The following is a 288,358-nucleotide window of genomic DNA, read 5'->3' on the forward strand; positions in this document are numbered from 1 at the left end:
TACTTCCGATAAGCAAAGCAAAAACAAAAATGATCTGGTCATAACAAGCTCCAGTAAATAATAACTATTTAATTATGAGCAAGTGATTTTTAAAATTCTGATTGATTTATTCTTTTAAAAAGGAAGTAGCATTTACCAAAGCAAAATGGACAAAACTAATGTAGGGACACGGCTATTCTAATGATTCACCGCCTATAAAAAAAAACACAAACATATCCTTGACATTGTTTAACATTTTTTATATTACCACAAAGCATTTGTTTCCTTTCCAGTCACGGCAGTATTTCACTGCTTCACAGACTGACAGAATGCAATACATAGTTTATAGTACCCCCACGTGGTGTTTTCACATAATTAGTTTAGATGGCCTGTGGAGGTGCCAAGTGGTGCAAATTGGAGCTCAAATCAAATTACAATACATTTGGACGGAACTTCCAGTCTTAATCCCTGCCAGAATGGCAGTAGCTTTCTGGTTCATAAGAACATAAGAACATAAGAACTAGGAGCAGCAGGCGGCCATCTGGCCCCTCGAGCCTGCTCCGCCATTCAATTAGATCATGGCTGATCTTTTGTGGACTCAGCTCCACTTTCCGGCCCGAACACCATAACCCTTAATCCCTTTATTCTTCAAAAAACTATCTATCTTTACCTTAAAAACATGTAATGAAGGAGCCTCAACTGCTTCACTGGGCAAGGAATTCCATAGATTCACAACCCTTTGGGTGAAGAAGTTCCTTCTAAACTCAGTCCTAAATCTACTTCCCCTTATTTTGAGGCTATGTCCCCTAGTTCTGCTGTCAGCAAGCCGAGCTTCTGGCCAATCAGGGGGACAGTAGCTCTTCTGTCCCAGTCGTGCCACAAGGAGCCATGGCCAATGCTCAGACAGAAACAGGCCTTAGAGCATTTACCATCAATTGATGCCATAACATTAGTATCCCTGTTCTGGTCAGTGAATCTCTGGCCACCTCAATTAGCAAGGGGATTTGGAAGGATGATGCATTGATTTTGTCAAAGGAAGGATTTTTAATTAAAGGGACCATGACGTGGGTTAGTACGACTTGCCAGCACGTGGATCTTTGAGGTGGTAGCAACTGTAGGAATGGAGAGGAAACCTGTGAAGGCTGTCCTCTTTGGGGTCTCACTCTTACATGGGATAGAAGGGGCTGCAGTGAGATTATCTTTACCAAGAACAGGAAGAACAGGACAACCTGTCAAACTACAAGGTGCGGAAGGAAATTGTTAAGAAAACTAATAGAAAGTGTGCTTCCTCCAACCTGGAAGGTCTAAGACTTCAGGAGGGCATGACAAGTGCCTTGCATGACTCTTTTAGATGCAAAGTCCCACACTCTGAATTTTCCAGCAGTCTCCTACACAGGACTCTTCAGAACATCACATCTTGCCGTTCCATTCACCCATCTCTCTCCAGGCATCTCCTCACATCCCCATCTGAATAATCAATATTTAAAATAACCTCATTCCACTGCTATCTCAAAGTCATACCTCTCAGTCACCCTATACAGTCGGTGTCCTTCCATCCCCTCCACACAATTGATTATGAACGTTCACCTCTACATTCTTTCCTTGAAGAAGGGAACACTCAATCTTGGTAAATGACAGGGAATTGATGGTGGAGCCCTGGGGGGAAAGTAGGTGGGAGGATCACTCAGTGGCCCTCCAGCAGCAACAATGGACTGAATTTAGTAGCCTGACACTGTCTCTGTACACTGTCCAGAGGTCTGGTAGTAATGCCATCGGAGTCACTTCTAGGAGTCCCAACATAATCCCAACGGCTGGATATAGCACTTGGAGAGAATGGGATCAAAGGCTATGGGGAGAAAGCAGGATTAGGCTATTGAGTTGGATGATCAGCCATGATCGTGAAGAATGGCGGAGCAGGCTCGTAGGGCCAAACGGCCTCCTCCTGCTCCTATCTTCTATGTATCTATGTAAATGCGTATTGGGCAGTCTGCTGCCTACCATCAGAGTTCCTGTGTCTTTGAAAGTGAACATCCTGTTTCCAAAAGCTTCTGGCCAATCAGGGGGACAGTAGCTCTTCTGTCCCAATCGTGCCACAAGGAGCCACGGCCAATGCTCAGACAGAAACAGGCCTTAGAGCATTTATCATCAATTGAGATCTTGGCAAAGAGGTGAGTGCCTCTCTGGGGTCTGAGAATATTGACCGGGAAGGCGAAAGGGGGGACAAGTGGGAGGGGGGGAACAAGGGGGTGGGGGGGCTCTCTTCCAATTGGAGTAAAACATATCAATGGGGTGCCCAATCAGGAGGGAAGAAGCCAGGATATGCTGTTATGAATGTACGAATTGGTCATATTTTATAGCTTATATTTTTCAGTAACATTTCTTTTTCCAATTAAGGGGAAATTTAGCGTGGCCAATCTGCATGTCTTTGGGTTGTGAATGTGTGACCCATGCAGACACAGGGAGAATGTACTAACTCGACATGGACAGTGACCCGGGGCTGGGATCAAACCCAGGTCTTTGACGGCGTGAGGCGCCAGTGCTAACCACTGCACCACAGTCCCACCCCTTTTTGCAGTAACATTATTAAAACCTAGGTTAAAGTGCTTTTGGAGAGATGCCTGCTAGAACTGTGATTGAGAGTGAGGCGGTCAGTGATTTTTGCAGGGGAGATGATTTTAGCACAGGACTAAATCACTGGCTTTGTAAGCAGGCCAGCAGCACGGTTCAATTCCCGTACCGGCCTCCCCGAACAGGCGCCGGAATGTGGCGACTAGGGGCTTTTCACAGTAACTTCATTTGAAGCCTACTTGTGACAATAAGCGATTTTCACTTCATATCAAAAGCCATTTTACCTGTTTACAGATAAAGAGTTAATGTACTGTTGTAACAGTTTGAGCCTGGTTAAACAAATCCAGGCAAATCTTGTAACAAGGGACAAAATAATACTGTGTGCTTTGAGGGCAGCTGGTGCAGCTAATGGGAGGGTGCAGATTGTCTGGAAAAAAACAACTGCTTCTGGGGCTCTAAGCTGAGCCGAAGGTCCTAAAAAAATTTCTCTCTCCAAGAACTCTCCACCAAGATAAGCGTGTAAAATCTGGTTGTTAACTGTGTACATAAATGGTTTGTTAATTGTTATGTAGAGATAAGTTTCAGGAATTAAATTAGGATATGGTAACTGTTAACTGTAATGCTAATTTGTTGCTAATGTGCTTAATTCTGTATTCAAATTAAAATTTGTTTTAATTTAAAAGCTATCTACTAGTTAGTGTTATCATGCCTGTGGTGCAGTAAAATTACTTCACAGCTTTACTAAATGCAAATAGTTGGGTTCTAATCTGGGATCTAAACCAAAATTGGGATTCTGATCTGGACCAATAACAACTAGGAGCCTCGCCATGTAAGTCCACCCCAGCCCCCATTGCTGGCACAATGCTAGTGGCGGCAGGATAAGGGCGAGGTAAGGGCCTAAGTTGTCCTTAGCGGTCTCAGGACAGAAAGGCCGACTACAACATTCCCACGCTTAACGTAAATGGGGGGAATCGGGGACGGTGGGGTGGCACAGTGCTGCCTCAGAGTGCCGGGGACGCGGGTTCAATTCCAGCCTTGGGTGACTGAATGGAGTATGCCCTTTCCCCCCGTGTCTAAGTGGGTTTCTTCTGGGTACTCCGGTATCTTCCCACAGTCCAAAGATCATAGAAGAATTATCATAGAATTTACAGTGCAGGTTAGGTGGATTGACAATGCTAAATTGGCCTTTAGTGTCCAAAGATGTGTAGCTTAGGTAGGGTTACAGGGTTAGGGCAAGGGAGAAGGCCTAGGAAGGGACATTCAGAGGGTTGGTGCAGACTCAATGGGCCAAATAGCTTCCTTCTGCACCGTAGGGGTTCTTTGATTCTATGATGGCCATGGGTTCTTCTCCCTATAACTTCCACCCAATTGTACGCCCAGTCCCTCCATCCTCCCAGCCTTCTCCCACACTCCCCTACAAAGTGGGGGAAATTAAAATCAGCCTAATGCATGCCCACCTGTTCCACGGGGAAGGTGATCTTTTTCTAGGATGTTGCAGCTGTCAGCAGAGACCTACCATGCGAGTCTGAACCTCCTGAGGCACTGGTGCTTAAACATGGCAAAAGAGCTGATCCCCCTCCTATGCTTCTTTGTGGCACCTAAGTACAGTGTGCCTGAGATCCACCTCCTGCAGGAGTCTTGCACTGGAATGAGTGAGAGGTGTGGAAAAGGTATTAACTGCAACTAGAAGGACTGAACAACAAAAGGTATTCAGGGATGGTGGGGAACTACTTGAAAATTGGCAAATACCTTTATTGCTGCTTTGTCTCCAGCCTGGATCAGAGTATCTCGCAACACCATTCATAGATATCCCGGCACAAGACAGTGCCAGGCTTTGTCTGTGTGTGTCTGGGCTTCCTGTGGGTTGTCGATCACAAATGATCCTTCCCAATGCATTTTATTCAAATGCGAAGACTGGGCTTCTCCAAATGCAGGCCAGTTATGCTTCCCACTGGAAGTTCAGGTAATTTATAAACATTGTAGTTGGGGCAGAGGCCTTGTGTAACAGATTTACACCCCCATTTCTGCCTCATTTTGCCTGAGAATAGAGCATTCCTTAGCCCCAACAAAGGGTGAAATCTTTCCTAATACATCTATAGATTTGTACTGGTCGTCGGACGCAAAAACTCAAACCTAAGATTCCGCTTTGGTCTTCATCAACACATTGATGGCAAACCAGATGAGATCCCAGAGCAGTTTTTCCAATTCAATAAAGATTAATGAAGGTGGACTTGAAACGTTAACTCTGTTCCTCTCTTCACAGACGCTGTCAGACGTGCTGCGTTCTTCCAGCATTTACTGTTTTGATCTCAGATTTCCAGCACCTGCGGTATTTTGCTTGAGTTTGAGTTGACTGCATTGCTGGCATCAACCAATAGGTAGTTCAGGAGAGGAGAACCGGATTGGACTGATTGTGAAGCAACAGCCCTCAGCTGTGCTGGGGATCCAGGAGAGGAAATGTTACTCTGCTCATGCTGCACATGAAGGCAAGTTTTTAAAATATGTACTTACTTGTCTATTTGATTGTGGGCTCTAGTAACCTCTTTAACAATAGTTTGTTAGGCAGCATTATGATCCAAAAGGTATGTTTCAGGCAGCTGCTAATCCATTATAGGGTCAGATGTATTGCAGACATTTCACCCTGAAATTAGGCCTTTGTGCCCCCAATTCCCCCTCAGGAAATGGATACAGCAAAAATCAATTCTTCCACTTTTTTTCCATTATTCCTCTCATCACACACTAGATAGCCTATTTCTACAATGAAATCGCCAACTATTCCCTGACCATCTCTTGGTATAGCATGTATGTATTACACAACATTTGCCTTCCATCATAGTGAATTATGCTAAATGAGGCCTTGGCAGGACCAATTATTGAAAAGCAACTAAACAATTGTCAGTCAACATAGGGTACAAACAATATACAGAAAGCTGTCAGAACATTTGTCTCATGAATTAATTGAAGTGTGAGCAGTGTCTAACTTCTCACTGGTAATATTAAAGTGGTTCACTTAATTAAAAATATTTCATTAATGATGTTCAATAAAAACATAAAGGACTTCACAGTAATAATGCATTCTTTTGTTTTTTGTGATACACAGCAGTCCTTGACTTAATAACGTTTGAGTGACGACAAATGGCACTTACAATATTTATAAATTGACACCCTATTTTGACTTTCCAATGTCAGTTTCAACTTTACAACGCCATGCCAGAACATTCTGATATGCACATTGAGGCTCTGAGTCACCCATCTGTATGACTGGACAGGTTGAATCAAGTTTATAAGGTTTGAAACAAGTGTTTTACTCTGTTAAATTATTTTGGCACAACTGATGCAATTTTAATGCATTTATACACTTACGTTGTATTTAACATGCACTCGGACTTGCAGAGGTTCAAGGTTAAACAGGCAACTGACAATGATTGAATGGCTTCATTAAATCCCCCACAATAACGAGGGAACATGTGCTAAGGCGTGCAGACATCAACAGTCACCTCAGCGACTTGACAGGGCAACAGTTGAGAGCATTTACACTGGTAGGCATTGTATGAGTGACTTCCAACCTTGGTTCAGTAACCATTCCTCCATATACACTATTGTTCCTATGGGAAAATCAGTCCTGACTTACGACATTTCAACTTACAATGTGGTTTATAAGAAACAATTGTGCCATAAGTCTAAGGACTCCATCTATCAATGCTTGTTGTTGAGTAAGTGTCATGGGAGTGTCCCTTTAAGAAATGTTTTGTCTTATCACATGGCTTCAGTGATGTCATTGTGTGGGTGGGGCTGGGCTGTGGCTCTGAGTTTTACTTTACGTTTTGGTTTGGGCTTGTTTTGATGGCTCTACATTTTTTGCTTTCATTTTCACATTTGGCTGCCGTATTCAGACACACAAGCATCTTGGAGTGTCTCTCTACCTTCACTTTAAAAGCAGTTTCCAGACTGCTGGATAACTTGAAAATAAATAATTACTTACTGGAAGAAATTCAAGCCTGCTGTTTTGGAAAGGAAACAGGAGCATCCAAACCAGGTCTTGAGTGTCCTGTGCTGGACCACACCTTTGAAAAGGGTTTATGGGCTCTTGTTCTTAAGGGGGAAATTTATTAATGGTTATGCATAGATATTGGTTATACATAGTGGGGTATTTATGTTGGTAGTTGATAAAAATGCTTACTGTGTGTGTTTATAAAAATGTTAACTAAATTTGTAGAATGAACTTTGTTTTTGATTAAAAGTGCTTAAGGCCTCTGTTGAAGAATACCTGAAAGGCAGGCCCTTGTGCTCATCATAAACCAAAAGCAATAAACAGTTGTAGGTCACGTGAACTCCATGATATACTTTGGAGTTTTCTAAACCCTGGCCCATAACAGTAAGGAAGTAGCAACAATTTTATATCTTTCTTACAAACCTGTGCACATAGTTAATGCCTTATTTCTTGTCCATATTTAGTTCTTGCAGCCTTTTTATTAGCTTTCCATTCCATTTACACAAGGCTGTCCCAAGTTGGGTTGTGGAATCCCTTGTCATCGTTTAACCTGTAAGTTGGACTGATTTCAGAGGAGCTGTTCTTCCGACCTGCTTGTGGATACAGTGTTGCCTCCCTGCTTTGTCCCCAAATCATGCATTTTCTGTTTAAATTACTGCCAGCCTTTGATATAGGTGGCAAGGTAGCACAGTGGTAAGCACTGTTGCCTCACAGCGCTAGGGACCCAGGTTCGTTTCCCTGCTTGGGTCACTGTCTGTGCGGAGTCTGCACATTCTCCCCATGTCTGCAAGACACCAGAAACCCACCTCATGGGGTCTATTTCCGGGTAAATTGTCTGCACGTAACCTTGTCCCATATATGGTAACAGCAGGAAATCTGGGTGCCAGAAAATTTGGCTTCATCTGGGCAATCCACAACCATCGATCCATTTGAATGAAGTCCATTATCTCCTGATGTCCTGTTTACAGGGCAGGCCCATACTTGTCCTGCCTGTGATTATCACTATGATGTAATAAACAAGCTTGAAGTCTTGAAGCTGCTGAACTCGCTTGATTTTTGTGATTAATGATCCATCTATTTTAAAAAATAAAAGCACAAAATATACTTTAGGCTTGTAGCCAAATGGGTTAATTTGGTCTAAATGTATCTTGCCAATTTTTCGATCAAAATGAGATGTTTAAATATTAAACAGAAAATAGTCAAATTTAACGTAGTTGCTTCACAGCTCCAGGTTCGATTCCCAGCTTGGGTCACTGTCTGTGCAGAGTCTGCATGTTCTCCCCGTGTCTGCGTGGGTTATCTCCGGGTGCTCCGGTTTCCTCCCACAAGTCCCAAAAGACGTGCTGTTAGGTAATTTGGACATTCTGAATTCTTGCACTGTGCACCCAAACAGGCATCGGAGTGTGGAGACCAGGGGATTTTCACAGTTTTAATGTAAGCCTACTTGTGTCACTAAAAAGATTATTATTACCCTGATTTTCTGCCTCCTCATCTGTGAACTGGTGGATACTTAGTCATTCTGGACATCTCAAATCCCGCTACAGGTGATATCCTCCCGACACAGCTGCAACATACCTGCACTGGGACAAATTCCCTATCAATTTAAAAAATAAATAAACGATAGCCTTACTTTAAGACATCTAGTGACAATGTGATATAACTATGCTTAATGTGTTCCAACATAACCTACATACTCTGTGTCCTAGAAAAAGCAAGGTCTAGCATTGCAATTTAAGCATACCCTCTTTTCACGCTGATGTCTTCCAAGTCAAAAGGAAAATGCGACAGATGCTGGAATTCTGAAATGAAAACACCCAACAGCCATGCAGAGTAAAACGGGTCATTGGTGGAATTTTACCAGCACTATAAGTGGCTTGTAACTGGGCACATTTCCCAGAGATGGTCAGGCAACACAGATCATAATCGCATATCAAGATAGCAGACCGGCAACTCAGGCTGGTAAACAACCAATTGTTAGAAATTCTGAGGAGAATTTTTTAATTTCCTCTTGGGTGTACGAATTTGGTGGCACATCAGCATTCATGAGCTAAAAGGAGATAGGGGTTCATTGGCAGGTGAGTCGTGGGATAGCAGTCATTTAGTACAGCTGTGAAACAGGCAGGCTGGGAGTCATTGAAACAAAGGAAGATAAATTGGGAGGAATTGAACAGTGTAAACCCATATGAGAAAGATGTTAATGGTAAAGTCTTTCCATGTTCCAATTCATATAGTGCAGGGAGAACTAGGAGGTTAAAAGGCTCAGGGTGCCACATTCACCAAATCCTGATGGCTTTTATGTATTTAGAGTTTGACTCTTCCATTGAGGAGATTGAAAGAGAGAAACAGGGTCGGGAAAAAGGTGTGAGCTTAAACAGCCAGACTAGCAATAATCACACGGGCGTACAAGGGAATATAGACAAGGAGCACACACTCGGCCAAGTAACAGGCTCCTATTCCCAGAAAGTGCAACCCAGCTGTAAGGGTCTACAGATGTCGTATCTACTTCAGGCAGAAGTCAGAACACAACTGCCTCAGAAGATAGCACCTGTTCAAGCAGGGCAAAGTGGAATCTGCGTGAAAGACTGGAAGAGCAGGTGAGGCCAATGGTTGTAATGGCCAGGGTCATTCCAAGGATCATCTGGAGACATCTGTGTCATATCTCAGTCAGCCCACTGATGTATAAAAAAAGTAACAAATGGACTTACGGTGGCAACCATGGCATGAGCGGTCGCACATTTGGCAGCTCCTGCTCATGGTGGTCTTTTTGTGGCTTTTATGCCAGATTATTGCACGCATTTCGGAGAGAAAGGGTGTAGAAGCAAGAACAGTTATGGAATTGCAGCCCAGAGGTCATCGGAAAAGAACGAATCAGTCAGTGGTGGCGAGTGAGGAGCGGATAATGCACGTGGGGATGGCGGACGAATAGGGTCGGACCCCGTCAGCTCAATGGTCGATGGAAGTTGGTGAGCTTCTTAAATGAGAAGTTCACCCAACAACGGAAGGAGAGTGTGGAGGACCTGGGCCAGGCGGTGGACTGGTTCAAGGCGGTGGTTGATCGCATGGAGATGAACCTGGTGGCCCAGGGTCAGGTGATCCAGAGGTTGAAGGAGCAGGCGGGGGAAACAGGAGAAACTGTCCACGTCGATGGCAGCCGAAATTGGGATACTGCATGACCAGCAGAAGAGGCTGCTGGAGAAAGTGAAGGATCTGGAAAATCGTTCTTGGAAGCAGAACATTCGGATCGTGGGTCTGCTGGAGGGAATCAAAGGATCGGATGCTGGTGCATATGTGGGAAAGCTGCATTTGATCGACCACTGGAGGTAGATCGGGCCCACAAGGCACTGATGTGCAAGCCCCAGGGGGGTGAGCCACCGAGGGCAATGGTGGTGCGATTGCATCGGTTCCTGGATAAGGAACGCATTATGAGGTGGGCTAAGCAGACGAGGCAATGTACGTGGGAAAAGGTTGAGATCCGGGTGTACCAAGACCTGGAGGCAGAGCTCGCAAAGAGGACGGCAAGCTTTAATAAAGTCAAGTCAGCGCTGTACAAGAAGGGCAAAAAGTTTGGACTGCTGTACCCGGCCCGCCTATGGGTGACCTCTGGGGGCAGGGTGTGATACTTTGGCTCAGAGGAGGAGGCAGTGGACTTTATGAAGAATAGACTGACAGGAGAAGGAAGATCTTGAACTTTGACTGAGGAGAACTGAGATGTGTTTTGTAAAACTTTGGATTTGTGTTGTTTGGACTTATTTCAGGGGTTTTGTTTGTTTCTTGCCGTTTTTCTTCAGTTCAGTTTGGGGTTATGCTGGGACGTAGTAATTTTTTGAGGGAGGAGGGGTGGGCAGATATGCTCAAATCTTGGGAGGGATTGCTTGTTTGTTTCTGCTTCTTGCCTTTGTTTCGACTTTTTGCATTAAGAGCACGGGGCAGGGGGACCAGTAGGGGGTAAGATGCCAGGTGTCACGGGCGGGGGCTACGAAGCTAGCTGGAAGGGCTAGTTCACGGAAGTAAAGTGGGGTGTGAGCTAAAGACCGATGTGGGGGGGAGGGATGGGAGGGGGAAGAAGGGGGATTGGGGGGAGGCTAGACTGCTGATGGGGAGGGGACTTTCAAATTGGAGCAAGAGGAGGGTTGTTGATGACGTAGGTTTTCTGAGGGGTGGGCCAGTGGAGGTGCGGGACATGGGCCAAAGACTGGCCTAGGAGAGGTAATGGTTGATCTGCAGGGGGGGGGGGTGTCATGTGGAACGCTCAGTGACTGAATGGGCCATTCAAAAGGGCCCGTGTGCTTGCGGACATGAGGCAACGGAAGGTGGACGAGGCCCTATTGCAGGAGACACATTTGAAGGTGGAGGATCAGATTAGATTGAGGAAGGGATTGGTTGGGCAGGTGTTCCATTCGGATTAGACTTTAAAACGAGGAGGGTGGCAATCCTGGTCAATAAACGGGTGGTGTTTGAGGTGGGAAAGATAGAGGCGAACCAGGGGGGGCATAGATATATTATGGTTAGTAGGAAGCTGGAGGGAATGGCAGTGGTATTGGTAAATATATATGCCCCAAACTGGGATGATGTTGGGTTTGTTAGACAGGTGCTGGGGAAGATCCCGGACCTGGATTCACATCGACTGATTATGGGGGGAGATTTCAAAACGGCCCTGGATCCGAGGCTGGATCAGTCAAGTTCCAGGTCTGGGAAGGTATCAGCTATGGCAAAGGAGCTGTGGGGATTTATGGAGCGCATGGGGGGGGGGGGTGGATCCGTGGAGATTTAGGAGGCCAAGGAGTAAGGATTTATCATTCTAATCCCATGCACAGAAGGTGCGTTCCCGGATAGACTTCTTTGTGTTGAACAAAACGGCTGGCTAAAGTGGTGGATGCTGAACATTCAGCAATTGTGGTGTCACACTATGCCCCGCACTGGGTAGATGTGCAAGTCAACAAGGGAAAGGCCCAGCGGCTGCAATGGAGGTTAGATGTGGGCTGTTAGCAGAGGAGGAGATGTACGAGCAGGTGAGGGAGGCCATTCAGGGATATATAAAGATCAATAACACAGGTGAGGTTTTGGCCGGGGTGGTTTGGGAGACACTGAAGGTGGTTATTAGGGGAGAACTCGTCTCAATCCGGGCCCATAAGGAGAAAACTGAGCGGGCGGAGTTGGACAGGCTGGTAGGCAAAATTTTACAGGTGGACAGGAGGTAGGTGGAGTCTCTGGATGACGGGCTTTGAAAGAGCGTCAGAGACTGCAGCTTGAATTCGGGCTCATGTCCACAGGTAAGGCTGAGGGACAGCTGAGGAGGGTAAAGGGGACGGTGTATGAATATGGGGAAAAAGCCAGCAGGATGTTGGCGCATTAGCTGAGGAAACAGGAGGTGGCAAGAGAGATTGGGAAAGTAAAGGATACAGGGGGTAAGGTGGTTTTGGATCCGGTGGGAGTAAATGATGTGTTTTGGGGGTTCTACAGTAGATTGTATAAATCGGAACCCCCAGACAGGGAGGAGGGTATGAAGCGATTCCTGGGGGGGCTGGAGTTCCCGAGGATAGATGAGGAGTTGGTGGAGGGCTTGGGAGCACCAATTGGGCTTGGGAAGCTGATAGACGGGTTGCAGGCGATGCAATCGGGTAAAGCCCTGGGACCCGATGGATACCCGGTTGAGTTTTATAAAAAGTATTCTGGGTTGCTGGGGCAGCTCCTGATAAAGGCTTTTAATGAGTCCAAGGAGCTGGGAGTGCTCCCCCCAACGTTATCGTAGGCATCGATTTCCCTTATTTTGAAGCGGGATAAGGATCCGGAGAGTTCTGGGTCCTATATAGACCGATCTTCTTGTTGAATGTGGATGCAAAATTGCTTGCAAAGATCTTGGCCACACACATAGAGTATTGTGCCCCAAAGGTAATAGGGGAGGACCAGACGGGATTTGTGAAGGGACGACACCTTACGTCCAATATTAGACGGCTCCCAAATGTGATAATGATGCCTGTGGAGAGGTGCGAGGTCGAGGTGGTGGAGGGCATAGATGCAGAGAAGGCCTTTGATCAAGTGGAGTGGAGGTGCCTGTGGGGTGTCCTGAGAAGGTTCGGCTTCGGGCTGGGATTCATGGATTGGGTCCGGTTGCTTTATCAGGCACCGGTGTCGAATGTAAGGACCAACCGGGTCCGGTCAGAGTATTTTAGTCTGTGCAGGGGGACAAAGCAGGGGTGCCCATTCTCCTCACTACTGGTTGCCCTGGCCATAGATCCTTTGGCAATGGCACTAAGGACATCGAACATTTGAGAGGAGGGGGGTGGAACATAGGGCCTCGCTCTATGCGGACAATTTGCTCCTGTATATAAAAGACCCATGGGGGGGGGGGGGGGGGGGATTGCAGGAATTATGGGAATGCTGGAGGAATTTGGCCGGTTCTCAGGCTACAAACTAAACATGAGCAAGAGCAAGGTCTTCATGATCCAGGCAAGGGAGCAGGAGAGGAGATTGAGGGAGATGCCGTTCAAAGTGGTGGAAAGGAGTTTTAGGTATCTGGAGATTCAGGTGGCAAGGGACTGGGGGCAGCATCATAGATTGAATTTGGGCAGGATGATTGAGCAAATGAAAGGGGACTTCTGCAGGTGGGATGTGCTCCCACTGTCATTGGTGAGGAGGGTACAGACTGTGAAAATGACAGTCCTCCCGAGATTGTTGTTCGTGTTTCAGTGTCTCCCAATCTTTGTCCCCAAGGCATTTTTTAGGAAAGTGAACGCGGCGATCTAGGGTTTTATACGGGCTGGGAAAGCCCTGAAGGTGAAGAAGGTCCTTCTTGAGTGGGGTCACGGGGAGGGACGCTTGGCCCTTCTGAACTTTATTAACTACTACTGGGCGGCTAATATTTCAATGGTTAGGAAGTGGGTAGTGGGGGAGGGGTCGGTGTGGGAGCAAGTGGAGGCGGCACGAATCTGGAGGCTCTGCTAACGGCACCTGTGCCATTCTCGCCAACTCAGTACTCTGCAAGCTCAGTGGTGGTGGCAGCCCTGAGAGTGTGGGGGCAATAGAGGCAGCACATGAGACTGGAGGGGCCTTGGGTGTGGTCACTGATCTGTGACAATCACCGGTTCACTCCGGGGGAGGGGGCTGGATGGGGGCTTTAGAAGGTGGCAGTGGTCAGGGATTGAGAGGTCTGGAGATCTCTTCATTGAGGAGGGGTTCCCGAGCTTGGAGGAGCTAGAGGAGGAGTTTGAGTTGCCGGGTGGGAACGGATTTCAGTAGCTGCAGGTACAGGACTTTGTCTGGAGGCAGGTCCTAAGCTTCCCTCGCATCCCTCAAAGGGGACAGCAGGATAAAGCAGGATTAAGCGGGGCTGTTTAGCACAGAGCTAAATAGCTGACTTTGAAAGCAGACCAAGCAGGCGAGCAGCGCGGTTCGATTCCCGTAACAGCCCTCCCGAACAGGCGCCGGAATGTGGCGACTAGGGCTTTTCACAATAACTTCATTTGGGGGCAGCACGGTAGCATTGTGGATAGCACAATCGCTTCACAGCTCCAGGGTCCCAGGTTCGATTCCGGCTTGGGTCACTGTCTGTGCGGAGTCTGCACATCCTCCCCGTGTGTGCGTGGGTTTCCTCCGGGTGCTCCGGTTTCCTCCCACAGTCCAAAGATGTGCAGGTTAGGTGGATTGGCCATGATAAATTGCCCTTAGTGTCCAAAATTGCCCTTAGTGTTGGGTGGGGTTACTGGGTTATGGGGATATGGTGGAGTTGTTGACCTTGGGTAGGGTGCTCTTTCCAAGAGCCGGTGCAGACTTGATGGGCTGAATGGCCTCCTTCTGCACTGTAAATTCTATGTTTAGAAGCCTACTTGTGGCAATAAGCGATTTTCATTTCATTTTTTCATTCATAAAGTGATGTCTAAAACAGGGGTTGGGGAGGGGAATGTCTCGGAAATATATAAGGAATTGATGGAGTGGGAAGGGGTCCCAATCGGGGAGGTGAAAAGGAAGTGGGAGGACGAGTTGGGAGGGGAGTTAGAAGTGAGGCTATGGGAGAAGGCCCTGAGGAAAATAAATGCATCCTCATCGGGTGCCAGACTTAGCCTGGCCTAGTTCAAGGTGGTCCACAGGGTTCATATGACTGTGGCCCGGATGAGCAGGTTTTTTGAGGTGTGGGCGATGCGGGGGAAGTCCGGCGAACCATGTACATATGTTTTGGGCGTTTCCGAAGCTGAGAGGATTTTGGCATGGATTCTCAGATGTCATAGAAAGAAGTCTTACAACACCAGGTTAAAGTCCAACATGTGCGAGGGAACCGTGGTTTACCAAAGAAGTGGAATCTCTTGTTAAGAGGAAGAAGGAGGCCTATGTGAAGATGAGGCGTGAAGTTTCAGTTGGGGCGCTTGATAGTTACAAGGAAGCGAGGAAGGATCTAAAGAGAGAGCTGAGACGAGCAAGGAGGGGACATGAGAAGTCTTTGGCAGGTAGGATCAAGGAAAACCCAAAAGCTTTCTATAGGTATGTCAGGAATAAAAGAATGACTAGGGTAAGAGTAGGGCCAGTCAAGGACAGTGGTGGGAAGTTGTGTGTGGAGGCTGAGGAGATAAGCGAGATACTAAATGAATACTTTTCGTCAGTATTCACTCAAGAAAAAGATAATATTGTGGAGGAGAATGCTGAGACCCAGGCTATTAGAATAGATGGCATTGAGGTGCGTAGGGAAGAAGTGTTGGCAATTCTGGACAAGGTGAAAATAGATAAGTCCCCGGGGCCAGATGGGATTTATCCTAGGATTCTCTGGGAAGCCAGGGAAGAGATTGCTGAGCCTTTGGCTTTGATTTTTAGGTCATCATTGGCTACAGGAATAGTGCCAGAGGACTGGAGGATAGCAAATGTGGTCCCTTTGTTCAAGAAGGGGAGTAGAGATAACCCAGGTAACTATAGGCCGGTGAGCCTAACGTCTGTGGTGGGTAAAGTCTTGGAGAGGATTATAAAAGATACGATTTATAATCATCTAGATAGGAATAATATGATTAGGGATAGTCAGCATGGTTTTGTGAAGGGTAGGTCATGCCTCACAAACCTTATCGAGTTCTTTGAGAAGGTGACTGAACAGGTAGACGAGGGTAGAGCAGTTGATGTGGTGTATATGGATTTCAGTAAAGCGTTTGATAAGGTTCCCCACGGTCGGCTATTGCAGAAAATACGGAGGCTGGGGATTGAGGGTGATTTAGAGATGTGGATCAGAAATTGGCTAGTTGAAAGAAGACAGAGAGTGGTAGTTGATGGGAAATGTTCAGAATGGAGTTCAGTTACGAGTGGCGTACCACAAGGATCTGTTCTGGGGCCGTTGCTGTTTGTCATTTTTATAAATGACCTAGAGGAGGGCGCAGAAGGATGGGTGAGTAAATTTGCAGACGACACTAAAGTCGGTGGAGTTGTAGACAGTGCGGAAGGATGTTGCAGGTTACAGAGGGACATAGATAAGCTGCAGAGCTGGGCTGAGAGGTGGCAAATGGAGTTTAATGTGGAGAAGTGTGAGGTGATTCACTTTGGAAAGAATAACAGGAATGCGGAATATTTGGCTAATGGTAAAATTCTTGGTAGTGTGGATGAGCAGAGGGATCTCGGTGTCCATGTACATAGATCCCTGAAAGTTGCCACCCAGGTTGATAGGGTTGTGAAGAAGGCCTATGGTGTGTTGGCCTTTATTGGTAGAGGGATTGAGTTCCGGAGCCATGAGGTCATGATGCAGCTGTACCAAACTCTGGTACGGCCGCATTTGGAGTATTGCGTACAGTTCTGGTCGCCTCATTATAGGAAGGACGTGGAAGCTTTGGAACGGGTGCAGAGGAGATTTACCAGGATGTTGCCTGGTATGGAGGGAAAATCTTATGAGGAAAGGCTGATGGACTTGAGGTTGTTTTCGTTAGAGAGAAGAAGGTTAAGAGGTGACTTAATAGAGGCATACAAAATGATCAGAGGGTTAGATAGGGTGGACAGCGAGAGCCTTCTCCCGCGGATGGAGGTGGCTAGCACGAGGGGACATAGCCTTAAATTGAGGGGTAATAGATATAGGACAGAGGTCAGAGGTGGGTTTTTTACGCAAAGAGTGGTGAGGCCGTGGAATGCCCTACCTGCAACAGTAGTGAACTCGCCAACATTGAGGGCATTTAAAAATTTATTGGATAAGCATATGGATGATAAGGGCATAGTGTAGGTTAGATGGCCTTTAGTTTTTTTTTTTCCATGTCGGTGCAACATCGAGGGCCGAAGGGCCTGTACTGCGCTGTATCGTTCTATGTTCTATGTTCTATGTTTGTTTCAAACACTAGCTTTCGGAGCACTGCTCCTTCCTCAGGTAATTCAGTCTTTACAGATCCAAAATCAGTTGCATTCTTGGACACACTCGTCTCCATCAACGACGGTCACCTCAGCACTTCGCTTCACCGCAAGCCCACGGATAACCTCACAATGCTCCAGTTCTCCAGCTTCCACCCTAAACACATTAAAGAAGCCATCCCCTATGGACAAGTCCTCCGTATACACAGGATCTGCTCAGACGAGGAGGAGAGTAATAGACATCTACAGACGCTGAAAGATGCCCTCGTACGAACGGGATATGGCGCTCGACTCATCGATCGACAGTTCCAATGCGCCACAGCAAAAAACCGCACCGACCTCCTCAGAAGACAAACACGGGACACAACTGACAGAGCACCCTTCGTCGTCCAGTATTTTTCCCGGAGCGGAGAAACTACGTCATCTTCTTCGCAGCCTTCAACATGTCATCGATGAAGATGAACATCTTGCCAAGGTCATCCCCACACCCCCACTACATGCCTTCAAACAACCGCGCAACCTCAAACAAACCATTGTTTGCAGCAAACTACCCAGCCTTCAGAACAGTGACCATGACACCACATAACCCTGCCATGGCAATCTCTGCAAGACGTGCCAGATCATCGACATGGATACCACCATTACACATGAGAACACCACCCACCAGGTTAGCGGTACATACTCGTGTGACTCGGCCAATGTAGTCTACCTCATACGCTGCAGGAAAGGATGTCCCGAAGCGTGGTACACTGCGAGACCATGCAGACGCTGCGACAACGAATGAACGGATATCGCGCGACAATCACCAGGCAGGAATGTTCCCTTCCAGTCGGGGAACACTTCAGCAGTCAAGGGCATTCAGCCTCTGATCTCCGGGGAAACGTTCTCCAAGGCGGCCTTCAGGATGCGCAACAACGCAGAATCGCTGAGCAGAAACTTATAGCCAAGTTCCGCACACATGAGTGCGGCCTCAACCGGGACCTGGGATTCATGTCACATTACATTCATCCCCCACCATCGGGCCTGGGCTTGCGAAATCCTACCAACTGTCCTGGCTTGAGACAATTCACATCTCTTTAACCCGGGGTTGCCCCTATCTCTGGATCTGTAAAGACTGAATTACCTGCAAATGCTTGCATTCTGAGCATTGTCTGGCATCTTTGAATTTGTCCATATATATGTTTCTGGAACGTACCTCTTCATTCACCTGAGGAAGGAGCAGTGCTCCGAAAGCTAGTGTTTGAAACAAACATGTTGGACTTTAACCTGGTGTTGTAAGACTTCTTACTGTGCTCACCCCAGTCCAATGCCAGCATCTCCACATCTCAGATGTCATGTCAGAGGTCCTGGAAGGGAGGGTGACTCCGAGTCCAATGGTGGCAATATTTGGAGTGTCAGAAGATCCAGGAGTCCAGGGGGGAGGAGAGGCTGACGTTTTGGCCTTTGCCTCCCTGATGGCTCGGAGACAGATTTTGCTGGGATGGCGGGACTCGGAGCCTCCAAAGTCGGGGGTGTGGGTCAGTGACATGGCAAGGTTTCTCAGGCTAAAAAAGATTAAGTTTGCCTTAAGGGGTTCAATACAGGGATTCACTCGGAGGTGGCACCGTTCATTGACTTCTTTAAGGAAAACTGACCGTTAGCAGAAGGGGGGATGGGTTGGGGGCGTGGGGGGAAGGGGAGACATGGCAGTGAAGAATAGGGGCGGGGAATCTAAGGTATGGGTAGCTAAGAGTTAGGACGGGGGGAGAGTTGGGTGTGTTACTGTGGGGTTTTGGCGTGCGTTGGACCCCTTTGTTATTTAGAACGTTAATATGTTGAAATGTCAAAATTATAAATGCCTCAATAAAATGTTTTCTAAAAAAAAAGAAGGCAGGGCAATATGTCCTGGGCTGGATTCTCCGATTCTGAGACGAAGAGCTGACGCTGGCGTGGGAATGGTGGTCATTTACGACCAAAGAAAATGGCGCAAAATGGCCACCGGTCCCCCCATCTGGTGGGGGGCTAGGAGGCACGCAGCATAGAGCACCTGGCTCTAGCTGCCAATTCGGCCGGAGAATTGCTGGGTCCATGCCCGCACATGTGCACAGCTGTGACCTGCAGCAGTCGTGCCGTGCAACATGGCACCGACCGCACGCTGACCTGGCCTGCCAAAGAGTGTCCTCCTTTGCCAGGCTCGCCAACCCCGAACCACTCCTCACCAGTGCCTGCCAAAGCCCCCCCTCTGCCTGCTGATGAGTTCTCCCCCTACTGTGGCGGCGCTGGACTCAGTCTGCAGCCGCCATGTTGAGTTCCCAACAAAAAAATACATGAGAGACCAACGCCGTCGGGAACTCAGCCTGTCTGGCGTGAAGCATTGGAGGAGGGCCTCAGGTAATGTCCTGAGGCCTTCTATACCGCGTGCAGTGTACTCCTAAAGTACGCCGTTTTGGAGGCGGCGATCATTGCAAAAGCAGCGCTGCCTCCGATTTCGATGCCAACATGGATTCTACAACCGAACGCGATTTTGGGTCGGTGACTGGAGAATCCTGCCCCAGGTATTGCACCATTCAGACCACTCAGGAAACCAAGGCAATGAGATTCAAGGCCTTCACTGGATTCCCTCATGTGAAGGGAGAAATCAATTGCATGTGTGTAATGAACTCCAATTGGCTTTATTGGTTGGCCAATTGGAGTATGAGCTCCCTCAATGATAGCTCATTGAGGGGGCCCATATAATCACCTGTGTAGGCTTTGTGAGCGTCTTAAGTTGACTGGACTGCAAGCAGCACTGTTTGTAGCTGCTCCTGTAATATCGTTATTGTAAATAAATATTGGTGTGGTGACGGAACTCCTGCCTCCCGTGGATTACTACAGTGGCGACGAGGTAAACTAAGAATTTTGCGGAGACCAGCTGCCGCACTCAGAGGGTAAGCCTTGCCATTTTAAAAATGCCGTTTTTTGGGAGGTTAGAGGCATTCGACCCGGCGATTGAGGACTGGTCCCAGTATGTGGAGAGAATGTGTTACTTCTTCCGGGAAAATGATATACTGACGGCCGAAAGGAGACGGCTTATCTTGCTGTCAGCGTGCGGACCCTCCACTTTCGCCATTATACGTAGTCTGACTTATCCCGATGCGCCGGACACGAAAACTTTCCAAGAAGTAACGGAATTGGTGAAAGAGCACTACGACCGAAAACCACCCCTCATTTTGCGTAGGTACAGATTCTACACAGCGAAGGGGGAAGACAGGGAGTCAGTCACAAATTTCTTGACCCGCCTGAGAAGGCTGGTGGAAAAATGTGAGTTCGGCCCGACGCTAAATGAAATGCTTCGGGACCGGTTAGTGTGTGGTATAAACGACCTCACAAAACAGAAACGCCTGTTGGCGGAAACGGAGCAAGACTGCAGGCAGGCGTTACAGCTTGCACTGTCCCTAGAAAAGGCAGCAAGTGGGGCGCAGGAACTACAGGGCACGCCAATGGAGGTAGATACCTGTGAGAGGGACTACCACAATGGGTCCTGCTACCAGATAGCCGCTCTCAGGAAAAACCTGAGGAATAGAGGGAAAAAGGAAAACCCCAGAACTGCCCCCAAGTTTGCCAGGACTAACTGGAGACAGAGGGAAGTACCGGCTGAGGCTCCCCCAACCGTTTCTGGCACCAGACAGAGTGGGGTAACAACAACAGAAACCCTAGAAGGAGGTGGCAAAAGAGGAATAGCAGGTGGGGACGCAGGGAAGTACACAACCTAGACGCCCCATCCTCCTCCGAAGGGGAACAATTATATAATATTACAACGAAGAAAGCAGAACCCATTAGGATTGCCCCACGGATGAACGGGTGGCCGACAATAATGGAAATAGACACGGGTGCGGCCGTATCAGTAATGGGAGTGGCAGCATTTAGAAAAATCAAAGATGGAATCCAGCCACTAACCCTAACAAAAACATCGACGAAACTTAAAACCTACACGGGGGAACCCCTGGAAGTTCTAGGCACGACTCATGAACCTGTGGAATATGAGAAACAATTGCACAGATTACCGTTGACGATAGTAGAGGGCTCCGGACCGAGCTTAATTGGACGGAACTGGCTGAAAGACCTAAAATTAGATTGGATGAGAATTTTCCAGAGTGGAAGCGGGCAGTTGAGTGGAGTACTCCAAAAATACCCGGAGGTCTTCCAGGAAGGTTTGGGGGAAATCATAGGCACCAAAGCAACTTTGCACGTGGACCCAGAAGCCCTTCCGAAATTTTGTAAGGCCAGGCCGGTACCTTTTGCATTAAGGAAGAAAGTAGATGACGAAATAGAAAGGTTACGGCGCGACGGCATTATCAGACCAGTACAGTTTTCGGAATGGGCAGCGCCGGTGGTACCAATTTTGAAGTCAGACGGCTCGATACGTCTCTGTGGAGATTTCAAACAGACAGTAAACAAATACGCACTGCTGGACAAATACCCAATCCCGAAAATAGATGACCTATATGCCAAATTGGCAGGTGGGCTTTTGTTCACGAAACTAGACATGAGCCATGCCTACCTGCAGTTAAAACTGGACAAGGGCTCCCAGAAGTTCGCTACGATCAACACCCTGAAGGGCCTTTTTCGTTATACTAGGCTACCTTTTGGCGTGTCATCAGCCTGCGCTATATTCCAGCGTACGATGGAAAATATTCTGCAGGGACTACCGCAGGTGGCGATTTATTGGACGATGTCTTAATCACGGGTAGGACAAACAGGGAACACTTAAGGAACCTGAAGGAAGTGCTCAGGCGTTTCGCAAAGGCAGGCGTACGGCTAAAAATGGAAAACTTTTCTGGCCCCACAAGTGACGTACCTGGGATATAAAGTAGACGAGTCAGGCTTAAATCCATTAGAAGACAGAGTAAGGGCAATAAAAGAAGCCCCAGCTCCCACCACGGTCCAGGAGTTACGATCATTTCTAGGGTTGGTAACCTATTATGGAAACTTTATTGAAAATAGGGCATCCATCCTAGAACCCCTCCACCAGCTACTAAAAAAGGGGCAAGAATGGAAATGGTCCACCCGCCAAAACCGAGCATTTAGGGACATTAAGGAACAGCTGTCATCCGAAAATGTCCTGGAGCATTATGACCCAAGGAAGGAGTTGGTGGTCACTTGTGATGCATCCCCCTACGGGGTAGGAGCCGTCTTAGCCCATAGAGGAAGGACTGGGGAAGAACGGACAATAGCCTATGCTTCGAGGACCTTGGCGATGGCTGAGAGGAAGTACGCCCAAATCGAGAAGGAAGGACTGGCGGTGATATTCGCAGTAAAACAATTTCACCAGTATCTGTACGGGCGGAAATTCACCATAGTGACGGACCATAAGCCGTTATTAGGGTTATTAAAAGAAGTCAAGTCAATACCCCCGATTGCATCAGCGAGAATCCAACGCTGGGCGTTGCTACTGGCGGCATATAGATACATTCTGGAGCACATGCAGATGCTTTGATCAGACTTCCCCTCCCGGACACTCCGCCGCAAATACCAAAAGTAGAGGAGACAGTAATGACTCTAAATTGTTTGGACACCCTACCAGTAGACGCACAACATATTCGGTTGTGGACGCAAAAAGACCCAGTTTTAGCCAAGGTGAAGCATTTACTGCTAACAGGGGAACTGGAAAGACCAGTGGAGCCCCAGATGCACCCGTACTGGAGCAGAAGGGACTAAATAGCCGTAGAAGACGGTATCCTATTATGGGGAGCCCGGGTAATCGTCCCAGCTCAGGGGCGTCAGGCAATCTTAACCGAGTTACATCACGGACACCCAGGGGTGTCTAAAATGAAGATGCTAGCTCAAAGCTACGTTTGGTGGCCAGGTTTGGACACAGACATAGCAGCCTTGGTACGTCGGTGCCAGGAGTGCCAACAGGGGCAAAGAGTGCCACCAGCGGCGCCATTGCACCCGTGGGAATGGCCAGGCAGACCGTGGACCTGCTGGCATATTGACCACGCCGGCCCTTTCATGGGCTCAATGGTTTTGGTGATAGTGGACGCCCACTCCAAATGGTTGGACGTCCACCGGGTAAACACGGCAAGCACAGCATCGACAATTGAAAAGCTCAGGGCCTCGTTTTCAACACATGGACTTCCGGAGGTATTGGTGTCGGACAACGGAACGGCATTCACAAGTGGGGAATTTGGAAAATTCCTGAAGGAAAACGGAGTCCGTCACATCAAAGGAGCCCCTTACCATCCAGCGACCAACAGCCTGGCAGAGAGAGCGGTCCAGACACTTAAAGCGGGACTCAAGAAGCAGCCGGCAGCGTCAATAGACACAAAGCTCTCCCGCTGGCTGTTTGATTACAGGACCACACCGCATTCCACAACGGGCATACCGCCAGCTGAACTCTTAATGGGAAGGCGGCTGCGAACGAGGCTGAGTCTCCTTTCCCAAATTTAACGGGGAAAGTGGAGAAACAACAGGAGGCCCAACGCAGGGGGCATGATAATAGTCAGCAGCAGAGACATTTCCAGGTGGGGGCACCGGTTTGGGTCAAGAATTATGGGAATGGACCAACGTGGGTCAAAGGCACGGTAGAGTCCCAAACAGGGCCCATATCCTATGAGGTTTCAATAGGAGGTAAGGTGCTGAAGAAACACCTAGACCAAATAAGGGCAGCGGAACCACACCTGGAGGCAGGCGAAGCAGGGCCGCTTCAAGCTGGGATAGCCCAGATGGAAAGGATACCCACACCCCCAGCCCCGAGCAATTTCTCCAGACCCCGTCATCCAGTCATCAGAGTCGGAGATGGACACACTCGACGAGGCCGCCGCGACACCTCTCCCCAAGGAGGAGGAAGAACAACTTCCAAGGATGTCGTCAAGGAAAAGACGGGCACCTATAAGGTACACCCCGCCCACTTCGGAGAACGACCCGGCAGACGACACAGAGGTGACAGATCCAGACATGAGGAGCAGGAAGAAGCTCAGAGGAATGCCAGCTGGCAGGAATTCCTCGGACCTTGGCGGGGGGGGGGGGGGGGGGGGGGGGGGGGTGTAATGAACTCCAATTGGCTTTGTTGGTTGGCCAATTGGAGTATGAGCTCCCTCAATGATAGCTCATTGAGGGGGCCCATATAATCACCTGTGTAGGCTTTGTGAGAGTCTTAAGTTGACTGGACTGCTAGCAGCAGTGTTTGTAGCTGCTCCTGTAACATCGTTATTGTAAATAAATATTGGTGTGGTGACGGAACTCCTGCCTCCCGTGGATTACTACAATGTGTTTAGCCATCAAGCCATTCTGAACAGAAAGGGGTTACAATTGCTGAATGTTCAAATAGTTTGCGACCTTCACAGAAGGATCCAGCAACTGTGTGCATGATTCCCAGGAAGTTGCCATGACAGATAAATCCTTAGAGGGTCCCAGGTGTCTCTCCGGATCATCTGAATTGATTTCTGGGTATTTACTCAGTGACAAAGGATGCACACAAAAGACATAGCAGCCTACACCTTTATTGAACCCTACAGAGGAAAGGGACACTTACGGCTGCTGACATGAGAATTCAAGGACTAAAACGGAACAGGCTAAAAGTTTTCTGAGAATAAGCGCCAGATGCCGAAATAACTCTGGGAGTGCGCAGTAAAATGCCTCATCAAGTGTGTCATGTATCATGGTAGTCTGTTGTGTTCTGCACAACTGGCACTCCAGAGGGAAGAAGCATTGAAGCCACATTGTGCAAACCACCTCCCCTTCTGCAGATGAAGATTTAAAAGAGGGTTAAGCTCAAACTTGTCAAACTATTAAGGGACATTGACACGCATGTCACAGAGGCATGTAACTCACCCATGCACTATTAAATTATTTTGGAAATGATTCATTTTTCACTTGAGGTAACTTTGGTGGCTTTTCATTCCATGCCCTTACAGTTTCAGTGGCCCAGTCAATACGACTGCAGTGCCTCTAGGTATATTTACATGGATGTTGCTGGATGCACCCACATATAGTGTGCTCTCCTGTTGCCTACAGTTGATGAAGAATTTGGCTGCTGTTTTTCTGCTCTGGTGCATGTGGTGGTCACAGAAGATATCCTCTGTGTTTGATTCCTAGAGAGGCCTGGCACATGGACAACCAGAGTATAGCTTCTGTGACCACCTCATGCACCAGATCAGAAAGACAGCAGCCAAATTCTTCATCAACTGCAGGCAACAGGAGAGCACACTATATGTGGGTGTATCAGTACAGGGACCATTTCTGTCAATGGCGCTTCGTGGAATTGCTCCTGTCACTGTCAAAGGGGCTGAGAATCCATTGTCAACACAAAGAGCGCCTTGAGAAGAGCACCCGTGGCCTTCAAATCAAATAGAGACTGCTGGATATACTCAGCAGCTCATACAACAGCTATGGAGAGAAAAACAGAGTTAATGGCCTGAACTTTTTGTCCAGTTGGCATGCGCACTTGGCGCTCTGGAAGCAGGTGCACAACATTCATCCAACCGGAGCTGGCCCCAGGATGTGGTTTCATGCTGTCTGGGATCATCTCAGCTGCCGGAGTGGGCAGGAAGAGGGCTGGTGCTGAGAAAAGGGAGGCTGTGGGCTAGCACTTCTGATAAGTTCATAAGATATAGGAGCAGAATTAGGCGCCGTTCGGCCCTTCAAGTCTGCTCCCCCATTCTATCATGGCTGATATGTTCCTCATCTGTTATCAACAATGCTACAGATGAAGAGCTGGATTGCAAAATCAGCCAGAGCATGTCCTTCCCAGAACTCATGACCTCTGAGCAGGAGTTGGCAATTTCACCTCCCGAGCCTAAACGCCTTCAATGTGATGATGGCTGATCCCATCCTGGCCTCAACTCCATCGTCCTACCCGTTCTCCATAACCCTTCAACCCATTACCAATTAAAAATCTGTCTAACTCCTCCTTAAATTTATTCACTGTCCCTGCATCCATCTGGGGTAGCAGATCAACACCCAATTGGGAAAAATAGTTTCTCCTCAAAACTGTTTTAAATTTGCTACCTCTTATTCCAAGATTATAACCTCCCATTTTAGAATGCCTCACAAGAGGAAGCATCTGCTCCACATCGACATTATCCATACATTTTAGCATCTTGTATACCTTGATTTGATCTTCCCCATCCTTCTAAACTTGAGAGAGGCCGGAACTGTTCAACCGCTCCTCGTACAACAAACCCCTCGGCTAGGATTCTCCGAGACCCCCGCTGCAATCGCACCCGCCGGTCGGGGGCTGTTGAAAGCAGCCCCTGCGGTGATTCTCCGTGGTCGACCGGCCGAGTTCCCGTCGGTGTGGTTCTCGTATGGTTCCACCCGGCTGGAGCTTGGCATCGTGGCTGCGGTGGCTGTCCTGGTGGGGGGAATCACTCTCAGAGGAGGGCCTCCACGATGGCCAGGCCCGCGTTCGGGGGCCACCGATCGGCGGGTGCGTGCGATCTGGGGGGCTGCTACGTTCTGCTCCAGTCCGCTGTGTGGGTCCACCATGTTGCGCGGGGCTGCCGCCCTAGGTGGCTGCCGCGCGCATGTGCGGACCCACGGCTCGAAATGCAGGGCCCCGTATCGGCGGCTGGAACTGCGTGGCACACACCGGGGCCCTGCTAGCCCCCTTAAAAATGGAGAATCACTCTGGACTCTTTAGAAAAAGGTCCAGAGTGAACCGCGCCCGTTTTCTGGCGGGCGTGGGGACATAGTCCCATCACTGGAAAATCCCGGCCCTCATCTCTGGAATCAATCCAGTGAACATCCTCTGAGCTGCCTCCAATGCCCCTACATCTTTCCTCAAATAAGGGGACCAAAACTGAGCACAGTACTCCAAATGCAGTCTTACAAATGCTTTGTGCAGTTGCAACAACACTTCCTTACCTTTATACTCAATTCCTTTTGCTATAACTGCCAACATTCTATTTGCTTTCCTTATTATCTGCTGCACCTGCATGCTAGTTTTCTGTGACTCATGCACAAGGACACCCAGATCCCTCTGCACCAGAACACCCTAAAGTCTCTCCCCATTTAGATAATTTGCTTTTCCATTTTTTCAACCAAAATGCATGAGCTCAGACTTATACACGTTAAACTCTATTTGCCACATTTTGGCCCACTCTCCTAACCTATCTATATCCATTTGTAAAGTTCTTATTTTCTCATTTTTGTGTCATCTGTAAACTTGGCTACAGAACCTTCTATCCCTGTATCCAAGTCGTTAATATAGATCGTAAATAGTTGGGGCCCAAGGGTCAAACCCTGTGGCACCTCATCTTGCCATCCAGAAAAGATCCATTTATCCCGACTCTCTGTCTCCTGTCCGTCAGCCAGTCTTCTATCCAAGCTGATAAGTATCCCCAATTCGATGTGATTTCACCTTGTGAATTAACCTTCTGTGCAGCACCTTATCAAATGCCTTCTGGAAGTCCAGATATATTACATCTACAGGAGCCCTAGTATCCACTTTGCTTGTTACATCTTGGAAGAACTCAAGCCAATTAGTCAAATGTAATTTGCCCTTCATAAAACCATGCTGACAGATGGATAGCGTTTTGATTTTCCAAATGCCCTGATAGTAAGTCCTTGATAATTGATTCTAACAAGTTTCCAACAACAGATGTTGTAATTTCCCACATTCTGCCTCCCTCACTTTTTGAAAAAGTGCATTACGTTAGCATTTTTCCAATCCACTGGAACCTTTCCCGGCTCCATGGAATTTTGGAATCTCATAACCAATGCATCCACTATCTCTGCTGCCACTTTGTTTAACACCCTAGGTGTAGGCCATCAGGCCCTGGGGCCTCGTCTGCCCTCAATTCCTAGAGTTTGTTGAGTACCATTTCCCTATTGATGCTGATTGTTCTAAGTTCCACCCTTTTTATTACCTCTGAATTTCCCGTTCCCATACGAATGGTACTAGTTTCCTCCACCGTGAAAACTGAGGCAAACTATTGATTTAATATCTTCACTATTTCTGTACATCCCACTATTAACTCTCTGGTTTCATCTTCCAAGGCGCCAACATTCACCTTAGCGACTCTCTTCCCTTTTATGTACCTGAAGAAGCTTTTGCTATTCTTTTTGATATTCTGTGCTAGTTTTTTTCCCGTAATTTACCTCGGCTCTTTTTATTACTCTTTTAGTAATCCTTTGTTTATGTTTGAAATTTTCCCAACTTTCCAGCCTGCCACTGGCCGTTGCAATATGATAAAACTTAGTTTTTGTCTTTATAATGCCCTTGACTTCCTTAGTTAGCCATGGATGTTTTTTTTTACCCCTCTTCCCATCTTTCTTCCTTAATTGTGAGGAATTGAGTACAACTTAAACAACTGCCACTGCTCATCATCTGTGCTACTTTTTAGCCTTTCTGCCCAGTCTAAATGGGCTAAATCTGTCCTCAAGCCTATGTAATTTCCTTTGTTTAATTCCAGAATACTAGTGAAGACTCCACTTTCTCACCCCAAACTGAATCTTGTATTCAACCATACTATGGTAGAGTGATCTCCAGTGGATCCTTACCAATGAGGTCATTAATTAATCCCTCCTCATTACAGAATGCCAAATCGAAAGTAGCCTCCTCCCTGGTTGATTCCCCAACATACTGTTCCAGGAAACAGTCTTTATTGGGGCCAATGAACTCTGCCTCCAGGCTACCCTTACCATTTAATTCTTCCAGTCTATGTGCATATTAAAATCACCCATTATTATTGCATACCTTTCTTGCAAACCCCCCAGTATTTCTTGGTGTATACTGTGCCCCACTGTAGAACAACTCTTTGGGGACTTATAGATTACTCCTACCAAGAACTTATTTCCTTTGTTATTTCTTATTTCTACCCAGACTGGTTTGAAACTTGATCTCCAGTGCTTACAGCATTTCCCATTACAGCACTGATCCCGTTCCTCACCAGCAGGGCTATGCCACCTCCTTTTCCTTTCACTCCATCTTTCCGAAATACTGCATAGCCTTGGATATTCAATTCCCAGACCTGGTCTCCCTGTATCTATGTTTCAGTAGTCTCCATCAAGTCATAACCTTTTGTTTCTATTTGCGCCGTTAACTCATTAAGTTTGTTATGAATGCTTCTTGCATTTAGATGCAAAGCTTTCAATGTTTTGATGTTAGATTTCCCCCCTCTTCTATAATTCCTTGGTACATAAAGACATCACCTGTTCTGTCCCTCACTTTTATTTTCTGATAAACATCCGCCACATTGCTAACCTCCTGCCTCCTCCTTTAAATTGGGTTTTATAGTTTCTCCTACAACTGAACCCTCCCCCACCCTATTTACCTCAGGGTTGAAAGCCACTGCGGAGTGATCTCCAGGAGCTGCTGACCTGTAAAAAATAGATTGCGATGGAAATATTCTGCAAAGTGTGTCTAGGCAGCACATTCAATCACTAACCTCATTCCCCAGGCACCTTTTTAAATTTCATCTCAGCCCAGAAACTTCATCCTGTCCTGGATGAAGGTTGAAGCTAAAACATAACGTTCGCCTGGCCAACTCACAAAATGTAAAAGTCAATAGGCCATGTAAAATTGTGTCTAATTAGCCCTTGATGAGCTACATTGCCTCCTCGATTGTCAGCTTCTGACTCAGATGCAAAATATTGTGCAAGTGTAGGAGATGAAAAGGTGTGCACCTCATGTATTTTTGCATAATTTCACATGATTCCAAGTTCAATACGTGCTGGCCCGAGCAACATAAAATTCTGGCCAATGTTTCAGTTCAATGACCTTTCATTTGAATGCACCATATGTCCCATCATTTCACTATGTAGTCTTTATGCAATTGCTATTCAATATTTCCAAGACCCACCTGTACCTTCCAGCTTACGTGGAGTGGTTCACCACCTGGCAATGGTTCCAGGCATCTTAGGCCATCTTGCTTATCCAACAGTCAAGAAGCCATATTGTGGCGATCAGTTCACACTTCCTGCACCCACTGTGTGGTTTGCTGCATCCGCCTCTCCATTAGGGTCACCACTCTCTCAATTGAAGAGGCCTTGAACTCACATGTCAGAAATACTGTGCCATTCATGGTGTGGACAGAGTCATTCACTGCCGGTGCCCATAAGAGTGAACAGCCACATAAGCTCTGTGGCAGATATCCGCACATTTTATTCAGCTTTCCATCTCTGACCTTTGACAATGATTCCTGAGGCTTACCATCAGTGTGAAGCTGAGCATCACTGTATCCTTCTTCAGTCCTCCAATAGGGTGTGGTCATAGTTGTCACACTGCCCACATTAACTAATCATATACGTATCATGTTTTCCAGCTGTACTACCATTTATAACTACACACCAATGCCCCCCAATTTGAGAATGCCCATGCTGATGGAGGGCATACTAGACTAATGCCCTCAGCTGGTGAATGCATCACTCAGGTCCCATGTGTTGCCAAAGCCATTGTTGGTTCCTTATCCACTCACGGAGCCACAGGAAAGAGACAAGAGTAATGATGTGATAACAATCCACTTTCAATCAACTCTTGCTGCCTGTCTGGAGATTCAAGTGTTTATCAAAGTTTACAGAGGTGCCATAGTTATAACTCATCAGAAGATTTGATGTCTGCATCCATCATGTTACACATTGTCTATGCACTCCAAACACTTCTCACCAGAGTCTGTCCTGCTGCAATCCATTTTATTTTCATTGCTGCCACCTCCTCCTCCATTGGAGTCAAAACATCTAGGAGTGTCACAACACCTTCCATTCCTCCCCAGTCCTTATTACTGTGAGCTTGCTATTCCTGTGAACTCATACATGCATAGTCTCACTCTTCTCTCATAGCCCAGCTATGCTCATCAGCCTGTGCCACTTTCCATGTCCATCACAACATCAGTTTGAGACCTGGTGCAAACAGCCATTCAGTCTTGTCAATGCAGCAAACAATTCTGACTGACCATGCCCCCCCCCCCCCCACCCCCAGTGTAAGGCTACTCTGGTGTCTGGTCATGCCTAGCTTAGCAACGTCTCCTCACATTTTATGGGTGCAACATATAGAACATAGAACACTACATAGAACGCCGACCTGTGAAACCATCTGAAGCCTATCTGACCTACACTATTCCATTTTCATCCATATGTCTATCCAGTGATCCATATGATCTGAAGGACTGCAAACCTGGTATTAGGAATGCCACTCACCTTGCCAGACTATGCCAGGTCAGTGAAATTCTCGTGTCACTGCATGAGTAACCATCCCACATCTGCTGACTTCATCAGCGATTGCCAAGAATCATTGGAACAGGCTTTACTGCTGTGAATGGGTTTAAAGAGTTGTACAAAAACTGAGGCAAGTGCCTGGAGACAGTCACTCAAAGTTACTACTTGATGAAATGGCGATACAGAACCTGTTAAAAGTTGGGAGTAACTGGACAGTTTGCTATAAGGACTGTGATTCCTTGGAAAATTCAAAGAGTAATGTTCTTCACAGTCGTCTAAATTGTAAGTTGCAGACAAAAAGTCTTCAGTCAATAGTGCTTTTAGTATTGTGTTACTAAAGGTTTTAGTAAAGGTTTTAGAATGTGAAATTTTCCAATTTTTTTTCAGCTACTAACTGGAAACTCCAATTCTTTGAAAAGTGACCAGTCTCTGCGGAGATCACGATAACATAAATGAATTACAAAGGCAGGGAATTCAGTCTTAGCCCCTCAAATTGTGACCTCTGGCCTATAGAACTAATAGATGTTCACCCTATTAAACCCTCAAAATATTGTGATTATTGCATCTAAAAATTTCATACGCAGATTTGTGGTATCACTGGCCGACAAATATTACCCATCACTTATTGTCCTTGAGAAGGTGACAGTGAGCCACTTTCTTGAACTGCTGCACTCTATCTGGTGTGAGTGCCCCAACAATGCTGTTACAAAGGAAATTCCCAATTGATAATAGTTACTTTGGGTATTAAATGATATATCCTTAGCACCACAAACATATTCCAGAGCTGAGAAAACACATGAATATTAATCAATGTCATTTGTTTTCACTTAAAAGTTTTCTGGTTTTACTGACATGTAAAACAGTCTCCGAAGAGGAACAAGCTATTCGTTTCAATGACGTTGAGATATGAATCAGAGTCCACATCTCTCTTATCAACTAGAATTAATCAGAACTGGAAATGTCCGTTTTTATTTATCAAAGTAAAACTACAGTTCGATTGTAGAATCTGAGAACAGAAACGAGTATTTCAGTTTTGATGGACAGGATGTGTGCAATTTTGATTCTTGCAATAAATGCACCATTTCAGAAACTACCAACAGCATATTTTGTTGAGGAAAATTACCTTCTAAAGTGTGCACTTCAATTGTCAGCTCAGCTGATTCCCCGCTAATCTGGGAAAATTAACTTTCAGTTTGCCGAACCGCATTTGTTTTTGCAAAAGTCAATGAGGAGGAGCCATTTCTTGCTCTATTTTGTCTGCAGTGGTTACTTCATAAACGGATTGCTTATTGGTATCCGAGCAGTTGGACACTGATTTATGAAAAAGGGAAAGAAATGATCTTCAAGAGACTGATTTTAGCAGCATTATTTTCAGTCAAGCGTGTCTACAAACAGCGTGTTCCTGCGCTACTCGTCAGTTACATTCTATGATTGGAGCAGCAACTTCATGGAATAGCTGCAATCAACAAAATACATCGACTTGCTGATTCAGTTACTCAAGCCAAAAAAAAATCAACATTTCTTGCTGCTGATCTGGATATTGGATCTGTTGGGAATATTCCTGGCCACGTGCTTGAAAGTCTGTAAATCTGACCTCTGGTCATCTTCAGACAACCCGAATTGAGCAATGCTCTGATAATGGTTCCCTGAATGTATTTGGGACTTGTTACCAATTACAGTCAGGTTGCTACATAAATGCATGTCATTTTTGTTAAACTACAACTACACTTTTACGGTAGGAAAGTTTCTCAAGAGGCTTCACAGAAGTGCATCTGAGATAAAATTTGACAGGGAACTATGTCAGGAGATGGTAGGACGGGCGACCTTGATCAAAGCTGCAGACTTGAAGGAGCTCTTCAAGGAGGGTGGATTGTTCGAGACTCGCACAGAAAATTAATTGGAAAAAAAGGTTCGGATTGGAATCCAGGCCGATTACTTACAGCAACAAATTTGACCCTTCGAAGTCTGAAATACATTTGAATGCATGTCACTGGTAATCACTGGTAAATTAGTCCCGGGGCCAATTAGTTCTATCCCGGCGTTATTCCTCCCTCGTTTTAATTTCTATTCAGCTCCGAAGCCGGACAGCGAGGAGAACTTTTAAACCGCGTCAATTATCCCGAAAAAGACATGCCAGAGATGTTAGTGTAGCCGAGGGAATGCAGACACCCGTCAATCAAAGCGGGATGGTGGCGATACTTTCTAAACCAGTGGGATGGCAAACGGCAGTGTGTCTGTCACCATGTGTGTGTGTGTGTGTGTGTGAGGGGTGGGGGGGGGGGGGGGGGGGGGGTTGTTCTCTGGCACCCGGGGATGTGACTGGCGGCAGTGGGAAAACAGGTCATTTTTAAATCAATTTCTCACACATTTCTGCCTGTCAGCCTTCTGTATGAATTTTTGTTTTAATGGTGCGTGTTTTCTGCCCTTGGATGTGGTTCGTTTCTTTAACTTTCTGGGGATTGTGGTTAGCGCTTCCAAACCATTCTGCACGACTGAATGTGTTCACTGACTAGCCGCAGCCGTCCCCCGCTTATGGCACCAGCCTGGCTGAAATGTGCCCGCTGCCTTTGAGGTGGAGATCTCAGCTTGGCAAGTGTTGGTGTGGAGGGAGCTCTGCTTACTGTGGGAAACCCAACCCGCTCAGACTGCAACATGACAGCTCTATTAACAGCGTGACTCGACCCTCCCAACTCCCAATCCTTCCCCCAGGGGGATGATCCTTCGCCCTTCCCACAATGTGCCCCATCCAGGGCCACTTGCTCGGTTTCCCATGGCGATTTCATCAGCTGGCTGCTGCCTTTAATTCATCATTCTGACAGCAGGTCTAAGGGTTGCCTTGGCACAGAGAGAGAGAGAGGGAGAGAGAGGGTTGGCAGATATAAAGGATGTGGGTGCCGACCTCTAATCAATAGTGAATGCATAAGTAGCTGGCGTGATAGATTTCCTCCCATTAAAAATCTCGCCACTGGAACGGGGTTTCAGTTATTCCTTTGCAAATGGCAACAAGACGGAAAAGATCCGAGTGTTTCTAAAACAAGGGTCGGGGGGGGGGGGGGGGGGGATAAAAAGAATCAGTTGGTTGTAAAAGGTGTCGGACGGTGCGAGTGAAACTTCCAGCTATGCCACACAATCCCTCCTTGAAGAATTATTCGGCTTTCGCAAGGTCTCCGACCTTGGAAGGGACTTCTCGGCCGGCTTGGGCAGTGACGGTGCTGTCCAGCGTGCTGATCTTCACCACCGCCGTGGACCTCCTGGGCAATTTCCTGGTGATCGTTTCCGTCATCAGAAATAAGAAACTGAGGAACACGGGTAAGTCCAGCCGCTCTTTCAGCCGCCGCAGGCTCACACAGTCCGCTCGCCTTTGCAAACTTGACGTGGAGCAGCAGAGCCCAGCTCACGTCCCGGTGCCGCCGCTGTTAACGTGACAGTGCTCAGCTCCAGATTTAACCAAACAAAAAGCAACTTTACCTGGATGGAGCTGGGACGTCTTTAATGCTCTGCATTTAGATCTAAATTGTCGAACCTAGGGCTAAGTGCAGATCCACAGAGCAACAGCTGTCATTTTAAATAGAAATGCACACATTTTGTTTCATTGACCACCGATGATTGGGAATTCTAAACTCATTACTGATAACACACACTGGACCGATGGCAATTTGTGTAAATAATGCCCTGGTTTTCGGCAAAATAAAAACAATCTGATTGTCAGAAGAACTGGGACAAGTAAAAATAATCCAGAGAGAGAGAGAGAGAGATAAAGATTGTATAATTCTGGTAAATATTTTGGCTGAAGTTCTGTAATATGATCTAATTTATCCCAGCGCTGCCTCTCGGACCCCGAATCCCAAATCGGTCTCACTGGCCTTTAACTGAAGCGGATTGGCTCGAGTGTTTGTCAATCGCACACCAGAACACATTCAGAATGCTAAGAGTTTTTTTTCTGTTTAACGCGGCCGGATAAACGTCTGGAACTTGTTGGAAAGTGAGACACAAACCTAACGAATGAACTCGCTGGTGAAAAGCCAGAGGTGTGAGGGTTTACTGCTGCTCCCCTCTCTTCCTGGCCTGCATAAAACTTGCACTATTCAGATGTTCCTTTTGGAACTTTTTGGAAGGAAGGTCGACAGTACAGCAGGAAGGAAAGCTATCATTTTAAAAGTCATGGGAATGTGGTAACACAATGTGTGGTGAATAATTTACCAACGTGTTGGACATTGGAATGCGAGGGTACAATTCCCGCTCCTTTTTAAAAAATCATGGCGAGTTCTTGCCCTTAGTCAGCCCATCTGAAGGAAACGTCAAGCAGCTGTGAGTTGCTTCTTATCATGAAGAATAGATACATTTGGGTGCTCTTATACAAGAAGAAGCTCACTTGATACTGGCAGATGATTAGAGCATATTACAGTATCTCAATTGGCCATGTGTTGGTACTAGGGGATTTAAAGAATGGCAGATAAAACCTATTTTATAAGAGGATAAAAATGTTTAATCAATCAATCAATTAATATAATTTCCCGAAATGTTATAATACTAAAGAAACTAATAAGCAACATTTGATTCCAGATCTTTAGAGTTATTTGAATCTTTGCATTCAATCATTTGCATGGATGTTTTCAACTCAATGTGACCTGATCAACAACTTTTGGAAACTTAGAAATGCCTTTCCATTTTTTGGGTCTTTTCCCACCCACTGAGTTAGTCCTGCTCCCCCATTCTTCTGCTCTGTCCAGATGCCATTGTCTCTATGCAGGTACATGGCAACAGTTGTCAAGGTGGCTTGTGAGATGGTGTACCTATCTGATTGAAGTTGTACTATGGATAGAACGATGCAGATAGTATAAAAAGTGCAAATACTGATCATATTATTTGTAAAACAAATTAATTTTGCTTAACTTGTAAGTTGCATGAGAAAACTTTAATAACATGGACAAGTACTGCAGTCATTGGCAGACATATCTATTCCAACTATACATCTTTGTAAACAATTAGACAACAACTGTTCTGAGTTGTGTTAATACTTCATTTTGTTCAGATGCACCTTCTGCATCCTCCTGTACATGTCTTTTGAAAACTAGTTTCTCCTTGGTTCCCTGCTTGGAATGTACATTAATGATTTGGATCTGAATGTAGGAGGAATAATCTGTAACTTTGCGGATGGCACAAACATTGGCGGTGTTGTAAATAGTGAAGAAGAAACCATAGATAAAAGAACAATATAAATGGGCTTGTTCGATGGGCAGAAATGTGGCAAATGGAATTTAATCCAGAATAGTGTGAGGCAATGCATTTTGGGAGGACTAACAAGGTAAGGAAATACACAATGAATGGTAGGATGTTGGAAGTACTGAGGGCCCAAGGGACTTTGGTGTGCATGTTCAAAGATCTCTGAAGATCCCACAAGCCAAAGATGTGCAGGTTAGGTCGATTGGCCATGATAAATTGCCCTTAGTGTCCAAAAAAAAAGGTTAGGTGGGGTTACTGGGATAGGGTGGAGGCATGGCTTAAGTAGGATGCTCTTTCCAAGAGCTGGTGCAGACTCGATGAGCCAAATGGCCTCCTTCTACACTGTAAATTTTATGATTCTAAGATATCAGGACAGGCAGATAAGGTGGTTAAGAGGGCATGTGTGATACTTGCCTTTATCAGCTAAGGCATCAAATATAAGAGCAGGGAGTTTATGATGAAGCTGTATAAAATGCTGGTTACTCCATAGCGGGAGTACTGTGTGCAGTTCTGGTCACCACACAATAGGAGGGATGTGATGCATGAAAGAGGGTGTAGGGGAGATTCACTAGGATGTTGCCGGAGTGGAGCTCTTGAGCTATCAAGAGAGATCGGATAGGCTGGGGCTGTTTTCCTTGGAATATTAAAGGCTGAGAAGGGACTTGATTGAAGTGTAAACAGTTCTGAGGGGCATAGATAGGGTCAATAGGAAAGAACTTTCCCCCTTAGCATGGAGGAGGCATATATTTAAATGGTATGAGGTTTAGAGGGGATGTGAGGAAAAAGCTTTTCACCAGAGGGTGGTTGGAATCTGGAACTCACTACCTGAAAGGATGCTAGAGGCGGGAACCCTCACAACATTTAAGAAATATTTTGATGAGAACTTGAAATGCCATAGCATACAAGACTAGGGACCAAATGCTGGAAAATGGGATTAGAATAGATAGGTATTTGATGGCCAGCATGGACACGATGGGCCAAAGAGCCTCCTTGCATGTTGTAAAAACTGTATGACTTAATATGTGCCCTATATAGCATATATGTTCCATGCTCATAATAAATCAATGTGTCAAGACACACATTAATTGTGTTTAAATAACACACTTCTTGAAATGAAAACAGAATACAAATTAATTGTGTTTAAATAGCACACTTCTTGAAATGAAAACAGAATACAAATTTATTAATACAATGTACAATACATGTGGTTTTGATCTCTTTATATACTGAGTCTTCACGTTCTCCCCGTGGCAGCATGGGTTTCCTCCGGGTGCTCCAGTTTCCTCCCACAAGTCTCGAAAGACATGTTATTAGGTAATTTGGACATTCTGAATTCTCCCTCTGTGTACCCGAATAGGCGTTGGAATGTGGCGACTAGGGGCTTTTCATAGTAACTTGTTTCCAGTGTTAATGTAAGCCTACTTGTGACAATAAAGATTATTATTATACTGTCATACAGTACATTACTAGCAAAGACTCTTGCAGTCAAACTAATATCTTTATTACAACAGTACTTTAAAGCCAGGATTTCTAGTTATTCTTTCACCAAAGCTTTTAATGGAATCAAAATGTCTTACTTTGGAAGTAAAAAATAAACAGAAACCTGCCCATGTGTAAAAACAGGGCTTGACGTATAAATACAAATTTTGCCAAGAGTTTGATTTTGTGATTTGTATTTGTAGTCAGAAAATGGATGTTTAATTGGGAAATATTTTCTTTCCTGAGTTGAAAATGGAAGTTTAATCTGATGGGCTCAATATTATTCAAGAAATAATTCCTTGAAATCTGCCTGCTATAATTTCAGCCTCTATCAATTAAGAAAACAGCTTCCTAAATACCAATCTTGTTCCATGGCAAAATCCTCATCAGGATTCAAGTTTCACGGCACCATTGTAACTGTTGCTTCCCTGAGGCAAAGGCCAGAATGTCGCACCTGCTCGCCATGTGAGGTTGTTGGAGCTGGAAGCAGCCGTGCTTTCTGGGAACTTGGAAACAGGGCGATTTCACACCGGCTGGTCACACTAGTCAGTGTGAAATGGGTGCCAATGTTGGAAAGGACTGTTGGCTGGGGCAGGAGTGTGGTGGGTGCCGAGGTTGCAGTTGGCTAAGGCAGCACCCTGAAGGCTGACTTGGGTTGCAGAGGAGGTGCAGGGAGCTGGCCAAAATAAGCTACAGTTATGGCATTAGCACCTGCTCAAAACGCCAGATGGGAAGGAAATGCAGGTGGACACTCTGCTACCCCCGCTTCTCAAATGAGTGCTTGTGCGCTCTTGTGGAGGCACTGAGTGCCAGGCAGGATACCATAATGCACAGGATGGCAAGAGGAGGCCACCCCACTAACCAAAAAAGACCTGGACAGAAGTAGCAGCCCAGATCAGCGGGCACAGCATGGTGCGGTGCCTCTGAGCTCAGCAAGGATGATTACTGACGTGGTACTGAGTGGATAAAACTTAAAGAGTGTCCTTCCTTTGTGGTGTTCAGGGTGTAAAATTAAGAGTACTTAAGCTGAGAGATCAGACAGCTAGCCCAAGGTGCATATGATGGGCGTTTCAACCTGATTCCCATGGTGGGTGTGGGTAGTGGGGAGCCTGCTTTGGTGTTACAGGTAGAGGCTAGACTAATGAATGGACATTTCTCTATGCAGGAGAAGAGAAGCCATAGTTCCACTGAGTGCTCACAAACAGCTGGTGGGGTGGCCAACCTGATCATACTGAGGGAAATGTGAGATACATGCCTGAGAGCTCGAGTGCCAGTGCATACCAAGATCATCAGGTTGCAGAAAGGCAGGTCTCTCAGGAGATCACTTCCAGTGTGAGAGATGGATGAGGCTCCTACCCTTGGTGTGGCACCAAGACGTTGCACTGACAAACACATACATATGGCATCATGAACACAGGATGGGGCTTTTGCAGGTGACACATTTGGATTTATTGAATTTTGCCTCATCATAATATGTTACATTCCTTGTTTGCAACTCTGGTAAAGATATACATCAAGATTTAGTTTCAATGCCCTGAGCATCCTTAATGTTTTTCACTGGTGCAGGTTTAATCAGTGTCTTATGACAGATGGCAGGGGAAACAAAATTTATTACAGAAGTTGTGAAGTGACATGGGGGTTATGCAATTGCCTCCTCAATATGCAGTTGCCAACTTGCAATGAGATCAAAGCCATGCCTTGGCAGCCTAGCTGAAGGTGCATTGAATCAAAATTTTCCTGATGTGCCTGCCTCCCTAAATGTTCTTGAAGTCTGCCTCCATATCCTCAGCCGTAGCCTGCCCAGGCTGCTGTTTAGATCCATCAGTAGCATTTCCCTCTGTGGCCTGTGGAGCTGCCTCACTATCCTCATGCTCCAGAGGGTACCTCCTTACCAGTGCCAGATTGGGAAGAATGCAGCAGACAACAAGGATAAGCAGCATGCGCCCTGGAGGATATTGCAGTGTGCACCCCCTGATCATTCCAGGCAGTAGAACCTCATCTTCAGCAATCCAATGGTCCACCACGCTTGTGGAGGCAGGACTCCTATTGTACCTCTCTTCCGTCTCTGTCCTTGGCTGCTGGAGTAGCATCATGAACCACCTTTTCAAGGGATATCCTTTGTCAGCCAGCAACCAACCATCCAGCCCATCTGGAGCCATGAACAGTCTTGGCACCTGGGAGTGTTGCAGTAAGTATGCATCACAGGAGCTGGCAGGGTACCTTGTGCAGAGATGCAGAATCTGCACCCTGAGGTTGCAGTCTATCTGAATGTTTGTGGAGCTGTAACCCTTTCTATTCACAAAGACATCCGGCTGACCCACCGGCGCCTTTATGGCCACACCAGTAAAGTTGATGTCACACTGGATGTGGGGGAACCTAGCAATAGTTGTATAGTCTCTTTCTTGTTCAGCCTGGCTGACTTCATCCATCTGGTAATGAATGAATGTGTAATCCGTCTAAACAGAGCATCAATGATGAGCCTGATGCAACTGTGGTCAGCTGATTGAGATGCTTCACGCAGATCCTCCATTGACCTCTGGAAAGATCCACATGCAGAAGAGTTGAGGGAGATTGTGACCTTCAGAGCCTCTGGCATTGGTAGTTGGAGGCAATCTCTGGCTCAATCTTGCAGCACAATGATGTCATGTCCATAGAGTGGCTCTGGAGCTCATTCCTGTTGAAGCAGTTGGCTCGCTGCCTATACACTCTGGCAGCTATCTTGTGTGGTGCATCTGTCTAGCACTCCCTATGGTTCAGCACCCCCTGTGCCTATACCTCACCTCCCACAGGCCTTTCCCTGCGATGCTGTCTGCAGACACCTTGGCTCCTCCCCCTTCTGCCCCTCTATCCCTCCTCAGAGCAGGTACCACCACTAGAGTACGCAATCCCCATCTGCTGAAATGAAAACTGCACTGTCCCACGCATTGAAGGCTGCACTCAGCAGACATTCTATAAGAGAGTTGACAAAACAAAAGGTTCCTTGAGACAAAGCTAACAAAGCAAATACTTCAGAAGAAACAACAGGAAAATATATGAAATAAAGCAACAGCAAACTCTCATCTGAACTCCGAACAACTCACACAATGTTCCAGCCCCTTTCTAATCCATGCTTGATGTGACGACTGCTAAATTTATACAACAGCGTAAAATTGCATCAATTGCCCTTTTCATTTCTTTAAGTGGCTGATTACTTGTTGGCGGGTGTCCTTCCACGTTCTGCACATGCCCACTGGCTGTAATATTGCACAAGTGCACAATGAGATCGGGACGCATGCCCAGCCTCTTGTGACATTTTGCGCTCTTTCGTGTCGGGCCCACTACCACTGTGTAATTCTGGCCGAAGTTTCTGTGGTCGCCTGCCCATTGTAATCAGAATGTATTGACACGTGAGAGAGTATAAGTTAATCTTGGGCGGGATTCTCCAGCGGCCGGCACCGAGATTGGGAATTGCGATTGGCCGGAGAATAGCTTCCGACACCAAAATCGCGACAGGTGCCGATTTGATGCCAAATCACAATTCTCCGTCACCTCAAACGGTGTCAATGCGAAGCATGACACGCATAGTTTAAACACCGTTTGCATATCATTAGTGGGCCCACCCCTGATTCTCCACCTCTGATGGGCCGAATTCCTGAAGGCGTGGTCCAGGTGTGCTTTGAATCATCGTGAACCTGGTTTGGTGGCTGCTTGACAGAGAGAAAGAGGAGGTAGGACACGGAGGGAGCGACTGCAATTTGCCGGCCCGGACCCTGGCCGTGCTGGCTGGAGTGGGAGGAAGCTGCAGCAGCACGAGCTGCTCGAGGAGGAAGCTGCAGCAGTGCGAGCTGCTCGAGGAGGAAGCTGCAGCAGTGCGAGCTGCTCGAGGAGGAAGCTGCAGCAGCACGAGCTGCTCGAGGAGGAAGCTGCAGCAGCACGAGCTGCTCGAGGAGGAAGCTGCAGCAGTGCCAGCACGAGCTGCTCGAGGAGGAAGCTGCAGCAGCACGAGCTGCTCGAGGAGGAAGCTGCAGCAGCACGAGCTGCTCGAGGAGGAAGCTGCAGCAGTGCGAGCTGCTCGAGGAGGAAGTTGCAGCAGTGCGAGCACGAGCTGCTCGAGGAGAAAGCTGCAGCAGCACGAGCTGCTCGAGGAGGAAGCTGCAGCAGTGCGAGCTGCTCGAGGAGGAAGCTGCAGCAGTGCGAGCTGCTCGAGGAGGAAGCTGCAGCAGTGCGAGCTGCTCGAGGAGGAAGCTGCAGCAGTGCGAGCTGCTCGAGGAGGAAGCTGCAGCAGCTCGAGGAGGAAGCTGCAGCAGCACGAGCTGCTCGAGGAGGAAGCTGCAGCAGTGCGAGCTGCTCGAGGAGGAAACTGCAGCAGTGCGAGCACGAGCTGCTCGAGGAGAAAGCTGCAGCAGCACGAGCTGCTCGAGGAGGAAGCTGCAGCAGCACGAGCTGCTCGAGGAGGAAGCTGCAGCAGCACGAGCTGCTCGAGGAGGAAGCTGCAGCAGCACGAGCTGCTCGAGGAGGAAGCTGCAGCAGCACGAGCTGCTCGAGGAGGAAGCTGCAGCAGTGCAAGCTGCTCGAGGAGGAAGCTGCAGCAGCACGAGCTGCTCGAGGAGGAAGCTGCAGCAGCACGAGCTGCTCGAGGAGGAAGCTGCAGCAGTGCGAGCTGCTCGAGGAGGAAGCTGCAGCAGCACGAGCTGCTCGAGGAGGAAGCTGCAGCAGTGCGAGCTGCTCGAGGAGGAAGCTGCAGCAGTGCGAGCTGCTCGAGGAGGAAACTGCAGCAGTGCCAGCACGAGCTGCTCGAGGAGGAAGCTGCAGCAGTGCCAGCACGAGCTGCTCGAGGAGGAAGCTGCAGCAGTGCCAGCACGAGCTGCTCGAGGAGGAAGCTGCAGCAGTGCGAGCTGCTCGAGGAGGAAACTGCAGCAGTGCCAGCACGAGCTGCTCGAGGAGGAAGCTGCAGCAGTGCCAGCACGAGCTGCTTGAGGAGGAAGCTGCAGCAGTGCCAGCACGAGCTGCTCGAGGAGGAAACTGCAGCAGTGCCAGCACGAGCTGCTTGAGGAGGAAGCTGCAGCAGTGCCAGCACGAGCTGCTCGAGGAGGAAACTGCAGCAGTGCCAGCACGAGCTGCTCGAGGAGGAAGCTGCAGCAGTGCCAGCACGAGCTGCTCGAGGAGGAAGCTGCAGCAGCACGAGCTGCTTGAGGAGGAAGCTGCAGCAGCACGAGCTGCTCGCGGAGGAAGCTGCAGCAGCACGAGCTGCTCGAGGAGGAAGCTGCAGCAGCACGAGCAACTCGAGGAGGAAGCTGCAGCAGTGGAGTGCGAGCTGCTCGAGGAGGAAGCTGCAGCAGTGCGAGCACGAGCTGCTCGAGGAGGAAGCTGCAGCAGCACGAGCTGCTCGCGGAGGAAGCTGCAGCAGCACGAGCAACTCGAGGAGGAAGCTGCAGCAGCACGAGCTGCTCGAGGAGGAAGCTGCAGCAGTGCGAGCTGCTCGAGGAGGAAGCTGCAGCAGCACGAGCTGCTCGAGGAGGAAGCTGCAGCAGCACGAGCTGCTAGAGGAGGAAGCTGCAGCAGCACGAGCTGCTCGAGGAGGAAGCTGCAGCAGCACGAGCTGCTCGAGGAGGAAGCTGCAGCAGTGCGAGCTGCTCGAGGAGGAAGCTGCAGCAGCACGAGCTACTCGAGGAGGAAGCTGCAGCAGTGCTAGCACGAGCTGGTCGAGGAGGAAGCTGCAGCAGTGGAACACGCCACAGAGGGGAGGTTGGCAGCCGCCCAGGCTGGAGAGCCGGCTTCCCAACAGGCCAAGGAGGGGAGCTGCCAACAAGGTGCCGCATGCGGCCTCGTTTGTATCAACATCGCATGACATTCGCGAACCTGCCAGATCGGGCTTGCCGTTGAAGGCTCCGGCTGCCCAGAGAGACAGTGCGACATATCTACCAGATGATTGCACACCTGACACAGCGGGGGTATGGGTGAGGACACCGGCTCCCAATGTCCATCAAGGTCACGGTCGCACTGAACCACTACGCCATGGGTCCTTCCAGGCGCCGTGTTGGTACCTGTCTGGGATCTCACAGACCTCGGAGCACAGGCGCACCCACGCCGTCACAGCGGCCCGTTATGCCCAGGTGGATCAATATATCCATTTTCATGTGGACTGAGCCCACCAGGGTGCCCGGGCAGCGGAGTTCGTCACCATCACCAGGATGCCCCGGGTCCAAGGGGTAATAGATGGGAAACATCTTGTCCTATGGACACCTGTGGGTAACAGGCCGCTCTACACAAACCGAAAGGGGGTACCACTCAATGAACGTTCAGTTGGTCTGTGACCATCAGCTGAGCATCATTCACCTCTACGCACGATACCCAGGCAGTGTGCACGATGCCTTCATCCTGGCACACTCGACGATTCCTGCATGTTCGAGGGGCACCCCCCTGGCTGAGGGGTTGGCTCATGGGTGGCAGGGATTACTTGCTGCGGTCGATGCTGGTGACATCTATCTGGAGGCCACAGACCGATGCGGAGACCCGCTACAACGATGCCCGTGCAACAATCAGAAGTGTGATTGACCTGATGATGCGGTTCAAGTGCCTGGACTGCTCTCGCAGGGCCCTTCATTATGATGCTGAGAGGGTCGCCTGCATTGTGGCGGCCTGCTGCATCCTCCACAACATTGCGCAGCAGAGGGATAATGTGCTGGAGGAGAAGGTTGAAGGCCAGGCCTCGCCCGATGATGAGGATGCGGGGAGGGCGAGGATGAGAAGGACATGGGACCCAGGTAGGCATGAAATGCCACATGCTGTGTGAGCCAGGGCCAATGCGTACGGGATGCTCTAATCGCCTCCAGGTTCACCGACTAGGTTGGTGGGGATAGGGGAGAGCAATTGGCCAGGGGCACGGACACCACATACCAATTCCAAACACCCTCACTTCCCACCCCAGCCATCCTCCGCCTGCATCTCCTCCGTGATACATACCTGCAGCATTCCGGAGTGGGGGCCCTGGGTTGGCAGTAACAGCAGGTCTGGTCCATGGGTTGGAAGCTGTTGACAACCCACTCTGCGATGAACTCTGGTGCTTTGTATCATGTGACAATGTCTGACTCTTACCCACGGTAGCACCGTCCACCTGGGAGATCCCTGCATGCGAGCGGGCCATTCCATCGAATCCCTGGGGTGACAGTGGTGGGGACGGTGGGCAGAGGGGGAAGGCAGGTGCGTGGGGTGCATGGCCCACCCACAGGGCCTGCATCATTACCATGCCCTCCCAACATCCACTCCTGGCCAGCCCACCCATCAGACAGTGCACCAAAACAGGTTGTAACAGGTGCTTACTGTGAACAAATATAGACAGGGCACCTGGCCATGGCGGCTCGTATGGGTGCTGGCATGTGGGGCAGGGTGGGGATTCGGCCATCCCTGGGGGGGGGGGGGGGGGGGGGGGTGGTTATGGATGTGGGAGGCTGGGTTAGTGCCAGAGGCAGAGTGCTGCCTACTCACCAAAGCTTCCCTAAGGAGGTCGTGGAGTTTCTTCCGGCACTGCATGCCAGTACGGGCAACGTTGCCCATGGTGCTTCCCAACTCTGCCACCTGTACCCAGGCACGATGGACGATGGCGCCTGGCAGCCTCCTTCCTAGGCCAGGTACAAGGATATCTGCTGCTCCTCCATCGTATCCAGGAGCCATCTTAACAGCCATCTTGTTGGCTGGGATAGATTGTGTGGGGGGAGAATCGTTTGTGTGCGGCTGCAGCTTGTCAGCCTCCTGAGTGTCAAACACGGACCTGCCGAATCCAGCGCCGTTTCTCATGAGAATTGTTTGTGTTCTGTGTGGTGCCGGTGCTAGCCCATTAATATTAGCGGAATCGGTGCAGGTGAGGCGACGGTTTTTCTGAAGTGAAAGCCCACGGATTCTCCGTTGGCGTCACCACTTAGCTTTAGAAACGGAGAATCCAACCCATCATCTTTATTTACAAAATCAATGTTGCTGTATTCTTATAATTGACCTTTCCCAAAATAATTTCATTCGAACCTGGGGAATTTTCATTTTTAGCACAACTAATAGCTTTTGAATGATAAGTTGTAGCAAATAATTGTCCTTGCCACTTTTGCCACACTCCACCAGCTCCATCATTTCACAACATTTCAACATTTCCATGCTATCCTGTCCTTCCATCTTTCAATGCCATCCCTTTCATACTGTCCCATGTGTTCATCCCTCACTTGTCATGCACAGCCATCCCATAAATCCATTCTTCATGAGAACACTCTCTCCAGCTGTACTTGATTGTACAACAGGTTCACATTATAATAGCACCTACATCTGCACGCCTGCATACAATTCCTTAAATACTCCAAACTTCATTTCACATAGTGTAGCAAGATGATGCATGTACATGTAATCACAATCATAGGATTTACAGCACAGAAGGAGGCCATTCGGCCCATCGAGTCTGCACCTGCTCTTGGAAAGAGCACCCTACCTAAGCCCACACCTCCACCCTATCCCCGTACCCCAACAACCCCATCTAACCTAAGGGCAATTTAGCATGGCCAATCCACCTCTCCTGCACATCTTTGGACTGTGGGAAGAAACCGGAGCACCTGGAGGAAACCCTCGCAGACACAGGGAGAACGTGCAGACTTGGCACAGACAGTGACCCAGTGGGGAATCGAACCTGGGACCCTGGCGCTGCGAAGCCATAGTGCTAACTACAATGCTATTGTGCTGTTGGGCTTTGCAGGAGAAGACTACATAAAAAAGACAGGCGAAGTTACATGGAAGGAGAAGCTCTCAACCTACAACCCAATAAATAGAAGCTGCTCTGAAGTTTTGAGGAACTAGAGGATAAGAAAGCAAGAGCTCAGGGTTATTAGCTTTCACTTTCTACCAATTCTGCCAACTCACTGACTGAAGATTTTTTATTTGTTCTCAGGATGTGACTGTCACTTCCATTGATAGCTTGGACTTCAATGTGCAAAGTCATCCAGACTCAAAGTGTTCGCTCCCTTCTATCTCCACAGATGCTGCCAGACCTGCTGAGATTGTCCAGTATTTTCATTTTGTTACTTGATAGAACACATCAATCACACCACCAGTTTAATAACTTGCAGAAGCACACTTCAAAGTTCAGATAATAACATTTGGTTACAGTGTGTCAAAAGAAAATTGCTAGAAATGCTCAACAGGTCAGGCAACACTTGTGAAGACAGAATTAACGGGTGGGATTTAACCGTTACAAAATGTCCTTTTTTGAGTGCGTTTAGGATGTATTTCTCGGTGGCTGCAGTGTTTTTTTTAATAAATTTAGATTAGCCAATTATTTTTTCCAATTAAGGGGCAATTTAGCGTGGCCAATCCACCTACTCTGCACATTTTTGGGTTGTGGGGGCGAAACCCACGCAGACACGGGGAGAATGTGCAAACTCCACACGGACAGTGACCCAGAGCCGGGATCGAACCTGGGACCTCAGCGCCGTGAGGCGGTTGTGCTAACCACTAGGCCACCGTGCTGCCCCGTGGCTGCAGTGTTAAGAAACACACCAATACTCTACGGCAGGTTGCCGTGTTTTGGCTCTGGGGAGTTTCTCTCGCTGAGGTCGTATTTAGAGTCGTTTCCTCCTGGTGTGCCCAGTAGGTAAGGATCTTCGCAGCTCAGCCTGCCATTTTGTCTGGCTGCACCGACACTGTCTTCCAACACTTACAGCGCGCCCCGCCCTCTCATTTTTTACCCCTTCCCCCAACCTCGGCGAGGCCTGCAGGAACACCCCCTCACTCCCCGCTCCACCTGGTAAGTAAGGAATCCACGTGCCAAATCCATGACAGTGCCATCCTGGAAGCTGGGCACTGCCAACCTGGCAGTGCCCTTGCCAGCCTGGAGGGTGGCACTGCCAGGGTGCACACGTGGCACTGCTAGGGTACCAGGCTGGGAGTGCCTAGGTGCTCAGGTATCAAAGGGAGTGTCAAGGTGCCACCCTGCCCTAGCCCTGACCACTCGAGGGTCTCTCATGGCCTGGGAGACCCCCCCCCCCCCCCCCCCCCCCCCCCCCAGGTGCTATAGCAACTGGTCTATGTTTGTGAAAACCAGTACTAAACGGCACTCAGGCAAGGTCTCGCAGGCCCTGGACACCAGGAGAATCCTGTGAACACATATTTGAATGAGCCTAATGGCTCATTTAAATATGCTGATCTGAAACATGTCCAGCGAGGGTGAGATCCAGATCGTGATGTCTTGCGAGACTCCATTAAATCTTGTAAAGCGTTTCGAGTGTCGTACACCAATGGCCTTGTCCAATACCAAGTTCGACGCAACAAGGCTATTAAATTGTGCCTTCAGGTTGAGATAATCTTTCTGATTAACAGAACTGAAGAAAGAAATGGAAGAACTTTTGATCAAGTGGAAGCAGGGAAGATGCAGGAAGCATAAAGGAGAAGGTCTGTGATAGGGTGGGGGACGGGGAGATTAAATAACTAAAGGATCCATAATGTAAGAGCCAAAGAGAGGGGTAATAGGTATAGCAAAGAAATAAAGGTTATGTCCAAATGAAATATGAATACTTAGCAACCATTGGAATATAACATGCACGGATACAGAATGTTCCAGGCCTTGGACATGCTGATCTATGGCCGAAGCCGCCGCCCCAAATGCCTCCACCGTGGATGCCACCCATGCGGTGTTGGCCTGGGTGGCACACATGGCTGGCACCACCTCCTACTCCTGCATGCGGGTGGACTCCTCCAACTGCACCTGCAAGTACTGGATGCTCACCGATAACCTCTCATGTAGTCTCTGGCTCTGTGATTGCATCGCCACTATAGACGGGATTGTCTGTTCCAGAAATCCAAGTCCCTTCTGGATGGCAGCTAGTCCCTGGGATCGGCCTACCATCCAACAGTCCATCCCGCCGGGTGTTCCTACCTTCAACTGTGTGGCACACCAGTTAGTGTCTCAGGAACCTCTCCACTAACATGGCCAACCGAGGTGAGTGTCTCTGGGGTGGTAGAGGGTGTTGGAGACAGCTGTGATGGAAAATCAGTATCATCCTCCGACTCAAGCTCCAGGGTGTCCTGAGCCTCAGGCGGAAGGCTGGTGTCCGAGCTGCTCCCATCCCAGCTTGGCTCACAGGGGAGGAGGGGAGGTGCACTGGCTGTGACACTGGCTGGGGCATGGGCATCAGATGGACCTGCCTAATCTCTAGCAGGTCCTGTCAGAAACAAGACAAGAACGCGGGCCGGGGGTGGTTATGTGAGGGTGGTGAAGGATGAGGCAGTGGGTGGGGAGAAGGATGATGTGGCAGTGAGGATGGTCTGGGGGTGGTCTTGGTGGGGGGGAGGGGGAATTGACATGTGTCATGGGGAACCACAACTCAGCAGGGTCTCACTTTCTCACCCGTGGCCAAAAACCACCTCGGTGACCTCGCTGGCCACATCCAGGGCCCTCTGCTCGGCCATGGTGAGGGGCTGCAATCCGACGCATGCAGCCGAGGGGGTGGGTAGCTGGTGACCTCCATGGCCAAGGCACACGGCCAAGGCAGCCAGTATGAGTATCAGCATGTGGGGCAGTGTGGGGTTTTTCCCATCCTCCGGGGGGTGGGGGGTGGGGGGGGGGAGGTGGGCGTACAGGTGTGGTGGGGTCCGGGCTTAGTGCCAGGGGCACAGTGCTGTCTACTCACCTTTGCCACCCTGAGGAGATCATTGAGATTTTTGTGGCACTGCTGGCCAGTCCGGAGGATGTTACACATGGCACTCATGGGCTCTGCAACCTGTGCCCAGGCAAAACGAATACTCACGGCTGGCAGCCTTCTTCACGGGCTGAGTCCTGAGGGACAGGGTCAACCGCCTCTCCTCCACGCCGTCCAAGAGGGTCTCGAGCTCTGCGTCCATGCACCTTGCTGCCACTCTCCTTACTGCCATCCTGTTGGCTGGGATGGTGTGTGTGGAGAGTGCACTGTGTATATGCGGCTGCAGCTCGTCAGTCTCCTGAGTGTCAATCACAGACCCGGCGAATCCTGCACCGTTTTTCATTACAATCGATTGTGTTCCATGCGGCACCCGTGCTAGCCCCTTAATAATAGCAGAATCTGTGCAGGTGTGGCGCTGATTTTCCTGTCGTGAAAGTCCACGGAATCTCCATTGACGTCAATACTTAGGTCTGGATTATCTATTTCTGAGACAAAGGGCTGGATTCTCTGATTTTGAGGCTATGTTCAGAGCATGTGTCTGGTCTTACGACCAAACGCTGGTGGCACCCCCGCACCGATGCTTCTCCAGATGGGGGGCTAGCAGCCACGCTACGTAAAGCTCCCTGCTTTACCTGCAGATGCGGACAGAGAATACCTGGGTACATAGCCACGCATGTTCAGGGTGGCAGCCGCGCCGTACAACATGGCATCGGCCGTACACAGAGTCGACCCATCAGTCAGTACCCCCCTGACCACCCCCTGGCCACACCCACCAGTCCCCCCAGCTCTCGCAGAAGCCTTGCAGTCTGACTGTGGCAGCACTGTACACACTCTGCAGCCTCCGCACCGGGTTCCCAACTGCTGAGACCATGGGCTGGATTCTCCGATTGCTGACACCGAAGTCGCATTTGTCGATTGGCCAGTGAATCCATTTTTATGCTGAAATCGGGACGGTGCCATTTTTCGGATGAAAGAACAGCATAATCGGCAAGTACGCCACACGTCTCCCCCGATGCTCCACCATGATGGGCCAAGTTCCCGACGGCGTCGGTTGCGTGTGCTCAGTTTTCGGGACCTCGCGTGGCGGCTGAGAAATGTTTCCAACGCTGCCACAGTCAGGGGGGGAGCCGTTCTGCTGGCAGGGGGGCTTCGGCAGGGGCTGGGGAACTGGTGGGGCGGGGGGGAGGTTACAGGGGGGCAGTATCTGGCAGGCTGGGTCTGCGCGGGCCCGGCACCAAGTTGTACGGCACAGCCACCGCAGATCGCCGTCATGCACATGCGCTGCCACGGATCCTGCAATTCTCCATCCGTATCTGCAGGTGAAGCCGGGGTCGTTTTGTGGCACGGCTGCTAGCCACCCCACTGGGCAGATAATCGGTGCGGGGGCGGCGCCGACATTTTGGCTGGATGACTAGTCACATGCTCCGGACATAGCCTCAAAATCGGAGAATCCAGCCCCATACGTCCCCTGCGCAGTGCGGAACTCAGCCCATTAGGGGCGGAGCATCGGGGGATGAGCTGAGGCCGTCCCAGTGGTGTGCAGCACACAACGCAGTTATGCCATTTCGGAGGGGGCGGAGAATACAAAATCTGCGTCAAACAAGCGCCACCCCAGATTCCCATACCAGCCTCCCCGGACAGGCGCCGGAATGTGGCGACTAGGGGCTTTTCACAGTAGCTTCATTGAAGCCTACTCGTGACAATAAGCGATTTTCATTTCATTTCATTTTCATTTTGGTGTCAAAAGGGATTCTCTGCCCGGTCGCCAATTACGAAATCGGCGCGGGGAATGGAGAATCCCGCCCTTAGTCTCAGAAATGGAGAATCCTGCCCTCTGTTTACACTGTCTTTTGAGGAAGGGAATTCCAGAGACTCACAACCCCCGAGAGAAAATGTTCTCCTCACCTCTGCCTTATATGAGTGGCCCATTATAAACAGTGCGCTTTAGTTCTAGATGCTGCAACAAGAGGAAACACCTACTCCAACCTGTCTATACCCCTCAGGATCTTAAATATTTTGATCAAGTCACCTCGTAGCTTTCTAAACTCTGGTGGATACGAACGTATCTCTTCAATACCTTGCCTCAAAAGACAACCTGCCTATCCCTGGTATTGGAAATAAAATGACAAGCAGCAGAAGTTGCGGGTGCTACTTGTGGATAGAACAGAGATGTTCCACCAAGCAGTCAGCCAGTCTGTGTTTAGTCTCCCCTGTGTGCATATTAAATTGTAAGATGAGCAAGTAAATTGCTGCTTTACCTGGAAGGAGTGTGGGGTCTTGGCCAATGAGAAGGGAGGAGCTGAAAGAACAAGGGGCCGGATTCTCTGTTTCTGAGTCGAAGTGTTGATGGCAACGGATAATCCATGGACTTTCATGTCAAAACATTCAGCGCCAAACCCGCACCGATTCTGCTACCGGTGAGGGACCAGCTTTGCCGCTGTGTGGAACACCATCGATTCCCATACAAAATGGTGCGGAAATCGCCGGGTCCCTGATGGACACTCGCAGGGCTGACAAGCTGCAGCCGTGCTTAAACAATACACCCTCCACACACACACTGATTGAGGCCGAAAAGATGGGACAGGTTGTGCTAGAGTGCCCATACAGTTGATGGGTCGGCTGGGGCCAGAGTGCATCCAGGAGGGGTTAGATATACAACCCAGGGCACCAGGTTTAAAGCCCTCTATCTTAGCAGCCATTACACCAGGTTCACGAGTTGTGAGAGCACACATGGACTGCGCCATCGGGATCTCGGCCCATCGGAGGCAGAGCATCGTGGGTAGGCCCACTAATGATATGTGAATGGTGTAACTACCCGTGGCCTGCGTCGCATTGGCGCCGCTTTTGAGGAAGCGGAGCATCGTGATTCGGCGTCAAACTGGCGCCTGCCGAGATTTCGGCACCGGGAGCTATTCTCCGCCCGATGGCACGCCCCGTTTTCAGCGTCGGCTAACGGAGAATTCCGCCCCAAGTTTCTGCACTTGCATGGAAAGACACCATATGGTAGGGAGAGGGTGTTGACTGAGGTGTGGACTGAGGTGTCACAGAGGAAATGGGGAGGACATGGGAAGATGTGTTTGACGGGACATTACGCTGGAGTCAAAGAAATGGTCGAGGATGATCTACTGAATACAGAGGTTGGTGGGCTGGAAAGTGAGAACAAGGGGAGGGAGGGTAAGTGGTGTGACCAAACATCTGTGAAATGAATTGGACACAGTGGACAGTCCTGTCAACCCTGCTGGGTGTGGATTGTTGATTGAGAAAAAGAGAAGACATTTTGGAAGCGCTGGTGTGGAAGGTTGCAGAATCAGGAGAGATGCAATGGAGATGGAGCTACTGAGAGAATTGGGCTTGGGCTTGGTTGGGGGCTGAAGCGTTCTAGGTCAGGGTCGCCCCTGAGACGGGGTGGGGTGGGGGGGGGGGGGGGGGGGTGAGGGCTTTGCATCTGTGAGGCCTTCAAGCCATCTTTAATTATTGTGGAGACACAAATCTTATATCAATGGCCTCGAGTTATGCTCTTCCCCAGAAGTGGAAAAATTTATCTTTGTACCCAGTTAATTAGTTAATTGGATTAAGCCGGTTTCCAGAGGCTAGATTCAGACATCTAAAGGTGAGACATCTTACATAATCTAGCGTCTAACTATGATTCTATACTGGTTTTGCTTAACTTCCCTATTTTTTAATTCTATCCCTCTGGAAATAAAATGGAATGCTTGGATGGCTTTTCTATGTCCTTGCTAACCTATGCCACATCCGCTAGTGATTGCAGAGGGCAGTAGAGCAAAGCTACTGATCAGCTGTTCTGGGGGAATTTGCATACGTGCAGTGCGGTCAGCCTAAGTTGAAGGTGAACCGGCGAAGGAGACCCAAGGAGTTTGAGTGAAAGCAAGCATCCAGCAGAGGGCAGCAGAGCAAAGCTACTGATCAGCTGTTCTGGGGGAATTTGCATACGTGCAGTGCGGTCAGCCTAAGTTGAAGGTGAACCGGCGAAGGAGACCCAAGGAGTTTGAGTGAAAGCATGCATCCAGCAGAGGGCAGCAGAGCAAAGCTACTGATCAGCTGTTCTGGGGGAATTTGCATACGTGCAGTGCGGTCAGCCTAAGTTGAAGGTGAACCGGCGAAGGAGACCCAAGGAGTTTGAGTGAAAGCAAGCATCCAGCAGAGGGCAGCAGAGCAAAGCTACTGATCAGCTGTTCTGGGGGAATTTGCATACGTGCAGTGTGGTCAGCCTAAGTTGAAGGTGAACCGGCGAAGGTTACCCAAGGAGTTTGAGTGAAAGCAAGCATCCAGCATAGGGCAGCAGAGCAAAGCTACTGATCAGCTGTTCTGGGGGAATTTGCATACGTGCAGTGCGGTCAGCCTAAGTTGAAGGTGAACCGGCGAAGGAGACCCAAGGAGTTTGAGTGAAAGCAAGCATCCAGCATAGGGCAGCAGAGCAAAGCTACTGATCAGCTGTTCTGGGGGAATTTGCATACGTGCAGTGCGGTCAGCCTAAGTTGAAGGTGAACCGGCGAAGGAGACCCAAGGAGTTTGAGTGAAAGCAAGCATCCAGCAGAGGGCAGCAGAGCAAAGCTACTGAACAGCTGTTCTGGGGGAATTTGCATACGTGCAGTGCGGTCAGCCTAAGTTGAAGGTGAACCGGCGAAGGAGACCCAAGGAGTTTGAGTGAAAGCAAGCATCCAGCAGAGGGCAGCAGAGCAAAGCTACTGAACAGCTGTTCTGGGGGAATTTGCATACGTGCAGTGCGGTCAGCCTAAGTTGAAGGTGAACCGGCGAAGGAGACCCAAGGAGTTTGAGTGAAAGCAAGGATCCAGCAGAGGGCAGCAGAGCAAAGCTACTGAACAGCTGTTCTGGGGGAATTTGCATACGTGCAGTGCGGTCAGCCTAAGTTGAAGGTGAACCGGCGAAGGAGACCCAAGGAGTGGGAAGTGCACCCAACTCCAGCTCCTCAAAAACCGTGTTAGGGACCTGGAGCTTGAGCTGGATGAACTTCGGGTCATTCGGGAGGCAGAGGGGGTCATAGATAGGAGCTTCAGGGAAGTAGTTACACCAAAGACTGGAGATAGATGGGTAACTGTAAGAGGGACTGGGAAGAAGCAGTCAGTGCAGGGACCCCCTGCGGTCGTTCCCCTGAGTAACAAGTATACCGTTTTGGATACTTGTGGGGGGGGGGGGACTTACCAGGGGTATGCCATGGGGTACGGGCCTCTGGCACGGAGTCTGTCCCTGTTGCTCAGAAGGGAAGGGGGCAAAGGAGTAGAACATTAGTAATTGGGGACTCAATAGTCAGGGGCACAGATAGGAGATTTTGTGGGAGCGAGAGAGACTCACGTTTGGTATGTTGCCTCCCAGGTGCAAGGGTAAGTGATGTCTCGGATCGTGTTTTCCGGGTCCTTAAGGGGGAGGGGGAGCAGCCCCAAGTCATAGTCCACATTGGCACTAACGACATAGGTAGGAAAGGGGACAAGGATGTCAGGCAGGCCTTTAGGGAGCTAGGATGGAAGCTCAGAGCGAGAACAAACAGAGTTGTTATCTCTGGGTTGTTGCCCGTGCCACGTGATAGTGAGATGAGGAATAGGGAGAGAGAGCAATTAAACACGTGGCTACAGGGATGGTGCAGGCAGGAGGGATTCAGATTTCTGGATAACTGGAGCTCTTTCTGTGGAAGGTGGGACCTCTATAGACAGGATGGTCTACATCTGAACCTGAGGGGCACCAATATACTGGGGGGGAGATTTGTTAGTGCTCTTTGGGGGGGTTTAAACTAATTCAGCAGGGGCATGGAAACCTGGATTGTAGTTTTGGGGTACGGGAGATTGAGAGTATAGAGGTCAGGAGCACAGATTTGACTTCGCAGGAGGGTGCCAGTGTTCAGGTAGGTGGTTTGAAGTGTGTCTACTTCAATGCCAGGAGTATAAGAAATAAGGTAGGGGAACTGGCAGCATGGGTGGGTACCTGGGACTTCGACGTTGTGGCCATTTCAGAGACATGGATAGAGCAGGGACAGGAATGGTTGTTGCAGGTTCCGGGGTTTAGGTGTTTTAGTAAGCTCAGAGAAGGGGGCAAAAGAGGGGGAGGTGTGGCGTTGCTAGTCAAGGACAGTATTACGGTGGCAGAAAGGGTGCAAGATGGGGACTCTTCTTCCGAGGTAGTATGGGCTGAGGTTAGAAACAGGAAAGGAGAGGTCACCCTGTTGGGAGTTTTCTATAGGCCACCTAATAGTTCTAGGGATGTAGAGGAAAGGATGGCGAAGATGATTCTGGAAAAGAGCGAAAGTAACAGGGTAGTTGTTATGGGAGACTTTAACTTTCCAAATATTGACTGGAAAAGATATAGTTCGAGTACATTAGATGGGTCGTTCTTTGTACAATGTGTGCAGGAGGGTTTCCTGACACAATATGTTGACAGGCCAACAATAGGCGAGGCCACATTGGATTTGGTTTTGGGTAATGAACCAGGCCAGGTGTTAGATCTGGAGGTAGGTGAGCACTTTGGAAACAGTGACCACAATTCGGTGACCTTTACGTTAGTGATGGAAAGGGATAAGTATACCCCGCAGGGCAAGAGTTATAGCTGGGGGAAGGGCAATTATGATGCCATTAGACATGACTTAGGATGTGTTGGTTGGAGAAGTAGGCTGCAAGGGTTGGGCGCACTGGATATGTGGAGCTTGTTCAAGGAACAGCTATTGCATGTTCTTGATAAGTACGTACCAGTCAGGCAGGGAGGAAAGGGTCGAGCGAGGGAACCGTGGTTTACCAAAGAAGTGGAATCTCTTGTTAAGAGGAAGAAGGAGGCCTATGTGAAGATGAGGCATGAAGTTTCAGTTGGGGCGCTTGATAGTTACAAGGAAGCGAGGAAGGATCTGAAGAGAGAGCTGAGACGAGCAAGGAGGGGACATGAGAAGTCTTTGGCAGGTAGGATCAAGGAAAACCCAAAAGCTTTCTATAGGTATGTCAGGAATAAAAGAATGACTAGGGTAAGAGTAGGGCCAGTCAAGGACAGTGGTGGGAAGTTGTGTGTGGAGGCTGAGGAGATAAGCGAGATACTAAATGAATACTTTTCGTCAGTATTCACTCAATAAAAAGATAATATTGTGGAGGAGAATGCGGAGACCCAGGCTATTAGAATAGATGGCATTGAGGTGCGTAGGGAAGAAGTGTTGGCAATTCTGGACAAGGTGAAAATAGATAAGTCCCCGGGGCCGGATGGGATTTATCATAGGATTCTCTGGGAAGCCAGGGAAGAGATTGCTGAGCCTTTGGCTTTGATTTTTAGGTCATCATTGGCTACAGGAATAGTGCCAGAGGACTGGAGGATAGCAAATGTGGTCCCTTTGTTCAAGAAGGGGAGTAGAGATAACCCCGGTAACTATAGGCCGGTGAGCCTAATGTCTGTGGTGGGTAAGGTCTTGGAGAGGATTATAAAATATACGATTTATAATCATCTAGATAGGAATAATATGATTAGGGATAGTCAGCATGGTTTTGTGAAGGGTAGGTCATGCCTCACACCAGATGGTGTGCCATCATCTGGCAGATATTTTTATTTTTTTTAATTTTTTTTTTTCTAAATTTTAGAATATCCAATTCATTTTTTCCAATTAAGGGGCAATTTAACGTGGCCAATCCACCTAACCTGCACATCTTTTGGTTGTGGGGGTGAAACCCACGCAGACACAGGGAGAATGTGCAAACTCCTTACAGACAGTGACCCAGGGCCGGGATTCGAACCCGGGTCCTCAGCGCCGCAGGCATCAATGCTAATCACTGTGCCACTGTGCCGCCCCATCTGGCAGATATGTAGCACTGTCTCTCTGCTCAGCCGGAGTCTTCGACGGCATGTACAGTCCAGCAGGTCCTCGAATGACAGGCGGCGCCGGTACATTCGAGGCCTCATGTGATGCCTCCCTCGCACCTCCTCCTCCTGAGCCTGCTGGGCAGCTGGCTCTCCAGCCTTGCGGCTGCCACCTGTCCCTCTGTGGCACACTCCACTGTTGCACGCACCACTGCTGCACACTCTCTGCTGCAGCTTCCTCCACCTCCTCGAGCAGCGCCCGCTTGTACAACCGCAGGGCATCCCCTAGGGCTGTTGCAGCTTGGAAGAAGGCACCATTGCTGGATGAATTCCAATATCCATTGTCTGCAGAAGGTGAAAGGCCGACATGTTAGCATGGTGCATTACCCATGCCCAACCTGGTCCAATGAGCTACATGGTGGCCCCAGTTGGCACTGCACACTCTGCCCCCTCCTCCTGCACTGCTGGCAACATTGGTGACCGGCACAGTGAGTACCTCTGGCTCTGCTGCCCATCCCAGATGGCAGGGCATCAGCTGGCACTGCCCTCACCAGGGGTATGTACCCACTAATGATATACAAACAGTGTGTACTCCATGGTCTTTCCGGTACACATTGATATTGCTGTCGAGGTGACAGAGAATCGTGATTTGGTGTCAAATCGGTGCCTGCTGCGATTTTGCTGACAAAATCTATACACCGCTGAATCGCGTTTTGTGATTTCTCCATTGGCAAACGGAGAATCCCGCCCGTTAACTTTGCTCCTCTCTCCATAGATGCTGCCAGACCTGCTGAATGTTTCCAGTATTTTCTGTTTTTATTTATCTTTCCCTGAACTCGCTTTTCCAGATTTTGTTTATCTTTAGGTAGCTTACATTTCTTGTAGATCGTTCCACCCATATTACTCGGTTCAAGCCTTTACTAGCCCACTGTTTATCCTTTCAACAAGGACACAGTCCCATCCCAGTTCAGCTGGAGCCTTCCCATCAATATAGCTCCTTCCTGCCCCTTTCATGGAAGAATTGGCGCGAATGTTAATCAGCTGGTTTCACTGTGTCAGTTGTTTTTAGCATAATTGGCCCCATAAGATCCAAATTAGTGCAATGGGTCGAGGAGTTTTATTTGCCAATTACATTCAGAGCAGTATAAGTTCTGTTATCTTGTGTACATCATACTAGATATCAACTCCACCAACAAAACCGACCATAACCTCGATCAAATCAATCATCACTGTGAATTCTGTCCAATTGTGGGCCTTGGAGGAGGCTCTTAAACTAACACTTTTTAGGTCTAAGGATACCAATGGGCAAGAATCAAGAAAATGTTAATATTTCACATTTTAAGAAACTGCAACTCTATACCCACATAACTAACAAATGTTGTGTAGTGTTGTACAGTGATCTGTAAAAAAAAAGTTATTTTCAGATATTTAAAATCAGAATGACGGGTAACGAACTAGAAAGGCTAATTAGAATTGTTTGTTTGTTGTGATCAACTTTGTTTTAGCCTCATTAATAAGACAACACCAAGTTAGAAGTCTTGAAAATATCAATGAATATTCTTGATGTCAATTTTTGTTAAGTTACATTCTAAAATCTGTTCAGTTGCATTGAGCCAAGCGGAATTTCTATTTGGCAGTGTGAAAAGGTGTTTGAGTAAAAAATTGAGCAAATTTGGTAATGACAATTCGGCACAGCTTGGTCCTCTCGAGAAGATATTTGAGTAGCTGGATCATCAGGCTTTTCCCACTTGCCTTGTTATTCCCTTGTCTCTATTTGTTGCCTTGCTTCTCTTGGTGCTCTTTATTGATGGTTCTTTGAATGTTGAGGCTTTGGAGCATGTAACAATACATGGATGCTTCTATTCTTGACTGAAAACTGTCTCTTAAACATCTCTCCCCAACTCGCTCTACCCTCACCTCCATCAATAAGTTTGAGGAGATCATGGACCACTTTGTCACTAAGATTGAGACTATCCAATCAGTTGCCTCTGCCAGTTCTCTGCATTGTCCGGCTCACCGGGTCAAACTCCTTTCACAAAGGGTCATCTGGACTTAGCTCTTTCCTCTCCCTACAGATGCTGCCAGACCTGCTGAGATTTTCCAGCATTTTCTCCTTTACCTCCCATCCTGCCTGACACTGAACTTGCATTGCTCTTTAGTTTCTTTCCTTTCTCCCCTCATGCCTCCCCCAAGCACATCTTGCAGCTGAGAATGACCTACTGCTCCCTTTGTTATGGGCTAGGGTTTAGAGTACCCCAAAGTGTATCATGGAGTTCACCTGACCCACAACTTTGAATAGATTGTGGTTATGGGGAGCACATGGGCCCACTCTGCAGATGTGATGCAACATAAATCTACAGTACTTATAAATTAAAACACTTTATTTATGAAACCAGTTAACACTTTATAAACCCACAGTAAACAGCTTAACAACTACCAACACCAATAAATCCCCCAAAGAATACAGTACTCTCTAAGTAACTCTTAACCTTTCCTTGCAACATCCAAAAGACAAAAAGAACCCTTTTTATAGAAAGACATCAGATTCAATTTCCCTACTGAGAACAGTTACCACTTTGAAATCACAAAATGAACATTCATAAGCTTGCAGAGATTCATATACATCCTGCTGTGACTGCAGCTTCTCCAAATCTAAAATGAAACTAAACACACCCGATACTGCAAGCCCAAAGTGAAAGTAAAAGCAGACAGACAGCCCAGCTCCACCCACACTCTGACATCACTGATAAACATCCATTTCTTAAAGGTACATCCACTACAGCTATTTTCTTAGCACCTATTTCTTAAAGGTACACTTACATGGCACCTTGAATCTATCCCACTAAACTGCTGGTCACACTGCTTCCTTTTGGTGTTATCTAATAGTTTTAACAGTGCTCTCTCTTTAGGTACTGTTGGGGTCCTCCTCCAAATCTATGATCATCATCCCTTTCTTCAAGAAAGACTTCAAGCCTGTCACCCTTGCAAACTACCATCTGATCTTAAATCTTCCTTTCCTCTAAAAACTCCTTCCATTTGTGTCACCTGCCAAATCTGTGTCCGGCTTTCCCTGGATTCCTGGTTTGAAACCATCCAGTTTGGAATTCTCGCCACCTCGCATACACTGAAGAGATCTGGAGCTACCTCCCCACTGCCATTTTTAACTCCTTCACTGTCACTAAATTATCAAACTGCCTATCCGACATCCAGTACTGGATGAGCAGAAATATTTCCAATTAAATATATGTAAACCAAATTCATTGAGCACGATTAAACGACCGTTTTTCACCTGTGTGGATCCAGTCTTGCCAGGTGAATAATAAGGGGGCTAAATCGCTGGCTTTGAAAGCATACAAAGGCAGGCCAGCAGCACGGTTCGATTCCCGTAACTGCCTCCCCGAACAGGCGCCGGAATGTGGCGACTAGGGGCTTTTCACAGTAACTTCATTGAAGCCTACTCATGACAATAAGCGATTTTCATTTCATTTCATTTCATTGAGATTTGCACCGAACCATTTTGTGATTCACCTGGCCCACTCCCGATGGCTAGTTCTGGATCTCACCTAAAAATGGAGAGAATATCATTAACCCTAATTTGGATTCATTTCAATCTCATTAATGAGACTGAAGTTGAATGCAGCAGCCTCTTGGGAATTACCCGACTCCCCAGTGGGAAATCACGCGGGTGTCTCATGAGTTTAGTACTCATTTACAAAAATGTGAGGCTGCTGCAATTTCTACTGAGGAGGTGACTAGCCCTTTCCTTTTACAGACATGCAGCGTAAGGGCAGCACAGCTGCTTACCCTGTGCTCAGGTGGGGTGCTTCAGCGGGGTTGAGGTTATTCGGCTGACTGGAGTGTTTTGGGTCAGGGGTCACCCTTGGGCCGGGGGTGGTGCGGGGGTGGCCTGTGAGGTCTGAAGCCATCTTTTAATATTGTGGAGACTCATAACAGGGACAACCACAACTGCAATCGGTCTGACCTACTGAACTACTGGCCACTGAAGATCATCTCGTGGCCAAAGGGTAAGTGCCTGGGTGAGCAGAGGGCAGCTGAGCACGTCCTCCCTCATGTTCCCGGCAGAGGTCTGGGTTCTAGGGGTTCCTGGTGTGGGCGGGGGTGAGTGTGCTGAGCAAGCTCACTGGATGGCACTCTGAGAGAAGGCGGGGCAGTCACGTTAAGAAGAAGGGAGGCTTTGGGGAATTGAGGGTTCTGGGAAGGAAGCCCTAACTGTTGTCGGTCTCTCTCCTCTAGTTCCTTCCAGATCAAAAAATATTTGCTGGTGTAAATCCCATAGAGGCTGCCCTCACTGTGCTCGTGGCAGCTGAGCTTGGCTGATGCTGGAGAAGGCAGCAAAGCCAGCACAGGCTGGAGGTGGCGCCACATGTGCAGGAGGCCGCCGCACAGCCTGAAGGCCCAGCCACCCATTCGGCTGAGGAGGGAGCTAGAAGGTGATGCCAGTGACAGCCCAAGGTGCACAGGTGTCGCTGGTCCTCCCATGAGCAGACAGATAGCACATGTCACAGAAGACCCCTTCTCAACAGAAAAACAATGCGGCACCCGTGCCATATTCTCACGGAGATGCTACCCCATGGAGGAAGAAGACTCCTGCTCCTGGTGACTGTAAAAGGTCACTAACTTAAACTTCGAGGCCATTCCAGGGCTCAAGTGGGGACCTGTGTGGCAAATCGCAGCCATCAGGCCACAGTTGCATCCATGATGTGACGAATGCTCGGTTTGCCTGGGCATCAGACTATATCACCTTCCATCTGGACTAGGCCCACCAAGAAGCCTGGACTCCAGGATTTGCCATCATCACGGGGATGCCCCAGGTTAATGGGGTGATCAATGACATGCATGTCGTTCTGTGAGCATTGGGGCATCAGGGAGTGTCCTATATTAACAGGAAGGGGTTCCACTCCCTGAATGTTCAGATGGTGTGCGTCTACCGCTTCAGAATCATGCAAGTGTGTGCCCACTACCCTGGGACCGTGCATTACAGCTACATTCTGGGACACTCGGACATACCCGCTGTCTTCCACGATCACTCCAGGATGACAGGTTTGCTCATGGGGGACGAGGGATATCCGCTCAGGACATGGCTGATAACGCCGGTGCAGAGGCCTGAGACCGAGGTGGAGAACGGTACAATACGGCCTTGCTGCTACCTGTGCTGTCATTGAGCGGTGAATAGGGATGCTCAAGATGCGGTTCCAGTGCCTTAACTGCTCTGTTGGTGCCCTGCAGTACACCCCCCAAAGCGTCTCCCTCTTTTGTGGTGGTCTGCTGTGCCATCCACAATCTGGCACAGTAGCGGGGCAACATGCTGGAGGAGGATGAGGACGAGGAAGCAAAGGAACATGCGCTTTGTCTGAGGAGGAGGAGGAGGTCGACCAGGAGGGGCTGGAGGATGAGCCCAAGAGTGATGGGCCTGTATTGTCACTATCAGCGGGTAACTGTACAAGGTAGGAGAGTGATGATCGCTCGCTGTGAGGAAAGCTGTGGTACTCCTCAGGATCAGATGTAGCCTGACTCCTGTCTTTCTGCTGACAGCGTGCTCACACCCATCATCTGAATGGAGTCTGCATTGGGGCTTTTGATCTTGGACTATTGCACCCTGGAGGGGAGAGAGGGGAGGAAACAATGACATTTGGGTGGGGGGGGGGGGGGGGGGGGGGGTGCATACAAGCCCGCTGTGAAGATTAACGTGACAGAGGTTTCATGTGTATCACGCGTGACATGTTTTAATGGTGAACAATTTACTGTGACAGCTTTCCATTCCCTCTAGCTTTGGGCAGTGACCTCACCAGTGCCCACTCAGTGCGCTCACTCTTCCTGATCTTCCGTGGGCAAATCAGGCAGTGGTGAGATTCAAGTTTGCTACTAAGTGCCGTTGAATACATGTCTGATCTCATCAACAAGGCTGCCAAGAAGCACTCCGCCAAACTGGTCCAAAAGCGGACATTAACTTTTTCCGCTGAATCGTGCCCATTCTCTCTGGCCCTCACTACAAACTCTGCTCCCTGTTACCAACTCCATCCCTCTCCTTGATAAATACCTGAGGCTGAACCAGACTATTTGACCCGGAGATGAGCTTTTGACCATATCGCAACACTCAGACAGTAGATTTGCACAACTGTAAGTTTGCACTACTCCGACTCTGCCTTAGCACATTGCTGCTGAAACCCTTGCCCACATCATTGTTCCCAATGCACTTGATGGCTTCAATGTACCACTGGTCAGTCTCCCATAGTCTACCCTCCATAAATTTGAGCTCATCTCAAATCCTGCTGCCCCTGCTTGTAACAAGTTGTGTCCACTCATTATCTCTGTGTCCACTGACCTACATTGACCTATTTTTTAAATTCTTATTCTTGTTTTAAAATCTCCTCATGGCCTCATCCCCTCCCTACCTCTCTAATTTTCTCCTGGTTGGCAGGTCTCCAAGCTACCTACGTTTGTCTAATTCTGACCTCTTGAGTATCCCTAATTTTAATTGCCCCACCATTGCTGGCTGTGCCTTCAGTTCCCTATGTCCTGAGCTCTGGAATTCTGTCCCTACTCTTCTGAACCTCTTTTTCCATTTGTAAGACACACCTTAAAACACTTCTTTGACCAAGCTTTTGATCGCTTGCCCTCATATTGCCTTCTGCGACAAGTGTTAAATTTTGCATCATGATACCCCTGTCAGGTGGGACATTACATTATTTGTTTTATTATTTGTGCAGGGAATGTAGGCATCACTGGCTGGGCCAACATTTATTGTCTAATTGCCCTCAAACTGAGTTGTTTGCTGGGCCATTTCAGAGGGCACTTAAGTGTGTTTCTGGAGTCAGCTAAGGGTGGCAGACGTCTTTCCCTAAAGGACATTAGTGAGATAGATGGGTTTTTATGACAATCAACAATAGTTTCATGGTCACTTTTAATTTCAGGTTTGTATTGAATTCAAACTTCATCTTCTGCCGTGGTGCAATGCAAACTCATGACCCCAGAGCATTACCCAGCATCTCTGGATTACTAGTCCAGTGGCAATGCCACTACGCGACCATCCCCCACATCTCCAAAGCGCTATATAAATACAAGTTGTTGCTTTTGATGTTGAATAGTATATTGGGTGATTGACTCCCAGTCAGTTGTCATTCGGAAGTTCCGGTTAAGATGGTGGATTAGGAAACCCTCGATAGCGACAGCCATGTGAGGATACTGTTTCAAAGATTATTTTTATATTTTGTATCAGTGTAGGAGGAAGGCCTTTGTTACTTTAATAATTCTGAGAAAAATATTGAAGGTAACTGCTGTTAATCTACTGCATGGTATATTGGGCATTTAATTAGCATATTGGACATTTAATTGACGTTCACTTAACCCATCTGGTAGCTTATAAATAAAGTATGATAAAGTATTTATTTTTTAGCATTCAAAAGTTAATAAATCAAATGATTGCAGCTAATCTGGTGATATGGGATTCTCTGTTTGACCCTAGATTTGTTTCCATAGAAATTGATGCAATTAAGCTGATTTTGAATATTAGTATTTAAACATTTAGCATTTTCACATGAAATTCTTTGTCATCAATTTAACAGAGGCCTTAACTTGTCGAGTTAAATGGTTTCAAGGTTTAGGAGACTCGAGGAGATGATTCAAAATGGAGATTCATTTCCAACTAAAAGAAAAGAAAACGTGGCACACAGCACATAGGTCCCAACCGGGACCACCGATCTTGCCATTTTTTTTATCAAACAATTTTATTGAGGTATTTTTCGGCATTGTAAACAGTTACAGATAACAACAACAAAAAAGCAAAAAAGGCAAAAATGTGCAAGCATCAATGTAGTCTTGCCATTTTTTAAGCGTTGATTCTATGAGCCAGAGATGATAGGCCTCCACCCATCAGTGGGGAGCTCATATTCCACGAGCCCCATGGGGAAATCAAACGCGTCATCACCATGGGTCTCATGAAGGTGACAAGGTATGAGTGATTGATAGAGATTAGAGTCTTGTCAATCAAGCAGCAGTCAATGTAAACACTGCTTCAGTCCCTGACCAACATGAAGGGGAAAAAAGACAAAAATTGTGAGAAGAAACATCATGTTACCACCCTGTGTGAATAATCACCAAAAAGAGCAGAGTAAATCCTGTGTTAACCTATAGAAATTATAATGGCCAGTTTCCATAGATATATACCAGATACCGTGGGTAGAATCATCTCTGATAACGGCGAAGTCTAATATCGGGCGCAAAAAACGGTATTGAGTCCATCAAGGACAATGGTAACTTTTTCCACCGTATCGTGAGGCACTTTCTTGAAAAAAATGTCAGGCATGGGTTCCACACCATGTCACTAATGGGCGGCCTCCGATTCGCCCGCCCCACCATCACATCAGTGCTTTGATGATCCAGTCTTCATTTTGAAGGCCACCCTGGACACAGCATGCACACTATTACACCTCAAACTTGGGTCAACTAATGTTCCAGACAAAACACTTAAACTCGCAAATTACCATACATGCATTTAAAAAATTTTTACCTCACCAAGTATGCACAAAAGTATCAAAACTATACTGTAAAGTATATCAAAACTCTATCCTACAAAAGGTATTAAAACTCAGGGCTTGGACCTAAATAACAGCCATTAAGGGGCGAGGTGATCAGTCTCCCTCTCGGTGGATTCTAATGTTCTCACTGAGTCCCAGACCCAGAGTGCTACGGGTTGTTCCTGCAGGTTGTCACTCCAGAGGTTCCTTTGCCTATCCTGTTGGTACAGATCTCGCTGGCATTGATCATACTTCCAGTCATGTTCTCACAGGACAGGCACTAATAAATCAATGTCTTTTAGACATGAATGCTCAGTGAATCACGTCTCTCCCAGGGACCGTATGTCTCTCAGGAGCACGACACAATGGTGTGTTCAATCACTGTACAAGGCATAGCAAAAGCCACTGTCCAACAAACTCCTGTGCCTGTTCTCCACTGCAGACACCCACAGCCTTGCTCACCCCACAGTCCTTTGCCTGATACAGAGTTAGCCCTTTTAACAATTAGGTTCTGCTGGTGTCTTCACTTTGCACTGGTGTCTTTACAAATACCCAGCATACTACAGTCCTCCCTTTGATCCATTGAGCATTAGCAAATCTGACCATAACTATACCTGCCTACTTTCCGAAACGGCATTAAATCCCAAGCTGTGCCATAATTTCAGTCTCATTTTAACATTCGTTGTCTCTTTCTCACTGACAAAGAACAAAGAACAAAGAAAAGTACAGCACAGGAACAGGCCCCTCGGCCTTCCAAGCCTGCGCCGACCATGCTGCCCGTCTAAACTAAAATCTTCTACACTTCCGGGGTCTGTATCCCTCTATTCCCATCCTATTCATGTATTTGTCAAGATGCCCCTTAAACGTCACTATCGTCCCTGCTTCCACCACCTCCTCCGGCAGCGGGTTCCAGGCACCCACTACCCACTGTGTAAAAAGACCTGCCTCATACATCTCCTCTAAACATTGCCCCTCGCACCTTAAACCTATGCCCCCTAGTAATTGACCCTTCTGCCCTGGGAAAAAGTCTCTGGCTATCCACCCTGTCGATGCCCCTCAGAATTATAATGATAATGACAATAACTTTTAAAAATAAATACATTTCATTTCATTTTCATTTTTCATTTCATTTCATTTCATTTCATTTCATTTCACATTTAGAGTGCCCAATTCATTTTTTCCAATTAAGGTGCAATTTTGCGTGGCCAATCCACCTACCCTGCACATTATTTTTGGGTTGTGGGGGCAAAACCCACGCAAACACAGGGAGAATGTGCAAACTCCACACGAACAGTGACCCAGAGCCGGGATCGAACCTGGGACCTCGGCACCGTGAGGCAGCAATGCTAACCACTGTGCCACCGTGCTGCCCTGATAATGACAATAATTAAATGAAAATTATAATGATAATCATAATATGCAAAGCTATTCTTATCCACGGGTGTATTATATGTTTGTACCACAAATCCAAATAATGTCCGACCAGCTAGTTTCTTTTATGGGTTCAATTTATTTCCTGGTGTTCTGGCTCACTGGATAACATCTACATAGGTCCGATGGGTTTTAATTCATTGTTGTTTAATTGATTGTAGCTTTTCTGGGAGAAATATGATATTGGTACCTATCCTGGCCAGAATATGGGGCTTTCGGCAGAAGGTGGTAATATTAACGGAGTTTCCTATGCTTGTCCAGTCCGCATCCAAAATCAGAGCTCGCTCATAGCTTGCCTCGCCTCTGTATTCAGACTGTAGTTCAACGCTTATTACCAGCTCGGCTACGTACATTTTATACATTACATCCTATTAACCATCATCCTATTCTCTGCCTCCCCTTGTAAAACATTACTGTCCAACGCAATATTTGTTTTTCCTTTCAACAATCAAACATTCCATATACTAGCTATGTCCCTTTAAATTTTCAGTAACTCAGTACAGACAAAAAGTAGCTCCAATTATTTTTATGCCACCTCATCAAACTGGAGAGGAAACCTCTCCATTATCTCATCATTGTTCTTGACCATTCTTTCATGACGTTGTCTGTAAATTATCAGACTCTTGGACCAGTTTATTAGTAAAACTTTTATCGAGGTGGCCTTATTTGCGAGATGAACAAAAGAAGAACACAGGTTCACGATTCAACTCAAATTTATTCACAAACACAAACACAGTTAACCCCCCAAAATATCCCAATATAGTTTTCCCAAGATTCTAATACTAACCATGCTGGTGAACTGGATCAAGCTGCAGGTCTAATCCTCTGAGTCCTAGTCGTCGCAGGGCCCTCGTCTGGTGGGTCTCGCATGTCTCACATGTCTGTTCTCGGTCCCTTGTTGAGTCTTCCCCATTGCCTCTGCATGAAGTCTTCTCTGGGGATGGTCTCTGGATGTCTCTTCTCATCCTGCCCTTTGAGTCCTTCCTTTCATTGGCCCTCAGCCAATGAGTTCACTGGGCAGGGGTTGCAACACCCAATCGAGTTGCTGTTTGCAACTCAAAAATAATCAGGAACTGCCCCCTCCCCTACCAGGGGTCCATCCTCAGGTGCATTGTCTACACAAATCTTTATCTCATATGAGGTAATGGCGGGAAATCTAGGTCCCAGAAAGTCTGGCATCATCTGGGCAATGGGGCCGATTATCTTCTGATGTCCTGTTTACAGGACAGGCCCAGACTTGCTCCGGCTATCTGTCTGTGTCCAGTGTATTTGAGTTTGGCCCTTTGACTTCCCATCAGGCCTTTCTGTGGCTCTGACTGTGACTTTAATTTAAAATATCCAACTCTTCATTTAAAATATCCAATTCTGTATCAGGCTTAAGATTCAGGCTGTTAACCATTTTGAAGTCAAACTAATTACACAATTTAGCTCAAAAGATAACAGGTAAGTATTGTCTGCAAAACTTCAGACACTTCAACCAGTCTATTATTCAAACGTTTTACCCAGGTGCCTTTATTTTCAAGATGAACAAATACAAATATATAATTCAGCCTAATTTATTATCAAATACAGTAACGCAATTAGCCCCACCTCCTTCAATATCCTAACTTCAATAATCCCAAGATTCTTCAAACTACCCGTGTCGATGAACTCGGGTGAGCTGCGGGTCCAATTCCATGAGTCTTGGTTGTCTCAAGACTCCCGTCCGCGAAGGTGGGTCCTGCAAACTGCTTTCTCCTGTCCTCTGGTCCAATGTTCAATGTTGTCAGTTGTCTCTGCACCAAGTCTTTGCTGGGGAAGGTCTTCGCGGTCGATTCTCATACCCCTCTTTGCGCCTTTCCAGAAAGTTCTTTGGCCCTCAGCCAATGGGATTTTGGGGCTGTGTGTGTGGGGGGGGGGGGGGGGGGGGGGGGGGGGTGGTTGCTCAGTGTGGACTCCTTTCCGGACCTTATAATACTACCGCTTCCACTTATACAATTCAACGTCACAGGCAATAGATACAGACAAGAAAAATCACAGACACTAACACAGACAGCAACTTACTCAAACACAAGTTTTCCCTTTGAACTTAGTTGCCAGAGGCTCTGAATGATTTTTAACCTTATATTCAATAAAAACAATAATTTCCCTGAATCGGACATTTTGGGCGAAATTCTCTGCCTCACGCCACCGCGAGCGGAGTTACCGATGAGGCAGAGAATCCAGCGGTTGTGAAGAAAACGAGATTGCCGCCCAATGCTCCAGACAGCCGCTGGTGTTGGTATTGAAGTTCACGCCATGTGACAGCAGGAGGATGCAATGGGCCTTAATGACCTATTTGCATCCTCCTGCTGGGGGCCAGGCAGCATATTGTATGGGCCCATGTGATTCTACAGTCCTCTGGGCCAGGAATCGCATGGGTGAGAATTACTACTGGTCCTGACAAGTGTGGACGAGTCACAGTGGACCTCACGGTGGGCTAAGGGGTAACTCTTTAAAGGTGTTGCCCACAATGCCCATCATAGGGCCACCCGCCCCCTCCACAACGCAAGACCTGCCCACCCTCTACCAGACCTCCCCCATCGCCTCCTTAGCAGAGACCCTATAAATAAAGAGACCCCCCCACAGAGACCTCCTAAATAAGGGGACCTCCTCTACTCTCCAGGAAAGTAACCCCTGTCAGGAAGCCCCCCAGAAGAGAGACCCTATCTAGGCTCAAACACAGAGGGTGGATTTCTCTGTCCCGCCGTGCCATATTTCTGGTTCAGCATGCCGTCGGGATATTACATCGGCAACGAAGATCGACCAGAGTGCCCTCCTGCTGTTATGCAAATTAAGAGAGCAGACTTGGGGCTGGATTCTCCGCAAGTCAGTGTTGCAATTGCGGCCGGCAGAGCGGTTGAGATTCCCTTTCACTCCGTAATTGGGCCTGGCACTGGTTCGGCGATTCTCCGGGACCCGAAAATCTGCGTGACCATGGAGTATGATGCATCGCCGGGGAGCCATTGCCAGAGGCCCGCCCAACAATCCTCTGCTCCCAACTCAGCCGAGTTCCCGATGACGTGGAACTAACCACCTATTTCCGGTCGGGATGCTGGCGTGGCAGCTGCGAACTCTAATTTCTATGCCTGCCTCCGTGGTCGGAGTCCGCCATAGCGCTCGGCACGGTCGCTGGAGGCCGCTGCCATGCGCATGCGTGGGCTCAAAACCGGAAGTGCGGGGCCCGTATCTGCAGCTAAAGCTGCATGAATTATTCTGGGTCCCTTCTAGCCCCCTGCAGGTCATTGAATGAGCTCCACTTTTCCCCAGGATTCTCCAGCATAAAACTCCAGCGCTTTTACGCCAGCTTGGGGATATAGTCCCATTTTAGGAGAATCATTCCCCAGAAATCTCATTACAGAGTGAAAAAAGACGTCTACTTTGCCAAGAGAGGATTTTTAAGCCATTTTCCTGGATTAAAAATAGGAAGGATAGACATTTGAACTATGGTGTTTCTCGGAGATTGAGTATTGTAACCCACATGGAACCCACGGGGCCGGGCCAGGCTAATTAGCCTCCCCATGAGTCTCATGGAGTACAAGCTTCCCTGCTGAGGGGCGGAGCTCCCTTATGAGCAGGAGAGGAAACCAGAGAATTTAAACCCAACCGAGCTGGCCTGGTAATCCCATCCGGGACTTGTGTACATATTCTTTTTGGATCTCTGTAAATAAATCTTTTGTTCCCAACGCTTCCCATGTGGCTGCTTCTGTGAACTCAATATTGAGTAAAGCAGGACTTACTGCGATACAGAATGTCAAGTCTAGACTTAACCGTAGTTTGTAAAATATCAATGTGGGAATTAAATGTCAAATCATGGTTCAATCAGATTTGGAGATTTGTAAATGGAAACCTGCTCAAGTTCAGAGTTATCACACGTTAACATTTTGGCATCACAGGTAGATTAAGACCATTTCCTATTAAACAGTTTAAACTTGATTTTAGTCAAATTCAGCGGAAGATAAAGACCAAAAACTGCCCATTGTACATTTGCAAAACTGAGTTATTGGTTGTGCAAAAATAGAAAGAATGGATGGACCTGTAGAATATAAGGCTGTATCATCTGCATACAGATGGATACAAGATCTCCATGTTGCTTGAACTATGTTGTTTATATAAATAGAAAAATGAACAAAACCCAAAATAGAATATTGAGGGACCCCCTTTTTAACTGTAAAAGGACCAGAAACAAACCTATCTGAATTAACACACTGAATACTGAAAGGTAGTTCATGAACCATGCAAGACAATCCTCACTAAAACAAATGTCCCTCAATCTTTTCATGAATATAGATTGATTGATCAACAGTCTGAAATGCCTCCGATAGATAAATAAAAATAGCAGCATAAGTTTGTTTCTTATCTAAAGCAGTTATCAATGCAGCTGTAATGCATCCATATTCCTAACAAAAACCAGACTGCATATCTGGCAAAATGGTATCAGTGTCGAAGAAAGAAGGTAGCTGCTTATAGACAATCCTTTCCAAAACTTTAGAAAGGCAGAATAAAATAGAAATTGGTATGTAGCAATTTGGATCTGCACAATTACCCCCTGTTCCAGACACCTGCTCAGCTCTCCACAGTGGCTAAGAGACCGGACCAGGTGCCATAACCTTTTTAAGTTTGAAGATGGTGCAGAAAGATCAATTTGTTCCAGGAATTATATAACAAGAAAGAAGGTTTGGTTATTTTATAAACAAACTTTATTACAATGGAAGAAACAAAAACAATTTTTCAATATTTTGCTTCAACTCTAACACTGACAGATTACATGCAGTTTCTTAAACTTAATATCCGAGTTCCATTAAACAATACTTTACATGAACATGCAGCTCTCGTTTCACTTACACAAACAGGCAAAGGCAATATTTTGCATTTCACAAGCAATTTTACTTCTGTTAGGTACATTTGCCAGAACCCTTTTCCAAAGCATGCCTCGGTGGTAACTTTCATGATCTCTCTGGTCGATTTCCATGGCCTTTGTCCTGTAACTGTTCAGCACAGTATTCTTTATCTCTCTCTATGCTCCGTCCAGCCCCTCAAACAAAGGTTCTCTCGGGTGTCCAGACTTGAATCTATTATTATTATCTTGGCTGATTGCCCACTACAGTTTATCCAAAAGAACAGAACTATGCCATTTATATCAAACTAACATTCCATTTATGGACAAGTAGGTCAGCAGATTCTGTGATTGGCTAATGGATGGTCAAACAAAGTTGTCCTGAATGACAATGGATCTTGAGTGGATCATCCTGGCAGAACCAGGAAATTCTGTGTATTGCTACTAATGAGGTTACATCTGAATGGGACACAATAACTCAGGCTGTGGGCATATCCCTCTGACTCTGTGCTAGCCATCTTTTCCCTAAGTCTTTTAACCCCTATATTGCCTGCTACGTCTTGGACCCCATTTCTAATATATCCCTATCATGACACCCCTTTGAAATAGAGTAGGGTGACAGTGGACTTGCATGCTAAAGGAATTCCTGCCATTTGAATAGTGATACTAAATAGATAACACAGAGGGACAGAAATTACTTAAGCTGCAGTTCTCATAAAAAGGGGTCGAGATCATCAGGAGAAGTTGCCTTATTATCGAATCATAGAATCCCTACAGTGCAGAAGGAGGCCATTCGGCCCATCGAGTCTGCACCAACCTTAGAAAATAGCGGCCTACCTATGCCCACGCCCCCAGCCTATCTCCATAGCCCCCCCCCCCTAACCATTTGGATACTAAGGGGCAATTCAGCATGACCATTCCACCTAACCTGCACATCTTTGGACTGTGGGAGGAAACCTGAGCACCCGGAGGAAACCCACGCAGACACAGGGAGAAAGTGCAAACTCCACACAGTCACCCAAGGCAGGAATTGAACCCGGGTCCCAGCGCTGTGAGGCAGCAGCGCTAGCCACAATGCCACCGTTATGCCTAGGCCTTGGGTCCAAGTTGAGTAGTTCTTCGAACAACTCTGGTACTGTGACAGACAATGATGAAAAACTGCAAGGACAAGAGGCAGAGTCGACGTTGTTGAACATTGGAGGAACTCCAATAGTTCTATTGTTAGCTATAGCCATGTTTAATGCCTGTCCTGCTTTAACAAAATGAGAATTCAACAGGTCACCATATACATTCTAACGGTAACTACAATATTGTCAGTTCATATTCTGCCTCACAGTACCAGGGACCCAAGTTCAATTCTGGCCTTGGGTAAATGTTTGTACGGAGTTTTTACATTCTTCCCGTGTATATGTGAATTTCCTGTGGGTACTCTGGTTTCCTCCCACTGTCCAAAGATGTGAAGGTTAGGTGAACTAACCATGCTAAAATTTGCCATGCAAAATTGCCCCTTCTGAGTCCAAAGTTGTGCAGTTTAGGTGAGGTTATGGGGATAGGGAAGGGAAGTCAGCCTAGACAGGGTGCTCTTTCAGAGGGTTAGTTCAGACTCGATGGGCCGAACGGCCACCTTCTGTACTGCAGGGAGTCTAAATCGGCAGCTGAGAAAAGATGGATTTATTCTCGTATGCAAAACTTTTTTGGGATTACATTCCAAAGTAGTAAATTGATGTTTATAATAATCAGCCTTTGCCTTTCTTATGGCCAGAGTACATCTATTTCTAAATTGCCTGAAGGAAGACCAGTCTACCTGTTTCTTAAATATCCTTGCTATCCACCAGGCTACATCACTTTGCTGAAGTAAGTTAGAGAGCAAAGAGTTCAACTTTTTCTTTGCTGCATATTTATTAATCACGTGGCTAAAAGTAGGGCCGGCATGGTAGCACAGTGGTTAGCACTTCACAGCTCTAGGGTTCCAGGTTTGATCTCCGGTTTGGGTCACTGTCTGTGTGGAGTCTGCACATTCTCCCTGTCTCTGCATGGGTTTCCTCAAGGTGCTCCGGTTTCCTCCCACAGTCCAAAGATGTGCAGTTTAGGTGGATTGGCCACGCTAAATTGCCCTTAGTGACCAAAAAGGTTAGGTGGGGTAATTAGATTATGGGGATAGGGTGGAGGTATGGGCTTAGGTAGGGTGCTCTTTCCAAGGGCTGGTGCAGACTCAATGGGCCGAATGGCCTCCTTCTGCTCTGTAAATCCAGTAAATTCAGAGAGGGGCTGGTTTAGCACTGGGCTAAATAGCTGGCTTTTAAAGCAGACCAAGACAGGCCAGCAGCGCAGGTTCAATTTCCGTACCAGCCTCCCCGAACAGGCGCCAGAATGTGGCGACTAGGGGTTTTCACAGTAACTTCATTGAAGACTACGTGTGACAATAAGCGATTTTCATTTCATTTCAAATTCAATGATTCTACGATTCTATCCTTAAAAGTTGCCAACCCGTATTTGAGACTGGATAGTGCATTCAAGGATGACCAAAGGAAGAAGGAAGATAGACTGGCTAAGTTGGAAAGGCTGGAGCTGTGACCAGGCAAAGGTAGAAGGCAGAGTGCAGGCTGTCTCGGGAGAGATAGTGCAGGCTCTCCGGGGAGAGTTAGTGCAGGCTGTCTGGGGAGAGATAATGCAGGCTGACTGGGGAGAGATAACGCAGGCTCTCTGGGGAGAGATAGTGCAGGCTCTCCAGGGAGAGTTAGTGCAGGCTGTCTGGGGAGAGATAATGCAGGCTGTCTGGGGAGAGATAATGCAGGCTGTCTGGGGAGAGATAGTGCAGGCTCTCTGGGGAGAGTTAGTGCAGGCTGTCTGGAGAGAGATAATGCAGGCTGTCTGGGGAGAGATAATGCAGGCTGTCTGGGGAGAGATAGTGCAGGCTCTCCGGGGAGAGTTAGTGCAGGCTGTCTGGGGAGAGATAATGCAGGCTGTCTGGGGAGAGATAATGCAGGCTGTCTGGGGAGAGATAGTGCAGGCTCTCCGGGGAGAGTTAGTGCAGGCTGTCTGGGGAGAGATAATGCAGGCTGTCTGGGGAGAGTTAATGCAGGCTGTCTCGGGAGAGATAGTGCAGGCTGTCCGGAGAGAGTTTGTGCAGGCTGTCCGGGGAGAGTTCGTGCAGGCTGTCCGGAGAGAGTTAGTGCAGGCTGTCCGGAGAGAGTTAGTGCAGGCTGTCCGGAGAGAGTTAGTGCAGGCTGTCCGGGGAGAGTTAGTGCAGGCTGTCCGGGGAGAGTTAGTGCAGGCTGTCCGGGGAGAGTTAGTGCAGGCTGTCCGGAGAGAGTTAGTGCAGGCTGTCCGGAGAGAGTTAGTGCAGGCTGTCCGGGGAGAGTTAATGCAGGCTGTCCGGAGAGAGTTAGTGCAGGCTGTCCGGGGAGAGATAATGCAGGCTGTCTGGGGAGAGTTAGTGCAGGCTGTCCGGGGAGAGATAGTGCAGGCTGTCCGGGGAGAGTTAATGCAGGCTGTCCGGGGAGAGTTAATGCAGGCTGTCCGGGGAGAGTTAATGCAGGCTGTCCGGGGAGAGTTAATGCAGACTGTCCGGAGAGAGTTAGTGCAGGCTGTCCGGGGAGAGATAATGCAGGCTGTCTGGGGAGAGTTAATGCAGGCTGTCCGGAGAGAGTTAGTGCAGGCTGTCCGGGGAGAGTTAATGCAGGCTGTCCGGGGAGAGTTAATGCAGGCTGTCCGGGGAGAGTTAATGCAGGCTGTCCGGGGAGAGTTAATGCAGGCTGTCCGGGGAGAGTTAATGCAGGCTGTCCGGGGAGAGTTAATGCAGGCTGTCCGGAGAGAGTTAATGCAGGCTGTCCGGAGAGAGTTTGTGCAGACTGTCCGGGGAGAGTTAGTGCAGGCTGCCCGGGGAGAGTTAGTGCAGGCTGTCCAGGGAGAGTTAGAGCAGGCTGTCTGGAGAGAGTTAGTGCAGGCTGTCCGGGGAGAGTTAGTGCAGGCTGTCCGGGGAGAGTTTGTGCAGACTGTCCGGGGAGAGTTAGTGCAGGCTGTCCGGGGAGAGTTAATGCAGGCTGTCCGGGGAGAGTTAGTGCAGGCTCTCCGGGGAGAGTTAGTGCAGGCTGTCTGGGGAGAGATAATGCAGGCTGTCTGGGGAGAGATAATGCAGGCTGTCTGGGGAGAGATAGTGCAGGCTCTCTGGGGAGAGTTAGTGCAGGCTGTCTGGGGAGAGATAATGCAGGCTGTCTGGGGAGAGATAATGCAGGCTGTCTGGGGAGAGATAGTGCAGGCTCTCCGGGGAGAGTTAGTGCAGGCTGTCTGGGGAGAGATAATGCAGGCTGTCTGGGGAGAGATAATGCAGGCTGTCTGGGGAGAGATAGTGCAGGCTCTCCGGGGAGAGTTAGTGCAGGCTGTCTGGGGAGAGATAATGCAGGCTGTCTGGGGAGAGTTAATGCAGGCTGTCTCGGGAGAGATAGTGCAGGCTGTCCGGAGAGAGTTTGTGCAGGCTGTCCGGGGAGAGTTCGTGCAGGCTGTCCGGAGAGAGTTAGTGCAGGCTGTCCGGAGAGAGTTAGTGCAGGCTGTCCGGGGAGAGTTAGTGCAGGCTGTCCGGGGAGAGTTAGTGCAGGCTGTCCGGGGAGAGTTAGTGCAGGCTGTCCGGGGAGAGTTAGTGCAGGCTGTCCGGAGAGAGTTAGTGCAGGGTGTCCGGAGAGAGTTAGTGCAGGCTGTCCGGGGAGAGTTAATGCAGGCTGTCCGGAGAGAGTTAGTGCAGGCTGTCCGGGGAGAGATAATGCAGGCTGTCTGGGGAGAGTTAGTGCAGGCTGTCCGGGGAGAGATAGTGCAGGCTGTCCGGGGAGAGTTAATGCAGGCTGTCCGGGGAGAGTTAATGCAGGCTGTCCGGGGAGAGTTAATGCAGGCTGTCCGGGGAGAGTTAATGCAGACTGTCCGGAGAGAGTTAGTGCAGGCTGTCCGGGGAGAGATAATGCAGGCTGTCTGGGGAGAGTTAGTGCAGGCTGTCCGGGGAGAGATAGTGCAGGCTGTCCGGGGAGAGTTAATGCAGGCTGTCCGGGGAGAGTTAATGCAGGCTGTCCGGGGAGAGTTAATGCAGGCTGTCCGGGGAGAGATAGTGCAGGCTGTCCGGGGAGAGTTAATGCAGGCTGTCCGGGGAGAGTTAATGCAGGCTGTCCGGAGAGAGTTAATGCAGGCTGTCCGGAGAGAGTTTGTGCAGACTGTCCGGGGAGAGTTAGTGCAGGCTGCCCGGGGAGAGTTAGTGCAGGCTGTCCAGGGAGAGTTAGTGCAGGCTGTCTGGAGAGAGTTAGTGCAGGCTGTCCGGGGAGAGTTAGTGCAGGCTGTCCGGGGAGAGTTTGTGCAGACTGTCCGGGGAGAGTTAGTGCAGGCTGTCCGGGGAGAGTTAATGCAGGCTGTCCGGGGAGAGTTAGTGCAGGCTGTCCGGAGAGAGTTAATGCAGGCTGTCCGGAGAGAGTTAGTGCAGGCTGTCCGGGGAGAGTTAGTGCAGGCTGTCCGGGGAGAGTTAGTGCAGGCTCTCCGGGGAGAGTTTGTGCAGACTGTCCGGGGAGAGTTAGTGCAGGCTGTCCGGGGAGAGTTAATGCAGGCTGTCCGGGGAGAGTTAGTGCAGGCTGTCCGGGGAGAGTTAGTGCAGGCTGTCCGGGGAGAGTTAGTGCAGGCTGTCCGGGGAGAGTTAGTGCAGGCTGTCCGGGGAGAGTTTGTGCAGGCTGTCCGGGGAGAGTTAGTGCAGGCTGTCCGGGGAGAGTTAGTGCAGGCTGTCCGTAGAGAGTTAGTGCAGGCTGACCAGGGAAAGTTGTGCAGACTGTCCGGGGAGAGTTAGTGCAGGCTCTCCAGGGAGAGTTAATGCAGGCTGTCTGGGGAGAGTTTGTGCAGGCTGTCCGGGGAGAGTTAATGCAGGCTGTCCGGGGAGAGTTAGTGCAGGCTGTCCGGGGAGAGTTAGTGCAGGCTGTCCGGGGAGAGTTAGTGCAGGCTGTCCGGGGAGAGTTAGTGCAGGCTGTCCGGAGAAAGTTAGTGCAGGCTGTCCGGGGAGAGTTAGTGCAGGCTGTCCGGGGAGAGTTTGTGCAGGCCGTCCGGGGAGAGTTAGTGCAGGCTGTCCGGGGAGAGTTAGTGCAGGGTGTCCGGGGAGAGTTAATGCAGGCTGTCCGGAGAGAGTTAGTGCAGGCTCTCCGGGGAGAGTTAATGCAGGCTGACCGGAGAGAGTTAGTGCAGGCTGTCCGGGGAGAGTTAGTGCAGGCTGTCCGGGGAGAGTTAATGCAGGCTGTCCGGGGAGAGTTAATGCAGGCTGTCCGGGGAGAGTTAATGCAGGCTGTCCGGAGAGAGTTAGTGCAGGCTGTCCGGGGAGAGTTAATGCAGGCTGTCCGGGGAGAGTTAGTGCAGGCTGTCCGGAGAGAGTTAGTGCAGGCTGACCGGAGAGAGTTAGTGCAGGCTGTCCGGGGAGAGTTAATGCAGGCTGACCAGGGAAAGTTGTGCAGGCTGTCCGGGGAGAGTTAGTGCAGGCTGACCGGAGAGAGTTAGTGCAGGCTGTCCGGGGAGAGTTAGTGCAGGCTGACCAGGGAATGTTGTGCAGACTGTGCGGGGAGAGTTAGTGCAGGCTGTCCGGGGAGAGTTAATGCAGGCTGTCCGGGGAGAGTTAATGCAGTCTGTCCGGGGAGAGTTAGTGCAGGCTGTCCGGGGAGAGTTAATGCAGGCTGTCCGGGGAGAGTTAGTGCAGGCTGTCCGGGGAGAGTTAATGCAGGCTGTCCGGAGAGAGTTAGTGCAGGCTGTCCGGGGAGAGTTAATGCAGGCTGTCCGGGGAAAGTATGTGCAGGCTGTCCGGGGAGAGTTAGTGCAGGCTGACCAGGGAATGTTGTGCAGACTGTGCGGGGAGAGTTAGTGCAGGCTGTCCAGGGAGAGTTAGTGCAGGCTGTCTGGGGAGAGATAATGCAGGCTGTCTGGGGAGAGTTAGTGCAGGCTGTCCGGGGAGAGATAGTGCAGGCTGTCCGGGGAGAGTTAATGCAGGCTGTCCGGGGAGAGTTAATGCAGGCTGTCCGGGGAGAGTTAATGCAGGCTGTCCGGGGACAGTTAATGCAGGCTGTCCGGGGAGCGTTAATGCAGGCTGTCCGGGAGAGTTAGTGCAGGCTGTCCGGGGAGAGTTAATGCAGGCTGTCCGGAGAGAGTTTGTGCAGACTGTCCGGGGAGAGTTAGTGCAGGCTGCCCGGGGAGAGTTAGTGCAGGCTGTCCGGGGAGAGTTAGTGCAGGCTGTCTGGGGAGAGATAATGCAGGCTGTCCGGGGAGAGTTACTGCAGGCTGTCCGGGGAGAGTTAGTGCAGGCTGTCCGGGGAGAGTTAGTGCAGGTTGTCCGGAGAGAGTTAATGCAGGCTGTCCGGAGAAAGTTAATGCAGGCTGTCCGGGGAGAGTTAGTGCAGGCTGTCCGGGGAGAGTTAATGCAGGCTGTCCGGGGAGAGTTAGTGCAGGCTGTCCGGAGAGAGTTAGTGCAGGCTGTCCGGGGAGAGTTAGTGCAGGCTGTCCGGGGAGAGTTTGTGCAGACTGTCCGGGGAGAGTTAGTGCAGGCTGTCCGGGGAGAGTTAATGCAGGCTGTCCGGGGAGAGTTAGTGCAGGCTGTCCGGAGAGAGTTAGTGCAGGCTGTCCGGAGAGAGTTAGTGCAGGCTGTCCGGGGAGAGTTAGTGCAGGCTGTCCGGGGAGAGTTAGTGCAGGCTGTCCGGAGAGAGTTAGTGCAGGCTCTCCGGGGAGAGTTTGTGCAGACTGTCCGGGGAGAGTTAGTGCAGGCTGTCCGGGGAGAGTTAATGCAGGCTGTCCGGGGAGAGTTAGTGCAGGCTGTCCGGGGAGAGTTAGTGCAGGCTGTCCGGGGAGAGTTAGTGCAGGCTGTCCGGGGAGAGTTAGTGCAGGCTGTCCGGGGAGAGTTTGTGCAGGCTGTCCGGGGAGAGTTAGTGCAGGCTGTCCGGGGAGAGTTAGTGCAGGCTGTCCGTAGAGAGTTAGTGCAGGCTGACCAGGGAAAGTTGTGCAGACTGTCCGGGGAGAGTTAGTGCAGGCTCTCCAGGGAGAGTTAATGCAGGCTGTCTGGGGAGAGTTTGTGCAGGCTGTCCGGGGAGAGTTAATGCAGGCTGTCCGGGGAGAGTTAGTGCAGGCTGTCCGGAGAGAGTTAGTGCAGGCTGTCCGGGGAGAGTTAGTGCAGGCTGTCCGGGGAGAGTTAGTGCAGGCTGTCCGGAGAAAGTTAGTGCAGGCTGTCCGGGGAGAGTTAGTGCAGGCTGTCCGGGGAGAGTTTGTGCAGGCTGTCCGGGGAGAGTTAGTGCAGGCTGTCCGGGGAGAGTTAGTGCAGGGTGTCCGGGGAGAGTTAATGCAGGCTGTCCGGAGAGAGTTAGTGCAGGCTCTCCGGGGAGAGTTAATGCAGGCTGACCGGAGAGAGTTAGTGCAGGCTGTCCGGGGAGAGTTAGTGCAGGCTGTCCGGGGAGAGTTAATGCAGGCTGTCCGGGGAGAGTTAATGCAGGCTGTCCGGGGAGAGTTAATGCAGGCTGTCCGGAGAGAGTTAGTGCAGGCTGTCCGGGGAGAGTTAATGCAGGCTGTCCGGGGAGAGTTAGTGCAGCCTGTCCGGAGAGAGTTAGTGCAGGCTGACCGGAGAGAGTTAGTGCAGGCTGTCCGGGGAGAGTTAATGCAGGCTGACCAGGGAAAGTTGTGCAGGCTGTCCGGGGAGAGTTAGTGCAGGCTGACCGGAGAGAGTTAGTGCAGGCTGTCCGGGGAGAGTTAGTGCAGGCTGACCAGGGAATGTTGTGCAGACTGTGCGGGGAGAGTTAGTGCAGGCTGTCCGGGGAGAGTTAATGCAGTCTGTCCGGGGAGAGTTAGTGCAGGCTGTCCGGGGAGAGTTAATGCAGGCTGTCCGGGGAGAGTTAGTGCAGGCTGTCCGGAGAGAGTTAATGCAGGCTGTCCGGAGAGAGTTAGTGCAGGCTGTCCGGGGAGAGTTAATGCAGGCTGTCCGGGGAAAGTATGTGCAGGCTGTCCGGGGAGAGTTAGTGCAGGCTGTCCGGGGAGAGTTAGTGCAGGCTGTCTGGGGAGAGATAATGCAGGCTGTCTGGGGAGAGTTAGTGCAGGCTGTCCGGGGAGAGATAGTGCAGGCTGTCCGGGGAGAGTTAGTGCAGGCTGACCAGGGAATGTTGTGCAGACTGTGCGGGGAGAGTTAGTGCAGGCTGTCCAGGGAGAGTTAGTGCAGGCTGTCTGGGGAGAGATAATGCAGGCTGTCTGGGGAGAGTTAGTGCAGGCTGTCCGGGGAGAGATAGTGCAGGCTGTCCGGGGAGAGTTAATGCAGGCTGTCCGGGGAGAGTTAATGCAGGCTGTCCGGGGAGAGTTAATGCAGGCTGTCCGGGGACAGTTAATGCAGGCTGTCCGGGGAGCGTTAATGCAGGCTGTCCGGGAGAGTTAGTGCAGGCTGTCCGGGGAGAGTTAATGCAGGCTGTCCGGAGAGAGTTTGTGCAGACTGTCCGGGGAGAGTTAGTGCAGGCTGCCCGGGGAGAGTTAGTGCAGGCTGTCCGGGGAGAGTTAGTGCAGGCTGTCTGGGGAGAGATAATGCAGGCTGTCCGGGGAGAGTTACTGCAGGCTGTCCGGGGAGAGTTAGTGCAGGCTGTCCGGGGAGAGTTAGTGCAGGTTGTCCGGAGAGAGTTAATGCAGGCTGTCCGGAGAAAGTTACTGCAGGCTGTCCGGGGAGAGTTAGTGCAGGCTGTCCGGGGAGAGTTAATGCAGGCTGTCCGGGGAGAGTTAGTGCAGGCTGTCCGGAGAGAGTTAGTGCAGGCTGTCCGGGGAGAGTTAGTGCAGGCTGTCCGGGGAGAGTTTGTGCAGACTGTCCGGGGAGAGTTAGTGCAGGCTGTCCGGGGAGAGTTAATGCAGGCTGTCCGGGGAGAGTTAGTGCAGGCTGTCCGGAGAGAGTTAGTGCAGGCTGTCCGGAGAGAGTTAGTACAGGCTGTCCGGGGAGAGTTAGTGCAGGCTGTCCGGGGAGAGTTAATGCAGGCTGTCCGGGGAGAGTTAGTGCAGGCTATCCGGGGAGAGTTAGTGCAGGCTGTCCGGGGAGAATTAGTGCAGGCTGTCCGGGGAGAGTTAGTGCAGGCTGTCCGGAGAGAGTTAGTGCAGGGTGTCCGGAGAGAGTTAGTGCAGGCTGTCCGGGGAGAGTTAATGCAGACTGTCCGGAGAGAGTTAGTGCAGGCTGTCCGGGGAGAGTTTGTGCAGGCTGTCCGGGGAGAGTTCGTGCAGGCTGTCCGGGGAGAGTTTGTGCAGGCTGTCCGGGGAGAGTTAGTGCAGGTTGTTCTGACCAGAGATAAAGACATTGGTCAAAGATAATGTTGGAGGTGAAGGGTAAACATGAGGGAGATGAAGGATTATGTGGTTTTGTTGAAGGACAAAAGAGGGAATTTTGTGGGTGATTGTGGAGTGTACTAGATGCTGGGTCATCATCAATAGGATATGTTCTTCGTTGTTTTATTGAAATGCCACAACACATCCTCATGGTGAGAGCCAGGACATGAAGTGGGAGGAGGGTCTTCAGCGATGGGTGGGTTTGCTGCTGAGTTTAATGGCCCAACTAATGGGGCACCTTAACAATCATTTGGCAACTTGACGGAGAACCATGCTCCGTTGCATTTACATCTCCGTGGTCAACCCCCAAGACAGCAGCGGCAGCCCTCTATAATGAGAGATCCATTGCGGTGTCATTCAAACAAAGTCTGGAGAAGCAGTGAAGCTTTAACTGAAGTCATCTCTTCTTCTCCAAGGCAGGGACAGCCGGTGTGGGAGAGGGTAGTGGATCTTCACATGGCCCAGTTGGGAGATGGCCCCAATGCACCGGGTTGGAACTTCAAGGTATCCAGGTGGATAATAGTGGTCGATAAGGAAACGGATGCTATGTATGTGATGGCAAGGGCAGAGTTAACTGAATGTGTCTTGAGGGCTTTGGAGGGAAGTTCAATAGTATCTGAGGGAGGATAAGAGGTCATGGTTTTCACGACCCTGGCCCTGGCAGCATGCATCCATGCACACAGATGTTTGAATGCAAGGGGAACTCACCTGTGGTCCTCCTTCACCATGTTGGAGTGTATGTTCTGGGGGAAGGGGTGCCAGTGGTAAGTACAGTCCACCCATTGGCTGAATTGATCAGGGACAGGGGAAAGTTTCAAGCAATGTGACAATGACATGGGTCACTGCAATGTGTTCACCAAGCGCACCAGCATTCCGGATGATGGACGAAGGCAACCTTGTCATTTTGCGAGTCATGGTGCACCTAAAGAGAAACTGGTGCAGGGTGACGCAGCACCAGGAACTGCAGCAGCCAGAGTAGCAAGAGACAGCGGTACAGAGGCTGCTCAATAAACACTATCAGCGGAATCCTAAGTGATCAGCAGTACCTGCTGGGTGGCTAGATTCGTACCAAGGCCTCAACTTTGATAGGTCAACAGTTCACAATCCTTATACCTGCCACAATGGATGATCTGAGATGATAAATGGTGAGTGAATAAGCCCACATCACCCGTGAATGTGCAGAAAAGAAGTGCAATGCATATAAATGCATATAATCATTTCAGCAACTTGCAATGTGATGAGCATATCACAAGCATAAACATGGGTGGCACAGTGGTTACCACTGCTGCCTCATGGTGCCATGGACTGGGTTTCATTCTGGCCAGGCTGACTGTCTGTGTGGAGTTTGCACTTTCTCCCCATGCCTCCGGGTGCTCCGGTTTCCTCCCACAGTCCAAAGCTGTGCAGGTTAGGTGTGTTGGCCATGCTAAATTGCCCCTTAGTGTCGAAAGATGTGACGGTTAGTTGGAGTTACGAGGTTACAGGGATGGGGGAGGAGTGGGCCCAGATAAGGGGCTCTTTCAGTGGTTTGGAGCACGTCGATAGGCCGTATGACCTCCCTCTGCACTGCAGAGTTTCTGTGGTTTCTATGGTGCAATTATACATAAATTTATAATTGTGTTTGCTATTTACAGTGATTATACCACCCATGCCACCTTTGTGCCCTTAATATTTATTGTTCCATACTACATCTAAGTGATGCCCCACAGCTGATGTGGAGGATGTTGAGCCCTGCTGAATTGACGGTTATGCCCTGTTTACTGCAATGTCTTCGGCGGCTGACCTCTGGCGGTCAGCAATCAGCGGCCTCGAGAGTCCGAGCCTGCTTAGTGTATCCTGTACAAATGCAAGTGCAATGTCCTTGGTTTGACCTATTGGAGGCAATGGGCTCACTGACAGAGGGGGGTGGAGCAGCAGGACACCCTTGTAGCATCATGGAATATAGCCCCTGGCAAACCTCCTTCCAGTGGGTGCCAGATGGCACATCCCTGACTTCTTGAGAAGAAGGGACAGATGGACAGGTCGAGATGCCCCCTCCCCTCGCCATTGCTGTACTGTACCCAATAGCTAGAGTGATGGAGTGCTGTCCGTGCACGTATCTGGCAGCCACTTTGCAGTCTGCGGCTTGGGTCTCTAAGGCGACCGCAACCCTTTCCATCGATGCAGCCAATCACTCACATGCCGGAGCAATGATTTCAGCCAGAACATAGACTGGCTCCTACAGCCTTTGGTCCAGTCTGCACCTGCTTTCTGGCATCCCTGCCTGACGTTCCCCTGCCTGTGTCCAAATATCCAGCATGTCTCTTAGGTCCCAGTCCAGAGGTTCGTCAGCTGGATGGGGCTGAGCAGGTAAGGGCCTACTCTCTGGCAGTATGTTAGAGAATTCACCTGCCACTGCCACTGCCAGCTGTGGGCCTGTGTCAGTGATGTACTCAGCAGATTTTGACACTGAGCCTACTCTAGAACATGCAGCCAGCGAGGTGAGTGTACCTGCATTGGCGGAGGATGCAGGTGAGCAGCATGATGGTGCATCCTCTGAGCTTTCTCAGGCATCTTCCTCAGTGATGTGTTTGGGACTGGGGCTGTGGTTGACTTGTGTTGCTGGCCTCCCCCATATCTTGCTGATACCTGGAATAAAGAAAATAAATATTTTGTGCTTGACCCAGCAGGCTCCTTAATCAAGTAAATCTCTCACTTCTTGGATACAGTTGACAACTGCAGTATGGCTTCTTGGGGTTGTCCTACTTTCCTCTCAGCACAGACAAAGGTCCTTCTGCTCCCCGGCTATCCTTGTGGCCAGGGCCTTGAAAGGGGTGGGGACTCGGATGTCTGGAATTCCGCCTCCAGTCTGGGAGCACTCGGGCTGGTTGTGGGCATTCTCCTGCTGCAGAAAGACAGAGGATTGATTTCCATACCAATGGTTGCATGAGCAGTTCAGGAGCATGTAACGGCTGCTGAGCCTCCCCAGTAAGCGATTGAGAAGTCAGTTATCCTGAATCTGATATACGATTGAGAGCATGGATTGGCTGGCACACGTTCAGTGCAGATGCCCCATCTGCTGTTGCGTGCTGCAACTCAAACTCCTGGATTTGGATTTGTTTATTGTCACCTGTACCGAGGAACAGTGAAAAGTTTTGTTCTGCGTACAGTCCAGACAGATCATTCCATTCATGAAAAAAACTGAGGGCATACCTAAATACACAGTGTAAATACATAGACACAGGCATCGGGTGAAGCATACGGAGTGCAGTACTACTCAGTAGAGAAGATGTTTGAAGAGATCAGATCAGTCCATAAGAGGGTCATTCAGGAGTCTGGTAACAGTGGGGCAGAAGCTGTTTTTGAATCTCTTAGTGCGTGTTCTCAGACTTTTGTATCTCCTGCCTGATGGAAGAAATTGGAAGAGTGAATATCCCAGGTGGGAGGGGTCTTTGATTATGCTGCCCACTTTCCCAAGGCAGCGGGAGGTGTAGACAGAGTCAATGGGTGGGAGGCGGGTTCACGTGATGGAAGGGCTGTGTTCACGACTCTTTGTAGTTTCTTCAGGTCTTGGGCTGAGCAGTTGCCATTCTAGACTGTGGTGCAACCAGATAGGATGCTTTCTATGGTACATTTGTAAAAATTGGTAAGTGTCAATGTGGACATACCGAATTTCCTTAGTTTCCTGTGAAAGTATAGGCGCCGTTGTGCTTTTTTGGTCGCAGCGTCGATGTGGGTGGACCAGGACAGATTGTTGGTGATGTGCACACCTAGGAATTTGAAACTGTCAACCATCTTCACCTTGGCACCATTGATGCAGACAGGGGTGTGTATGATACTTTGCTTCCTGAAGTCAATGACCAACTCTTAAGTGTTGCTGACATTGAGGGAGAGATTGTTGTCGTTACACCATTCCACTAGGTTCTCTATCTCCCTCCTGTACTCTGACTCATCATTGTTCGAGATCTGACTCAGGAAGCTTGTAGATGGAGTTAGAACCAAATTTTGCCACACAGTCGTGTGTGTACAGGGAGTATAGTAGGGGGCTAAGTGTGCATCCTTGCGGGGCCCCAGTACTGAGGACTATCATGGAGGAGGTGTTGTTATTTATCCTTACTGATTGGGTAAGGAAGCCGAGGATCCAGTTGCAGACTGAGGAGACAAGTCTTAGGTACTGGAATATTGATATGTGCTTGACTGGGATTATGGTGTTGAAGGCGGAGTTGTACTCAATGAATAGGAGTTTGACATAGGATCCTTGTTGTCAAGATATTCCAAGGATGAGCGTAGGGCCAGTGAGATAGTGTCTGCTGTGGACCAGTTGTGGCAGTATGCAAATTGCAGTGGATCAAGGCATTCTTGGAGTATGGAGTTGATGTGTCTGATGACCAACATTTCGAAGCATTCTATAATGATCGATACCAAGACTCAATGTAGTCATTGAGGCACGTTGCCTGGTTCTTCTTTGGCACCCGTATGATGACGGTCTTCTTGAAGCAGATGAGAACCTCGGAACGGAGTAGGGAGAGATTGAAGATGTCCATGAACACATCCGTCAGTTGGTCCGCGCACGACTTGAGTGCACAACCAGGGACCCTGTCAAGACCCATTGCTTTCTGAGGGTTCACTTTCAAGAAGGCCGATCTGACTATCAAAACTGCGGTTTGATAGTTTCTTGCTCGAACCGAGCATAGAATGCATTGAGTTCACTGGGGAGGGGTGCATTGCTGCCATAGATTCTACTCCGCTTTTCTTTGTAGCCCGTTATGATGTTTAAGCCTTGCCACAACCAACGAGAGGCCATGATGTTAGTCTGTGACTCAAGCTTAGTCTGGTATTGTCTCTTGACTTTGCAAAGGTTGTACCTGGATTTCTTGTGTAGGTCAGGGTCACCTATCTTGAACATGTCAGACCTGGCCTTCATTACGGAGTATCTCCCGATTAAGCCATAGTGTCCAGTTGGAGAACGTACATACTACCTTCTTTGGCATGCAATCTTCTAAACACTTGCTGATGAAATCTGTGACGGTGGTGGCATACTCGTTTAGGTTGGTCACTTAGTTCTGTGTGTTATCCCTGTGTACTTGTACACTTATAGAAAGCCTGATGCCCTTATGAGTGTCAGTTTTCAGTGAGTAGATGATACACTTACCCTGGTGGACTCAGCAGATCATTCACCCTCTTCCTGAACTGCTGGGTGTCCCTGTGCTGGACGCTAATCTCTGCTGCGACCTCCATCCAGTCCGTCGCGGTCAGACGGGAGATGGGAAATGGTTCCTCCTGTCTTTCCTGTATAGCTTGGAGGGGAGTCTCCTGGGAGGCTTCACTGGACATAGGGCTGCACATTGTTTTCTTCTCTGAGACCTTACGGACATCCAGAAGAAGCTCCTTGCCTGCAGTGAGTCTTGGGAGATAGGATGGCGGAGAGGGAGGTCCGGAGGTCAATGATCATCAAGGGGAAGGGCTTCTGATGGAGGCAACCCCACCTCCCCCCTACCTTCCCATCCAAAATCAAGTCTAGTTCAATTTTGGCTCACCCCCCCAACCTAAGATCTATCATCTGCCTGCCAATCTGAAAATCAAGGCTGGTCAGATAAAGGTCCTTAAGTGATCTTTAAGTGGTCACTTAGAAGCCTTAATTGTGGCAAGGGCGGGTTTCCTGTCTGAGACCTTGCCTGCCCTGGCGTAAAATGGTGACCAGGCTTGGTCATGTGAGATTCCGGTCGGAATCCCATCCTTGCAAATTGCCCTCCTCCGCTGTTTCTGGACCTGCTGGGATGGGGTATACATTGCTTCTTGTTATCTCCACCACTATCCAATCTATACTGGGGTTCAAAGAATGTAAAAGAAATGTATTTGATTTAAGGAGCATTGGGAGTACATGTGGAGATGCTTCACAGCTTCACTGTGCAGCTTGCACACCCATCACGAATGATGATTTATTTCCAAGGTTTTAGTTATCTGACAGGGCAATACAGAATTAAACGGTGAAACTGCACAGACAGCACTTGAACAATGCAAAATGTCAATGTACTCCCTCTTACCCTCCTCAAAACTGAATTATAGAATCACTTGGGGCGATGACAACAATTGATGAGCAGAAGAAATTGAGTCACAGTTTGTTGGAGCTAATGTGATTTCCAAATCGAATGCATTCAGTGATAACAGAAGCTTAATGTTTTGTAAATTTGCTACAGCTATTGGAATAAATGACTAATTTTGTATGTAAATTGCAACCTCCAATGTTCTTCAATATTATCATATCACTGATACTTGTTTGAGTACATGGCTAGGTTTGGCATCATTATTTGGAGATTCATTCAGGTGGAACTTTGATATCAGACTCAAGTAATTGGTAGAAAACACAAGGAAGAACAATTTGAATCACAATATGATCAGTGTGAACGGACTGACTTTCAGATCACACTGGAGCCCAGGTTCAGACATTAAATTAATAGGCATAAGTATTGCAAACCTATAGTAGAAAATGAACTAAAATAATTTCTTAAAATTATACTTGCCCAGTTTCTAGATTGATTTTACCAGAGCAGGATCTCTTAAGAACATTACTATAATACAGTCATTTTCAAACCCAGGGTCGCGACCCATCCGGGTTTGAGGAGGGTCGCGGAGCCATGCGTTGTCTTTTTCCCAGTCGCAGGGTGAAGGGCCCAACGGCGCAACTGACTTTTAAAAGTGCCGGCATAACCAGCTTTCAGAATGCCGGCCGTTCCGTGCACGCCTGGCCTCTCAGCAATGTGGAGGCCCGGAGCTCAGCGGGGCAGAACAACTCCTCCTGACGTCAGCACACTGACCCAGAAGCAGGTTTTTTTTAAATCACTGGAGGTTTTAGAGGAGGCTTCATGGAGCTGAGGCAGAGAGCAGTCACGCGCCCCAAACACTGACATTACGTGCTCTGAGCGCGCAAGAACGATTCCTCCATTTTGCAGCTGCCAGCAGTGCTGATGTGAACTCCTGGGCCTCTGGTGAAAAACTCATGAAGAAGAAACTAAAAACAGGAACAAAGCAGTTTAAAGATGATTATTCGAGGTGTGGGTGATTACTTATTGCAAATCAGGATTCAAAGTTCAGGGGCGGGATTCTCTATCTCACCAGCCCCATTTTCTGGCATGGCGGGCCGCTGCCAGCAGCGGGATCCTCCATTCCGGTGCCGGCCAATGGGGTTTCCCATTGTGGCCATACCATGCTGTCGGGAAACCCACGGGCCTGAGTGCGCTGCCGGCGGAGCAGAAGATCCCGCCAACGGAGAATTCCTCCCCATGTATATTATATGCACGGAAGTACTGGGAAATGAAAGTTTAAAACCCTCAAAATGTCAAAGACATTTTAAGACTAAGCAGGACGAGTTCGAGGACAAACTTCTATGTTTTTCAACGGATGCAATGAGATCGTAAATCATCAACTGAAGTCATTATCAGAAATGTGACATTGAATAACAAAGCAAGTGAGATGGTGAGGACCAAGCAGGCTCACCTGTCACATGAAAGGTAAGTGAAAATGGTGGATCGCGAAGTTCGGGCGTGGGTCAGCCAACATAGGTCAAGTAGGTCGGCCGCCATGGGTTGCGAAGGTCGGATGGCATAGGTCCCGAAGGATGGCAGGTTGGTAAAAATGGGTCCGGGGAGAAAAGTTTGAACAACACTGCTATAAAAGAACATCCAGTTGTTACAGTTACTCAAGCAGGGAGAACTCTGGTTGGAGTTGATATTGCAGGAATTAATGCTTCAAGTTTATTAAGAAAGTAAAAATGAATAAAGATCAGAGCAAATTCCAGTTGATGGATGCAAAAGTCCTTTGTGTTGTGCCGCTTATAGTGACCAGCATTTTCTGTGTGGCACAAGGGTGATGAATGTAGAAATTGTTATATATTATGTTTTATATTTGCGGCAATAATGTTATTAATGGTTTAAAATACATACCAGCAGTATGTACACTAAAGCTGTAATTAAAGAGATGTATAAAATGGGGTAATCATTCATTCCAACCACTTGCTTGGTTACAGATAAAGGGATAATGGGACATTGTTCAGATTTTTGGATGGTTCCCTGGATTGTAAATAATTTATGAGGGATTGTATTTAGTCCGAGCTAAGCATGTCTTGGAACTTAGTGGGATACACATGATATAATGATTGGAAGGAGCCAGGTCTGTCTGTAGTTTTGCAGTCTGTTATAAGAATTTAAGTTTAACAGCAGTTTACCATAGGATTTGTGTCTGACAAGACAGAAGTATACTGGATCTGCTTTTGAAAGGATCTCATTCCAAAAGTCTCCACACAGCTAAGCAAGTAACCTGTTTTGTTAATTTTATTTATAAGTGGCATTTGAACAGTACTTAATTAGAATTAGTAGCAGGTGTTGATAGGAAGTTCAAGTTTATCCTTTAATCAAAGAACTGTTCAACTAATAAGTATAAGCTATTTCTTTGCTGTTAATGTGGTTAATTCTATGTGTAAATTAAAGTTTGTTTTAACATACAAAACACCTATTGGTCAGAGTTATCACTCATGGGGTGAAGCATCCTTTCCTCACAGTTTTACAAATTAAAAAACATTTGTTTGGGGTTCCCGTCTGATGAATGGTGAAGTCTGGTCCAGTATCCTAACACAAGGGTAATTCTTTAAGGTTTGTCACGAAGCACACTGATGTCATCTGAGAGGGTATCCCAACTTGAAATGCCTGTTCATGGGGGTGTATAGTTTTGTTTTTGTTATGGTGTGAGTAGACTAGTGAAACCCCAGTGAGAATAAGCAGCATTGCCATTGCGTAATGATTATTAAAGGCTATTTATTAAAGTAAAGAAAAGACAAATACAGACAAACAGGAATGCTATACTCTACAACAATTAGGTTTATGAATTATTAAACACACACATAGTTTATGCATAATGTACCCCTTGTTCCAAAATAAATTAGCAATCCCTGAGCTCCTGAAGATTTCCTGGTCTCCAGGTTTCCCCAAACAACATCCAAATTAAATAAATTATAGGGTAAACCCATTTTATATTTACCACACAATATAGGAAGGATAATAAAGTCTGGGAAATGTTGTAGCCCATTGAATATATTTAAACTGCCTTGACAAAGGTTTCCTGCACTGCCTTGGCTCGAAGACTTAGAAGCTGTTAGCTGGAAACTGGTTTGTCTGCTTCTGTCTACTAGATGTTAACTGGCCTCCTTTCTTCTGAGCATCCGTCCAGTTATACCTTTGCTCCACTTTGATTTTGCCTTCTATGTTTCTGGCTGTCTGCCCTTATCAAATTCCTTGACTCGAGATATTATCATATGGACACATATTTCATCTTCCCAATCATCTAGGTAAACTGTTTTTACTCATAACCTATTCACATCTGATTCTTATCTAAGCTGCCAACTATCTTGTTACAGGGAGAGACGCGTCTCATCCAGCCTTTTTAATCCTGGCTGCTGAAGTCTCCAGGCAGATTGCTACCTAATGCTGGGGAGGTTGAATTCCATTATGTTTTGTCAAATTCATTTTACTGCTGTTTCTGGGCAAATTCATGTCAGGTTAAAGGCAAACACAGATGCATCCCCTGAGTGTACCAGAAGATGTTGAATTGAAGCTAGCCTGATGCCAGCAGCCCAACCAGGATCCCAGATTTGGCTAACACTAGTGGAGGCAATGTTTTTGTTGCTCAGTCAAGACAAAAGCAAGCGTGAAGCTGCAAGATGGGCTCTGCAATAGCATTCTTTAAATGTCAGGTACCTAATTGCAGGCAAAGCATGTTCCTGGAACCAATTCTATTGCAAAGTGCTCAAAAGTCCTTTGGAATACTTTTGTGGTGAGTTCCTGGATTTGCCAGAGAGTGTTGGCACATCCTGATCAGGGAAACCAGAGTTGCCCTTCCATACAATGTCTGTAACGGGTAACGAGGATGCGGAAACTGTGCCACTAGGTCTGTCGCATGACAGTGGGATCCAGCAAAGTCTGTGGAGAGGGCAAGCTCGATGCCATACCCTCTGCACTCCTCCATGCTCCTTGATAGTGAAGGTATCTCAATGTGCATGTCCTTTCCGAACATGACGCCGCTGCATCAAGGTCCTCATTAGAGTCCTTTGCAGTGGAATTCATCAGGGACCCTGCAGTCCGATGACCTGGCAAGTGAGCATTAGGACAGATTGAGGCACCTTGAGGCTGCTCCACTATTCAACATGGTGGATCTGTATGTAACCTCCCGCCTAACCCTGTTAACCCTTCACCCCTTCCTTATCAAGAGTCTATATAGCTCTCCCTTAAATGCAGATGGCATTTCTTGAGTCCAAAAGCTGCAGGTCAGAAGGGGAAGGCACTGTGAGGGAATGGGTGAGGGCATAGCCACACCATCAGCAGCTTAATCATCATCTACATCTGAGGATAGGGGGATGTGGGTGTTGAGAAGGGACACAGGGCAGGAACATACCCGCTATAGATGCTGCAGGCCTGTCACAAATGCCCTCATGATACGGCCAATCATCTCTCCATAGGGTGCAGGTGGCCTTGTCCTCTGCTTGGTCTGCTTTTCTCCTTGTGTTCTGTGTCATCGTTTCCTGAAGAGGCAGGGAAAAATGTCAGTGATCTTTAGCACTATGTTTGAATGACATGTCTCCCATAGCTGAATAGCTGAAAGCAATGGGAGGTGGATATGAGGCTGACAGTATTGATAACTGTGTGGGAGTGAGGTGGAACCAAGGCATGGGTTGCAGCAGTTCAAGAAGGCAACACACCATTACCTTTTCAAGGGCAATTTGGGATGAGTAATAAATGCTGACCCAGCCAGCGACATCCACACCCAATTAATGATTTAAAAAAATGAAGATTAATTCTGGATGTCTGGCTTGAGTCCTGAGTTCTAGAGAATGCTGCCAGATGAGTTATATAGGAATGGTTCATTGAGCAGTGTGAGAGATTGTTGGTGTGGTCAGTCTGAATACATTGACCACCCATGTTAGATTTCTTGTGACCCTGATGTCCAAGTCCATAGAACCATAGAATTCCTACAATGCAGAAGGAGGCCATTCAGCCCATCGAGTCTGCACCAACCTTCTGAAAGAGCACCGTACTAAGGCCCATTCCCCCGCCCTAGTCACGTAACCCCACCTAACTTGCACATCAGTCCTCAGATCCATACTCCAGGAGCTGACCTCCTTCGCCACCTGCACCCACTGTCTTCTGAGGGTGTTCCCTGCAGACCACTTGGTCTCCAGCGGAATCAAGACACTTCTCTTCCTGCCCACCATCTCCACTAATTCCTCCTATGCCACATCCACCACTCTGGTACCCTCAGTCTGCCCCAGTGTTCACTTAGAATACTTTGCATCGCAATAATATTTTGGTGCAAATTCCCTTTAAGGTACAGTTGGCCATTAAGTAAAGCATGCTGTCAGCACTATGTGATGAATAAACATTGCCGCTGGGTCCTCCTGCTGTGCACAGGTGTGACACATTGAAGGAGTAACGCAGTTACTTGGAACATTGTTACAATCATGCAGATTAGGTGGGCACTTGACAATTGTGTGGTTCTACACCTGGATCTGCAAGAACGCAGGCAGTTTATGAACTATATACCCAGTGCCAAACGTCTGGGCAAACCAATATTTACATACGTTTCAAAATATGAGCCTATGAATTGGGAATAGGCCACTGAGTCCCTCAAGCCTGCTCTGCCATTCCATAACATCATGGCCGATCTAATTGTAACCCCCTGCCTACCCAAATAAACCTTTCACACCTTGTTTATCAAGAATATATCTACCTCGGCCTTAAAAATATACAAAGAATCTGCTGCCACTGCCTTTTGAGGAAGAGAATAAATGACCCTTTATTTTTATACTTTGACTCCTTCATCTAGATTTTCCCATAAGAGGAAACATCCTTTCCACAGCCACCATGTCAAGACCCCTCAGGATCTTCAAGGTTTCAATCATGTCGCCTCTTACTCTTCTAAACTCCATTGGATACGAGCCTAGCTTGTCTAACTTTTCCACTAAAGACAACACAACCCTTTTGGATATTAGTCTAGCAAACCTTATCTGAACTGCTTCTGATGTGCTGCATGCTTACTGAAATAAGGAAATCATTACTCTGCACATTATTTCAGATGTGGTCTCACCAACTGAATCATAATCTCCCTCCCTTTATATTCAATTCCCTTTGCAATCAACGATAACATTCTATTGGCTTTCCTAATTACTTACTTTGATTTCGCCAAAATGCTCTGCTCCAAATCATGGTAATTCAGCATCCTGCAGCTTATGCACATGCATACCTATGCTTGGATAGAAGGAAACACCACAGTGGCATTTGTTTGTGCAATTAAATTAATGCTTCTATATTTTTATATATTCTTGTTGATCACTTGTGGTTATAGGGAGTAAGGAACAGGCCTAATCCTCAGAAAATAATGGTGTTAGATACCTATAATGCACAGAAAAAAAGTTTACCAGACTGATTCCTGTGATGGCGGGATTGACATATGAGGAGAGATTGAATAGTTTAGGATTATGTTCACTGGAGTTTGGAAGAACGAAGTGGGATCTCATAGAAACCCATAAAATCCTGACAGGACTAGACAGGTTGGATGCAGGAAGGATGTTCCCCATGATGGGGGTGACCAGAACCAGGGGCCATAGTCAAAGGATACACGGTAAACATTTAAAGTCTGAACTGAGGAGAAATTCCTTCACCCAGAGAGTGGTGAGCCTGTGGAATTTGTTACCACAGGAAGCAGTTGAGGCCAAAATATCGTGGGCGTGGTTCAGCGACCCCGTTGCGCTCGACGCGGATCTGAGCGCAACGGTTGGATCGCTCATGAGCCCCAAATCAGGCTCCTCGCTGGGCCAATCGCGAGTCACCCCCACCCGGCTCTCTCTGCCCAGTGCGATTGGGATCTTGTCCTCGCTCTCAAAATCCAGAGCGTGAACGTTGTGGAAAGGCAAAAGGGATTCACACAAGCATGGTAGAACAGGCATCTTGCAATGAAATTTGAAACAGGTGCTTTGTTTTGGATGTTGTACCCATTGTTGAACAGGCAATTTAATATATTCAGTGTTCAATTGTTTTGTGAAAGTGTGGTTATGTTTTTATAATCTATAACTGTATATCTTTCCTGATGGTTTACGTTGTGGTCTTACACTTATTGCTTACTGTTCCTTACTGTCTGGTGTTTACTCTCAATTCTTATTTAATTCTCTTCAGATTTAACACAATTTCCACCAAGTCCTCTCTTCAAGTCCCTACCCTCTTGCTCAATTTAAGCCGCTTAATGTGTGCTTTTATACGGACACTCACCCCGTTTGGTTCAGGTGCAGCCATTCCTGGCAGCACAGTTTCTTCCTTCTCCTTGTACTGGTGCCAGCTGGGTGTTAAGTAAGATAAAGCATCTATCCAATGCTAGAGAAAATACATTCAACGTACTTTAATTGCTTAAAGTACTGTCTTAATGGCAGCACGCTGCAATGTTTAAGAGTTGGTTGGAGACGTTGCTCATGTTACAGTCCATATATGAAGAATTAGTTTTGTGTGAAAGGATAAAACTGTTTGTGTTTGCTATTAGGAGGAAGTTGTGATTCAGAATGGAAAATACTTTGTGACAAATGTCTTATGCTGCTTCGGATACACAGGCTGCTACTTGATGCAGTCTTAGCTAAAGGATGCGCCAGACTCTGAAATGAGTTCAACGTGTTTATTGAACTATTAACACAGTTCTCAAATGAGTTCGACTCTCTGCTAATCTAACTGTAGCAACTCAGTCTAACTGTACCAGCTTGCTCGAAGCTATGTGCTGGGGTGTGATGCTGCTGGCCAACCCTGTCTAACTCTCTAGATATTTGTCTGTGGAAAGAGACAGGGTGTGAGTGCTTCATCCCTTTTATAGTGTTTATGTCATGCTGCCTTGTGGTGATGGCACCTCTGAGTGTCCTGACTGCCCATTGGTTGTGTCCTATTCTGAGTGTTCATTGGTTGCATGTTTGCATATCATGACAACAAACACAACGGAACAAAGAGGTGACTAGCATTGTGGAACAGTGACATTATTTGATAAATCTTTTGAGAGATAAATGTGGCGATGTTTCAGAGTGGTTCTTGAGAGATTTTAAAGAAGAGAAAGGAGCAATAAACTCAGTAAGATAGTTTATTTTTATTTATTCATTGTGTCTAAGCATTGTTTGCAAGATGAACTGCCTGCTTGAATGACTGCAGTCCATGTGATATAGTTATGTACACAGTGCTGTTCGGAAGGCATTTCAAGGATATTAATCCAGCAACAGTTAAAGAACAGCTCTGAATCAGGATTGTAGTGACTTGGAGGGAACTTTCATCTGGGGTTCACCTGCATCTACTGCCTTTTTCGGCAGTAAATGTGGAGTAAAGGGTTAAAAGTTATGTAACTAAAACCATGAGGTTGATGATGATGCAAGCATAACATCGAGTCAGATGACCAAGAGGGTCCAAGAGAGCAAGACACAGAATAGTGTCCAAAAAACCATGCACTCATCATGAGATCTTTGTGAATAACTTATTAACAAATGTTTTTTTTCTCAAAACTATGTACCAACTATCTTCAGTCACTAATAGAATAAGCAGAATCTCATCAAGACATAATAACATGCCAAACATGGTGACAGCTCAACACAATAGAGGTTGTGGGTTTGAAAGGTGGTGTCGAAGGAGCCTTGGTGAGTTGTTATAATGCATCTTGTCGTTGGCACACACTGTTGCCCCTGTACTCCATTGATGAAGGAGGGACTGTTCAAGATGGTGGCTGGGGTGCTGTTCAAGTGAGTTGCTTTGTCTTGGATGGTGTGACCTTTTGTTTTTAGAGCTGTACTTATAAAGTGGATCCCTTCTCACTCCTGACCTGTAGAAGGTGGACAGGTCACCTCAGAATTCCTATCTGCTGCCCTGCTCTTGTAGCCATAGTGTTTATATTGATAGTCCTGTTACATTTCTGGTCAATGCTAACCCCAAAATGGTGGCGGATTCAGTGATGGTAATGTCATTAAATGTCAGGGGGAAATTGATAGTCTCATTTGTTGGAACTGGTAGTTGCTTGGCATTTGTGCGGCATGAATGTTACTTGTCATTTATTAACCCAAACTTGAAAGTTGTTCAGTGCTTGCTGTACGCAGGCATGGACTGCTTCAGTGTCTGAGGAGTTGTGAATAGCACTGAACACTGTGTAATCATCAACAAACATTGCCACTACTGACCTATGATGGATGGAAGGTCATTGACTGGGAGGTGGTTGTGCAGTTATATTGTTACTGGACTAATAATCCTGAGGCCCAGGGCAAAGTTTTGGGATCTAAGTTCACATTGATAATAGCAGATGGTGAAGTTTGAATTCAATAAAAATCTGGATTTAAAAGTTGAGTGATGACCATGAAAAAATACCATCCGGTTCACTAATAGTGGGTAGCACAGTTGCTTCCCATGTCCAGGGTCCCAGGTTCATTGCCGGCTTGGGTCACTGTCTGTGCGAAGTCTGCATGTTCTCCCCGTGTCTGTGTGGGGTTCCTCCGGGAGCTCCGATTTCCTCCCACAAGTCCCGGAAGACGTGCTGTTAAGTAATTTGGACATTCTGAATTCTGCCTCAGTGTACCTGAGGAGACGCCAGAATGTGGCGCCTAGGGGCTTTTCACAGTAATTTAATTGCAGTGTTATTGTCAGCCTACTTGTGAAGATTATTAATGTCCTTTAGGGAAGGAAATCTGTCTTCTATACCTTGTCTGGCCTACATGTGACTCAAGAGTCACAGAAATGTGATTAACTCTTGAATGCCCTCTGAAATGGCCCAGCAAGATGCCCAGTTGTTTCAAACCTCTATGTATCAGAGAATACATTCCTGCTGGTTTTGCGTCACATGATGTGTAGTGACGTCAGAAGAGTGTTTTGCATGCACTTTGGGCAGATCACCATCTTTGATTGTATGAGAAATACCTCTTAATAAACTCATCATTATGTTTTATAAGAATCCTGAGTGTGGGCATGCCCATACCTTTTCCCTTTGCGGCAACAAAGAAATATAACGCTCTAAAAAGAATGGATTCAGATGGACCACCCAGCATCGACCTAGACACCAGAAACGAAAAGGACAAACTCAGTCCTGTTAACTCTGCAAAGTCCTCCTTGCTAACACCTGAGAGTTAGCACAAAAATTGGGAGAGTTGTCTGAAAGACTAGTCAAGCAAGAGCCTGACATACGCAAGGAATCATAGCTTACGGACTATCCCAGAAACCACCTCACCATTCCTGGGTATGTACTGTTTGAATGGCAGACTTAGCAGTGGTGACGGCAGAGTGGTTTACAGTCAGGAGGGAGTTACCCTGGAAGCCCTCAACATCGACTCAGGGCTGCATGAAGTTTCATGGCATCAGGTCAAACATGAGCAAGGTGACCTCCTACTGATTACCACATACTGCCCTCCCTCAGCTGATAAATCAGTACTCCGCCATGTTGTGCACCACTTGGAGGAAACACTGAGGGCGGCAAGTACACAGAATGTTGTCTGGCTGGGGAACTTCAATGTCCATCACCAAGAGTGGCTCAGTAGCATGATTAGAGATTGAGCTGCAGAGTCCGAAAGGAAATAATTACGAGACTGGGTCTGCATCAGGTGGTGAGAGAAACAACAAGTGGGAAAAACAGACTTGACCTCAGCCTCATCAATCTGCCTGCTGCAGATGCATCGATCTAAGACAGTGTTGGTAGGTACAACAGTTCCTGTGGTGACAAAGTCCCCTCTTCACATTGATGATATCTTCCATTGTGTTGTGTGGCACTACTCATGTGTTAAATGGGATAGATTTAAAACAGGTTTGGCAACTCAAGATTGGGCAAATATCAGGCACTGTGAATCATCACATCACCAGCAGAATTGTATTCAATCACAATCTTCAACCTCATGGCCCAACATACCCCCTCACTCTATGATTACACCAAACCAGGGGATCCACCATGGTTCAATGAAGAGTGCTGGAGGGCATGCCAGGCGCAACAGTGCAATACCGAAAAATGAGGTGACCATTTACTGAAGCTTCAACACAGGACTATTTCCGTGCCAAACAGCATAAGCAGCAAATGATAGACAGAGGTAAGTGATTACATAACTAACGGATCAGATCTAAACTCTGCAGCCTTGTCACATCCAGCCGTGAATGGTGATGGACAATTAACCAACACCTTGGAGGAGGAGGCTCCACAAATATGCCTACATTCAATGATGGGGGAGCCCAGCACATCTGTTCAACAGATGAGGCTGAAGCATTTACAACATTCTTCATCCAGAAGTGCTGAGTAGATGATCCCTCTTGGCCTCCTTCGGAGGTACCCAGCATTTCAGATACTAGTGTTCTGCCAATATAATTCACTCCACATGATATCAAGAAATAACTGAAGGCACTAGATCCGGAAAAGGCTATGGGCCCTGACAATATCCCAGCAATAGTACTGAAAACTTGTGCTCCAGAAAATTCCACAGCCCTACCCAAGCTGTTCCAGTACAGCTACAACCCTGGCATCTACCCGCAATGTGAAAAAATGCCCAGGTATGTCCTATACACATGAAACAGGAAAAGTTATGTTGAAATGTTATGTTACTTGTATTGTTTTCTAAGATAGCCAAAGTCATATGTGTTTACAAAGAACATAAAGGGCGAAATTCTCCCCCCCCCACGACGGGTGGGAGAATAGCGGGAGGGCCTTCCCGACTTTTTTGACGCCCTCCCGCTATTCTCCACCCCCCCCGCCGAAATCCCGACACGAATCGCTGCCGCCGTTTTTTTACGGCCGGCAGCGATTCACAGCTGTTAGAAGGGCCGAAGTCCCAGCCCTTTACGACCTTTTTACGAACGGCAAACACACCTGGTCCTGCCATTCGTAAAAACGTCGTGACCACCTGGAAAAAAATAACCATGGCACCGATTGGCACGGCAGTACCACGGCCGTGCCAAGGGTGCCATGGGCCCGCGATCGGTGCCCACCGATCGCGGGCAGCGGGCCCGATGCCCGCGCACTATTTGTCCTTCCGCCGCCCCGCAGTATCAATACGCGGGGCGGCTGAGGGGCAACCCGGACCGCGCATGCGCGGGTTTCGCGCAAAAACGCGATGACGTCACCCGCGCATGCGCGGGTGGAGTCTTTCCACCTGCGCATGCGCGGCTGACGTCATATGACGCGTCAGCCGGCGCTAAGTCCGACAAGCGGGCTTAACGATTTTCGTTAAGCCCGACTTGTCGGGGCCTCCGACGTCGGGCTGCTAGCCCCGACGGGGGACCAGAATCGGTCCCCCGTCGGGAAGGGGCGCGATGCCGTAAAACCCGCCCGGGTTTTACGGCAGTTTGACGATTTCTCCCGTTTTGGGAGAATTTCGCCCACTGTGAAATGTTTAAATCAAAGCTAGTTTATTTTACACCACTTGAAATGGTTTGCATACTCTGCTGACTAACAGCTAACAAAATAATAGTGTTGAATCTATGTTACAGTAATGAATTATCTCTCTTTAATATAACATACACTCTAACTCAACCTCACACTATCCTTCTTCATCAACTTTCCAACAGTTTCTCCCAGAATTCTAAGATTCAGAGCCTTTTGTAAGACTACTCAGTGATGCCATCTAGTATTGCTATAAATGAGCATCATTTTTTTAACCCTTTACTCTCCTTAGATTATACATAGCATTACAATTACCACCCCAGTAAATCAGTAAAGTGATGGAAGGGGTCATCAACAGTGCTATCTAGCACCACTTGCTTAGCAATAACTTATGCACACATGCTCAATTTGGGTTCCACTGGGCCACTTAACTTCTGATCTCAGCCTTGGTTCAAACATGGAAAAGGGCTGATGTGAGGTGAGAGTGACTGCTCTTGACATCAAGGCAACAGTTGACCAAGTGTGGCATCAAGAAGCCCTAGCAAACATGGAATCAATTGGTATTGTGGGAAAGCTCTCCACTGGTTGATGTCATACCTGGTACAAAGGAAGATGGTTGTGGTTGTCGGAGGTCAATCACCTCAGTTCCAGGACATCACTGCAGGAGTTCCTCAGGGTAATGACCTTGGCCAATCTATCTTCAGCTGCTTCATCAATGATCCTCTTTCCAACAGAACTGGGGATGTTCACTGATGACTACTCAATGTTCAGCACCATTCGCTACCCCTCAGATAATGAAGCAGCCCATGTCCAAATGTCACAAGACCTGGAAAATATCCAGGCTTGGGCTGTCAAGTGGCAAGTAGCATTCATACTACCAAGTGCCAGGTAATGACAATCTCCAAGAAAGGATCTAACCATTTCCCCATAACAATCCATAACATCACCATCACTAAATCCCCCACTATCAACATCCTGGGGATTACCATTTAATTGGGCCAGCCATATAAATAGCTTAGCTTGAAGACCAGGTCAGAGGCCAGGAATGCTGCGAGTAGTTCCCTACTGACTTCCCAAAGCCTGTCTACCATTTACAAAGCATAAGTCAGGAGTGTACTGGAATACTCTTCACTTGCCTGGCTGAGTGCAGCTCCAACAACACTCAAGAAGCTCCACTCCATCCAGGACAAGGCAGTCCACTTGATTGGCATCCCTTCCACAAACATTCATTCCCATCACCACCAATGTACAGCAACAGCAGTTAGTACCATTTACAAGATGTACTGCAGGAACTCACCAAAGCCTCTTTGGCAGCATCCTTCCAACCCCACGCACACTACCTTCTTGAACATGCTTGTCCAAAGTATGGCCCATGGGCCAGATGCAGGTGGAGTCGGACTTGATGCCATGAGACTTGCAGTCCAGAATCAATATTGATAACTCTCAGAGCCACTCCCTGCCAATTGTGTACCATTGTGTTGCTACCTCTGAAGGGTCTATCCTGTTGATGGGACAAGACATACCCAGGAATAGTGATGAAGGAGTTTGGGACAGACTCTAAAGTATAATTTGGTGAATATAAACATGTCAGGTTGCTGCGTGACTATCCTATAGAATGCCTCTCCCAATTTTAGTATAAGTTCCCAGATGTTAGTGATGTGATGAATATAAGAAAATTGTCGTATTTTATAGTTTGTATTTTTGCAGTAATATTATTACAGCCCAGGATAAAATGCTTACAGACAGTGGGCGCAATTCTCCTCCCCCCCCCCCTCCCCCCCATGCCGGGTGGGAGAATCGCGGGGGAGCCGGGCGAGTCCCGCCACGCCGCCCCGGCACGCGATTCTCCCACCCCCCCCCCCAAACCGGTGAGGCGAGATTTACGGCTGGCCGCTCGGAGAATCGGCGCTCGCCGTTTGTAATGGGCGAGCGCCGATTCTCCAGGCCCGGATGGGCTGAGCGGCCTGCCCAATACAACGTGTTCCCACTGGCGCCGACCACACCTGGTCGCTGCTGGTGTGAACAGCGCGGGAATGCTGGGGGGGCGCTCAAAAGAGTTCTCTCTGAAGGAGGCACTCCTTTCCTCCGCTGCCCCGCAAGATCACTCCGACATTTCTTGTGGGGCGCTGGTCAACCTGCGCTTGCGCGTAAATGACGCAGTACCACTCCTAGCCACCGGGGGTGGGAGAATAGGGGGCGAGGAGCGGCCTCCGACGTTGGAGTGAAACACTCCGGTTTTCACTCCGGCGTCGGCACAGTCTCCCAATGGGAGAATCCCACCCAGTATGTCTGTTAGAGCTGTGATTAAACGCCATTTTACATGTTTGAAGATGGAGAGCTAATGTAATGTTGTAACAGTTTGAGCCTGGCTAAACAAATCAAGGCACATCTTGTAACGAGAGACAAAAGAATGCTGTGTGCTTTGAGGGCTGCCCCAGCTGCACCAGCTGCTGGTGTCACTAATTGGAGGCGCCAGGTCTGTCTGGACAAAATAATTGCTTCTAGGACTCTAAGCTGAGCAAAAGGTTTTCAGTTTGGTCCTGAAAAAAGGATTTCTCTCTTCAAGGACTCTGCACCAAGATGAGCAACGAAATCTGGTTCTTAACTTTATACGTAAGTGGCATTTGAAATATCTGGTTGCTTAATTGGAAAGTAGAGGCAGATGTCATGAAATAAGCTAAGATATTGTACCTGTTAATCTATGTTTCTAATGTGCTCAATTATGTGTTCAAATTAAAGTTTGTTTTGATATAAAATCTGTCACTGATCAGTATTATCACTCCGGTGGTGCAATAACATTTCATCATAGTTTTACCAAATACAAATAGTTGGGTTCTAATCCTGGATCAAAATTGGGGTTCTTTTCCTGACCATAACAGTGAGGATGATTTTGCAGGGTTGACTGTGCATTTGTCATATTCGAAGCCCATAGGTTGATGCAAGATGGTCCATCCAGTTTTATTCTTATTCAACTTTTCTGTCGTCATTTGAAACATTCACCTGATGATCTCACAACTGAGCCCAATGCTTCTCTGACCCAGTATTGACACTAAAGAAACCTCCTCCACAGGTACTGGATAACAACAGGGAACAATTGTTTTGGTGTTCAGACATGATCAGGGAATGTGTTTCTTTTTCAAATGCCAATTACTGCCATGGGGCTGGATTCTCCCCTACCCGGCGTGACGGAGGGTCCCGGCGTAGGGGAGTGGCGCCAACCACTCAGGGGTCGGGCCTCCCCAAAGGTGGGGAATTCTCCCCAACTTTGGGGGCCAGCCCCGCGCCGGAGCGGTTGGCACCAGAAGACTGGCGCAAAAGACCGGTGCCCCCGGCAGCGGGGCTGGCCGAAAGGCTTTCGCCGGTCGGCGCATGCGCGATGAGGGTTTCTCTTCCACTTCCACCATGGCGAAGGCCGTGGCGGCCGCGGAGGAGAAATAGTGCACCCAGGGCACTGGCCCGGAGTCTGAGCGGGGGGGGCCCCGATCACGGGCCAGGCCACCGTGGAGGCACCCCCCGGGGTTCGATCGCCCCCCCCCCCCCAGGACACCGGGGCCCGCTCGCGCCGCTGATCCCACCGTTACAGAGGTGGTTCAAACCTCGGCGGCGGGAGGGGCCTCCCAGCGGCGGGACTTCGGCCCATCCGGGCCGGAGAATCACCGCAGGGGCCTCGCCGATCGGAGTGGCGAGATTCCCGCCACCGCCACTTCCCGGGTGGCGGAGAATCTCTGCCACGGCGGGGGCGGGATTTTCGGCGGCCCCAGGCGATTCTCCGACCCTGCTGGGGGTCGGAGAATTTCGCCCATGTTCTGACTATTTTGTAAGTGTCAAGATATGACAAACCGTCTCTGGAATGGCAGCATTACTTATTAACAACAGAAAGCTAAAATGGACATTAATCAGAATAAATTGGGACCCATGGCAAGACTGAAGCCACACCAGTTTACCATATTGTTCTTTAAGTATAAAGAATTAAGTTTCAATTGATTGGGCTATCATTCATATATATCATGCATGGCATGTTTACAGTGGAGAAACTTTTCAATTTTTATTTTTTGTTGAGGCAACAATGCACCCTCAAGGGCAGAAATTACCAAACAGTTTTTGCTGAGGCTTCATTTTCAAAAGTCACTTAAAAATTGCAATAAGGGCAGCACGGTGGTGCAGTGGTTAGCTGCGTTTGATCCCGGCTCAGGGTCACTATCCGTGTGCAGTTTGCACATTCTCCCCGTGTTTGCGTGGGTTTCGCCTCCACAACCAAAAGATGTGCAGGGTAGGTGGATTGGCCACGCTAAATTGTCCCTTAATTGGACAAAATAATTGGATACTCTAAACTAATATTTTATAAAATTGCAATTGAACACCCGAAGAATTACTTTCTTTCCTGCTAAGCCTGAAAATAGGTCACAATGTTAACAAACAGCGCTCTTGCAATATGATGTTGACTTTACCATCCAAGATTGAAGAGAATTTTCTCAATTAAAGCTTATTTAAATGTTATTATGGATTTTGTATGTAACATCATTTTGCAATAGTGAAAAGAATAATAACCTATTTTGTCCTCATTGTCATATCGATAATTTCCATGATGATTTTCGTTGCCTAGTTATTGACCAATAGCAAAAGCTGTTATGTAATGAACAAACTATCATCTGCAACCAATTAAATTATATTTCGACAGAGAAAATGTATCCATTCAGATCAGTTATTCCTAATGCTCTTGGCCAACTATTCTGATTAACATAAATAACCAATGAAACTAAATCAAATGAACCGAGGGACAAATTAAAGGGACAGTCCCTTGAAGGGAAAGCAGCAGGCAAGCAGTATTTTAATTTTAAAGATCATAGACTTGCTTCAATGACATCATATCCTAAATTTGCCGATGCCTCCTTTAATCCTTAACCTGCCAACAAAATTGATTAGTGTTGGAGGGTTCCTGAAGCAATATAAGGGGGTACTTTCAGTTGCAGCTCACTGGATCTTCTGCTATCTGATTTGCCATTGAGAGCTTTTAGCATCCGCATTGCTATTACAATACCTTTCTTTTACAGTAGATTCTTTGCTGTGGATGGAACAAAGCTTTGTGAAAGAACAGCAGTCGCAGCAGACTCTTCAATAGAAACCCAAAATTTGCACATTGCTTCTGGATTTCCTGATCAATCAGAGAGGGCGGGCAACTGATGGATCTGTACTTTGTTCATATATTTATGTGTCACGGCACTATGTATTAATCTTACAGAACTCGAGACTGAGCTTCTTGGGTGAAGTCAAGTATAACTTTATTTATCTCAGTTTCAAAGTCTACTGATCAAGTCAAATTTTATACGAATACAGAATCTAGAAACTTGTTTGTCCAACGCAAATACAGATGGTTGAGTTGAATTCAAAATACAATTTAATTCATGGTAATTTCTTCAAATCAAAATGCACAATACAAAAATGAAACGAAAGGAAATAGCTGTTTGCAAAGCAAAGTCGGAATAGGTTTCAAAGGTTAGGTTAAAGATTAATTCAGAGAGAGCGAGCAAAGGTTTTCTCCTGGTCTCTTAAGGAAATCATAATCTTTTTTTAGGTTCTGTCCCGTTTCTGACTGTGATTGGGTTAAAATAATTCCAATTCATCTAATTGACCTAAATATCTGTCCATCAAGTTTTAGGAGAAAATATGGCTTGGGAAAACTTCTCTGTTTCCATAATATGGTGTGATCGAACCACCTGTTTCCCACCATATTCTCCAGAACTGGGATATTTGCACAGTAATGATAACAATGAGTCCATTCTGCAACGTGGATAGTAAATTTGAATACTAATTTCCTTATCTGATCTTTTCCCATGCTCTCAGCATGTTCTGCTGTCATGGCTAATATATGATTTTTAATAGTATAATGTCACTAAATAATTTCTTCCCAAAAAGTAGGTTTCTATCAGCAATCTTACCTGTTGATTCTGTCAAAGGAGGGATTTCCAAGTAAAACCATTCAAGTGGATATCAGAAAGGCTGACATGGACATAGATTCCTGAGACCCCAGCAAATGCAGGAATGGAAAGGAGACATGGAAAGGCTCTACACTATCACCTCCCTGCCCTTATCGCCCCAAATTCCCCTTCACCCCACACTCTCTCACTAACATCTCTCACATTTAGTTAAATCTCTTGCTCCGGGATCTGAAGGTCTGCAATTAGGTGATGTTCGCCAAGGATGGGAGGAAGAGGCCGGCCTCTCATCAACAAGGCACACATCGAAGAAGCAGAGAGGTGAGCAGCACCCTTCCAGGTAGGGACAGTGTACCGAGAGACTCAAAGACCTCAGAAGGGTGGAAAGGTTAGAGTCACAACTCTTTCAGATCACATTATCAAACCTCCAGGAATGCCTCCATCCAGGATTCGCAACCTGACATGACCCAGCTACGCAGTCAATTTTGTCTCGTTTCAGGTGAAAGCCTGTCCGAAGAATTCTCCGTCGGCCGGATACTCCAGTCTTTCGCAGGGCACCCACGCCCACGGGTTTCCCGATGGCATGGGGTGGCCACAATGGGAGCCTTTCCCCCCCACCCCCTTCCATTGCCCATTGTCCAGCTGCGGGAACGGAGAATCTCGCTGTCGGCAGGGGCACGCTGCACCAGCAAAAACGGCTGGTAGACCAGAGCATCTCACCCTGAATGTCTTCAATAGTCTCTTGATTGCTATGTTGATCTGGAGCCTAATGTTTTTTTTATTTGTTCATGGGAAGTGGGCATTGCAGGCTGTGCCAGCATTTATTGCCCATCCTAATTGACCTTGAAGGGGCAGTTAAGAGTCAACTGTGGATCTGGAGTTACATATATTGTCTGGTTTAGCACACTGGGCTAAATAGCTGCCTTGTAATGCAGAACAAGGCAGCAGTGTGGGTTCAATTCCTGTACCGGCCTCCCCGAACAGGCACCGGAATGTGGCGACTAGGGGCTTTTCACAATAACTTCATTGAAGCCTACTTGTGACAATCAGCGATAATTACATATCGGCCAGACCAGGTACGGACAGCAGATTTCCTTCCCTAAAGGGCATTAGTGAACCAGATGGCTTTTTATGACAATTGACGATGGTTTCATAGTCATCATTAGACTTTAATTCCAGATTTCTATTTTTATTCAAATTTCACCACCTGCAGTGGCGGGATTTGAACCTGAGTCCCCAGAGCATCTGGGTCTCTGGTTTACTAATCCAGTAACAATACTTGAAAATATTTTTAAGCCGCTGCTTGAGGTGAAATTATAATTTGCTTGGCAATATTTGGAAAATAGAAAGACAATTTCCTTCCTCTCTTGGCCAAAAATCCTCCAGCCAGCAATGCCTCGCAACCCCACCACCAAAAAATGTAAATAGATTAATAAGCATTACTTTCATTCCTATTTGTGGATCTTATTGTGCACAAAATTGCTACCACTGAGGGACATCCGGTTGCGACATGTAATTGGAGGTTACATGTTTAGTGGCTCCTGCCAGAGTCATCATTTTTAGGCCCTTTACACCCAGCTTTTGAGAAATTCTTTTGTGAGAAACTGTAGGATTTATGGAATGTCAAAAACCGGAGAAGAGAATCCAGGGAAAAAGGGAGTGAGTCAATGTCCACTGCAAAGTGTGGCGAGGAGTGCTGCAGGGATAAAAATGATGGAGAGAGCCTGTCGAGTGGAAAAGATGGCTGAAGTGATGGCCGGGGAGTTAGAGTGGTTGCTTTCAAAACATTTTGAAAGGCATTGACAGAGATGATGACCTCACTTAAGGAGTGGGTGGGTGAGACCCTTGCCCCGATGAGAGAGGAGTTGGTGAAGATTTTGACGGCGGTGATGGACCAAGGGGAGAAGATGAAGGGCGTGGAGGAGGCATTGTCATGACAGAGCGACCAGTTCACCGCGTTGAGAGAGGAGCTGCGGAAGGTGGCAGAGATCAATAGATGGCTGAGTGTCAAAGTAGAAGACTTGGAGAACAGGTCACAAAGGCAATTATGGGTGTGCCTGAGGGGGTGAAGGGCTGGAGACCTATGGAATACTTCGCCGAAATGCTGGCGACGATGATGGGGAGGGGAAGAACCCTCCCAGTTCGAATTGGACAGGACCCACCAGTCGCTCCGGCCGAAATCGAGAACAAATGAACTGCTGAGAGCTGTGATCATCTGCTTTCACAATTTTCAAGTAAAGGAGAAGGTACTGAGATGGGTGAAGCAGAAGCAGGAGGTGGAGTAGGACGGAAATGGTGTATATACCAGGATGTGACAACGGAGCTGGCAAAGGGATGGGCGGCCTTCGGTTGAGCAAAAGTGGTGTTGTATAAATCCAACGTGTGGTTTGGTGTGGTCTACCCGAGGGTCACGCACAATGGCAGGGACCACTAATTCGTGATGGTGGCAGAGGCTTTTGTGAAGGCAGAAGGCCTGGGCTGGACTGAATTTGGACTCTGGCAGTTTTTGACAGGGATTTTCCTTTATGTTGTGCTTTCTTGTTCTGGATGTTATGGTTAACTGTTTTCTGGGACGGTGGGGATTTATAGTTGATTAGGTTTTGAGGTTTGTTTGGATATGAGGTTGTGGGAGCTTGGAGGGGGTGAGTATGCGGGGTTTTGGAGCTGGTGTGGTTTTTTGATGTGGGAGGGGGCTCTGGCAGGAGCCACCATGCTAGCAAACATAATGTTGGCTAGTTAAGTGAGGTTGTGGGAGCGAGGTGGAGGGAGGGTTTGTGATCTTTGCAACGTAGATTCCGATGGGCCTGGGGGGTGTGAATGATGGGGGGGATGTAGATGATACTGGGTGAGGTGTTTTGAAGAGGAAGTGGTGGAGGGGTTTCTGGGAAGGGGGTAGGGGTGGGGGGTGATGGTGACTAGAGCCGAGGATGGGTCTCGCCTGCTAGGCAGGGCCTGAGAGGATGGTCATGACGTGCAGAAAGGGGGAGGGACCCCCTGTCAGAGTGGTGACGTGGAATGTGTGATGGTTGGGGGACCAGTGAAGAGAATGCGAGTTTTCTTGTACTTAAAGGGCCTGAAAGCAGACGCAATACTGTTTCAGGAGACCTATCTGAGGGTAAAGGACCAGGTGAGGCTGAGGAAGGGTTGGGCGAGCCAAGTGTTCCATTCAGGCTTCGACAGTAGGGTTCATGAAGGTGATAAGAGGGGTGGACCCGTGGAGGTTTTTACATCACAGAAATATAAAAGAAAAAATAATACAAAGGCACGTCTGCTTTAGAGAATCAAGTTATGTGCACAGATAAGTTTTGATATAACAAGTAAACAAGAATTTGATGTTGATAAATTGCCTGTATAATTGTCTGTATAGAGCACCCGTGAAAAATAACTCGAGGAAATATATGGGAAAGCACAGTTTTTTAAAAAGGGGCAAATGAAATATATATATTTTAAAATAAATTTAGAGTAGCCAATTTATTTTTTCCCAATTAAGGGGCAATTTAGCGTGGCCAATCCACCTAACTTGCATATCTTTGGGTTGTGGGGGTGAAACACACGCAAACACGGGGAGAATGTGCAAACTCCACATGGACAGTGATCCAGGGCCGGGATTCGAACGCAGGTCCCCAGTGCCGTAGCCCAAGTGCTAACCACTGCACCACATGCCGCCCTCAAATGAAATATATATGATGAATAGTGCTGGGTGGGATGGAGAGTGCTCCCCGTGGTTTAGTTCATGTGAATAATATTCCCATTACTCGATTCACCCTTGAGAGAACTTTTTGCCTTGGAAGCGTTATACATGCATGATTCTTCCCATCTCAGGTAGCTCTCTGCTTTTGAATGTGTATCTTAACTAAAACGTTTGCTGTGAGCAAATCACGTTTGAACTCCACAAGGACTCTATATTGCATGAGTACTTTGAGAATTTCGCCACACTTGTGACCTCGAGGTTGGAGAATAAATAGTGCATCAAATGTAATATAAATTCACAGTAGCTGGCCGTGTATTTGGTGATGAACACTTTACAATTCACATTGAATTCAATGTCTTTTACTTTAACTCAGCAACAAAGCCTCCAGCTGAGCTCTTGAATCCTTCTGATCCATCAAGGACATGTTACATGGAAGTAAAAGTGTATCATCTGCAACTGGGACATCCGTATTATTACAATAGGCTGTTTGTAAATCCTCATTGCTTACTTTAAGAGAGAAAAATGTGGCAGGGAAAAATGTTGTGTTCCTGTATTTGAGACAGTTGTTATTCAGTTACAAAACGGAAGAGAATAGATGCCTGCAAAAATACAGTGTGCAAATAGGATTATTTAACATGCTATAAAGCACTCAATCCACCCAAACATTTTGAGAGAGAAATGAATGTGTTGAAAATGGGCACAGGGATCATGCCTGAACTTGCAAATGTATGCAGCAAGTAAACCTTGACCAACATTTACTTTAGCTATTCTCTTCCTTGTTAAACACTTGTAAAAGTTCTTATAATCTGTTTTATATTCTTGATTAGTTTGCTGTCAAATTCTTTTTCCTCCCAATTTAATCAACATTTTGGTGGGAACTTTAATGGGATGACATACAGGAAAAGACTGATGAGTATGCTGAAAGAAATGCTTGGTGCAATGAATGGCCTGCAAAACAACCTGCTGACACTCTCAAGAACATGGAGGAGCCCGGTTCTGCATAGAGCCTGAAGCCCAACTATTCCGCAGTGTCTGATGGTAGATATCTCCTGTGGGATTCTCCGTCGGCGGGATCCTTCACTTCACTAGCAGTGCACCCATGCCTGCGGGTTTGCCGACGGCATGGGGTGGCTACAATGGGAAACCCCATTGGCCGGCTGCTGAAACGGAGAATCCCGCTGCCTGTGGGGGTGTGCTGCGCCAGAAAATGGGGCTGTTGGGACGGAGAACCCAGCTGATCAACCTCCATTGTAGCAGAAGCAACCCAAAGTCTGTGTACTGGAGTGGAAGCTCAAACTGAAGTCCTGCAACCTAAGATTGTTGTCTACAAGCACTCACTGCTTGCATCATGCTGTGGCCAGCAGTATTCAAGAGACTCTCAAATATCCACCAATCTGTGTTAATTGCATATCGTCTTTAATTGTATACAGGTGGTGGGCATTTACTGGGGATTCACTTGGCCCCTATAAGTAGTCACAGCCTGAAACTCTTTGGATTAGGAGGGGTATGCTTGAAATGTGTAACTCTGTAAATAAATGTTTCTAAAAGTGTGTAAGAATTGATTCCATTTCTGTCCTTCACCAACTGACTTTAGAGTATGCATGGTAGCAAAGGATGGTTGCCCAAAGGTAAAAGGAAGAAAAAATTCTGACAAAAAACTAAAACCTAGTGGCCGTTGTGGAACAAGTGTAAATTGTCAGCATTTGATCATTCGTCAATGTTCTTGGATTCTGAACCATTTGATCAGTAGAAGAATGAAGTGTCTATGTGGACAGGGCTTATGTTTTTTTCATACATAAAACAAGTATCACCTTTAGCATTGTCACTTCCTACCAGAAGTAAAATCTGAACAGAAGTATTTTATGAGATAGCTGCCTGTCAGTTGGATTGTGATAAAGGTTTGGATCTTTAATTCTCTGAGAAATTTGCAGAAATGTGACTGACCTGTTACGTGTCCAAGAGGCATGAGCAGAATTCACTAGATTTTGGTATTCCACAGAGGAATATATAACGGACTTTAAAAGATTGTGGGCCGGATTCTCCGTTCCTGTTGTCGCAGGGTAGGATTAGTGGACTTCTACAACAGCAAACATTGGCGCCGTACTTGGACCAATTCACTGATCGTTAAGGGGCTAGCACTGGTGCCAGGTAGAACACAATCAATTCCAAAGCGAAATGGTGCTAGATTCACCGGATTCGGGATTGAAACTCGGGAGGCTGACCAACTGCAGCCACGTATTAGAACTTCACTCCCCACGAGCATTCACCCCAGCCAACAAGATGGCAGCAAGATCAGCAGCCCGTTTCACGGATGCTGAACTCGAGATCCTGTTGGACGCTGTGGAGAAGAGGCGAGGTGTACCCCGGGTGAAAAGTAGAATGCCAGCTACCGCCGGTTGCCATGCCTGGATGCAGGTGGCAGAGGTCATGAGCACCATGGACAACACTGCGTGGACCAGCCAGCAGTGCCAAAAATACTGCACGACATTCTCAGGGTGGCCAGGGTGAGTAGACAGCACTGTGCCCCTAGCACTGAGTGCCCTGGCCACCAAAACCATTCGCTACCACTCCCTGGGCTGCATGCATCGGACTGTCTAACACTGTGCGTTTTCCCCCTCCCGCCCTCCCACCCGGCACCCAGGAGAAGGCCGCTCATAATCACTGAGTGAGGGAGAAGACTGAAGGGGGACCATGATCCCTCACCGCAGTGGAACAGAGGGCACTGGGGACTCCCTAGGGATGCTGGTAGATGCCGGGAGCTGGTTAGGTCCGGCGTCAGCATGGTTACGTGGGTTCTTAAATCTACTTAGCCATGTGAGACTGGGTCCCGTCCATTGTGGCAGGACCCAGATCACAGCGCCTCACAAGTACTGGTTAGATCTCGTGAGGCGCAGTGGAAGCCTGTTCGGCATTTACTGGTGGATCATGCATGTGTCCACCTTATACTGCATCTGTCATGCAACTTGAAGCCCATTAACTTCTTCCTCACCACTGACATTCCCACCAAGTTTTATGTCATCAGCAAACTTGCAAATATTACATTTGGTTCACTCATCCAAATCATTAATGTATATTGTGAATAATTGGGGCCCAAGCACTGATCCCTGCAGGACCTCACTAGTCACTGCCTGCTCCTTCAAAAGAGATCCATTTATTCCTACTCAATGTTTCCTACCTGCTAACCAATTCTCAGTCCATGCCAACATATTACCCCCCAATCCCATGTGCTTTAATTTTATGGACTAACCTCTTATGTAAGGTAAAGTCAGCACAATCCCAGATGACCATTGGCGGCTTTCCCTTTTGAGGGGAGAGCTGACTGGTGGTGATTTAACCTGATGATCACCACACCTCAGGTGAGGGGCAAGGTTGAGAAGGTGGGGCCTTCATGAATAACTTCTCATGGAGGACTTTATCAAAAGCTTTCTGAAAATCCAAACACACTACACCTACTGGTTCTCCCTTATCTATTTATCAGTTGCATCCTCAAATATCTCCAATATGTTTGTGACTATGTCTAATCCTGTTGATATTTTCTAAATGTCTCGTTATAATAGACCGTAGCATTTTTCCGACTACTGATGTTAGGCTAACCAGTCGCAATTCTTTATTTTCTCCCTCCCTCCTTTTGTAAATATGGGCTAAAACTACCACCCACAATTGGCCGGGACTGTACCAATGTCTACATAATTTTGGAAGATGACACCATGCATTATTACTTCCATGACCACTTCCTTCAGTAACCTGGAACATAGATTATCAGGCCCTGGGGATTTATCTAATTTATTTTGTAAATAATGGTTAGGCTGCTTTTCTTGCTGTCCTTTTGTACCAGAAAGGAATGTACAAGTGTGGTAATGTATGTATTTGTTCCTTAAATATTAAATATTATGGAAGGCACGATAGCACAGTGGTTAGCACTGTTGATTCACAGCGCCAGGGTCCCAGGTTCGATTCCCAGCTTGGATCACTGTTTGTGTGGAGTCTCCACGTTCTCACTGTGTCTGTGTGGGTTTCCTCCGGGTGTTCCAGTTTCCTCCCATAAGCCCCAAAAGAGTGCTGTTAGATTAATTTGACGTTCTGAATTCTCCCTCACTGTACCCGAACAGGCGCTGGAGTATGGCATCTAGGGGCTTTTCATAGTAACTTCATTGCAGTGTTAAGGTAAACCTACTTGTGACAATAAAGATTATTATTATTACTTATCTCTGAGGAAGGATGTTCTTGCTTTCGAGGGAGTGCAGCGAAGGTTTACCAGACTGATTCCAGGGATGGTGGGACTGTCATATGAGGAGAGTTTGACTCAGTTGGGATTGTTCTCTCTGGAGTTCAGAAGAACGAGGGGGATCTCATAGAGACTTATAAAACTTTAATGGGACTAGACAGGGTAGATGCAGGGAAGATGTTACCAATGATGGGTGTGTCCAGAACCAGGGGTCACAGTCTGAGGATTCAGGGTTAATCATTTCGGACAAAGATAAGGAGACATTTCTTCACACAAAGAGTGGTGAACCTGTGGAATTCATTATCACAGGAAGTAATCGATGCTAAAACTTTGAATATATTCAAGAGGCGGCTTGATATAGCACTTGGGGAGAATGGGATCAAAGGCTCCGGGGAGAAAGCAGGATTAAGCTATTGACTTGAATGATCAGCCATGATTGTGATGAATGGTGGAGCAGGCTCGAACAAAAGGCCTTCTCCTGCTCCTATCTTCTATGTATCTATGTATCCACCGACATGCCTTTTAATGAAGCTCCCCAATCTATTTTAGCTAACTCACACTTTATACTGCCGAAATTTCCTTTGTTTAGAATTAGGATCCTAGGTTCAGATGAGACTTCTTCACTTCCATCTTAATGAAAAATTCTACTGTTATGATCACTGTTCCCAAAAGGACTGTTGCCAAACGGCACCGGAGATGCCAATAATGTTGCTCTTTTTAATGAGTGGAATATTATCCCACGAGCATCACGAATAATGTTGCCAAATTAACTACATATGGCAGTTATTAATGATAATATTGCTTTTCAGAGTCGCCAGGTATCAAATTATATCACTACAAGGCTTTACCGGATATCGATCGAAGACCAAACAACCAGTTAGTCAGTTCAAGTTCAAAGATAGTTTATTTAAACACAAGGATTACTTCGACATGCAACATAAAACACTACAAGTTAAACTACACCGAACAACTACAATAACCTATACTTAACTTCAGGGCAATCGGTTCTTTGAAAATGAAAAAGGCCTTTGTTCAGATCTTGCGTGGCTGGATAGAAGAAATGGCTTCATTTCTGCTGGGCTCATCCATCTGGTAGCGATCATTGGTCTTGAACTTGTCTTCTGGTCCTAATCCTACACTTGGTTTTAGGCGTAGGCCGGCACAAGAGAGACCGAACACATGGCTGTGTCTCTTTTTATCCCTCTGGAATTTCACGCTCTTTGGGGCGGTCCTGAGCTTTGGACCCAATAATTCGACAGGCTTCGATCACTGCCTTCGATTTTGGCCAATAAAGAGGCGGGTGCCTTGATGGCTGGGCGTGTCCTTAGCGATCATTGACCTTGGCTGTTTGGGCTTTCTTAGCAAAGGGAGTGGTGCCGGTTAGTCTGCATCTGTATCGGTTACCTGAGTACAGTCCTTTTGTTCTGGGGAAATGGGCCATTAGAATGCAAAGGAGCGGGGGTTTCGATTGCGTCAAGCTATCTGGGTTGCAAAATTCTCACACATGCTCTGAGTGTGTGTGAGTCCTGGGTTGGCCATAATTCCCATGGTCCTTTGCAGGTGGCCAACTGAGATGGCTACATCCCGTCCTCTTGATCCTGAATTCAAAGCCTGGTGGATCACACTGTTGATCCCTCATCCGTCCTTGGTGTGCCGGTTACACTTGGTCAAGGACAGGTTCTACACTACTCTGTCCAATATTTTGGAGCATTTATCTAACTTTTATTAACACATCATTCATTCATAATCTCTAAAGGGTCACTATAAAACATTCAACTATTACACATTTAACTTATTCACAGGGATTATCTAACTATTACTATCTAAGCTGCTCTCATGCTGCTGGCAAATATAAAAAGGAACTTACGTACAATACAAAATTTTTAAACCAACGGCAGGATCACATTTCTACATAACTTATCAACGTTATAGAGGTGTACAATTTTTATTTTTATCGGTTACATTGTTTGTTGGGTTGGGTGAATTCCGAAGAAGGGGGCTGGGAGTGTCTATATCGGGGAGCGGGAGGCTCATTTTCGCCATTTGTGGAGTCGAAGTATCTGGATGACACTGCAGATTATCGCTATCACCAGAAGGGCCTCTACTGTGTAGGAAAGGGAATACCATTTAACAATGTTTTCACACCAAGTGGGGTTATCAGTGTTTATCTCTATGTGTGGTGTGGTGTCCGGATAAGGGGTATCATGTTGTGTGGTAATGTTTGGGGCTGGTGTGGTGTGGGGTACAGAAGCTTGTAACGCACTCTGTTGTAGGAGTCCAGCGAGGATCACAATGTAGGTCATCAGTCCTGTCTTCATCTTGTCTTCTGGTCTTCATTCCTCGTATATTCCTGGGGGTGCAAGCATAATATCTATTATTATCGTTGGTTAACAACTCGTTTTATTTGTCTTTCTCTCCTTAACTTCATTTACCCATTAGAATCGTCACCATATGTGACTCCCTCATTTTTTTATTTGAAATACCATTTTGGAGAGACAAGAAATGCAAATTTTTAAAGTACAGAGACTCTCGCAGCGTGTGGTCGATGCTCGGTGTGGGTGGACAATTTATTCGCCCAGTCTTTCTCAAATCACAACCATGGGAGGTTGAGGCTTATCTTAACCAGCCGAATTTTAGGGCGGCCGGTTTCATAAAGTTTCTTCGTCCCAGGGTCCAGAGGTAGTCCGTGTGAAGCAGCATAGATGTGGCACCCAAATGTGTCAAACATGTAGATAGCAGGTGGGGAAGCAACCAAAGAGTCATGGAAGGTAAAGAGTTGAGTGTACAGACTGTGGCAAAGGGCATTCTTTAAACCACAATAAGAGCAGAGAAGGGAAAACTAAGACCTGCCAAAGACAGTGAAAATTGTAAAGAACCATTCCGGGGTACTCTAAGTGATGGGAAGATGAGCTGCGTGTGGGCCGCAGCAAGGCAAGAATGGGTGGGATTCCTGGGTAGGGCGGTGATCAGTGCCGTTGCTCCACTACCCGAGTTTAGCTGACTGAATGCATTTGGGGTCCTCAGGCAGGGCGGGGATTAGTGCCGTTGCTCCCTACCTGGGTGACCGAAACGAGCTGAAATAATTTGTAACACATGTGAGATCCAACAATTGTTTCTTTAACAGCCATTAGTCAGTAAATGGCGTCGGAAGAGTAGCTATGACTATATCAAGAAATTGGGTGTCCGACATTAATTAAAACCATGTAGCAATAAGAAAGTAAGGATGAAATAAAAGGCGGGCAGGCTCCATCAGTAAGTAGGACACTGTAATTCTTATGCGGCTCCTTTTTCTCATCATCTGGAAACCTCAGGGTTCTGTATCAAAAAGCGTTGTAAAAGGGTTATCGTAATGGGAGTCCGATTCGGAATCGTCATCATCCCCTGGTTGCCAGACTCGTTTGTGCCGTTTTTGTGCCATGGCCGCGTGGACCATTATGGAATCCAAATCATCATGTCTAACCATTCTATAAGAGTTGTAGCAGTGCCAAAAAGGGGTTCATTTGTCATGAGGGGTAGGGGTAGTGGCAGTGAAGGGCAAATTACTGTTGTCGGGTGGTGGCGGTGGATCTGGCTGTGAAAGGGGATATTGGGAGCCAAACATGTCCTGATCGTGGTTCCAGCGGCTGGAGTGACTGGGACCGGGGAGGTTGTACCAGTGATCGTGGTCAATGTGGAAAGGCTGGCGCAATCGTCTGAATCAAGCTCAAGGTGGAAAGTCGTAATTGTGGGCAGAGACAATGTCTGGTCTGTGGGCGTGGACGTGCTGTCATGGCGAGGGGAGGGTTGGACTAGGTTATCGATGGGCGCGGCGGAATCGCCTGCTATTGCCAGGAGATGTGGTGGGAGTGGCTACATTGGGTTCCATAGCCTTTAAGCTGGTTGATGTAGAACCAACCATTTTTACCATTGGGGTACATTATTGTACACACAGAGGGGCTCACTTTGTCCGAAATGGAGTAGGGTCCTGCAAATTTAGGGGGAGAGGAATGAACTGGGATTGTACAGGGAAACCATCACTTGCTGACCGACTGTATACTCTACGGGGTAGACTGTTTTATCAAACCAGGCCTTATTCTGTTTTTTCCTAGCGCCTAGTTGGACAGCTGCAGCGGGCTGTGCTGCTTTAATATTTTCAGTGACTTGTAGGACCGCTTTTTCATGGGTGAGGGCGGTGACTGTGGGGCTTGCCAAACTGAGACCTAATAAATATTCAGTTCCTTTCATGGGCCGTCCGGTTATGAGAGTGTGGGGGGTGAAACCTGTGGAACTGGATACTGTGTTCCTAATAAACATAAGGGCGAATGGGAGGACTGTGTCCCATGTGGTGTTATGCTGTTGCACCATTTTTCTAATGGTCGCTTTCAAGGTGCGATTCATTTGTTCAACAATGCCGCTGGATTGGGGGTGAAACGCTATGTGAAATTTTTGCTTGATTCCAAAATCGTTAGGACATTTTGCATTACTATGCCGGTGAAATGGGAATCTTTGTCTGACTCAATGCTGCGGCGAAGACCCCAGCATGTAAATATCTGTTGGGTCAAAACCTTTGTCCGTTTAACTGTCCCTTCCTTGTAACAACAGCGTCCAGCAAGCTGCTCTAATCTGGCTGACTGAAACGTCCTTTAACCTACCATCTAACAATAGCTGCGTTGGGGTGTGCTCGGTTAAAATCGTTACTGGGTTAAGGCCTGTGAGATATGCAAAGTACTGCACTGCCCAAAAACTGTGAGCAAATGCCGTTCACAGGCTGAAACTCCTTGCTCTACGGGATCCGAAATTCGTGAGGCATAGGCGACGGGTCCTAATCAGTCATGTCTTTCCTGTAGGAGTACTGCTGATAGGGTTCAGTCGGTGGTCGCTACTTCTATGGCGTCAAGAGAGTGTGGGTCTGGAACTTGCAAAGCAGGGGCTGTGCCGAGGGCGCGTTTTAATTCATCGATGGCGTCCGTGTGCTGAGGAAGCCATTCCCATGGGGGATTCTTTTTTAGGAGTTCTGAGAGTGGGGCTGCTTTTGTGGCAAAACCATCTGTCTGGTTCCTACAATATCCAACTAATCCTAAGAATGACCGGAGTGCAGTGACATTGTGGGACAGGGGCAATTTGACTATTGACCCAATTCATTTGTCTTCAATCTCTCTCTTCCCATGGGTGACAATGGTGCCTAAATAAAGGACTTTTTCTTTTAGGATCTGGGCTTTTTTTGGGTTAACCTTGCATCTAATTGATTGTAAGAGACCTAGCAATTCTGAAAGAAGCTTAACATGCTCTTCCTTTGTGTCCGTCTGTAGGAGTAAGTCGTCCACATACTGACTAAGGCATTCGGGGTGGGATAATTTGGAAAGTCCGTTGGCCAATTGTCGGTGAAAAATGGAGGATGTGTTGTGGAACCCTTACGGGAGGCATGTCCATGTATACTGCTGCCCTTGAAGTGAACGTGAACTTGTATTGACAGGCCTTATCCAAGGGAATGGATCAGAAACCATTGCTAATGTCCAGCACTGTAAAGTATTTTGCTTGTACTCCCTGCTTGAGCATGATTTTGGGACTCGTGGCAATGGTGGGGGCTGCTGATGGGGTGACCTTGTTGGGCTCTCGGTAGTCAATGGTTAATCTCCATGAACCGTCGGGTTTCTTTACGGGCCAAATTGGGGCATTGTTTGTTGAGGCTACGGGCCGAATTACTCCTTGATCTAGTAAGCTATTGATGACTTCTGAGATCTCACCCTTGGCTTGCTGTGGGAAACCGTACCGCTTCTGGGGCTTGGGATCGGGACCTGAAATTGTGACCATGCCTGGAATCTCCCCACAATCGTGTTTGTGTTGGGCGAAGGATGCTTCATGTTTTCTGAGGACCTCTCTAATTGTTTGGTCTGTACTAATTGGCTGCGGATCAAATCAATAGTCTCCTACTGAGCAAATCCTATGTTCGTAATCCCCTACTGTGAGCGTAGCGGGGGCTCTCGCTATTTTGGCCATTTTCCATACACACCTATTCACAGGATCAAAGGAAAGGTTGTGGCAGCTCATGAAGTCGATTCCTATAATGTGCTCAGCTGTTTGGGGCAAGTCGACTAAAACAACAGGGTGCCTGGTGTTTATGGTTCCTATCTGAATATCTACGGGGGCTGTAATGTATCCCTGCTGTACATGTCCTGTAAATCCACTGAGGGTGATGGTGTCTATGGTGGGCCATTTGTTGCGCTGATACATTGTGGAGGAGTTTAAAGTGGTGCGGGGCCCTCCTGTGTCCCAAAGGAACTCTACCGGATGTCCCCGGACTGTACCTGTGACGACTGGTCTGCCTGATTTGTTCCAGAGTGTGTCGCGGACCCAAGTTGGGGAGTCTGAATACCGTCAATCTGCGGTGTTGATTACTGCATTATCTGTTCGGGCGCTAATGCTATGTCCGGGCCCAACATTGTTCCTAGGTGGGGCGTTTGATTGCTGGTGCCGTTGCTGGCTCGGGGGGTTTTGTCTGCATTCGCGGGCGTAATGTCCCATCTGTCCACAATTATAGCAACCTTGTGGTGCCTGTGCTCTGGGGCGCTGTCCTTCATGTCTGCCCTCATTTACCCATCCTGAGTGCGGCTTGGTCCTGACTGGGTGCATATTCACCTCTGCCTTTTCCTGATCTGCCTTCCTATGTCGGGATTGTTCTCATGCTCTGGTGAGTCGCTTTAAAACCCAAACTTCATTATGTGTGGCGTCTGTGGGGTTGTAATTTCCACAGGCCTTTTGACCTGCTTCTGTAGCGTGGGAGACTAAAGTGCGGGCCCATTTAGTTGTGTCGTTGTTGTCTAAGTGTGTGGGGTTCAAATCCCCAAATACTCTTTAAAATGGATCCAAAGGTGACCTGCAAATGCAGTCGGTTGCTCTCCCTTCTTTTGCCTACAGCGGTTTAAACCTTCTACTGGGTCTCCCTTGTTGTACCCAATCGCATCTAAAATGGCCATTTTCATCTCCTGTAGGGTTCCTCCTCCTACATTCTGGGGTTCTGGTAAAGCTGGGCTGATGGACTGGTCAAGGCTCATGACTATAAGTTTAACTTCCTCCCTTTCGTCTAGACCATACATAACCGTTTGCTGTCGCACTCTCTCAAAGAAATTATGTGGGTCTGCGGTGGGTTCGAATGGTTCAATTTTGTTGCAGGCATCTCTTAATTGGGTGATGGTTAGTGGGGTGGTGTAAACGAAATCAGGCTTATCCCGATCCGATGACTTGTACTGTGTGGTGACTGAATTCATGGGGATGTGTGCTGCCAGTGCAGTCGGTGGTGCGGGTGCTTTCCTTTTTGGGGCATGGGGGGGCTCTATCGTGATTTCCGGTATCCTCCACATATCTATGGGTGATTTCATTTAGTTCTTGCCAATTGGGGCATTCTCCTCATTTAAATCTTGTCCAAAGGTATCTCTGAATCCGTTTTGCACTGACAGCAGTGACTGCAACTTTATTTGTCGTCTATATTTCGCGTGATCTACTGTGCTCTGTCTTTGTTCTGTAGTGGAGCTATGGGCGCTCGTAAAGCTGCCTTTAAATCTGCAAGTTGTCTTGTTAACTGTGCTATTTGCGGTTCTGTCTCTTCTCGTACCAAAATTACGCACTGTGTATCTTGGTAGGTTTTATCGTACTGGGTCTGAAAGCTGCTAAGGTGAACTAAAAAAGATTGGTGTGCCCATTTGACATCAGCCATCTCTTTATCTTTAGCTGCCAACTGTTCCTGGAGTTGCTCATTAATCTTTTCACATTGACTATAGTTTTGCTCATTCTTTTCCTCCCTCTCAACTAGCTGTCTGTGGAGCGTCCTCATGACCTCCTCTGTGCCTCGCAACTGTGCCAAACAGGACACTATTGCCATCAGCTTACGAACTTTCGCTGCATTCTTCTTATGTACCCCAGTTAGATTGTCCCACCAGGTTTGTCCGATGCTTCCTGGACCTGACTCATCATTTGAACAAAACTCAGACCAAAAGGGCCATCCTTTCCCCTTCAAATGCTTCCTCAATTCCTCTTCCCATATGGGGCACTGCCCTGCTGGTCGCTGCGACCTCGGGTTCCTGTGGGTTCATTGGGAGTTCCATCGCTTTTGTGGCCATTGCTACTATTGTCTCTGTTTTCCTACCGTTAATCTCTGTTTTCCTACATCTAAGTTCTCTTTTGCTCTGCTTCTAACTTTTCCTTTCCTACCGTCAATTTGGGACAGGGGGAATAGGCGGTGATTCGAACAGCGGGTATGGCCAAGGCTATTTTCCGGTTCACAATATTCCCGATAGTTTAATGCAAAATCTAACAAATTTATCTTATATCCCTGTTAGTACGCATGCAGGTTAATACACATTTCCGAATCTTGGTGATTTGATCGATTCGGGCCTCACACTTGTGGTTTCTTTCACTTTTCCTCAATTGGATTTCTAATGCAAAGTTTTGTGGGTTCTCCCGGAGTGACAAAATCACTTCTAGGTCGAGTCCCGTCAGATGTTACTAATAATGTTGCCAAATCGGCACCGGAGTCGCCAATAATGTTGCTCTTTTTAATGAGGGGAATACTATCCCACGAGCGTCACCAATAATGTTGCCAAATTAACTAGATATGGCAGTTGTTAATGATAATATTGCTTTTCAGAGTCGGCAGGTATCAAATGATACCACCACAAGGCTTTACCGGATATTGATCAAAGATTAAACAACCAGTTAGTCAGTTCAAGTTCAAAGATAGTTTATTTAAACACAAGGATTATTTCGAGATGCAACATAAAACAGTACAAGTTAAACTACACCTAACAGCTACAATAACCTATACTTAACTTCAGGGCAACCGGCTCTTTGCAGATGAACAAGGCCTTTGTTCGGATCTTGCGTGGCTGGGTAGAAGAAGTGGCTTCGTTTCTGCTGGGCTCATCCATCTGGTAGCGATCGTTGGTCTTGAACTTGTCTTCTGGTCGTAATGCTACACTTGGTTTTAGGCGTAGGCCGGGACCAAGAGACCGAACACATGGCTGTGTCTCTTTTTATCCCTCTGGGATTTCACGCTCTTTGGGCCAGTCCTTAGCTTTGGACCCAATAATTCGACAGGCTTCGATCACTGCCTTCGATTTTGGCCAATAAAGGGGCGGGTGCCTTGATGGCTGAGCGTGTCCTGAGCGGTCATTGACCTTGGCTGTTTGGGCTTTCTTAGCAAAGGGAGTGGCGCCGGTTAGTCTGCATCTGTATCGGTTACCTGAGTACATTCCTTTAGTTCTGGGGAAATGGCCATTAGAATGCAAAGGAGCGGAGGTTTCGATCGCGTCTAGCTATCTGGGTTGCAAATACACACACAAGCTCTGAGTGTGTGTGAGTCCTGGGTTGGCCATAATTCCCATGTTCCTTTGCAGGTGGCCATCTGAGATGGCTACAGGACCCCGCACCGCAAGATTACTAATTAACCCTTTCCCATTGTATAAATCTAGCATATCATGTTCTCTAGTTGGTGCCTTGACTTACTGGTCTAAAAAAGCACCTTGTACACACTCCAGGAATTCACCTAGAACAGTATTGTTGCTAATTTGGTTTGCCCAATCTATGGGTGGAATCTTCAAGCAGTTCACAGGATATTCCGACGATGAACCCCGCTGCCCACTGGGGTATCCTGGTTGGGCGCGGTCTACAGGGAACTGGATGTACCGGTCCACGATGTCATACAGGGCGTCTGTCACTGCATGGATGCACCTGTGCACCAATGCCTGGGAGATGCCAGAAAGTTCCCCACTTGGCGACTGGAACAACCCCATGGCATAAATGTTCAGGGCGACAGTCACCTTGACGGCTGTAGTGATATTCAGATATCAATAGGGCAGCACGGTAGCATGGTGGTTAGCATAAATGCTTCACAGCTCCAGGGTCCCAGGTTCGATTCCCGGCTGGGTCACTGTCTGTGCGGAGTCTGCACGTCCTCCCCGTGTGTGCGTGGGTTTCCTCCGGGTGCTCCGGTTTCCTCCCACAGTCCAAAGATGTGCGGCTTAGGTGGATTGGCCATGCTAAATTGCCCGTAGTGTCCTAATAAAGTAAGGTTAAGGGGGGGTTATTGGGTTACGGGTATAGGGTGGATACGTGGGTTTGAGTAGGGTGATCATGGCTCGGCACAACATCGAGGGCCGAAGGGCCTGTTCTGTGCTGTACTGTTCTATGTTCTATGTTCTAATATACATGATCAATGTAGTACAGTCATTTCAACACTAGATGGCTCACAGTCAGATACTATAAGAACTAGTTTCCCACCTTTTCTAAGACACAGGATGATGTGATTCAGAACAGTGAACAAACAAGACTTTGAATAGCTAGAATGAGAGAAGTTGGAACTAGTTTGTTATAATAGTGTATGATTATATAGTTATCTGTATTGTACTTTAATTCTTTATTGTTAATTTAGTATTGAGTAAAAGGACTCACAGTTTATTATTTTATTACTCTTTAAATAGTTCATATTTCAACAAGAAGACTATTGGTCATTTTATCACCCTGGTGGATTCAAGAGTAATATATATATTTTTGAGAAGTTATTAATTGAAATATAACAACGCCCACTGGGATGGGGTGCCCCTCCTGTCCCACACAGTGCCAGGTGTGCCATCAGGTGGCAGCTGTGGGCAACAGTTACCCGGCTCATCCGGAGTCTCCTGCATTCCCTGTCCGTGAGGTCCTGGTCGGACATGTGGTGCCGTTACACACGAGGCCTCGTCAGACACCTCCGTGGTCGTGGCACCACCTCCCCCTCCTCCTCTCCCTCCTCCTCCGCCTCCTCGTCCCTTGGCTCCCCCTCGACGTAGCCCTCCTCCTGCGCCTGTCGGGCAGGTGGCCCTCCAGCCTGAGCGGCTGGTACCTGCCCTACTGTGGCACGCTCCTCTGCTGCAGCCTCCGCCGCCTCCCTGTCACGCCCCTGCTCCAACTCCCACAGGGTTTCTTGCAGGGCAGCGGCCCCCGCCACCGCAGTCAGCAATGCTGGAAGATGCACAAACATTATGATCTGCAGGGGGTGGAGGTTGACAATGTTTCATCAGTGGGCATACCCACCTCCACAACCAGGTGCCATGGGCTACATGGTCGGACAGGTTGACATCTCGCACCCCAGCCACGCATGCCTCCCACCCCTGCCCGCACCCTTGGTGCCCTGACACCTGTCGCCTGTCCCTCCTGCCAGGGCCACTATCTGGTGGTACTGCCCTCACCCGGGGGCTGCCATGGTGTGGCCCTGGATGTACCCGCCGGTGGTGCCGCCAGCTATGTGGTTAGGGGGGTGGGGGCCGTGGGGGGTCTGGCACACATGCGGACCGCTGGGATGCCTGGGTTGAGCCAGCTACCGGGATAGGTGCCCATCCACGTGGCCGCCGGCATGGCGTTCGTGGCGTTGGCCCCACCCTGCCATGGTGGGCCGTGCCCAGCTATAGGGTCTGTCTGCGCCACCTCTCCCCCTCCCCCCCCCTCCCCCCCTCCCCTCGGAGAATCCTGATGTTTATACCTCAAATGCTAGTGTGCATCAAGCGCTGGATAGTGGCAATGTGGATGATAATGATATACATGACCGAACTATCACATCCAAAGGCCAATTGCCCAGAGTATGTCACCAGGTAACATATTCTGGAAGGTCCTCTTGGATGAAGCGATGCAGCAGTTGTCAATTCCAGAAATACTATTGGCAAATTTCACTATTGGTTGGGATGATGACCAAATAGTGAGGTCCATGGATTGGCAGAATGTAGTGAGAGAATGGAGGGAATTAAAACACTGTGCAAGAGGTTTCAGAAGTGACTCTTGCATCAAAAAGCAACGACGTATTCACGTATAACAGGAAGGGCCTCTGCTGGTACAGAGGGAAATTCTCACAGCAATAGTTAAACAGATGTAGAAGTCTAACTAGTGCAGAGGCTGTAGATTGAATACATATTCCATGAAATAAAAGCCTCAGAACTGTCTGGGGACAAAGCTAGAAACTCCCATGATGGTAAAGCTTTGGTGGCTGCCCAGAAACGTGAACATTAACTATAAGATGAGCAAAACATAAGGGCCAGGATTTTCAGCACCCATTAGCGTCGGGCCCGTTTGGTGACAGGAATGGAACATATCGCGAGAATGCCAAAGTCGTGTGGAACGTCAACATGAAAGCTTAACATGATCATCCCTCACCCTCCCTCCATCAGTGGAGGGCCGCATTGCCCGCTTTACCAAGTTTAGAAACCCACTTAACACTGCTGATGCTGGATTGTATGGCCAACCGGCATCTATCAGCCTGGCCATGGAAACTCCAGCCTGGCATCGTTGCGCAGTGGGCCCCACATACGGAGACCAGGCAGAACGGCACTTGTGGGCGGGAGTCTCTAGGCAATCAGAGGTCCTCGGATGGTCAGCCTCTGGCAGGATGACACCTTGGCACTGCTGGTGTTACATGGGCACCTTGGCCCAGGCTAGCACCCTGGCAGTTCAACATGGCACCTTGGCAGTGCCACCTGTGTGCCAGCCTGACACTGCCAGGGTGCTCAGGTGGCATTGCCAGGATGGCAGTGCCAAGTTGAAAGGCTGGCATTGTGCCCACATCGGGGTTCAGGCCTGGGGGTGCCCTGTCGTGTGAGGTGAGGTCCGGGGGTTGGGGGGGCGAAGACCCCCTTATAGTTGAGTTGGTGCATTGGGGGGGTCCGGGGGTCGCCTCAGAGGGGGGGGGGGGTTGAGCTCATCGGAGCTCTTCAGTACAGGAAATGGCATAAATTGCAGCCTCAGGGGAGCATTCCCCACCGACGCCCAAAATAACAACAGAGTGCCGTTAGATAGCGGGGTCGTTCCTGGCACTACAAGTGCCGGAAATGACCTCGCTCATCCTACGCTGAACGGACTCTGATTTTTTTTGGTCAGATTGTGCGCAACATATCTGAAATTTCTATGTTCATCACATGAGGTTTGACTGAGTCCAGAGGCATGTCATCTGACTGGGACTTAGCAGATTCCCGGCCTTCTGCAATCCTCCAATTGCTGGCACCATGTGACGTCCCTGCCTCTACTTGCTTTGGATCTGGAAGTGTGATTTGCTCACCAGATTGTGACCCTGCGCTCCAACTAAGTCCCACTGAGGTGTATCTATGTGCTGGTGGAAGGTCTGTGTGAGCGCTGTGACGGGTCTTTAATATCAGGGTCTATGAATCCCTCCTCTGAGCTGCACTTGGGGCTGGAATCAAGGACATGGCTAGTGGATTCCCGGCATACTTCCCCGATATACTTGTGACAGAAAGGAGAGGACATTATCGCATGGCAGGATCCTGAGTACAGGAGACATGATCTACGGCATTATTGTCTGATGGATGCTGCAGTGCTGGATCCTCATTTGGTTTATCAACACCGACCTCACCATCAGCACAGGAGCAGTTAACCTCCTCCCAGCCAACTGGGTGTCTCTCTCCTCAAAGTCCTTGGGGACCTTAAGCTCTGGCATCCCTCTACCTGTCTGTGATATCTCCCTCTTGTGAGCCAACTTTCCTGCATAATGGCAGATGGAAGCAGGATGCTTGTTGGGATAGATGTTAAGCATAGATGTTAAGGATACCTGGTATGTGTGACTGGTGAGTGGGAGGAGAAAGGCGATGAGGACATGACCCACAGTGAAGATGAAGATGTGCGTGGGAGAGCGCGTGGTGGCATCCCTTGAGCTGGCAGTGAGTGAGATCCCTGAGGATATGTTATGAGTGTGTGAGTTGAGACTGATGAGACCCTGGCAGAATGGAAGAGATCATTCATCCTCTCCCTGCACTGAATGGATGACCCCCTTCGACAGGGTGTTCGCGCTGACCACTGCTGCCAATGTCTTCCATGCTGGCTTGGTGGCCTTGCTGGTTGTTTTTCTTCCTGTACATGGTAGAGGACAGCACTCCTGGCCTCTACTGCATCCAGGAATCTTTTCAGCAAAGCTTCCGAAAACTTGGATGTGTATCTCCTGACAACCATCACACCCAGTGACCTACAAAGTACGGCTTGTGTGGCTGGGGGCCTCCTTTCAATGTGACACCCCCAATGATTACAGTGCTGAGGTGACCATGGGGTGGATGGATCAGAGGCTGCTCCACCAGCGGTACGGTGGAGAAACCGTCGCTGAAAGCTTTTGGCACTAAGTGCCGTACTCTAAGGCAGGAAAAGCCACCATTGCCATCAGTGGGTTCAACATCGCTTTTCCCATCCAACATCGACCTTTGTCAACTTCTTGGATAATCTCACCCAAGAATTAGTGGTTAGAGAGAGTATATCTTGAGAAACAGACGAGGGACAATTAGCTTTGTCACATAGACAGGTTTGTACAGTGTGTAGGCCCGGAGTCCAGCGAGAAAGACCGCCTCCTCCTGATACCAGCACGCTGACACAGGAGAATTAAAAAAGAAATTTGATGCATTCTTCCTGCCTGAAGCGAGGCAGAGAGCAGGTCACACACCCCAAACTCTAATGTCACATACTCTGGGCACAATTGCGATTCCTCCATTTTGTTAGTAGCAAACAAGCAACAGTCATTTTGTAAGAAGGAAGAGAGAGCAAGAGACACAACAGGTCAGGATCTCACAACTAAACCTGCTGGAAAGAGTGGCTCAGGCGAATCCACAGCAGACAAAGCAATGCTGGTGTGAGTTGTTCAGGAGAGTCGACAGCAGGACAAAACAGTGCTGGTGTGAGCTCCAGAGACTCTGATGAGCAGCCCATTAAGTAGCTGAAACCAGACACAAAGTAATAGAAAGATGATTTTTTTTTAAGGTATGGCTTTATTAATTGTGCAAATCAGGATGCGAAGCCCATGTGTGTTATGTGCAGGGAAGTACTGGCAAATGAAATGTTTAAAACCCTCAAAACTTCAAAGGCATTTGAAGACAAAGCATGGTGAATTTGAGGGCAAACCTCTTGATTTTTTTCAAAGGATGCAGCGAGAACTGAAATTGTCAGCTGAAATCCTCAACAGAAATGTTACATTGAATGACAAAGTACAGTTAGCCTCTTAGTTAGCTTACAGTGTAGCTAAAGAGAAAATGCCCCTCACTGTAGCAGAGCGAGTAATTCTTCCTGCAGCAATAGGCATAGCTCGTACAGTCCGAGATAAGTGGTTAGATGAAAAAATGAAATGTATCCCAGTTAGTGATAACACAGTGGCTTGCCGAATTTGTGATATTGCTGAAAATTTTGAAGTCCAGCTTATTTCTTGTTTGGAATCAGCACAGGAGTTCTCAATACAACTGAATATGCGCATAGCTCCTCATGTGAACCTCATTGGAGCGCGATCGTGAGAACCAAGCATACTCACCTCTCGCATGAAAGGTAAGGGAAAATGGTGGGTCATGAAGGTCAGCCGATGTGGGTTGCGAAGGTTGGCCGGTTGGTAAAAATGGTTCCCGAGCAAAAAAGTTTGCAAAACACTGATTTAGAGGTCTATGGAGATAGAGCTGGGTAATGGGAATAGCTAGGTAGCTCTTTTGGGAGCCAGTGCAGACACAATCGTCCGAATTGTCACCTTCTCTGTTGTAAAATTCTGTGATTCTATGTCTGTGGCCCAAATTATACTTCCAGCTAATAATATTTTTTAGTGAGAGTTCAATTAAAAGTGGGGCCCATGACATTATGATAAATGTGCAGAACTGTAAGTGTTAATGTTATGTCCAAATCAACCACTAGATGGAGCTAGATGCAGAACTATATGAGGCATCGATGCTTAGCCTTCTGGGAGAGAGGTTGAGGAGAAGGCTAGAAGACAGACTGTAGGAAAGATAGTGTGAGTGAGAGCGGATCATAGTTATTATATTAGTGTAGAGATTAGTAGCAGATGAGTGTAGATTGCATGTTTATTATCAACTGTTTATTATATAGGATTAAGTGTCAAATCCAATTAAGTAGTGTGAATACATCTTTAGCTTTGTTAATATAAAAGCTAGTTGTGGTCTTTGTGAACACTACACCAATCATCCTCGGATTTGAACCACAAAGAACATCACAGGGCCCACAAATTTTCGATCTGATTGCACTGTGAATAAACAGCCTAAAGTCATAAATGTTACAAGGGAAAATAAAATATTACAAAAATTAAATCACGAAAAATGCTGACTTAAGTTCCAGCCTTAGGTGTCCCAAAGAACATAAAACTAGTAATTTATGACAGTGGTTCACATGCTAATCTTTCTGACAGGTACCTGTAGCAGCTGGATTCAAAATACTTCTTATGTGCAAAAACTGGAAATGTTGTCTTTGAGCTTGAGAAACTAAAAAAATAAAAATTGGAATTAAAATTACTTTGGCGACTGCAATATGGCTCTTCTGGAGGGCAGTTGTTATTGGAGTGTATTTGGCAAACATTTTATGTGAGTCTCTGCACAATGAGCATACTGTAGAAAACATACCTGTTGAATGTTATGTAGATAATCATTCATTGTAGGATAATCATTCATTGTAGGATAGTGTACAATCTCCAAAATGTGTGAGCACAAGTTGTGATTGATTTTGCTGGCATAAAACAAATACTGGCGGGAAGGAAAATCGCTAAAAATTAAGTGGGCTAATTAATGTAAGGTATTAATTGCCTGATTGTTTTCCAAGAAAGTGCATGTTTGTCACAGAGGAGTGACAGCTCCCAGTGCAATGCTTTGTACTGAATATTATAATAATAATAATAATCCTTATTCGTATCGCAAGTAGGCTTACATTAACACTGCAATGACGTTACTGTGAAAATCCCTTAGTCGCCACACTCCAGTGCCTATTTGGGTACACTGAGGGAGAATTCAGAATGCCCAATTCACCTAACAAGCACGTCTTTCAGGACTTGTGGAAGGAAAGCAGAGCACCCAGAGGAAACCCACGCAGACGTGGGAGAACATGCAGACACCGCACAGACAGTGACCCAAGCTGGGAATCGAACCCGGCTCCCTGCTGCTATGAAGCAACAGTGCTAACCACTATGCTACCGCGCCGCCCAGAGATTTGTGATTTAATTTGTTTTGAAATTTTGGTTGTACGTATAAACTCATTTTTTATTTAGTGAATGGAATCAGTTCATCATATATTAACTGTGCTTAATTTTATGCATGCGATAAGCATTAACTGGGGATTCATTTGTATTCGTAAAAAATGGATACAAATTAAAACTGTGGTTGTTATATGAAGAGATATATAACCTTGTAAATAGGTTCTTATAAATGTGAGTAAAGATTGGCTCCAGTTCTATCCTTCGTTACAAATATGGGAATTTGTGGGATTGTTTTGTTTTAAAATATGATATTCTGTCTCTTAGTTTAGCACCTAGCTGCTCACAATGCCTCAACAGAACCTTCTTCTTGGTCCGACCTATGTCCATAGAATCTCTACAGTGCAGAAGGAAGTCATTTAGCCCATTGAGTGTGCACCAACCCTCCGAAAGAGCACCTTACCTAGGCCTATTCCCTTGCCTTATCCCCGTAACCCCACTTAACCTTAACCTGCACATCTTTGGACTGTAAGAGGAAACCGGTCATTGGCACCCACATGGACCATGACAGTTGGATCCTTCCCCTCCCACTTCTAGTTCTTCTCCAACCCTGAGGAAATATCCTTAACCCTCACATGCAACACAGACTTTAGGATTCATGCTCTCAGCTGCACATCAAGTATCTATCCTCCTAACTATACTGTCTTCTACTAGAACTTTATCTTAACTTCCCCCTGGAATGAAATCTGTAACATAGGCATGTAGTCAGTTGGTTCATTCTCCCTGCAGCCTCTGCTTTGATCCGCACAGGTGGTGCCAAGCTGAAATCAGTTGGATAATTGCAAAGGCTGAAACTCCATCACTTCCACCTTCTGCATTCCCCATATCTGCCTCACTCATAATCGCACCCTCCTGTCTCTGACTGGACCAAACATAGAGTACTTAAGCTAATGAACTAGGAATGGGAATGGCCACACTGAGTGTGGCCACTGCATTCACCCTGCTGCTGTCCAAAGCATTAACAAGGGCAGGTACATGGTAAGGACAATTTAAAATGCAGCTTTAATGGATTACACAAATCTGTTTGAAAGGGTTAGCTGAAATATGCCTGTATCAGCAAGTTGCAAGCATCCCTTGCCCTATATGTGGTCCATGCAGCTCGTCACTATATGGCACCTGGTCACCAGAGGAGGTATCAAGCTCTAGGATGCCCTCGTTTTTCAAAGTTCCATAGCATCAGGTTGTTCAGAGAACAGCACTGCACATGACATGTGAGATTCCTTCTGAGGCGTCAGATTTATCCAGGCATCTGAAGCTCACTTTCAGAAAGCCTATGGCCTGCATGATGGTAGCTCAAGTTGTCCCATGCCAGATGTTGTACATCTGCTCTGTACCATAGATCATAGAATTTACAGTGCAGAAGGAGGCTATTCAGCCCATCAAGTCTGCACCGGCCCTTGGAAAGAGCATCCTACACAATCCCCCACCTCCACCCTATCCCCATAACCCAAACTAACCTTTATGGACACTAAGGGCAATTTATCATGGCCAATCCACCTAACCTGCACGTCTTTGGACTATGGGAGGAAACCGGAGCACCCGGAGGAAACCCACGCAGACATGGGGAGAACGTGCAGGCAAAGACCCAAGCCGGGAACAGAACCTGGGAACCTGGAGCTGTGAAGCAACAGTGCTAACCACTATACTATCGTGCCACCCCCAACCTAATGTCTGCTTTTCTCTCAGGTGCTTGTATCCATCCTTGAAGGCAAACAGGAGGGATTGAAAAGGTCTGGCACCTGGGATTTCATTACTGTATCGGGGTCATGACTGTTTCCTGGGAACCTTGAACAGATCTGAAGGAATTTGAAGGAATTGTTTGCAGTGGTTGTGGTCCAGTTGTACACTGAACGGCTTCTATGTAGCCTGTGGGAGCCTTGATGGTTACACGTGTGCAGTCAATGACACGCTGCTCCTGATGGAATCCAGAAATGGCCTTGAACCTTTCTAGCTCTCTGAGCTTGACTATCCAGAATGGTGTGGAAACACATGTATTGACTGGCCCATTTGAACATGGAATTGGTGATCATTTTGATGCAGCAATGAACCGCAAACTGGGAGATGCCACACACATCACCAGAAGATCCTGAAATAATCTTGAGATGTCCTTGAGGAATAAAGGCATTGTGTGCCAGCCCATCCCTAAAGGCTTAACTTATTCTCGGCAATAGAATCCAGTTCCACGAGCACTTCCTTGGTGAGACAGTATTCAGCAACACTGTTGCCCTGACCATTGCAAGAAGCTGAGCCTTTGTTGGTAAATCCTCTCTGGTCGGAAACCTCATCTGCATGTAAGAGGCGAGTTGCATACCCCTCTGCATCTTTTTCCTCCTTGGTCCCTTCAAGGATGATATCCTGTGATTAGACTTATAGATTTTTATAGAACATACAGTGCAAAAGGAGGCCATTCGGCCCATCAAGTCTGCACCGACCCACTTAAACCCTCACTTCCTCCCTATCCCAGTAACCCAATAATCCCTCCTAACCTTTTTGGTCATTAAGGGCAATTTATCATGGCCAATCCACCTAACCTGCATGTCTTTGGACTGTGGGAGGAAACCGGAGCACCCGGAGGAAACCCACGCACACACGGGGAGAACGTGCAGATTGTCAGGTTGCAACTGTCCCGCAATCTATGGTTGTAGATTTCTCCCTCTCTGCTCCTCCACACTGGAAGTCTCAAAGCCTAAGTTAAGGAGACCCACAGAAAATCAGTTCTCAGGGCCTCACACTACATACAGCCGAGCAACCCTGCGCCCTCCCCCAAACTCATTCACCTGGATACACAATTGCAATGTCCGACATGACACTCCTGCAATGTGCCCCTGCTTTTGTGGCAAGTTTGTCCCTGCTCTTCATTTCCACGGCCCACAGTGTTCTATCCTCCCGAGCAATCCACGTATCTGTTCACAATAGCTGCTGTCAAAGGCCAAAACTGACCTCCTGCTAATCAACCTCTTGCCAATAGCGGAGTGGGTCTGAACATCCGTTTCCATGTTTCCGTGTTGTGGTGAATGTATAATATGTATAATTCACACTGTGTATCACTGTGTCCCTGTGGGCTCCATCTGTGAGCCATTGCATGGCTCTGTCCACAGGGGGAGATGAGGAGCATGTACAGGGCTCCACCCTTGGCTCCGCCCATGGCTCTGCCCATGGCTCCTCCCACAACCGGAAGTATAAAGTGCTGCGGTCTTGCGAGCCTGCCCTCAGTTCATCTGGTCGCAGGCAGGCTCAGTTGTAAGTCGATTAAAGCCACAGTTTACTTCTACTCGTGTCTTGAGTGAATTGATGGTCGCATCACGTGTGCCCCTTGTTAAATTAGTATATCCTGGAAAATTTGCAGTTAATGGCCTGTTCAACAGGTTTAATTATATTCCATGTTTCAGCGTGAGGTCTTCCTTCCATCCCCAGCACCCTCTGCAATCTCAGGATGTGAAATAAAATCTTTGGGTTTCTCTCCCAACGCCGTTCATGATATTACGAATCCTCTGCCTCTCAGCCCATCGCCATAAAGCTGATAAAATCCAGCCCTTGTATTATGTATCTGTCTTTATGTATTTTTGTTCTATTGCACTGCTTACACAATATGTATGAAGTATTTCTACCAATTTGAGTTATTTTATGTCCGCAAAATTATATTCTTTATTTATTCTTCACTCCTTTCAGACAAAGATTTTCAATTATTTATTTATTTTCTTTTTATGAAAAACTTTCGTGGGATAAAAAGGGCTTGAGTTGGAGCTTTTGTGTTGGATTGTTAGATTCATCTGAGCTGACGTGACCTTCAGCTAATTCTTATGACATAGCTGGCAAACCTGCTGAAATCTTTTTCAGCGGCTTCACCTCTTGCCTCAGCTCAACCTCATCATTAAAATAAAAGCAACATACCATGGATGCTGGGAAAACGCAGCATCTGTAGAGGGAGGAACAAAATTAATGTTCCAACTCCACGGGTGCGATTCTCTGGAAAAAGTTCTAAGTGTGTGTGGTGAACCACTGTTAGTGTAGTTCCACTGTTGTTCCACTGTTACTTACAGCACTGTATATATTCTCTGTTACTGTTTGTTCCATTGTTACTCACTGTGTTATATAGTGTTGTTCTTCCGTAGCTCTGCCCCACTGGGTGTTGTATATAGTTGACTGATCTGCAGCCCTGTCTCCAGTCTGGGTTCAGCAGCAGACAGGGTACATCTTAGAGTATTAAAGCCATTACTCCGTTTTCGACAACTTGCCTCGTATGTAATTGATGGTGCATCAGTTTGGAAGCGAGCGGGAATTATCACGAGCTTCCTCTGAGCTCGGCCCAGTGAAACTGGCAACACAATTCAATATTAATTGGTCTACTTAACGAGGCTTCACGGACTATTCGCTGCAAATAACGCCGCGCCAGCTGATTTGCCGAAACTATGCTCGCCAGCCCCCATGCTAACTTTGTTGAGCAGCACTTAATCTGCACCTTGCTTGGCCAACCCTAGCCAGCTCGCAATAATGGCAGCGAGGACAGCAGCCCCAAGATTTGTGGGCGTTGACCCAGGGAGGCTCCTGGACGCGGTGGAGACCAGGAGTGTTCCCCTGGGGGTTCCAGAAGGTGAGCCACAAGGCGGCCAGTGCTGCCTGGGATGAGGTGACAGCAGCCTATGTTTCAAATAGCATGTTCAAGAGGACTGGCCTGTAGTGCAGGAAAAGGTCAACGACATACAGCGGGTAGCACAAGTGAGTAGACACCAATATCCTTCCCTGGGAGCATCCACCCCCCAACTCTCCAAGTGACCCCCCCTCCCCTCCAACCCCACATTCACACCCCTCTCCCACCACGCGTGTGGCTAACGATGCCCTCTCTGAGTCTCCATAGGAAAAGCTCTCCCACAATCGGCAGGAGAGGGCCAAATATCAGAATCCATACCTCATTCGTGGAGCAGGCCCTGGAGGCGACTGGGATGGCCGAGGACAGATTGGTCACCCACACGGAGGGACATTCAGAGGGAGATGTCAGCGTTACTCTAGCAGATCCATAGCAGCTTGGAGGAGTCCCAGAGGCTACGGGCACACGAGATGGCGCTGGCAATGCGTGGTACCAAGGTCAACAGTGCTAGGGTGAGATCGCAGTGGAGAGCCTGGTGCATGACGTCGGCACTGTGAGTGAAGGTGTCCAAGGCATTGCGCAGTCGGTGACGGCCATGGCTGAGAGTCTTGGCAGTATGACCACATTGCTGGGGGATGTCACCCAGCACCAGGCCGACCTTGATGCAGGGGCACACGGTGCTCGAACCAGCTGTCCCTCCATCCCAAGGTAAAGCCCAGGGCCCAATGGGCACTGATCGGGAACAGAGGGCGCTGGGTGTCAACCCGGATCCGTCCCATGGAGTGGCGATTGTGGCCACCAGCTTTCTGCCCCCCATCCCACTCCCCCGAGTTCCACCCCTCTGATGAGGTTGCATCTCGCAGTCAGCACATCGGACAGGGCAGCTTGGCTGTGCATGTGCCGGCGACAAGTGAGCCAGGGCCCTCCGGCCCCAGAGCCCCAGGGGACACCCGCCAGGGACATCGAAGACCACAGGATGAGGTAAGCAGCTGGCTGCCTCCACCTCAGCTGTGCACCTGGGGAAACACCAAAATGTAGTGGTAGAGCTGGGAGGCTCAGGCACATTGAGGATCACTGAGGGCACTGGGAGAGGGGGAGAGGGGTGGGTGGGGGCCAGGGGGGGGTTTGAGGTGCGGCACTACCGGAAGTAGGTGCGGCACTACCTCCTACGTCGGGGTGCCCGATGGCCCCTGGGCCTCTACATGGGTCGGGGATGTGAACAGACTGAGCACCCGATGCCCTCCCAACACCTGGCGCTGCCAGTCCTGGAAGTCCACTCTGGTATCAACAAGGGTCTGCAAGTTTGCAGCCATGGAGCTCAGGGAGTTGGCCATCCCTGTCTGTGTCTGGGCAACACCAGCCAGCACCTGGGCAATGGCGCCGATGCCCTCAGCGATGGCCGGCAGAGACTGGGCCACAGCGTTGAGCGCCTCTGCGATCTGCTGCTGGCTGTGGCTCAGGGCTGCCTGTGAGAGGGCAGCCATGTCATGGGCCATGGATGCCGCCTGCACGGTAAGCCCCACACCTCGCATACTGCGACCCATGTCTGACACCGTCGCACCCATTGCTTCCACCGCGGATGCCACCCGTGCAGTGTCAGCCTGGGTGGCACGCATGACCGGCACCACCACCTGCTCCTGCACGCGGGTGGACTCCTCCACCTTCATCTCAGCTGCCGCAAGCCGGCCGTTACCCCCTTCGGTCGTCCCTTGGTCTGTGACTGCATCGGGTCTATGGGTGGGTGTGGTAACTCCAGGAACTCAGGACCCATCTGGGCGGCAGGTGGCTACCTGAGCCGGGCTGCCTTCCGACTGCCCGGCCCCTCGGCTGCTCCTGCCTCCACCTGCTGTACCGGTACAGCTGTGTTGTGCGCACAGTTAGTGTCCCAGATGCCTCATCGCTAAAGTGCCCAACCGAGGTGAGTGTCTCTGTGATGGTGGAGGGCGTAGGAGATAGCAGTGGTGTAATGGCATGTCCCTCATCCGACCTGAATTCCAGGGTCCCCTGGAGTGGTGATTCCTGTTCATCCGTCCCCTGTGAGTGGGTGTCATGTGCTTCAGTGTCCTGGGCTTCGGTGTCCTGTGTGTGAGGGTCCTGTATGTTAGGGACTTGTGTCTTAGGGTCCTGTGTGTCGGTGTCCTGTGCGTCAGGTCCTGTGTGTTAGGGTCCTGTGTGTTAGGGTCCCGTGCGTCAGTGTCCTGTGCGTCAGTGTCCTGTGCGTCAGTGTCCTGTGCGTCAGGGTCCTGTGCGTCAGGGTCCTGTGCGTCAGTGTCCTGAGTTGCTGAGATGGAGGACTGTTGCTGCGGCTGCCCTCCTCGTCGCTGGGTGTGGCCCGCAGGCATCACCGCACTTGCACTAGGTGTGGCCGGCGTCCGCCTGGTGCTCCGGATCTGTCCCTGGCTCGTGGCCGACCTGGAACGTCCTAGGGGCATCGTATGCCTGATGGGCGGGGTCTGTCCCCCCCTTCCCCCATATTCCCCTCCCCCCAAATCCCCCCTCCCCCATTTTCCCCTTCACCCATATCCCCATTTCCCTCATATCCCCCATACCCCCTTCCCCATATCCCCTTCCCCATATCTCCTTCCCCATATCCCCTTCCCCCATATCCCCGTTCCCCCATATCCACCCTTCCCCCATATCCACCCTCCCCCATATACCCCTTCCCCCATATCCTCCATTTCCCTCATATCCCCCATACCCCCTTCCCCATATCCCCTTCTCCATACCCCCCTTCCCCATACCCCCTTCCCCCATATCCACCCTTCCCCCATATCCACCCTCCCCATATACCCCTTCCCCATATCCCCCTTCCCCATGTCCCCTTCCCCCATATTCCCCTCCCCCAAATCCCCCCTCCCCCATATCCCCCTTCCCCATATCCCCCATTTCCCCCATATCCCCCATACCCCTTCCCCATATCCCCCTTCCCCATATCTCCTTCCCCATATCCCCTTTCCCCATATCCCCCTTCCCCCATATCCACCCTTCCCCCATATCCACCCTCCCCATATACCCCTTCCCCCATATCCCCCTTCCCCATATCCCCTTCCCCCATATTCCCCATATCCCCCCTATCTCCCCTTCTCCCATATTCCACCTTCCCCATATCCCACCTTCACCCATATTCCCCTTCCCCCATATTCTCCTTCCCCTGTATCCCCTTCCCCATTCACCCTTTCCCCCATATCCCCCCTTCCCCCATATCCCCTTCCCCTATATCCCCCTTCCCCCATAACCCCCCATAGCCCCCTTCCACATATCCCCCTTCTCCAATGTCCCCTTCCTCCACGTCCTCATATCCCCCTTCCCTTTATCCCCATCCCCTTCCACCATCTCCCCTTTTCCATATCCCCTCCCCCCCATATCCCCCTTACCCCATATCACCCTTCCCCCATATCCTCCTTCCCCCATATCCCCCTTCCCAATATCCTCATTCCCCCTTTCCCCCCTTCCCCATATCCCCTGGGGATATGGGGGAAGGGGGAAATGGGGGATATGGGGTAAGGGGGGGTATTGGGGGAAGGGCAGATGGGAGACGGGGGGATGGGGGATTGGGGGAGAGGCACTGGGGAGTCTCACTTAGTGCTGTGCGTCGCGCGGCCATTTTGCTGGGTCTGTTGAGGGGGGCCCGACGCAGAGTGATTCGGCCACCGGGTTCGGGCCTTGGCGCCGATTCACAGAGAATCCCGCCCAATATATTAACTCTGTTGGCCCTCCATGATGCTGTCAAGCCTGGTGGGTTTTTCCAGCATTTTGTGAATCAAGTGTGTTATCAAGGATTAAGAATTCGGTGGAGCTTCAGATTAATCATCTCATCAGATGCCAGTCAAAATGATCATGAGGTAATTTCTAGAGTAAAATAATACATATTTTAAGTCCAGGAAGCAAAATATGTAGAAAATTTAGCTGAAGTGATTTGTTTACTTAGCCATGGAATATGGAGAACGTTTTCATGGATACTGACAATGTGAAATTTGAATGTGAAGTCATTCATCTGAGGAAGGAGCAGTGCTCCGAAAGCTAGTGTTTGAAACAAACCTGTTGGACCTGGTGTTGTAAGACTTCTTAATGTGAAATTTGACTATTGTTTCATGATGAATAGTTCACCAAAGTTCTCAGTGTGTCTTCCTTGTGCAACATAAATATAACCCTGTGAATTCTTGTCCTATGTGTGTGTGCTTTGCAACTAAACCTTTCAACATTTAAAAACTGCGACCAGTCTGAACAAGTACGCCACTATAGTAACTGACTTCATTAGTAAGTGTGTAGAAGACTGTGTGCCAAAGAAGCAAATCCGTGTGTTTCCCAACTGGAAACCCTGGATGAACAGAGATATCCACTGCTTGCTGAAGTCTCGGTCTGAGGCTTTCAAGTCAGGCGATCCTGACCTCTACAAGATAGCCAGATATGATCTAAAGAAATCCATCAAAGATGCTAAAAGCAGTACCGGACCAAGCTCGAGTCCCAGGCTAGCCACAAGGATCCCCGCCGTCTATGGCAAGGTCCGCAAGACATAACGCGCTACAAGGTGAAGGTATGTAAAATCGTCGGCTCCAACGCACCCCTCCCTGATGAGCTCAACGCATTCTATGCCCGCTTTGAGCAAGAGGTCAGCGAGAGCGAGCCCTCCACCCCAGAAGCCGCGGATGAACTTGTATCTGAGATCACCATTGCAGACGTCAGAGCAGCCTTCTCGAAGGTCAACCCACGGAAAGTCACTGGCCCGGATGGGGTACCTGGACGAGCGCTCAGGTCTTGCGTGGATCAGCTGGCGGGGTATTCGCGGACATCTTCAACCTCTCTTTACAACAATCTGAGGTCCGATCTGCTTCAAGAAGATGACCATCATCCCTGTACCAAAAAAGAGCCAAGCAGCGTGCCTTAATGACTATCGTCCAGTGGCTCTGACATCCATCATCATGAAGTGCTTTGAAAGGTTAGTCATTGCACAAATCAACTCCAGCCTCCCGGATTGCCTTGATCCACTATAGTTCGCCTACCACTGGAACAGGTCCACAGCAGACGCCATCTCCATGGCCCTGCACTCTACCCTGGAACATCTAGATAACAAAGACACCTATGTCAGACTCGTATTTATCGACTACAGCTCAGCCTTCAACACCATCATTTCTACGAAACTCATCTCCAAACTCCGTGGTCTTGGCTCCTCCCTCTGCGACTGGATCCTGAACTTTCTAACCCACAGGCCACAACCAGTAAAGAAAGGCAACAACGCCTCCTCCACGATCATCCTCAACACCGGTGCCCCACAAGGCTGTGTCCTCAGCCCCCTTCTATACTCCTTATACACCAATGACTGTGTGGCCAAATTCCCCTCCAACTCAATTTTCAAATTTGCTGATGACACCACCGTAGTGGGTCGGATTTCAAACAATGAGACAGAGTATAGGAATGAGATAGAGAATCTGGTGAACTGGTGGGACGACAATAATCTCTCCCTCAATGTCAACAAAATGAAGGAGATTGTCATTGACTTCAGGAAGCGTAGTGGAGAACATGCCCCTGTCTACATCAATGGGAACGAAGTAGAAAGGGTTGAAGGCTTCAAGTTTTTAGGTGTACAGATCACCAACAGCCTGTCCTGGTCCCCCCCATGCCGACACTACAGTTAGGAAAGCTCACCAACGACTCTACTTTCTCAGAAGACTAAGAAAATTTGGCATGTCAGCTACGACTCTCATCAACTTCTACAGATGCACCATAGAAAGCATTCTTTCTGTTGTATCACAGCTTGGTATGGAGCCTGCTCTGCCCAAGACCGCAGGAAACTACAAAAAGTTGTGAATGTAGCCCAGTCCATCACGCGGACCAGCCTCCCATCCATTGATTCAATCTATAATTCCCACTGCCTCAGAAAGGCAGCCAGCATAATTAAGGACCCCATGCACCTCGGACATACTCTCTTCCACCTTCTTCCGTCAGGAAAAAGATACCAAAGTTTGAGGTTACCTGCCAACCGACTCAAGTACAGCTTCTTCCCTACTGCCAACAGACTTTTGAATGGACCTACCTCGTATTAAGTTGATCTTTTCTCTACACCTTGCTATAACTTTAACATTATATTCTGCAGTCTCTCCTTCCTTCCCTATGTATGGTATGCATTGTTTGTACAGCATGCAAGAAACAATTCTTTTCACTAATACATGTGACAATAATAAATCAAATCAAATCAAATGAAAACACTAACCAAGGTTGCTGTCAAAAGTTGAAGCAATTTCCCTTGAGCTTTATGTCTGTCCCTTGGACAGATATATGCGGACAGTAACAATTAATATATATCTTTTGAAGCAATTTTTTCAGAAAAAGTATTGATCGACAATGTCTCCAGTGACCCTAATAAAATCCAGACTTTATCTCAAAATTACTAATCACAGCCCTGGAAATCTGCAAGGCCATTTATGTTCCAGTAACAGGTGATGAGGGATGTATGCTTGCTGGCGCACTTTGCCACTGCCACTGCCATAATTTGTGGAGTCATCTTTTGCAAAACCAGAGAGTAAATCATTTGTGGGTGACCATGAAGTAGGAGAAATCCTGTTGCCACAGGATTTAAAAGCCTTAAGATAGCAGCAGTTTTCTGGGAAGACTGTTGATAGGTAAGTGGTGATGTGTATTTTCCTCTTGAGCGTTTTGCGATAATTTTCAAATACAATGATCTCTTTCCAAAATATTTCTTGGCGATTGTTCAAGAGTTCATCTTGTCTTTGACTACAAACACTGATGGCTACAAGGAGGGCCTGAAGTAAGTGACGGGAGAACGAGGGAGATGTAATCGCGGGTCCCTTAAAGGGGGAGGTTTTGAAGTGTCATTTGACCCGATAGGCCAATCGAACCTTCGCGGGCGGATCCAGGGGGCTGAGCACGGGTTTTCCCAGGCAGAATAAAGCCTGGAGCTTTTGAAGTCGGGAGCACACCCTAGCATTCTGTATATAGTTGTTGTTGTTCTAACCTGGTGGTCACAATCATGCAGATGTCAAAGGTGGTAAGCTCTGAATTTTCCGAATGGAAATGTTCGGATCTTCCGAGAGGAGATTATTCAGAGAAATAAACACCTGTGGCTGGATTCTCGAAGTGAGAAGTGCCGACACCGGCGTGGGAACAGTGGTGTTTTCCGACAGAAAAAACGGCGCAGCAGCTGCACTGATTCAGCTACTTTAAATGGGCTAGCTGCATCACCACATGGAACACAACCAATTCCATGCAAAACGGTGCAGGATTTGCCGGGTCGCACATGAAGCTCACACGCCGCAGCCGCACTTGAATGATCCATCTTCCCACACACACCATCCCAGACAACAAGATGGCTGGAAGGAGAGCAGCGCCAGGGTTCAGAGACGCTGAGCTGGACACTGTGGAGGAGAGAAGGATGACCCTTTACCCTGGCCCGGGAAGATGGCCACCAAGCACCACCATTCGCCGTGCCTGGGCGCAGGTGGCAGAGGCAGTCAGCGCCGTGGCAACATCGTGCGGACTGGTACGCACTGCCGGAAGAAACTGCACAACCTCCTCAGGGTGAGTAAGTGAGATCCTCCATAGTTGCGGATCCCCATGGCACATGTGTGGACACCCCCACATCCCCATCAGCCCCCCATCCTGGCACACCCTCACCCCACACCCCCCTCACCCCACACCCCCCTACCTCCATCACCACCCCCCTCCCTCCTCAACCCCGCCGACCATCCCCCTCACGCCACCTCCCGGCCCGCTGTCTAACCATACATGCCGTCTTGTGTCTTGCAGGTCTGCCGCAGATGGGGCCGGTCCATCAGGAACCCCCCCCCCGCCAAACCAGTGCCAGAGCCGGTGCCCCACAGACAGCCAAGCACTGACGGGGAGAGAAACCAGAACACGAGCCCCCTGCTGGAGCTTGGGTTGGATGAAGACATGGACTTTACATCACAGCTGTCTCCTACACCCTTCACCATCCCCAGACACTGTCACTCGGTTGGGCACATTAGTGAAGCGACTCCTGGGACACTATCTGGTGCCCACCACACAGTTGGTCCAGTACAGCAGGTGAAGGCAGGAACAGCCGAGGGGCTGGATAGTTGGGGGGCAGGCCAGCCCCAGGAACTAGCTACCGCTGAGATGGGTCCCGGGCTCCTGGAACATCCAGCCCCAGCCACGGTGCAGGTGCAGTCAGAGAGCCAGGGACAAGAGGTGATGACAGCGGGCAACCAGCACCTACGGGCACAGGTGGAGGAGGGGGTGGTACCGGTCACGCGTGTCACCAGGCCGACACTGCATGGGTGGCGTCCGTGGTGGAGGCTGGGGGGGGTGATGGTTTCAGCTATGGATCAGCATGTCCAAGGCCTGGGGTATTCTCTGCAGGTGGTGTCCGAGGCCCAGGACAGAGCTGCCCTCTCACAGGCAGCCATGTGCCAGAGCCACCTAAACATTGCTACGGCACACCTCAACATGGCCCAGTCACAGCAGGCCATGGCTGGGAACGTTGGCGGCATTGCCCAGGCACTAGCCAGTCCCAGAGGGAGGTGGCCCAGTCCCAGACGGAGCATCATTTGGCACAGACCCTCAGAGTGGTGGCACAGTCACAGCGTGATGTGGTTCAGTCCCAGACAAAGACCAGAGCGGCTTCCAGGACTGGCAGCGCCAGGTGGCGGGGGCCATCAGGGGATGGCTCCGCTCGCAACCCCGTCCGAAGGAGTAGCCCAGGGGCCATTGGACACCCCAAGGGAGGAGGAGGTGATGGGGTTGGTGCTGTTGGCTCCCGCAGGGGAGATGCCGGAACAGCGCAGCACCTCGGACTCCCCCCAACCTGTCCTGGTGCATCTGGTGGGCAGCGAGCAGAACAGTGCGGCATCACACCACCCAGGACACCTGAGCAGCGGCCGGGCCCATCTAGGCTGGGTCTCCCCAGGAGACGCGGGCCAATGGGGACCCTTATCACAGCAGGCCGCCTGCTCTCCTGCTGTACCATCTGTGGAATTACCTCAGCATAGTGTTAGGGCCTGTAAGGCCAGAAAGTTAGACACCAGTTAGGTTGGCATGGATACAGGGCATAGGGGTAGGGCACAGACTGCATATATATCTCCACAATAAACACCTGTTAACACCATTGAAACCTGCCTCGGTGCTCTGTCTGATGGGTGTCGGAGTGGGCTGGTCCGGTCTGGCCAGGTGGTGTGGGTGGGGTGGTGAGGGGGGACCGTGCCCCCTGCCCACAGTGCCCGGACTGTCCCCAGCAGCCCCAGCCCAGGGATTGGACAGCTCCATCACAGCATGCAGGGATCACCCAGGTGGAAGATGCTACTCTGTGTATGTCAGATGTTGTTGTACGATCTGGAGCTCATCACGAGAGCGGGTTGTCATCATCCTCCCTCCCATGGTTCAGACCCGCTGTCCGCCAAACCAGGGCCCCATCCCGTAGCGCCGCAGCTTTGTATAACGGAAGGATGTGCAAGCAGGCGGTTTGGTGGTGTGGGAGGTGAGGAGGTGTGTGTATGGGATGTGGTGTCCGTGCCTCTGGTCAGCACTCCTCCCCCCTCTCCACCCCCTCCATCCTAGTCGGTGAACCTAGAGGCGATCAGAGCGTCCCATGCACGTTAGCCTTAGTGATAATGTTGTGCGGCCTCCCATGCCTGCCAGGCCCCATGTCCTGCGCATCGTCCCTCTCCCCCACATTCCCCTCGTCAGATCATGCCTGCCCTTCTTCCTCATTCTCCTCCTCCAGCACATCCTCCCTTTGCTGCACGATGTTGTGGAGGATGCAGCAGGCCACCACGACATGGGCAACCCTCAGCCTCGTACTGGAGGGCCCCTCCAGAGCGGAAAGGCACCTGAACCGCATCTTCAGGAGGCCGAAGCACCCCACAGTCACACTCCAGGTCGCTGTTTGGGCATTATTGTGGCGGGCTTCTGCGTCGGTCTGGGGCCTCTGTCTCGTTATGCTCTTGGCGTAGCATAAGCTGCTTCCTTGATGTTCACTCTGACAAAGGAAGGTTCAGACGTGGAGATAACTTCAACACGTTTATTAAACTATTTACAATTCTCCTACTCGGATTCGCCTCTATTGTTAATCCTTCTATAGCTACTCAGACTGACAAACCAATCTGCTACAATCCACTTGGTGGGTGTGATGTTGAATCAACCCTGTGTCTGTACTCACCGAGTGTCTCCACTGGAAAGAGGAAGATCATGTGTGTTGTGTCCTTTATATATGGGTTGGTGTAATGCCCCCCTGTGGTAGTGTCACCTCTGTGTGTATCGTGAATGCCCATTGGTCATGTCCTATCTTACTGACCTATTGGTTGAGGGTCTGTGTGCCATGTCTCCTGGTGCTCCCTCTAGTGTCTAGCTAGTCTACGTGTACTTACATTAACCCCTTGTGTGTCTACAGTAATGCATATCACCATAGCCTCCGGATAGGTATCATCAGCCACGGTTGCAGTGGGTAACCCCTGTCACCCAGGAGCCAACCCATTAGCCTGGGGGGTGCCCCTCGAACATGTCAGGAATCACTGAGTGTGCCAGGATGAAGGAGTCGTGCACAGTGCCTGGGTACCAGGGTACCAGGCACTGAGGTGAATGATGCACAGTTGATGGTCACAGACCAGCTGGATGTTCATTGAGTGGTACCCCCTTTCGGTTTGTGTAGAACGGCCTGTTATCCACAGATGCCGTAGGGCAACATGCATCCCATTGCCCACTGGACCAGTGGCATCCCGGCGATGGCAGTGAACCCCACTGCCCGGGCATCCTGGTGGGCTCGGTCCACATGCAACTGGATGTATTGAGGCGCCTGGGCATATAGGGCGTCTATGATGGCGCAAATGCACCTGTGTGCTGGGTCTGTGAGCTCAGCCGAATTCTCCGATGGTATGCCCGGTCTGGCAGCTTCTCAAATGATAGGCAGTGCCGGTACACACGAGGCCTCATGGGGCGCCTCCTTGGCACCTCCTATTTCTTGGCCTGTTGGTAGCTGACCCTCCAACCTGGCGGCCTTCACCTGCCCCTCTGCAGCCCGTTCCTCTACAGCCCGGTCCTCTGCTGCCCGCTCTGCTAATTCTTCCCTGGAACAGCATTGGGAGCTTCTCTGGAAAACATTTCTTTCACGTTGTCACTTACAAATCCAACCCCTCATGTTGCATGATGTTTCTAATGCTTGACCTCCATTTTACACCAAATGACGGGCACAATATGTTTGATTCAATCTTATGCTGTTGATATTTTTCAGAGAAGTTGGCACAAAATGCCCAATGAATATCGGACACCAATAAGGAGACCTCAGATATAAAGGTCTCAGAAAGAAACCCATATGGGTGCGCCCAGCCCCGCACCCCACCCCCCACCACAATGCACCCCCGCCCCTGAACACACCACCCAACTTTCAATCCCACTCGGGTCATTTTCACCCTCTCAACGTGGACAGCAATCTGACAAAGTGATGTCCCTATCATTATACTACCCCATTGTTTCCCATTTAAATCAACGGGTTGAAAATGGGAAAGATTTTACAGTGGAACATATTATCACCAAATTACCATTTAATCTGTAAAGGTGAAAATTTCCTTGCATATCTTTCTTAAACAAACTCAACATTAGCTATTTCCCTGTGTTTCAATCTCAATAGGCTTAAAGGTTATTTGCACACTGTATTTGTAATAATATGGATGAACTGATATCATAAATATAAATATATAAGTATGATCTGACATGCATTGCAAAGGCAGGATTGATAAGGGACCACAGATCAGACATGATTATTCACAGGTATTTGACTTTTCAGCAGTACAGAAAGAAAGAAAAGGAGATGGTGTAGCTCTGGTAATAATGGATGAGGTCAGCACAATAGTGAGAAATGATCTTGGTTCAAAAGTAGAATCATTTTGGGTTTTGGGTGGTGGTGAAAATTACCAGTAGAAATAAGACACTGGTGAGAGTCTATTGGTGTGTTTATAGGCCGCCTGACTGTAGTTACACTGTACAGTAGTATATAAATTAAGAAATAACGGAGGCTTATAAAAAAAGGTAATATAATAATTATTGAGGTTTCAACCTTCATACAATTAGGGCGAATCAAATCGGTAAAGATAACTTAGTGGTTGAGTTCATAGACTGTATTCTGGACAGTTTCTTAGAACAATGCATCAAGAAACCAACCAGGTAACAAGCCAATCTAGAACTGTTAACATGTAATGAGACAAGATGAAGGACATTTGCGATAAAATGGAGAAAAAGGTGCGGGACTATCGGCAACATCTTGTCGCGGAGGAGTGAAAGGATATTGATGAATTTCTCTGGACAGCCAGCTTTTGAACGGGTCTTCCATAGCACTTCTCAAATGACCGAGTCCGATCAATGAAGGCCACATAGAGTGGTTCATGTTGCTCCTGGCATTTCTCTTGAAGTTGTCGAACAGTGACAATCATGTCCATTGTTACATGGTTTGGTCAGAAGCCACACCATCTTTCAGAGGAATTCTTCAGAGAGTGGGTGAAGGCGGCTAGCGAGGATTCAGGTGATAATCTACCCGACAATGGAGAGTAGGGAAATTCTTTGGTAGCTCCCACAATCCGCTATCTCCTTTATTGAAGATGGTGGTGATGATGGTGTCCCTGAGGCCGGCAGAAATTTCTTCTCTATCACATTTTTTCGGGAACAGCTGATGAACATGATGGGTGGTATCTTTTCCTCCAAGTTTGGAAATCTCTGCTGGAATCTCGTCCACTCCTGAGGCTTTTCCATTTTTCAAGTGTTTAATGGTGGCTTTGACTATATCCATGCTTGGTGGGAGTCGAAGATCATTTCTGATAGGGGGATATCCTCGAATACTCCTCATCTATGATTGTGTCATGTTTAGGAGTTCTTCGAAGTGTTATCTCCATCCAAGGCTGATGTTTTCTCTGTCCCTCAAGCGGGTTCCGTCCTTATTCCACACCAGTTTGAAGTCTAGGCTGTTGTGCCCATATATTGCTTTGGTGGCACTGAAAAGTCCTGGGTGTTGTGCCTGCTGGCAAAGAGTTGCAACTTGTTAGCTTTCTCAGCCCACCATTGGTTTTTGATCTCCCTAGTTCTTTGTATCTCCACCTTTTGCTGTTAGATGAGTTCTCCATTTGCCTTGCTGGTTATGTCATTTTGCCAGGCATGGAGAACTTTCCTCTTCCTGTCGATGAGGTCTTAGATGATGTAGTCATTCTTATTGAACCACTCTTGGTGTTTCCTGGTCTTGCAGCTGATAGTTTTTTCACAGCTTGAGATGCTGGCTGTCTTCATCTCTTTCTAGTTTTCCTTCACTCCATTCGAATGAATGCTTTGGAGATTTTGATGAAGACATTGTTGGAAGTTCAGGAAAATTATTGGCTCCTGAAGGGCTCAATGTTGATCTTTTTTCTGAGCGGTTTCTTCATCTTCCGCTGCTTCTGGTGGAGTTTGATAGTAATAGAAGAGCAGATGAGCCGATGGTTTGTCCAGCAGTCATCTGCACTGGTCATCGCTTTGGTGATGAGGGCATCCTTTTGGTCTCAGTATCAACGATGACTAAGTCGATCATGTACCAGTGCTTTGATCGTGAATGTCTCCAGGAAGTCTTGAACTTGGATTTTTGGTGAACGGTGTGTCAGTGATGACAAGTTGGTGGTTGGTGTTCCAGGCATTTGGTAAGCAGGAGAACCATGTAGGAGTTTCAATTCCCAACTCCTCATTTCCGTTGGTTCGTTGGCAGGAATTCCCAACCATGGTATTGATGTCCCCAAGGAAAATATCTCATCTTCCTTTGGAATGTTGGAGAGTATGGTGTCCAGGGTGGAGTAGAAATCTTCTTTGGACTCATCATTGGTACCAAAGGTTGGGCATAGGCACTCACGACCATTGACTGCTGGTTCTTGGCAAGTTGTAGATGGAGAGTCATGAGTATTCGTTGATGCTAACAGGGAGCTCTGAGGGGCAGCATGGTGGCGCAGTGGGTTAGCCCTGCAGCCTCATGGCGCCGAGGTCCAAGGTTCAATCCCGGTTCTGGGTCACTGTTCATGTGGAGTTTGCACATTCTCCCGTGTTTGCATGGGTTTCGCCTCCACAACCCAAAGATGTGCAGGCTAAGTGTATTGGGCACGCAGAATTGCCCCTTAATTGGAAAAAATTAATTGGGTTCACTAAATTATTTTTTTTTAAATAGGGAGCTCTGAGAATTGGTTTGCAAGTTAATTCTTGTTGGAAAATCGAGTTCCATGCATCCTGGGCTGATGCTCGGGTGTTCCTTTCCAGAGGAAGGTGTAACCACCACCATCTGGCTTCAGCTGCCTTTTGTCTGCTCTTCAGGTCTCTCGCAGGTCAACGATGTCAATGTTGAAGTGCCTGAGTTCACATGAAACAAGGACAGTTCTCCATTCCAGTCAATTGCTTTACTCATTATCCATGAGGGTTCATTAATTCCAGGTTCCGAAATCCAGTTTAACTTTGATTTTCTGACTGCAGTTAGGTGAGCTGCTGGATGCAGTTTTCCAGCCAGGTTAGAGATGGAACAGACTATTTTTAGGGTCCCTTTTCTAGCCCTTTCCCCATGCAACGTGAATAGAGCGGATCCCGAAGTGGGCTGTTTAGTCGTAAAGAAAGCTGCGGAAATGCTCTCCTGTTCCAATTCCAAGACCACAAGACTGAATCAAACTCTACCGTCTAAGTGTTGGTCTGAACTAGGGACTTCCAGATCTCACAGTCCTGTCCCTGTTACCTCTCGCCGACCAGTGCAGGTCCTGATTGTGTGGTGCACGTGGCGGTTTCCTCCAGGTAGACATTTGTGTGGGACACCATTTAACGTGGGAATGCCACTGCACATGGGCAGACTCATGGTCCTTTTTTTTTAGAATTAGAACAGTACAGCACAGAACAGGCCCTTCGGCCCTCGATGCTGTGCCGAGCAATGATCACCCTACTCAAGCCCACGTATACCTATACCAGTAACCCAACAACCCCCATTAACTTTATTTTTTTAGGGCACTAAGGGCAATTTAGCCTGGCCAATCCACCTAACCCGCACATCTTTGGACTATGGGAGGAAACCGGAGCACCCAGAGGAAACCCACGCACACATGGGGAGGACGTGCAGACTCCGCACAGACAGTGACCCAGCTGGGAACTGAACCTGGGACCCTGGAGCTGTGAAGCATTTATGCTAACCACCATGCTACCGTGCTGCCTTGACAGAGGATAGGTCCAGTTCCAGTGGCAGGAGAACCTCAAATGACTAGAGATCTCCCTACTGCTGAAGCCTTCATCCATCATTGCAGCCATTGATACCATATGAGTATCTTCCACCTGATCCTCATTGAGGTGTTGTTTTGGATCATGCTTTGTCTGGCTCCTTCCCTCCAACCTTACCGTTATAGATGACCCTGCCAGGAGTTTAAAAATTCTATGGCATCACTCTCAACATCAGCAGAATGCTTAAGCCTCTCCACCACGGCAAGGTGACAATCCATGGAAAAAATTAATTAACAATATTGTGACAGATTATCTACTGGGTAAGAGTGATCATAAAATGAAAGAATTTCCTATTCAGTTTGAAGATGAGAAATGTGCGTCTGAAACTCCTGTCTTAAAGCAGGATTTTACATTCCTACCACCGCCGGGATTGTCCGGTCCTGTCGAGAGTCTTTTGGCTGGACCACCGAATCTCCCATGGCTGGCTCCTCCTCAACCCACCAGAAAGTCCCGGCCTTTGACTCAGATAAAGATAATTATAAGAATTTACTGACAGAATTGGCTGAAATGGTTTGGGAAAGTTGATGGAAAGGTAAGATGATAGCAAAGCACCAGTAGTTGTTTCAGGAAATATTTCATAATTCTCAAAAAAGATTTATTTGGGACAGGGGAGGCTGGGGGAGATTGAATAATGAAGAGCCAGCGAGAGTAGATAGGAAGGACCTATTTCTACTTTCAATAACCAGGTGGCCCCAATTTAAATTATTTGGTAGAAGGATTAGTGTGGCATTGATGATCACTTTCACTTGGAGGGTGGGGGGAGGGGGGTCTAGAACTCACTTCCTGAAAGGATATTTGAGGTAGAAGCCTTCATTTAAAAAAATGAATATGCACTTAATGTGAGTAAGCTATGGGCTACAAGCCAAGAACTGCAAAATGGGATTAGGCTGGATAACTCTTTGATGATGAAATGAAATGAATGAAATGAAAATAGTTTATCGTCACAAGTAGGCTTCAAACAAAGTTACTGTGAAAAGCCCCTAGTCGCCACATTCCGGCACCTGTTTTGGGAGGCTGGTACAGGAATTGAACCGTGCTGCTGGCCTGCCTTGGTCTGCTTTAAAAGCCAGCTCTTTAGCCCTGTGCTAAACTAGCCCCTTGATGATGGCAGAGATGGGATGTGATAGGCCAAATGGCAACTTTCTGTGCAATTAATTTTCTGTTTCTTTGCTTTCTCTTCCCTCTTTAACCAGAAAGCTCAGTAGGATGACGATCTCTCCCCTAAAACCTACAGCTGAACCTAGGCTACAATTTCCAAAACAATATTCAGGCCACATCCCCCCAAGTTTTTTTTTCTGGCTTTGGTCACTGGCCCATGCTACCTCTCTCCCTGCCTCCACCTTTCTCACAGTTACAGAGTCATCTTTTACCATTCACCACTGGGACATGGTGGCTGCTGCTCGGGTAAAGGCATTTAGATTTAGATTTATTGCCATTTGTACCGAGGTACAGTGAAAAGTATTGTTCTGAGTACAGTCCAAGAAGATCGTTCCATACATGAAAGACATGGGACATACGATAAATGAACAATGTAAATAGATAGACATAGACATTGGGTGAAGCATACGGAGTGTGTTGTGACAACAATCGAGAAGATGCATACAGAGGTCAGTTCAATCCATAAGAGGGCCATTCAAGAGTCTGGTAACAGCAGGAAAGAAGCTGTTTTTGAATCTGTTAGTGCATGGTCTCAGACTTTTGTATCTTCTGCCCAATGGAAGAGGTTGGAAGAAAGAATAACCCGAAAAAGGAGGGTTTTTGATTTGCTGCCCGCTTTTCAAAGCCAGTGGGAAGTGTAGATGGACTCAATGGATGGGTGGCACGTTCATGTGATGGACTGGGATGTGTAAACGACTCTCTGTAGTTTCTTACAGTCTTGGGCTGAGCAGTTGCCATACCAGGCTGTGATGCAACCAGATAGGATGCTTTTTATGATGCATCTGTAAAAGTTGGTAACAGTCAATGTGGACATGCTGAATTTCCTTAGTCTCCTGATGCGCTGTTGTGCTTTCTTGGTTGTAGTGTTGGTGTGGGTGGACCAGGACAGATTGTTGGTGATGTATACATCTAGGAATTTGAAGCTGTCAACCATCTCCATCACAGCACATTGATGCAGACCAGGGCATGTATGACACTTCACTTCCTGAAGTTGCTGACCAGCTCCGTAGTTTTGCTGAAATTGAAGGAAAGATTGTTGTCATTGCACTATGCCACTAGGTTCTCCATCGCCCTCCTGTAGTCTGACTCATCGGTGGTTAAGATCCGACCCACTATGAGGCCGTGCCATCAGAAAACTTGTAGATGGAGATGGAGCCTAATTTTGCCACACAGTTGTGTGTGTCGAGGGAGTATAGTCAGGGTTAAGGACGCAGCCTTGCAGGCCATGATATTAAAGACTATCGTGGTTGAGGTGCCGTTGTTTATTCTTCCTGATTGTGGTCTATGGGTCAGGAAGTCGATGATCCAGTTGCAGAGGCTGCAGCAGAGGACAGAAAGCTAAAAGTCACTCATCTTTCATCAAGAGAAAATACGTATTGAAAACTCCCAAGGCTTCATATCGCGCTTGCAAGGTTGTATTTCACTTGGAAATTGTGTCTCTCGCCGTAAACTTGCGAGATTTGGCATGTCTGATATTGTGTGAAAGATTAAAACACAGAGTCACACAAAGATCAGTTATAGTTCATTATTTTCTACAACAAATTTACATTACATTCTGAGATGCAGAAGTGATCATTTCAAATGCATTGTTGCTAAGAAACACTTCTTGATATCTAGTTGGTTAAGTGCCCTTCTATTCCACTTGCTAAGTTTGACACATTGGGCACATAGAGAAAGGCTATGAGCCATCTCCATAAATTACCCAAAGTGGTAATTGTGTTTGACTCAGTAATTGATAACCTTTAGTCAATGAGGAAGAGAGTTACCTGTTGTATTTTATTTTGTTATGTCTTTAAAATGTGTTGAATGATATAACTGGTCTGACCTATCGCTAAAAAACAATCAGTTTCCAGGTGAGTGCCTTAATTTTGAGTCAACAGAGGAAGTTCTGTGTTTAAGATTGAGCCAGCCAGTGAAGAGACAATGCAGCTTGAAACTGTACCATGTTTCCCAACATAGAAAGTGTCCCTTTTGTTATCGTTTTCTATGTTTTATGCATCACAGAGCCTATTTAAGTGTATAATTCACTCTTATTTTATATTTAAATGTATTAATTAAATAAAGCACATATTCAATCTGATATTCAAAGGGAAGAGACTCTGGTGATGGCCTTAGCTACATTTTAGGGCCAGGATTTTTAGGATGACGGCGTTTTCCTTCCGAGGAGTCAGGGAGAACACATCCCCGTCATCACTTCCTGCCCCACAGACATTTAACGCTCCAACAGAGTTAATTGGCTGGAGCCAATGATTCCGCCCCTCACTGAGGAGGATGCCCACCTCAGAGAGCTACCGGCCAATTTGATTGGGCAGCAGTTCTCTCGTCCTTGCAGTGCCACAGGATGCAGTGGACAGGACTGGCTGGCATGTAGTCCCAAGAGTCGAAGGGTTGAATTTTCCTGCCCTTCCTGCTGGTGGGGTCTTGATGGTTACCCACATGGCAGGTTCTCGGCAGCAAAGGGTACAGGCCACACAAAATGCCATAGACATTGGCGGGACTGGGAAATCCCACCAGCAGCCAATGCTGAGCTGCCTCTGGCACTGGAAAACATGCCGCGCATGGGAAGGGTGGGGGGCCAAAAGCCTGTCCTAAGTCCCAGAAACAAGTGGGTGTGGGGGTCTCAGGGTGGGCTGGGGAGGTGAAGCCCAAGAGGTAGGCAGAGGGGCAGGGACGTGTTGGTCTAGGGATCTGGATGACAGGGGGCACCTTCAGGGGACAGATCTGTTTTGGAGAGGGAGGAGCACTGAATGTCAAAACAACACTACTGATGGAGGCGGCCTGATCTCTTTCCTGCCCAAGACCTTAATTCGGTTCATTTTCAAACTCCCCCTGGCCCCCACTTCCTGAAATCCTGCCGTCAGCTTCAAAGTTGAGGCTGGGAAACAGCCCTTACGTAGACCATATTTGGCGACATAAGGGATCAACTGGGGCAAGGGCCCAGTCCTCGCCTAGTTCAGTCTAAGCTTAAAATGCAGAAAGTTTTGGGCAGGTGGGAGTCTGGTGAGAAGGCTATCTGGGCAGCATGGTAGCATATTGGTTAGCACAGATGCTTCACAGCTCCAGGGTCCCAGGTTCGATTCCCGGCTTGGGTCATTGTCTGTGCAGAGTCTGCACGTTTTCCTCGTGTCTGCGTGTGTTTCCTCCGGGTGCTCCGGTTTCCTCCCTGATGCACGATCAATTGCATGAAAGACTCAGATTGGTACAACTGTGGCTTTATTGGAGTCAGATGCGTGGCCTCCTACTGAAGCTGGCGAAATGGCAGATCGGAGGAGGACACGCATATTTATACGGCTCCTTATGGGTGGAGCTAGCCGGCAGGGGCTACCAGCGAACCTGTAGTGCAGGTCCTACCTTACATCCCCTAATACAGGTGCACACAGTGGTTCACCACATTCACCCCCTATTAAAAATGAGTCCGGCGGGGGTGGCATGGAACTATATACAATGTTGCAAATAATTTACAGTGGGGAGGGAAAAAATTGTCCATTTTGATGGTCCAGTGCCCGTCAGAGGTCAAGTCGATCCGGTGGTTTGACGGTTCACTGGGAGTGACGTAACGGTGGCGGCGATGTCGGTGCTGGCAGTGCTGGTATCGCCGACATCGGTGCTGGCAGTGTTGGTGCTGGCCAGCAGTCGGATAACCCCGGGAGTGTGCCGAAATCTTCATCGTCCTCTTGCGTGGGCAGGGGAAGGAGGGATGGACCTGGTGGGGCTAATGTTGGGAGCGCCGGGGGAGGGGAGGGTGGCGCGTGGGTGGGGGAGTGTGTTGGAGTGGAAACTGATGGAGCCAGGTCCCTGAGGGAGACAGTATCTTGGCGGCCGTCGGGGAACTCCACATAGGCATACTGGAGGTTGGCGTGGAGCAAGTGTACCCTGTCCACCAAGGGGTCCGACTTGTGGAGTCGGACGTGCCTACAGAGTAGGGGCGGTCCTAGAGCAGCGAGCGAAGTCGGGAGCGACACCCCAGATGTGGACTTCCTAAGGAAGGTAAAAACACGTTCATGGGGTGTGTTATTTGTGGCGGTGCACAGTAGTGACCGGATGGAGTGTAGTGCATCAGGGAGGACCTCCTGCCAGAGAGAGGCTGGGAAGTTCCTCGACAGGAGTGCCAGCTGGACGGCCCTCCATACCGTACAGTTCTTCCTCTCTACCTGCCCGTTTCCCTGGGGGTTGTAGCTGGTCGTTCTGCTGGAGGCGATACCCCTGCTGAGCAGCTCATCACTCGTGAACGAGGATCCCCTGTCACTGTGGATGTAGGTGGGGAATTCGAATAGAGCGAAGATTGTGTTGTGGGCCTTGATGACGGTGGCAGACATCATAAAGGGGCATGGGACGGCGAAGGGGACTCTGGAGAACTCATCGACCACACTGAGAATATATGTGTTGCGGTCGGTGTGGGGGTGGGGCCCTTTGAAATCCACGCTGAGGCGTTCAAAGGGGCGGGAGGTTTTCACCAGGCGCGCGCGGTCCGGCTGGTAGAAGTGTGGCTTGCACTCCGCACAGACCTGGCAGTCTCTGGTGACTGTCCGTACTTCCTCGACGGAGTAGGGCAGATTGCGAGCTTTGACGAGGTGGTACAGTCGTGTGACCCCCGGGTGACAAAGGCTGTCGTGTAGGGCCCAGAGTCGGTCTACTTGTGCGCTGGCACATGTACCTCGGGAAAGGGCATCTGGGGGCTCGTTGAGTTTGCCGGGGTGATACAAAATCTCGTAATTATAGGCGGAGAGCTCAATTCTCCACCACAAGATTTTATCATTTTTGATCTTGCCCCACTGCGTGTTGTTGAACATGAAAGCTACCGACCGTTGGTCAGTGAGGAGAGTGAATCTCCTGCTGGCCAAGTAATGCCTCCAATGCCGCACAGCTTCAACGATCGCTTGGGCCTCTTTTTCGACGGATGAGTGTCGCATTTCAGAGGCATAAAAGGTGCGGGAAAAGAATGCCACGGGCCTGCCTGCCTGGTTTAGAGTGGCGGTGAGGGCGACATCTGAAGCGTCGCTTTCTACTTGAAAGGGGAGTGTCTCGTCTACCGCGTGCATCCCAGCATTGGCTATGTCTGCTCTGATCAGTGCGAAAGCGTGTTGTGCCTCGGCCGCAAGGGGGAATTGAGTGGACTGTATGAGTGGCCGTGCCTTGTCCGCATAGTTTGGGACCCACTGGGCATAGTAGGAGAAGAACCCCAGGCAGTGTTTGAGGGCCTTGGGGCAGTGGAGGAGGGGAAGCTCCATGAGGGGGCACATGCGGTCGGGATCGGGCCCCAGAACTCCATTCTGGACCACATAGCCGAGGTTGGCTAGGTGGGGCGTGCGGAACACACACTTCTCCTTGTTGTACGTAAGGTTGAGGAGAGTGGCGGTCCGGAGGAATTTAGCGAGGTTGGCGTCGTGGTCCTGCTAATCATGGCCACAGATGGTGACATTGTCTAAGTACGGAAACGTGGCCTGCAAACCGTATCGGTCGACCATTCGGTCCATCTCCCTTTGGAAGACCAAGACCCCGTTAGTGACGATGAAGGAAACCCTAAGGAAGTGATAGAGCTGACCGTCCACCTCGAAGGCAGTGTATGGACGGTCCGATTTACAGACGGATTTCAGGTCAATTGTTGAGAAGACCCGTTACTGCGCAATCTGGTTGACCATCTCAGATATGCGTTGGTGGGGGTACGCGTCAAGCTGCGTGTACCGATTGATGGTTTGGCTGTAGTCCACGACCATTCTGTGTTTCTCCCCCGTTTGGGCTCTCCAGGGGCTATTGCTGGCCTGGATGATACCCTCCCGAAGCAGCCACTGAACTTCGGACCTGATGAAGGTCTTGTCCTGGGTGCTGTACAGTCTGCTCCTGGTGGCGACAGGCTTGCAATCCACAGTTAGATTGGCAAAGAGGGAGGGGGGTCAACCTTGAGGGTCGCGAGGCCAGAAACAGTGAGTGGAGGTAGGGGCCTGCCGAATTTGAGGGTGAGGCTCTGGAGATTGCACTGGAAATCCAGGCCCAGCAAGAGTGCAGCGCAGAGGTTGGGGAGGACGTAGAGGCGGAAACCGCTGAATTTTACGCCCTGGTCAGTGAGAGTGACCTTGCAGAACCCTCGGATCGGGACAGAGTGGGATCCGGAGGCCAGGGAGATCCATTGATTGGCGGGGTGGACTGCGAGGGACCAGCGCCTTACCGTATCTGGGTGTATAAAGCTTTCGGTGCTCCCAGAGTCCAGCAGGCAAGAGGTCACGTGGCCATTGATTTTCACCGTCGTCGAAGCAGTGACCAGGTTGTGAGGAAAAGACGGGTCCAGTGCCACCGAGGCGAGCTGCGGGTGGTCGTCCAAGGTTTCAGATGGAGAGCGTCGGTGACCCGGATCTGGCATTTCAGCCCCGTGGGGGAGAGAAGATGGCAGGTTCCGGAGGTCCTGTAGGGAACAAAATGGCTGCCCCCATGGAGCGCACGTTGCGGGGGCGGGGCAAGATGGCGGCGCCCATGGGCTGCACGTGGACTGAGGGGGGGGGAGATAGTGGTGCCCACTGGCCACACCTGGCCCTGGGAGGAGAAGATGCTGGCGCCCACTGGCCGCACTTGGCCCTGGGAGGAGAAGATGGCGGCGCCCACTGACCAAACGTGGCCCCAGGAGGAGAAGGTGGCGGAGTCCATTGTGCGTTCGGCTGGAGGAAGGGGGCGATTGTGGGCGCGGTAGCGGTGACTGCGCGGGCCTGGCACACAGCTGCAAAGTGGCTCTTTTTACCACAGGACTTGCAAGTGGCAGCGCGGGCTGGGCAGCATTGGCAGGGGTGTTTCTGCTGACTGCAGAAGTAGCAGCGGGGACCCCCGGGTGTGCGGATTGGCGGGCGGCGCAAGCGTATTGACTAGGCAGGGCCCCAGCCGGGGGGAGGGGGTCGTTTGCGGGGTCCAGGAGGGGTAGGATGGGTGGGCCGCGCGGCCAGCGGGGTAGGCCTGGACATTACGAGATGCGACCGTCATGGAGAGCGCTAAAGTTTTTGTCTCCGTTAGGTTGAGCATGGCCCCTTCCAGCAGTCGTTGGCAGATGGATCCGACGCAATCCCCGTTACGAACGCGTCGCACATGAGGAGAATGGAATGTTCGGTGGCCGTAACGGCCTGGCAGTCACAGTCCCGTATGAGTGGGATTAGGGACCGCCAGAAATTTTTGATAGACTCACCAGGACGTTGAGAGCGAGTAGCTAGTACGTGCCTGGCGAAGAGCGTGTTTGCTTTCTGTGCGTAGTTCTCTTTTAGGAGTGCCATCGCTTCTGCGTAATTCGGGGCATCATGGATCAACGGGAACATGTTGGAGCTTAAACTGGAGTATAAAACCTGAATCTTCTGAGCTTCCATTGGCGTGGGGTTCGCAGCGTTGATGTAAGCCTCAAAACAAGCTAGCCAGTGATTAAAGTCCTTTCTGGCGTCGGGCGAGTGCGGTTCCAGCTGCAGGCGATTTGGTTTGATTCTGATATCCATTTCTTAGAAAAGCTGACTGTAATAAATGATGCACGATCAATTGCACAAAAGACTCAGATTGGTACAACTGTGGCTTTATTACAGTCAGATGCGTAGCCTCCTACTGCAGCTGGCGAAATGGCAGATCAGAGGAGGACACGCCTATTTATACAGCTCCTTATGGGCGGAGCTAGCTGGCAGGGGCTACCAGCGAACCTGTAGTGCAGGTCCTACCTTACATCCCGTAATACAGGTGCACACAGTGGTTCATCACACTCCCACAGTCCAAAGGTGTGCACGTTAGGTGGATTGGCCATACTAAATTGCCCTCAGTGTCCAAAAAAGGTTAAGTGGGAGTTGCTGGGTTACAGGGATAGGGTAGAGGCAAGGGCTTGAGTAAGGTGCTCTGTGTAAGTGCTGGTGCAGACTTGAAGGGCCGAATGGCCTCCTTCTGCACTGTAAATTCTATGAATTCTATGATCTGAGCAATTGTATGCTCATTCTATGAATTCTATGATCTGAGCAATTGTATGCTCATTCTTCCCCATTTCCATCCGCACCCACATTCCCCGGGTCTGCAAACCCACTGGTGGAAGAACATAAAATCCCTGGGTACACAGGTAAAGATTAGATTTGAATTTATCTGGTCAGTCTTTTTCACTGTAACTCCTGCCGCTGACTCAGAAAGCATCAGGAACAGTTGCACGTGTGCATTTATCCTGCACTGCAGTCACTGGTGCATGCACAGTTTCAGAGTTCAGTCTCATGATTTATAGACGGTCTCCTTAGCTATAAAAATGATGCACACATAAGATTTACGCCCTGGAGGAAAGAAATTGAGGTCAATTAGAGAAGGTTGACTAAGTTACAGGAGTGGTTAGTATTGTATCACCTTTACCAACGTTTTTTCAACCTTTGACCTTGGTTTTCTTGACGTATAATCTGAATGAAATGCAGTTTGTAAATGCTGTGTTCATGTTATTAAATTCACAATTCGTGAGATTGTATTTCAACCAATTTTAGGCCAATATTTATTGGGGGTTTGACCGAATTTGTGCAAAGCTCGTACAGAGCCTAGTTAGATCAGATGATAGAAAATGGGATTCTTCATTTCAGCGTTATGGTTTCTCGTTCCACATTGAATGACGATTTATTCTATTCAAAATACTTTGTTTATTGATTCTGGCTTGCACTGGAAATTGCAACCCATGTTCAGCTAACTGGTTTTTGGGGACAGAGATCTTCAACTCAGTGAGAGTTCTGGTTAAAGAGAACTCAGTGTGATAATCCTGCTCAAGGCCATTAACATTTAAGGAGAAACCTGAACACTTCTCTTCAACCAACAGAACTATGCCACCAGTTTTCACATTTTTAATGAAATACAAACTTCTTGTACACAAAAGACTTAAACAAAACAAGCACTGTTAATTTAACAATATGGGGCGCGGTTTAACCAAAAGGTTTTGAAGCGTGGTAGTGAGCGGGAACTGCAGCGAGCTTCCCGATGCTCGGTCAAGCTAACAAGGCCCCACGGGATTCACGTGCCCTGGCCCACCCATGCCCAGCAATGCCGTCCATGCCCCCCACACTGCCCCCCCCCCATACTCCCCATTCCCTCCTCCCATACGGACAATCTCCCAAACCACATCCCCACCCCACCCCATGATGAACGACAGGTGCAGCTATCGATGCCCCTATGTGGCCCGCAGGAGACGTTGGGCCACAACAGACGGGAGAGGGCCCAGATGGGTGGTAGGGTGCCGGACATCAGTGTCCTCACTCCATATAAGGAACCGCCCTTGGGGGGTGGCCGAGGACAGATGTGTAACCAGGTTAATCTGTTAAAGGTTAGGATCCACCAACCTCCACTTAGTTGGCCTGTCACATGGGAGTTGTTAATGCCACACAAACTGACCAATCTCTCCCACTGACCACATGTCCATTCCCCTGCTGGATCTCAATCCGATGGCGATGGCCCACCTGGGGTGGTTTCCACTCCCAGCCACGCCTCCCTGTGAACACCTCGGAGGAGAGCTCCAAGGATGCCACCGTCGAAGTGTCACAGCTGCCATCCCCACCCTCCAGCAGCACAGAGATACACACATCATGGGCAACGGTTGTTGACAGGCTTCTGGGGCGCAATCTTCTGAGCACTATACAGTTACAGACGCACATCAGGTGGAGGCAGGATTGCCCAGGCGAGACAGCAGTCAGATCCCAGGACCCAGCTGGATCCCAGTCTGATGCTGAGACTCTGGATGAAGTTTACTCGGAGCTGATGCAGACGATAGGATGCGGCTGTGAGATTTACATGGGGATGTCAGCGACCCATCAGCAGGTCAGTAGCCGATTGGAGAATCCCAGAAGCTATGGGCACAGGAGATGGCACTAGCAATGTGCCATTAACCAAGACCAAAATATCTAGGGTTGCCACTGCAGTGCATAACGTCAGCAGCATGAGTGGAAGTGTCCAAAGCGTGGTTCAGTCAGTGACAGCCACAGCTGGGTGCTTCGATAGTGTCCCGGTCACTGGAAGATGTGTTGAGTACCAGGCCGACTTTGATGAGGCGCTGCAGAGCACGTCCTGGTCACTGGGAGAGGTCTCCGAGTTCCATGTGGGTGTGGCTCGAAGTCAGCATCCAGAACAGGGCAGCATGGCAGGGCATGTGCTGCTGGCCAGCGCACCAGGGCCCTTCACCATAGAGCCCCCAGTGGATACCCACCTGGGGCATCGAAGGCCATGGGACGCGATAGGCAGCAGGCTGCCTTGATCTCTGATGTACATGCTGAGAACACACCTAGATGCAGCAGTAGAGCACAGAAGACTAAGCAGGTCAAAGATTACTGCGAGGGGAAGGAGGGGTGCGTGTGTTGTTTGGGGGAGGGATGGGGGAACATCTGGGAGGGATGGGGTAAGGGGGTCTGCACCATCAGGGTATTGGGGCAGTTGAGTCACATTTGTTAATAAATAAAAATCGTTGACCTCGACCAATATGACGGTTAAGTGGTAAGATTATTGGTTTCTCACCACGCTAAACCGGGATCCTTGTTTCGCCAATGTGAGCGGGCCTGTTAGATCGCAGACAGACCGGCGCTTGTCACAGTTCTTGATTTTGGCCTCTCCTGCGATTTAACAGCCGCGTTGCGCTCTCACCTAAGCGCAATGCTTCCATTAAATCACGCCCATGGTTTGTAACTGTGCACGTTATGCACTCAGATTTACGTCTTACTTTCCCCAAATATTCTCCTCTACATTAATGGTATCTTCGAGTTATTCACTTCTGTGAGGCACACCCAAAGGTATGCTGCAGTCCTTTGGAATTCATTCAAATTTCTCCTCAGTGTTCCAAGTATTTGCCAACGTGCAGGATTTTCCACTAGCTTTTGGCTAAGTAATTCTCAGATTTCTTTTCCGACCTCACAACTCTGGATTCCTCACTTCCAACACGGGCCTTCATGTGACTCTTGCGGAGTAGCTTAAAACATCAGAGGTTTCCAAGAGCCCACTTCTGTACTTTTAAACTACAACCAAGCTGAATACTTCCAGAACTCCAACTGCAATAATGTTAACTACCTTCCACTCAGAGGATGACTGTAGATTCCTTCCTTTAGCTTCCAGCTAAATATATCTTTCCCCTGCCAACTTTGCCTTATGCTGAATACTAGATCCCAATCGCAGGCCATGTCATCAATGATAGATCCTGCATTTACTCTAATTCATGTGCAGGTCTGGTTTTATCTTTTGACTTCCAAAGACTTACAAACTACATAAGACTTAAAATTGACAGCTTATTTTCCAAACATCAGCTAATCTTGCCTGCTTGCTATGCCTTAACTGATTTCACAGAGATCAACTCTCTAAACAAAGAATCTCATTAAGTTCCATCAATTTCCATGGCACTGTCTCACACACGGCCTGTTTCCAATAAGAAATGAAAATTAATTTCCTTTTAATTCCAAAGCATTCCTTAATTCTGGGGGTAACTTAAACCCTTTACTGGAATAACAGCAGATATCATGGCTCCAGTTCTTTAGCTAAGTAACTTAAGCTGCCATTTTATGACTCTTACCCATTAATACAAGTTAGCTTTTGATTTGTAATTATGATAAGACTGTGTGGTTTGCCAGACTCCAGTCTGTGATGATATGCAAAAACAGTTATGTAAATATTAACAAATATGACCTCCAACCAGCAGGTGGCAGTAAAGAAAAACCATGTGACACTGCAACCTCGAGGAGTTTGGAGATAGTCATCATAGTGGTTAGTTACATTTGTAATAGCTCTTGGATAATTTTATAATAGTATTTCAATAATTAGTGGTTTTAGTATTTTTCATTTTGTTATCTGACCCACATTATTGTTAATCAATAAACATTCAACTAGTTGTGAACTAGATGTCCTCTAGTGCACTAATTCCATCTGGCCAAGCACCAGAATGTAACACGATACCAGGATTGGCGATCTGAAGGACTTAAGGATGAAAGGCCAAGGTAACAAAGAAGAGAAGAAAACTTTCTACTAACCACGAAGAGCATTGACAGAATATAGCTCAATGCACTACAAGTCATCGAAGTCAATGATGGAACATTTGAAGACACCATACCGTTTTGAGTTACTGGTAATCCAGATGCGAATTGGCGCGCTTTTAAGCAGCAATTCACACTCTACGTGGCAGCTCCAGATCTTCAAGCACAGCCCGATGAACGGAGAATAGCATTGCTGCTCACTGTAGCAGGTCCACAGGTGATAGAAATCTTTAATACCTTCACATTTGATAGTGAAGCTGATTAAAACATTTTTGACGAAGTCACAAAGAAATTCGATTGTATACCTAAAAAGAACGAAACGTTTGAAAGGTACATTTTCTAAACCGCACACAACAGGCAGGTGAATCGTTCGACAGCCTCCTAACAGATTTAAGGTTTAAGGCTCAAACATGTAACTTTGCAACTTTGCAAATGCCCACGATCCGAGATCAGATTGTGTTCGGTATAAGCAATAACAAAGTTTGTGAAAGATTGTTGAGGAAGAATGAACTCCAGCTTGATGATGCCATTAAATGCCATTTGCCATGCCAGCGAGCTAGCTGCGCAGCAGATTAGTACCTTGAACGTAATAAATTTTGGCGTGAAACCCAGAGGTGCAGTCAACGCCATTGACGTTGTGATGCACCCAAAAGCAGAACGTGGTCGCAACATCGGTGGCCATTTTAAATGATTACCCTATGCCACCATTTTGTGCAAATGATGCGGCAACACGTATTTGCAAAGCAACGTCCAGCTTTCGGAAACGTGTGTGCTAAATGCAAACGCTAGAATCACTTTGCAAAACAATGCTTTTTGAACTAAAAAAACAGAAGTTTTATACCTAAAAAGAACAAAACGTTTGAAAGGTACATTTAATAAATGTTTCTGATGAGATAAATCTGGAAGACACGTTTTTTTATTGATGTTGTATAGAACATAGTACATACAGTGCAGAAGGAGGCCATTCGGCCCATCGAGTCTGCACCGACCCACTTAAGCCCTCACTTCGACCCTCACCTAATAACCCCTCCTAACTTTTTTGGACACGAAGGGCAATTTAGCATGACCAATCCACCTCACCTGCACGTCTTTGGACTGTTGGAGGAAACCGGAACACCCAGAGGAAACCTAAGCAGACTCCGCACAGACAGCGACCCAGCAGGGAATCGAACCTGGGACCCTGACGCTATGAAGCCTCAGTTCCATCGACTAAGCTACCATGCTGACCTCGTATTTAGCGAAGACAGGTGTTATAAATCAAAGCAAACTGAAAAGTCTTTGAAGCAAATCTGCAATAATAGTAATAAAATTGCAACTGTTCATAAAGGTAACTTGACAGTTTCTCTAATGATTAATCAAGCATTAGTGAATGTTAAACTCGACACAGGAGCGAGAGTTAATCTTTTGAGTCTGTCAGACATTCAAGAAATGAAAGTTAAACCGAAAATCTTGAACCAATCAGTACTTTTGAAAGATTAAATTGGTAAACGAATCAACTGTGAACTAAATGTTAAAGTAAAGAATAGGATTCATAAAGTAAAATTTTCAACTGTGGAAGCAGATCATGAATCACTACTGGGTGTGGAAGCCTGTGAAGCACTTGAATTGGTAAAGAGGGTACACAGTGCTGATTGTGCTTTATCCACGCACAGTACATCAGTGGATTCAATCATTAAAGTGTTTCCAGAAATATTCCAAGGATTCAGAGTTTTGCCATTCACAGATCAGATCTCACTGAAAGAGAATGTAACCCGTTGTGCTGCTCTAAGGTGAGTACCAGCACCATTAAAGGATCGGCTGAAAGCTGAACTGGAGAGGATAACAAAGCTGAGGCTGATTTTTTTTTAAAGTGAAAAGCCAAAGGATTGGGTGAATTCATGGAGTGCGTGAAGAAACAAAGCAATGACTTGAGAATCTGCATGGATCCTAAAGACCTCAACTTAAATATAAAGTGAGAGCATTATCCAATTTCGAAACGTGAAGAGATTATGAGTGAGGTGTCAGAAGTGACACGCTTTAGCAAATGAGATGCATCACAGGGCTTTGGGCAACTCAAGTTGGATGAGGAAAGCACAAAGCTGTGCACAGTTATTTATATGGCCTACCAAAATTCTTGGTTGATACCGATCATAGCCCGCTAGTAGCAATTATAAAGAAAAATTTGAATGAGATGCCACCACAAATACAGAGAATGATGATGAAACTCCAGAGGTATGACTTCAATCTTATTTATACTCCAGGAAAACATATCGTAGTCACCGGTGCACTCTCACGAGCTACAGATATGGTGGAAGAATGATGCATGGATGAGGATGTGCAAGTACACATAAATCTTGTGACAGAGACAATTCCACTGTCCGATGCAAAATCAAAGTTGATCAAAGAAGAAACCAAGAAGGATGAAGTACTACAAAGGATCATAAAACATCTCAGTGAGGGATGCCAAAAGGGTCTTGTTCCAAATATTGCAACATTTGAGCAGAACTAATTGCAGCCATTGGGTTCTTACTCAGACAAAACAGAATTATTATACTACAATCTTTAAGATCTATGATTCTACAGAAGATTAATGAGGGACGCTTAGGCATTGAAAAATGCAAACGAAGAGCTGGAGGCACGGTTATACTGGACAGGCAAAAATCAAGACATTCAGGTGATGGTAGAATACTGTGCAAGTTGTTGAAAATGTCAGCGCTAACAACGAAAAGAACCAATGAAAATGGGTGAAATAATAACGATTCTTTGGCACAAAGTGGAAATGGATTTGTTCTATCTAGCAGGAAAAGAATACTTGTTAGTGACCAACTATTTCGCTAACTTTCCAGAAGTGGTACAACTATCCAGCTCGTCAACCAGATGTGTCATCAAACATACCAAGGATATTTTTGCTCATCATGGCATTCCACAAGTTGTCATGAGCAACAATGGCCCATGTGTTAGCAGCCATGAATGGACAGAGTTTGCTCAGAGCTATGGGGCGGGATTCACCGTTCCCAAACGCTGCCTTCGTAATCGGCAATCAGGCGGAAAAGCCCTTCTGATGCCCAAATCGGAGGCGGAGCCAGTTTAATGCCGATTTTCTATCCTCCACCCCCTCCGATATGGCGTCATCACGTGGTGCACCGCATGCCGTTGGAACAGCATTGGCACATCACCTGAAGGCCCTCCACCGATGCTCCGTCCCTGATAGGCCGAGTTCCCAACTGCACAGAACACGTGTGGTCTCAGCCGTCGGGACCCTGGTGTGGTGGCTGCAGAAAGTGTCCAGCGCCACCATAGTCGGGCAGGAGCCATACTGCTGGCTGAGTGAGCTTCCACGAGGGTTGTGGAAACTGGTGGGCGGTGGCTATGGGGTGGCCAGAGGTGTACTATTTGGCAGGTCGGATCTGCACACAGCCTGCGCCATGTTTCACAGCGCGACCACTGAAGGTTGTCACCATGCGCATGCGTGACCATGGACCTGGCCATTCTCCAGGCGTTTGTATCGTGGGAGACGGGTGTTTTACTCGGCATGGCTGCTAGCTCCTCAGCGATCCTGCGATCGCTGAGGGTTCCGCGCCGATTTTGCCGTCGTAAAACACCACAGTTCACATGTCGGCGTCGGCACTTAGCCTCCAAAACAGTGAATCCAGCCCATGATTTTCGACACATCTCATCTAGTCCTCGTTATCTGCAATCCAATGGAACGGCTGGAAAAGGTGTTTACATTGTGAAACACCTACTCAAAAAGCAGTGGACAGTCGGGAACATCCATATCTCACGTTACTTAGCCAAAGAGCAGCACCATTGACTAATGGATCCTGATGGATGGCTGAAGTGTGCAATGGTAATACAACCATCAGGTCAGAAGTCATGCATCATCATCACGGATCAAGGGCAAGTACTATGAAGAAACAGGAGAGTGTTGCTGAATGTTCAGCAACCGTTGTTTCAGAACAACCAGATGATGTAGAATGCAACCTTAGGACGCTTGAACAAATGCTACCTCAGCACACAGAAACAGAACAAGCTGAAGATGTGCAAAGCATAGAAACACAGTGTAATGATATGAAAACTGACATGAAACTAAGGGGTTAATCAGAACACCCGGCCACTAGAGGGCACTACACAACTCATTATAAAACCAGACACACACTAGACCCTCCCTCTCACTCCTGGCAGGGACTGTAGGATTAGCACCAGAATAGCTTAGATCTCAGGCTGGGTCACCACATGTGGCCTAGATCCCCATTGTACAGTTAGTCATTATCACTGAGTTACTAGAGATAGATCAGCAGAGTGTTGAACTCATGTATCTAGTTGTTGTTACTAATTAAATCCTTTCAACTTACTTCAAGGACTGGAGTGCCTTTCAATGTCATCTATGGTCAGTAGCAACTTATGTTAATCAAACAGCAGAACATAACACACAACAAGAACCATTTTCAGAAACATCTGAATGCCAGTCAAATTCACAAGTCGACCACTAACAGAAGAAAGCCAGACAGATTGAATTTGTGATGGATATTGAAGATGTGAATAACTGAAGTATTATGCATATCATATGTATTATGTATTGAATTTAAATAATGCATGTAAATATTGTTCATTTCCAAAGGACCTTTGGATGTGATGATATGCATAAACAGTTATGTAAATATTAACAGATATGAACTCCAACCAGCATGTGGCAGTAAAGAACAACCACGTGACAGTCCAACCTCGAGAAGTCTGGAGATAGACGTCATAGTGGATAGTCACATTTGTAATAACCCTTGGATAATTTTATACTAGTAATTTAATAGTTAGTGGTTTTAGTAGTTTTCATATTGTTATCTGACCAACGTTATTGTTAATCAATAAATATTCAACTAGCCTCAAACTAGACGTTCTCTAGTGCACTAATTCCATCTGGGCAAGCACCAGAACGTAACACAGTTTATCAAGGTTTTTCCCACAGAACTTGTATAAGGAATTAAATTCTAAAACTACACAGTGCCTCTAAAATAATTAGGTGTATGTAACAATATTTAAAAAAAAAAAAATTATGGCACAGAAAGATGTCATTTTCATGCATCACTGACAAAGAGCAATGCAGCCTAATTCCCCTTTCCAGCTATTGGTCCATATCCCCTCCAGTAGGTTACGGCATTTTAAGTGCATATTCAAGTTTTCTTTAATGCAATGAGGATTTCTACTCATACCACCCTTTCAAGAATTGAATTCCAGGTCCCCATCACCCTCTAAATGAAAGAATTGTGGCTCAACTCCACTCTAATCTGTCTACCAATTACTTTAAATTGCTGCCTCCTGGTTATTGGCATCTCTGACAGAGGAAATAAGGCTTTGCTATCCACTTTAGCTAGGCCCTTAAATCTTCCTTCAGCCTCCTCTATTCCAAAGAAAACTATTTCAGCCTACATCATTCCCGTGTATCAGTGAGCAGAACTGTGTGCAGTACTCGAGCTATAGTGTACCTAGTGTTTAATACCATTCACCAATTTTTACTTTTACAAGTAACACATTGGCTGGGATTTTGTCAATATTGTGCCATTCCCAACATCGTAGCCGGAACTACACACCACTTTCGCTTCCTTTCTTTTTGCCTTTTCCCACACAATTATAATAAAGATTCCACGTGCCATAGCATGCATGCAATACACGTTCGATTTTGATGTGGAGGAAACTTTTCATTGGTGAAACCCACTAGCAGCTGACAATTTTACACGTACGGCCAGCCCATTAAAAAGTCTTCTGTCAAACAGGGAGGCTCTGCATGATGGCCACAACTGACCTGCCCAATCACATTGCCAGTGAAATAAGGCTTAAAGGTGCCATGGGTGTTTTTCAAAATTAAATTGCACTTGTAAATATTTCACATTGCATTTCTTTCACTCTATTCAGGCATGCACCATCATTATTTGTTTAGACTAGTTTAGCCAAACAGCTGAATGTGCGGTACACCTCATGGTTAATATGCATTATGAACATAGGGAACTTGATTCTCCACTTCCCCAGCTGCCTGTTTCTCAGCAGCGCACCATTCGCTGGTGGCGAGATTCTCTATTCCTGCTGCTTGTCAAAGGAATTTCCTATCAAAGCCACTCCATGCCGCTGGTAAACCATGTAGGCAGGGGTGCGCTGCCAGCGGCAAAAAAGAATTGCAACAACCGGAGAATTCCGGCCAGGAAAATAGGGCTTAGGCACGGAATAGGCCATTCAGCACTTCGAGCCTGCTCGGCCATGGCTGATCTGATTGTGTCTCAACTCTGCTGCCCTGTCTGCCTCCAGAACTCTTGACTACTTTGTCTGTCAAATATCTATTTAACTCTGCCTTGAATAAATTCGATGACCCAGTCGTCACTGTTTTCTGAAGAGAATTGCATAAAATAACCACACTCCGAGAGAAAAAAGATTCTCCTCATTTCCATATTAGGTGGGAACCCTCTTACTTTTAAACTGTCTCCCCCCCCCCCTTGCCCTAGTCTCTTCCACAAGATAAAACATCCTCCAAGTATCCACTCTTATCAAGTCCCCTCAGAATATTTGAGGAAGATCACCCCTCATTCTTACAATCTCCAATGGGTATATAGTCCTAACCTGTTCAACCTTCCTTCTTCAGGTAAACTCTTCATCCCATGAATGAGTCAGGTGAATCTTCTCTGAACTGCTTCCAACACCGTTATATATTTTTTCAAAGCTACACACAGCAATGCACCATAGTCTCACCAACACTGTGTACAGCTGCTGTAGGACCACCCTACTTTTATATTCCGGCCGGAATTCTCCGATTGTTGGGATTCTCTGTTCCCACCAGCAGTGCAGCCCCACCCAAGGGTTCCCCAGAAGAGTTGGATAGTTTCAATGGGAAATCACATTGACATAGGGGATTTTGAAGTTTGTCAATTCCTCACGAGCCACTACTCAGACGAAAAGTCAAAATATATTCAGGCAAAAAGGGGAAAAGTTTTCTATTTATTTGTTCAAGGAATTGTTTGTGATATACTTTGGAACACAGTCAGAAGGGAAGAGGTGTATACCCTAGGAACTGGGATCCAAAGTGGCTGCACATACAATGCTTTTAATGAGGATTATGAAACATGGCGTTCACATGAATAAAGATTCCATTTGTTTTTAATAGCTAATCAGACACAGGAGGGCCTAAAGGTCGCAACATTTCTCAGCTCAGTTGGCCATGAACTTTTTATGCTGTAATAGAATCTTGTTGACCCAGCAAAACCAAATGACATTTCCTTCAGTGAATTAATAAAAATTTTAGTAGGATATTTCTCTCCTAGACAGTTATTGAAAGGTTCAGATTCCACGTCTGTAGTCAGGAAGAAGGTGAAAGTATTTTATGATTTGTAGCATCTTTAAGAAAATTAGCAAAATTTAGTACACACTTGATTCTCTTCAAGACAGGCTGATTTGTGAGTTGCAAAGTGAAGCTATTTAGAGGAAGTTGCTTACTGTAAGTGATTTAACTCTCAGAGCTGCTGTGGAAGTTCCACATCTATGGAGCTTGCAACAAGGAAAGCTTCACAGTTAGTGGCTGGAGCAAAGATCCACAAAATGGACACCTCAAGGAAGAGGGCTGCCAAGGTGCAACCACGTCACTATTGTATACAGGTTGGACACCCAGCAGAGGAATGCTGGAGTAAATCAAATACTTGAAATACTTGTGGCAAGAAGGGCCATATTGTCAAGATGTGTTGGGCTCAGAAAACATATTCTACAGCAAGAAAGTGCACGAAGGCAAGTAAACAAACTAGACATGTCTACAAATTAGTGGATGAAGCTCATGATCATCCAAAACACAGTGAAACCAAACTACAGCAAGAGATAAAGCTATCAATGCAGGGAGAAGAATAATGTTTTGGGGCATATCCAAAACTTGAAAGTCATGAAATTAAAATGGAAGTGGATACGGGTGCAGCAGTACAGCGAATACCTGAGACAATTTATCATCAAAAGCTGAGGCATCTGCCTTTAAAAACGTCAAATGTGACCCTAAGGATGTACACTGAAGAGGCTGTACCACTAAAAAGATGCATAATGGTGAAAGTAGAAGCAAATGGGCAGACGCCGAAGTTGCCGCTTCACATTGTGAAAATTTTCCTGCTCTATTTGGCACAGCATGGTTAGCTGGGGAACAGCCAATTAATTGTGGGTTCAAAGAATAACTTGCAACAGAAAGTGTCCGAAGATTCACTGGGCTCTATGACTGGAGTTGAGCTACACCTAAAAATCAAGCCAGACAGCAAACCCAAATGTCTCAAAGCTAGAACTGCACCATACGTCATCAAGCCTAAAGTTGAAGGAGAACTAGAAAGATTAGTAAAGACAGGAGTCATTGAACCTGATTCTACAAGTGATTGGTTGACACCAATTGTTTCTCTGTTAAAACAAGATGGCCCAATGAGAATTTGTGGAGATTTGGAAGCTATGAACCAATTTTGTGCGGAGATCATTATCCACTGCCGCTGACTGAAGACTTGTTTGCTGGATCTTGTACAGGACAGGATTTCAATAAATTTTATCATTCACAGGCATATCCACAGATGAATATGGCTGCCAAATTACAGCAACTACTCATCATCGTAATGCACAAAGGTCTGTTTCATTTCAGAATACTTTCTTTTGGATTAACATCTGCACCTACTCTTTTTCAAAGATCCAGGGATCAAATTTGAAGTGGGTTAAATGGAGTGCAATGTTTATTTTGAATACACACGCATCATCAGTTCAAGAGAACAGGAACACTTGGAGAATTTGGAAGCTACCATGAAGCATTAACAGAGCCACAACCTGAGAGTAAAGTAGGAAAAGTGTGACTATAAATTACCTGGGTTATATCATCGACAAGGTGGTTTACACAAACACTGAAGATAATGTCAGCAATCTTAGAAGCAGCATGTCCTCAAAATGTGACACAATATAAGGTCCTTTTTTGGCTTGATCAATTATTATGGTAAATTATTGCCGAATGTAGCAACACGATTGAAGCCTTTATACATTTCTGTGTATCAAATAGGCATGGCACTGGTCAGAAGAATGTGAGATTGCAGACCATAAGACATAGGAGCAGAAGTAAGGCCATTCGGCCCATTGAGTCCACTCCACCATTCAATCATGGTTGATTTCAACTCCATTTACCCGCTCTCTCCCCATAGCCCTTAATTCCTCGAGAAATCAAGAATTTATCAATTTCTGTCTTAAAGACACTCAATGTCCCGGCCTCCACCGCCCTCTGTGGCAATGAATTCCACAGACCTACCACTCTCTGGCTGAAGAAATTTCTCCTCATCTCTGTTCTAAAGTGACTCCCTTTTATTCTAAGGCTGTGCCCCCACGTCCTAGTCTCCCCAGCTAATGGAAACAACTTCCCTACGTCCATCCTATCCAAGCCATTCATTATCTTGTAAGTTTCTATTAGATTTCCCCTCAACCTCCTAAACTCCAATGAATATAATCCCACGATCCTCAGACGTTCATCGTATGTTAGGCCTACCATTCCTGGGATCATCCGTGTGAATCTCCGCTGGACCCGCTCCAGTGCCAGTATGTCCTTCCTGAGGTGTGGGGCCCAAAATTGCTCACAGTATTCTAAATGGGGCCTAACTAGTGCTTTATAAAGCCTCAGAAGTACATCCCTGCTTTTATATTCCAAGCCTCTTGAGATAAATGACAACATTACATTTGCTTTCTTAATTACGGACTCAACCTGCAAGTTTACCTTTAGAGAATCCTGGACTAGGACTCCCAAGTCCCTTTGCACTTTAGCATTATGAATTTTGTCACCGTTTAGAAAATAGTCCATGCCTCTATTCTTTTTTCCAAAGTGCAAGACCTCGCACTTGCCCACGTTGAATTTCATCAGCCACTTCTTGGACCATTCTCCTAAACTGTCTAAATCGTTCTGCAGCCTCCCCACCTCCTCAATACTACCTGCCCCTCCACCTATCTTTGTATCATCGGCAAACTTGGCCAGAATGCCCCCAGTCCCGTCATCTAGATCGTTAATATATAAAGAGAACAGCTGTGGCCCCAACACTGAACCCTGCGGGACACCACTTGTCACCGGTTGCCATTCCGAAAAAGAACCTTTTATCCCAACTCTCTGCCTTCTGTCTGACAGCCAATCGTCAATCCATGTTAGTACCTTGCCTCGAATACCATGGGCCCTTATTTTACTCAGCAGTCTCCCGTGAGGCACCTTGTCAAAGGCCTTTTGGAAGTCAAGATAGATAACATCCATTGGCTCTCCTTGGTCTAACCTATTTGCTAGTCGCCTAGAAAGCAAAGAGTTGGGATAAATGGGTGTTTCTCTGGTTGGCAATCAGTAGCTAGTGGTGTCCCTCAGGGATCCGTGTTGGGCCCACAATTGTTCACAATTTACATAGATGATTTGGAGTTGGGGACCAAAGGCAATGTGTCCAAGTTTGCAGATGACACTAAGATGAGTGGTAAAGCGAAAAGTGCAGAGGATACTGGAAGTCTGCAGAGGGATTTGGATAGGTTAAGTGAATGGGCTCGGGTCTGGCAGATGGAATACAATGTTGACAAATGTGAGGTTATCCATTATGGTAGGAATAACAGCAAACGGGATTATTATTTAAACGATAAAATATTAAAGCATACCGCTGTTCAGAGAGACTTGGGTGTGCTAGTGCATGAGTCACAGAAGGTTGGTTTACAAGTGCAACAGGTGATTAAGAAGGCAAATGGAATTTTGTCCTTCATTGCTAGAGGGATGGAGTTTAAGACTAGGGAGGTTATGTTGCAATTGTATAAGGTGTTAGTGCGGCCACACCTGGAGTATTGTGTTCAGTTTTGGTCTCCTTACTTGAGAAAGGACGTACTGGCACTGGAGGGTGTGCAGAGGAGATTCACTAGGTTAATCCCAGAGCTGAAGGGGTTGGATTATGAGGAGAGGTTGAGTAGACTGGGACTGTACTCGTTGGAATTTAGAAGGATGAGGGGGGATCTTATAGAAACATTTAAAATTATGAAGGGAATAGATAGGATAGATGCGGGCAGGTTGTTTCCACTGGCGGGTGACAGCAGAACTAGGGGGCATAGCCTCAAAATAAGGGGAAGTAGATTTAGGACTGAGTTTAGGAGGAACTTCTTCACCCAAAGGGTTGTGAATCTATGGAATTCCTTGCCCAGTGAAGCAGTTGAGGCTCCATCATTACATGTTTTTAAGGTAAAGATAGATAGTTTTTTGAAGAATAAAGGGATTAAGGGTTCTGGTGTTCGGGCCGGAAAGTGGAGCTGAGTCCACAAAAGATCAGCCATGATCTAATTGAATGGCGGAGCAGGCTCGAGGGGCCAGATGGCCTACTCCTGCTCCTAGTTCTTATGTACTCTTATGTACTTATGTTATCTCTTCAAAGAACTCTAACAGGTTTGTCAGGCACAACCTCCCCTTACTAAATCCATGCTGACTTGTCCTAATCCGACCCTGCACTTCCAAGAATTGAGAAATCTCATCCTTAACGATGGATTCTAGAATTTTGCCAACAACCGAGGTTAGGCTAATTGGCCTATAATTTTCCATCTTTTTTCTTGTTCCCTTCTTGAACAGGGGGGTTACAACAGCGACAGACAATGAAGCTTTACTGAATTCAGAGCTGGTGGTTCATTACAACCTGAAATGAAGTTGCAATTAGCATGCAAGGCCTCACCCTGGGCGGTTGGTGCAGTTATCTCTATCATTAAGCCTTCAGGAGAGGAACGATAGGTAGAATGTGCTTCATGCACTCTTACTGGCACAGAAATGGGGCGGGAATCTCCGCGAACCGGCGGGGTGGAGTCCGCCGAGGAGTGGCGTGAATCACTCTGGCGTCGGGCCCCCCAAAGATGCGGAATCATCTGCACCTTCAGGGACTAGGCCAGTGCCGGTGGGGGGGGGTGTCGGAGAATCCCGCCCACGAATTATGCTGTGCGACAAATCTTTGAGCATCATTTTGGGTGTAAATCTGCAGGCCAGGCTAATGTTCCCATCATGCCTTGAGACCTCAGCCTGTTGGCCATTTACAGCTGGAACTGCAGCCATTTTCTCAACTGCAGGCTTGTCCATTTTCTCAATATGCCTCCGGTTCAGACGTGGGGCGCATGGCTACACTACCCTGCTATGTGCCAGAGACTACAATGTCCTCAGAGCCCCCCGGCATGGTCATCACATCTGGTCTCCAGTGGTGGAGACCAGTAGTGATTCCTGCCAGTTTCATGTTGTGCCGGTGGGTGGGAGAAATACCAGGAGCTGGGAGAATCCGGATTCAAACAGTCCCAGCATGTTTAAATTAGGATTCAAATATGCTAATCCAGCTCACACCCAGTGAGGTCATAAACCAGATTGCTTCAGCTGCAGTAGGCCGGAGCATCGTTCACAGTGTGGTGCCCTGTGCTGGTCCCGGGCAGGATTCTTTGAGTCCGCGACAGGTTGGAGAATCACCGGGGGGCGCACGAATCCCACCACACCGCTCCGACGCCGGGACTCCGATTCTCCGGTCGGCACCCGCGGCATGTCTGCCGAGTTCCGCTGGCGCCATTCGAATATGGTCCAACCCGGCAGGACATTGGCATTCTGGCTGCAGGAGGCCGTCCTGGTGGGGCAGACGGGGGAGGCGAGTCTGGGAGGGCCTCCACGGTAACCAGGCCTACGATTGGGGAAACAGATCGGCAGGGGCGCTCATCCCGGGGGGGTGGTCCTATATTCCTCCACTCCGGGCCGCTGTAGGGCTCTGCCATGTTGTCCGGGGGGCCGGCGCGGTGCGCCATGGCCGTCTCTGTGCCGCATGTGGCGCGTTTGCGCGGAATGCGCTGGCTTTGTAGGGCTGGCTTTCAGCGCCGGAGCAGCGCACAGCACTCCGGCGCCATGCTAGCCCCCGAGGAAGAAGAGAATGACCGGGCCTGGAAGCCCGTTGATGCTGGCGTCGCTCACGTCAGTTTTGATGCCGGTGTCAACACTAGGCCGGGATTTCGGAGAATCCTGGCCCCAGTTTCGGATCTCCTCAGTTATTCTCCTGATAGAATGGAATTTGTGCCAGGTGCAAAATGGCTGGAGAATCGCTCCCTCCCCTTGTCTTTTGTTAATGGGCCATGTTCTCGATGGCGTAGTTTACTTGTGCTTTTAAAAATCGTGAAACTGGTGTCATGGGTGCTGAGGGAGAGAGAGGGAGAGGAGGTAGGGCTCGGAGAAGAGTGACTGTGAGCTGCCGGGCCGGACACTGGCCATGCAGGCTGGGATGGGGGTGTGGTGAATGTATTATGGCAACCATTCACCACTGTATGACATGACATTACATTGTACTATGCTGATGCCCTTGTGGGTTCCACCTATGGACCATTGTATTAAATTACATTGTATCATGTTGGTGCCCTTGTGGGCTCCGCCCCTGGCTCCACCCCCTCGGGGGAGGTATATAGACTTGCTGCCTGCAGGCGGCTCTCAGTACAGAGCAGTCACAGGCAGGCACAGTTCTAGCTGATTAATACCACTGTTCACTTCAACTCTCCGTCTCGTGTGAATTGATGGTCGCATCAGGAGGCTGCCCTGTCAGGGCTAGGGAGAGGGGGATGGGGGTAACAGGCCAGGTAGCTGTAGTGACTCCCCTCATGGGACTGGCGGTGTCCAGGCACGGACCGCCATTACGGCGGCCATCTTGCTGTGCACCCTCTGACCACTCACCTTGGCCCTTGGTTCTGCAGAGTGACACCGACCATGTGGGTGCCCCCACCCATGCACCCTACTACATGTCCCCACCCCCACCCGGCCACCACCCAGTGGCGGCACACCCAGGGCAACATCCACAGTAGCCCCTGGTGACGGCAGTGCCATCAGGTACGGGTGCCAGAGGCCCCCACGGTGGTGGACACCAACGGGGCTAGGGGTGCCGGTAAGGGACCTTCGGGGGCAGAGCCCACAGTACCAACCGGGGCCAGCATCTAGCCCGGTGGACCTGGTTGGGGAAGGGCGTACACACCATGTTAACATGTCGGCCTTTCACCCCCTGCAGACAATGGATATTGGAATACAACTAGCAATGGTGGCGGTCCTGGTGTCCGTTGCATTCCTGAGGGATGCCCTACAGCTGTTTGAGCAGGCGCTTTTTGAGGAGGAAGAGGAAGCTGCAGCAGCGGAGAGGGCAGCTGAGAGACATGTGGTAGCTGCCCAGGTTGGAACGGCAGCTGCCCAATAGGCCAAGGAGGAGGAGGTGCCAAGGAGGCGCCGCATGAGGCCCCATCTGTCATTCGAGGACCTGCCGGATCAGGCATGCCGTCGAAGACTCCGGCTGAGCAGGGGGACAATGCAACATATCTGCCAGATAATAATAATCTTGTCCCATGTCGGCTGACATTAACACTACAATGAAGTTACTGTGAAAAGCCCCTAGTCGCCACATTCCGGCGCCTGTTTGGGTGCACAGAGGGAGAATTCAGAATGTCCAATTCACCTAACAGCACGTCTTTCGGGACTTGTGGGAGGAAACTGGAGCACCCGGAGGAAACCCACGCAGACACGGGGAGAACGTGCAGACTCCGCACAGACAGGGACCCAAGCCGGGAATCGAACCTGGGACCTTGGAGCTGTGAAGCAACAATGCTGACCACTGTGTTACCATGCTGCCCAGATGATGGAACACCTGGCACCATGGGGGTATGTTCTTGGTGGCCGTCAAGGTGACTGTCGCCCTGAACATTTACTGGACCAGGTCTTTCCAGGGGCCGAGTGGGGACCTGTCCTGGATCTCACAGACCTCAATACACAGGTGCATCCGTGCCATCACGGAGGCCCTAAATGTCCAGTTGGATCAATACATCTACTTCAATGTGGACCAAGCCCACCAGGATACCCGGGCAGCGGAGTTCGCCGCCATCGGCGGGATGCTGCGGTTCCAGGGGGCTGATCGAAGGGATGCATGTCCCCCTACGAGCACCAGCTGATGACAGGCCACTCTACACAAACTCGAGGAAAGTGCAGCTGATATGTGACCATCAGCTGTTCATCAAACACATTTGTGCCCAGTACCCTAACCGTGTGCACAACACCTTCATCCTGGCACATTCGACCATTCCTGGCACCTTTGTGATGCCCCCCTGGCTGAGAGGTTGGCTTCTGGGTGACAGGGGCTATCCGCTGCAGTCTGCGCTGCTGATGCCTATCCGGAGGCCACAGACCGATGCGCAGACCCGCTACAATGACGCCCATGCAGTGACCAGGGCTGTGATTGAGTGGTGCTTCCGCCTCTTGAAGATGCGGTTCAGGTGCTGGAGTATTCTGGTGGGGCTCTCCAGTAACACCACACACCACCCCCCGTCCCCCGGCCAACCCCCGCCTGAAACTCCCTCCGCACTACGGGGTGGGGCCCTGGGTTGGCAGTAACAGCGGGTCTGGTCCATAGGATGGAGAATGATGAAAACCTGTTCTGCGATGAGTTCTGGTGCTCCACATCATAATACAACATCTGACTCCTGTCCACGGTAGCACTTTCCACCGTCCACCTGGGTGATCCCTGCATTCGAGCCGGCCATTCCTTCACACAGTGCTATTGGATCCCTGAGGTTGTGGTGGTGGTGGGGATGGTGAGGAGGCTGGGAGTGCGGGCCACCCACAGGGTCTGCCCATTCCCCTCCCTCTCCAGTCAGCCCAGACCAACCCACCTCTCACACCCATCAGACAGGTTACAGCAATAGTAACAGGTGTTTATTGTGAACAAATATATACAGGTTTGTGCCCCAGCCCTATAACTAAACTGTCTCCTGCACCCGCGCCATCTTAACTGATGTGTACTTTTCTGGCCTTAGAGGCCCTGATGCTACGCCTAGGTGGTTTCCCAGACGGTACAGCAGGAGTGGAAGCGGCCTTCTATGATTCCCGCCCTGCGACATAGATCCCCATTAGCGGGCATTTTCTAGGGCGACCGGGCCTGAATGGGCCCGGCTGCTGCTCGGGTGTCCCAGGTGGCCTGGTGCTGCCCTGTTCTGTCCGCTGCCCACCAGATGTGCAAGGGACAGGAGGGGGGGGGATGGGGGAGTCTGAAATGCTGCGGTGTTCTAGCACTTCCCATGAGGGACTCACCACCACATGCCTTATTACATCCTTCTCCCTCGGGCTGGCCGATGGCCCCTGGGCTACTTCATAGGCGGGGGTGCGAACAGAGCTGTCCCTGAGGCTCCTCCGACAACTGGCACTGCCAGTCCTGGAGGCCTGCTCTCGTCTCAACCAGAGGCTGGGCAATGCCGTTGATGTTGCAAGCCATAGTCTGCTGTGACTGGAACATGCTAGGAGTGCCGCTGTGATGTCCAGGTGGCTCTGGGACATGGTCGACTGTGAGGCAGCAACCCTGTCCTGGACCTCAGCCAGCACTTTCACAGAATGCCCCAGGCCTTGAACATGCTGATCCATAGCCAAAACCGTCGCCCCCAATGCCTCCACCGTGGACGCCACCCGTGCGGTGTTGGCCTGGGTGGCAGGCATGATCAGCACTACCTCCTGCCCCGACATGCAACTGGATTTCTCCACCTGCGCCTGCAGGTGCTGGATGCTCGCTGACAACCCCTCATGTAGCCCTGGCTTTGTGACTGTAGCTCCACTCTAGATGGGACTGTCCGCTCCAGAAGCCCGAGACCCGTCTGGACGGCAGTTAGTTCCTGGGTCGGGCTGGTGTCCTAGCTGCTTGGCTCACGGGGAGGCTCTGGCTGTTGCACCAGCTGGGGGGGAGGGGACGCAATCTCCAGCAGGTCCTGCAAGACACAAGACAAGACGTATGATTAGACCGCGGGCCGGTGGTGGTGGATGGTGGGGGTGGGGGTGGTGTAGGGTGAGGTTGTGGGTGGAGGCGAGGATGGGGTTGGCATCACGGTGGTGTGAGGGTGAGGATTGTGTGGGGTGAGGATGGTCTGGGGGTGGTGTTGGGAGGGACTGACACACATATCACAGGGAATCGCAACTCAGCAGGGTCTAACTTCCTCGCCTGCGGCCAAGCTCCACCTTGGCGACCTCCCTTTCCTCCGGGTCGCCAATCACATCCGGGTCATCCGTTCTGCCACAGTGAGGGGCGCATGTCTGGTGGCCCCCCCCCCCCCCCCCTCCTGTCTTCTCCTGCTCCCGGTGATTGTGCAAGGCCTTCTCCTGGGGGTACACGTAAAACGACACCGTTAGACAATCCGATGCATGCAGCCCAGTGGATGGGTAGGTGATGGCCTCAGTGGCCAAGACACCCGGCTATGGCGGCCGGTATGAGTACCGCATATTCTGCAGGGTGAGGGTTCAACAGCCCTTTGGTGTGTGGGACGGGCATAGTGCCACCCTGGCCACCCTGAACAGGTCATGCATTTTATACCGGCACTGCTGGCCTGTCTGGATGGTGTTGCCCAAGGCACTCATGGCCTCTGCCACCTGCGTCCAGACACAGCGAATGGTGGCAGCTGGCAGCCACCTTGCCAGGCCGGGCTACAGGGTCATCCGCTGCTCCTCCACCATATCCAAGTGGGTCTCTAGCTCGGTGTCTGCGAACCACGGGGCTGCTTTCCTCGCTGCATCTTGTTGGCTGGGATGGTGTGTGTGGGATGAGAATTGTTTATATGCGGCTGCAGCTTGTCAGCCTTTGGTGTCAATCACAAAACCGTTGATTCTGGCACCGTTTCTCATTAGAATCGACTGTGTTCCATGTGACGCCGGTGCTAGTCCCTTAGCAATAGCAGAGTCGGTCCAGGTCCCTTTTTTTGTTGTGAAAGTCCATGAATTCTGCTTTGGGGTCAACACTTAGGGCGGGATTCTCCGTTGCCTGACGCCAAAATTGCGTTCGGTGATCGGGCGGAGAATGGGCTCCGCGCCGAAATCGGGGTCAGCCGTGCTCCGCCCCCTCCAAACTGCTGTCATTGTGATGCATGCACCATTGCAACGGCACTTGTGTGTCACCGGCCGGCCCACCCGCGATGCTCCCCCCTCGATGGGCCGGGTTCCGGACAGCACGTGACATGGTTCCAACCGTGCGGGAAGCCGGCGTGATGGCCGTGGACTGTGTCCAGCACCGGCACACTCGGCCGGGATCCATGCCGCTGCCCAGGGGGTGGGGGTGGGGGGGGGCTTCAGCGAGGGCTGGGGGGGACTGGTGGGAGGTGGCCAGGGGCCGGCCAGGGAGTGGGCTGTGGGGTCACGGATGGCAGGTTGGGTCCGTGCACTGCCGACACCATATTGTACGGTGCAACCACTGCAGGTCATCAGCCATGCACATGCACGGCCATGGATCCAGCCATTCTCCAGCCATTTTCAGCATAGGAGGTGGGGGTTTCGCTCAACGCCGGTGCTAGCCCCTCACTGGTCCTGGAATCAGTGAGGGCTTCACCCCGATTTTTAGGTCGTAAAAGAGCACACATGCTCCACTGGCGCCGGCACTTAGTCGCTGAAATGCAGAATCCACTCCCTAATCTCAGAAACGGAGAATCTGGCAAAATGTTTTGATCAGGTATGCTTGAACCTGCTTGAAACCTAAAAATATTAAAATCAACCAATAGGTTTTTAAAGGACAGAATGTTGATCCTTTAAAATAGTGTCGAGCATTGATTTTGCAATTTTTGAAAACTCCCAACAAATACAAGTAATTTACTCATGGGCTTTACTTTAAACTGTAGGATAGTGATTTCAGCATCTTATCTACCTTCATCAAGCATGTTAAAAACCTGCATCTCAAAAATACATCTCTGTAGAGGAGAATGGTATAATCTTGTTGGGGAAAAGTGTTGTCATGCTCTTACAATACATTGCTTCCCTTGGTTGGTCTGACCTGGTGTCTCACCTTACATTACACAGTTTGAAATCCGACTTGCTTTCCATGATATCACCATGGAAACAAATAATTAGAAAACTTAGATGTTATTATTTGGATTTGCGGCATAAACGCACTTAAGCTGAAAATCAAGCCTTTGAATTATTCATTACAGAATTCTGCAGATCTGTGCAACATCCCCTCAATTAATTGTTAGTGTGCAGTTGGCCATGTGAGATTGTAATTATAGAGAAAATGTAAATAGAAATAAAGTTAACTGAGAGAAATCTGGGGATAAATGTAAGAGAAGAAATACTCGCATTTATCTAGCACTTTTCAGAATCGGTGCATGCCTTGCAGCCAGTGAAACCCCCTTGAAGGCCACTTGATGCTGTAATGTGTGAAAATGTGGCATGTTATTTGTGCACTGCACGGTTCCACAGATAACAATAAATGATTAATTAACCTGTTTTGTGATGTTGGTCAAGGAGTAAATATTGGCAATGACATCCGGAGAGCTCCCCTGTTCCTTTTTGAAATGTGCCATGGATTGTACATACACCTGCGAGGGAGAACAGCGCCTTTGGTTCAGCATCGTCTGAAAGTACAATTCCTCCTCCCCCAATAACTACACCGAAATAGCAAAGAGAAAAAGAGAATAGCAGATAGAGTGACATAAGGGAATAAAAGAAACATATGGGTACTTGGCTTCTCAAAGAGAGCTGGTATTTCACCAAAATGGTTGTAGGTTGTATTTTTAATACAGAAAAGGCTGTTGCATTGGTGATAGTTTCTGTATTTTCTTTTTGTTTCATGTACTAAATGATCTGTTTGAGCTGCACGCAGAAAAATACTTTTCACTGTACCTCAGTACATGTGACAATAAACAAATAAACAAATTCACGGAGAAGCAAGATGGGACCTGAAAGGACTTTTCAAAATATATGGAAAGCAATTTCAATCATTTGCCTTCTTTTTTACAGTTGACTTTTCAAGAATGTTCATCATTGATTGACTTCATACACCCTTTGTAAGTTTTCCTTATTAGTATGTCCACACATCCCCCACTTGATTTTGACTGAGAAATTTTCCACCTGTTCAAGCTGTTGCAATCTTGAGCATTTGATATTGTGATGCAAAATGTTAGCACGTATAAATGTGATACCTGTTATGTCAGATCCATGTATCATGGACAAAGCATGCACGAGATGCGAGGGGCGCGATTCTCCGCCCCCCCACGATGGGTCGGAGAATAGTGGGAGGGCCTTCCCGACATTTTTCCAGACCTCCCGCTATTCTCCCCCCCCCCCACGGCCGCCCAACGACACAAATCGCTGCTCGCCATTTTTTTACGCGAGCAGTGATTCTCCCCTATCCGATGGGCCGATTTCCCAGGCCTTTACGGCCGTTTTCACAAATTTAAACAGGATCAGTCCGCGGGGCGGCTGAGGGGCATGACGGACCGCGCATGCGCGTGTTTGACGCATATGCGCGATGACGTCATCGTGCGCGTCAGCCGCCGTGAGTCTTGGCGGCCGGGTTTAGCGAACGTTCGCTAAGCCCGCGCTGCCGTTCTTCCTGGGGCCGCGATGCTAGCCCCGACCGGGTGGGTGAATCGGGTCCCGGGAGGGGGTGCGGAGGCTGCCGTGAAACATGGCCGGTTTCACGGCAGCCTTTACGACTCTCCGCATTTGCGGAGAATCGCGCCCAAGATCTTTTATAAATGTACTTATGTATCAACATCTGGAAAAGCTGAATTTGATTTTTTTTTAAGCAAGGCTATTATGATATTTAACTCTGTGCAATATGTTAAGGTCATTGATCACATGTACTGTCAATGAGATAACTTACCAACAGCCGAGGGTTTCTGTCTGATATCAGAGTTTGAGCGCTTCCACATCCAAAATGGATGTGTTGACCCAAGAAGAAAAGGTAAATAAAGCGAAGCCGAGGACAACAATGATTTGTCTGCTGGTAACAGTGGGATGGATAGAGGTGTGCACTGTTCGCAACTAAATCCTAAAAATTTTATTTTCCAGCTTTATTAGTTCATGCTTCCATTTCTAAAAGCTGACTGTGAAGCCCACAGGGCTCTCTGCTACTCTTTCAAATCTTTTACCATTTAGTGAATGCTTCGTCTTCATATTCTTCCTCCCTTAAATGCTGCACTTCCCACTTCTCCGCATCAAATTCAATTTGCTATCCCACTGCACGAACTGCCATCCTGTCAGCATCCTCCTGAGGTTACGTGGCAGCCTCTACAGATAGGAAATAAATCGTCTGTGTGAAAAGGTATTTTATTTTTGCTTCTGAGCTGAATCTGTTGATGTGATGAAGATACTAAAGTTTTCTGATTTTTTTTCAGTGCCTTCCTTTGGCCCAAACTCACTGAAGCAAAGTAAATCTGAGTATCGGATATCTCAATGTATGATAACACTCAGTTCCTGTGGGAAACGCAGATCACCAAAATTGCCTGGGAGTCCAAACAGTATAGAACCCTGATTGAAACAAGAGAAAGTCTTGCAACCTCTCGTTTCCATCGATACCATTACTATCACTGAATTCCCCGTCATCAATATCCTGTGGGTCATTGCGGTAGTCACCACTGTTTGTACATATATAACATATGAGATGTAATTCGGTAAGGCTCCTGTACTACAGGCACGGGGGTAGATCCCTGCCTGCTGGCTCCGCCCAGTAGGCGGAGTATAAATGTGAGTGCCCTCCGAGCTGCAGCCATTTTGGCAGCAGCTGCGGGAGGCAACACATCTCTGCGTAATAAAGCCTTGATTACTCTCTACACTCATCTCGTCGTAATTGATAGTGCATTAATTTATTGCGCAGAGATTTTACAGCGATGGACCTTCGCATCAAGCCTGATCGCCTGCAGCTGCACCCTCAAGCAGACAACGCCACATCGGCCTTCAACCACTGGCTAGCTTGCTTTGAAGCCTACATCGGATCAGCGACAGAACCACCTTCAGAAGCACAGAAGCTGCATATCCGGTACGCACGGTTGACATCCGATATTTTTCCTCTTATCTGGGATGCGCCCAACTACACTGAGGCCATGGCGCTTCTGAAAGAGAACTACACACGACCGATCAACAAACTCTACGCCAGGCACCTCCTCTCCACGTGGCAACAACTCCCCGGTGAGTCTATGGAAGATTTAGGCCTGCCCTGCACGCCCTGGCGAGGGACTGTGATTGCCAGGCAGTTTCGGCCATTGAACATTCCGAACTCCTAATTAGGGACGCTTTCGTTACGGGCATAGGGTCAGCATACATCCACCAGCGCCTCTTCGAAGGGGCTACCCTCAACCTCGCGGCGACCAAGAAACTTGCAACCTCGCTAACGGTAGCCTCCCGTAATGTACAAGTGTACGCCCCCGACCGCATGGCGACCCCCTCCTGGACATCGTGGACCCCACCAGCGACTGCCCCCAGCCAACCCCAAGCCTGTGCCGCGCAGCAGCCAGCCAACCCCAAGGGGCCCAAGTGCTATTTCTGCAGGCAAAGCACCCCCGGCAGCGCTGCCCGACGCGGATCGCACTCTGCAAAACCTGCGGGAAGAAAGGACATTTCGCTGCGGTGTTCCAGGCCCGGTCGATCGCCACTGTAACCAACCCCATTGTTCCTGCAACCCCCCACGTTCGACCCGTGGGCGCCGCTATCTTCCCCTTATCAGACATTGTGTGGCCCGTGGGCGCCGCCGTCTTTAACGCCACCAACTTCAACGCCATTTTGTACGCCGCCTCACGACCCCTGCTCGTCGGGCACCTCATCAGGCCACTCATTGCCTGCAACCGCCACCGACAAGCCCAGGGCCCACCAACACCAGCCTCAGCTCGCCTTCATCAGGCTCGACCAGTCCCAGCCACACAACCTCGGAACCGTGACAATGACGGTGAACGTCGATAGCCACGAGGCACATTGCCTTCTCGAGTCCAGGAGCACAGAGAGCGTCATCCACCCCAATACAGTAAGGCGCTGCTCCCTCGCGGTACACCCCATTATCCAATAAATCTCCCTGGCCTCCGGGTCCCACTCCGTGGAGATCCTGGAGTACTGCACCGCCACCCTCACCATCCAGGGCGACTGGATCAGCGACTTCCGGCTCTACGTCCGCCCCAACCTCTGCACTGCCTTGTTACTCAGCCTGGACTTCCAGTGCAACCTCCAAAGTCTAACTCTGAAATTCGGCGGGCCCCTACTACCCCTTACTGTATGCAGCCTCATGACCCTTAAGGTCGACCCACCTTCCCTGTTTGCGAACCTCACCCCGGATTGCAAACCCATCGCCACCAGGAGCAGACATTATAATGCCCAGGACAGGACCTTCATCAGGTCGGAAGTCCAGCGGCTACTGCGGGAAGGCATCATCGAAGCCAGCAACAGCCCCTGGAGAGCCCAAGTAGTAATTGTAAAGTTTGGGGAGAAACACAGGATGGTCATTGACTAAAGTCAGACCATCAATCAGTACAAGCAGCTCGAGGCGTACCCCCTCCCACGCATATCTGATATGGTCAATCAGATTGCACAGTAGTGGGTCTTCTCTACAGTGGACCTGAAATCTGCCTACCACCAACTTCCCATCCGCAGGGTGGACCGCCAATACACTGCGTTCGAAGCAGACTGCCACCTTTACCACTTCCTTGGGGTTATCTTCAGCGTCACTAATGGGGTCTCGGTCTTCCAATGGGAGATGGACTGAATGGTTGACCGGTACGGACTGTGGGCCTGCTTCCCGTACCTGGATAATGTCACCATCTGCGACCACGACCAGCAGGGCCACGACGCTAATTTCTCCAAATTTATCCACACCGCCAAACTGCTGAACCTATGTGGTGCAAAATGGAGTTCTAGGGTCCGACCCCAACCGCATGTGCCCCCTCATGGAACTCCCCCTCCCCCACTGCCCCAAGGCCCTCAAACGATGCCTGGGGTTCTTCTCATACTATGCCCAGTGGGTCCCTAACAATGCGGACAAGGCCCGCCCACTCATTCACTCCACAGTTTTCTCCCTGACGACCGAGGCTCACCAGGCCTTCAACCATATCAAGCCCGACATTGCCAAGGCAGCGATGCACGTGGTCGACGAGACGCTCCCCTTCCAAGTCGAGAGCGATGCATCAGACGTCGCTCTGGCTGCCACCCTCAACCAGGCAGGCAGACCCGTGGCATTCTTTTCCCACACCCTCCATGCCTCCGAAATCCGGCATTCCTCCATCAAAAAGGAGGCCTAAGCCATCTTTAAAGCTGTGCGGCATTGGAGGCATTACCTGGCCGGCAGGAGATTCACTCTCCTCACTGACCAACGGTTGGTTGCCTTCATGTTGAATAACACACAGAGGGGCAAGATCAAAAATGATAAAATCTTGAGGTGGAGGATCGAGCTCTCCACCTACAATTACGAGATTTTGTATCGCTCCGGTATGCTCAACAATCCCCCGATGCCCTATCCCGAGGTACATGTGCCAGGCCACAAGTGGACCGACTCCAGGCCCTACACAATGGTCTCTGTCACCCAGGGGTCACCCGGTTCTTTCACTTCAAAAGGCCCGCAACCTACCCTACTCCATTGCGGAAGTCAGGACGGTGACCAAAGACAGCCAGGTCTGCGCGGAGTGCAAACCGCACTTCTACCAGCCAGACCGAGCGCACCTGGTGAAGGCCTCCCGTCCCTTTGTATGCCCCAGCATGGATTTCAAAGGGCCCCTCCCCTCCTCTGACCGAAACACGTACTTCCTTAACGTGGTTGACGAATACTTCAGATTTCCCTTCGCCATTCCATACCCGATATGATGTCTGCCACCGTCATCAAGGCCCTCAGTAGTATCTTCACCCTGTTTTGTTTCCCCGCTTATGTCTACAGCGACCGGGGATCCTCCTTTATGAGTGATGAGCTGCATCAATTCCTGCTCAGCAAGGGCATTGCGTCAAGCAGGACGACCAGCTCCAACCCCCGGTAAAACGGGCAGGTGGAGAGGGAGAACGGAACGGTCCTACGGTCCAGAATCTCCCGGCCTCCCGCTGGCAGGAGGTCCTCCCCGACACCCTCCATTCCATCCGATCGCTACTTTGCACTACGACTACTGCAACCCCCCATGAACGTCTCCTTGCCTTCCCTAGGAAGTCCACCTCCGGGGTTTCGCTCCCAACGTGGCTGGCAGCTCCAGGACCCGTTCTCCTCCGTAAACACGTGCGGCTCCACCAGACAGACCCGTTGGTCGAGAGGGTACAGCTACTCCATGCAAACCCGCAGTACACCTACGTGGCGTACCCCGACGGCCGCCAAGACACGGTCTCCCTCAGGGATCTGGCACCAGCTGGGCCCCCACCCCATCCCCCCCCAACTGCCCCGGCGCCACTCATCCTCCCCCCAGCGCACCTCACCACAGCCCCCGCTCCAGGATGATCCGTCCTCCCATTGGTTCCACCTGGGGATGAAGATGAGGACTACACGCCCCCGGAGTCACCGGCGACCAAACCGGCACCTGCATCGCTACCGGGACTGCGGCGCTCACAACAGAGGATCAAGGCACCCGACCGGCTAAATTTGAGAACTTTTCCCGAACTGTACACCTTAAATATGCTTATTTACATGTAAATAGTTTTCCACCACCCCTGCTGGACTCTTTTTTAACAGGGGGTGAATGTGGTAGTCACCACTGTTTGTATATGTTACACATATGAGATGTAATGTGGTAAGGCTCCTGTACTACAAGTACGGGGGTATGTCCCTGCCTGCTGGCTCTGCCCAGTAGGCGGAGTATAAATGTGTGGGCTCACTGAGCTGCAGCCATTTCGGCAGCAGCTGGTGGGAGGCTACACATCTCTGCGTAATAAAGCCTCGATTACTCTCTACTCTCATCTCGTCGTAATTGATAGTGCATCAGACATCATCGTCCAGAAAGTTAACACTGGCAGCTGTATAAATACTGTGACTACAAGAGCAGCTTAGATGCTGGTAATTCCATGGCAAGTAACTCACTGCCCTATAATCTCCACAGCGGACTTCCGGTGGAGGCTATGGAGTGAGTGTTCGCAAACAGGATGACTCCTTCTTGAAGTTTTGGTCCCTTTTACCTGGATTTTGGTGAATTTCGGTGAAAAGGTTGTGTGGAGAGTGGAGGGGGATTAGTTCTCCCTTGATGGGCATAGATGCCGGTTACCAAACTTTGACAGAAGACAGTGAGGGCCCTGGCTAAGGAGTTGGAGGTGACGCAGCATCAATTGCAAAAATGGCGGAATGGGAACGGTCATCGTCAACTGGACTGCTGCCAATGGAGCAGTTGATGAGCTTCATTAAGGACGAATTTTGACAGCAGCGTAAAGAAAATGCAGAATGACTGGTCAAAGGCAATTGAGGGGGAGTGGCACCTCTTCACTGGATCTTGGAAAAGAGCCTGGAAGTGCAGGGGGTGACTATCCAGGAGATGGAGAAGGTGATGTCTGACCAGAATGACAAGATTCGTGTCGCGTCTTTTCGTCCGACGTCACTTCGTCCAATGACACTTCGTCCACGTCTTTTGGTCCAACGTCTTTTTGTCCGCCCGTCTTTTGGTCCAACGTCACTTCGTCCAATTATCCAATTACAAATTAACTCCGCATAAAACCATTTAATTGATAAAATGCAAGTACAATACAGCAAGTGAATTTAATTGCTAAAATGCAAGTAATTGATAAAATGCAAGTAAAATGCAAGTTGAAAAATGCAGTTAAAAAATCTAAAAATGCAGTTAAAAAATCTAAAAGTTTACTAATTACTTAAAATTCCCGAAATTACTTAAAATTGATGTAAATTGTAAGCAACATTCCTCAAGAAATCAATTTTTGTTGTAGAATCATATTCAATGACCAATCTTTTGAGGCGTTCAGTTATTTTCTTATATCGCGTACATGAAGTCGACTGATCTCCCCGAAGAATTTGAGCCTTTTTGCCTATTATGAACCCTTCCTCTTCCTTCAGAGTTTTGATTAACCTCCAGATATTCAAATGAGCTCCACCCGCCGAACGCTTTATCGCAGAATGAAACCCCTCAGCAGCATTATTTGTTCTCGGTAGATCTTGTAGAACACGCTGATTAACATTCCATACAGCTGTCGGGAATGTAGGTGTTTCTCTCCTTCGTCTGGCACCACGTCCTCTCACAATGCCTATGTAAGTCAAGTCGAAGTAAACGATGAATTCAGCAGGTATTTCTTCATCGTCTATCAAATCTTCATAAGCCTCTTCGACATCTTCAACGGGGAGGAAAGCTAATGCTGAAAAACATCGAATTTTAAGACAGAATTCAGAGTCTGTATTGTATTTTTCTTTGAGGCCTAAATCGGTAATTTTTCGAAACACAGATTGGCTCAAATGAAACAAACATGCCACGACAGATGAATTAAGGAATGATGAATTAATTGCCTTGTGAATTGCAACTTCGAAATCTGCCATGATATCAATCGGATCTGCATTAGGTTGCATTATTTGCAATTGGTCAAAGAATAATTCGTATGTCTGCTTTCTTTTATTCGGCAGTAATGCAAAGACCCGTGGAAAACTGCTTCCTTTAACTTGTACATGAATGCAGAACAGTTGAAACCACTGCTGTGGCACAATCTTGAATGTCCCATCGCATGCCCAATGACGATATGATGCTAAATCCTGAAGAGCACTTTCTGATGCGAATACTAGTAAGCGCTGTTGATCCTCGGCGCCCGAATCGTATCTCAGAAACTGTTCGCCATTGTCAAGTTTACAATATTTGTCAAGTATTTCAAAACCGTGTCTAGCCGCTGGATTAGCGGGAAATCCAGAATTTTTTTGTCGGCACCTTTGAATAGTCCTTGAGACGACGGGCAACCTAGGAAGTTGAGAGCAGGTATTTTCTGATAGCTGCGTAAACTTGGCCGCTAGTATGCTACGCGAACTTGCTGCTATGTTTTCCACTGCTTCATGCTTTATTTCTGCAACTGCTTTTCTAGCATTTAACGAATCAACATCAGCTGGATGAAGGTGCTCATTAGAGAAATAAATAATTTTCGGCTCATTGTTTTCTGTGACCGTGTGAATCCGCACTGAACATAGCCTTCTTTTCTCACATCTCCAGTATTCTTTTCCTAGGTTTTCACTGCTCGAATGAAAATCGTAGATGAAATGAAATGAAAAAAGTTATTTTCATATAGTTATTTCCATCAGCTACCTTCCGCTCACTCTTCGTTGACACAATGAACTTTGCCATTTCGGGATGGGCGAATTAAGAAAGAGAACGGTAATATCTATCCTTTAACGAGGCTCGTTAAAGGAAAGAGAACGATAATAACTATCCTTTAACGAGGCTCGTTAAAGGAAAGAGACCGGTAATAAAAATCCTTTATTGCATATTATACCTTGCTATGTGCATTAGAGAAGATTTCTATTTACAAAAAGTTAATGTGGGGAGTGGAGTGGAGTGTAAGCAAGTTACAAAAAGTCAAGTTACAAAAAGTCTTTTACAAAAAAAATCATCCGACAAAAAAACGTAACAAGTCACAAAAAGTCTTTGACGAAAAAAATCATCGGACAAAAAGAAGTTGGACCAAAAGACGGGCGGACAAAACGACGTTGGACCAAAAGACGTGGACGAAGTGTCGTTGGACGAAGTGACGTCGGACGAAAAGACATAGCACCGACAAGATTGTGTAAGGCACTGTGAGCAAAGGTGGAGGACCAGGAGAACAGGTCCGGGAGGCAACATCTGGGGATCATGCGCCTATCGGAGGGAGTGGGGGAACGTGGGCAACGGGCTATGTTGCAAGGAGGCTGTCCGGGTTGGTGGACAAAAAGGTGCTGAACAAGGTCCCGGAGGTTGATTGGGCCCATAAGTCCCTGACGCAAAGACCAAGAGTTTGGGGGGGGGGGGGGGGGGGGGGAACGTGGCAGTTATGCAGGGTGAGTTTGGTCATGGATGGGGCGGGGGCCATCATCGGTGGGCCCGATTCAGAGTGGGGATGGGGGGATGAAGCCTAATGGTGATGATGGTGGACTCTATGGGGGGGGGGGGGGGGAGGCAGAAGCCACTGGTGAGAATCGTGACAGGGCATTTTCGCAGGCTAAATGGGCTGGTTAGGCAGTCCCAGATGTTCATGGACTTGGAAAGTTTGAGAATAGAGGTGATTTTCCTGCAGGAGACACACCTCCAGATGAAAGACCAGGTGTGGTTGAGAAAGTGGTGGGCGGGACAAGTGTTCCATTCGGGTTTTGACTCGAAAAAGAAAACTGGGTTTACTGGGGCTAGGGAGGTGCGGGATCCTGGTGGAGGCTTATGATAGTGAGTGGGGTGCTAGTGGGGACACTGGTGGTGTTGGTGAATGTGTATGGACTCAATTGGGAAGATGCCGGATTCAAGAAGAGGCTTCCCTTGATGAAGAGTAACTGCCCTTGACATCAAGGCAGCAGTTGACCGAGTTTGGCATCAAGGAGCCTCGCTAAACTGGAGTCAATGGGAATCAGGAGGGAAACTCTCTGCTGGTTGGAGTCATATCTGGCACAAAGGAAGATAGTTGTGGTGATTGGACGTCATTCACTTCAGCCCCAGGATGTCACTGTAAGAGTTCCTAAGGGTCGTGTCCTAGGCCCAATCTTCAGCTGCTTCATCAGTGACCTCCTTTCCATCATGAGTTTTTAGTTTTCAATGGGTCTTTTCAGTCAAAATATCTCTCGTCTGTATCAATATTGGCTGCCCTCTGTTAATTTGGCAACGGGTGCAACTATTAATAGTGATAATGTCACTTAGGATTGTTTTGTCACCCTGTTGAAAATAGGTTGCTGTGTTGACCTATTTTCGATCCCCTGAGACGCTTCTATTCATTGACTGGCATAATGACAGTACTTAGTAGATTTTGCAAGTTCTCTCATGCCTTTGGGGTATATATCATCTATCCCTGAGGACTTGCTGGTGATGTCTTCATCACTTTGCCAGTGATATCAATATATTAAGCTTGTAGTTTGATAGTAGTGTTTCTCTAGTGCATGTTCTAAGCAATAATTTAAAGAGTTGTTTGCATGTGGTAGAACATACAGTGCGAAAGGAGGCCATTTGGCCCATCGAGTTTGCACCGGCCCACTTAAGCCTTAACTTCCACCCTATCTCCCCAATCCAATAACCCCATCTAACCTTTTTAAACACTAAGGGCAATTTAGCATGGCCAATCCACCTAACCTACGCGTCTTTGGAGTGGTGATAATTTGGTATTGCTGAGAATTCAGTGCGGGCCTGGTGGGAAGGAGGTGCTCGCTCATTTTATAATAATAACTTATTGTCACAAGTAGGCTTCAATGAAGTTACTGTGAAAAGCCCCTAGTTGCCACATTCTGCCGCCTGTTTGGGAGGCTGGGACGGGAATTGAATCAATGCTGCTGCCTTGTTCTGCATGTACAATTTTGTCTTTCAAAAAGCATTTAGACAGTAATATGGGAAAGCAGGGTACAGAGGGGTATGGGCCAAATGCGGGCAATTGGGACAAGCTCAGTGGTTAAAAACTGGGAGGCATGGACAAGCTGGGCCGAAGGGCCTGTTTTCATGCTGGAAACCTCTATGACTCTATATGACAAGCCAGCTATTTAGCCCAGTGTGCTAAGCCAGCCCCTATAGCAAGGACCAACAATATATATGCAAATAATTGCACAATAGGAAATATTAAGTGATAATCCGCACATGAGTAGTATATAGGGGGCATAGCCTCAAAATAAGGGGAAGTAGATTTAGGATTGAGTTTAGGAGGAACTTTTTCACCCAAAGGGTTGTGAATCTATGGAATTCCTTGCCCAGTGAAGCAGTTGAGGCTCCTTCATTAAATGTTTTTAAGGTAAAGATAGATAGTTTTTTGAAGAAAAAAGGGATTAAGGGTTATGGTGTTCGGGCCGGAAAGTGGAGCCGAGTCCACAAAAGATCAGCCATGATCTCATTGAATGGTGGAGCAGGCTCGAGGGGCCAGGTGGCCTACTCCTGCTCCTAGTTCTTATGTTCTTATGAGGTCAGAAGTGGGGATGTTTGTGGATGGCTGCACAATGTTCAGCATCATTCGCAACTCCTCAGATAATGAAGCAGTCCATGTCCAAATGCAGCAAGGCCTGGACAATATCCAGGCTTAGGCTGACAAGTGGCAAGATACGGTCACGCCACACAAGTGCCAGGCAATGACCACCTCATACAAGAGAGGATCTAACCACTGCCCCTTGACATACAATGGCATTACCATCGCTGAATCCCCCACAATCAGCATCATGGGGGTTACCATTGATCAAAAACTGAACTGGTCTAGTCACATTAATACTGTGGCTACCAGTGCAGGTCAAAGGCGAGGAATCCTACAGCGAGTAACTTACCTCCTGACCCCCCCCCCCCCCCCCCCCCCCCCCCCCCCCCCCCACCAAAAAAAGCCTTCCAACCATCTACAAGGCACAAAGGCACAAATCAGAAGTGAAATGGAATACTCCCCACTTGCCTGGATGAGTGCACCTCCAACAACACTGAAGGAGCTCAACACCATCCAGGACAAAGCAGCCCGCTTGATTGCTCCTACGTCCACAAACATTCAAACCCTCCACTACCGACGAACAGTGACAGCCGTGTGTACCATTTACAAGATGCACTGCAGTAACTCAACAAGGTTCCTTTATCAGCACCTTCCAAACCCATGACCAATACCATCTAGAAGGACAAGTGCAGCAAATACCTGTGAACCTCACTACCTGGAAGTTCTCCTCCAAGTCACTCACCACCCTGACTTGGAAATATATCGCCGCTCCTTCGCTGTCGCTCGGACAATATCCTGGAACTCCCTTCCTAACAGCTCAGTGAGTATACCTACACCTCAAGGACTGCAGGGGTCCAAGAAGGCAAATCACCACCACCTTCTGAAGGGCAACTAGGAATGGGCAATAAATGCTGGCCTGACCAGCGAAGCCCACATCCCTAAATGATTTTTAAAAAAATATTGGGGGCAATCTTGGATTTGGACTCTCACCAGCTGATTATGGGGGATTTTAATTGTGTATTGGTGCGAAGGGTGGATAAGTCGACTGGGAAGTCGAGAATGGCACGAGAGCTGAGAGAGTTTATGAAGAGGATGAGGATGGTGGATCTGTGGAGGTTTGGGCATCCAGGAGAGAGGGAGTAGTCCTTCTTCTCTCAGGTGTACAGGGTGGTGCTGATGTGGGTGGAAGGTGCGGAATATGCAGGAATAATGATTTCAGATGTGAGACTTTGCTCAGGTCAGGCGCAGAGGCCGGGGTGGAGGTTGGATTCCTGGCTTTTGGCTGACAAAGAGTTCTGTGGAAGGGTGGCAGTGATGATTAAGAGTTATGTTGAGCTTAATCAGAATTGGGAGTCATTAGCATCCATATTTTGGGAGACCTTGAAGGAGGAGCATCGTCGACTGTTGGACATGATAGTTCAGACGGATAGGGGTTACTCTGTGGCCCCCACGAAGAAGTTGTTGGTGGAAAGAAATGAGTTGCAGGGTCAGTTTGATCAGGTGACGATGGGAAGGGCGGTGGGCCAGCTGTAGAGGGTGCGGGGTTGCAGCATGAGTATGGGGAGAACTCGATTCACATGCTGGCCCAACAGCTGTGGCGACAGGCAACAGTGAGGGAAATCCTTCAGGTGAAGGCAGAGAGTGGGGAAGCATGGTATTGGATCCAGAGAAGATAAAAGAGGTGTTCAAGACCTTTTACGAGGGGCTGTAGAGGGCCGAGCTGGGGGGAGTAGGAGGCTGATATGGAGGCTGAGGGGCTGGTTTAGCACAGGGCTAAATCGCTGGCTTTGAAAGCAGACCATGGCAGGCCAGCAGCACGGTTCAATTCCCGTACCAGCCTCCCCGAACAGGCACCGGAATGTGGCGACTAGGGGCTTTTCCCAGTAACTTCATTTGAAGCCTACTTGTGACAATAAACGATTTTCATTTCATTTCATGGGTCGTTCTTTCAGATGGGCTGGACTTCTCGGAGATGGAGGAGGGAAAGAAGCAGGCACTGACGGAGCCGTTAGGGCTAAAGGGGGTGATGGAGTGCATTGGTATGATGCCATTGGGTAAGGCGTTGGAGCCTGATGGCTTCCCGGCAAATGTTTCTAAGCAGTTTGCGGCAGAGTTGGCCCCCTACTTCTTGTGCATGTTTAAGAAGCAGTGGAGAAGAGGGAGTTGCCCACTACGCTGGTGATCTCAGAGGATCAAACAGGGTTCGTGAAGGGGAGGCAACTCTCCAGTAATATTAGGAGGTTGCTAAACATAATTTTGACACCCTTGGGTAAGCCGGGGAGGTGATGGGGGGGGGGGGGGGGGGAGGGGGAGCAAGTGTCGGAGTGGTTGTGTCAATGGACACAGGGAAACTCAGGGAGCTCTGGGTGTTGGTGAATGCCGATGACCTGTTGCTGTTCATGACGGACCGGTTGGAAAGCAACGTTACCTAGCCTACACTTGGAATATAGTGTCCAATTCTGGTTGCCACACTACCAGAAGGATGTGGATGCTTTGGCGAGGGTACAGAAGAGGTTGTATAAACTCGGTTTGTTCTCAGTGGAATGATTGAGAATGAGGGGTGGCCAGATAGAAGTTTATAAAATTATGAGGGGCATGGACAGAGTGGATAGTCAGAAGCTTTTTCCCAGAGTGGAAGAGTCAATTACTAGGAGACATAGGTTTAGGGTCCGAGGGGCAAAGTGTAGAGGAGATGTGCGAGGGACATTTTTTACACAGAGTGTAGTGGGTACCTGGAATTCACTGCCGGAGATGGTGGAAGAATGTACGGTAGTGACTTTTAAGGAGCATCTAGACAAATACATGAATAGGATGGGAATAAAGGAATACGGGCCCCGGAAGTGTAGACGGTTTTAGGTTAGACGGGCAGCATGGTCAGCGCAGGCTTGGAGGGCCTGTACTTTTCTTTATTCTTTGAATCATGGGATTACTGGAGACGTTTGGGGCCTTTTCCAGCTATAAATTTAATGTAGGGAAAGGTGAGGTGTTCCCGGTGAATGCAGCAGGGCTAGGGGGCTGGGAGGGCGCGATCATGGGGGCACTGCCATTTATGGTGGCAAGGGAGTGGTTCCGGTGCCTGGGGATTCAGGTAATGAATGAGTGGGCCACGATGCATAGGTGGAATGTAACGGGGTTGGTGAAATATGTTAAGGGGGACCTGACATTGATGGGGAGGGTACAGGTGGTGAAGATGAACATATTGTCAAGATTCCTGTTTGTGTTTCAGTCCTTCCCGATTTTCCTCCCCAAGGCCTTTGCCCGGAAGGTAGCCACGTTCATCTCGGAATATGTGTGGGCAAGAAAGGTGCCAAGGGTGAAGATGGCTCTGTTGCAAAGGCAGAGGCGGGAACAGGGACTGGCACTCCCAAATTTGTTGCATTATTATTGGGCAATGAATGTGGAGAAGGTGAGACGATGGTGGAATGGGGTTGGGCTGATTGGGTCAAGTTAGAGGAGAGGTCTTGCAAGGGTACAAGCCCGAGGGCTCTGGTGATGACCCCACTACCGTGCACCTCTGGGAAATATATGGGGAGTCCGGTGGTGGAGTCGTCTATAAGAATTTGGAACCATCTGAGGAGGCCCTTTAAACTGGGTCACATGTTGGTAATTACTGTGCTGTGTGGGAATCATCGGTTTATGCCGGGGGGATGGATGGGATGTATCGGGGATGGGGGGAGGAGCGGGTCAGGGACATGTTTGCACAGGGGATGTTTGCTGGGCTAGAGAAGCTGCGGGAGAGGTTCGAGCTACCAAGGGCGAGTAAGTTTAGATATTGGTAGGTACAGATCTTTGCACTTAAGGAGCTGCCTTCATTCCCTCAGGTGCTGGATTGTACGCTTCTGGAGAAAATGTTGCTCCTGGTTGAAAGGGGTTGTGGTAGGATTGGGGATATATATGAGTGGTTGGGGTAGCAGGTAATGGCTTTTGCAAAAAGGATCAAGCGGAAGTGGGAGGAAGGGAGATAGGTTGGGGACCTTGGTGGGGAATAATGCGCCGAGTGAACTCAACCTCCTTCTGCGCAAGAACGAGTCTTATACAGCTAAAGGTGGTGCACAGAGGGGTGGGAGGGGGGGGGCGGCAATCCATGCCCATATGTTCTGGGGTGTGGAGATTTGGAGAACTTTTGGAATGCAGTTTGGGAATTTATCAAGGACTTTAGAGATTGAGATGAAGCCAGACCCTAAGGTAGCGATCTTTGGGGTGTCGGAGGTGCCGGAGCTGCTGGAGGGGAAGGAGGCCAATGTCGTGGCCTTCGCCTCTCTGACTGCCTGGTGATGGATACTTTTGAATTGGAGGTCATCCACGTCGACGGGGGTTATGGCACGGTTGGGAGACTTATACGAGTTTCTCAGGCTGGAGAAAATCAAAGTAACCCTAAGGGGGTCTGTGGAGAACTTTGAGGCAGGGTGGAGGCCTTTCATAGCTATATTTGTGGAGCTATTTGTAGCAGAGAAGGGGGAAGTAAATGGAGAAGAAATGCACAAATTGCACACTCTGTTGGATATTAAGGTTGTGTTATTATGTTGAATATATTTGGAATAAAATATCTTTTAAGAAAATATAATCCCCAAAGCCTTTTCACCATCTACATGCACAATTCAGGAGAAGAGAATGCACAATTCAGGAGAAGAGAATGCACAACACCAGAGGCAGAGAACCAGAGAAGGCCCTTTAGTCACCCTCTATCTGAGGAAGTGCTGGAGAAAAACTGGGTTGTGACAGAAGTGGCAATTGGAGATGGAGAGATACAGGGGGAGGGGCAGATGGACAGTCTTCCAGCTGCTCACTGAAAGATGAAATACCATCCAACCAACATTGTTTCATGATTTCAGCAGCTTTTGAAAAGTGTGTAGACTGATGATTTAACACCCACTAATCTTGGCAGCTTTAATTAGTTTCTTTTATCTCCCATAGGCCCATCCAGCCTGACGCAAGTATTCCTGCAGGAGGACAACAATTGTCAGTATAAATGATTTTATGCTGCAAATCCAAATAATAACCTCTAAATTTTCTAATTGTTTGTTTCCATGGCAATATCATGGAGAGCAAACCAGATTTCAAACTAATTGTGTAATGTAAGGGGAGACAACAGGCCAGGCCAGCCAAGGGAAACAATGGGCACAATTCTCCGGAAGGATTTCTAAGTACGGTAGCGAGCAGGAATTGCCGTGAGCTTCCCAGCGCTCGACCTGGCGAGGCCGGCAACGCTAATCAATGTTAATTGGTTCACTTAACAAGGCCTCATGGGCTTCATGCCACAAATGAAGGCTCGCCAGCTTATTCGCCGGGACTGTGCTCGCCAGCACCCACCCCCCCGCTAACAAGGTCAAGCAGCACTGAACCAGCATTTGTGCAACCAACCCCAGTCGCGCCCATAGTCTTTAAGCTGAAACTTTCCTGGGTCAAATCCAATGTCCATTCATTACTTTCTCTACTTTTCAAGGCACCAAATCACTAATCTAAATGCTATTACAAGGAGTGCAGCTACATCATTAAACTACAAGAAGTGTAGAAATGACCAATAGGTTAAAGTAACCCAACTGATTGACATGGGAGAACTTACTTCACATAATGATATTTCCCATGTTGTTAACTTCTCTATTTTTCCAGTGCTAGGCTGCATTCTTTCTTAAAGTGCAATTGTAATAAAGATGTTTATATCTTAACTGAGGGGCAGCACGATGGCGCAGTGGGTTAGCCCTGTTGCCTCACGGCGCCGAGGTCCCAGGTTCGATCCCGGCTCTGGGTCACTGTCCGTGTGGAGTTTGCACATTCTCCCCGTGTTTGCGTGGGTTTCACCCCCACAACCCAAAGATGTGCAGGGTAGGTGGATTGGCCAGGCTAAATTTCCCCTTAATTGGAAAAAATTAATTGGATACACTAAATTTATTTTAAAAAAATATCTTAACTGAGGCTTCAAGGTCTTGCTGGTAATGAATGGAGTCCTATTTCTCTCTCTCTTTCTATAGATTTGCCATAAAGCCAGTTTACCCGCTTGTTTGTGGACCGAGTTAGTAACTCATTACAAATTACTCCTAATATTGAGAATAACTGCAGTTGGAATCAATAACTGCTATTGCGTCAGCACAAATGGCAGTCAGCCTCCAGTGGCAATGTCCTGCAATGTCAAATCGATGAATGATTAGTAATCCAATTCGATAGAGGCCATTGTAGAATGCCGTAGAGGTAAATGGTGATTAAGTTTGGTTTAACAGCTCTTTCTCTTATTCTTTTACAGGTAATGTATTTGTTGTAAGCTTGGCGTTTGCTGACCTGGTCGTGGCTGTGTATCCATATCCACTAATACTCTTTGCAATGTTTCACAATGGATGGCTCCTTGGTGACATTCACTGTAAAGTGAGTGGCTTTTTGATGGGACTAAGTGTGATAGGTTCAATTTTTAACATTACCGCAATTGCAATAAACAGATACTGCTACATCTGTCACAGTCTGGCTTATGACAAATTATATAGCTGTCGCAACACATTGATCTTTGTGTTTCTGATTTGGGTATTAACAGTTCTTGCAATAGTCCCAAATTTTTTTGTTGGATCCTTGAAGTATGATGCCCGTGTCTATTCCTGTACATTTGTTCAGACAGTTAGTTCCTCTTATACTATTGCTGTTGTGGTAATTCACTTCCTAGTTCCTATCACAGTTGTGTCATTTTGTTACCTGCGAATCTGGATTTTGGTGATTCAAGTAAGGAGGCGAGTCAAAACGGATGTTAGGCCAGGACTGAAGCAAAGTGACTTCAGAAACTTTCTGACTATGTTTTTAGTATTTGTGCTTTTTGCATTTTGCTGGGCACCCCTGAACTTCATTGGCCTAGCTGTGGCTATCAATCCACAGAAGATTGCACCAAAAATCCCAGAGTGGCTCTTCGTCCTTAGTTACTTCATGGCCTACTTTAACAGTTGCCTTAATGCAATTATATATGGACTGCTGAACCAAAACTTCAGAAAAGAATATAAAAGAATCATAATGTCCTTGTGGACACCACGCCGTTTGTTTCAAGAAACATCCAAAGGTGGAACTGAGGCACAGAAGACAAAACCATCACCTGCAATAAATAATAATGACCAGGCTAGAGCAAACTCTCTGTAAAGTTATTCATTTCCCAAAATATGCTGGATTGCAGTTTCCAATCATTTGTGTTTAGAAATTCTTGATTCATGTTGCAAAAATAAAATCTTTCATGGTGTTCTTGCATTTTAATTGCCTTTCTGTTATAATCACTATCAGAAAATGTTGAATTTTGCTAATGCTGAAGTGATGAATTGAGGTTCTTATAGTTGGGGAATTAAACGTGGAGTAGTACCTGAATGAACTTTTCCACCACATCAATTCAGGTACTGTAGAATTAAAATCTTAGCTGATATGCTTTACCATATATAAAGGAAAAATTCCATCCTCCAACCATTCAATTACTACCTCGAATCATGCCAAATTATGACCTAACCCTTCTTTATACGTAACAGACACATTAGGATGGATTTTCAGCCTAAAGGTGGGCAGCGGGAGTCAGGAACATTTCCAGCTTGACTCGCCTGCCTCACAGGAAAATGCCTGCAGAGCCAAGATCTTCATTGCCATGGAGCAGATACAGCCTGGGTTTGGAGCAGCTGGCCCAGGTAAAGGTTTGGAGGCAGCTCGAAGGACTACTAGCTGCTGAAGCAGGATGTTTAAAAGGCCCATTCCACTGGGCACTGTGGGATTTCATCTCAATTAAAATGAAAACAAATCGGTAGTATCAGTTCAGCCACCCGTTAAACAGTTCACCTTATTGTTATTTCCAGTGGAGTCAATCAAAATAAAGTGTGAAGCATTTCACTGATGGGATCAGCTGTAGCTTTCACATTTGCCAAAACCAACAATTGAAACTAACAATTAATGACTTACAACATTCGTGGAGATAAAGAGATGTTTCTGTGTGTGCGTTTGTTTGTATGAGTGTTGGCACACACATGCATGGAAAAAGGTTGGTTTTCTCAATGTACCATTCCACTGTACAAAATTGACTTTGGGCATGATTCAGCTAATTGTGAACAATGTCCCATAGAGAGCATGATTAGCCACATGTTTCCTGGCACTCACGGATCAGAGAAGCACATGGTTATACAACGCAACCCGTGTTGGATAAGGGCCTCAGTGGGGAACGTGTGACCACACATAACCCCGTTTTCCACACGAGGGAGCTCCAAATATCCAAGGCCCCTAAACCAACATCCAACCCCTCCCAGCCCAAACGCACAATGGGAGAGCGTCCCAGTGCCACCTGGTACCTTGGCAGTGCCAGGCTGGCTTCCAGGTGGCACTGTCAGGGTGCCCATATGCCCAAAGTGCAAGCGGTTGTGGTCGCCAATCCCCTGAGAGACCCCCTGAATGCCAATCCTTCTGGCCCTTGTTTGTGGAGGTCAGTGCTGAACAGCGCTCAGCCTAGGTCTCTGAGGCAAAGGGGATGCATCCCAAAGCCTCAGGTACCTCAGGAATCTGCACTTTGGAGCGAGGCTAACTGTCTCGCTCTAATATCCAGATTTGCCAAAATGTGATCCACCCAAAATGGGTGGGATTTACATCACACGTCTCACAAGGGATTGCATTGGATTTGGCGACGTTTTGAAAGCTTAATAGATGCCAGCTTTAGTCGGCCAGCCTACGCCATGGCGAGCTGCTTTTCGGACACAGTGTGGCCATTGGATCACGCCCTTAGGTTTGATTGCACTTACAACAGAAAATCTAGAACCCAGAAAATCTAGAATCCTTCAGCCTTCACCCCTTCACACATTCTCGAGCCCCAACCATGTCACCTCATGCCCCCACTCACATCCTATGCTCAACCTCACACTTATGCTTCCTATGACAAGCTATAGTACTTCCATGTCTATTGATCCACTAAATGCCAATATATATATATATATATACAAAACCAGTATGTATAGAACAAATGAACCATATAGAGAGAGTAGGATGTGTAAAAGACCTTTATTTTTTTAAAAAGCCATTCATCCATTACTTTTCACGAATAAAAATGTCAAGACCGTTTAAAGTATCAGTCACAGGAAATGCAAGTCCTTGAAACCTCTTGGTTGGGATACTCCGTTTCTGAGACTAAATGTTGATGCCAATGCAGAATCTGTGGACTTTTACAATAGGAAAACTGGTGCCACACCTGGACTGATTCCCCTACTGTTATGAGGCTAGCACTGGTGCTGCATGGAACACAGTCAATTCCGATGAAAAACTATGCGGGATTCACCGAGTCCGTGATCAGCACTTGGGAGGCTGACAAGCTGCAGCTGCACATACACATTACACTCGCCAAACGTACTTATCCCAGCCAAAAAGATGGCACTGGTTGTGCTGGAGCACACCCATACAGCTGGTGGGTCGGCTGGGGCCAGTAGGCACCCAGGGGGGTGCCCTGGAGTGACACCTATACGACCTGTGACACTACGTTCAAAGTGAGCTGTTAGCGGTGTGCTCAGCTGCATGGCTGTCTTGCCGGCTACGGCAACGGTGTTCCATGCCTACAGGATCTCGACCCATTGGAGGTGGAGAATCATGGAGGCCCCATAGAATACCGAGTGGTCAGGCCCGCTAATGATATGCAAACAGTGTCTACTATACATGCATTCCAGAACGCATTGACGCTGCTGTTGAGGTGCTGGAGTATTGTGAATTGACGTCAAATCGGCGCCTGCTGCAATTTCGGTGTCAGAACCAATTGCCCGCCCAATAGCCTTTCCCGATTTTGGCGTCGGCTAACAGAGAATAATGGCAAATAAACATTAGGACATTTACAACAAATATCAGAGAACTAGTGCTGTCAATCAAGCATTTTATTTTCTGGGGCTCAGCTGCTTCACCAAAGTAATGGATTTCTGGGTTCTCAACCAAGATTCGTTAAAAGGTCACTTCACGCAGGCTATGCTTCATGACTCCTCTGAAGGGCAGTGAACTGCACCTTGTTAAAAATCTGACACATCTCCATGAAGGTTGTGGAAGAGTAGGAGATGCCTATCTCTGCAATGAAACCAATCAGGCTGAAAGTACTGGGGGCAGGCTTTTATCCCAGACTAGTCCGCACCCTTTAAAGGCACTCTCAAAAAATAAGAAACTCCGGCATGGGTTTAGGGATCCTGGAATTGGAAACTGCCCGTCATTTGTCAAGGGTTTCGGAGTCATCTGGACACAACAAAAGTCTGGCCCATTAATTCTAGATATGTTGATAAATGATATCAGAAGATCAGTGCTACTTCAATGCTTGGAATTTTCCTGTGGCTTCTGCTCTACCTTAGTAGTTTCTCTAGAAGTATTGTGGGAACCCTGACATTTACACACTTAAGGGTTTTCTGTTGAAGTTATGGTGGCAGAGTTGGTGAAGATGCAAGGGCATTCAAGCTACTTTATTCAAGGTTAAGGTGTAAACCCCTAGGTTCTAGATTTTCTCATAAGTCCAATCCAACTTATGTCAATTTTGTACAGTGTAATGGACCATTGGTAAAACAGACCTATATCTGTGCGCACACAGATACATAGAGCTGGATTCTCCATTCCTGCATCTAAGTGCTGATGCCAACGGAGGGTCCGTGGTATTTCACAAAGGAAACATCGGTGGAACACCCGCACCATTCCGCTACCGGTGTGGGTCTAGCACCGGCGCTGCGTGAAACACCTGCGGAACGTAAGACAAATGGTGGGAGAATCGCTGGGTCCATGCTGTACATATGCAGGGCTGATAAGCTGAAGTCGTGTGTACACCTACATCCCCCACACATGCACCGATCGCACCGGAAAAGACAGCGCTGGTTGTGCTGGACCGCATACCTGTGCACCCTGACCTCACAGCCCACCTCTGGGCCATGCCCCACTATTTCCCCCAGCCCTGGTAGAAGCCCCTCGGCCAGCGACACGGCTCTCAGCGGAGTATGGCGGTGCTGGACTCCGCAGCCGCCACGCCAGGCTTACGACCACTGAGACCACACGTGGCCCCCACCATCGGGAACTTAGCCATCAGGGGCAGAGCATCGCGAATGGCTCGATAAAGACATTCAAACGGGGTTGGAATTACATGTAGCGCGCTTCTCAATTACGCCAATTCGGAGGGGGCAGAGCATCACGACCCAGCGTCAAACCAGCACCTGCCGGTATTTTGGCGTGGGAGCCATTCTCCGCATGATCGCCGTTCCCGATTTTGCCGTCAGGCAACAGAGAAACCTGCCCATAGACACACACATACAAAAACAAACACACCTAATTATATTTTTATATCCAAGAATGTTGCAAGTTGTTTTGTTCACTTGTTACTTTTGGCAAGAACTAACTTACAAATACAAAAAAACAACCAAACCCATCAATGAAAATCCTGGCAGTTTATTTTGATTGACTTCACTGCAAACAACAATAAGGGGAAGTGTTTAATGGGTAGCTGAGCTGATATGAACCATTTTACACTCTTGTCTAAACCTTAAAGGGAACTTTCCAGCTATTCTTGCCAGTGGGACCTTCAGGTTTCCCAAGCAGCCAGGGTTGGATTCAATGGGAAATCCCATTGACAGAGGCGGGATCAGAAGTTCCTGCCAGCAATTAATTGTTGGCTGCCTCTTCCCGCCGGGAAATACGCTGCATGGGATGCAGATATTCGCCCCACAAATTACTCCAGATAAGACCTGACACCCATTTAGGTATATTGTGGTACTTAAATATAAGGTTTGCAAAGGCAGTCATTTAATTAAAGGGGCATTGCTGAAATAAATGGATCTGTATAAAAATCAAATGCAAACAATTTAAGACATTCGATATAAGCAAAACTATTTTTTCATACAGAATAGTGTGTGGCGATACTAATGGGTTAATCGGACTTTCAAAATCTGTAAGTATTATGTGATGCAGTGTTATGTTGAACCGATTTACATGAACAATTATTAACAATGAGCAATCAAACAGCAGAAAGTTTGCTGAAGCAAAATGCTGAAACTGTGCCCTCTTCAGTGCAGGTGAGATTGACAGGTTTTCATTCTCCTTCCTGTGATTTGAGCAGAAATCTACAAAAGAATGACACACCCACGCATATACAAACACAAACATGTAATTTTTTGCTTTGGTTTAACCTTTTGACTTATTATGAAGTTTTATTTGAAACTTTATTTTACAATATTCACAAATTGAAGTTTACTTTTAGTCCTGATTATGTACACAATCGAAGAAAGTTCTTTGATCATTATACAAAACTGCATACAGTATTACAATCCAGTTAGGGACCAGTAACTTTTTTATTCATTCAAGAGATTTTGGCTTTGCTGGCTAGGCCATCATTTATTTTCCAATTCCTAGTTGCCCTTGCTGTAAAGGAGATAAAAATGTGAATTCCCATTACTTACTAAGGGAATACGGTCACAAGATTTCACGGCTTTAAATACACGTAAGAAGTTTTAAAGTACAAGAGTCAACAGAGCAAACAGTCAATACTATCCATTTAGATTCTAACATACAGAAATACATGAGCTAATATTAAGATACTGGACAACAACCCCAGACACTTTTTTCTGTGAGAAAAGGGTACTTCACCCTAGGAATGATGACTCTAGCCAATAGATATCTTGTATGTTAAAACAAACTTTAAGTTAAACACAGAATTCATTACATCAACATCAAAGAAATAGCTTTACAGTTATCAGTTAAACAGTTCTTAAACACAAAGGAAAAACTTACACTTAGTATCTATACCTACTACTAACTCCAATTAAGCAACCCAATATAGTTCAAGTGCCACTTATAAATAAAGTTAACAAACAGATTACATGCTTAGCTGTTAGAGACATTTGGAGACAGGGACCCTTTCAAAAGCATATTCAGTACACCTCTGCTCAATCGTGCAGCATTTGGCAAAACTGCTGTTTAACATAAAATCCTCTGCCTTGTCAGACTTAAATCCTATGGAAAGCGAAATCTACAGACAGACCTGGTTCCTCCCATTAAACACTCTTGCTATGATTGACAATTCCTCACCACTACAAACGTAGCAAAGTGATTTCTTCTGTGAAACAGAGGAAGTCGAAGCATAAGTGTAAATACAGTGATTTTTCACTTCACTACCTGGAATGCTCTTCCGCTGTTAGGCAGGGGTGACTGATGGATCTCTCTGATGGGGGTCTCTGTTGGGGGCTTCTGGTGGGAGTCTCTGTTGAGGGTCTCTGATGGTTGTCTGTGATGGGGCCTCTGATGGGGAATCTGATGGGGGTCTGATGGGTGGGCTGGGGAGGGCAGTGGGGTGGTGGTCAGGCGTGGTTGCAGGATGTTGTTGTGGTGGGGAGGGGGCCTTCCGATGGACTTTGGAGGGTCATCTCCATCATGCGTTGCCCCCCGACCCCACATCAGGCCCTACTTGAAAATAGTTAAACCACTTGACGTCCATGTGAATCCCAGCCAAGAAGCTGGAGTATGACCGGGGTGGGGGGGGGGGGGGGGGGGGGGGGGGGGGGGGGGGGGCACTGCAGAATCTGGCCTCCGGCCCATTAACCGATTTTCATGCTGCCGACGGCAGGGGGCTTGTAGCTTTGTGCCGCTGCCGGCGGAGGACCAGAGCATTGGAATGGGATTGGCAACCGCTGCCCATCCCATTTTCTGATCAATGCTTCCATTCTCCATCGGATGAGAAACCCGCTACCAGCGGCGGGAGATGTAGAATCCACCTGTGTGCAATTTTGCATTCACCCTACTTAATAACATTGCAAAGGGTAAGCACAGGTTTTTTGAGGAGAAGCCACCAACGGATCACTGAACCCCATTGGTTATTATTTATTTCCCAGCAGCAGTAGTTAGTTTGTTCTCTATAGTAAAACTGCTGACATTTTTATTCAGGTCAAGCCCTGAAAAACAACTCAATTAGATAATCAAATAGAACTTCGTCATGTACCTGCCACATTACAGAAACTTGACGCTCTCGTTCTTTTTATTTTCCTTCAATCTTCTTTTGTGCAAAGAAACTCAATCTGTCAAGTATCAGTGTTAACATATGGAGTGGCTGTGAAGACTAAACCGGTTACACAATGTGCCGAATAAATCACTGTCATGTAATTGTATCCTTTAAGTATAGCATTACATTTCCGCATGGTCATCTACAATGAAGGTTTCTTCGCAATTCATGTAGATATACAGTATCAGAAAACCACGTGCAGGCACAGTTGTGAGCTTTAAAAGTCTCAAAAATTCTTGCTTCTTTTACAAAACTATTTCCATTTCAGGAACCACTCCAGAATCTAGCCAGTTGATATTAAATCATAATTTATTGATTTTAGTTTCATTTGTAATTTTCACTTTTCAAACCGATCTTGTAACTGTGCTAAAATGCTGAACCCAGTAAGTTCAAAAATCACATTTTTACATTAAGAAGTCTTACAATGCCAGGTTAAAGTCCAACAGATTTGTTTCAAATCACGAGCTTTTGGAGCACTGCTCCTTCCTCAGGTGAATGAAGAGGTAGGTTCCATAAACACAGATATAGACAAAGTCAAAGATGCAAGACAATGTGACAATATGCCTCAGGTCACTGAAATGTCCATGTCAGGTGGTGGCTGGCATTCGCAATCTCCTGGGAGAAGACCTCCTCCCAGGTTTGCCCACATTGCCAGCGGCTGTCAATATCACCATGGCCGTTTTCACCTCTGGCTCCTTCCAAGGGTCATCTGGTTATGTTTGTAGAATAACGCAATTTGCTGCACCCTTGCACAGTTTACAAGTGATCAATGGAAGTTTACCTCTGAGGTAAGCTTGTAGCTTTCCTCTGTGCCTCACTTACCATTCACTGATGGATTCTTCAAGGCACTCATTCCTGTCCCCACATGAGCAGCAGCACTACCTGCCCCATCCTACCCTTTCGCCAACCTTCCCACCCAATGCAATAACAGCAGCTGACTTTGACACTTTCCTCCCCATTCCCATTTCTCCCTTTCCAATGCTTGGCCTGTGGAATCAGTCAGAGGTCTAGCTCTCACTGCCCTCACTGTACCTCCCTCAAGAATGTCCATTCACTCATGAGCAAAACACTTGTAATCCACAACATTATTGTGGATGATTACATAAACATCATTGCCCTGATAGAAATCTGGCTGAGTGATGATGACGTCCGCCCCCTAACTGAAGCCTCCGCTGTCTGGTTATTTCTTTCACAACTTGCCTCGCCAGGCTGTGGCTCTTATTTCTAAATGATATACTGATCTGTCTCCTTATGCGTTTGCCATTTTTACCTCCATTGAATAGTTTATCGTGCTGTTGTATCCATCTCGTCTCTTCAATTAAAAACTTGGTACATTACCAGCTGCCCAGGTACCATGTCAATATTTACAAGGAGCTACATTCATTGCTTTCATTCCTCAGCAGCGGCACCACATGGCTTCTAAGTCGCAGTGATTTTAACCTCCATTTTGATTCATCATGTTCTCTCTCCTCTCAGTTCACTGCCTCCTATCCTTAACTTGTCACTTTTATGCCCAGTCGGCACAATTCATCCATTTCAATGTGGAACGAGCCCATTAGGAGGTTCAGGGGATGATCGACGGGATGAATGTCCCTCTGGAAACGCCTGCAGATGACTGACCACCCTACACCAACTGAAAGGGATTCCATTCGATGAATGTGCAGCTGATGATTTTTACAGTAACTTCATTGCAGTGTTCATGTAAACGTACTTGTGACACTAATAAAGATTATTATTATATGTGACCATCAGATGCGCATCATGCACGTTTGCACCCGATACCCCATGGCGCCTTCATCCTCGACAATTCCTGGCTGCCCTGAAGAGGTCATGCAGTTTCTTCAGGCACTGCTGGCCGGTCTGATCAATGTTGCCCATGGCGCTCACGGCCTCTGTCATCTGTGCCCAGGCACAGCGAATTGAGTGTGTCCCACGTGGCACCGGTGCTAGCCCCTCCACAGTAACGGAATCAGCCCAGGTGTGACGCCAGTTTTTCTGTCATGAAAGTCAACAAATTCCACATTGGCATCAACACTGAAGGCTGGATTCACTGATTTTGAGGCAATGTCCAGAGCATGTGTCCATTATTACGACAACAAAGATGTTGCGTCCGATGGGGGGCTAGCAGCTGCACCATGTAAAATCCCCAGCTTTACCTGCAGATATGGACAGAGAATTGCTGGGTCCGTGATCTCACATGCACACGGTGGCGACCTGCAGTGGTTGCGCCATACAACACAGCGCCGGCAGCGCGTGACCCCGATCTGCCAGACACTCCTAGAGCATGCCCCGCCAGTCCCCTCAGTCCCCCCACCCCCCCCCCTCACCACCCCCCCACCCCCAACTGTGGCAGCGCTGGACACAGTCCTCAGCCGCCAAGCGAGGGTGCCAAAACCTGAGACCACAAGTGATCCACGCCGTCGGGAAGTCGGCCCATTGGGGGCGGAGCTTCAGGGGAGGGCCTTCAGGTGATGTCCTGAGGCTGCCCCAACGGCGTCCGGCGTACTCACCGATGATGCCGTTTTGGAGCGGAGGCGTTCGGCATCAAAACGGATTCTCCGGTCAATCACCAAATGTGATTTCGCCGTCAGCAATCGGAGAATCCAGCTCTTAGTCTTAGAAATGGAGAATCCCGCTGTTTATCACTCCCTATGACAGTTTGCTCAAGAGCCTCACAGTCCCCCCCCCGCCCGAGTTCTATATTGACCTCCTCATTCTCGTGGGTGAAGACACCCTAACAATCTCCTCTGGCTCTGACAAATTAAGTACTTTACCCGTCAGTCTGGTCTCAATAAAACTCGAGAGGGATCTGTAGGTATGGTATTATTTATTTTTAAACAACGTGCAAGGCTGACCCGCTCTATAGAGACTCAGAACACATACAGTCTCCTGAAACTCCCAAAGCCGAGTGAGACAGAGGACAAAGAGATTTTCTGTACATATCATTCAAATGGCATCCAGTTTCACATACAAGATTCCCATAGGTCATCCTACACACCTCCTGATATGCCCATATATCCTGATTGGCTCACTTCGCATACCTCAACCCTGGGCCTCTTGTTACCCAGCATTCTTTTCACCACCCTCCGCACGAGGCTCCCCTCCCCCCTTCCTGGCCGTGCTTTGCTGAATTCCTTTGTTCATTGCCTGCTAATTAGAACATAGAACATAGAACAGTACAGCACAGAACAGGCCCTTCGGCCCTCGATGTTGTGCCGAACAATGATCACCCCACTTAAACCCACGTAACCCGTATACCCGTAACCCAACAATCCCCCCATTAAACTTAAACTACGGGCAATTTAGCATGGCCAATCCACCTAACCCGCACATCTTTGGACTGTGGGAGGAAACCGGAGCACCCGGAGGAAACCCACGTGCACACGGGGAGGACGTGCAGACTCCACACAGACAGTGACCCAGCCGGGAATCGAACCTGGGACCCTGGATCTGTGAAGCATTGATGCTAACCACCATGCTACCGTGAGGCCCTGCCATCAGACCGGCTCTATCCTCTACATTATTCTAACTAATTATCCCATTTTATATTACATTAGTTCGTTCAATTCCTCATTTCCTCCTTTTATCATTTCATGATAACCTATTGGTCCAATCCCTAGCTGTGCTCAGGATTCCCCTCTCGCAGAATTAAGCTGAGACTGCCCGCACACAGAGGGGCAGGGGACTATTGTAGGGACTAGAGTCCTGATAGCGAATTGGTACGAAATGGAGGTGACAAAACATTGGTCGCTGTGCCATTAAAAAGGAAGAAGTATCCTTGATCTGTATACAGGCTAGCATCACAATCAGTATATCGGTTGAGCAAGGATCCCTCAGTAGCCCAGTTTATCCAGCTTTGGAATACCCATTTGGCCTTCCGAGCAATGCGGAGAGCCCTAGCCCCAACAGTGATCTGAGAGGCATTCGCCCAGCCACAAAGGAGCTGAAGGCCTGCCGTCAATGGGACGCAGGTAGTGTTGTAACAGACGCATTGATCTGATGTCAGGGTTACGTGACACTTCCGATCAGTACAAGTGGAGAACAGACATGTTATATTCATTTCCATCTCTACCAGCAAACAGCCATACCCTCACTGCTGAAACAATTCTCGTACGACCGGGAGTCTCTATTGGGAGTGAAGTGGCTATGTATATACACCCTCAACCGTTGATGCTTATCATACTGTGAGTGGGAGTTATCCCGAGGGAGGGGAAGGCAAATAGCTGGTGGGGCCGAACCCAGATCTTAAGGAAGAGTAACTTGCTCGGGCGGTGGCTCAGAACTCTGACAGTGAACCATCGTTTTGGGGAGTTCCCCAAAGCGGTGAGACGGAAAATAACCTAGACACCGATGCGGGGTTCGGATAGCAGACAACCCGTCCCTGACCATACATGCGGTGATAGATTTGGTAGAAGGGATTCATGCGGCCTAGGTTTCCCTCACTCTGGGTCCTAAGTGAAGTAAGTATATCTCCTGATAACCTACGTTCTCGTTGTACCCCCCTTCTCAAACGCTCCGTCTTCTCGCTATTCCTCCTCTCTCTCCCACAACCTTTTCCTACCATCTCTGCACAGTCTGACTTTACCTTTATGGCACCAATCTTAACACATCCAAAATCAAATTTACATTTACTCCAAAACAAGGCAATGTCCATGCAATGTTCCCTTCCCATCGCCGGGACCAATATAATTGTTTTATGAGTTCTTCATTGTCCGTTAACTTGATAACCTTCAATGAGTCGATACTATGCCCTCGTACATGAGGGAAATGGAGAACGTCACCTCTGCATAAGTGAAATGTCCTTGTAGTTTGGTTGGGGTTACAGATATAGACGATATTCCCCTTTTCCATTTCCGCCGCCGATGTCACTCCAAGCGAGGCAAGCTGAAGATTGCACAGGCGGCCCGTATCCAACCCATCATGCTCCACACCTGTACAACAGCGCTGGGGAAAGGGGGCAGGTTAGTGACCAACCATTTTGCAGTGGTGGAGGTAGACCCAAGCACTCCACCTCTCCATTTTAACTGCAATGAGGGTGGTAAGGAGAACTTGGAAGGGCTCCTGTCACTGTGGCTCCAACCCTTTCCGAGTCCAGTTCTTAACCATGACATAACTAGCAGGCTGCCCTGATTTTACATTTTTCATTTTTCAAGCGAACTATGTAATGGGGACGGTGACGGGTGAGCCGCTCAAATCTGACCATGGAGTTCCTTGAGGGCTTTAGTGAGAGCTAGAACATAGTTAGTCCTTTCTTCAGTCATATGGTGAAACTGGACCAGTCTAGGAACAGGCAGGTTCCAGGGGGTTCTAATGGGCCTGCCATAAAAGATCTCGGCAGGAGAGAGCAGAGCCGATTCCGCAGGTGTGACCCGCAGCTGGAAGAGGGCAACGGGGAGCAACTTAAACCATGTTAACCCCCCTGTCCACTCGTAATTCAGCCAATTTGGTTTTGAGGGTCTAATTGTGTCTCTCAACCAAGCCAGCCATCTGTGGCCAGTACGCACAGTGGAACTGCTGGCGTATGCCCAACTGGGAGCAGAACTCCTCGTTAATCTGTCCAATAAAATGGGGTCTGTTATCAGAACTTAACTGAGCTGGTATTCCGTACATAAACACCTCATCACATTTTTACAGCCACTGGCTCTCCGTCCAGCTTCCTTCTGGTGTGATGGTCACCAGTAACGGGATGTCATCTTGGTGAGTGGTGATGGGCCGAGTCTATCGGCATCATCCAAGCCATAGCCAGCTTACAACACATATTAAGGCATCCAATGATTATACAGTATACAATTATAATAACAAGTATTATCAATCCATGCATCAGGTAAAATCCCATGACCGAGCTATGAGAGCTAACTCAGAGCTGAATCCTCCTGTAGGGTTTATATCCGTCTTATAGTTGTACTGACTAGCAACTATCCCTCATCCTTGTCATTCGTATGTACATGTCATGATTTGTAAACTGTGCACGGAAATCAATGGTAAATGCATCCATCTTGCAGACCAGTGTCGATAGACTCTTTGTATCATTCTTCCCTCAAGTCCAATCACCGTGAACCATAGCTGTCGCCGCTCAGGAAGGTAACACAATAGCTATGTCCATGTGTTCCACTACCTCCAAGGCATCTGACAACCTTGAGGTAGCAGCACCATAGAAGCTTCCTCATGTCCCTTAGAAACAGCACACAACTCAGTCCATCAGCGACCAAAAGGTCTTTTATCCCTCACTTTATTTTTAGGAAGTGCTTTCCGTTTCTCATTGGAATGACAAATTATAATATCATGTATTAGCCACTGATTGCTTTGCTTTATTAATTGCAGGAGCTTCAACCAATCCTGTTTCTATTCCTGACTTCCTTACACTAACGTCGAACATTGTACTGAACCATGTAGTCTGCCAGCCCTGGCTTACTTGAGACAATAGCTCAGTTTTCTTCAAACCCCTTTTGTCTGTTACCATTTTCCTTACAGCATGGAGTGCATACTTGCCATTATTTGTTTGTTTGTTTGTATTTTTTTTTTACTTTGCAATAACACTACTCGCACATTTAATGCAGTTAACGTTTTGGGGTTACAACCCAATTGAATCCATACTAACAGTCCCTAACAACTTACAGCACATTTCGTCTGTAATAACTGTTATACTCTCCAATGTTATATTGGTTGCTGCATTGGTTACAAATTTCCCCTCGTGGCATCAAGTTGCCAAGATTCTTAAACCATTGTCATTTAAAATACGGGGGGTTCCTCGTCAGTCGCTGCTGTCTGCCGAGACCATTAATAACTCCACCGTGTAATACGCGCCTCATGGAGACCACAGATCATCCATCAGCTAACGTTCAGTTAGAGATGTCTGACCTGAGGTTTCACTTATTCAGTAATAATTTGATATTTTGATTTGTTTCTAACCCGTAAGGTTTTTCTTCCGGGCTCTATCATTTAATTCCCTCAAATATGTAGCCAATTGTATCATTAGTTTTCCCCCATACTGTCTGAAACATTCTTTCCGGAGTGTTGTTCAGGTTCTTCATCTGTATTATTGTTGCTTCATCTGAAACCCAAATGAACAGGTCAAAGGCAGAGAGGGCCCTATTTCTTGATTTGTATCTTCCTATCCTTGCTTGGATATTCCAGAAGTACCCTCTCCAGGACTTCCGGATTTCCATTGCCACCATTCCTCTTTTTCTAACTCAGTGATTTAATCAGGTCGAACCTTTCCCTGATATATTTTGGATATTGCTACTACATCTACTTCAATGTTTTTAATTTTGATTGTGACAGGATTTTGTTTGAAAGCTAAGTTCTGAACATAACATTTTCACTGTATCATCTGTCCTATCGATGCTGCTAACAGGTTTCAATTCACTGGCATCCTGACACCCACACCCAAACATTGCTTTTTCCCTTGTCCGAGTGGTTGGGGAATATGATCTATCCTGTGGCACAGCATCATTGCAGTGATACAGTCTCTAAGCACTGTTAGGCTAATTTTACGTCCCCAGGTCATCCCAACAGCATGAACTACGTACTCCCTCACTAATCGATACCACAAGTTTGTCACTTGTCCACAAGCTTGCACACCCTTTCCCAATCACTTGTCGTCAGCTGGGTTTTCTCTGCAGTAATTACAATTTGTCATTAGCACACCATCCCATGGTCAAAATTTATCTTGTGGTCACAAACTTCAATCACCAGTACTGCTTTGAGCCGAAGCATTTCCCCATTTCTATCGTTCTAAATGCAATATCAAATCGTCTGACTACGCTATATCTGTCATTCTCCTAGTTTTCATATGATTACTCCTTGACCAAACTACTGGGCTACAGGACACGCCACACCTTTGACTCGATGTTTCATTATGTCCACAATGAATCATTTTAAACTGGGGACCAATTCTCTAATACAACTTCCCCCGTGCTTCTATCAGCTGTGATTAAAAAGTAAAAAATACTTTTGCTGCTCCTAGAAAAAAGAGGGCCTGCATACTCTCATGGCCATTCTTCCATCGGTGTTTCAGTTTCTATGCTACTCCCTGTTTCTCCGCCATTTTCTTTCCTGAAATGTTTAAAATGGATGCCCATCTAGCTTGTTTTCGTCCTCCTTAACTTTACTACCATCTGTATATACCAACTCTGTTCTGCTAATTGATTTATCAAGTTTCTGTCCCTTTGTAATGTTATGAATAAACATTAAGGCAGGGTGTGAAAGAATGGTTTCCCATCTTTCCCATCGAGCCGTATTCGCGCCTTGCTGGCAACCCTGTCTCTTGGCTAACTCTGTCAATTCTAGAAATTCAGTTGTAACCCTCTGCTATCCTTTTTTGTTATGGCTGCCAGACATTTCGCAATGTCCGAAAACTTTTGTTCAGCCCTTGCTCAATTTCCTGTCAATGTTTGATAAGTGTCTGAGTACTATGATTAGCAAGCACCATACCATATCCATTTGCGTACAGATCAAATTTAATGCTCAAATCGTCCCTTCATTTCTCTCCTCTAATGGCCCGGATGTTGCTACAGCTGTTTTTAACTAGTCTAAACTACTTCACTGGTCCACCTAAAATCCCTTTTCCAAAGTTTCATAAATGGGTCTAGCATAAAGACTAAAGTCTTCCACTGCTGGTCTCAAATACTCCTAATTTCTCATGATTTGCTGAACCCCACTTCATGAAATGGGCGCTGTGATTCTAGTAACTTTCTCTCTCATCCCAACACTTGCTTCCCTACCTGCCTTTGACACTGAATACCCTAAATAGTCAACTTCGCTCCTGCCAATCTGACATTTCTTTACCCCTATTTTAAATCCTACTTCACTAAGTGTTTTAATAATTTTGGTCACTCTTTCAACATGTGTCCCCTGATCATCATCTCCAATTAACACATCATCAATATATACTAAAGCCAAGTCATCTTTAATCAGTTCCCTTACTATTGCCTGAAAGTGGTTCGGGGAATTAACATATCCTTGTGGCAATTTACAGTATGCGCAATGTTTAGTGCCAAAAATAAAGGCTGTCTCTTCACCGCTGTCTGGGTCTAACGGAAAACGGAACACTCCAGAAACCGTTGGCTAAATCTATAGTAGTTAAATAAGTTTTGCCTGCCACCTTCTCCAATGTAGTTTGTGAATTTATTAAATACAGTTTATCCTTTTTTTTGTGACCTTATTTAATGCTTTGTAATTCGTTACCATTCTAAATGTGCCATCAGGCTTGCTAACTGCCTGAAGTGGGCTATTTGTGATGCATGTGTAACTTCTTGAATGATTCCCTGCTGTTCCAAGTCTTTGATCATTATCTCCAGCTCGCATTGGCACCTCGGGTCAAGGGATATTGCTTTTATGGCCTGTGTCGGTTTCCCTGAATTGTGTGCTGGAATTGTGTGCAAATTAACCCTGTGTCATTCTTTCTATTGCTAGTTTTGCTTTCACTATTTCCTCCAGTTACCAGTCGGTTTTTATATTTTGATTTTTCTTTTTATGCATCTATTTTATTAATCTTTTCCTGCCATCAGATTCTCATTTCCTGATACTGCAAGTAATATTCCCTATCTAAGCTCCAGTCCCATATCTTTATTCCCTAAAGCTCCATCTGCTTGCAAGGCAGCGGGCACTAGGACCCGGTGGAGCTGTGCCATATCACTTCCATCGCCACAAACTCATCTAGATCCCTTTGTTCCAGTTCAAACTAATCATTTACAAATCCCAATTTATACATTTTGATTTTGCTTTTTGTTTACTTCCTGAGAATTGTGTCCTAATTAACTCCCACAATGTTAATCATTATTACTGATTTTCTAAAGAACTTTCAAATACTTACCCCGTTTTAAATCTCACTTTAACTGCCGTGTATTCGCTCCTCCTAATTGATGTGCAACTTCGTTTTGCAGAACACAACATTTTAAAAACCAGGAATACCAGAGGAAGTTCACAAATTCTTATTAAACGGACTCATTCATTCATTGGAGATCTCCATTCAAACAAAAGGAATTCAAATCATCATACTTTCATTCATCTCAACCAACCGAACAATAAAAGTTTGAATTTGCAAACAACCCACAAAATACTTTTAGCAAATCCTGAGAGCTCCACTGTCTGATACAGTTCTCAACTTCTGGTTCCCCCTAGTGGCCATTCATCTCCCAATTCGTTGTTTCACCCATATTCCCAAGAATAAATGTTTAATTTAGCCAATTCTAATAGTACGGAATTGAATTGTCTCCAGAACATTCCATCAGCAGTCTTAACTGAATTGTCTCTGTGACAGTCCCTCAACCCGTTAAAGACCTTAACCAAATTAAAGTGTAATTTAATATAACCAATTTTAGCCAATTCTAATTGTACGGAACTGAATTGTCTCCAGAACATTCCATGAGTGGTCTTAACTGAATTGTCTCTGTGACATTCCCTCAACCCGTCAAAGACCTTTAACTGAACTATCACTATGATATCCCATCAGTTTTCCTCAACCCTCAGTCGTACCTACATCAACTGAATTTTTAAAGTTTCTAATCCCCAGACTGACCTTTGATTTCGTCGAGACGATCTATCCGGACCAACCGCGAGTGATCAGACTAATCAGACCATGAGAAAAGGGGAAAATCAACGTGGTCATTTTCCAGCTACTCACATTGTGGACCCATTTCCTCTTTCCTTGTCCAACATCAGACTAATTCTGATTTCGCAGCTGGCTGGTGATCGTCTGGAGAAGTCCCGGGTTTCGGCACCAAATGACAAATTAAGTTCTTTACCCGTCAGTCTGGTCTCAATAAAACTCGAGAGGGATCTGTAGGTATGGTATTATTTATTTTTAAACCACTTGCAAGGCTGACCCGCTCTATAGAGACTCAGAACACATACAGTCTGCTAAAACTCCCAAAGCCGAGTGAGACAGAGGACAAAGGGATCTTCTATACATATCAATCAAATGGCATCAAGTTTCACATACAAAATTCTCATAGGTCATCCTATACACCTCCTGACCTGGCCATATATCCTGTTTGGCTCACTTCGCATTCCTCAACCCTGGGCCTCTTGTTACCCAGCATTCTTTTCACCATCCTCTGCACGGGGCTCCCCTCCCCCCTTCCTGGCCATGCTTTGCTGAATTCCTTTGTTCATTGCCATGCTAACTCACTACCATCAGACCGGCTCTATCGTCAACATTATTCTAACTAATTATCCCATTTTATATCACATTCGTTTGTTCAATTCCTCAGCTCAACCCACAGATTTCCCTGTTGGCCCCTAGTTATTCTATTCCTGTTGATACACTTATAGAATTAGAGTATCCCTACAATGCAGAGGAGGCCATTTTGCCCATCTAATCTGCACCAGCCCTTGGAAAGAGCACCCTACCTAGGTTCACAATCTATCCCTGATGCCCAGTAACCCCACCTAATATTTTGGGCAATAAGGTGCAATTTAGAATGGCCCTTCCACCTAATCTGCACATCTTTGGATTGTGGGAGGAAACCAGAGCACCGAGAGGAAACCCACATAGACACGGCGAGGAAGTGCAAACTCCACACAGTCATCGAAGCCGGAATTGAACCCAAGCTCCTGGCACTGTGAGGTAGCAATGCTAGCCACTGTGCTACTGTGCAACCATAATTATCTTGTGATTTTCCCTACTTTTACCAACCAGAGCTTTCTCCTATCCCCTCTTTGCTCTCCTATTGCTTTCGTAAATTCCATCCTACACTATCTGTACTCTACTAATACCCCCCCCCCCCCCCCGGTACTTGCTGAAAGCCTCTCTTTTCCTTCTCATCATATCCTGAGGCAGCGTGGTAGCACAGTGGTTAGCACAATTGCTTCACAGCTTCAGGGTCCCCGGTTCAATTCTCGGCTTGGGTCTCTGTCTGTGCAGAGTCTGCACATTCTCCCCATGTCTGTGTGGGTTTCCTCTGAGTGCTCCGGTTTCCTCCCACAGTCTAAAGATGTGCAGGTTAGGTGGATTGGCCATGTTAAATTGCCTTAGTGTCCAAAAAGGTAATGTGGGGTTACTGTGTTGCGGGGAGAGGGTGGAAGCATGGGCTTAAGCTTAAGCTGGGTACTCTTTCCAAGGGCCGGTGCAGACTCAATGGGGCGAATAGCCTCCTTCTGCATTGCAAATTCTATAATTCTATGAATGTCTTTGATCATCCATGGTTCTCTGGGCCTGTTACTCCTTCCTATTACTCTAGAGGGAACATGTTGGGCTTGTACCCTCCCCATTTCATTTTTAAATGCTCCCTACTGCTCTTGTATAGATTTCCCACAAATAAAATAACTCTTTTCAATCTACCTTGGCCAGATCCTGCCTTATTTTAGTAAAATTTGCACTCCCCTAATCCACAACCTTTTTTTACAGCTTGCCCATTTCTTTGTCCATAACAAACTTAAATTGTACTATGTTGTGGTCGCTGTCAGCAAAATGCTCCCCCACCAACATATCAACCATCTGTCCGGCTTCATTCCCCAGAATTAGGTCCAGCACTGCACCATCCTGTGTTGAACCTTCTGCATATTGAGCTAGAAAGTTCTCCTGGGTACATTTTAAGAACTCCACACCATCTAAGCCTTTAACAAATGATTATCCCAATTAATTTTGGAATAGTTGATATGACTTCATATAATTACTCGATCATTATTGTTAAACACCTCTGCGAATTGCAAACATATTTGCTCTTCAATTTCACGCTGACTATCTGGGAGTCTATAATAAACACCTAGCAATGTAGCTGTCCTTTTTTTGTTCCTAAGCTCGATCCACAAAGCTTTGTTTTGATGGGCTCTCCAAGATATCATTTCTCCTTACCACAATAACTGACCCCTTAACTAATAATGCAATGCCTCCTCCTCTTTTACTTCCTCCTTTGTCTCGTCTGAAAATTCTATATCCCGGGATGTTGAGATGTCAATCCTGCCCCTCCCTCAACCACGGGCTGGATTCTCTGATTCTGGAACCATGAACTCACGCTGGCGTGGGAATGGTGGCATTTTACGCCATAAAAATGGTGCAAAATGGCCACCGATTCCCCATTCAGCTGCCGATACACCCCGGAGAATTGCCAGGTCCACAGCCGCTTATGTGCATGGCAGTGGTCTGCAGCGGCCACGCCATGCAACATGGCATCGGACACTCGCGTACTCAGCCCACAAAATGGTCCCCCCTTCGGTCAGCTCACGCGCCTCGGATCATTCCCCCAACAGTGGCCCCAGCCCTGAATAATGTCCCCCCCCCCCCCCCCCCCCCGTGCCCCCGGATCGGCCCTCCCCTGACTGTGGCGGTACTGGACCCTGCCGAGTTTCAGAACGGGTGAGATCACACATATCCCACGCCGTCGGGATCTCAGCTGGTTGGGGGCAGAGCATTGGGGAGTGGGCCTCAGGCAACATCCTGAAGCCATCGATACGTGGCGCAGCGTACTCCTAGAGTACGCCGCTTTGGAGGAGGCCGAGCATCGCAAAAGCGCGCTGCACCCGATTTGGTTGGAAACTCGGATTCTCCGGCCGGTCGCCAAACGTGATTGCGGCATCGGCGACCGGAGAATCCAGGTCACTGTGATGGCTACTATATTACAATTCCACATGTAAATTGTCGCTCTTAACTCATCCGTTTTACCTGTAATACTGCTGGTATTCAAGGAAATGCCATCCAGCCTTGTCTTATTTCCTTGAAACTTACTACTGCTGTATTCCTAAACCACCCAAAAACTTCCACAACCTCAAAAAGAGTCAACAGAAATCAATTATAATTAGCCTGAAAGTAGTTGATGATAAATACCTTTAAAGACTACTGATTGGTATGCCCTATCTGCTATTGAATAGGTTTTCAACTGTTTGAGTTTAAGAGAGGGCTTTGGCCGGAATATTGAGTCCCAAATGATACCTGTGGTACCAAATTAGCATGGCATCACAATTTGCCTACACTTCTGGAATTTGATCCCAGTTCCCGCACTAAAAGTCTCACCAAAGAACTCTCTATTGTGACCTACGCCAGGAATGTGCATGCTTATCATGGATGCCATTTTGGAACTAAAATGGCACCTGATGTGTTGGGTAAGCTGGGTCTGCGAGGACTGTGTTTACTGCAGTAGTGAGAGAGACAGGCTTCCAACACTTGAAGAAAAGCAACTCGATTTTATTGAGCTCTTAACTATCATACATGCTTTAACTGTGCTGACTTGACTGGAGACCTGAGGCTAACCTGACCAGACTAACTGACTACCACGTGGTGTTTGTTCTAGTTGCTGCTCACAAGCTCTGACTGCCTCAGAGGCTGGATCCCGAGAGAGCGGGAAAACTAGCGCCCTCTGGCTTTATAATGGTTGTGTCCTGTCTGGTGATTGGCTGCTGTGTTCTGTGTGTTCACTGGTCATCCTGTGTGTCAATCACTGCCTGTCTGTGCACCATCATATACCTGGATGTATATTATGACAGCACCCATAACTCTGAAAATACAGGTATTCCGAGCTGAGTTTTGCAGCCTAACTTTTGTAGATGAGTCATGACATTACTTTGCTAAATGGTGTTAATTCAATCAGCCAGTTTAGACTCCCAATGATTTTATAATCCATCAATGTGTCAGAATATTATCGTGTCAAAAGCAATGGTGGATGTCCTTAAATTAATTTTTAAGATCAATCTTAAAGAATGAGGGCTGCCTAGTCATATGCTAATATAAATTCATAAATCTATAACACATGCAGATGACAGTGAAGGACATATTCTGTGGAAACTCAACAATTACAGGAGAATATTTGCAATGTCAGTAATGTTCTCTGGTAATTGCTGCCTTATGGTAAATGCAGATTGAGGATTCCATGTGTTTTTTTCCTAATCTTCTTTTTCCCATCTCCTGGTGTTGGTTTCAGCAATCACTACCATTTTCAAGATCTCTCACTAGCCATTGGCGGTGGTCCCTTGAAATGTTGGATGATGTACACCAGGCTTAGTGTGTGTTCAGAAAACTGAGAAGCCGGATTCTGGATCCACATGACCTTCCGCAGTGGGGGCATATTGTTGTACAGTGGAGTGGTATTTGCATCAAAGAGAAAATGCTGGAAAATCTCAGCAGGTCTGGCAGCATCTGTAGAGAGAGAAAAGAGCTAACGTTTCGAGTCCAGATGACCCTTTTTCAAAGCTATGACAGAGAAAGTGGGAAATATTTATACTGTGGAGTGAGAATGAAAGATGAGTCAGAGCCGCAGAAACCCAGGGAAACAGGGTGCTAATAGCCACAGAAACTACAGGTATTCACAGCCTTGAGGTTCAGTGTCACCAGAGGCTGAGGCAAATGGAATGGAGGAGGCCAAATGCAGTTCCAAAGCAGCAGAGAGCAAACATGGGCAATGACTAGAATGAATGATACGAGTCTTGTACAGAGTGGGAGACATCCTCATTTCCTATCAATAACAATCATGACTGATGTGTTCAGCCACTTTGAAGGGATACCACCAATGTGCTGGGAGCCTTACACAAAGCAAATGGAGGAAGCTCTGGACTGAGCACCCTGCCTTTTCTGGTGCAGGAATACAGGTTTCAGGTCAGGACAACAGAAACACAGCTCATCAGAACATGGAGCCATAGAAAAGGCGCAACTAATAAGTGTTTATTAAAAGGGATGAACGATATCTACAAGTGTTTAACACCTGTGCCCATATTGTTCAACTAGAGTTTTCTAACCCTGCTACTATGTCTTGGTGCATCTCCAACATCCGCAGCAGAGGTGGAGGCAGTCTGCTGTTTGCCATTCCCTGTTCTCTGCAATAGCCTTGGTGGGTGTCCTCTGGAGGGCTGAGACCTGGAGGGCCCTGACCTGCTTTCGGGTTCCTGCTATGTGGCAGCACATCACGTCGGGCCTCTACAGAATCTAAGAGTCTCTCCAGGGAGGTGTCCGTAAACTTGGGGGCAGATTTCTTGGCAGCCATCATTTCCTGGCGACCTACAAAGCATGGCTGCTGTGCTGGCCTTCAGGTGGAAGCCCTGATGATTACACCATTGAGGTGATGTGGAGTGGGTGAATCAGAGGCCGCCCCACCAGCGATGCAGCGTCGAATCCATGGATGAAAATTGTTGGCACTAAAGTGCCACACGATGAGGTGAATAAAGCTGCTGTTGCCATTGGTGGGGGCTCAATGCCACTTTTCCCTCCCACCATCGGCTTTGCTGATTTCTGGGAAAATATTGCCCAAGGTTCGATTCCTGGATTGAGTCACTGTCTGCGGAGTCTACACGTTCTCCATGAGTCTGTGTGGGCTTCCTCCGGGTGCTCCGGAGTCCTCCCATAAGTTCCGAAAGACATGCTGTAGATAATTTGGACATTGTAAATTCTCCCTCCGTGTACCTGAAAGATGCCGGAATGTGACGACTCGGAGCTTTTCACAGTAATTTCATTGCAGTGGCAATGTAAGCCTACTTGTGACAATAAAGATTGTTTGATCCTCACACACTCAACACATAATGGGAAGAGTGTTGCTACTCCTTTGGATAAAATGGGAAGAAAGCTGCTGGAATGCTGGATTTTCACACATATACACACACTCATCCTCACACACACACTCCACGCACACTCCACACACACACTCAACCCTCACACTCATCCTCACACACACACATTCCACCCTCATACATACACACACACACACAATTCCCCTCTCTCTCTCCCTCTCTCTCACACATACATACACACATACATGCTCCACTCTCTCTCCCTCGTACATGCACTCCCCTCTCTTGCACACATTCCTCTCTCTCTCTCTCTCTCACACACACACATACACACGCCTCTTTTTCTCTCCCTCTCTCTCCCACACATACAAACACACATATATGCTCCAATCTCTCTCCCTCTTACAGGCACTCCCCTCTCTCTCACACACACACATACACACGCCTCTCTCTCTCTGTCTCATGCACACTGTTCACTCACACACTCCTGTTTCTCACACACACGCATGCACTTCTATCTCTCACACACATGCACACACTCCTATCTCTCATGCACACGCAGACACACACATCCTTATACACACAACACACTCATTCTCATGCACACACATCCTCACACACACTCATTCTCACACACACATCATCCTCACACACTTATCCACCCACACACACTCAACACACACCTACTCAACCCTCACACTCAACCCTCACACACACTCACCCTCACACACTCAACTCTCTCACATTCCTCTCGCTCTCTCTGTCTCTCTCTCACACACACACACACCTCTCTCCCTCACACACACTCCGGTCTCTCTCACAAACACCCCTCTCTTTCTCACACACACATACACACTCCTCTCTCTCACAAACTCCCCTCTCGACAAACATTGTTGGATTGCCACTCCATTCGAATTTTTCTACGCCCAGATGCAGTTTCTCATTCGTTGCTCAATTTTCCAAGCCTGGCGTCTCCAGAAATGATGTCCATTTGGAGAACTACATTGCAGTGCTTCAGTGATGGGGAGACAATACACTAACTGCTGTATGGTTAGTTTTCATGTCCAGTGTCAATGTTGATGAACGAGTGAATAGATGAATGTGGGTGGGTGGGTAGGGTGGGTCAGGTAAGTGGGTAGGGTGGACAGCTGGGTATGGTGGAAAGTGCTTTCAGTGGGTAGGGTGGCAAGCGAGTAAGCTGGCAACTGGGTCTAAAGATGTGCAAGTTAGGTGGATTGGTCATGCTAAATTGGCCCTTAGTTTTAAGGATGAATAGGCTAGGTGGGGTTACAGGGATACATGGATACTGCGGGGTAGTGAGCCTAGGTAGGGTGCTCTTTCAGAGGGCCACAGAGGGCCACTGCAGACTCGATGGGTGAATGGCCTCCTTATCCATTGTTGAAATTCTATGATTCTATGGTTCGGGTGGTAGATGGCTCAGGTGAGTAGGTTGGGGCGAAGGTCAGTCAGACTTGATTCGGGGGCAGTAGGGGGAGTCAGGGTGTTAGCAGATGATCAAATGTTCCCCCAAAGCCCAAGGCAGTTCACACAGATGTCAACTTATCAGGACTTCCGCAAGGTCCCAACATTCACCTTGGGTCACGTCAAGTCTCCTCCAATGTGCAGACTGGAAGATTGAGGCTTATTTCTCACAGTTATCCTAATTATCTTGTTAAATCAAAGTAACTCAACCTTGAATTTCAGAAAACCAAACTCAATGTCTCTCCTTAATTTTAGTCCCTCTGATAGGTACCAGGTTCTCGTCAATTGTTTGATTAATTAAGCTGGTTTCTCAATGGAGCATGTGCCTCTGATACCTTGATTAAAGTTCTCAGGCATTCCTGAGTCGCATTAATCATTTCTTGTCATGCTGTTCTCCAGTAACTGACTGTCTGAGGCCAGTTCTATAGTGTATCCAAACCATACAATTCCACATAAGAATTGCCTCACATGCAACTTAACATATTTTCAGAGATACTGGTACGATCATTTCACATGTGACATTCAAACCATTCATAGACTTTCAGTTTATCTTATTAACTGATTTGAGATGTGCCTGGGGAACTTTGTTTAATCCTGATGCCTCTGGGAGGGGAGCCAGGCTATGCAGCTACATTACTGTTCACTATAGCGAAGACACAAAGATGAGAAAGTTAAAGCAAAAATTCAAGTAAAGTCGCCATAGTCCCAGATGACCATAGGCTGCTTTCCCCTTTGAGGGGGAAAGTTGACTGGTGACAATTTAACCTGAAGATCACCGCACCTCAGGCAAGGGGCAAGGCTGAGAAGGTGGGGCCTTCAGTAATAGTTTCAGCCAGTACGATAACTGAACCCACGCGTTGGCCTCGCTCTGCATCACAAGCCAGCTAACCAATTGCGCTAAATACCACCTACCATTTGTTTCTCCTTCCGCTGTCTATTTCTTGTTGCAGTAAGTTTTTATCATGCCCATTGTGTGCCACAGCTCCAAGTTTTGCGTCATTAGAAATGTTTTAAATTTTACTCTGCATTCCGCCTCCAAGTTATTTCACCTTCCTCTTCTTTTTTTTGAGTTCTCTGCCCAAAGACAGATCCAACCCCACAGCTCCGTCATGTGCCATGAGTGGGGCAAGGAAGCAGGTCTCAAACCCACTCCAGCCAAAACAGGGATCGAACCCTGTGCTGTTGGCACTGGCCTGATCCACACCAGTTATCCAGCATTCAATTCTTTTTCCACAAATTAAGGAATCTTTCTTCATGATGGAGGATGATTTGACCTCGGAAAATGCAGATTGAATCTGATCTGTTAGGTTCAAAGAGGTGAGATAGCAATGCACTATTGCAGGACACAGCTCGCCCTACCAGTTCAAGTGACATGGTTATGGAGAAGGAAATTTCAGCAATCTCATCAGAAAGTGCCTCATCATACTCGTATGCTTTCAAAACTGGGTTCAAATTGCAAAAATGTTCATCAAGTCACATTGCAATGTGTTGCCTGAGTGAAAAAGTGTAACTCATGCTTTCAATGGAACTATGTTCCAAAAATGTGCAGGTCATCAAAGAGCAATAAATAATCCATCGGTCTGACAGGTGGAAGAGTCTCTTCTTGAGAGTGAGATACAGTTTTTTAACACCACAACATTTTTAGAAATGCTCAGTTAAAATCACAGTGTCACTTCTTATCAATGTTGGCGCCAAAGTATCTACATTGAGTGAAAAAAATTACCATCAGTATTTTTCACAATTCTATCTCAACCTTGAGACAGACACTCTTCAAGCTTATGATGACTTTGCTACCCTGGTTTTGGGAACAAGCACAGTTCCAGTCCACTACAAAAACATCACTGAGACAGGTGCACTTTCTATGTAGCTAAAGACAGAAGATTCAAACTTGAAGACTGGAGCACACATTAACATGAGTCATGATTCATACCATCACCCTTCCTTCTTTACTGGATTTGGGGAAATTAAAGGCTAGGATCATGCACCCACATTGACACATCAATTTCACCAATTTCACAAAATTTGAGATGACTACCATTTACAATCCATCTTGAAGTGTCACAGCAGCTGAAACAATTGTAAGCAGATGCTATCATTGAGTTACCTGACTCATTGCCGTATATATCAAATATAGTCATTGTACAAGGAAAAAATTGTGACATTAGGGAATCTTTTGACGTTAAGGTGCTCAACAAAGCCATCATTCCAGACAAGTATCTATTTCCACAATCCAAGAAGTGCCAGCATCATTTCAGAACTACACATTCCTCACAAAGCTTGATATACAACTGAGCTATCTTCAATTACAGAGCAATGTCAATATCGCAAGGTTTTTGTACTCATGGAAGTGTGCTTCAGTAGCACAGAGAGAGTCCAATGGACTAAAGTTCAGTACATAACAATAATACATCCAGGAAATTGTTTTTTCTGTCTTGTCATATTTTGAAAGGTTGCTCGACCTATTTGATGGCATTGTCCATGGAAGGGACAAAGCAAAACAGGATCAACAATGATCAGCTGTGCCCACTCGGCAAGGATAATGCACATTCACCGCACCCGAGATTGGATTTATAGAATAGCGTGACAACAGCTAGGGTAAAGTTTGCTCAACAACATCAAAACTATTCAAGCACTTTTGACACTGTCCCATGTGAAAGCATTGACATCATTTCTCGTCCTGCACGCACCCCCCCCCCCTCCATAACCTTTGACTCCATTGTACATCAGAAACCTGTCTCACTCAATCTTGAATGTCATCAATTTTCTTTTTAATTCATTTTCTAAGGGATGTGGGTGTCACTGGCTAGAGTAGACTAACATTTATCGCCCATCTCTAGTTGCCCCTCAGCTTCCACTGCTTTCTTAGGAAGACCATCTGAGGAAAGTCAGGGATGAGGGTCTTCAGTTATGTGGAGAGATTGGATGAGTTAAGACAGTTCTTTTTCGATAGAGCTTTGATAAGTTATGATTAAGTAGATGTTCAAATCCATAATCTGAGGTCACTTATAAAAGATATTGAGGGGAGACGAAGAGCTCTTGGGCGCGATCTACCGGCCTCGGTGCGCCGGACGTGAAAATGAGTGAGACGGTTATATTGTGGGAGAGGCCGAAGTCAGAAACATGCTGGACACCGACTGGTTTCCAATCTAACCGGCCCGCTCCCACTGGTGAGATCCAGATCCCGCGGCAGTGTGGCAAGAAACCAATAATCACCAATTAAGCCCAGTCTCCATACCATTAACAACAAGGACCCCCTTTGAATAGCCACCCGTGATCTGACCGCCTCCCCAGCAAGCGGTCACATGGCACTGTTTAGTACACCTATTTAAAAATGAAGCGGAATGGCTGCTGTGGGGATCTGAGGAGGTGAGTAGCCATATTTGAAATTGAGCAGTCAGCCCAGAGCACTGGAGCCACCGCTCGAGTGCACGGGGCTATGGCGGGGGGAGGGGGGGGGGGGAGGAGCCGGCGGTGGGGGAGGATGGAACAGGCGCGGTTGGGGGGATAGGCCGCCATCGGTGGGTGGGGGTCGCCCCTGGGCTGGGAGGGTGAGTGGTCCAGCGCATGCGGGACTAGCAAGCCACAATTCCGGAACATTTATACCCATGAAGGGGGCGACTCCAGTTGCTGCCTGTCTGTCCCACCGGACACCCTCATGACAGAGTCTTGTCCATGGCAATATGGTGAAGGTTAGATATAGCTTGTACGGCAAAGTGGATCAAAGGATATGGGGTGGGGGGGGGGGGGGGGGGAGAAGCTGGATTAGGCTACTGAATTGGATGATCAGCCATGATCATAATGAATGACAGAGCAGCCTTGAAGGGCTGAAGGGCCTCCTCCTGCTTCTATTTTCTATGTTTCTATGTCACTATAACTCCCATTGACTGTGGCGGCTGCTGACCGGCCAGCTAAAGACGATTGCTAATGATGATTTAGCAATTCTAGCAAGGTCAGCATTCACAGCCCCCAAGTCTATATGTAGTATATCTGGACTTCAGCAAAGCATTTGATGTATGTCGCACAGAAGGTTGATTCACAAAATGAGATCACATGGGATTTGGGGTAATTTAGTAGCTTGGATGAAAGACTGGCTGATGGACAGGAGACAGAGAGTCGGCATAAATGTGTCTTTTTCTGTATGTTAAGGTGTAACGACTGGTGCCGCAGGGTTCGATCCTCGGGCCCCAGTTATTTACAATCTATGTTAACGACTTGGTTACAAGGACAGAAGGCTTATAGCCAAATTTGCAGATGGCACAAAAATAGGTGGGACAGTAAGTTGCAATGAGGAAATATGAACCTTACAAATTGATAAATATAGATTAGGAGAGTGGGCAAAAATGTGGCAGATGGAGTTTAACGTGGACAAGTGTGCGCTCATGCATTATGGTTGAAAAAATGGAAAGGCAACTTATTATCTTATGAGGGGCTGGTTTAGCACAGGGCTAAAGAGCTGGCTTTTAAAGCAAACCAAGGCAGGCCAGCAGCGCGGGTTCAATGCCCGTACCAGCCTCTCCGAGCAGGCGCTGGAATGTGGTGACTAGGGCCTTTTCACAGTAACTTCATTTGAAGCCTACTTGTGACAATAAGCGATTTTCATTTCATTTTCATTTCGTATCTAAATGGGGAGAGACTTCAGGGTGGTCTGGTGCAGAGGGATCTGGGTGTCCTTGTGCATGAGTCACAGAAAATGAGCATGCAAGTGCAGCAGATAATAAGGAAAGCAAATAGAATGTTGGCATTTATAGCAAAAGGAATTGAGTATAAAGGTAAGGCAGTGTTGTTGCAACTATATAAAGCATTGGTAAGACCACGCCTGGAGTATTGTGCACAGTTTTGGTCTCCTTATTTGAGGAACGATGTAGTGGCATTGGAGACAGCTCAGAGGAGGTTCACTAGATTGACTCCAGAGGTGAGGGGTTTGTCACATAAGGAGAGATTGAACAGTTTAGGCCTATGCTCTCAAGGATTTAGAAGAATGAGGGGAGATCAAAGTGAGGTATACAAGATGCTAAAAGGTATGGATAAAGTAAATGCTTCCTCTTGTAGGGCATTCTAAAACGAGACGTCATTATCTTAGAATAAGAGGTAGCAAATGTAAAACAGATTTGAGGAAAAACTACTTCTCCCAAAGGATGTTGATCTATGGAATTTGCTACTCCAGAGTGTGGTGGTTGTAGGGACAGTGAGTAAATTTGAGGAGGAGTTAGACAGATTTTTAATTGGTAATGGGTTGAAGGGTTACTGAGAACGGATAGGACGGTGGAATTGAGGCCAGGATGGGATCAGCCATGATCATATTGAGGGTGCTTAGGCTTGGGAGGCGAAAGTGCCTACTCCTGCTCCTAGGTCATGCGTTCTAGGGAAAAGATGATCTGGCTGATTTTGCAATCCAGCTCTTGATCTGTAACATTGTAAGTAGCAGATGAGGAACATATCAGCCATGGTAGAATGGTGGAGCAGACTCGATGGGCCTAATTCTGCTGCTCTATCTTATGAACGTATGAACTTAAGTGGCTGCGGGCTTCATGTGCATCTGCAGGTGGCACTGCTTGCTCCTGCTGGTAGCTGCCCCCACCTGGAGGCCACATGCTTGTTTGCTGCCACCTCTTCTGCCTCTGTGGCCTGTAGTGCAGTTCTCGAAGATATAGAACATAGAACATAGAACATTACAGCGCAGTACGGGCCCTTCGGCCCTCGATGTTGCGCAGACCTGTGAAACCATCTGAAGCCTATCTGACCTACACTATTCCATTTTCATCCATATGTCTATCCAGTGACCACTTAAATGCCCTTAAAGTTGGCGAGTCTACTACTGTTGCAGGCAGGGCGTTCCACACCCCTACTACTCTCTGAGTAAAGAAACTGCCTCTGACATCTGTCCTATATCTACCACCCCTCAATTTAAAGCTATGTCCCCTCGTGTTGGTCATCACCATCCGAGGAAAGAGACTCTCACTGTCCACCCTATCTAACCCTCTGACTATCTTATATGTCTCTATTAAGTCACCTCTCAGCCTTCTCCTCTCTAATGAAAACAACCTCAAGTCCCTGAGCCTTTCCTCGTAAGACCTTCCCTCCATACCAGGCAACATCCTAGTAAATCTCCTCTGAACCCTTTCCAAAGCTTCCACATCCTTCCTATAATGTGGTGACCAGAACTGCATGCAGTACTCCAGGAGCGGCCGCACCAGAGTTATGTACAGCTGCAGCATGACCTTGTGGCTCCGAAACTCAATCCCCCTACTGATAAAGGCTAGCATACCATATGCCTTCTTAACAGCCCTGTTAACCTGGGTGGCAACTTTCAGGGATTTATGTACCTGGATGCCGAGATCTCTCTGTTCATGTACACTACCAAGAATCTTGCCATTAGCCCAGTACTCTGCATTCCTGTTACTCCTTCCAAAGTGAACCACCTCACACTTTTCCGCATTAAACTCCATCTGCCACCTCATAGCCCAGCTCTGCAGCTTATCTATGTCCCTCTGTATCCTAAAACATCCTTCAGAATTATCCACAACTCCACCGACCTTTGTGTCATCTGAAAATTTACTAACCCATCCTTCTACACCCTCTTCCAGGTCATTTATAAAAATGACAAACAGCAGTGGCCCCAAAACAGATCCTTGCGGTACACCACTAGTAACTGAACTCCAGGATGAACATTTGCCATCAACCACCACCCTCTGTCTTCTTTCAGCTAGCCAATTACTGATCCAAACCGCTAAATCACCTTCAATCCCATACTTCCTTATTTTCTGCAATAGCCTACCGTGGGGAACCTTATCAAACACCTTACTGAAATCCATATACACCACATCAACCGCTTTACCCTCATCCACCTGTTTGGTCACCTTCTCAAAAAACTCAATAAGGTTTGTGAGGCATGACCTACCCTTCACAAAACCGTTTTGACTATCGCTAATTAACTTGTTCTTTTCAAGATGATTATAAACCCTATCTCTTATAATCTTTTCCAACATTTTACCCACAACCGAAGTGAGGCTCACAGGTCTATAATTACGAGGGTTGTCTCTACTTCCTTTCTTGAACAAGGGGATAACATTTGCTATCCTCCAGTCTACCGGCACTATTCCTGTCGACAAAGACGACATAAAGATCAAGGGCAAAGGCTCTGCAATCTCCTCCCTGGCTTCCCAGAGAATCCTAGGATAAATCCCATCTGGCCCAGGGGACTTATCTATTTTTACACTTTCCAAAATTGCTAACACCTCCTCCTTGTGAACCTCAATTCCATCTAGCCTGGTCGACTGAACCTGAGTATACTCCTCGACAACATTGTCTTTCTCCAGTGTAAATCAGGTATGGACTTACCTGATGCAGGCGGACTTGACTGAGCACCTTGATGGCCATCCCCCCCCCCGCACCACCCCCCCCCCCCCCCCCCCCCCCCGTCTCCACCACCCACATCAGCGGAAGGTGTCCAATGTCGGTACAAAGCAAGGCAGAAGGAAGGAAGAGAACACCCTCCCCTTCACCAGCATGAGAGTGGGTTGGTGGCGGGGTGCATATGCTGGTTCGAATGCTGATGGCTTTGTGTTCTTATTAATCGTTTGTCGGTTTTGTTTATGATGTAAAGTTGATATTGTCATTATTGCCTATTTTGTGGTTTATGTGTTTGCTCTGGATTTTGGCTTGACTTTTGAACAACGATCCTATTTTTGGACTAAACTGTGACCTCTCCTGGGAGGAAAGCGGTGTTTTCTCTCTCTCTTCCACCACGCCCTGTGTCAGTGTGTCCTTTTCTGATGGACTGTCCTGCTCGTTCTCACACAAGCACACTCCTATAGGCATACACATGCAGACATTCACTCCTATACTGCTTCACACATGCACACTCTTTGCCTGTCAGGGTCAGCGCGCGGAACAGGGTGGCATGGCAATGCATGTGCCACCGCCATGTCGGCAGGAGTCATCGTGCCCCAGGCCCTCCAGAAGACGCTGCTAGGGACATCAAAGGCCAGGGGATGCGGCAAACAGCAGGCTGCCCCCAGCTCTGAGGGGGTCATGGTTGTGGGGGGTCAGTGGGTGGGATGGAGAGAGGAGGTGTGATGCCGGACGGAGCCACGTACTATAAGAAGCAGGTGAGAATGTGACCCCCCTAGTCCTGTGCTCCAGGTATGTTGGACACTCACCGCTGCCACCTGTCCTCCATTCTCCGGCTGGTCCCACGCTTTCTTCCCAGACTCGTCCTCCAGACGTTTCCGGTCCGGCTCTTCCTTGTCCTCCTGCTCAGAAGTGTTATGTTCTTGTACAGAGATAATTACTGAGTCGGCGTACTAAAGAACATCTGGTTCAAGATTAGTTGTTTTTATTATTGTATAATAAACTGTGGGTAGGAAACGGACGCTTTAAAATTGGAACTAATACAAATCCGATTGACCACAAAGGTTTCTCCTCAAGACTCCCTCCAGGCTACTTGCCTACTGGTCGGAGGCTATACATATTTACACATACACTGGTTAATGCATAATCACGACAGGAACTGGCCACATGTCCCTCCTCCTCCACCTCCAATATGTCGTCCCTTGGCTGTGCCAGGTTATGGAGGGCACAGCAGACACACATGCATGATCTTCAAGTGGTAGCCGCAAACAAGTTAGACGTTCAGGGAATGAAACCCCTTCCTGTTGATGGAGGGCACTCCCGCAACTCCCCATGTGTACAAGGTGACATCATTGTCATATATTACCCCCTAGACATCCCAGCGATGGTGGAGAATCCTGCTGCCCGACTTGCTGGGCTTGGTCCAGTTCAAAGTTTATATTGTCAGCTGCCCAGGCGAACAGGGCATCTGTGACTTCACGGATGCAATTGTGGGCTGTTGGTTAGGAAAGAATAACAATAATAATAATAACTTATTGTCACAAGTAGGCTTCAATGAAGTTGCTGTGAAAAACGGTGCCTATTCGGGGAGGCCGGAACGGGAATTGAACCCCTGCTGCTGGCCTTGTTCTGCATTAGCCCACTGGGCTAAACCAGACCTAAAGAATGGAGGGGCAGCTGATTGAGCTCCAGATGCCTGTGCATCATCTGGTTCTGCCAAAACCTAGCAGCTCCAAAATGACTGAACCATGGTGTCGATGCATTCTGTGATGCCCCTCTGTGACCAAGCCACATTCTGCAGCACCATCCTCCAATGTCCACCTGCATCTGGGATACGGCCCTCAGCACTGGGGACATGCTCTGCCATGCCTCAGAAATGCCCATCTGAGACTGGGACATCCTCCGAAGCGCCCTGGCACCTGAGACTGGGGTATGTCCCCCAGAATCTGGGACATGCTGCTTTGTGCATTCGAAAGGTCCACCTGCATCAGGGGCTCATCCCCCAGTGCATTCATCAGTGTCTGGGACATGCTGCTTAGGCCCTCAGCCATGGCCGTCAGTGACTGAGCCACGCCTTGGAAGCCACCACTCATGGTGCTGACATTGTGCTCCAGGCTCTTCACTGCGGCCACCATCCCAGTAATGTTGGCCTCGGTGCCACGCATTGCCAATGCAATCTCCTGTGCCCTTCACCTTTGAGACTCCTTTAATTTGCTATGGACCTACTGGAGTGTTGCTGATATCCCCCTCTGAATCTCATGGCCGCACCCTATCGACTCTATCAGCTCCAGGATAGCATGGTCAGAGGCTCAGCATTCGACCGGGACTCAGCTTGGTCCTGGGATCCAGTAGACCTCCGACTGTTGTCTCCCCTAGACATTCCTGCCTCCATCTGATGTGCATCAGCAACTGTGAGGTGCTCACCAGAATATGCCCTAAAGCCTGTCCACTACTTTCGCCCACCGAGGTTTGAGTCTCTGCGTCGGTGGAAGGTGGGGATGACAGCTGTGATGCCTCCACTGTGGTATCCTCAGAGCTCTCCTCTGAGGTGTTCCCGTGGATGGTGGGGGGAAGGGGGGTGCACCCCAGGTAGGCCTGCACCATCCAATGGAGATTCTGTGGGAGAAAGAAGCAGGGCATATGTTAGCAAATTAGTTCCATAGGGAGGAGTTTCATAGGGTCTTTTATAAGTTGGAGCCACCAGAGGATGAGCAGGAGATGAGAGAGCTCCCAGGTGGGTTAGAGTGCCCGAGGTTGGTCAAGTGGAGAGGGCACTGCTGGAGGAGCCAATGGGGGTCGAGGAGGTGAAGGTGACAATTGGAAGAATGCAGGCAGGGAAAGTGGCAGGGCCAGACAGGTTTCTGGTCAAATTTTATCAAAGATCTAAGGAGAGGCTGACGCCGTGGATGGTGGAAATGTTCAAGGATGCGATGGACAGAGGGGTCTTGCCGTAAATGATGGGACAGACCTCAATCTCATTGTTGCTTAAGAAGGACAAGGATCCGGTGGAGTTTGGGTCATACAGGCCCATATCTCTGCTGAATGTGAACACCAAGATATTGGCAAAGATGCTGGAGTTAAGCTTGGAAGGTGGTTGGGGAGGATCAGATGGGGTTTGTAAAGGACAGATAGTTGTCCTTGAATGTGAGGAGACTGTAGAATGTGGTGCTTTCTCCAGCAGAGGGAAGGGAGATGGAGGTGGTGGTGACGTTAGATGTGGAGAGGGCATTTAATCGGATGGAGTGGAGTTATTTGGTGGCAGTTTTGGAGAAATTTTGGATTGGGCTGAAGTTTGTGGCATGGGTGCAGCTGTTGTATAAGAGGCCGATGGCAAGCGTGCGCATGAATAATATGAATTCAGGGTATTTTGCTTTGCACCGCGGAACAAGGCAGGGCTGCTTCCTGTCCCCCCTTCTGTTTGCATTGGTAATACAGCCCTGGCCATTACGCTGAGGAGCTTGGGATTGTGGAAGGGCATGATATGGAGGGGGAAGGGGGTGGGTGGGGGGGGGGGGGGGGGGGGGGGGGGGGTGGGCGGTGGAGCATAGGGTGTTCTTGTATGTGGATGATTTCTTGTTGTATATTTCAGAGCCGAGCTCCTTGGTGGGGGACATAATGAGTTTGCTTCCGAGAATCGGGACGTTTTTAGGTTATAAATTGAATTTAAGGAAAAGTGAGCTGCGAGGTTTTCCGTGGGCAGGATGCCTATGATCGATGTGGGAGGGACCATGTGAACCATATACGTATTTTTAGGGCCTGTACACTACCTCTTCGAGGCATGGGCTGGCCACAACGGGAAACCCCATTGGGGTTCCTGCTAGAGCGGAGGATCCCACTACCGGCGGGGGCATGACATGCTGGAAAACAGGACTGGCGGGACGGCAAATCCCACCCGAGTACTTTATGGTCTGCTCTCCGTGAGTGGGAGTGGGGGTGGAGGGGCTGCCATTTTGTTTGGCAGCAGCTCATTTTAGGTATCTGAGGGGCAGGTCACCCGGGATTGGGCAGCTCTTCGGAAGTTTAACTTCACCAGCCTGGTGGGGAGGGTGAAGGCTGACTTGTTGATGTGGAACAATCTCCCTCTGTCATTGACCGGCTGGGTACAGGCAGTAGAGATAAATATGTTGCCGTGGTTCTTGTTTTTGTTTCAGTCCTTGCCGGTCTTTCTGGCCAATACATTTTCCAGGGGGGTGGATAGGCTGATCTCCTCGTTTGTCTGGGCAGGGAAAGCGGCGAAGGTAAGGATGGTGATATTGCAGAGGGGCGGAAGGAGGGGAGTGGGGAGGGGGGGGGGGGGGGGGGGGGGGGGGGGGGGGGGGGGGCTAGGCCTCCCGAATTTGATGTATTACTATTGGGTGGCAAATGCAGAGGTTGAGGAATGGAATAGGGAGGTGGGGGCTTTGTGGGTGAGGATGGAGGTAGGCTCATGTAAGGGGTTTTGGGTTGCGGGCACTGCTCTCGATAGCCCCAAGGAAGTCATCAGTGAGTCCAGTGGTGGTGTCCACACTGAAGATCTGGAGGCAGTTTTGGTAGCATTTTAGGTCGGAAATAGGTCGGGGGAGATGCTCATTAGGGGGAATCAGGAGTTTGAGCCGGGGAGGATGGATGCGAGGTTCCGTGGATTGGAAGAAAAGGGGATTAAAGAGATGAAGGATTTGTTTCTGGGTACGTGGTTTGTGAGCTTGGAGGAGTTGAGTGAGAAGCTTGAGTTGGTGCGGGACACATTTTCAGGTATATGCGGGAGCAGGACTTTGAGAACAAGGTCTTCCCTAACTTCTTGATAGTGTCTGCCTCCTTGCTGTTGGAAGGTCCTGCTATCAGTGGGAGGTGGTGGGGGGGGGATTGGAGAGGGGAGTCGTCTCGGCGATTTATGGGAGGAGCTTGGAGGAGGATGTGGTCCATGGAGGGGGTTCAGGCAAAGTGGGAGGAAGAGTTGCAGGCAGGGCGCTGGAGGAGGGATTGTGGTGGGAGGTGTTGCGGAGGGTAAACGCCTCAACTTTGTGTTTAAGGTTGCGGCTGATACAACTGAATGTAGTGTACAGGGAGTCCCTTACAAGTGTAGGATAAGCCGGCTGTTCGAGGGGGTGCAGGATATCTATGAGCAATGTGGGAGGGGCCCTGTGAACCATATACATATTTTTTGGGCCTGCCCGAAGCTGGAAAAGTTTTGGAGGATGGTTTTCAGCACCTTTTCAGGAATTTTACATGTGTATGAAGAGCCCAGTTCCCTAGAAGCCATATCCGGAGTGTCGTACTGGTCAGAGCTGCTGACGGGTGTGGGGGCAGATGGTTTAGCCTTCACCTCGCTGATTGCTTGCAGGTGGGTCTTGTTGGTGTGGAGGTCAGCTTCTCCACCCTGTGCCTCGGTGTAGCGGAGAGACCTGTTGGAGTTTTTGACCCTGGAGAAAGTGACATTTTCTCTAAGGGAAGCTAGTGATGGGTTCTACAATAGTTGGAATTTGTTCATTTTGCATTTTGGAGAGTTGGTTACCATTGACTGCTGAGGGAGGGGCGGCGGGGAGGAAGGGAGGAGGTGTAATGTGTTGGGGATGTTGTGTTTGATGTAATTTGTTAAAGTTTTAAAATTGCAAAATAAAAATACTTTAAAAAAAAGGTTCAGCACAGCTGTGGGAAAAGACAGAAGCTGGTGTTTTCCAGCCCAGCCACTGGGGATGCGGCGAACCTGTCATTAGATTTTGACGAGACTGGAAGATCCTGGAGGCAGGCATGGCCAGAATATCCTGACCAAAAAGTAATCTAAAGTAAAAATTCTAGATTGTAAGACAGCCAATTTCAGTGAGGTGAGAACAGATCTGTCACAGGTTGAATTTAGAAATTTCAGGGGGGAAATTAAATAGGAAATCAGAGAGGCAAAGAGTGATAGATTTCAAGAGGGTAGAACAAGCTGGTGGAACTGACAGAGATATGGCAGATGAAATTTAATGTAGATAAATCAACACTTTTTGAGGAAGATCGAGGAGAGGCAATCTCGAATAAAAAGGCACAATCCAAAATAGATGCTGGAACAAAGAAAGCTAGCGACATGTGTGTACAAATCATTGAAGGTGGCAGGGCAGATTAAGAAAGTTGTAAAAAGGCAAATGGAGATTCCAGGCTTTATAAATAGTGGAATTCGGAGCACAAGGCAAGGAATTTATGAGGAACATTAATAAAACTTTGCTTCGACCCCAAGTGAAACATCAGGATGGATTCTTCCACCCCGTACGCCACAAGATCACCAAGGGCGGGACGCAGCCGGAGAATCCCACCCATAGTGTCCAATTATGGGAACTGCACTCTAGGAAAGATGTGAAATGTTAGGAGAGAATGCAGAAAGAAATGAGAATGGTTCCAGGAAAGAGGGACTTCAGTTACACGAATAGAATGGAGAAGCTGGGGTTGTTCTCTTTAAAGAAGGGAAGATTGAACATTTCTATCAAATTTCCTTTCAAAATTATAAGTATTTCAGGCAAAGTAAGTAGAGAGAAATTGTTTCCATTGATGGAGAATCGGGGGACGCTAATATAAGGTAAAAGCACAGTGACAAAGGGAAAAGCTCCTGAATGACTGAGTGTAAAGATCTGGAATGCATTACCTGAGGGTGTGGCGGAAGCAGATTCAATCAGGGCTTTCAAAATGGAATTGGATGAATACAAAAAGAGAAGATAAAATGTAAGAGCTATGGGTAAAAGGTGGGAAACTGGAATTAACAAAGTTCCTCTTGCAGACAGCCAGGATTGTCACGGTAGCCTGAAATAGCCTCCTCCTGTTCTGCAACAATTCCATGATTCTATGATTATCTTGCGACTCCTGAGTTTGAACGTCTGACATAATTGTTGATGGCAATAATTGGTTTCTCATGATCACCATAATGTGGAACTTGCTGCACGCCGCCATGAATCTGGGCACTTGCTTGGTTGACAGGGCTTGTCTTGGTCAACCAAGTTGTATGAGTGCACAGCAGGTGTCCGGGGTTTCTCAAAGACTCATGAGCCGTGACATCAGAGGGTGTCCCTTGTCTTGAATAACCAGCCATGCACATCGTGTTGGAGTTCAAAGAATCTATGGAATGGGTCACTGCCTCATTATAAACACAATGTGGTAGCTCCATGGATATTCATCATCATCACAAGCAAACTATACATCTAAGGAATGGAATCCCTTCCTGTTCCTGAACAGTATTGTGTTTAAATGAAGACTTGCATTGCTACAGGCGCAATCAATTTCTTCCTGGACCTTGGGGAATCATGCTTTATACGCCTCTGGTCTTTGCTGTGATAGGGGATGATATATTGTAAATTCTCAGTGAGTTTAGAGCCAAAGGGATCTTCCTTATGCAGGAGTACACAGAGGATTGTGATATGTAACCAGGTTAGATGGGCTGAATGGCCGAGTCATGCTGTTATTTCTCTGTTCATATGTGAAAGTCTAGAAGGTCCAAGTAGCATAACATTTTTTATTATTGTGATCTTGACTGTCACAGCCAATGCAGTCCTGGTTGTGTGAGGTCTGGGATTTTGTTGTACAAGGCCAGAAATCTGTGTGAGGACCTCTTGGTAAAGCACAGCTCCCTCATGCCCTGATCTTGGGTCATGTGAATAGGAGTACAAAGAACAAAGAACAGTACAGCACAGGAACAGTCCCTTCGACCCTCCAAGCCATGCTGCCCGGCTAAACTAAAATCTTCTACCCTTCCGGGGTCCATATCCCCCCAATCCCATCCTATTCATGTATTTGTCAAGATGCCCCTTAAACATCACTATCGTCCCTGCTTCCACCACCTCCTCCGGCAGTGAGTTCCAGGCACCCACTACCATCTGTGTAAAAAAAAACTTGCCTCGTACATCTCCTCGAAACCTTGCCCCACCCACCTTAAACCTCTGCCCCCAAGTAATTGACCCCTCTACCCTGGGAAAAAGTCTCTGACTAGCCACTATGTCTATGCCCCTTATAATTTTGTAGACCTCTATCAGGTCACCCCTCAACCCCCGTCATTCCAGTGAGAACAAACCAGGTTTATTCAACCTCTCCTCATGGCTAATGCCCTCCATACCAGGCAACATCCTGGTAAATCTCTTCTGCACCCTCTCTAAAGCCTCCACATCCTTCTGGTAGTGTGACGACCAGAATTGAACACTATACTCCAAGAGTGGCCTAACTAAGGTTCTATGCAGCTGCAACATGACTTGCCAATTTTTATACTGAGTAGTCCGAATACCCTGGATGGATAAGGCCTCCTGCTAAAAGTGCTTCCTTATGTCCTTCCTCTCCATGTTTCCATGCAGCTACTGGTTGCTGCTCTCCCTGGCCTCATGTCCACCCCCTGCCATTCATCGAGCAGACCAAGAGTACAGCAGCAAGATCACAAATCAGTCACTCTATTTAGGCAAAGCCCTGAGAGAAATTCTAGGAAAAGTACTGTTCCCGTGCTGCTGAAGTCTCGACAAATCGTCCTAGAAAGTCACAGAGTGTGTCTCAAAAGTCCTCTTCAAAGTGGTGATTTGATCTCCAGCATCAAGTGAACAATGAAAGCTAAAGCATAGCTTTAAGTAGAATTTGAAATCCTCAGTAACAACTCTTGTTCAGCTGTTTGCTGTTAGGAGAGGTATTTAATTGAACTGCTATTGACCTAAACCCCATGCAGCCTCTTTAATGAATGCTGGCAGGGAACTTCAATGTCAATGAGTCCCTTAACAATGCTTTGGGTGATTTTAATAATGCATGCCTCAGCTCCTTTACTAAGATTGTGTTTTGTGCTCACGAGCTGATCAACATTATAGTTTCCCCTCATCTAGGCTACCTTGGGCCTATTTAATGCTTTAAATATTCAACAAAAGCATCCACTGCAAGATTATTACATCCTTCCGGAGATGTCAAGCGCAATTCACACAAAAAATGACCAAGGGCACATTTCAACTAACTGGGGACAAAGTCCCATAGCAAGTGCGTTGAGCTGCATGTGCGTTGAGATGCTTGAGCACATGAAGCACCAAGAAACACATGGCTATACAACGCGACTTGAGGGGCCTCAATGGGGAACGCGCAGCCGAGGCTGAACAAAGCCCCGTTTTGCACACTGAGGATCACTGACTCTAAGTAGTGAAAGCCCAATGTTTACAAACATTGACTACAGCAAAGAGAAGTAAGTGCAACCCAAGCACTAAGTGCATTCCAATAATTCAAGAATGTGATTGCAATGCACTTACCTCTCTTTGATGTAAACATTGGGATTTCACCGCTTATAGTCACTGATCCTCAATGTGCAAAACGGGGTTTTGTGCAGCCTCGGCTGCGCGTTCCCCATTGAATGAATCAAGACTGCAGCTGGTTTGAAGAAGCTGTCAATCACAGTCCACTAATAGAAAGATATGAATGGCTTGCAGCAAATGGATCTGCCGGGTTGAAACGCATGCCACATCTGTTCTCCTTTGAGGAATGGACACGTGGAGCCATGAGGTAAATGTTATAGCTGTACCTTTTTCACTGCTCCTGTCTGGACTGCTCTCCAGCTTCCAGGCAGGGTTCCCTCTTGTCAGGGGTTCCCTGTGGGGGTCCTCCTAGACAGGGGATCTCTGTGGGGTTCCCTCTAGTCAGGGGATCCCTATGGGGGTCCCCCTAGACAGGGGATCCCTGTGGGGGTCCTTCCACAGGGGATCCCTGTGTGGGTCCTTCTAGACAGGGGATCCCTGTTTGGGTCCTTCTAGTCAGGGGATCCCTGTGTGGGTCCTTCTAGTCAGGGGATCCCTGTGGGGGTCCCTCGAGTCAGGGGATCCCTGTGTGGGTCCTTCTAGTCAGGGGATCCCTGTGTGGGCCCTTCTAGTCAGGGGATCCCTGTGTGGGTCTTTCTAGTCAGGGGATCCCTGTGGGGGTCCCTCTAGTCAGGGGATCCCTGTGTGGGTCCTTCTAGTCAGGGGATCCCTGTGTGGGTCCTTCTAGTCAGGGGATCCCTGTGGGGGTCCCTCTAGTCAGGGGATCCCTGTGTGGGTCCTTCTAGTCAGGGGATCCCTGTGGGGGTCCCTCTAGTCAGGGGATCCCTGTGTGGGTCCTTCTAGTCAGGGGGTCCCTGTGGGGGGGGGGGTCCTACTAGTTTGGGGGTCCCTCTAGTTAGGGGGGCCCTGTGCAGGTGCCGCTTTAGTTTGGAGGTTCTGTGGGTGTCCTTCTAATTAGGGGGTCCCTGTGGGGGCTTCCTTCAGTTAGGGGTGCCCTCTTGGGGAGGGGGTTGGTCTCCCTATTCGTGGAGTCCCTGAGGAGGTCTCCCTATTCATGGGATCCTGGAAGGGGTCTCCCTATCCATGGGGCCCTTGGGGCGGTCTCCTTAATAAGGGGGTCCCGGGAAGGGGTGCATGGGGGAAGGATCTGATAGAGGAGGAGTGGGAAGGTAGTGCGTTGTGTGGGGGGGGCGGAAGGGTGGCTCTGTGGGCAACACCACTAAGAAGTTACGCCCTTGACCCAGCGCAAAGTCCACCATGTCCGGGCCATGTTGGTAAAGACCAAAAGTGATCCTCACCCACGTGATTCCGGGTCCCGGGGACTGGAGTATCAAGGAGGGCCTGAACATAGGGTGCCGGGTGCACTAAATGGATGCAAATCGGTCATTAAGATCCATTTGATTTCATTTACAAACTCCTGCTGGCACCCGGTCGTGGACTCCGATTGCGGTGCCAGCGGGGGGTCGGACCATTGTGTTAAGAATGGCACCCGGCAAGCCCGGCATCGACCTCAATTTTGCGTTTCTCCACTTTATCGTGCATCCCGACACCACCGTTGTCCGACAGAGATTCCACGCCCATGTATTTGGAGCTTGGGAGTTTCTCACCGGTAAATACCACACTTTTTCTGCAGTGGGGAACTAAACTCAACGGCAAGAGGTTGAGGACCCTACCCAAGGACATTGTGACCCACCACCCCCTTGAAGACACGGGAACACCAAGGGGGAATCTCCCCCATCACAGAAAATGAGCATGACCACTCCACTGCCACCAGGCATGAGGGTGTTACGTTGGCACTGCCCGGGTGACATTGGCACTGGAAGAACACTGCCCTGTCCTGTCGCCACCACCCAGGGAGAGCTCCAATAGCCTCCGAGCCCCCGGCGTGGCCATCACACCGAGTGTGTGTCTGTGGAGACCAATACTAATCCGCACCAAGGCTGGCCTCGCCGGTGAATTTGGTGACTACCAGGAACCGGGAGAATGCGGCCACAAACGGGCTGCGCATATTTAGATGAGCCACTATCGTGCCAGATCGTGCCAGGCGTAGTTAGTTTGGTGACTTGCGATCAGCTCGGTGCATGGTGCGAAACCAGTTTTGGGCCTCTCCCGCGATGTACCCGGTGAAATGGGATCGCCGCCGGGTGCAACGTTGTGGGAAAATCACACCCATTGTGTCTGAAACAAAACACAACGCTCATGCTCAGCTCATTATCAAGCATTATGCAGTCAAATTTTGTGTTGCCATCCAATCGTTACACATTGATACAACAAATGTTTGATCTGCCTTGAACCTGATAGAGATCTTGCCAGTTTGTGCCATGATTTAGCTATTTAATGCAGACCCAACCTCCGGCTTCATGGTTCCTTGGCCTGTTTGCTTGTTGAAGTATGGTTTTACTTTACCTTGTCGCTTTGTGATTTCACCTGCTTTCCCTCTGACATTCTCATTGAATGGCAATTATAGCTTCAGAATGGTCGATGGTATGTGTGCGTTACGACCACACATAGATTCAGCTGGTGCTTTTTTGCACATAAGGGGCACCATGCCTTGTGTGTGCCAGATGCACCCTTGTTCCGCTAATACTCATTCACTCTCCCTCTTGGATGGGAACTCCTACTTTAACATCAATTATAGGACGGCAGCGACCTGCCAATTCCAATGTCTCTTCCTAAACAATTGGGAAGATGTGGAGATACTTCACGCATTTGGCCCTCCCTGTTGTTGTGTGCTATTGTCTCCTGCAAACACTAAGAAGAATACTGTTAGTTTCTCCATGGAGACAATTACAATGCCTTTGCCAATGATGACCTGGTGTTCCACCATGTGGACTTATGGATGCCACCTGTCTATCACTCAAGAGGCCTTGTGATGGTCAGCAAAGACAGATGGGCACCTCTTACCAACATGCAGCCATGCCTCTGACAGGATTTGTTACTACCTGACTCCCTTGCCACAACTGGGCATTGCCATGTAAAGGAAACAGAGGGACCAGATTTATGGATTATTCATCTTGTCATACTGAATGAGGTCTCTTGCGGTACTAAACCTAGGTTCAGGGGTTAACTTGTGTCTGTTCACCTTCTCTGCGGTCTCAGTTCAAGCTTTCTCAATCAGACAAAGCCTCTCCTCCTCCTCCTGTCTTTGGGGAAAGAGGGCCTTCCACATTACACTTGCAGGGTGGAATCACTGTCTCAGTGTCTTTCTTCTGCCATTGTTGATGTTGCATTCCGGAGAGTTCCTTGATTACTTTGCCTCTTCTATACCAGCATCGACAGCAGCCGGATGATTCATCCTTCATCCAGTCAGCAGTGAATGCAGGACTATCTGCCCTTTAATTATTCCACAGCACCTATCACGTATAGCTTGCCACTGACATCACCATCTACATCGCTGCCTTGGTTCCGGGATTGGATGGCCCCTACGCCATGCTTTCCTTAATTAGCTGGCTACCATGAGACTGTATGTGGCTGGCACCGAACACAGAAATGACCACCATGGATGGGCATTCAGAAGAAAATACAGCCTGTCATCTTCTGTGGTTTCAGCTCTGCCATTGGTTACAGCCTCAGTTGTCACCACTCCAACAATGATGGCCACTCCATCGGGAAAACCAGGCCCATCCTTCGCTGTTCAGTTGCTGCTGCCTCTATTCATGTGCTATCTTGTCCTGAAATGGAATTATGAGTGTGTTTGGATGACTGTCAAGACAATTCTTTGGCTGTTTAAGGAAGTCATAGAAAATGGAAGGGTGACCAGCAGCAGTGCTTAATTCATGAGAGTGAGCTGAAGCTATGAATGTGAGGTCTGTGCTGTGATTGACAGAGATTATCAGTAGGTGGCTGATGGAGGTGCACAACACGAGTAGTGTGTGAGATGATGCTACAAATAGCATTTCAAGTTAATGGGGTGGATTTTGAGCCCACACTCGCCGCCTGCGGGATTGGCAATGCGGGCGCAAAATCTAGTGAAAATTGGAAAAAGCAACTCTCACTGGAGAGAGTCATTTCCAGGGCTAGTGACTGAGAGCTGAGACAGATGCGTAATATGGACAAGAATATTCATTGCAGATACTGAATTCAAGAGACCTTAATATATGGGCTTTGGGAGTAGCAACGTTTTTATTTTAGCAATGGGCCCGATTCTGCTGTGTTATTGAAAATATGGAAAGATATGTCATTTGAAACATGGAGGTCTGGCAATACCTGGTCTGAGTGAAACATGAGAGGATACAGGGAAAGATCCCACAAAGGGTTAATAGCAGCTACAAAGAGCAGGATTATAAAATGCAGATTCCTTCCCCCAAACAAACACACAGGATTCTTGTATGAAGCTAAAAACAATGGCTCACACCTTCATTGAAAGTGACTATCTTAGTAAGCATCTGGAAAAGTTTCAGTTGAATTAGGTGATGAATGTTTAAATCAGGCAGGTTTTTCAAGTTGTAACCAAGTGAATTTTTAGCATACAGCTAAAATCAATTTGTCACACCTTCATTGATATTAACTCTCTTAGTAAGCAACTGGAAAGGAAAGGATGAGGTTCAGTTGAATTTGCTGACAATTCTAAGTGTGAAGTTCTGCCGATATCAAGTAAATTAAAGAAAATTGGAGACAACCTGTCTACGAGAAACATAATTCAGAGCCAAAATCAAAGTCAAAATTATGAGCTGGGGACACAATTGGAAAATTAAACTATAGAAATGACAGGAATTAAAAGTAACACCTCTTGAAACCAAAGCATTTTGAATATCACAAAGGAACTTTGAACATCACAAAGGAAACAATGTAATCAGAGACTTGAGAGGTGAGGTCATGTCAAAATGAATACTTAGTTGTATTAGAATGTTTAGATCAAAGATACTTTTTCCAATCAAAATGGAATAATAGTTACTTTACAATAAGGTCATAAAATCTTAATAGCTGTTAGAAAGAGAATATAAGCCCAGAGAACAGAGCAGGAACTACCCAAACCAGAACTCAGAGAGAAGGAGAGAAGGAACAAGAGAAGCAGGGTCAGCTTACAACCAGCTTGGTCATGGAGAAGATAAGACATAGCAGCCGAGCTAAAACAGCTAATAGATCTAAGGAAGACTAGAATTTAAAGAAGAGGCAGAGTTAACTCAGAGATAGACAGCAGAGCCAGCTCTCATAGTTCATAGGATCGACAGGACATAGCAACTGAGCTAAACAGCGAATACATCTAAAAAAGACCAGATTTTAAAAAGAAGATTGATTGTCAAGTTGGGCCTGAAGGTCCCTTCAACCAACCAGGAGGATCCAGAAGCAAGATCTTTTTACCTTGCTGTAAAGAAAGTGATTGCAGCTTATAAAGAAAAAATATAATAATAAAATAACCTAATTTAACCTGAAACAGTGGTTATTCCAAAGTCTACTTTACGTACTAAGCAATGCAGGACCCAGGATCGATGCTACTAAGAGGTAAGAAGATTAAATCTTCGGTGAAGTTATGGGTTATACCGGGGGATAACTTGAAAATATAGTTTGACCTGAATAGCACCCACCAAAGCCTGCATCGGAGTCAGGGATTGAGAATCCCTGTTCACCATTTAGAGTGTCGGCCCTTTTTGGTATAGGGGGAATTCTAAGAATAGTGGTGAGTTTTCAACAACAGCTGCCTCCCCCCCCCCCCCCCCCCCCCACCCCACACCCACGCACCACCTCTCAAAAGAGACTCTACCAGATCTGTTTCAGTGATGGAAGGAAGCTCAGATTTACCTCAAGCCCATTGAAGCCAAATGAAGAGGTTGACATTCCATTGACCCTGACAGCTTTTCCATGGGCAGCGATAGAAATTAGGGGTGGGTGCATTGATACACTTACTTTGAGATTCACCACCCTGCTCATTTCCAGGCCCAGTATACCTTAGGTTGACTGGGCAGGCATAGATGAAGTTACTGACACCTCATCAGCATTTATAACGCAAGACCCTGTTGCCTTCAATGGCTGTCTTGCTCAGCTAATAAAAAGAGCAGATTAATATTGGAGTGCACAGGAAGGCAACAGGATTGGAGAGTGTAAGCTGCCTGGGGCTTGTTAATTTACCAAATGCTCTGGTTCTTCCACATTGAGGGAGGCAGGAGTTAACATTTCCCCTTTATAAATGCAAACTGAACCACCAGCCAGAATTACTACCAACACAGGATGGTAAAGCATATTAGAACAATTAAAATGCACAGAGCCACATGCTTTTAAGTGGATGAAACTTATCAAGGTTCAGGGCATTTTAATAGCTACAACAAAATCTGTCATGTTGTTCATGTCCCACTCGACAATCTGTAAAATGAAGCTCAGGAAATTGTTTGCTTATAAAACTGTAAGCTGCTCATATCAGACATGAGGAAAATCTGTACATGGAGCAAAGCTACTCACTGACAAGGATATGCAGAAAGGAGAATAAATTAGAAGGGATGGTTTCCACATACTACTTGATAAACCATTGCTGTTTGTTCACCATTGGCCTCACCACAAGCCATTTTCAACACTGGATGCATTTCTATGTATAAGGTGATATTGATCAACTAATCTCTTTGCAGTTTCATTTCCACTTCAAATAGGCCATAGGGCAACAGAATAGAATGGAATGGACTAGATCAGCCATTTTCAAACTCAGAGTTGCGACCTGCAGGTGGGTCATGGGTGGATGTCGGGACAGTCGTGGCATTCCTGATCGCGGGAAGAAGTGGCCAATGGCCGTGACCAGCTTTTAAAAATGGGGCCGTGACTAGCTTTCAAGAATGCCAGCTGCCCGGTGCATGCATGCCCCCTCAGCCAGCTATAGCAGTGGGCAGACCGTTTCCTCTGGAAGCCAGCACGCTGTCCCAGGAGCAGATTTTGTAAAATTCTCTGGAGCCTTCCCACCAGAAGCGGCGGCAGAGAGCAAGGGATCTGACCCATACACTGGCATCACAGGCTGGATTCTCCGTTAGCAAAACATGATCGGGCGAAGAATAACTTCCGACGCCGAAATCGAGCGAGATGACGTTTTCGCGCCAAATCGGGATTCTGCGGCCCCCCCAAAAAACGACGTAATCGTGCAACCTGAAAGTACAGTAGTTATAGCATTAGCGGGCCTGACAACCGATTCTCCAGGGCCTCAGTGATTCAGCGCCTCGGATGGGCCTATTTCCAGACGGCGTGTTTCTAAAATGTTAAAAATGGTGAACCTGGCGTGCTGGCTGTGGCGGCACAGAGAGGAGGTTAGGAAGTGGAGTGGGGTGACTGCCGGCTTCCGGCTGGGTCACTGGCCGCCTGCACAGAATGCCCCAGGCCTTGCACATCCTGACCCATATCTGTCACCATCGCCACCAATGCAACGCCACCCATGCAGTTCCATCCTGGCTGGCACGCATGACCAGCAACACTCCATGCTCCTGCAGGCGGGTGGACTCCTCCACCTGCCGCTGCAGGACGCTGGCCATCATCCCCTCCCGTAGACGCTGGGTCTCTGACTGCATCTCCACTGTGGCTGGGACTGGATATTCCAGGAGCCTGGGTCCCATATGGACGGCGGCTGGCTCCTGTGGTCAACCTGCCCTCCGACCGTCCGGCCCCTCGGCTGCTCCTACCTCCACCTGCTCTACCAGACTGAGTATGTGGTGTGCACCAGATAGTGTCCCAGGAACCTCTCCTTTAGTTTGCCCAACCGAGGTGATAGCCTCTGAGATGGTGGAGGGTGCTGGAGACAGCAGTGACAGAAAGCCTGTGTCCTTCTCCGACCTGAACTCCAGGGTCTCCTGGGTTTCAGGCAGAAGGCTGGTGTTCAGGGTGCTCTCCCTGTCAGTGCTCTGCCATCCAGGGGACACCGGCTCTGGCACTGGCTGGGGGCGGGGTCTCTAGATGCACTGGGCCCATCTCCAGCAGGTCCTGCAAGGCATGTTTGGTTAGACAGTCAGACTGGGGTGAGGCATGAGGGTGAGAGGGGTGAGAGGGGTAAGGGGGGGGGGGGATGAGGGGGTTTGGGGGGTGGAGGGGATGGGGGACACACATGTGTCATGAGAATCCGCAACTAGGCAGGGGGTCTCACTTCCTCGCCCGCCGCCAACGTCTGCCTCTATGACCTCCCTCTCCTCCAGGCTGCCGACCACGTCCAGTGCCCTCTGCTCGGGCACGGTGAGGGGATGCAGGTCTGGTGGTCCCCCTGCGGTCATCTCCCGCTCCCAGCGGCTGTGCGCGGTCTTGTCCTGGGGGACGGAGTCAAACAACGACATTGTTAGACAGTCCTGCGCATGAAACCCGGGAATTGGGTAGGTGATGGCATCAGTGGCCAGGGCACCTGGCCATTGTGGCTGGCATGGGTGCAGGCATGTGGGTCCGGCCATCCCCCGGGGAGGGGTGGTCCAGGTAACATGTGTGTGGGGGTAGGGGGTTTTGTGCATGGGCACAGTGTTGCCTACTCATCCTGAAGAGGTGATGCCGTTTCTTTCGCCACTGGATGGCAGTCCGGGCAACTTTGCCAACCGCCCTGACGGCGCCTGCTGCCTGCGTTTAGGCACAGCGAACGGTGGCACCTGACAACCTTCCTCCCGGCTGGGATACAGGATTATCCGCCTCTCCTCCATGGTGTCCAGGAGGGTCTCCAGCTCAGCATCTCTGAACCACGGGTACTGGTCTCCTTGCAGCCACCTTGCCGGGTGTTCTGGCTATAAAATCACTGAAGAGAGATTCCACCATTTTGTAGCTGCCAGCAAGGAAGCCAAGGCCTGGACAATTTAAAATGGATTGTTTTGTAATAAGAAACAGTGAGCCAGAGACACAAACATGCCATGATCTCACAACTATATCTGCTGGTGAGAGCTGCTCACGAGAGTTGCACAGGAGAGTCCACGGCAGGACAAAGCAGTGCTGGTGTGAGCTGCTAGGAGAATCCAGGGCACAATGAAGCAGTGCTGGTATGATCTCCAGGGCCACTGGTGAATAATCCATTAAGAATAAGTTGAAATCAGGAAAAAAGCAGTACAAGGATGATTTCTTGAGGTATGGCTTGATTAATGGTGCTAATGCAAATCAGGATACAAAGCCCATGTGTGTTATATACTGGGAAGTACTGGAAAATGAAAGATTAAAACCCTTAAAACTTCAAAGGCATTCTGAACATTAAGCATGGCAAGTTCGAAAAAAATCTTTTCTTTGCAGAGAATGCAGTGAGAACTTAAATTGTCAGCTGAAGTCCTTAGTAGAAATATAACATTGAAGGACAAATCAAGTGAGATCGTGAGGGCAAAGCAGGCTCACCTGTCGCATTAAAGATAAGAAATAATGGTGGGTCGCAATTTTCGGCTGGCGTGAATCGTGAAGGTCGGCCGGCGTGGGTCGTGAAAGCCGGCCAGCGTGGGTCGCAAAGGTCAGCCAGTTGGCAAAAGTGTGTCCCAGGAAAAAAAGTTTGAAAAATACTGGACGTGATCACCAGCATGATTACCAGTGCATCATGTAAATTGGGTGCTGGGGCAGCTCGACTTTAAACAGGGGCTTTCCCAGTGTTGTCAGAACTTGTTGAGTTTTCATCTGTTTTTCTGGGCTTGCAGGTAAATCAATGGTCTTACGTTTCTGTGTTTCAGAGAGCATTATTCCATCAGTAATATCTGTAGCCACCGAAGCTGGCCACTTGCCGACATAAAATGGAGAATTGAAACGCATGCAGGGAAAATTGGACAATGTCAGAAAGGCAAGCAGGTTGCAGAACCTCTCTGTGTATTCTGTCTCTGAAGAAACCAGACAGCATAGAAACTAGCAAGTTTGCATACTAATGAAGCGATTCCCTGTGTTTCCCGGGCACAATGAACACAAACAAGTTAGAAAGAACTGCCCCGTGATCGAGGAACAGCCTCAGTATTGGGGGATTTGTATCAATTGATTGGGATGAGACCCAATCAATTGCCAGTGAGTTAGGGGTCCGCCCAAAAGGGCGCCAAGACCCTGGGACCTATAAAAGTAAGGTCCCAAGACGAATTCGATCTCTTAGCCGGCCCTCCCAGCAGAACACCTTTGCAGCAGCTCTCTAAGAACTTGACCGTGCGAAGGAGAAGCCTGGCCAATTGCTGCACCACCAAGTAAGTGTCATACAATGCACGCTACGAGAATAGACACTCCTGACCCCTTAGCCCGTACTAACTGGGAAGCCTGCAGTCTCAGGACAGAACAAGAGGCCATTGTTCCCTGATCCAGTGTGTTCCCTTATCGAAGATAAGTATTGGCTTATAGTGGTAGGAATAGTTTAGTCCGTTAGTATTAGTGCATGAGTATCGATTTACTGTGTAATAATAAATGTGTTTGATTGAACCTTACTAATTGGTGTATTGAGTCATTGATCTGAACTTGAACTTGAACCTCGTGGCGGTATCATAAATATACCTGGCGACTCTAGAGCTCAGGAATAAAACAGAGCCAATTGAGTGTAAAGCACACTCACCCAGAATGAGCAACATATCACGGTTCTGAGACTATGAAAAATGTAGATCTCTTTGACTGCACACTTGCTGCTACTGATAATTACTGTTAGGATTACAGAGCAGCCACACTTCCCAGGGCGAATGTTATCAAAACTGTACTTGTTGAATTCATTGCACTACTCACAGTGGTGACTTTTCAGACTTTAAAATTTAGCATAGTAACAGCAGATGAACAACTTTAGGAGATATCACATTCAGAAAAGACAATCGGCGGGATTTTCGCATTGACACCGGGACTGAATCGGTGGTGTTCTGCGTCAGCAAAATTGGTTCCTTCGGTGCCAGTCACTGCAGTGGCCTTGGGGTCCCCTGTCCATCCCTGCTGCCAGGGGTACTGATGGCTGACCCTACCCATGTAGGTGGCACACTCCGCGGCAACCTATCTGGGTGCCTTCCTGCAGGGGCTACTGTGGATGTTGCACTTTTGTGGGCTGCATGGTGCCCTGCTGGCGGGTGGTGCCCGGTTGGGGGATGGCATGTTGGTGGGGTGGATGGGAGCTGGGGTGTGGGGTCGGTAGGGCTGGGGCACCCATACGGCCGGTGGCTACCCTGCACAACCGGGGTCATGGTGAGTGGTGAGTGGGTTGCAAAGCAAGATGGCTGCCTTGCAGGCTACGACAATAATGGTGCGTGTCTGGATGCCCCGGCCCCATGAGAGGGGGGGGGTCACCCTGACCCCACGGTCCATCCCCACCCTTGATAACCCTCTACTGCTTCCCCAGACCCGGTAGATGTTTCCACCCCCCCCTCCCCCCGCCCCAGCTAGCCCTGCCAATGGCAGGACTGGCAGCCGGTGTTCATACCTTTGCATGTCCCACCTCCTCACTCTACCTCACCAGCCAGGGTGCCTGTTTCACGAGTTTTAAAACCACAAGAGAACCCCGCTGTCAGTAATTCCCCCCTGCGGCGATCGGGCATCGCAGGAGCCACCGATAATACCGGGTCAGGCCTACTAATGATATGCGAACAGCGTTTACTGTACGTGCAGAGTAGAATACATCAACGCTGTTGTCGAGCCACCAGAGCATGGCATCTGGCGTGTGCCCGGTGCCCGCCACAATTTTGGCGTCACGACTGATTCTTTGCCCAGTCGCGATGGCCACAGAGAATCCCGCCCAATGAAATTCCAGGACTTTGTGATGTTGGAAAGTTGTTGGGACCTCAAATATTACCAAGATTAGTTTTCAAAAACTAGATCATTTAAAACAGAAATACTATTGTCAAGGACCAGAAAAAAGACCTGTAGTTTTTGCATGTAGCTTTGCAGATAAATGATAGATCAGGAACCATGGTTTTAATGACTTTTACTACGCACACAGATAACTAGAGACTTTTCCACTGGATTTGTATCTTTCAATTACAACATGTCCTCATTATGTCACAAAAATCAAATAATCTCAATAATAAGCGGGTAAGTCCAATTTAGAGAAACAGATGAAATTCTCATCAAAGGAAAACAAAAGTAAGTTAATGTTAATATTTTTCCTTTGATTCCTAACATGAATAATAATATTGATATATCCCTTTGATGTTCAGATTAACTAAACTGCTGATGTTAATATTGAAATTTATGAAATCCTAATGGACACATTCAGCACTGAAAACAGCAGTGGCTGGTCTATTTTAAAGATGAAAGCTAAGCGAATATGGATTTTGGCCTCAGTGAAATGTCAGCCACATTGCACCCAAACTCTGAGTTATGTGATTCCAAACTTCCACAAATCACAGATCAGCCGAATGGTTGCAGAGTAATTTGTTATGGGCCAGGGTTTAGAGAACCCTAAAGTGTATCATGGAGTTCACCTGACCCGCAACTTTTAATACATTGTGGTATGGGGAGCACACGGCCCACTCTACAGGTGTGGTACAGCAGAAGTGGAAAATAATTTTTTAAAGCAAAACAATGTTTACTCTATGAACTCAAGTTAACCTTTATAAAACATACAGTGAACATCTTATCAACCATTAATTCAAATACAACCCCCAAAGACTACAACACTAAGTAATCATTTTACTTTTTTAAACAGGGCCGGGTTTAAAAAAAAAACAGGGCCACGTAAAGAATATAACAGATATTGATGCGGAACAGAAGGCACAGCTAAAATATAGAAAAAGCAGGCAAAGTATAAAGTGTACTTCAAACTGTTTGAAAATGTGACAGGAATGTGTGAAAATAAACCAAGATCTTCCTGGAGGTTTTTAACGGTCAGAGGTGTGAGAGGGGAGGACTGGTAGAAGCACAGGGTAGAAGGAATATTAACTTGAAGTTCCTGTCCATGTTTGGCATTGAAAATTTGTGGATAGTGAAGTTAAAAATCACCACTATTCTTAGAATTCCCCCTATACCAAAAAGGGGTCGATATTCTAAATGGTGAACAGGGATTCTCACTCCCTGACTCCGATGCAGGCTTCGGTGGGTGCTATTCAGGTCAAACTATATTTTCAAGTTATCCCCCGGTATAACCCATACCTTCACCAAAGAATTTTACCTACTTACCCCTTAGTAGCATCGATGTCCTGGGTCCTGCTTTGCTAAGTAAGTAAAGTAGGCTAATAACCACTATTTCAGGTTAAAACTTTTAAAAGTTATTTTATTCTTATAATTTTTTTCTTTTAAAAGCTGCAATCACTTTCCTTACAGAAAAATAAAAAGATCTTGCTTCTGGATCCTTCTGGTTGGTTGAAGGGACCTTCAGGCCCAACTTGACAATCAATCTTCTTTTTAAAATCTGGTCTTCTTTAGATGTATTCGCTGGTGAGCTCAGTTGCTGTGTTCTATCCTTCCCATGTACCGAGCTGTGAGACCTGGCTCTGCTGGCTGTTCTATTTCTTCGGGTTCATATTCTCTTTGAACAGTTATTAAGTTTTAACGACTTTATTGTAAATTAGCTTATTTCACTTTGATTGTAAAAAGTATCTTTGATCTAAACATTCTAATACAACTAAGTATTCATTTTCGGCATGGCCTCAGCCCTCAGATCTGATTACATTGTCCTTTGTGATGTTCAAAGTTCCTTTTGTGATATTCAAAAATGCTTTGGTTTCAATGTCATTTCTATAGTTTAATTTTCCAATTGTGTCCCAGCTCATAAATTTGACTTTGATTTTGACTTTAAATTATGTTTCTCGTAGACTGATAGTCTCTAATTTTCTTTAATTTACCTGATATTAGCAACATTTCACACTTAGAATTGACACCAAATTCAACTGAACCTAATCCTTTCCTTTCCAGTTGTTTACTAAGAGAGTTAATTTCAATGAAGGTGTGAAAAATTGTTTTTAGCTGAATGCTAAAATCCACTTGGTTAGAACTTGAAAGATCTGCCTGTTTTAAATATTTGCCACTTAATTCAACTGAAACCTTCATCCATGCTTTTCAAGATGCTTCCGAAGATAGTTACTTTCAATGAAGGTGTGAACCATTGTTTTTAGCTTAATACAAGAATCCTGTGTGTTTGCTAAGCCTGCTTGAGAGAAAGAATCTGCATTTTATAATCCTGCTCTTTGCATCTGCTATTAACCCTTCATGGGATCTTTCCCTGTATCCTCTCGTGTTTCTCTCAGACCAGATATTGCCAGGCCTCCATGCTTCAAATTACACATTTTTCCGTATTTTCAATTACAATAGAGTCTGTCTTTTTTGTCTATGAAGCTTTGGCGGCTCGAGACAATATACTGGAAACTTCCAGTAACAAGAAAGGGGGTTTATTTTTTTTTTAAATTTAGAGTACCCAATTTATTTTTTGCAATTAAGGGGCAATTTAGCGTGGCCAATCCTCCGAGCCTGCACATCTTTGGGTTGTGAGGGCGAAACCCACGCAAACACGGGGAGAATTTGCAAACTCCACACAGACAGCGACCCAGAGCCGGGATTGAACCTGGGACCTCGGCGCCGTAAAGCAGAGGGCTAACCCACTGCGTCACCGTGCTGCCCTGAAAGGGGGTTTATTAACAGGCATAGAGCAATGATGGTTAGATCTTGACTCTCCAGCTCCAGGGTCCACACTGCCTGGGGCCCTGACTTTCTTTCTATTGGTCAGGATTCACATCCCCCCATGTGACTGTTCGCGAGTCTTTCACGTGGAGTGCAAAGTTCACATGTAGCTTAAAGGGGCCTCGCTGCCACAGAAACCTTGGGTGGAATTCTCCGAGCCCCCACAGGGTCGGGGAATCGCCCGGGGCTGGCGTAAATCCCGCCCCCACCGTGGCCGGAATTCTCCGCCACCTGGGAATTGGCGGTAGCGGGAATCGTGCCCCGCCGCGGTGATCCTCCAGCCTGCGATGGGCCGAAGTCCCGCCGCTGTCAGGCCTCTCCATAACTCTTTCAGGTCAGTTCGTTTTTCCTCTGGAAGGTAACTCAACAATTTATCTCAATTTTTAAGAACATCCTCATTTTCCAATTTAATTTGAGGTATCTGGAGTCATCTGGATTTGGTTTGTCACTTTGAGTTAGAATCATTAAAACCTCCTCCTTTTTCTCTCCTTCCCTTTCAAAGCACCTTTTAAGTATCTTCAGATGACACACTCAGTGAGTTTTCCTTCTATCTAGCGTTTTTAACCACATAATTCACCTCACTTAATTTACTTTCAATCTGATAAGGTCACAAAACCTTGCTTTTAAAGGTTCACCTACCACCAGTAACAACACTAAAACTTTATCTCCAATGGCAAAATTACAAACTTTGGATTTCTTGTCCGCTACCCGTTGCATCACATTTTGTGCAACTTTTAAATGTTGTCCAGCCAATTCACCTGCTCTAATTAATCATTCCCTAAAATTTGATACGTAATCCAATAATGTAAGTTCTGATTTCTCACTCACCAATTTTTCCTTAATCAATTTAAGTGGTCCTCTTACCATGACCAAAAATTAGTTCAAAAGGACTGAATTTGGTTGACTCATTAGGTACATCCCTAATTGCAAACAGTACAAATGGAATTCCTTTATCCCAATCCTCTGGACAATCTTGACAATTAGCCCTCAACATTGTCTTTAATGTCTGATGCCACCTTTCTAACGCTCCCTGTGAATCTGGATGGTATGCAGTTGATTTAAATTGTTTCATTCCTACGCTATCCATAACTTCATTGAATAGCCTCGAGGTAAAATTTGATCCTTAATGCGATTGTATTTCTGTGGGTAGTCCATATCTAGTAAAAAATTTAAGTAATTCCGCCACAATCTTTTTAGCTGTAATATTACGTACTGGAATTGCCTCTGGAAACCTAGTAGACGCATCCATTATAGTCAAAAGATATTGATTCCCACTTTTTGTTTTCGGAAGCGGTCCTACGCAATCAATTAGGACCCTTGTAAAAGGTTCCTCAAATTCTGGAATAGGTATTAAGGGCACTGGTTTTATCACTACTTGACGTTTCCTTATCACTTGACGTGTGTGACATGATTGACAAAATTTAACTACATCTTTATGTAGTCCAGGCCAATAAAAATGTTTCTGGAATTTAGCTTGAGTTTTCCTTATTCCCAAATGACCTCCCACTGATACCTCATGTGCAACTCGCAACACCTCCTTTCTATACCCTACCGGCAATACTACTTGATGAACTTCTGCCCACTTCTCATCTGCCTGCATATGTAAAGGTCTCCATTTTTTCATCAAGACATTAATTTTACCATAATAACACTCTGGTATACACTCAGATTCCTCTTCCGTGTATGCTTTCTGATACATCCGTTTTATTTCTACATCTTTCTGTTGTAACTCCGCCAATTTTCCAGAACTAAAAATCTCCGCCTCATCCTCCACCTGTTCTTGTTCTTTTTCAACCATCTGATCAAAAATCGTTTCTGACAATTGCACTTCAACGTCATCTTCACTCTTTGATTTCTCCTCTTGTCTTAACCGTGACTTTGCGACCATGTTACTACACAATCCGGAAAAGTCCCAGGATGTCCGAGGTAGGTTCTTTACTCAGAGAGTGGCTAGAGTGTGGAATGGACTGCCTGCTGTGATAGTGGAGTCGGACACTTTAGGAACTTTCAAGCGGTTATTGGATAGGCACATGGAGCACACCAGAATGACAGGGAGTGGCATAGCTTGATCTTGGTTTCGGACAAAGCTCGGCACAACATCGAGGGCCGAAGGGCCTCTTCTGTGTTGTACTGTTCTATGTTCTATGATATTCGTCTTTCAGCACTTCAATTGTCCGATTTTCCACTGGCTTATCAACCACAGTAGGCATCACTCCCACCTGCGATCCAGCTATATCATTACCCAAGATAAACTGTATTCCTGGACAAGATAGTTTCTCTATTATTCCTACTACCACTTCACCACTCTTCACTGGACTTTCCAACCTTACCTTAAGTAATGGAACACTGATCCTCTCACCCTGAATTCCACCTATCACCACCTTTTCTGGCACCATTCTTCCCAAACTACATAACACCTCATCTCTTACCATTAACCACTAGCTCCCGTATCTCTTAAAATTATGACTTCTTCACCTGCTCCTCCTGATACACATGAGTAAACTTTACCCACACAAGTAAATTCTTTAAATAGATCTGGCACCTTCTTATCAATCACCTCTTGATCAGGCTGTACAATCTTTTGCACCTTCTTCGCTTCACTTGGGCTTTCCTTCACCACTTTAACAAACCCCACTGACTTATCCTGTTTTACCACATCAGCCTTCCCAGTGCTTTTCTTCAACCACCAACACTGTGACTTCACATGGCCTAGTTTATTGCAGTGAAAACATTTGAAACTTTTCATTCCTTTTCCACGGTCCTGGATTTCTTTTTTAGTCTGAGGTACACTCTCCTTATTATCTCCCATCAGGTCTCCTTTATTTTTACTATTTGAATATTACTCATGTCCCCAGTTTCCATCACTCACTGATGTCGGAAACCAAACTTTGATTTATGAACTAATTCATAATCATCTGCCATTACTGCTGCTAAAATCACAGTTTTAACCCTCTGCTCTTCCACATGAATTCTCACTGCATCAGGAATTGAATTTTTAAACTCCTCCAAAAGTATAATTTCTCTGAGAGCTTCATACATTTGGTGTATTTTCAAAGCCCTTATCCACCTGTCAAAATTACGCTGTTTGAGCCTTTCAAACTCAAAGTATGTTTGACTAAATTCTTGCCTTAAATTTCTAAACCTTTGTCTGTAGGCTTCAGGCACTAGTTCATATGCATCTAAGATGGATTTTTTCACCTCCTCATACGACTCAGATACCTCCTCTGATAGTGATACAAACACTTCACTAGCCCTACCTACCAGCTTTGTTTGAATCAGTAATACCCACATGTTCTGTGGCCATTGCATTTGTTTAACTACCTTCTCAAATGAAATGAAAAAAGCTTCTACCTCCGTCTCATCAAACCTTGGCAATGCTTGGACATATTTAAATAGATCCCCACCAAGCCTTTGACTCTGACGGTCTTTCTCACTATCCTCATCACTATCATCCAACTACACGTTTCCCTTTATGCCTGCCAATTTTAACTGACTGCCATGTTTCATGGCCATTTTCTGATGTTCAAACTCTCTCTCTTTATCTTTTTCCCTGATTTGTAATTCCCTTTCTCTTTCTTTTTCCTCTCTCGCTCTTTCATATTCAAGCTGCTTTAATTCTTTCTCATGTTCCATTTGTTTAATTTGTAACTGAATTTTTGCCATTTCCAATGAGTCAAACTGTATCTCAGGCAACTTTAAATGCTTATCCACCACCATAATTATTTCATCTTTTCGCATTTTGTCAGGTAATGTTAACTGCAATGTTTTTGCCAAATCTAACAGTCTGCTTTTAGTCTCTGTCCGTAAGGTACTGCGTATGACCGCCTCCACCCCCAAAACCTTCAGAGCCTCTGAAAGAGCCATTGTCCACAACACACTCCCTACTTATACTAGAATGCCACACCTGAAAAGCAACCACAATATGCTCACCCCTCACCGTCTTTAAGCCAATCCAATAGATAGACTTTTATCTCGGACGAGCCCCAATTTGTTATGGGCCAGGGTTTAGAGAACCCCAAAGTGTATCATGGAGTTCACCTGACCCACAAATTTTAATAGATTGTGGTATGGGGAGCACACGGCCCACTCTACAGGTGTGGTACAGCAGAAGTGGAAAATAATTTTTTTAAGAAAAACAATGTTTACTCTATGAACTCAAGTTAACCTTTCTAAAACATACAGTGAACATCTTATCAACCATTAATTCAAATACAACCCCCAAAGACTACAACACTAAGTAATTATTTTAAGCTTTCCTTTTAACATCCATAAGATGTTTATATACACACCCATTTATAAACACCCATTTCTTAAAGGTAGTCTCACGTGACAGGCAACCGGCTCTCCATCCTCACCGGCTGCCTCCCGTTCCACAGCTGCATTTTCTGCTGCTGCATGTTCCACAGCTGCACCTTCCTCCTCCTCGATGAGCTCCAGTTCGTAGTCGCATTGCATCCCCCACGGCTGCGGCGACTAGAAAGAAGGCCACTATTGCTGGTTGAATTTCAATATCCATTGTCTGCAGGGGGATGAAAGGCTGACATGTTAGCATGGTGCATACCCCTTTGCCCAACGAGCTACATGATGACACCAGTTGGCACTGCGGACCTGCCCCTGCATGCCCCGCTCTCCTCACCCTGGGCCCCCTCGGTGCCCAGTCACTGTGGGGGCCTCTGGACCTGCCACCTGCCTCTGGTCCTTGCCTGGACACCACCCCAGTCCCGTTGGGGGGGTCACCCCAGACACACAACCCGATTCCCCATCACCACCACTCACCCCCCCCACCCCCCTCCCCCACTCAGCCTGGCAGGTCCTCCCACCCCCACCCCAAGCATCCCGGCTAGTGGCCAGGCCAGAAGTCCACAGTCATGACTCTCATACCAACTCCAACCCGGTCGCCACCCATGCCAACTCTGCCCTGGTCCCCTCTCACTGTCAACTCCAACTCAGTCCCGTTCCACACCAACTCCACACAGATACTGTCCATTCCACCCCGGTCCACACCTACTGTCCATTCCACCCCGGTCCACACCTACTGTCAATTCCACCCCGGTCCACACCTACTGTCCGCTCCACCCCGGTCCATACCTACTGTCAATTCCACCCCGGTCCACACCTACTGTCCATTACGCCCCGGTCCATACCTACTGTCCACTCCACCCCAGTCAACACCTACTGTCCATTCCACCCCGGTCCATACCTACTGTCCATTCCACACCCGGTCCATACCTACTGTCCACTCCATTCCGGTCCATACCTACTGTCCACTCCACCCTGATCCACACCTACTGTCCATTCCACCCTGATGCACACCTCCTGTCCATTCCACCCCAGTCCATACCTACTGTCCATTCAACCCCGGTCCATACCTACTGTCCACTCCACCCTGATCCACACCTACTGTCCATTCCACCCCGGTCCACACCTCCTGTCCATTCCACCCGGTCCATACCTACTGTCCATTCCACCCCGGTCCACACCTACTGTCCATTCCACCCCGGTCCACACCTACTCTCAATTCCACCCCGGTCCACACCTACTGTCCGCTCCACCCCGGTCCATACCTACTGTCAATTCCACCCCGGTCCACACCTACTGTCCATTACGCCCCGGTCCATACCTACTGGCCACTCCACCCCAGTCAACACCTACTGTCCATTCCACCCCGGTCCATACCTACTGTCCACTCCATTCCGGTCCATACCTACTGTCCACTCCACCCTGATCCACACCTACTGTCCATTCCACCCTGATCCACACCTACTGTCCACTCCACCCCAGTCCATACCTACTGTCCACTCCATTCCGGTCCATACCTACTGTCCACTCCACCCTGATCCACACCTACTGTCCATTCCACCCCGGTCCATACCTACTGTCCATTCCACCCCGGTCCATACCTACTGTCCACTCCACCCTGATCCACACCTACTGTCCATTCCACCCTGATCCACACCTACTGTCCACTCCACCCTGATCCACACCTACTGTCCATTCCACCCCGGTCCACACCTCCTGTCCATTCCACCCCAGTCCATACCTACTGTCCATTCCACCCCGGTCCATACCTACTGTCCACTCCACCCTGATCCACACCTACTGTCCATTCCACCCTGATCCACACCTACTGTCCACTCCACCCTGATCCACACCTACTGTCCATTCCACCCCGGTCCACACCTCCTGTCCATTCCACCCGGTCCATACCTACTGTCCATTCCACCCCGGTCCATACCTACTGTCCACTCCACCCCGGTCCACACCTACTGTCCACACCACTCCGGTCCATACCTACTGTCCACTCCACCCCGGGCCCCTCCTGCTGTCCACTCCACCCCGGTCCATACCTGCTGTCCACTCCACCATGGTCCATACCTGCTGTCCACTCCCCCCGGTCCATACTTACTGTCAACTCCACCCCGGTCCATACCTACTGTCCACTCCACTCTGGTCCCCTCCTGCTGTCCACTCCACCCCGGTCCATACCTACTGTCCACTCCACCCCGGTCCACACCTACTGTCCATTCCACCCCGGTCCACACCTACTGTCCATTCCACCCCGGTCCACACCTACTGTCCATTCCACCCCGGTCCATACCTACTGTCCATTCCACCCCGGTCCACACCTACTGTCCATTCCACCCCGGTCCATACCTACTGTCCATTCCACCCCGGTCCATACCTACTGTCCATTCCACCCTGGTCCACACCTACTGTCAATTCCACCCCGGTCCACACCTACTGTCCATTCCACCCCGGTCCATACCTACTGTCCACTCCACCCCAGTCAACACCTACTGTCCATTCCAGCCCGGTCCACACCTACTGTCCATTCCACACCCGGTCCATACCTACTGTCCACTCCATTCCGGTCCATACCTACTGTCCACTCCATCCCAGTGCATACCTACTGTCCACTCACCCAGGTCCATACCTACTGTCCACTCCACCCCGGTCCATACCTACTGTCCACTCCACCCTGATCCACACCTACTGTCCATTCCACCCCGGTCCATACCTACTGTCCACTCACCCCGGTCCATACCTACTGTCCACTCCACCCCGGTCCATACCTACTGTCCACTCACCCCGGTCCATACCTACTGTCCACTCCACCCCGGTCCATACCTACTGTCCACTCCACCCTGATCCACACCTACTGTCCATTCCACCCCAGTCCATACCTACTGTCCACTCCACCCTGATCCACACCTACTGTCCACTCCACCCTGATCCACACCTACTGTCCATTCCACCCTGATCTCCTCCTACTGTCTATTCCACCCCGGTCCTTACTTACTGTCCATTCCACCCCGGTCCAAACCTGTTGTCCACTCCACCCCGGTCCTTACTTACTGTCCACTCCACCCCGGTCCCCTCCTACTCTCCATTCCGCCCCGGTCCATACCTACTGTCCACTCCATCGCGGTCCATACCTACTGTCCACTCCAATCCGGTCCATACCTACTGTCCACTCCACTCTGGTCCCCTCCTACTGTGCACTCCACCCCGGTCCATACCTACTGTCCATTCCATCCCGGTCCATACCTACTGTCCATTCCACCCTGGTCCATACCTACTGTCCACTCCACCCCGGTCCCCTCCTACTCTATATTCCGCCCCGGTCCATACCTACTCTCCACTCCATCCCGGTCCATACCTACTGTCCATTCCACCCTGGTCCATACCTACTGTCCTTTCCACCCCGGTCCACACCTACTGTCCATTCCACCCCGGTCCATACCTAATGTCCATTCCACCCCGGTCCACACCTACTGTCCATTCCACCCCGGTCCATACCTACTGTCCATTCCACCCCGGTCCATACCTACTGTCCATTCCACCCCGGTCCACACCTACTGTCCATTCCACCCCGGTCCATACCTACTGTCCATTCCACCCCGGTCCATACCTACTGTCCATTCCACCCCGGTCCACACCTACTGTCAATTCCACCCCGGTCCACACCTACTGTCCATTCCACCCCGGTCCATACCTACTGTCCACTCCACCCCAGTCAACACCTACTGTCCATTCCACCCCGGTCCACACCTACTGTCCATTCCACACCCGGTCCATACCTACTGTCCACTCCATTCCAGTCCATACCTACTGTCCACTCCATCCCAGTGCATACCTACTGTCCACTCACCCCGGTCCATACCTACTGTCCACTCCACCCCGGTCCATACCTACTGTCCACTCCACCCTGATCCACACCTACTGTCCATTCCACCCCGGTCCATACCTACTGTCCACTCACCCCGGTCCATACCTACTGTCCACTCCACCCCGGTCCATACCTACTGTCCACTCACCCCGGTCCATACCTACTGTCCACTCCACCCCGGTCCATACCTACTGTCCACTCCACCCTGATCCACACCTACTGTCCATTCCACCCCAGTCCATACCTACTGTCCACTCCACACTGATCCACACCTACTGTCCACTCCACCCTGATCCACACCTACTGTCCATTCCACCCCGATCTCCTCCTACTGTCCATTCCACCCCGGTCCTTACTTACTGTCCACTCCACCCCGGTCCACACCTGTTGTCCACTCCACCCCGGTCCTTACTTACTGTCCACTCCACCCCGGTCCCCTCCTACTCTCCATTCCGCCCCGGTCCATACCTACTGTCCACTCCATCGCGGTCCATACCTACTGTCCACTGCAATCCGGTCCATACCTACTGTCCACTCCACTCCTTTCCCCTCCTACTGTGCACTCCACCCCGGTCCATACCTACTGTCCATTCCATCCCGGTCCATACCTACTGTCCATTCCACCCTGGTCCAAACCTACTGTCCACTCCACCCCGGTCCCCTCCTACTCTCCATTCCGCCCCGGTCCATACCTACTCTCCACTCCATCCCGGTCCATACCTACTATCCATTCCACCCTGGTCCATACCTACTGTCCTTTCCACCCCAGTCCCCTCCTGCTGTCCACTCCACCATGGTCCATACCGGCTGTCCACTCCCCCCGGTCCATACCTACTGTCAACTCCACCCCGGTCCATACCTACTGTCCACTCCACCCTGGTCCCCTCCTGCTGTCCACTCCACCCCGGTCCATACCTACTGTCCACTCCACCCCGGTCCACACCTACTGTCCACTCCACTCCGGTCCATACCTACTGTCCACTCCACCCCGGGCCCCTCCTGCTGTCCACTCCACCCCGGTCCATACCTACTGTCCACTCCACCTCGGTCCACACCTCCTGTCCATTCCACCCCGGTCCACACCTACTGTCCATTCCACCCCGGTCCACACCTACTGTCCATTCCACCCCGGTCCATACCTACTGTCCATTCCACCCCGGTCCACACCTACTGTCCATTCCACCCCGGTCCATACCTACTGTCCATTCCACCCCGGTCCATACCTACTGTCCATTCCACCCCGGTCCACACCTACTGTCAATTCCACCCCGGTCCACACCTACTGTCCATTCCCCCCGGTCCATACCTACTGTCCACTCCACCCCAGTCAACACCTACTGCCCATTCCACCCCGGTCCACACCTACTGTCCATTCCACACCCGGTCCATACCTACTGTCCACTCCATTCCGGTCCATACCTACTGTCCACTCCATCCCAGTGCATACCTACTGTCCACTCACCCCGGTCCATACCTACTGTCCACTCCACCCCGGTCTATACCTACTGTCCACTCCACCCCGGTCTATACCTACTGTCCACTCCACCCTGATCCACACCTACTGTCCATTCCACTCCGGTCCATACCTACTGTCCACTCACCCCGGTCCATACCTACTGTCCACTCCACCCCGGTCCATACCTACTGTCCACTCACCCCGGTCCATACCTACTGTCCACTCCACCCCGGTCCATACCTACTGTCCACTCCACCCCGGTCCCCTCCTACTCTATATTCCGCCCCGGTCCATACCTACTCTCCACTCCATCCCGGTCCATACCTACTGTCCATTCCACCCTGGTCCATACCTACTGTCCTTTCCACCCCGGTCCACACCTACTGTCCATTCCACCCCGGTCCATACCTAATGTCCATTCCACCCCGGTCCACACCTACTGTCCATTCCACCCCGGTCCATACCTACTGTCCATTCCACCCCGGTCCATACCTACTGTCCATTCCACCCCGGTCCACACCTACTGTCCATTCCACCCCGGTCCATACCTACTGTCCATTCCACCCCGGTCCATACCTACTGTCCATTCCACCCCGGTCCACACCTACTGTCAATTCCACCCCGGTCCACACCTACTGTCCATTCCACCCCGGTCCATACCTACTGTCCACTCCACCCCAGTCAACACCTACTGTCCATTCCACCCCGGTCCACACCTACTGTCCATTCCACACCCGGTCCATACCTACTGTCCACTCCATTCCAGTCCATACCTACTGTCCACTCCATCCCAGTGCATACCTACTGTCCACTCACCCCGGTCCATACCTACTGTCCACTCCACCCCGGTCCATACCTACTGTCCACTCCACCCTGATCCACACCTACTGTCCATTCCACCCCGGTCCATACCTACTGTCCACTCACCCCGGTCCATACCTACTGTCCACTCCACCCCGGTCCATACCTACTGTCCACTCACCCCGGTCCATACCTACTGTCCACTCCACCCCCGGTCCATACCTACTGTCCACTCCACCCTGATCCACACCTACTGTCCATTCCACCCCAGTCCATACCTACTGTCCACTCCACACTGATCCACACCTACTGTCCACTCCACCCTGATCCACACCTACTGTCCATTCCACCCCGATCTCCTCCTACTGTCCATTCCACCCCGGTCCTTACTTACTGTCCACTCCACCCCGGTCCACACCTGTTGTCCACTCCACCCCGGTCCTTACTTACTGTCCACTCCACCCCGGTCCCCTCCTACTCTCCATTCCGCCCCGGTCCATACCTACTGTCCACTCCATCGCGGTCCATACCTACTGTCCACTCCAATCCGGTCCATACCTACTGTCCACTCCACTCCTTTCCCCTCCTACTGTGCACTCCACCCCGGTCCATACCTACTGTCCATTCCATCCCGGTCCATACCTACTGTCCATTCCACCCTGGTCCAAACCTACTGTCCACTCCACCCCGGTCCCCTCCTACTCTCCATTCCGCCCCGGTCCATACCTACTCTCCACTCCATCCCGGTCCATACCTACTATCCATTCCACCCTGGTCCATACCTACTGTCCTTTCCACCCCAGTCCCCTCCTGCTGTCCACTCCACCATGGTCCATACCGGCTGTCCACTCCCCCCGGTCCATACCTACTGTCAACTCCACCCCGGTCCATACCTACTGTCCACTCCACCCTGGTCCCCTCCTGCTGTCCACTCCACCCCGGTCCATACCTACTGTCCACTCCACCCCGGTCCACACCTACTGTCCACTCCACTCCGGTCCATACCTACTGTCCACTCCACCCCGGGCCCCTCCTGCTGTCCACTCCACCCCGGTCCATACCTACTGTCCACTCCACCTCGGTCCACACCTCCTGTCCATTCCACCCCGGTCCACACCTACTGTCCATTCCACCCCGGTCCACACCTACTGTCCATTCCACCCCGGTCCATACCTACTGTCCATTCCACCCCGGTCCACACCTACTGTCCATTCCACCCCGGTCCATACCTACTGTCCATTCCACCCCGGTCCATACCTACTGTCCATTCCACCCCGGTCCACACCTACTGTCAATTCCACCCCGGTCCACACCTACTGTCCATTCCCCCCCGGTCCATACCTACTGTCCACTCCACCCCAGTCAACACCTACTGCCCATTCCACCCCGGTCCACACCTACTGTCCATTCCACACCCGGTCCATACCTACTGTCCACTCCATTCCGGTCCATACCTACTGTCCACTCCATCCCAGTGCATACCTACTGTCCACTCACCCCGGTCCATACCTACTGTCCACTCCACCCCGGTCTATACCTACTGTCCACTCCACCCCGGTCTATACCTACTGTCCACTCCACCCTGATCCACACCTACTGTCCATTCCACTCCGGTCCATACCTACTGTCCACTCACCCCGGTCCATACCTACTGTCCACTCCACCCCGGTCCATACCTACTGTCCACTCACCCCGGTCCATACCTACTGTCCACTCCACCCCGGTCCATACCTACTGTCCACTCCACCCTGATCCACACCTACTGTCCATTCCACCCCAGTCCATACCTACTGTCCACTCCACCCTGATCCACACCTACTGTCCACTCCACCCTGATCCACACCTACTGTCCATTCCACCCCGATCTCCTCCTACTGTCCATTCCACCCCGGTCCTTACTTACTGTCCACTCCACCCCGGTCCACACCTGTTGTCCACTCCACCCCGGTCCTTACTTACTGTCCACTCCACCCCAGTCCCCTCCTACTCTCCATTCCGCCCCGGTCCATACCTACTGCCAACTCCATCGCGGTCCATACCTACTGTCCACTCCAATCCGGTCCATACCTACTGTCCACTCCACTCCTTTCCCCTCCTACTGTGCACTCCACCCCGGTCCATACCTACTCTCCACTCCATCCCGGTCCATACCGACTATCCATTCCACCCTGGTCCATACCTACTGTCCTTTCCACCCCAGTCCCCTCCTGCTGTCCACTCCACCATGGTCCATACCTGCTGTCCACTCCCCCCGGTCCATACCTACTGTCAACTCCACCCCGGTCCATACCTACTGTCCACTCCACCCTGGTCCCCTCCTGCTGTCCACTCCACCCCGGTCCATACCTACTGTCCACTCCACCCCGGTCCACACCTACTGTCCACTCCACTCCGGTCCATACCTACTGTCCACTCCACCCCGGGCCCCTCCTGCTGTCCACTCCACCCCGGTCCATACCTACTGTCCACTCCACCTCGGTCCACACCTCCTGTCCATTCCACCCCGGTCCACACCTACTGTCCATTCCACCCCGGTCCACACCTACTGTCCATTCCACCCCGGTCCATACCTACTGTCCATTCCACCCCGGTCCACACCTACTGTCCATTCCACCCCGGTCCATACCTACTGTCCATTCCACCCCGGTCCATACCTACTGTCCATTCCACCCCGGTCCACACCTACTGTCAATTCCACCCCGGTCCACACCTACTGCCCATTCCACCCCGGTCCACACCTACTGTCCATTCCACACCCGGTCCATACCTACTGTCCACTCCATTCCGGTCCATACCTACTGTCCACTCCATCCCAGTGCATACCTACTGTCCACTCACCCCGGTCCATACCTACTGTCCACTCCACCCCGGTCTATACCTACTGTCCACTCCACCCTGATCCACACCTACTGTCCATTCCACCCCGGTCCATACCTACTGTCCACTCACCCCGGTCCATACCTACTGTCCACTCCACCCCGGTCCATACCTACTGTCCACTCACCCCGGTCCATACCTACTGTCCACTCCACCCCGGTCCATACCTACTGTCCACTCCACCCTGATCCACACCTACTGTCCATTCCACCCCAGTCCATACCTACTGTCCACTCCACCCTGATCCACACCTACTGTCCACTCCACCCTGATCCACACCTACTGTCCATTCCACCCCGATCTCCTCCTACTGTCCATTCCACCCCGGTCCTTACTTACTGTCCACTCCACCCCGGTCCACACCTGTTGTCCACTCCACCCCGGTCCTTACTTACTGTCCACTCCACCCCGGTCCCCTCCTACTCTCCATTCCGCCCCGGTCCATACCTACTGTCCACTCCATCGTGGTCCATACCTACTGTCCACTCCAATCCGGTCCATACCTACTGTCTGCTCCACTCCTTTCCCCTCCTACTGTGCACTCCACCCCGGTCCATACCTACTGTCCATTCCATCCCGGTCCATACCTACTGTCCATTCCACCCTGGTCCATACCTACTGTCCACTCCACCCCGGTCCCCTCCTACTCTCCATTCCGCCCCGGTCCATACCTACTGTCCACTCCATCCCGGTCCATACCTACTGTCCATTCTACCCTGGTCCATACCTACTGTCCTTTCCACCCCAGTCCCCTCCTGCTGTCCACTCCACCATGGTCCATACCTGCTGTCCACTCCCCCCGGTCCATACCTACTGTCAACTCCACCCCGGTCCATACCTACTGTCCACTCCACCCTGGTCCCCTCCTGCTGTCCACTCCACCCCGGTCCATACCTGCTGTCCACTCTACCCCGGTCCATACCTGCTGTCCACTCCACCCCGGTCCATACCTGCTGTCCATTCCACCCCAGTCCATACCTACTGTCCATTCCACCCTGGTCCACACCTACTGTCCACTCCACCCCAATCCATACCTACTGTCCACTCCACCCCAGTCCATACCTACTGCCCACTCCACCCCAGTCCATACCTACTGCCCACTCCACCCCGGTCCATACCTACTGTCCATTCCATCCCGGTCCATACCTACTGTCCATTCCACCCTGGTCCATACCTACTGTCCACTCCACCCCGGTCCCCTCCTACTCTCCATTCCGCCCCGGTCCATACCTACTGTCCACTCCATCCCGGTCCATACCTACTGTCCATTCCACCCTGGTCCATACCTACTGTCCATTCCGCCCCGGTCCATACCTACTGTCCATTTCACCCTGGTCCATACCTACTGTCCTTTCCACCCCAGTCCCCTCCTGCTGTCCACTCCACCATGGTCCATACCTGCTGTCCACTCCCCCTGGTCCATACCTACTGTCAACTCCACCCCGGTCCATACCTACTGTCCACTCCACCCTGGTCCCCTCCTGCTGTCCACTCCACCCCGGTCCATACCTGCTGTCCACTCTACCCCGGTCCATACCTGCTGTCCACTCCACCCCGGTCCATACCTGCTGTCCATTTCCACCCCAGTCCATACCTACTGTCCATTCCACCCTGGTCCACACCTACTGTCCACTCCACCCCGATCCATACCTACTGTCCACTCCACCCCAGTCCATACCTACTGCCCACTCCACCCCGGTCCATACCTGCTGTCCACTCCACCCTGGTCCATACCTGCTGTCCACTCCACCCTGGTCCCCTCCTGCTGTCCACTCCACCCCAGTCCATACCTGCTGTCCACTCCACCCCGGTCCATACCTGCTGCCGTCTCAGCCCTGGTCACAGCTGTGGGCCGAGGACTGAAGAGGAAGGTGATGATCTGCTTATTTCAAATCTTGTTATCTAACTTTCCCATAAATTAGTTTCTATATTACCTCAGCTGCCGCCTTTGTAGTAACAAGTTCCTCATTTTAAGATTCACTGAGTAAAGTAACTTCACCTCAATTACTTGTTGGATTTATATTCCAGATTGGATTTATCCCAATTTGGGAATATCACGTGTGTTCTTCTTGTATTCTATAAAACTTGCTCAAGTGATCCAACATTGTGAGAACTATTATTAGTTGGTGCAATATTATCTCGTGCAAATCATAATAAATGAGAGCTGTGAACCTTCCGAATCTCATGGTGTCAGGGAGAGAGGATCATTAACGAAGAAATTACCGTGAAGCATTCAAACACAATAATTGCTCAATGAATATAAAATGTACATAAAATAAATATGACAATGAATGTTGGAATAAACTTCCATGCTATTTTATAATTTGTAAATGTAATGACTTGGGGTGATAATTGGAAAAATACATTAATGGTTCGCTTACCCTGATCAATGAAACAAATTAACTTTTATCGAAGACTCTGCATTACTACTTAGAGCATTAATTTATCTGTACAATTTATTTTGATTGGATGATCCATTCATGTTATTATTTTACTGTGAATAAATGTGTACAAATTCCCACTCTGCCACATGTTCTGTCTGTCTTTCAAACATTTTGACATCGGGTGGTTATTCCCCTCTTAACACCTAACTAATTGAACTTTCCCCCAATACTCTACCCTTTGCTCAAGGATATATGTGTCTCTGAACTATGCTTGCCCTTCCATTCCATAACGATTTATATTCACCACGTACTATATAAGATTGGGCAGCACGGTAGCATTGTGGATAGCACAATCGCTTCACAGCTCCAGGGTCCCAGGTTCGATTCCAGCTTGGGTCACTGTCTGTGCGGAGTCTGCACATCCTCCCCGTGTGTGTGTGGGTTTCCTCCGGGTGCTCCGGTTTCTTCCCACAGTCCAAAGATGTGCAGGTTAGGTGGATTGGCCATGATAAATTGCCCTCAGTGACCAAAATTGCCCTTAGTGTTGGGTGGCGCTACTGGGATATGGGGATAGGGTGGAGGTGTTAACCTTGGGTAGGGTGCTCTTTCCAGGAGCCGGTGCAGACTCGATGGGCCGAATGGCCTCCTTCTGCACTGTAAATTCTATGTCTATTCTGCTTTCCAAATGTTGTGGACAATGTCCAATCTCAAGCTGTTCAACTTTCTCCTGAGGAAGACAATCTTCGTATGCTTCAGAAATATTTATTTATCCCACATGGTAGGCCCGTCCATGCAGGTCCATATCATACATGCCTTCACTCCCAACTCTGACCCTGCTATAACTATTGATCTGTTCAAACCAGCAGTTATTTAACTCTGATTTTTTTTAATGATTGCTTGTTGAATTATTTGATTTGCCCACTCCTATTTATTATTTTCACAAAATAATGTTTATGAGCTTTGTTTTACTCACATCTGAAGTTATTACATAGTGAAACCTGTAAAATAAAGTGACTTTTTTTGCCACTGCCTCTCTTCATGTGTTTGTTGTTTTTTAAGTGGTGGTTGGAATGTGCCTGGGGAAATCAATCTAGTAATGGTTGCTGCGGTCTTTAATATGAAAAAGCGATTAGCTGTGCACTTCGGCAAGAACATGTATTAGAACAGCACCTGTATAGGTGTATTAGTCATCAGTGGAGAGTTACAAAATTTGGATAGAACTCTTCCAACGGCATCGTTTCTTATTTGGGAAGAAAACATAATGAGGCATCTATTAACTGTAAATTTGTTATTGTGGTAGTTGGTATTAGTGGTATTACGGTACCCAGGTTGATGCTGTAAGACCACTGGTGTGGGAGGTACCTGAGACAGCAATGTCATTGGTGAAGCCTGCCTGCTGGTTCCGCCCAGTAAGGCGGAGTATAAGAGCCTGTGTCTCCCTACAGCTGCATTCTGTACCTGCGCTGCTGGGGGAAACATCTAGTCCAATAAAGCCTTCAATTGTCGTCCAATCTCGCTTCTGGAGTCATTGATCGAGCATCAGTTACGTCTCAAAACTGTACACGAATAATCAAGAGTCTCCATTGTTCTCAAGAGTCATCGATTTTTACAGCGGAGAAAGAGTCTCTTCAGTCGATCGTATCCATGCCGACCATCAATATATATTCTAAACCCATTTTCTAGCACTTGGTCCGTAGTCTTGTATGCAATGGCATTTCAAGTGCTCATCTAAATACTTCTTTTTTTTTAAATTTAGAGTACCCAGTTATTTTTTTTTCCAATTGAGGGGCAATTTACCGTGGCCAATCCACCTAACCTGCACATCTTTGGGTTGTGGGGGTGAAACCCACACAGACATGGAGAGAATGTGCAAACTCCACACGTTCAGTGACCCAGGGCCGGGATTCGAACCCGGGTCCTCAGCGCCGCAGTCCCAGTGCTATCCACTGCGCCACATGCCACCTTTCTAAATACTTCTTAAAATGTAGGAGGGTTCCCGCCTCTACCACCCTTTTGGGCAGCGAGTTCCTGATTCCAACCACCCTCTGGGTGAAAAACCTTTTCCTCATATCTTCTCTAAACCTCCCGCCCATTACTTTAGATATATGCCCCCTGGTTATTGGCCCCTCAGTTAAAGGGAATAATACCTTCCTGTCCACACTATCTGTGTCCCTCATAATTTCATACACCACAATCAGGTCCCTCCCTCAGTCTTCTCTGCTCCAGGGAAAACAACCCTATGTTATCCAGTCTCTCGATAGCTGAAACAATCCAACCCATGGCAACAACCTGGCGCATCTCCTCTGCACCCTCTCCAGCGCAATCATTTCCTTTCTATAGTGACCAGAATGCACACAGTTCTCCAGCTGGAGCCTAACAAGCGTTTTATGCAGCTCCAGCATAACCTCATTCCTTTATATTCAATGCTTTGGTTAATAAAGGCAAGAATCCCTTAGGCCTTCCTAAACACCTTATCAACCTGCCCTGCTGTCTTCAGAGATCTGTGAACATGAACACTAAGGTCTCTTTGATCTTCTGTACTTCCTAAGGTCCGACCATTCATTGTATATTCCCTTGCCTTGGTATTCCTCCCAAAATGCATTACCTCACACTGCTCATGTTTAAATTCCATTTGCCACTCTTCTACCCAACCATTTATAACCATTCGTCACAGTAGCTGCAGGATTGAGCATTCGTTCCAACTTCTACATAGAACATAGAACATACAGTGCCGAAGGAGACCATTCAGCCCATCGAGTCTGCACCGACCCACTTAAGCCCTCACTTCCACCCTATCCCCGGAACCCAATAACCTATCCTAATCTTTTTGGTCAGTAAGGACAATTTATCATGGCCAATCCACCTAACCTGCACGTCTTTGGACTGTGGGAAGAAACCGCAGCACACGGAGGAAACCCACGCAGACATGGGGAGAATGTGCAGACTCCGCACAGACAGTGACCCAGCGGGTAATCGAACCTGGGACCCTGACGCTGTGAAGCCACAGTGCTATCCACTTGTGCTACCGTGCGGCCCAATTTCTGTTTAAATAAGCAAATTTTGTATTCTAATTTTAATGATTTTTGAGATCATGTGCAATTGCTACAAAAGTTAGATTACACCTGAGGCTGAAGTATGCTCGGCATTCAGTACATCAGCTAAATCAAAGCTAATAATAGTCACATATAAATACACCAAGAATTTCCAGAGTACTGTACATGGCAGTCAATGATATTCTGAAAGAATAATGTGGGATATCTAATGCAAATATTTTCTGCAATCAATTGGCTTCATATAGAACATAGAACATAGAACAGTACAGCACAGAACAGGCCCTTCGGCCCTCGATGTTGTGCCGAGCAATGACCACCCCACTCAAACCCACGTAACCCGTATACCCGTAACCCAACAATCCCCCCATTAACCTTACACTACGGGCAATTTAGCATGGCCAATCCACCTAACCCGCACATCTTTGGACTGTGGGAGGAAACCGGAGCACCCGGAGGAAACCCACGCACACACGGGGAGGACGTGCAGACTCCACACAGACAGTGACCCAGCCGGGAATCGAACCTGGGACCCTGGAGCTGTGAAGCATTGATGCTAACCACCATGCTACCGTGAGGCCCCATATGTGAAGTAACCCCTCTATACCTTACCGAGATTCTAATTAATTATTTTTCTTCCTTCAATAGTTGTAGCTACATTGTAAGTTTAGTTAAACGCTTACATTCTCAGTTTTCCTCTGAGCATAATTTATATTCACCCACGTTATAATTTCAAATGCTAAGCGATATGAATTGATGGTTTTATATTATCAATGTAATCAGTTTTTTAAATATTTCATTCAGCTAATTTAGAACATAGAACAGTACAGCACAGAACAGGCCCTTCGGCCCTCAATGTTGTGCCAAGCCATGATCACCCAACTCAAACCCACGTATCCACCCTATACCCGTAACCCAACAACCCCCTCTTAACCTTACTTTTATTAGGACACTACGGGCAATTTAGCCTGGCCAATCCACCTAACCCGCACATCTTTGGACTGTGGGAGGAAACCGGAGCACCCGGAGGAAACCCACGCACACAGGGGGAGGACGTGCAGACTCCACACAGACAGTGACCCAGCTGGGAATCGAACCTGGGACCCTGGAGCTGTGAAGCATTTATGCTAACCACCATGCTACCCTGCTACCCATTTGCTGTATTCTTGCCTCACTCCAGGCCTTAAAAGCAGAAACTATGCTAACGCTCCCATGTGGAACTCAAGCGGGTTCAATGTCATCAGGGAAGCTGTACTTTGAAAAGCTGCTAAAGTAAAATCTTTTCCACTTGTTTCCTTGAGCAGGTTTAACAAAAACATCAACAAACTCTTTGCAAAAGTAATTATATAAAATTTCTGCAGATAAAAATATTGGAGCACAAATGGCCGCAAAATTGGCCCCCTGCCAGACATCACTCTGGGGAGGTCAGTCGAATGGGCATTAGCAATGCCCACTGCTAGTATGCAGAGTGGGCAGATTGAGACATCAGTCAGAGTGAGCAGGGGACTGAGATGAGTACTGCTGTATTAGGCCTTGCGAATCCAGCTAACATCTTCTCTGAAATACACAAAGCTGAACATGCATGCAGCAGCAGGAATATCCCGCACCCCCCCCCCCCCCCTCCCTTGCACCCCCAACACCTCTCTCCCCGACTAACATTATTCAAAGGTATCTTCAACCACTCCCAGGTTTGTGCTGATTGATTTCTACTGAACCTGTCTAAGTTTCTAGAAGTGCTTGGTGGTTTGACAAGTGGTTTAATATTGGTGATGTTGACAGAGAACGTGCTGCAACGAGGGAATGTCTCAGTTTTGAATTCAAGGGTTCTGGTCAGTCCACATGCTCACAGTTATGGAGGCTGGAGCTACCATTATGCTTCACCTGCAGTATGATGAGGAGGTGGAGCAGAGGTAGCACAGAAGAGGGCAAGCTGGAGTGGAGGACAGCTTTTAGCAGGAGGCCTTATTTTAAAAAGATCTTCTCGAAGCACCTCTCTTACCTCCAACTAACCCAGAAGCAATGTGTAAAAGAGTTCTGTTTTGTAAAGGAGTCTATGGTATGAGGTTCTGGCACACATCGGTTTAATGTGGCACTTAGTATAGTGCTGCCGACATCGTGATGTAAGAAGACACATGATCCAGGCCCATCAGTCAGTGTGGTGTTGAGTAGAGAGCGTTTAAGACCTAAGGATGGAAATAACTCCCAGCCTGTAACATATACTGTACATATGTTTTACTGTAAATAACTCAACTTGTTAATAATGCACTGTTCTGCAACCAACACCCTCCCAACATGTTGGCAGTTGGGGATAAAAAAACCCTCAACCTCACTAAAATCCTGAAACTAGCTGAGATACTGTAAAACTAACATATTCTTGATGCAAATTCTGGCCTAAGAAAAGTTCCCAATAGAAGCTGAAGATGCAGAGAAACTTTGTTAGAAAATGCTCCAGAGAATAGGCCTGGAATCTACAGCAGAAGACTCCACTGAATCCTTCTTGGAAGACCAGCTTTGGGCTGCAGAATATGCAAGGGTGTGCTAAACCTTTTGAAGTTCCAGGCCTGAGAACTCTTTGCCCAATTCAGTGTTAGAGGTGCTGTTGAAGGAAAGCCTGACGCCCAGATGGAGTCCCAAAAAATGGCCTCTTAACTTGTCAGCACAGAAAAATAATTGATTATTTAAATCTCTTGCTAATGTCGTCACTGTCCAGCTTTGAAAGCAGAACGCATAACTTAAATTCAAATGCCCTGTTACTCATTGCAAATGCAGAGCAAAAGAAGACAGCACACAGCTGATCCAGATGCCATTGTTAGAAGTCATATTCAAGAAGACCATTTAGCGGAGCCTGCCAAAATCAGCATGCATGGGAAATCACTTTCTTTGGTGTCAATGGTGACATCATCTTGCAAGCCTGTAAGCTCTTTAAGCTGCACATACAATTTAAACATTTTTGACATGGATCACAATTCAACACCCCCAACTCAATTTGAACTAATCCAATGGCCAAACTCAATGGGAAATGTGATATCCTTCAGATGTGGGGCTGGCTATGTCCCCATGCCGGCGTGGGAACTTTGGCGTTTTACGCCTGAAAAACTGGTGCGAAACAGCCACTGATTCCCCGTTTTGCTGGTGGCTAGCAGGACAGTAGCGTAGAGCACCAGGCTCTAGCTGACTATAAAGCCCGGAGAATTGCCGGGTCTGTGGCCGCGCATGCGGACGGCGGCAGCCTTCAGCAGCCTCGCCGTGCAACATGCCGCCGGCCGCTTGTGGGCCCGGCCCACGATATAGTCCCCCCCCCTTTGGCCGGCTCTCCCGCCGCACAGCCTGAGTCCGCAGCCGCCACGCCGAGTTCCCGAAAGGTGAGACCATTAGAGTCCCACGCAGTCGGGAACTCAGCCCGTCGGGGGCGGAGCATCAGGGGTTGGGCCTCAGGCAATGTCCTGAGGCTGTCGCTACATGGCGCATCGTACTCCTAGTGTACGATTTGGAGGGGGCAGAGCATCGCAAAGGCAGCTCCACCCCGATTCTGTCGTGAACTTGGATTCTCCGGCCGTTTACCGATCCTCATTTCGGCATCGGAGACCGGGGAATCCAACCTGTGATTTTTTCACATTATTGGAGTACATCCAGGATGTGATTCAGATATCCCACATGCCCGGCGCTAATCTGTGTGCAACGGGTGAATCGCGTGAGAGCCCCAAATCGGGCTCCATGCTGAGTGCCAGGCTGATCACGGGTCACCCAGCGTGATCTGGATATTTAAATTAGTTGTAGGACTTAACTGGTGCCCGGAACTCAAAGGCCGCGCACACGTGGACCAGGCGTTGCAGCAGCAATTTGAGACCCCAGGGTGGTCGCAAACAGGGCATGGTGGCACCCTGGCACTCCTCTGATACCTGGACATCTTGTCACTGCTAGCCTGGCACTCTGGCAGTTCCAGGGGCACTTCGTAAATGACAGTGCCAGGGTGCCTAGATGGCAGGTTGGTATTGCCAAGGTTCAGGCCCGGGGATGGAGGCAGGGGGAGAGGTTGCGGGGGTCGTTGCCAAGTACGGATCAGCTCGCCAGCAGGAAATCCCTTTGAGTGCGACCTCGGTGGAGAGAAACTCCCCGAGGCTAAAAGAAACGGCGAAGTGCCATTGGATAGTGAGGCATTTTGCAACGCTACAGACGCTCAGTAACACCTCGGTGAACACCCCCGACTTTAACTTCAGTTCACTGGATCATGCCCCAGGTCAGAGAAAGGCTAGATTACGGCCTTTTTAAGTGAGTGGTCCCTTAGTTTTAAACAGGGACTCGTGGTTCTAGATTCTCTGACAAGAGGAAACATGCTCTCCACATCCACCCTGTCAGGACCTTAAAGGTTTTGATCAAGTCGCCTCTTATTCTTCTAAACTCTACTAGATACAACCCTAACCTGTGCAATCTTTCCTCATAAGATAACCTACCCATTCCTGGTATGAGTTGAGTAACCTTGCCTGAACTGCTTTTAACACATTTATTTATTTTTTTTGTTAAATAATTTTTATTCAAGTTTTTTAATAACAATAACAAATTTTCCTCCCGCAATTTAAAACAAACAAGGCGTGTTTCCACACCAAAACAAGAAAAGAACTCTCCCCCCAAAATAAATAATAACAAATAGCAATACAAGAAAGAAGGAAATAACATAACAAACCCACCACCGCAAAAACAAACCCCCAACCATCCCCAAACCCAACCCCACTGCCCCCCTGCCCCCTCCGCCCCCCCCCCCCCCCCCCCCCCCCGGTTGCTGCCGAGACCGACCACTCTCTACCCCTTGGCCAGGAAATCGAGAAAGAGAAAGGGCTGCCACCGCCAAAAGAACCCCTGTACCGACCCCCTCAGGGCAAATTTCATCCTCTCCAATTTGAGGAACCCAGCGATGTCGTTGACCCAGGCCTCTGAACTCGGGGGCCGCGAATCCCTCCACTGTAACAGAATCCTGCGCCAGGCTACAAGAGACGCAAAGGCCAGAATGCCAGCCTCTCTCGCCTCCTGCACTCCCGGCTCCGAAGCTACCCCAAAGATCGCGAGCCCCCAGCCCGGCCTGACCCTAGACCCAACCACTTCCGACAAAATCCCTGCCATCCCCTTCCAAAACCTCTCCAGAGCCGGACATGCCCAACCTGTCTTCCCCCCAAAAAAACCGGCTCATCCTTGCCCCCGTCATGTGCGCCCTGTGCAGCACCTTCAGCTGAATTAGGCTGAGCCGTGCGCAAGAGGAGAAAGAATTCACCCTCTCCAGGGCGTCCGACCACGTCCCATCCTCAATCTCTTCTCCTAGCTCTTCCTCCCATTTCGCTTTGAGCTCATCTACTGAGGCCTCCTCCTCCTCCTGCATCAGCTGGTAGATAGCCGAGATCTTCCCTTCCCCGACCAACGACCCAGAAAGCACCCTGTCCTGCACCCCCCTTGGCGGCAGCCATGGAAACTCCGCCACCTGCCTCTTAACAAAGTCCCTGACCTGCATATACTTAAAAGCTTTCCCGGGGGGAGGTTCCACTTCCCCACCAGCTCCTCCAGAGTCGCGGACTTCCCATCCAGGAAGAGGTCCCCAAACTGTCTAATGCCTGCCCTGTGCCAACTCCCAAATCCCCCACCCGTTCTCCCTGGCGCAAAATGGTGATTGCCCCGTATCGGAAACCAAACTGAGGCCTTCACTTCCCCCCCATGTCGCCTCCACTGTCCCCAGGTTTTGAGGGACGCAACCACCCCCGAACTCGTGGAGTACTTTGCTGGGGGGAGTGGAAGTGGGGCCGTCACCAAGGCCTCCAGACTCATACCTGCACAGGACTCTACCTCCAATCTCTTCCATGCGTCACCCTCCCCTTCCGTCACCCACCTGCAAATCATCGCCATGTTCGCCGCCCAATAATATCCACACAGGTTGAGCAGCGCCGGGCCCCCTACCTCCCTTCTTCGCTCCAAAAATACCCTCCTTACTCTCGGGGCCTTCCGCGCCCACACAAACCCCAGAATCGACTCATTCACCCTTCTGGAAAAAGCCTTCGGAAAGTCCCTCTGGAAAGCCGAAAGTCCTCCGACCTCCTCCCATTCGTCACCACACTCGCCACCGGGGAGCTGTACAGCAACCTCACCCAGCTAATGAACCCCTCACCAAACCCAAACCTCCGCAACACCTCCCACAGGTAACTCCACTCCACCCTATCAAAAGCTTTCTCCGCATCCATGGACGCCACTATTTCTGACTCCCCAGCCACTGGCACCATCATCATAACATTCAGGGGCCTCCGCACGTTGGCATTCAATTGTCTCCCCTTTACAAACCCCGTTTGGTCCTCATGAATCACCGTCGAGACCACATCCTCCACCCTCCTGGACAGCACCTTTGCCAACAACTTGGCATCTACATTAAGGAGCGAAATCGGCCTGTAAGACCCATACTGAAGGGGGTCCTTGTCCCGCTTCAGGAGCGAAGAGATAATTGCCCTGGACATCGTCGGGGGCAGAACCCCCCCCCCCCCCCCCCCCCCCCCCGGCCTCACCGGGAACCCGTCAGGCCCCGGCACTTTCCCTGTCTGCATGCTTCCCAACGCCTCCACCAGCTCCTCCAACTCAATTGGGGCCCCCAAACCCTCCACCCGCTCGTCCCCTACTCTTGGGAACTCCAGTTATCCAAAATGCGGTCCATCCTGCCTGCTTCCCCGGAGGGTACCGCCCGGTACAGCCCCTCATAAAAGGATCTGAACACCCATTAATGTCCCTGCCACCCCGCACTAAGTTCCCACCTGCATCTGTGGCTCCCCCAATTTCTCTAGCTGCCTCACGCTTCCGGAGCTGGTGAGCCAATATCCGACTTTCCTTCTCCCCGTACTCATACACCGCCCCCTGTGCCCTCCTCCACTGCGCTTCCACCTTACGGGTGGTTAAAATGTCAAACTCCGCCTGGAGACTGCGCCGCTCCCTCAGAAGCCCCTCCTCTGGGGTGTCTGCATATCTCCTATCCACCCTGACCATCTCCTCCACCAGCCTCTCCCTCTCGACCTTCTCCACCCTCTCCCTGTGCGCCCGAATAGAGATCAGCTCCCCTCTAACTACTGCCTTTAGCATTTCCCAAACCATCCCAACCTACACCTCCCCGTTGTCATTGGTTTCCAGATACTCCTCTATACCCCTACCGATCTGCCCGCACACTTCCTCCTCTGCCAAAAGCCCCACATCCAACCTCCACAGCGGGCGCTGATCCTTCCCCTCCCCCAGCTCCAGGTCCACCAAACGTCGAGCATGATCAGAAATGGCTATCGCCGAATACTCCGCCCCCACCACTCTCGGGATCAGCGCCCTGCTAAGCACGTAAAAGTCAATCCGGGAGTACGCCTTATGAACATGGGAGAAAAAGGAGAACTCCCTACCCCTCAGCTTCAAAAACCTCCAAGGATCCACCCCTCCCATCTGATCCATGAACCCCCTCTGCACCGAGGCCGCTGCCGGCCTCCTGCCTGTCCTAGACTTCGAGCGGTCCAGAGCCGGATCCAGTGTTAAAGTCCCCACCCAGAATCAATCCCCCTGTCTCCAGGTCCGGGTTCAGGCCCAGCATACGCTGCATGAAGCCCGCATCATCCCAGTTGGGGGCAAAAACATTAACCAAGACCACCCGCTCCCCCTGAAGTCTCCCACTCACCATCACATATCTACCTGCACTATCCGCCACCACTTTGCACGCGACGAACGACAGGCTCTTACCCACCAAAATTGCCACCCCACGGTTCTTTGCATCAAGCCCCGAGTGAAACACCTGTCCCAACCAACTTTTTCTTAGCCTCACCTGATCCGTAACCCTGAGGTGCGTCTCCTGGAGCATAGCCACATCCGCTCCCAGCCCCCTCAAGTGAGCCAAGACCCGGGATCGCTTCACCTGACCATTCAGTCCCCTCACGTTCCATGTGACCAACCGAACCCGAGGGGCCGTCCCCTTCCCTCTGCGCCGATCAGCCATAGCCCTTCCTCAACCCACCACGTGCCCAGGGAACCCCCCAAGCCCGCTCCCCATGGTGGCAAACCCCCCTCCCAACCCCCCACCTCCTCCCCCTTCACCATCCATTCCCACACAGTCCCTGCAGCAACAACCCGGCACCCCCCTCCTCCACTCCACCACTCCACCCCCTAAACCCCCTCCCCCCCCCACCCTCCCCCCCCCCCCCCCAAGCTAGGGCCCCCCTAGCTACGTTACCCCCAACATTATGCTTCTGAGAGTCAGCTGACTTCTGTTGACCCCGGCTACTCCCGCCATAACCACGACCCCCCCCCGGATGCAACACAGCCGCCAATCCCTCCCTCCCAGCACCGGCCCCGCCCCCAATTCCTCCAGTGCGGGAAGAAAGCCCGCGCTTCCAACCCGAGCCCTGCCCCTCGACACGCGGGTAAAAGACGAACACATGACCCAACGGGACCCCAAACTACTCCCCAACCCACCAGTGGACAAAACAAAAAAAAGCACCAGGATAAATAACCAACAGCCCCAAAGAAACCCCGAAAGAACCCAAATAACCATAACTAAAATAGCGAAAACAGCGAAAACAAACAGGAAACAACCATCAGCAAACACAGCCACTATAGGCGAAAGGATACCTAAGAGGGCAAAGCCTCCAAGCAAAGTACATTTACCCCCAGCCCCCCAGTCCTCAGTCCGAATCCAAGTTCTCAGCCTGGACAAAAGCCCAGGCCTCCTCCGGAGAGTCAAAGTAGAGCTGGCGGTCCTTGTATGTGACCCAGAGGCAAGCCGGCTGTAGAAGGCCAAACTTTACCCCCTTCCTGTGGAGCACTCCCTTCGCTCGATTGAAGCCAGCTCTTCTCCTCGCCACCTCCACGCTCCAGTCCTGAAAAATCCAAACGTCCGTGTTCTCCCACCTGCTGCTCCTCTCCTTCTTCGCCCACCTCAACACGCACTCCCGGTCAACCAAGCGGTGAAAACGGACCAGCACCACCCTGGGCGGTTCGTTCGGCCTGGGCTTCCGCTGCAGCACTCGATGGGCGCCTTCCAGCTCCAGGGGACCACGAAACGACCCCGCACCCATCAGCGAGTTTAACATTAGGACCACATAGGCCGCCAAATCCGAACCTTCCAGCCCCTCCGAGAGGCCCAAAATCCGTAGATTCCTCCGGCGGGAGCGGTTCTCCATTTCCTCCATCCTCGTCTGCCATTTCTTGTGCAGTGCCTCGTGCGACTCCACTTTCACTGCCAGGCCCAAAAGCTCATCCTCATTCTCCGAAGCCTTGTGCCGCAGCTCCCGATTCTCCCCGGCCTGAGCCGTCTGAGTCGTCACCAGCTTGTCCAACGAGGCCTTAAACGGCTTCAAAATCTCAGCTTTGAGCTCTGTTGACTGGCTAATTCCCGAAGGACATAGCTCCTTGACTGTGCCTGTGTCAGAATCAACATCAGGAAAAAGCCTGCTTGACCTTTTCCTCACAAATCTATCTGTAAAAGTTGTGTCTCTCAGTGATATTATTAATAGGAATGACGATCCAAACTACTCTTGTGGAAATAAAGTGCACTCATCACAGGAAGGACACCTTGCATCATGTTATGTGATATCATCGCCATGTTAAATGGAACAGGTTAAGAACAGATCTAGCAACTCAAAACTGAGGCATCCATGAGGTACTGTGATTATCAGTAAGAGCAACACAACAATCTGTATTCTCTGTGTGAGCTTTGACAAAGAGTCATCGGACTCGAAACGTTAGCTCTTTTCTCTCCCTACCGATGCTGCCAGACTTGCTGAGATTTTCCAGCATTTCCCTTTCGTTTCAGATTCCAGCATCCACAGTAATTTGGTTTTCATCTGTATTCTCTGATCCAGTGTATCCCTCACTCTACCATTACCATCAACCTGAGGAATAAAACCGGTTTTCGTGAAGAATAGAGGAGAGCAGGCCAGGAGCAGTGGGTAGCTAAAAAATTAGGCGCCAACATGGTGAAGCTACAACACTGGACTATGTTTAGACTAAATAGTGGAAGCTTCATGTAGAGCTGAACAATTCCACGACCAACAAACCCGATCAAAGTCCTGTATCCTATCACATCCAGTTGTGAATGGTGGTGGAAAATTAAACCACCAATGGGAGGAGAAGGCTCCATGAGTATCTCCATTCACAGTGATAGTACAGCCTGGCATGTATCCACAAAAGATGAGGCTACACATCTTTGGACAATAAGGGGCAAATCCACCTAACCTGCATATCTTTGGACTGTGGGAGGAAACCGCTTCACACTGAGGAAACCCACGCAGACATGGGGAGAAAGTGCAAACTCCACACAGGCAGTGATCCGAGGCTGGATTTGAATCCAGGTCTCTGGAGCTGTGAGGCTGCAGTGCTAAGCACTGTGCCACCATGCTGCCCCATGTGGGACGATTAAATGGTTGCATATACTAGATATAGCAAATGAAATGGCATTTCGCCCAATCATCTTCAGCTGCTGCATCAATGACGTTCCCTCCATCAGAGGGAAGTGGGAATGTTCGCTGATCATTGCACGTGTTCAGTTTAATTCGTAACTCCATAGATAATGACATAGTCTATTCCCAAGTGCAGGAAGATTGGATTCTATTCAGCCTTGGACTGATAAGTGGTAAGCAAAATAAACAGCCCCACATGTGAGGCAATGGCCATCTCTAACAAGAGAGTCCAATCACTTCCCATTTCCCTCAGTAGAATAACTGTCCCTGAATACACAACATCAACACGCTGGGGGACACCATTGACCAGTAACCTAACTGGACTATCCACATAAATGCAATAGCTAAGCTGGGTATTCTACTGTGACCCCAAAACCTGCCCACCATCTACAACTGTCAGGAGTGTGGTGGAATACTCTTCACTTGCCTGGATTAGTGCAGCTCCAACAACACTCAAGAAGCTCAACACCATCAAGGATAAGAAAAACAGAAAATACTGGAAAATTGTAGCAGTTGACAGAACTGGCAGAGGATCATTCTTTGAATGTGGAAGTTGGTGGGGTGAAAAGAATGGAGAAGGGGAACCTTATCCTGATTCTGGTACATAAGAACTAGGAGCAGGATTAGGCCATCTCGCCCTTCAAGCTTGCTCCGCCATTTAATAAGATCAAGGCTGATCTTTTGTGGACTCAACTCCACTTTCCCACCCAAACACCATAACCCTTTATTCCTTTATTCTTCAAAAACCTATCCATCTTCATCTTGAAAACATTTAATGAAGGAGCCTCAACTGCTTCACTGGGCAGGGAATTTCATAGATTCACAACCCTTTGGGTAAAGAAGTTCCTCCTCAACTCAGCCCTAAACCTCCCTATATTGAGGCGATGTCCCATAGTTCTGCTTCCACTCGCCAGTGGAAACAACCTGCCCACAACTATCCTATCTATTCCCTTCATGATTTTATATGTTTCTGTAAGATTCCCACCCATCCTTCTAAATTCCAACGAGTACAGTCCCAGTCTACTCAACCTCTCCTCATAATCCAACCCCCTCAACTCGAGGACTAATCTAGTGAATCTCCTCTGCACACC

General features: G+C 48.2%; 1 protein-coding gene across 1 annotated transcript; it reads left to right on the forward strand.

Annotated features, from left to right (window-relative positions):
- The first annotated feature begins 34,048 nt into the window (after positions 1-34,048).
- LOC119977474 (melatonin receptor type 1B-like) lies at positions 34,049-202,347 on the forward strand. The gene is made up of 2 exons (XM_038818446.1): positions 34,049-34,258; positions 201,410-202,347. The coding sequence occupies exons 1-2, from the start codon at positions 34,069-34,071 to the stop codon at positions 202,276-202,278; spliced, it is 1,059 nt and encodes a 352-aa protein (XP_038674374.1). The 5' UTR covers positions 34,049-34,068; the 3' UTR covers positions 202,279-202,347.
- The last annotated feature ends 86,011 nt before the right edge of the window (positions 202,348-288,358 follow it).

The sequence above is a fragment of the Scyliorhinus canicula genome, chromosome 14, assembly GCF_902713615.1.
Source record: "Scyliorhinus canicula chromosome 14, sScyCan1.1, whole genome shotgun sequence".
Taxonomy (NCBI): domain Eukaryota; kingdom Metazoa; phylum Chordata; class Chondrichthyes; order Carcharhiniformes; family Scyliorhinidae; genus Scyliorhinus; species Scyliorhinus canicula.

What these genes read in the sequence shown, in the direction of transcription:
- LOC119977474 (XM_038818446.1), top strand. Translation starts at nt 34,069, where the DNA reads ATGCCACACAATCCCTCCTTGAAGAATTATTCGGCTTTCGCAAGGTCT. An exon ending in TAAGAAACTGAGGAACACGG is followed by an intron (nt 34,259 to 201,409) that starts GTAAGTCCAGCC and finishes ATTCTTTTACAG; the next exon opens with GTAATGTATTTGTTGTAAGC.